Raw genomic sequence first — 288,358 nt, forward strand, 5'->3', positions numbered from 1 at the left:
TGTAAGAGGAGGCCAGCCGCTGTTTCTTTACAACCCTGGGGTAGGTGGGGAGAAAGTCGCTCCTTTTGCTGAGCAGGACAGAGTGTGCCCCAGCTGTGGCGCAGGTGCACCAAGCCCGGAGGTCTGCAAGGAGGCGGCGGGACGACTGCGCACCCCTTCGCGTCGGAGGCTGCACGCCTTTTGGTGCTACTCTGGGCCCGTTTCCTGCAGCGACGGGGAAGGTTGTGGCGACGCGGATCCCTGAAACTTACGGGTCAGCCACCAGGGGGAACACAAGGCCTTAGGGGCCAGGCGCTGCGCAGTTCCGCAGCATCTGCAAATTCCCTTCCTCTCCTCGGGCTGACCCCAGAGCTGGATGGAGCCGGTGCTCATTCCGAAAGCTGACAAGCATGCACTCGCAACCAGAAAACGTGATGCGCGTGGTGCCAGCGACTCCTTTGATGGACACTTCTTGGGTCACAGCGGGGCGGTGGTGGCGAGAAATTCCCTGCCGGGATAAAAGCGGCGGGCGGGGTGGCCGGGCTCTTTTTTGGAGGACGTTTGCTGCTCCAGGGTCCCTTCCTGGGACTCGAGCTCAAAGGAGGCAAGGTTCTGGGGGAACCACGAGGAAGTGATGCTTATTCTCTGGACCCCTGCTCTGGCCGGGGCTGTGTGCTTCCCGACACCCACCCGTGTCCCGCACCTCTGGTGACACTCGCTGCCACGGGAGGGTCTGGTAAACAAGTCGACCAAGGCGGGCAGAACGCCCAGGGCTTCTTCGCGCTCCTGGGAAGGGTTCTTTCCCTGCTACCGGATGGGAGAGCCTTTGAAGAGTCAGAGGGAGGCCTAGGGACTCCTCCCAGAAAAACGCACCCTCATTCCCCTTCGGGGCTCCCAGCCTCTCTCAGGCTCTGGCTGGAAAGGCCGCTGGTCTGGGCGGGTCCGCGCTCTCGGGGCCCTGCTGGAGTCCAAGCGCGGCAGGGGGGCCTGGCCGGCGCTCGCAGACCGGGAAGCGTCGGGCGGTGCCAACCACGCTGCGCCCACAAAGGGCTGCCGGGGGTCCACACGTGTGATCCTTCCTGTGGAGTGCGTCCCTCCCTGGCGGCAAGCCCCGGGGGCGGGCAGAACGGGCTGTGTCTCTAAACGACGACGAACTGAGAGTGGGCAGCGGCCTCAGAGAGCCTGCGGACTCATCGCCACGCGCCCAGACACTTCCATGGGCCCGCTTTCACTGTGCCCCTTGTTGGGTGATGCGCTCTGGGTCTCCCCAGCCCCCAACCATGGCCCAGGTGGGCTGTGTTAATAAACGCAATCTGGTTACAGTGTAGGTGGCTGCACACACCGCGGCACTCTTTCGCGGTGGGCTGATTTCACAGCTTCACCCGCAGAGGGCGACCTTGTGCCAATTTCTTGAGCACCCCAGGCTTCGCTCCTCTCCCTACCAAACTGGTGAGGTGCCTGCTTGCTTTCCTCTCGCGCTGAGGCTCTGGGCCTTCTCCAGGGATCGGTAGGTCTGTTGTTCCCATGCCCGCCAGTAAGATTGAAGGCGCAAGGACCTAGCACTTTTTGACCGGAGTACAATCAGTGGGCGCTGACTCTATCGAAGTCCGCCTGAGCCCTGTTGGATTTTAAGGAGCCTAAAAATCCTTCGATGTGAAGAAAGTAGATCAGGGAAATGCAGGTGCCTGAGGATGCATAGGAAGAACCTACTGTGAGCCAGGCTCTCCAGTGCACACTGAGGGGGACAGGGGCTTGGTTTGGAGCCCTAAGAGCTGGCTGTAATCCGTGCTGTCTCCATATGAATTTCCTCACATGGTTTCTGCCCATGGTAGTCTATCTTTTTCACAGCATTTACCACTATGCAGTCAAATGCTTGTATAACCATTTATTTTGTCCCCTACACACATATTTATAGAGTGCCCACTATGTGCCAATAAGCGAACCCATGCTGAGCGTGTCATCAGACAGGCAATAAGCAACAAATATAAAAACTGCCTGTTGGAAGGGGGCTGGGTGTGTAGATATTTTACAGACTTTGACCTTATGTGAAAAAATGGAGAGCTATTGGTGAGTTTTTGAGTGGCAGATGGACACTGGCTTTTCATGAGGCTCCCACCAGCTGCTGTGTGAACAAACTGGAGGGATAACTGAGCAGGGAAGAGAGGGAACTGAGCTGGAGGCAGAGAGACGTGGTCAGATTCTGCCTGTGTGTTTAGAAGTCAAGGAAGAAAGCTTTCTAACTGACTGGGGGTGGGCTATGAGAGACAAGAGATCAGCAAAGGATGACTCCATGTAGCTGGAAGAAGAGAGAAGAGAGAGAGAGCGAGAGAGAGAGAGAGAGAGAGAGAGCACGTGCGCGAGAGCACTCAATTTGCACATATTAGAAAAACAAGTACAGAGGTCGACTTGGCAGACATACTTCTGGAGATAAAGAAGTGGGGTTAGCAGGGCATGAAGAGGACTTGAAAGCCTGGTGCCCAGAGAGAATCTCCAAAGTGAGTGTGCATGAGGAGTCCAGCCCGGGCCCTGGGGCCTCCTCTTCTCCACCCTGACTCCAGTGGTCCTCATTTGCTCCCTACGCCTTCTCCAAGAACATCAATTGTGTGAATGAACCCAATTTCTCCAACTCTTACTTTCATGACATGTAAAATGAACATTAACATTATTCCTACCTTATACGGATGCTGTCAGGAAAAGTTCGATGTGTTAATGAAAGTGAAAATGCCTCACAAATGCAAGGGTGCTTCAAAACGTTCAGGGAATTGGAATTAAATAAGTTTATTGTGGTGCAAAAAATATATTGAAATCCCTGCAGTTTTTTTTTTTTCATAACATACATTTCCCATGAAGTCTTTGAAAAACCCCCAGAGTAGGCACTCAATATATATGCTAATTTTTATTTATTTACCTGACAGAGAGAACACTCCCATTTTCTGGTAACTCCTCAAATGCCCCCAATGGCCTGAACTGGGTGATGTTGCAACTGGGAACCAGGAACCCAATCCGAGTCTCCTTCATGGGTGTCAAGGGCTCAGTTGCTTGAGCCATCACCATTGCTCCCCAGGTCTGGATTAGCAGGAAGTTGAAGTTAGGAGTCAGAGCTGGGTACTAAAGCAAAACATTCCAGTATGGGATGAAGGCATCCTAACCAATAGCTTAACTGCTAGGCCGAACACCTGTCCCTCAGTAGATTTTTTTAAATGTGGCTTTCATGATCTCATTCTCTACTCTCTTCTGCATCAGGTTTATGGGAACTCTACACTTATGTTAATTACTTGGTCGGATCTTCACAGTTTCTGAAGTTTGCATGTAGGGCAAACGTTGTTTTTCTCATTTTATGGGTGAGGAAAGTAGGCTCAGTGAGATACAATAACTTCCTGAAGGTGTACACCTCGTAGCAGTACCAGTGGTAATCTACTTGAGCACATCTGTGTGGGGCTCCATGCTGAGTTTTCTTCCAACAATACTTGAAGGTGGGCATTATTAACTTCCTTGCAAGGGAGGAAACCAAAGCATAGATGGGTAGTTAACTTAGCTAAGATCCCAGAGTGAGGGAATAGCAGAGCCAGGGTCACGAAGCAGACTCCTCATCCTGACTGGAATGTTCTTTTCCGGACCTCATGCTTGCTGTTCTGTGTCCCCTACTAGACTCCTACCAGGACCAGATATCACCATTCCTTGTCTTAAAGTTGTTCTTCTCCTCACTCTTCTGTCTTACCAGGCCTGCTGCAAGATCCAATGCTCCTTGGGAAACTTTCTCAAGCAAGTTAGGTGAAAGCACTTTCACTTGTTCTTTCTGGAATATTCTTTTCCTTATTCTCTTTGTGGTGAGCTCCTTTGTGTTCTTCCAGATTCTTGCAGAAGTCTTATGGTTCTCCATAAATGTCACTTCTACTCTGAAGGCTTCCCTGCTTGGGCCAGAGTCAGGACTGAACGCATGTGATCCTTTGTACATCATCTCTATCGTAGTAAGCTGACAAACTTTTTATGGGATGACTGATACCCTGTAATATTGTGATGTCCACTAGGAAGGGTTATTTTTTTCATCTTTATGTCCAACATGGCATTTGCTTAATGATTACATGAGTGAATGATTCATTAATAATCCCCATTAAAGCATATTTGTGGATTCAAATACTGTTTTAGAGATGAGGTGATAGGCTAAGAGAAGTAACTTACCTGAAGTTCATCAATTGATTAAAACATTGGAGCCTGGGCTCCAGAGAGGTACAGAGATGAGTTTTTTTTTTTTAATATTTTATTTATTTATTTTACAGGTAGAGTTACAGGTAATGAGGGGAGAGACAGAGAGAGAGGTCTTCCTTCCATTGGTTCACTCCCCAAATGGCCGCAATGGCCAGAGCTGCGCTGATCCAAAGCCAGGAGCCAGGAGACTCCTCCCAGACTCCCACACGGGTGCAGGGGCCCAAGGACTTGGGCCATCCTCTACTGCTTTCCCAGGCCATAGCAGAGAGCCGGATGGGAAGAGGAGCAGCCGGGACTAGAACTGGCACCCATATGGGATGCTGGCACCACAGGCGGTAGATTAACCTACTGTGCCATGGCGCCTGCCCCCAGAGATGAGTCTTAATGAAATCTCTTGAGTCCTGGTGAAACCAAAGACTTTGTCCTTCTGTTGCTTGCTTGTTCCTCTGCCATCCAGAGTTCGGAATTCCCCCAAATAACCTTGCAGCTGGCAACAGAGGCAAGGAGAGACGAAGCACCCTCCAGGAACTACAGCCCTGGGTGGGGTGTGAGAGGAGAGGCAGAGCTCCCTGAGGGCCTGGACAAGAGGGCTCAAAGAAACATAGACATCTATCATTTTTTTAAAGAATTATTTATTTGTTTATTTGAAAGGCAGAGATAAAGAGAGAGAGAGAGAGAGAGAAGGAGAGAAATAGAGAGAGATCTAGCCACTGGTTCACCCCCCAGAGGAGAGAGAGATATAGAGAGATCTGCAACCCACTGTTCCATTCCACAAATGGCCTTAATGGCTGGGGCTGGACCAGACCAAAGCCAGGAGCCTGGAGCTTCATCCAGGCATCCCATATGGGTGGCAGAGGCCCAAGCATTTGGGCCATCTTCCACTGTTTTCCCAGGTGCATTAGCAGGGAGCTGGATTGGAAGAGGAGCAGCTGGGACCTGAACGAGCACCCATATGGGATGCTGGCTTAACCTACACCACGGTGCTAGCCCTGACGTCCATCATTTTTAATTTAGACGCTGTTGAGGTACTTTTACTGTATCACTGGTCATGAACTAACATGAAGAAAGGAAAAAGTGATTAAAGTATAAGGACAGCAAACAACAACATACCTTCTATTAAAGCTATGCAGATCACAGAATTAGAAGGTAGCAGCGGGTTCAGTCAGGTCAGGGCCATTGCCTCACATCTGTGGAGGTGGTTCCTGCCTGACGCTTGAGCACAAAGAACCGATCCAGGTTTAGGCACGTTCAAGGGACTCGGGGTGTTTATTCATGGACTGATCACACCCAGAGGGTCAGAAGTTCTGGTCGTTCAGGAGCTCTGTCCCCAACTCTGCCCTAATAAGCATTTCTATCTATGGCTCACCAAAAACACTGGGAAACATTGATTGAATTTGCCAAGGATCGGAATCTGAATATCTCTGAGTGTCCATGCAGAAGACCACGCATTGTCCAAGTTCAAGCAGCACAGACAAGTGAGGAAATGGAATAAGGTTACATTTTACCCAAGGGTACGGGATATTTGGATAAGGAAAGCATGAAAGGCACATGGCTTTAGCAGTAGTGTTATGTGGAAAAGAACAGGGCTGGGGCTTTTATTATAACAGCTCAACATCTAGACGTTCTCCCCTAGTGGAGTACCTGGAATTGAGCCTTCACTTCCTATCCAGACTCCTGCTAATAGGCCTGGGAGGTGGCAGATGATGTCTCAAATATCTGAATCCCTGGCATCATGTGGGAGACTCAGATGACATTCCTGGGTTCTCCCTGCCACTTGGCCTAGCCCTGGCTCTGTGACCATTCAGGGACTGAAACAGCAGATGGAAGATATTCTCTCTCTCTCTTTCTCTCCCTCTCACACTCTCTCTCCCCCCCTCTCTGTTGCTCTGACTTTAAAATAAATTTGTAAAATGAATATATACACCTTAAAAATTTTTCATTTTTTTTTGAAATCTAAATTTAACTATTGATCTTGAATTTCACCAGGCAACCCTGCAGACAAGCGATAGAGTTCTGAAACATCATCTCTTTTGTTCCAAAAATTTCCATTAGCTCCCTGTTACCCACTAGCCTGAGTGCACAAACTCAGATTCCCACAGGTAGGTAACATGAACGTGTGAATTTGGTGAGTGATAGGAAAAGTGGGGGCCTGGCGCAAAATTGAAAATTGAGGAGCAAATGTTTCTTCCTCTCAGATGCTCAAATTTAAAATTTTAGAGACATAATTAATTCCAATGAAAGCAACACACACACACACACATACACACATACACACACCTGTCAGAGAGCTGACCTCCAACCTGAAACCTAGGCTAAGCAAAACCGTGTGCACTGGTGCTGCACAGCCCCTACCTGGACTTTCTGCCCATAATGCTCTCTCTTCAGCCTGGCCCATGTCCCCCTCTCCTCTGTTCTGTCCTCTAGGCCTGCTCACCAGGGCCATCTTCCACCACACCAGTCTCATTGGCCACAGCAGTATCACAGGCCCACAGCAATCTTTCCCCTAGTCAAAGTGCCTCCCGTGTCCAGGGACACCTCTAGCGGTCACATCATTTTTCTCTTCAGCAGCCAACAGTGATTTTGAGAGGTGCCTGCCAGGTGCCAAGTCCTCTCTGCGTACCCTTGCTTTATATGAATTAGTGAATCTCCCAAAGAACGCGCCAGCGTCTCCTACACCTCCAGGTGCCCATGCTGAGCTTTGGTATAAAATACAGGCTCGGTGTTTACCTGCCCAGAGGTCCGAGATTGTACAAATCATGAACTCAGTTACTGCAGACTGGAAGCAAAACCACAGACCAGTGCTTCCCCCACCCCCACACCCTCTTACCACACCTCGGGGCCTCCCAAGTCTAGTGTCAAGCATTTTTCAAGCCTGAGCCTTTAGCCCCAGTTTCAGCTTTGACTGAAATCATCTGTTTGTTTTTACAGAGCTGATGAGAAGCTTCATTTGTAAGATGGTTCTTTCTTGCCCACAGTACTGCTGGGTAGTTCTACTCTATTAGAAAATTAGCCATTGGACCTTCCTAGGCCACTTTTTTGTATGTGTTGAACTGAGTCAGACTTGGAAGTGAATGACTTTTAATCTTGGCAAAGCCCTTCCTTTTGTTTCTAAGGAGCAGAAAAACTGAGAACGTGGGTGGCTTGGGGACCACTTACACCCATACCTGATCTGCCTTTGCTGGGGAAAGAGTCAGAAACTTGGCAAAGCACAGTGTAGATACCACTCTGGGGCAGGCAACCTTTAGTTTTGCTAACTCCAAAGATTTAAAAAATATCCTCCCTCTCTCCCGAGCGCTTGGCCTGCCCAGCTACGTTCTGGCTGAGGGGTGCCGAGCTGCGCGGGGGCTGTGGCTCTGGGACTGCTCTGCAGCCAGCTCTGACTTCCAAGAACTCCCTCTGCAAGACTTCCTCCAACTCCAGATTCCCCAGCTGCCTGCTGGAGCTGCCAGGCCAAAGAGCCCCCTTCTAGAAAGCAGCTTGCCTTTTACATTGTTATTACTCTCCGTAAACAATGTCTTCCTTGCAGTGGGAAAATGTGTCATGACAAATACTTGTCTCTATCTGACCATTAGACTTCTCCATGGTGGGCAGCCCCCGGTAAGGGTTGGGGTGGGAGGGTTGGGGATTGGGGGGTGGGTGTGGAGGGGGTGGGAGGGAGGCAGGGGAGAGGGAATAGGCTTTTTTTTAATTGAATGAACTAGAAGAGGTTCTTTGTTATTCATGAACTTCCAAGAGACTATCCTAGGCCTTTTGGACAGGATTACAGAACAATTTCCTAATCAGATATCATGACCAGAAAGAAGAGGAGACCAGGACACATGAGCAAACTGTAGTGAATTAGTGGTTTTCCTTAAATAGTTTTAGTATCTGGTAGGAAGGAATGGTACGTACACTTACGTGCCAAGTACTATGCTAGGAGCTGGGGATGCAGAAATGAAGAACACACAATCCCTGCTTGTGCTCACCCGATATAGGAGGTGGCCTTGTGCCCCTGTGCCCAGGAACAATCAGGGTCATCAGTGGTTAGGGGCACGAGCTCTAGAGTCAGGGGGCCTGGTTAGTGCACTGGCTCAGCCATTTCTGGGTTGTGTGACACTGGATAAGTTACTCAGCTGCTCTGTGCTTTATGTAATGTGTCCAAAAATGGAGTTAATTCTAAAAGCCATGTTAAGGGGCTCCTGTGAAGAATTCATGGGTTCACACAGGTTAAGTCTGAAGCGCAGTACTTGGCACTTGCCAGTGTTTACCGCTATCATTAAGAAGGTGTGGAGGAAGTGTGTGGGCGAAGGGAGGAAGGTGCAACTGACTGCTGGGATGAGGCAGGGGAGGCTTCAAAGGGAAGGTGACATTTGATTTGCATGCTGAAAGATGAGTAGGAGTTCAGCAGACAAGAGTGGTGCCAGGGCACTCAGTGGGGAACGTGGTCAGGGGCCGGGGAGTGGGCGACAGCTGTAAGCAATGTCAGAGAGGCCAGCATGGCTGTAGCCAAGCATTTGCATCCAGATGGAAAGGGGAGCAAAAACACAGTCTTGAAAGGTGAGTTCAGGTTCAATTGGGAAAGGCCTTGAACTCCCTGGACTAGGTCATCAGATTGTTCACAGAAACCACTTACACTGTGCCTGCTGTACTCCAAGTGCGCGATAAAGAGTAGCGTTGTTATTATTACTATTATTATCAAGCCCTTTTATAGGTTTCAACGCACTGAATTCTCTCAACATCCTTGGGAAGTAGGTCCTTTATCCCCATAAAGACGAGAAAAGACTACATTAAAAAAAAAAAAGTTATGCAACGTGTTCAATGTCTTTGAACCAGTAGGGGGCGGAGCTAGTAGGTGGCAGTGCTGGAATTTGAACCTGAGTCTGACTCCAGAGCCTAACTCTTACTCTGGAGTTTGTGCTTTCTCACAATGCTCAAAGCTACTGCCTTAAAAGAGTGCGTTCCGCTCTTTTCTTTCCTGTCTGCCTGAGGATCAGCTGCCATTGTGACACGGCACAGCAACTGTGCTAGGCAGGAAGTCAGGCTAACCAAATGGTCTTCGATGTGGTTCACCCTGGGAAGGCAACCGTACTTAAAATGGAAATCTGGAGAACACTAGCCAAAATGTACAGGACAACACCAGATGTCACCTTTACATTTGGATTCACAGCCTATACTGGGTTAGCGGTCATGAGACAACTGCCTTTGCTTGATTTATTTAAATTATGCAAAGACGGGCCCTGGGTGCTGTGACATAGCGGGTAAAGCCTCCACCTGCAGTGCCGGCATTCCAGATGGGCGATGGTTCAAGTCCCAGCTACTCCTCTTCTGATCCAGTTCTCTGCTGTGGCCTAGAAAAGCAGTAGAAGATGGCCCAAGTGCTTGGGCCCCTGCACCCACATGGGAAACTCATAAGAAACTCCTGGCTTCTGGCTTTGGATTGGCACAGCTCCAGCTGTTGCGGCCAATTGGAGAGTGAACCAGCAGATGGAAGACCTCTCTCTCTGCTTCTCCTTCTCTCTCTGTGTAACTCTGACTTTCAAATAAATAAATAAATAAATATGCAAAGAAAAATGAACCCACGCATGGACTTGCAAGCTGTGGCCTGCTCAGGAAGTAAACGAGCTCAAGAAAAAGGAAAAGAAGAAAATCAGAGGGACTGGGAGGGCCAGCGTTGGTGCTGGCCGGAACCAGGCAAATACTCTGCAGTGACTGTATCTGCAGGGATCATGGGGATTTCTCACGAGAGGAATAATAGGCTGAAGAAATCTGATGTAGAAAAAAGGGATTTTCACTCACCCACTTAAGTGAGATTGCGTGTGAATTATATTATTCTTTTTATCTTTTTATTCTTTTTTTTTTTTTTGGCAGGCAGAGTTAGACAGTGAGAGAGACAGAGAGAAAGGTCTTTCTTTCGTTGGTTCGCCCCCCAAATGGCCGCCACGGCTGGCGCGCTGCGCCGATCCAAAGCCAGGAGCTCTTGGTCTCCCATGTGGGTGCAGGGCCCAAGCACCTGGGCCATCCTCCACTGCCTTCCTGGGCCACAGCAAAGAGCCGGACTGCAAGAGGAGCAACCGGGACAGAATCCGGCACCCCAACCGGGACTAGAACCCGGGGTGCCGGCGCCACAGGCGGAGGATTAGCCTAGTGACCCGCGGCGCCGGCTATGCTGTTTATTCTTAAGGAAATAAAATAAAGGAACATGATAAAGCCTGATATGGACCACGAGTGAATAAATACACCTTTAAGCTGAGGCATATTCTAAACAACCTTGGGTAGGGGACTCCAGCACAGTATCCCTAAAGCTCAGGCCCTAGAAACACAGCCAGCCGTCTCACCTTCCCAGGTGTCCCTACCACAAAATCACCAGGGCAACCCTGGTTAGCATTGCTCTGGAGTCTGCTTGGCCAGGCTGAGTGATACCTGACACTCTGGGCGCTGTGCTTTGATCAAGGGCTTTGCTCTCTTAGCCGTCTGTCACCGACCAGGTTGTGTAGTGTGCCAGGCCTTGGAGAACAGCCCAAACATCTTCCAATTGGACCAGGGCCCTCTCTCCAGCCCATTCATGGCTAGCCAGGCATTTCACTTTTATTCTGCAGCTCTCCCTTCTTCTGAGAGACACTCACTGGTCAAGGATACTTAGTGGCTCCCCAGCACCTCCTGGGAAACAGCTGAGGAGGGAGGGGTGGGACCCCCTGGGGAAGCAGGCAGGAGGCACCAGGGAATTCTGCTTCTCCAAACACTTCCCGCAATTATTGTGCACTGGTATCTGCAATACCGGAGTTTAAGAAATCCTAGGGGTCCCACAGCATGTTACCCCAGGGCGACTGAATTTCCATTGCAGATTGGCTGGTCTGCAGAGAACCCTTCTGTGGGGAGCAGCTCGGACTAGACTAAGTTACTGGAATTAGGACTTATTCTGTGCATCTGCTCTCCCACAATATGGCGCTGGGAGAGGAGAAAACAGCTTCTACGCAGCTGCCTCCAGTTCAACCAATAAACTGTAGGACTTGCTCCTGATTGGTGGAGAGCAGCGTACTCGGCGTGTGGGCAGCCGAGTTGGGATTGGCGGAGGAGGACTATAAAGGAGGAGAGAGACGGCATGCACGAGGAACATCTATGGGGAACATCTATCTGAAGGAACACCTGTGCAGCCCCCGAGAGAGCCGGCCGGCGGTGTGCCGCTCCCCCGCGGAAGTGGGGAAAGTGGCAGGGGGAACCGCCCTTCCACGGAGGTGGAAGGGACGGCAGCCAACCCGGGAAGAACCAGCAGCAAACCCGGGGAGGGCCGAGCAGACAAAAGAACAGCGCAGGGTCCTGTGTCGTTCCTCCACGAAGACGGGGAGCGACACCCTTCTTGTCCCTCCCCCCATCACTCTTATTTCCTTTCTTCCAATTCTTGGACAGTGTCCCTTCAAGACTGCTGCATCCTGGTTAACTTCTGGTCTTCCTTTGACTCACAGGAAGCTCACATACCCTCTCCAAGCCAAAGGCTGGAGTCTCTGCTGTTGCTGCCCTTCCTCTAGAGCTGGGCTGTCAGGATGGGCAGCTGAAGCTCCCATTTGGCCTGCGTACTTTCTTTGAGATTGGAGCCGAATACCTATTCAGGGTGTTCCCTAACCTCCGCGAGGTGTGTATAAATTTTTCAAAATGTGCAACCTAAAGTATAGCACTATCTAAAGAAATCCTTCCTTCTTGCTCTTCAACCTCAACCTTTTTTTTTAACTTTTATTTAATGAATATAAATTTCCAAAGTACGATTTATGGATTACAATGGCTTCCCCCACATACCGTCCCTCCCACGCACTACCCTCCCCTTTCCCACTCCCTCTCCCCTTCCATTCACATCAAGATTCATTTTCGATTATCTTAATATACAGAAGATCAGCTTAGTATACCTTAAGTAAGGATTTCAACAGTTTGCTCTCACATAGAAACATAAAGTGAGAAATAATAGATGATTTTTTTTTAAATGATGATGAAATCAGATCAGACCTATTGTCATGTTTAATCCCAGTGAGAGTCAAGTTGGGAGCAACCTCAACCTTTATATAGCCAGAAGTAGCACTGAGGTAAGGACCATAAAACAGACTTGGGAGCTCATTGTTTCAAAAGTGCTGAATATATGAACCATCATTTCACTTTGGAATGTGGGAACACTTGACTGCCTCCTAAAACCTTTTGGGGCTATAGCCAGAACAGAATAGGAAGAGTTCTATTTATAGGATTCTGTTTACATAGAAGACGCTCAGTTGGTTAGAACGCCCTATTTCCTGACAACAAGGGGAGTGCTCCTTTTGGAGTAGTGAGGTGGGCTCAGCCCTGAGCGGTAAGAGCCATCGTGACAGCACCAGGAAGCTGTGAGGGCACAAAGACCACCTGGGCTCCTTCACTGTTCTACTTGGCGCCTGAAGTCAGACTAAGCATCTTCTGCAGCCCTTGAACCAGTCCCACAGTTTTGGCCTCTTACCTTCCCAGTCATTTCCTGTTCTCCACCTGGGGACCATTCTCAGGGGGCATCAGCTCAACCCCAGCCTAGAGGGATGGCTTCTGTAAGGGACTACTCCGTAAATCCTTTGGGACTACTCCCCTGAAGCAGCAGGGGCCTCAGTGCTGCCACACCCTGGCCAGGCTGGGCAGCTGCACATCTCCTTTGCTTGGAAATCCCACGGCTCTTGCCCCCTCAGTGAGCCCTCGTTCCAACCACAGAATATTTCGATCTTATCACACCAAGACTAGCATTGGAAAGATCCATGAAGGAGATGCTGTTTGTCCGAAGTGCTTGTGGTCATAGAGAGGGCACCTCATGAATGCTGGGAGAAATGTAAATTGCACACTTCTAGACGGCAATTCAGAAATGTGTATCCAGAGCGTGAAGAGTGTTTTTGCTTTTTGATGGGGAAATTCCATTTCAGCTTTTTCCATCCCAGAAGCAATTCTAACACACTTTGTAATGGGGAGTTCATTTTCACCATGGGGAATCCATCTTTCTTGTCACCTGCTCTGAATTCCATTTGATTTGCTGCTTTAATAACATCATGAAACTTTTTCAGTTTCCCAGTTATATATGGAACACAGAGAGAGAGTGTAGGCCGTCAAGGTGAATTTAAGGTCATGTAATTCTGTGACAGTGTTGTCTGAGAGAGGTTGTTCCCCAAAGGCATAGGTTCCCAAAGAAGATTGGTATGGTGCTGAGTACATAAGCTTGTGTGGGAAGCTTATAAAAAGGGAAATTGTGTGAGCCCCTTACCTCTCATTCTGATTCAGCAAGTCACGGTGGTTTCCAGGAATATCTATTTTTAACAAGTCTTCTTGTAGATTTTGATGCTTAGAAATTGGATCTGAAGTTCACGGTTTGGACTATAATCTACCATTGTCAATTTAGTTTTTTTTTTTTTTTTTTTTTTTTTTTTGACAGGCAGAGTGGACAGTGAGAGAGAGAGACAGAGAGAAAGGTCTTCCTTTGCCGTTGGTTCACCCTCCAATGGCCGCCGCGGCCAGCGCGCTGCGGCCGGCGCACCGCGCTGATCCGATGGCAGGAGCCAGGAGCCAGGTGCTTTTCCTGGTCTCCCATGGGGTGCAGGGCCCAAGCACTTGGGCCATCCTCCACTGCACTCCCTGGCCACAGCAGAGGGCTGGCCTGGAAGAGGGGCAACCGGGACAGAATCCGGCGCCCTGACCGGGACTAGAACCCGGTGTGCCGGCGCCGCTAGGCGGAGGATTAGCCTAGTGAGCCGCGGCGCCAGCCGTCAATTTAGTTTTTAAAGACTCCCCCAGATCTTATTTTCATGGAATATAGTGTGTCACAAGGGGACCACGCAGTCCAGAAATACCTGAAATACTAGACCTGCATTCTTACGGCAAAGTTATAGGGAGAAGTGCCATTACAAAAACATATGATGTAACTCATGTCACATTCTTCCAAGTGCACACTGCATACAGAGACAGCAGAATCTAGAAAGATTTCAGCATGCAAAAGTGTTCTGCTCACTAGCAAGCAGGGGCACTGGACCTTTCCTGCTAGGCGGTCATGTGAAAGGCTGCAGGCTTCTTCTCTTTCATCTTCGCAGCACTTCTGAGACTTTACCATGAAGGCTGTGGTCTTAGAAACAGCTGGGATGCTTTTCATATCTGCCTAATGCAACTGTTTTCTTTCTATTCTGCCTGCAGGCCAGTTTGGAAAATCAGAGCTGCAATTCATTCCACTGTTGGGAAGATACCTAGTTGGCATAAAACAAGTTTGCCCAATGGTTCTGAAATTATACTGCATAGGGGAATCACTAGGAAAAGTTTTCAAAACCAAATATCCCAGATGAACCTCAGACTGATTACATCAGAATCTCATGGTGGGCAGCTGGTTCTCTGGTGTCAGCAATTTTTTAAAAATATTTATTTATTTGTTTATTTGAAACAGAGAGAGAGACACAGACACAGAGAGAGAGATACAGAGAGAGAGAGAGGTCTTCCACCTGCTTGTTCATTCCTCACAATAGCCAGGGCTGGATCAGGCAGAAGCTAGGAGCCAGGAACTCCATAGTGGTTTCCCACATCAGTGGTAGAAGCCCAAGAACTTGGGCCGTGTTTCACTGTCTTCCCGGGTGTATTAGTAGGAAGCTGGATTGGAAGTCAGGATTCAAACCGGTGCCCTGATATGGGATGCTGGCATCGCAAGTGGTAGCTTACAACACTGCACCACAATGCCAGCCCTTTGGATTCCTTCTTCTTTTCTCATTTTTTCATTATTCTTCTGTGGTGTGTATCTGAGTTGAAGTTCATTAACATTCAGAGCTAGGAAACTCTTCTTATAATCTATTTTCCCTCAAAGTCTGACCAAATGTTCCCTTGTTACTCCAGATGTTTTTTTTTAAAGGTTTATTTATTTATTTGAAAGGCAGAGATAGAGAGGAGAGAGAGATAGAGGTACAGAGAGAGGAGAGAGAGAGAGAGAGAGGTGCAGAGAGGAGAGAGAGAGAGAGCACTTCCATCCAATGGTTCATTCCCCAAATGGCAGGGGCTGGGCCAGGTTGAAGCCAGCAGCCAAGAGTTTTAACTGGGTCTTCCACATGGGTGCAGGAGCCCAAGAACTTGGGCCATCTTCCACTGCTTTCCCAGGCGCATTAAGATTGGAAGTGGGACAGCAGGGCACCCATATAGGATGCCGGCACTGCACGCAGAGGCTTTACCACTATATCACAGCACTGCCCCCCCCACCCACAGATGCTTTTTAAAAATGGAGGCTCCTCCTTGGCCCACATCTACCAGATCAGAACCTGTTCACACCCCTGCCCCCAAGTTCCTTGGTGTTTTAGTTTGGGGTCTCTGAGAAATGATACGATATAATCTAGAGATAGAAGAGAAGGGGTTGATGAGGGGAATTGGCTCACTTGATTATGTAGGCTAAGAAGTCCCATGATAGGCCCCCTGCAAGCTGGAGAACCAAGGAAACCAGTAATATGACTCAGCTCAACACCCAAGGCCTCAGAACTAACAAAGCCAACGATGTCATTCTCAGTCCGAAGCTGAATCCCCAGTACCCGGAGGATCACTGGTGCAAGTCCCAGAGCACAAAGACTGAGAAAGCTGGAGTTCTGATGTCCAGGGGCGAGAGAAGGAGGGTGTTTCAGCGCTCAAAAAGAAAGCAAGAATTCACCCTTCCTCCATCGTTTTCTTTTATCCAGGCTCACAGCTGATTGAAAGGTGTCTGCCTGCATTAAGGGAGGATCTTACCCACTTAGTCCACTAAGTCAAATGTCAACTTCCTCCCAGAAATGCCCTCACAGACACACCTGGGGCAGCCTCTCATTCCAATACAGTGCTGAGCCACCTGGGTAGCCCTTTCAGCAGAAGGGAGACAGCTATGTACACAGACACTTTGAGTAATGAATATACTTTGTCAGCTATTTGGGTGACCTTTGATCCAGTCATGTTGACACCCAAAATCAACCATCACAGTGATTCTTCTATTCTAAAATTTGAGACTTCCTACCCTAAACCTGTTATGGGTATAGGTACAGTCATGCATGGGACAGGAATATTGAGGATAAACATGTAAGAACAACCTTAACAGGAACATGGTATATTTCCACTCAACAAAGATGGACTTTCTGAGGACTGAGATGAACAAAACGTTCATTATTATGTCAACTACATTGACTCTGGTTGAGAGATGTAAGTGAACATCCCTACAACTACTTAAGGGTATTCTTTAAAGACTGTGATATCAGGAAGAAATTTCCCAATTCACATTCTCTATAAATGAGAGTGCTGGCCTCCTCTAGCATTTACATGATTTCAGTTATCTCCAAGAATGTTATCTACAAGTTAGCCAGCTACAAGGATTTTGTGTAACACATAGCCAGAAAACCTCAGTGGTGCACAACAATACATACTGAGTTTTGCACATGAGTTGGTGGGCTGGCTGGCCGGGTGATTCTGTTGATCTCATTTAATACTTGGCTTGACAGGGCACCTTCGTGAGGTTGCAGTCAGTTGTAGGTAGGTTAGTTGACTCGACTGGCCTTAGATGGGCTTTCTCATTTGTCTGAGAACTTGGCCAGAGCATCTAGAACAAACTGTTTGCTCCAGGTGACTCATTCACCAGGGGCCTGGCCCAAGCATGGTGGGGTTTTGAGAGAGAGAAGGAGAGGGAGAGGGAGAGGGAGAGGGAGAGGGAGAGGGAGAGGGAGAGGAAGAAGGAGGAGGAGAAGAGAGAGAGAGAGAGAGAGAGAGAGAGAGAGAGAAACATACAAAGTCTCTGAAAGCCTAGATCTGAAACTTATATAATGCCAATTCTGCACCATATTGGCCAACCCAAGTCACAAGATAAGACCTGAATCGAGGAAATGGAGAAAATGGACTCTACCTCTTGTTGAGACAAACTGTAAAGTCATACTACAAAGAGTTTGGATGCATGTAGTACATTAATTAGGACTATTGATTCAAGTAATCAACTGCATTCACTACCTAAACTCTGTCTGTTAAAGTAATATAGTGTTAGAACATATACAGTTCTGAAGGCTATCGTGTTGGTCCTGAGCATACATCAGAAAGCAAGGCCTTGTGTGTCAAGAGTTTACTCTGCCAGGCATGGCCAGTGGCCAACATCAAGGAAAATGTGCAAAAGTTTTCAGGAAGTTAACAGTGGATATTTGCCTAGCAGTTACAACACTCATGTCCCACATTGGAGTTCAGGGTTCAATGCCCAGCTCCAGCTTCTGACTCCAGCTTCCTGCTAATGCAGACCTTGGGGACAGCAGGTGAAGGTTAGACTGAGCATTGTCTGTCCAGCCAGCCAGTCATCAGGTTCCTGTCACCCGTGTGAGAGGCTGGGATTGTGTTCTGGCTCCTGCCTTTGGTCCCCCAGCTATTTCAGGCATTTGTTTGGGTGACTTCTCTATCTCTGCCTTTCAAATAAATAGATGGATGGATGGATGGATGGATGGATAGATAGATAGATAGATAGATAGATACAGTTTTTTAAAGGTCAGATCCTGATCCTATGGTCGATATTTAAAAAGGGAGAGAGGGAGAGAGAAAGAGAGAGAGAGTATTCAGAAAATCATTTGAGATACTCAGAAACTTGTCCAAAGCCCACAGAAGGCAGTGCAATCACCTTGAAGATCCTGTTTCTGTGCTGTGCAGAAATTCTAGTCAGGCTCCGGTTGTCAAGGAGATGCTGTTGTGTTGAAGTGGGACACATCATTGTGCTAAAGACCCAGGAAAATGGCTCCACTATGAATCGGCCTCAACTTCGGTTTCACCTATTTTCCAAATGAATGAATACACATATTTTTGCTTATTACCGGTTAGGCCCTGCAGTCTGACCAACTTCATCTTCTAACCTGATGTTGCACATATGAGCCGTCCACACCACCCACTGGCTGTTTGTCCCTCCATCCCTTCCACCTACATCATAATGTTCCTCAGTCTGTTAATCCAAATCTTAGCTATCCTGTGTTTGCTTAAATATTACTTGTTTTAGAAACCTTCACTGACAGCAACCAACAAAAGTGCACTATATTCTTCTTTATGTGGTGTAAAAGAAAAAGAATAGCAATTAAAATCAGACAAATCCAAGAACAGTTCTACTATACACAAAGTTAGACTTTGGACAAAGTGCTAAATCTTGCCAAGTCTCTTTTTTTTTTTTAAGATTTATTTTATTTATTTGAAATACAGAATTACAGAGAGAGAGGGAGATACACAGAAAGAGATTTTCCAATTGCTGGTTCACCCTCCAGATGGCTGCAATAGCTGGGGCTGGGGCAGGCCAAAGCCAGGAGACAGTAGCATCTTCCGGGTCTCCCACGTGGGTGGCAGGGGCTCAAGAGCTTGGGCAATGCTCTGCTGCTTTCCCAGGCACATTAGCAGGGAGCTGGATCAGAAGCAGGGCAGCTGGGATTTGAACTAGTGCCCATACCGGCATTCTGGGCTGTGGTTTAACCAAGTATGCCATAACACCAGCCCAAGCCTCTTTTTCTTAACTTTCTAAAATGAGGATATCTATCTGCATGATTAGTATCATGAAATAGTGTGCAAGATTTAAATTTGTTTACATTTAGAAGTTTCTTAAAAATGATGGCTATTTTATAACCCTATTATTTTCTATTTTGTGTGATATCCAATCAATGCCTTTTTTTTTTTTTAATACATATCCCCCTTCTTAAAGACAATGGGATATATTACTGTCCTCTGCACTTGAGGAAATTAAGGCAACTTAATTTCCACAAAATTAAATAACTTGTTTAAGAACAGATAGTTGCAATAGTGGAGTCAAGATTTGAATTTATTCTAGGATCCACTTTCTAATCCACTTATCTGTACTGCCCTGTCTTATCCTGCACTCAGAAATAAAACAAGACCCAAGTTTATTTGAGATCAAGGGAGAAGGAGTGGAAGACAAGGGAGTGATACAGGAAAGCAGTGAAAACCAATTGACTTGGACCAGTACTCAATCCCATCAGGTCCTCTGAGTGGGATGAAAAACAGGAAGCACTGGTCACAACTGATTAGTGTTAACTCCTTGCATTTCTGGTTGCTTGTGCCTCGTGGGAAGGTAGTTCCCTCTGGGTTCCTATCACAAGCTCTCAGGGAAGTCCCAGTGCAGGAGGCCAAAAGTAAGCAGTCCAGGGTCACATGAGCTGTACCTGTGAAATCTGGCCAAAGCCTGCAGAAATTAGTTTGAGGAACATTATGATGTAGGTGGAAGGGATGGAGGGACAAACAGCCAGTGGGTTTTGTGGACGGCTCATATGTGCAACATCAGGTTAGAAGATGAAGTTGGTCAGACTGCAGGGCCTAACCGGTAATAAGCAAAAATATGTGTATTTATTCATTTGGAAAATAGGTGAAACCGAAGTTGAGGCCGATTCATAGTGGAGCCATTTTCCTGGGTCTTTAGCACAATGATGCGTCCCACTTCAACACAACAGCATCTCCTTGACAACCGGAGCCTGACTAGAATTTCTGCACAGCACAGAAACAGGATCTTCAAGGTGATTGCACTGCCTTCTGTGGGCTTTGGACAAGTTTCTGAGTATCTCAAATGATTTTCTGAATACTCTCTCTCTCTCTCTTTCTCTCTCCCTCTCTCCCTTTTTAAATATCGACCATAGGATCAGGATCTGACCTTTAAAAAACTGTATCTATCTATCTATCTATCTATCTATCTATCTATCTATCTATCCATCCATCCATCCATCCATCCATTTATCTGAAAGGCAGAGATAGAGAAGTTGCCCAAACAAATGCCTGAAATAGCTGGGGGACCAAAGGCAGGAGCCAGAACACAATCCCGGCCTCTCACACGGGTGACAGGAACCTGACGACTGGCTGGGCTGGACAGACAATGCTCAGTCTAACCTTCACCTGCTGTCCCCAAGGTCTGCATTAGCAGGAAGCTGGAGTCAGAAGCTGGAGCTGGGCATTGAACCCTGGAACTCCAATGTGGGACATGAGTGTTGTAACTGCTAGGCAAATATCCACTGTTAACTTCCTGAAAACTTTTGCACATTTTCCTTGATGTTGGCCACTGGCCATGCCTGGCAGAGTAAACTCTTGCTTTCCCACACTATTTCAGGCATTTTGGGGTACTCTCTGTGTTTTTTTTTTTTTTTTTTTTTTTTTTTTAAAGATCCTGATTCTATAATGGACATTAAGAGCGGGAAGGATGGCCGGCGCCGCGGCTCACTAGGCTAATCCTCCGCCTAGCGGCGCCGGCACACCGGGTTCTAGTCCCGGTCAGGGCGCCGGATTCTGTCCCGGTTGCCCCTCTTCCAGGCCAGCCCTCTGCTGTGGCCAGGGAGTGCAGTGGAGGATGGCCCAAGTGCTTGGGCTCTGCACCCCATGGGAGACCAGGAAAAGCACCTGGCTCCTGGCTCCTGCCATCGGATCAGCGCGGTGCGCCGGCCACAGCGCGCCGGCCGCGGCGGCCATTGGAGGGTGAACCAACGGCAAAGGAAGACCTTTCTCTCTGTCTCTCTCACTGTCCACTCTGCCTGTCAAAAAAAAAAAAAAAATTAAAAATTAAAAAAAAAAAAAAAAAGAGCGGGAAGGAGAGGCAGAGGGAGAAGAGAGAGAAAGTATTCAGGAAATGATTTAAGATATTCAGAAACTTGGTTCACGAAACACCAGTGCAGTAGGGATGAATCAAGGTGATTTAGGGTGCATCATACAAGAGGTGGTCATTACATGATTTTAGGCAAATAAAAGAAAAATTCAATGGGCTTTGAAAGATGAAGGATTTATTTATGTTAATTTAGGAGGTGGCCAATTCATGAAGAAGAATTAAAAATCCATGCCTCAAATTCTCTTTCTTAGGGTTTGATGATGGAAAGGTTTGGGTTCATCACTGTTCTGAAACATGTCACGTATGGGAGACTGATTTTCTTTTCAACTGATTAAAAAAAAAAAAAAAGAAAGAAAGCCAATGGCAGAAAGTGACATACATTGGAGATTCTGACTTGAATTCATAACTTTCACCATCTGGTAGAGTGGTCCTAAAAATAAAAATGCAACACAGTTTTAAGCTTTACTGAATCTACTTTAGGATTAGGCTCAATCTATTTATTAAAATTAAAAAACTTATAAGTTGGCCAAAGAGGAAATTTATCTAACCCCTTGTCTGAAGTGTGGATTACCCTTTTACTGTTTAGTGAAACATGGCGTGGTCACTGATATTACTAAGCAAGACATAAGCTGAATTAAGGTAAGAGAAGATAAAAGACTGGAGTTCAGATCTCCGCTGTGCCAGTTCTCTAAGACTCCATTTCCTCGTCTGTGAAATGAAGATATCAAATATTTTATGTTATTATGAAATTTTTAAAGATTTATTTATTTGAATGACAGTTACAGAGAGAGGTCTTTCATCCGCTGGTTCACTCCCCAAATGGCTGCAATGGCCAGAGCTGAGCAGATCAGAAGCTAGGAACCAGAAGCTGCTTCCGGGTTTCCCACACAGGTGCAGGGGCCTCCTCCACTGCTTTCCCAACTGGATCAGAAGTGGGGCATCTGAGACTCGAACTGGCATCCATATGGGATGCCAGTGCTGCAGGCTGGGGCTTTAACCCATGGTGCCATAGCGCCAGCCCCTATTTGTGAGTATTAAATTAAATCATTTATGTGAAAGGAAAACACACACACACTTAAACATGGAGTTTTATTTTACTTTAAAAATGGTTCAAAGTTTTTAAGAGATTGATAAAGAGCTGGTATCAGAACGGTGGATTTTGATGGCCGGCGCCGTGGCTCACTTGGTTAATCCTCCGCCTGCGGTGCTGAAATCCCATATGGGTGCAGGGTTCTAGTCCTAGTTGCTCCTCTTCCAGTCCAGCTCTCTACTGTGGCCTGGGAGGGCAGTGGAGGATGGCCCAAGTGTTTGGGCCCCTGTACCCATGTGGGAGACCAGGGGGAAGTGCCTGGCTCCTGGATTTGGATCGGTGCAGCGCCGGCCATAACAGCCATTTAGGGGGTGAACCAATGGAAGGAAGACCTTTCTCTCTGTCTCTCTCTCACTGTCTATCTGTCAAATAAATTTAAAAAAAGAAAAAAGAAAGGTGGATTTTGAATTGGGAGAGAAGCTGTGGAAAGTCTGTGCTGTTGGCTGAGTTTAGTCTGATTTGTCCTGTCCTTTATCTCCCCGCTCTGCCCCGTCAGTGGCTGAATACTGTTGAAAGAAACTCTAATCAGCCAGGAGCTCGGTTATTGTTGTTGTTGGGTCTTTTTCTTCTTTTTTTTTTTCCTCATCTCCCATTATAGCTGAACACAGGGTACAAAGGAAAGAGTTCTTAGGTTTGAATTTTTATGAAGTGAATTAAGAGAAATGTGAAGTTAGGACTTCTGCTGGAAAACCTTCCATAACAGACTTTACACAACACTTACTGTTTTCCCAAGGCCCATTTTACATTTCTACTTTGAAATCTTACTATCACTTCACATTACAAATGCATAATCTTCCCCTTTCTATTTTATTTCCATTAACAACACTATTCTCTCGGCTTTCTCTTTTATCCAAACTCAGTACCATATTGTGTATTTCAGATACATTAGTATATTCACCTAATTTTCAAACATTTCAATTAAGTATTACTTCCCCAGACAGTGGCTTAGAAATCAAGGCTCAGAGAGATTAGATTACTTCTAAGATCACAAAGCTAGTAGGAAGTGAAAAAGAGAGACATTTGAAAATAGTCCCTAACCATATGCTTAATTCCCGTTTCCCCATTCTAATTACTATTGGTCAACAAAAGGTGATAAAAATAATTTGTCTCTGCTCAAGCTGACTTACCTCAAACGGTAGAGTTAGAAACATACCAGGGGATTCCAATTCAATCCCATCAAGGTGGCATGTACCAATGCCATCTCACTAGTTCCAGTGACCAATTTCTGTTCACAATTGATCATAATGATAGGACTAAGAACCAAAGGGATCACATAAACAAGAATAGTGTCTGCAAATACTAGCTGATAGAATAAAAAAGGGAGAGAATGATCCAACATGTGAAGTGGGATACACAGCAGGCTCATAGAATGGCAGATGTCCTAAGCAGCACTCTGGCCTCAGAATCAGCCCTTAAGGCATGCAGATCTGGCTGAAAAGCCCATGAGAGTATTTCAGGCACGGAAAGCCAAGACACTCTGGGGGAAAAAAAAAAAAAAACCTAAATGAAAGATCTCTGCAAGTGAGATCCCAGTGGAAAGAACAGGTCATCAAAGAAGGAGGTACCTTTCTCTGAAGGGAGGAGAGAACTTCCACTTTGACCATGGCCTTGTCTAAAAATTATCAGAGTCAGTGAACTCAGGGGGCTTCCATAGCCTTGGCAGCTCATGACAAGAGCCTAGGGTGATTACTGATGCCATAAACAAGAGTGTCAATTTGTTAAGTCAACAACAGGAGTCACTGTGCACTTACTCCTCATGTAGGATCTTTGTCCTTAGTGTGCTGTACATTGAGATTATAATATTTTGATATGATATTTATTTTATATTTATTATTATAAGAATTTTAATAATTTAGATATTTTAGAATATTTAATATTTTATATTTATTATGTTCATTATTATAAAAATAAAATCTTTTTATTAAAAAAGGTAACAATTACTACATCTTACTCAATTTACACTACCACAATACATAGTTAGCGATTATAAGAAATATCAAAAGAAAGATGTGGGTTAGGAAAAAATTAGGGAAAATAGTGATTCTTACAATTCCGATATCTTCTGAAAGCATGCCTCAATAATCAAGCAGAAACTAACCTAGGCAAGAATGCTACACCAGTGTAAACAAATGAATCACACAAACAATTGATGAGGCTCGGTTTTGCCAATTTTATTGAACCAATAAAATTCCTACTAAGAACAATGAAATAAATTTCTGCAAGTATAAATGTGATACAGTTTAACAAAACCCATTGTTCTGTACCTATAAATAGATTTTCAAAATGTCATAAAAAGTGCAGTTATGAATTGTTGTTAACATGTTAATACACACAGTTCCTTTATTTCAAATGTGTTTGTCTTGACTCACTAACAGTTCCTTCTGCATCTGTTCAAATAATATTACCCAACCCTCCAAAAAAAAAAACAAGAGGCATTAAAGCACTAGAATATTACACATAAACTGATCCAGTCAGGTCAGCTTTAGTCAGAATTGTAAAATCAGCAACATAAGAAAAATAAAACCTAGTTATACATACAAAAAGCTTTCATGGGTTCTGTAAGCTCCTTAACTGCTGACTCATGTGGAGGGCATCAAGAATTGAAGAGGCTTATATGGTTAACTACTTCAGACTATAGCTACAGCAGGGTCTGGTTTGCCAGAACAAGTTTAAAGTGGCTGTTTATTAAGTTTCCTATTTTCAGAATTGAAACTATAAATATAAGACCATATTTTGACACTGAAACTTGTGTGAATCCTAAATTGCATCAATGATCTATTTGATAAAAGCTTATTCTAATTTAAAATCTTATAGAGTAAGAGACTGATATATATAGCAGTCTTAAAGATCACGTCATCTGCCTTACATTAGTCCAAAGTCACGTGCTTCGTAAAAACAGTTACAGTAACAAAGCACAGGACTACAAAGGCAAAACATCACAGCTTCTGATTACATTGAATAAAAAGTACCAAAGAACGCAAAAGATAATTCTGTATTAATACTGATGAATTAAAGAACTATAATAGACATTTCACAGCATGCTACATATATCGCTCACAACTTAAGGGTAAAATGATGTCTAAAAGTGAAATTCAAGAAGTTGGCAATCTGATTTCATGTGCAATTCAGCTACAAAGTCTTAATATATACATTCATCATGTAGCTGCCTGCAAAATCAGGATTAAAAAACAAACAAACAAGTTTTCAAGTTCAAATCCTATTTCATAAGTTAAAGGATACATCCAGTTCTTCCATGACCAGGAAAGTTATTTTCAGGTTCAAAGGAGCTAATGTGAGTAGCAAGGACATGTTCCAAGTTGACCTGACAGGGTTCTTCTCACCTTGATCAGACTGTGCATGCACATGTGCCTAGTCTATTAGCATTGAGAAGTTTGCCAAATTGGCTTGTGGTTTGCTTTCCATGTTTATGTTATTTCAGGTTGAATAGAGTTAAGTGTGGTGAGAAAGAGGAAGGGGAAAATCTTAATTTCTCTTTAGAAAAGATGTGAATGCAAAGGAAATATTTGCACTAGAGTTTAGAATCACTTTCCTTGGCAAACAGGGTGTCATTTAACTTTTAACTTTTAATTTAGAGAACCCGAGGAAATCAGAAAGGAAAAAAAAATTTCACTACATTACAAAGGAAATTTCTTGGCCACCCAACTGATATTTTTCTTTTACTTTTTAATCCTTCTTTATCAGACTTGGGAGAGCTACTCAAAATTTTGCAAAAACTGGTTAATATAAGAAAGAAGTATAATTAACTTTACTCTGTACCATAATGTCTGTACGTCACTGATCAGGATTCATGAACACTATTTTAACATTAAAGACCAGAGATTCTCTTTCCCTCTTAGATATTCTTTCTGTAGAAATTATACATTCATTTTTTAAAAGAGGTTAATTTGAGGGGTGCAAGAAAATAGACTGTTTTAGCAAAAATTTACATACCAAAAATTATACTTATCATATTTAGATATACTAATGTTTGATGTTGTCCTAAGAACTGTAACATGGGACATTTGTTCTAAAGGCTATTTTATGGTGTATACTGCATTATTTCATAGATTCCCACAGCATTCAAAAGAATCAGGTATTCATTCTCTTTTTCTCTCTACATTATTTTCTTTTTCAATTCTGTACTTCTACTGGGTACAGTCATAATTAGGTTAAAGCTATAATGAACACTTCATGACACACAATTTAATAAAAAGCCATCCCTTCAGTGTCCATTAAGTCTCCTTTCTTAACTAGGCCACCGATTTACTCCTGGGCCCTTAAAGGCATTTGTTGGACACTGCTGTCATGTTGGGTTGTTCAAGAACGAAATGGAAAACATCCGAATACTACCATATATCATAATAATCTGTACTTTTTTAAACAAGGTGGTTCAGATGCAAGTCAGATAACCGCCTACAGATACAGATGGCCCGTGTTAGAAACCTGACATTCTTTTACATCTTGACCACCACCATGTGCACACGGGTGGGAGAGGAGCGGCTGTGCCTTTGCCCTCTGCACCCTCCTGCTTCCTTAGTGATACTTTCTGGACACACCTGAAGTGCAGCTAGGGGAACAAAGACTACAAAGTCAATGCATTCCCTTCTTTTCATCCCATAGAACATTTCCCCTCATGTGAATAGGACAGCAATGAGGGTTAGAGGCTTGGTCTAACACAGGTAAGTCTGGTCAAACCCTTATATTCTCAATTTTGTGATATTTTATCTCTATTATAAATTAAATGGGCTTTTGTGATCTAGTCTGACCATCTGAATGTCCTATTAGAAATGTGTTTCAAGGCCCAAGCAATACCAACAAAACAAATGTCTGAAACACCACTTGGTTTGTATGCCAGATAGTTCCTGTTCCACTGCAAGGATACAGGTCAACCTGGATCACAAGAGAATTTTAACTCTACATTCAAATAACTTGGACTAACACCAGTATTCGTTAACCTAATATAGATTCAAGTTAAGATGGCAATTCAATCACTTTAAAATCCTGCAAACTGCTAAATTCTGCATGGTAGAAATAGTTCAATTTCTGTATCATGTATAAATATAAAGATTCCTACTTTGATAGAAGGCAAAAGTCTTTTATGATTTATTTAAAATATGGAAGTAGTATTACTGAACAACGGAGAGTGAATCCATGAAAAGGTTGGATACTCTGAATTTATAGGCTCTTTGGGGATGAGGTAGAGGAGAGCAAGACATTTTGGCAGCTGGGAAAGGGGAGAACAACATGGGCTGCACAAGATTACACTTGATGCTATGTCACATCTAGTAAGGTGTCTAGGGCAAAGGTTAGTCACAATGTGTACAGCTACATTGGTTAAGGGATGGAGAGGGAGATGGGACAGAACCATATTCTTAATGGATGGAGCAAAAGTAACTCAGAAAATGCTGGTGACTTTCAGCAGGTGGCTGGTGATATTTGATTTGGATTGTGAAAGGTGTTCAGACCCAGACGGGCTGAAGGAAGGGGAGGAGAGTGCATATGTAGAGGTTGAGGCACTTCGAGGAAGAGAAAGCAGGCCGGAAAGGGTGGGCTGGTTGCAGGTAGGAGCTCCCTTGCGGGAAATGTTTCCTTCATGTTAGAAGGTACCATGCTGAGGACAGCCAGACTCTGCTGGATGTCCCATGTGTTCTGTAAAAGCTTTTCCTTCCTCACAGGGCTCTGCCTTGACATAAACCTCTCTACCTCTATGATCCATTTTACCCCAGCTCCTTTTGTTCTAGGTCTCACCTGAGCAGACATTGCTAACTAAGCCGAATTCGCAGTGAAATAGATTCCACACGCAGGTGGGCATTTAAGTCTGTTGACTGAGATAAACATATTCATATTACAGTACTGCTCTGAGGAAAGACTTCCTAATTTGATGCTCAGTCTCCAGAGGGATGTAATAGGGAAACACAGTTTATGACCACGGCCACCAAGGATAGATTCTGGCTTAACACAAATTATGTAACTTAAACTTGATCTGAACAGAAGAGCCACAAGTCTTTCAGTTTGCTATTAAATGGTATTCACAAAATTTCATATACTATTTATATACTCTGTGCAAGACCAACTCTTTGTTTAAAAGGAAAAAAAAATGTCCTATGAGATAAAGAGAAGTGAATAAGGTCTTGCTTTCCAGAAAAACAATTCAGAATGTCTTAAAAAACAACATTAAAACAAACGGAAAAGCTTATTTTACTATCACAGCGCAAATCATTTTTATAACTTGCACTGAAATTTGTTGCTTTCCCTGATAAATTGTCCATATAGTTTAAAATAATCTTACCTTCATGTGTGCATGTACTTTTCACTAAATACAGTGAACTATTTTAAGTACAGATCTGTAATTATTCATTGAAAATTTTAATTTGCTGCAGCATAAAAATTCAAGATTTTAGATCAAAAGAACTTCATAAGCTAGAAAGGAAGAAGTTGCTTTGGAATAAAATTAATTCGCTTTCAGAGGCATTTAAGATCTTCATGAGACATAATAATACAACTAAAATAGGGGCTCTGGTTCAAATTTTATATGATTTTGATATAAAATTTAACATTGAGTCTTCTGTCTCCAAAAATAGCCCTGTGTTGCTCTGACACTATTAAAAACCATAGTTAAAGGCCAAGGCCATACCCTAGATTCCATGTTAGCCGTCTTTTTAAAAAGTACCCCAATGGGACAAATCTTCCTGAAGCTAAGACAATGAACTGAGTTCAAAAAGGTAAAGATAATAACCAGTCCAGTCTCAAAAGCCTCATCTCCCCTAGTTATCACGAGTTCACCCAAGGAAGTCTACTCTGAAGAGTCCAATGAGGCACCAGCCTGGCCACTCCCACTGTCAAGTGGGCTAAAGGACAGATTTACTTTCAGATGGAAGGGTATTTCCATATTTCTTAAGGTGATTTGAGAAATTAAGAATTATCACTGAAGCTGGAAAACTTGAAATTCTAAAGTAAACAGACATTATTCAAGCATATCCACTAGTGGATTGTTAGACTAATTTCAACATAATAAGCAAGGAATTAAAGAATTCACATTCACATGTGCTTTTTTTTCATGCACACTTGCACATTTAAGTTTGGCACAATGTGAGCCCAAGGTGTAAATTACCATATTGTATAATCATATCAGTATACCAATTGAGCCAGATAATTCTTTTTTTAAAAATATCACATTTTAATATAAAAAGCTATAATATAAATTACTACATAGTAAATTCAATACTCTGAAAAAATACCACCCTGGAAAACCGCATCAGAATTTCAAGTCTGCATCAGATAAGGACTTAACAGCAAACTTGTGAAACGGCATTCACACCCGGATGCTGGGCATGCTGCATCTCGGAGGTGCTCTGGCACCTTCAAAAATCAGTCCCTCTAGGCTGGTTCACTGAGGTTCACAGAGATTGTTTTGTGTTTGATACTAGTTCCAAGTCAACTTATTTTCCTGATGATTGATGAGACATTTAATGCTGAGCTAAAAAGAAAATTTGGTAGAAAACAGATCTATTAAAGGCACTAATATTTCCATAACCCAAACTCCAACTACTTACATTTCTGGGGAAAAGAAAAATCAAAAACTAAGTGGCCATTTTAGTTTCTTAAACCTTGTTTCTCCTTTTGGTCTCAAGCTCATGTGGTGTTCTATGAGAATTTCTCCTCCTTTTCAATATGTATAAAAATCACTTTTCCTCCTGTAATACAGTTCACCTGCACAAAAATATAAGGCTATTAACTGAAAGGATTCTAGTTTTAAAAATGCAAGAACAAAAGACATCCTCAACTTGAAAGTTCTAAAGTTAGGGAATTCCCACACATACCTATGTTGCCATCTGTGTTTTGTCATTTTCCTAAATATTTTCTTTGTATTTAATACATATCTATATAAGGTGATATTTAATAAAATCAACACATGGCATATGCAATAAACAAAACGGAAGAGATCTGGCATGAGTTCTTCAAATAATCTTTTGAAATAAACCACCCTGTCTTCAAAAACATTAGTAATTTTTCCCTCACATGGAAGATTTCAAACAAGATCCTGGAATCCAAAAAATGCAAAACCACCTTATGTCAATAAGTTTACAGTCATCTTTGTTTCCTTATATGGAACAAAATATAAAGGAAAGAAATCTAATGTATTGTACCAGAAAAAGGTGATAAATGTAAAGGGGAAATGATCTAACAAAACACTAGTCCAAGATTCTTTATGAGAGAAAAAAGAAAGTCCTATATAACAGGATAGTAAGTCTAAAATGAAATATTTGTGGGAACTATAACAGAAAATTTTAACTATATTATTTACTATGAAATAATTGATTTTTTCAAAAAATTAACATACATCTGTAAAATTCAAGTCACCCTTAATTAACCAAAAAGTGTAGAAGCAGTGCAGTTGTGTCCTACTGGATAGTTGTAAGCATCTCTTTAGGCACTTCACTGGTTCATTAACGTAATACAAATTAAAGCTATAAACACATAATGTTGTGCTTTCTGAAGACAGTCTAATCAAGCAACATAAACCAATGCAAAAATGTGACTTTTTGGCTGCCTGTTCCTCCCCTACAACTTGATATCATTTTTTTAACCAGTTGTCCAAAGAGATTTTTCTTGGGGAAGGAAATGCTTTGGCATTATGAAAATAACATTGTTCAACCCCAGTAAGATAAAACTGAAAAAAAGCCTTGTGCAATAAAGAAATTTGAACAAAATTTCTTTATGGCTCTCTGTTTAAAAGGACACTTCTGCAGTGACACGACAGGGGCAAAGTTTAGTTGATTATTTTTTTGAACATATTGCACTCTTTTTGTTGTTGTTCCATCACATTAATGCATAGAAACACAATTTTTAACTTTGAATAATAAAACTGCTTAACCTATTATATGAAGAAAAGTCATGGGAAATCATTTCTAAAAGCCTAACAGGAAAAAAAAATAGGCATATTAACCTTCCTTTGCTTACTGCAATATAGAAAGAACTTTGAGAAAAGAAAAATGTGCAAAGAAAATTTTTGGTCAGTTTTGTATGGGAACAGGTTTATATGCGCCAACTAGATGAAGTGTAAGCAGCACTATGAGCACTGATTATTTAAGATGACTGAGGATAACTGTCAGTGATAGAAAGGATTGTACATAATTCCATTTTTAATATTTACATCTGATATGGAAACTGAAACTTCGGTTTTAGGAAAGAAAGAAAATAGGTGAAATTTGGCATTTCAGTAGCATGCTATAGAATCATCATGATTAATTTCACATTAAATTATGGACAATGGCTGTATCACATTTCATGTTATCGCCAATAGCAGTAAAAAAAAAAAAACTGAACAAATGAAAAAAACCAAACCAAACAAAACAAACAACAGTGCCTGACAAATAATCTTCTGGGGACACAAACATGTGTCCAGTGAGCAGCTTGGTTCAACGGCGCATGCTTTCTTCCACCAGATTTAGGACACAACGTGAAAATTTTAGAATGGCCAGAGAAGACCATTCCTTGCTGAATTCCAATATGTGAAAAACAATTGCTTGAACAGATTGTAAGCGCTTTTCCTTATTTTTTTTTTAAAGGGAAAGGAAAAAAAAATACACAAACACAAACCCAAAAGCGCTGAAGTTAAGCATTAACAAACCAGGTTCGTGATTTATGATCAGTATCCAAAAATCCAACTATAAACAATGCAAAGTAGTGCTCCTCAGTATTATTTTTGCAATTGTTAGTAATGTTAAGCATCAAGAAAAATAAAACACATCATTGCACATTACAGCCGCAAAAAAAGAAAAAAACAAAACGACTAAACTTTTGACACTAGAGAACTGAATAATTTTTGATGCTATATCACAAACAGCTTCTGATGTACATCTTATGTGAAAGGTCTTTGCACGCATATGACATTTCCCTGGCTGATACTTCAGGTTAAATGCCGAGTTATGGCACGAAGAGCATAAAGAAGTTCAGCTTGCATCCGGGCTTCCATTAAGAGTAGATTTACATGGACCTAGAAATGCAAATGTTTATCAGTTTAGTAACCATTATAAAAACTTCAGATTTTAATTTTTTTTTAATTCAGACATTTACAAAGGTTTTTTATGTGTATATAGACAACATACAAATACACATGCCTGGGCATGTTTATGTACGTATGTGATGTAACATTCGCACTTGCATTTGCAAAAAATGACTCTGCAAGCAATAAAAATGACTCATAATGTCTAAAACATTCCCATAATTTTGTTACACTATATGTTATGTAAAGTCAATCAACCTTTTGGACTATAAAATAAAACTAATTTATGAATTACAATTATCCTACAAATTACACTTTCTTCAAGTTGTCAATTTTTACATAGCTAGAAATTAGCCCTATATTTTTTTCTTTTCCTTTCTTCCTTCTTTCCTCCATCCCTCCTTCCCTCTCTCTTTCTCTCTTTCTTTGAAAGGCAGAAAGAGAGAAAGAGGGAGACAGAGAGAGAGAGCTCCCATTATCCACTGGTTCACTCCACAAATGCCTAGAATAGCTGGGGCTGGTCCAGGCTGAAATCAGAAGCCAGGAAATCAATCCAGTCTCCTAAGTTCAGGGCAGGGACTCAATTACCTGAGCCATCATCAATTTAACCTAGGGTGTACGTATGCAAGAAGCTAGAAATGGTAGTGGAGCTGGGTCTTGAACCCAGGCACCCTGATAATAGGATGTGGGCATTATAAGTGGCATAACTTCCTAGTCTACTTGGAAAATTCTAAATGAAAACCTGGTGCTCAAAGCAGTTCTTACTTAGTGTCTGATACTCACTAGGTAGGTAGAGCTCAATCAGACTCGTTTAGTCAAAACTGTGAAAGGGTACTTCTTTTAGGGATACTTCTCAGCTGACAGGTTACAATGAATACACACAAGTTTTCAAAAATTTACTATAAAGAAATGTGTTAGGATACATTTAGATTATTTCCAAATCTTTCTACAGGCTGAATGTACTATTGGATATATTCTGATAAGTAAAGAAAACTTTCAGATACAATCTGGAAAAGTAGCTAAATCTAGTGCAAACATATAAATACAACATAAAGATCCATCAAGAAGAGATGCTGTAGACAAAAGGAGTGTGATTGGCTCTAGGCCTCAAAAAAAAGAATCTGTTAGGAAGTAGGGTCATAACATTCTCTGCCAAGGTCACACAGTTAATTAGTGAATTTTAGGACCCTGAAAGGATTTTCTTATTCTCAACTTTGGAAACTGTGCTATAAAGATGATTTCTTGGACTTCATGGTTAAAAGATCTAGAACTTAAGCTCTGTACTTATACTATTAGGTTGATAAAGATTCTTAACTTTTATTAGGTTTTTGACTTAAACAATGATTCCTAAATATTTCATCCAGAGAAATATTCTTACATAACAATATATTTGTCTCAAGAATCCAGTATTATATTGTCAAAGTACTACATTACTAAACTGGAACAGGAAACTATTGTTCTAAAGGATTAAATTTAGTGGGTAGCATTAAATAATCTCTGGATATGTCTCTGGATCAAGATACAACTGTGCCTATAATAATATCTCAGAAGGTATACTTTTTGTAATAGTTAAAATAGTAGACAATTTTCACATGTATTTTGAAGATATCAATATTCAGATGTAATCTTTTAAAGGCTAAAGCTAAAATTTACTTTCTATACTATGTTGGACAAAGCTTATAATCAAAATTTAGTTAACAGTCAATAACAATATAGTCAATAACTAATAACTGGTAGCTAATAAACTTGAAATTAAAAATCATTTTAAAAAGATAGCTAGCTACATGGTGCCACTTCCATTTCAGGGGTCCTAATTTAATAATGCTTTCATGCATCATTTTTCATAATCATTATTTATTACACTGGACATTGGCAGACATCTTAGTAATGAGACACTGACCTTTTCTGAGTGCTTGAATTGCCGCCAGTAACTATCATACATGCGCTTTGTGGTTCTCTCAGGATAGCAGGTCACTGTCTTAATGTAAACCTTCAGGCTTCGTTCAAGTAATTGGTTAACTTCTCCATAATCATAGTCATCATACCTATGAGAAATGTGACAACAGCTTTTCAATGACAAATATTGAAAGCTTTAATTTCTGAAGTTGTGCTAAGAAACATTGATTGTCTAGTAATTGAATATCAAAAATTCATTAATTCATCCATCTAATAGCTGAGTACCTATTATGTGTCACATACCCTTCAAGGCACTGTGGACACACTAGTGAACAAAATAGACAAAAATCCCTGGGCTTATCAAGCTTAAATTCTACTGGGGAAAAAATAAAGAGGTAGACATAAAGTGTGTCAGCTGGCGACAACTGCTATGCAGAGGGAACGGGACTGTGGTCTTGGAGATGAGGAGTCGTGATTTTAAACAAGGTGGGCAGGAAGGTTTCTCTAAGAGCAAACACCAGAAGGTGAAGAAGGCGCAAGTGTCAAGGCCCTAAGGCGGGAGCCAGGCGTTTCAGGGAAGAAGAGTAATTATGTGTCAAATGTGTCTGAATGGTGAAATAATAAAATAAACCTCAGCACTGCAAGTAAACATATGGTGACCACTGGTACCCTCATTATGAGCAGCTCTGCTGTCATGGTAGGGGCAATAGACTATATATATATATATATATATATATTTTTTTTTTGACAGGCAGAGTGGACAGTGAGAGAGAGACAGAGAGAAAGGTCTTCCTTTGCCGTTGGTTCACCCTCCAATGGCCACCACGGCCGGCGCACTGCGCCGATCCAAAGGCAGGAGCCAGGTACTTATCCTGGTCTCCCATGGGGTGCAGGGCCCAAGCACTTGGGCCATCCTCTACTGCACTCCCTGGCCACAGCAGAGAGCTGGCCTGGAAGAGGGGCAACTGGGACAGAATCCAGTGCCCCGACCGGGACTAGAACTCGGTGTGCCGGCGCTGCAAGGCGGAGGATTAGCCTATTAAGCCGCAGCACCGACGCAATAGACTATATTGTAAGAGGTTCAAGAGAGAATGGAAGAAGAGAAAATGGTAGTAGTGGATACACAAAACCTTTTCAAAGAGATTTGTTTGGCATGGGAGCAGAAAAATGAGGTAGTAGAGGGAAAAGGAGGATGAAGATAAAGTTTTCTCTAAATGTGGCAGAAATAACAGCATATTTCCATACCGACAGGCAAGACTCAATACAGAAAATAAAGCTGATTCGGGAGGAGAAAAGAGGAAGCACTGCTAGAACAGAGACCTTCAGAAGATGAGAGAAGATGGGTCGTGCAGAAGTCCACAGGAGCACAGATAGTCCATCCATAGTAACAGAAGATACAGCAGAGTAAAAGGCACAGTTGCAGCCAGGTGGACAAACATGGTATCGGGAGCTTGTGGAATTTCTCTCCCAGCTAATTTTTTTTTTTTTTTTTTTGACAGGCAGAGTTAGAGAGACAGAGAGAAAGGTCTTCCTTTTCCGTTGGTTCACCCTCCAAATGGCCGCTACGGCCGGCACACCGCGCTGATCCAAAGCCAGGAGCCAGGTGCTTCCTCCTGGTCTCCCATGCGGGTGCAGGGCCCAAGCACTTGGGCCATCCTCCACTGCACTCCCTGGCCACAGCAGAGAGCTGGACTGGAAGAGGAGCAACCAGGACAGAATCCGGTGCCCTGACCAGGACTAGAACCCGGTGTGCTGGCGCCGCAGGTGGAGGATTAGCCTAGTGAGCCACGGTGCTGGCCTCTCCCAGTTAATATTTAACCCAAATGTAATGCTTAGTTTTGAAAAAAAGTATCTCAATCATTTTATATAAAGGTTTTTATTTATAAAGTGTATGTGTGTGTTTTCAAATATGATAGCTCTCATAACTTATTTTCTACAGTGGTCAATGGGAGTTATTATAGTATATAATAATTATGCTACAATAGCAGTGTCTTTTACATAGAATGTCACTTTTTTAGTTGATTTGTTGGGAAATTTTGGGTTTCTTTTATGTTAAATAGAAAATCTTTTGCTTAACAAGCTGAATTCTAATTCCATTCTATAAAGACTTTCTGATACTATATTAGAAAGGAAATATTGTATAATCAAGCTGAATATATTCATAACTAGATATTTTCTCTTTCTGCAAATCTGTCTCCATAAAAGTTTTTAAAACCCTTGTCAAAAGGCACATTATACAAAAATAGCTCTTTTGATTAGACCATTCAATTTCATTCACTCATTTACTCACTTTCAATGTTAATTTTCTAAATTCAAAGCCATTAATTTATATTGATTGATATGCTCCCTTTCAGTTTTCTTAAATTACCTTATGTAAGTTTTATAAGGAAAGAACCTAATCTTGTTTATACCCTAATTATCGTCCTTCAAAGATACATTTTTAAAAACTAAGCAAACCATAATTTATTACAGTGATATTAAAGGGCCACAACACATGTTGTTTTTAGCTTAGTCTTCCAGGAGGGATTGTCAGTCTGGTCTGCTTCTCTCCCATGCCCAGAGATTACCGAGGCTGTTTTCCCTCCTTAGTAAATTCTTACTAGTGTATTGATGTGTGCCTCAAGATGACATACAACACAAAGAACATGCTTCTCTGTAAAAGGGAATTAATTTTTTAAAATCAGAAGTCTACATGTAATAACTTCTCCCCAGAAGCATATATTCCTAAACAGCATATGTAAGTAAGACCCATGTCAGAATTTTCACTTAGAAACATACGACACTGTCTCCACAGAGAACATACCTGATTCCAAACATACAGTGAACATAATTAAACAAAGCTCTGCGCAGCATGGTTGTGTCAACACCTTCATGGGTGGCCATAGTGTTATAGGTGAGATTGTAGACCATTCGAAACTTTTCATCAAGAAGATGTCCAATGTCAGAATAAAGTCTATTCACCAGAGAGAACCCATGATTTTCCCAAGTATAATCCTAAAAGAACAAAATGTATCCAATTATAAAATGGGCATTCTCCACTTAGACTTTTTTTCACTAATTGTAACTACTAAAGCAAGTAAGTAAAAATATATCTAATACAGATTCTTTAAGGTTCTATGAAGAACCCAGAAGTCAGTTTGGGGATTGGAATGCCAGGATGCTTCATCATAGGGTCCAGGGTTTGGCATGTTGGTGATAAACTCTGATCAGGTACCATGCACATTACACCCTTATTTGGAAGGACCCCAAAAGATCTTGGGAACTTCCTATGTGCCCAAACCTACTCAGTGACATAGACAGTTAGCAGATTATATGAAATAAGTACCAGGGGTCTGCTTAATTCAAACTTGAAGCCTCTTTAGGTGTCACTTTACGATTGTGGCTATGGAGGGCCCAGGTAGCTTGTAAGCTTATAACTACTTATATATATACTATAAAATGTCTTTTTTAGTACAAATGTGGCCATATAACTTTCTATTCTCTTCCAAAAAAGATATGAATATCATAAAACTACCATTAAAATACTATTCATTTCTTTAAAAGTCAGTTGATTTACATTTCAGCATTTACCAGTTTCTCTGAATTAAAGACATTTCATACCTGAGCTCGGAATGTTGGCAGATGCTCTTCTCCTCGTCTGGCAAAATCTTCATACCCAAAACCCGGGTCTTCAATATATCGAGAGACATCAGATGTTACAATCATGTCATCCTCAAAATCTAAGGACAGTAATTAACAGTCCATTGAGGATACTGTACACAGTTAAGACACTGAAACTGAACTTCATTTCCTTCTACCTTTTAGCTTTCCCATGAATTTCTGAACTGATAAATTTTGACCATATGATTTAAATTCATATAGAATATCTACTGTTAAAGTTTTAAGTATAATTTTATTACTAAGTACTGAAAATCTTAACATTTAAATGTAGTTATCCAGGAAAAAAATTGCCTAAATTGAAATATCTCAATAGTGGTAGCAAAGGATAAAAAAAATAATTTTACACATTTGGAAACAGAAGATTACATAGGTCTATGTTTATAACATTTAAATATGGTTTTACTCTGTGGGATGTGGCAAAAGAGATGAAAGTAAAAGACTACTTTGTGTTTGATTTTAACCCAGACTTTGTTATAGCTAGATGGTTTTTCATCTAGATGCATTCATAGTAAAAATTAGTTCAATAGCTCATTTTTAGCTTACAAAGAGGCACATAGGGAGAAGAATTAGACAGAAAGAAAGCTTCACAGGGAAGAAAACAGACTTTCAAATGCCACTATCACTCTCTCTTAATTTATCCAGGTGCTAAACAGGAGGATTCAGTTTGTGAATATTCACTGAGCTTTACACCTGAGGTAAGTACACACATGAAAACAGAAAGATACAGAATGCATGAAATGAACAGTGGGACAATGAGGCTGTGATTAGAGTATTACGTCAGTGGCATGAAGGGAAGTAAGAAGTAATACTAATCTCTGAAGACAGTTGACTTCAGCATGCTTTATTGTATTAAAAACTCACGATCAATTTTTTTTTGAGAGAGAGAGAGATTCACCCTCTGCTGGTTTACTACCCAAATGCCTACAACAGCTGGGGCTGGGGCAAGCCAAAGCAAGGAATTCAGGTTTCCACATGAGTGGCAGGGATTCAAGTATTCCCAAAGTGCCCATTAGCAGGAAGCTGAAACTGGAAGCAGAGCCACAGCTTGAACCCAGGCTCCTGTTATGGGATGTAGGCATCCCAAGTGAAGTATTTTACTCACTGTACCAAACACCCACCCTTTTGCTACTGAAGCATTTTAAGTGCCCAATGAATATTAGTTTGGGTTAAAGATAATTCTCTTTACATTCATCTTTTTAAGATTAGTCTCTATTCATAACTACTTTTTTCTGATTTCTACCATCAAAAGGGAATTAACAAGCTTTATTTACTGCCTTCCACTCTAGAAAATGAATGTATTTTTCAAAATGGAAGAAAAATTAGCTCCTTTCACATAAGAAACAAAATTCTCATAATGAATATTTTAAAATTAACAACAAATTTAATAAACATTAAATAAGGCTAAAAAAACAATATAGTGGTGTAATAAAAAGCTACAATTCCTAACTGAGCAAAAACAAATACAGTAATATTAATTCTTCTGAAAGACTAGTAATACCTCACCATCTTTAATCCTGGCTAGTTTATGAAAAGCCTAACCATATTTATTCTTTTTTCAGAAATGTTTACCTCTCTTTAGGTCACTGCTATGGACTAACTGGCATGCTTGATAATAGCAAGAAGTGCCAAGATTACCCAACTATAGATACCTCTTGTTAAAATTCTTACCTAATTTCCTTGTTATATATAAAAAGACTAGCACTTGCAAAGTTCTTGCCACATATCATGCATTATGCTATACTCATAATATCCATTTTTCCTTTGTTTCATTAACACCAAAGAAAATAAACACTTAAGAAATAAATAAATGGTAAGTTACTAATATCATTGGCAGTACTGTGTCAGAAATAAATACAATAGGGGTTACCATAAGATGATGTGGAAAACTTAATTGATCTGAAGCCTGTAAGTGCTCAATCCTATAACTACCCTGTTTTCTCCTTGTTTACACTAATGAGGTAAACAGAAATAATTTGAAAATGGCATTTTTCAATGTATTATCTCAACATGTATGAAGTAGGTTATGCTTTTTTGAATTAAGTCCATCATATGTGAATTAAATAGAAATGAAGCAAAAAATATAACACATAATACAGGAACCACTGAAACTGCTACAAAAAATAGGAGCTTTGTGGGTTGCAAAGTAAAATCAAACTGAGAACAGTGAGTGATATCTAAACTCTGACAGTCTCTCTCTAGGAGTGATTTTTTCCCTGACATTGTATAACCAGGTGGTTTCATTTGCCAAATATTGATACTGGAATTGACTATTAAACAGTTGGTTCCTTTGCCTTTGATACTAGTTTCTGTTTTGCTCAGATACCTTTTCAAATCATCATATAACTTTAAAACATTTAAAAATGAACAATAAATGAATAACTAAGTAAACATAATTTATCCTAGGAAAAATCTATTCATTAACCTGATTAAATTAAGAGTCAACCAAGACCTGCCTTCCAGACAATTCTATACACAGAAAGAAAAGTACAAAAGTCCTTCAATTCACTTATATTCATTTCATACATTTACTTTAAGAAGTTAAAATGGATACTATGATCAACAAATCTTTAATTTTAATTGTATTTAAATGAATACTTCAAAGTCTGGATTCAAAGGAAACAGCATTTGTAGAATATCTGTACTCTTCTGTGCTAAGAAACAGCTACTAACATAACACAGAAAATCTCTGTTGCAGTAATGGAATATATTTCTAACTTAAATAATAAACAAATAAAACCCTAAAACAATAAATGCTAGTTAACCCTGTTACCAATCTATAGAATACTACACCTATACCATTTATTTTCTTCAAAAAGCTTGAAAAACTATTTTTAGAGTTCTTACATAGTATCTGCAATACTTTATCATACTGGCCAAGTAAAGAAACTTTTTTGTAGAAAAAATCAATTTCCATTTCTATCTTACAAGATTGTCTATAGAAATGACTCAATTAGTCTTCCTACAGTTTTTTTTTTTCCTGTACTATCTTTGTACAGCCAGTAAATTTAGTACTGGATACAGTTAACAGTAAACACAAATATATAATGAAATGATTTATTTCCTTGACTGTCTTACACATGAAATAGCGCCTGCTATTAAAATTAGAATACAATTTTTGGGCAGAGTCCAGAACTTTCTAGTCAAAATTCACCTTCTAAGGCTACTAGTCCTTGCTTAAGGGTTCAAGAAGATAGATAGAAGGATCCAAAATATATTTTCAATATTTTGAGAAACCTAAAAGAAATAAAACATATCTTTCAAGTTAGGGATCTTAAAGAAAGTCTTAAAAATTACCAGCTGAAAGCCAACAGATACCACTAACTTTAATAAAAATGCCTATGTTTTTAAATATTGAATTACCTAGAAAGTTAACCATAGGCTCATTACTTTTGTTTGCTCCTAGTTGTTTTCCCTGGAATTTGATAACCCATTTTTAGGATTTTATTGCCCTGCTACATGGTGAAAGCTTCCAAAATTTTACCTTGAGCTTAGCAACCCTCCCCTGATCTCCCATCTGCTACACCCTTGCTTCTTTCCCCAAGTGTGGTTTGCAGGCCACTTGCAGATTGACAGACACCTGGTCTCTCAGGCTCTACACCAGCTTGAGTGACAGCATCTGCATCCTAACAAGAGCCCCCAAGTGACTCCCATGCACACTGAAGTTTGAGAAGCTCTGTGTTGGACATCAACAGACTACATGTTTTATATACATCTCCACTCAAAATGTCCACAATACGGTAGGTTCCATGTTTCATACAGTTAGAAAGGTCGTTCTGATAAGGCCTCCATTGACCTAGGCAGCTTCTTCACATTATCTGCCTCATGATTTCTGTCCTAACAACACAGAAGTGCTTGTTCTCACACAACCTGTTTCCTTACCACTGTGAACTGCTCAGGCCTGGGTGCTGTTTACTGTGTCCTTCTATGTGCCCCAGCCATCACCTGGCTTCTTCCCACTCAACTTGGGAATACTGAGCTTTGAGCCAAAGGCTACAGGACTTCTTCCTCTAGGCCCCTCTGTCTTCTGTGCTGTTCCCTCACCAAGACTGGGTGCATCTTTCTTTCACATTCTGCTGTAAATAATAATTTACACTAGCATGAGAGTGTCCTGAGCACAGGAATCATGTCTTATTTAGCGTAAAAACCTCAGTGCCTATCAAAGTCCCGAAACTATACAAGGTACTCAATAAATGTGTGTAGAGTGAACATTAAACCAGTAACTGAAGCACCCAGTCTCTTTATTTGGAACTTCCTGCCAGTTTGTCATTATGGTAGCCTTCAGTGAATTAAATGGGTTCCCCAGTTGGGTAGATAATAATCTTTCACACAAAAAGATCACCAAGGGAAATGATTAAGAAAGGTGCTTGTTGTTCCTGATAAAACTTCTGAGAATTATTAATCAGTGCTATATGTTTAACATTAACAAATTATAGCCTGAACCATTCTCAGAATTTAAGACTGACTAGCCTTGAGATAGCAATTACAAAGCCCTCTTTTAAACCAAAGGAACTCTGTTTTGAAAGGAAATGTTATGTAGACTCATGACTTTTGAAGGGCTTAAGCTTCGTATTGAATCTATGCTATTTTAATATACGTTACTATGTTGTGTTCAAGATCGTTATACTTGATAAGTTCCCTTCCTTTTTCAAAGTCTCTTTGAGGATTAGAAAAGCTGTTTTAAGACTAGAGCAAAGAATCTGAGCTTTTAATACAGAATGAATTCTTTCAAATTCAATCTAAGAAAATGACCTAAGTAATATGTTTTTGTAAAATTCCAAAGAAATGCAAATGTAAGTACAATGTAATTTTAGAACTAATCTCGAAAAGCAGCAGTTTGAGAATAATCCTCCCACACATATCTCATCTACAAAAAAGGCAAAGATTTCTTTTTCAAATTATGTCTATTGAAATAGGATTTCACTTATCATTTCAAAAATTATAAAAGTAGGATGAATTACATATGTCTAGATCTAACTTGATAAGCAATTAGTCTATTTAAATAAAATTGTATCCAGGATAGAGTATGGAGCTCAATGCTGAAAGTTTCTTTTTACTGGATCTGACATAGTTATGCAGTGCATAATGATATTTTGGGCAATGATGGATCACATATAAGATAGTGGTCCTATAAGAATAATGCAGCTGAAAGATTCCTATCATCTAATATAATGTCACATATTATATTATGCATTACTCATGTGTTGCCCTGTGCACTCAGAAACAGTACAGCACATGCAACTATAAAGATTATATAGTACATAATAATAAATGACTGATTTATGTATTTACCATATTTTTATCATTGTTTTAGAGTGTACCCCTATTTATGAAAGAAGTTTATGCCCCATTATGAAGGCAATAGCCTCATATACACATCATTCTCAAAAAGGACGCCGGGTAGGTATTCGGCCTACAGGTTAAGTCACCTGCATCTCATATTGGAGTGCCTGGGTTCTATTCTCAGCTCCAGCTTCCAGTTCCAGCTTTCTGCTAGTGCAGACTCTGGGAGGCAGTGGTGATGTCTGCAGTGGAAGATCTGGACGGGTTATGGCCTCCCAGCTTTGATTGGCCTATTCAGCCATTGCAGGAGTTTATGGGAATAAATCAGTGGACTGGAACTCTGTATCCATTTGTCTTGTCTCTCTTTTCCTCTCAAATAAATACATGTTTTTCTTTAACAAGGAGCTAGGTGAAGATTAAAAAAGCAGTGCATGGATTTCAAAAATGTTTGACCAAAATAAAGTTATATTTTAATTCCATTTTCCAATAACTGATGCACCTTTGGCTCTCACATTTACTGAGTCTCTTGATTGTGTCAACAGGTCACACTGAGTGACTGACCTGTACCATCTGTGTGTAACTGTACTCTATGATGCTTGAACAGTGAAAACTGCCTAAGGACACATTTCTCATAACACATCCGCATCATTAAGGGATACATAACTACACACTCCAAGATGAACCAGCCAAAGACGGAAAGCAGTGATGCCAGGACAGAGGAGCAGGAGGTAAAAGGAAGATGATTGTAGGACTGCTTTTACATATCCACATAAAAGATTGTTCAGGCAGGGTTCTAACAACAATTAAATAGTTAAAGATAGTGGGGGAAATGCACCTGAATGAGGAAATGAATGAAAATTATCTCCAGAGACCACAAAAAGGCTTTCTTTCTTCTCCTTCTCAAAACGGGTGGTCATTTCTTCCTGGGATGCCTCTTCGTCTTCCCTTTCTTCCTGAAGCCTTTTCATCCTTTCCATTAAGGCCTCTAGTTCACTTAGAGAATCCACAATCTGGAACCAGATAAGATAATGGTGCGTTATATTAATACACAAATTGTTCCAGTAAAAGTCTCCTTCTCCTGGTTGTCAGCTTATTAGGTACAGTGGCACTGGCACAGTTTTTAAGATTGGAGGAAGAGATGTTGGTCAAAGGATTACATATCTATATCTATCTATCATCTATCTATGTATATAATAATACAATTAAATAGGAAGAAGGCATATTGCAAAAATATGTTCAGAACTAGAAAATATATAAAGACAGAGACTAGGTAAGTGCTGGGAGCCAGGGATGGTAAGGAGAGGGGTGGGCGGAGGGAGAGAGCAAATGGCCATCAACAGTTATGGATTTTCTTTCTTAAGTGATGATAAGGTTTTAAGATTGTGGTGATGGTTGCATAATTCTGTGATCATACAAAGAACTACTGCATTGTATACTTTAACTAAACAAACTACAAGATACATGAATTATATCATAATAAGAGTTCTTTTTTAAGTTCCTATGTGGGCTTTTTACTAACTCCAAGGAGAATTATCCGATAGATTCAAACATTTTCTGAAGTATGATGTTTTTGTCTCAGTTATAAGTACAAAATGCTTATAAGGGTATATCCAGATTTTATATACACACATACATGTAAAATTTTTGTAGCATTTGACGTATATTAAGTTCATTATAGTTTATTGAAAAATAAACTACTGTTCCCATGAGATATATTTTTCCCTGGCTATTCCAGCACTTTATAAAAACAAATACACTGTCCCTGAGATCTACTAGGCAAAGGGTCTAACATGAAAAAAATACATCATTATTATGATTTATAATAATACCTATTTGCCTTAAAAGCCTCTTTAAGACAAATCAAAACTTCAGGTATCAGTTATATTTTTATAGTAACAAAATTATGTAAAAATATTTCAATTATATAATATCTTTTCAAATAATTTCTCCTAGGCATTTTTAGCATTAAGACATTTAAAGCAAAAATTGTAATTAAAAAAAAAGTGAAGAAAACTAACCCCAAAATTGCTGCCTGTAAGGGATGCATTTTCAATATTGTTGTCATTAGCAAGATCACAAACACAGAAATTGTTGACTGATATTAGCCTGAATCCATTGGAGATTTCTGGATCTCTTTCTGGATTGATGCCACTGCCAAAAACAAAGCTTGCCAAAGCATGATAATGTGCTAGTAGGACCACAGCATGTACCAGTTCAGGCAGAGACCAGTTATTTTCTCCAGTTTTGACAAGTTTCTGAAATGAGAAAGCAAATCAGGGTAAATATAAAAATCATAGAATGCTACAAATTATTTTAAAAGGATGGAGAATCTACCAAATTTCATATATACATTTATCATAATATGACATAAAAGTTTCACTGAAAAATGTTTCATGCATTGAAGATAAGGCTGTGGTTAATCAATGTTGCATTAAAACTATCAAACCTAACAATATAATTACACTGCAGTTTCTTCTGAATCTCTTATTATACAATGGATCTTCTGCTTTCAAAGCACTTTCAGATAGTACATTATTTTAATAAGACACTTCAGAAAAGCAAAGAATATTGAAGCTTTGGAGGTTTTTTGGAAACTTTGTCTCATAAATGCATATAAAAATCAGCTTTACGTTATCCTTTAGATTTTTTAAAAGATTTATTTATTTATCTGAAAGGAAGAGTTATAGAGAAAGAAGACACACACACACACACACACACACACACACACACAGAGAGAGAAAGATCTTCCACTCTTCTACTTCCTCATTCTTGTACTGTTAGATTGTCAAATTGCTTCTAATTTTGTTTTAGTTTTTGCTTATTTGCCACTATAAACAGAATTTTCAGGATATAGCTTTGTTTATAATTTTAGAAAATTTCCTGACAGGATTCTTATGACTTTTAGAACTGATTGAATTTTCAAAGCCTTTGCCAATTTTTGAAATATTATCATTAAAACTGAAAGGATAGCCAACACTCTTCATCTCCAATTTCTCATCTCATATTCATTTCTACTTTTAAAATTAATAATATTTGGTTTCTTTTTCCACACAAACTCATGAAGCTACATTCACTAAGGTTATATATCTTAAAAATGGCAGAACTGGATTACTTCCTTTTAGTCCAAATCCTTGAACTTATTTGGTCTCTGTAGAAATTATGCTGTGTGGGGCTGGCGCTGTGGTGTATGGGGTGAGGCTGCCGCCTGCAGTGTCGGCATCCCATATGGGCGCCAGTTCGAGTCCCAACTGCTTCACTTCCGATCCGGCTCTCTGCTGTGGCCTGGGAAAACAGTAGAAGACGGTCCAAGTCCTTGGGCCCCTGCACCCATGAGGAAGACCCAGAAGAAGCTCCGGGTTCCTAGCTTCGGATTGGCGCACTCTGGCCATTGTGGCCAATTGGGGAGTGGGCCAGCGGATGGAAAACCTCTCTCTCTCTCTCTACCTCTCCTTCTCTCTCTGTGTAACTCTTTCAAATAATTAAATAAATCTTTTTTAAAAAAAGAATTTATGTTGTATACTTCCTTCCTTCTTAAAATTAATGTCCCTTCACTTCACCAATTTTTGGGGGGTCTGAGGGTATACTTTAACTACTCTAAGATGGATCTTTTTTAATTTCCTCATAGCCAGCCCCCTTCAATTCTATTTGCCTCCAAAATGTTCGTTTGCCCTATTCTTTACCCACAATCTATTTGTACAGTATTTCCTAGATGAACAATTCATTCTTTCAATTTGACCTTTGCTTATCTGTAAATAATTAATTTTGCTTCTAACCCATATTTTATATTGAACTATAGATCTGTATTTCTTTTAATAATTGGACAATACCTGTGGATGTCATAATCTTTTCTCAGGCCCATAAGTGCTCATTTTGGGAATTAATCCTTCTAGTCACCAAGTCCTGATTAATCTCATGCAGAATAATTACTACATTCTTATCCCTCCTCTTAATCTCACCATGGCTTTCTCTTGTTAAAAATCATCTCTAGAGTGTGGTACTATGACTGGCCTCTCCGCTTCTAGTCTGTATCATCTGTAATATACCTTCTGCATTGCTAAATGTGCTTAAATCACTAGTCAGCACACAATTATTGAGTCATCTTTGAGATCTTTTGAACATATATACTTCCAACAATAACAACTGGAGACCCAATCCCTGATATTATGCAGCATAAGGGTACTTCAAAAAGCTCACGTACAATGGAATTGAAAGGTAAGTTTATCTTGGTGCAAGAAATTTTGAAATCCAGGCATGGTTTTTCATAATATGTACTTTCTATTTGCTTCTGAAGAACTCTCATATATTTATTCATAAATTAAAACATACTTAGGAGATATTTTATATAGAATAGTTATATACACGTACTTTAATACAAATATTATAAAATAGACAAATACAGAAATTTTTAAAAATGAGATAAGAATGTACACATATAAACACATGCACATATTTTAAATATTTTGAAGGACTGACTCATACACCCTCTAAGTGTCTTAACTGGGTAAACAATAACTTTCTGAGAAAAAAATACAAATTCTTTAATATGAAAATAATTGAAACAGTTCATGGAAAATCAAATTAAAAGATGTTAATTTGGTGCAACAGATTTTGAAATCCATATACACAAAGGGTCTACAAATAGTTCATGAAAAATACATATATGTTTCCTGGTTCCTGGCTTTGGCCTGGCCCAGCTCTAACTGTTTCAGGTATTTGGGATATGAACCAGCGATGGAGGATTCTCTTTCTCTCTCTCTTTTCCCCTCTTTGTCACTCTGCCTTTTAAATAAAAATAATTTTTAAATGTGCTAGAAGTAATAATATTAGTAATATAAACAGAATTATTCATTAGTTGAAAGTAATTGTGTAGAATGTTTTATGATCATTGATTAATGAGCATCCTGTCATAGATATCTGGAAAATAATTTGCCTTGTTATATACATTCTTTATAACACACTCTAGGCTTTGGGGGGATGGCCAACTTATTATCTTTGAATTATTTCTATTACTGTACATAAAGAAATATACCCGTAGATATCAGAGTTGCTATAACGAATAATGGAAAGTATTTGGACCACAATGATTAAGAAGTTCTATTGATACATTGTAAAAATAATTTGTAAATCTTACCAAAACTTGTAATAAAAAGTATAAAATGCAAAAAAATGAAAAAAGAAAAATGCATATTATGAAAAAACTATGCACGGATTTCAAAATTTTTGCACTCACATAAATTTATCTTTTAGTTATATTTTCCATGAACTTTTTGTTGCCCTTGTATAGCATTCATTGGGTCACACAATATGATCCTAATTCTTCCCACTTTCCATCTTTCATAAATGCACCTATACTTCAATAACTTGAAACTATTGGGGCTGGCGCTGTGGTATGGTGGGTAAAGCCACCACCTGCAGTGCTGGCATCACATATGGCTGCTGGTTAAGGCCCGGCTGCTCCACTTCCGATCCAGCTCTCTGCTATGGCCTGGGATAGCAGTAGAAGATGGCCCAAGTCCTTGGGCCCCTCCATCCAGGAAGAAGCTCCTGGTTCCTGGATTCGGATGGGCGCGACTCCAGCCATTGCAACCAACTGGGGAGTGAACCAGTTGATGGAATACTTCTCTCTCTCTCTCTCTCTCTACCTTTCCTTCTCTCTCTGTGCAACTCTTTCAAATAAATAAATCTTAAAAAAAGAGAAACTATTAGGTATTCTTCCAACATATCAAACATTGAATATATCATTCTTTCTCTGAAATGCTCTCTTCCACCTGAAAACTCCCTTACTCTTCAAGACCTTGCTCAAATGTTTTCTCTTTTGAGAAACCTTCCTGATCCATTCTCCTCATTCATACTCTCACATCCTATGGTGCTGTGATTACTGTCATTACTCCCTCCTCTCTTTCCCAAGACTTAAAGCACATCCAAGGGCAGGGTCTTTATCTTTAAAGACCTAAGAAATTAATTAGCACAAGGCAATTAATATGTGACATAAAATAATGATTAATTCCTTTATCTAACTAATATGCTATTAAATCAGAGCATAAGCCTTAGAATAACACTGTGCTTTACCTGCCGTTCAGGCATCCTATATGGGCGCCAGTTCGAGACCTGGCTGCTCCACTTCTGATCCGGCTCTCTGCTGTGGCCTAGGAGAGCAGTGGAGGATGGCCCAAGTCCTTGGGCCCCTCCACCCATGTGGGGGACCCAGAGAAATCTCCTGGCTCCTGGCTTTGGATTGGCACAGCTCCGGCCACTGCAGCCAATTGGAGAGTGTACCATCAGATGAAAGACCTCTCTTTCTCTCTGCCTCTCTTTTCTCTGTGCAACTCTGACTCTCAAATAAATAAATAAATAATTCTTAAAAAAAAAAAAAAAAAAAACACCCAGTTAATGGATTTAAAATATTAGTAGATTAAGGTAAAGACTTGATTTAATTATGGCAGTAGCAGTTCTAAAGATCACAGTCAGGGAGACTTGCCCTTTTAAGATAGTTCTCGTGAGAAGGTTGGTTACCGAAGCCAGTCCTACTTCCTCTTTCTCAGTCTGTTTCCTGGCTTGCCATGTGATCTTCCCTCCATCATTCTCACCAGATGCCTGAAGCAATGGGACTGCTTGATCTTAGACTGTGAACCTTTAAACTGTAAGCTAGAATAAACTGCATTCTTCTGTAAAAACTACCCTCAGGTCTTTTAAAGTAATGAAAATCTGACAAATATAAAATTAAAATTCTGTTGTTTTTATTTTTTCAAGTTCCTAATATGAAAGTGTTCAAAATTAAGTCTTGAGGTAGGCATTTGGTACAGTAGTTAAGACACTACTGAGATGCCTGTATGAGAGTGCCTCTGCTCAAGACCTACCTCTGTTCCTGATTCTAGCTTCCTGCTAGTGCATACCTTGAGAGGAACCAATGGTTCAAGTAGTTGCGTCCCTGCTACTCACATGAGAGACCCAAACTGAGTTCCTGGCTCCTGGGTTTGGCCTGGCCCAGCTCCAGCTGTTGCAGATATTTGGGGAATGAACCAATGAATGGGAGATCTCTGTCTGCCTATCTGTTGATCTCTGTCTGTGTGTCTTTCTCTGTCTCTCTGCTTTTCATATAAATTTTAAAAAGTAAATAAAAGATGCTTGAAAATTAATTCTTAAGAAAATATTGAAATAAGAAATTAATGCAGAATTATTTTGTTTCAAAGAAACACTCAGTACCTGAATATGCTCTTTTGTAATCAGCCAGGGTCGGTGTGCTAGCAGCTTATTTATTTCATTAAGATTTCTCAGTCTTTGTGGTACATATTCCAAACCATTCAACCATTCAGCAATACCTCCAGTCTTTAAAAATTCATCCACATGCATGTTTATTAAGTAAGAACACTGATGTCTGGCTGCAGCCTAAAGTACAAAGAAAAGAATTCATTAATAAAACAAACATGGCAGAGTTTCATTCCACTATTTCTAAACAAATAATTTAGATGACGTCAATCATTTTTATAGCCAGCATTTTTCTTACAGAATCCTCCTCTAAAACACCTATTACTGCTGCAGTAAATTCTTGAATCAATACCCAAAGCTGATTTGTACTTGTTTATGCAAGTAATGGTCACATGAAGCCAACAACTTCCTCATCAAGAAGTCGATATGGATTAGCCTAGAATCCACTTTCTTCCTATGTGAAGGAGAAACATGCCCATTTCTTTCTGGTCAATAGATCTACTGTATTCGATTTAAACATAATAAAATCTTGTAACTTATATTCCAACAATTCAGGCTTTATGCTAATTTGGCTACTTCTCTTTTGATAACTGTCAGTCAGGCCTGTGCACATCATCCTGCTCAGATGATGCGAAGCACTGACACATTCTTCTTTTTTGCACAGTCAGAATCAGCCTCCATCCTGACAATTTAGTAATCCATGCTTGTTAATAAAAGAGTATTATTTTATTCTGTCTTCTAAATCTTGTTTCTCTCTTAGTTTGCAGGCATTCTAAGTCTGCTTTCAGGCCTACTGTCATCAAAATCTTAAGTTACAATTATAGTCTTAGTCAATTCATTATCCAATAAAACATACAATGCTGCTTTTTGTTGTTAAAAAGAATAAAATCAATCTTGGTAAACACTGCTCTACTAACTCCTGGCCAGTTCTGCCAGCTCTCTCAGCCTAGTTGTTCAGTTGTTCCCCTAACCTCTCCACGCATGAATATACAGCACTTGCATCATGTTCTCATTCTTTTCTCTGTTACAGTCTTATAGCACTGTTTCTACCTTTCTCATTCCTTATGCCTGTCATCCCAGTTTATAATTCTCCTCGGCACTCACTGTGTGAATAACATTAGCTAGTTAACTAGTTTGTAACACCAGGTGCACTTAAAAGTGTTAAAGTTCATTTAATATTTCTTCACTTATCCAGATTCTCAATTATTGCTGATTCTTTCTTCTTACTTGGCCAAATTAGTGGTAATTCTCCTGTATACAATGACTAACGAAAAGGTCACAAACATATGTGTTTTTATTAGTAATAAAAGCAGGACATCAACAGCAAAAATAAAACTTGCAAGATTTTTCTGGACTCTACAAACCTAACAGGTTAAACACGAAAATAATTTTACTGAAAATTAAATGAGGAACATCCAGTGTATAAAGTGGCTTAAAGAACTCCAAATATACACAAAAAGCCACACACTTCTATTCTTACGTTCATAAAATTATACTTATTTCTACACACATACAAACACACCCTGGCACACAAGAATAAGTCAGAAAAGATAAGTGGGGGAGAGGTTATGTAAAAGTAGGAACAGAAGCACCCACCATTATTGCGATGTAGTGCCTGTATGGTAGAGGAAGGGGGCCATCCATGCGCAACATGTAGAACTGGCTCCGCAGGAAAGACTCCAGGTACTGAGTATGCAAACTCATGACCTGCGTGATGTTGTCCAGACGGCCAGATGTGGAGTATTCTTCCACAAGAAAGTTAGTACGTTCGTCCACTGTGTTTGCTTGGACAACCTTGTAGCCAAGAAGTACAAAACAAAATAACTATTGAGACATAACACATCTGTGGTTTACAAAAATTTTACCATTACTGAAGCAAATTAATACTCATTTGATATTAACAGACACTGAAATTATGCAGTTGCTCATGCTAGCAACAGAAAAAAGAAAGCACCACCCATTTTTGGCTTTCATATCACAATTTATTAAACAACAAATGTTAAATTATCAAACATTAAATACACAGCCCTGAAATTGAAGAAAAGAAGCTTCCATCTGTTTTATCAGGCACATTAAGCATAAATTTCAGGGCCCACTTGCTGGCCATTGTCACACCAATTTGTGGTGAGGCAAAAGCAACAGCATTTGATGACATACGTTTACAGCTTTATCTCATCAGCTTGTGAAGATAATTAATCACATTATTTTTAGACAAATATTTTAAGTCCCATCCTTTGCTTGTTTTTGTTACGCAACATAATAAAGCTTTTTGAAGTCCTTCTAGGGACACAGGAAAATATAATTTGTGGGAAAGTGTTAATGGAAAATTAATAAAGACACTAAAAGACTGTCATTCCTATTTAAGCCTATTATAATAATTACTAAAACCAAGGTAAGTTATTAGAGTGGACACTCTCTATCCTAGGGGATCAAAAGAACTTTCTCAAAAACAGATTTTTTACATACAAGTATAGCTTCACACACAACAACAGCTTGAGCATCATACAAAGAATTGGCTCTGAAGCTGTTTAAGAATTTATTAACACGTTACAGAAGGACCCAATTCTATGGGAATTGATGCAGGACACACGATGCACAATTCTGGTATTGGTTCTTACATATCTGAATTTTAGAATTACAGTTCTAGACTTAAGAAGAACATGACTCTTATTTTAGAGATAGGGAAACAGATTCAAGAGCAAATTCAAGCCTATGCACCTAGTTAATACCACAGCCTGATCTGCAATCCGCAACTAAAGTCTAAAAATAATGGCCTTTCCAAAGATCTACATGGCCTTTAGGAAACACTTTTAACTTGTCAGAGCTAGCTTCCTAGTCTTTTCTGAAAAATAAATACAAAGTATACAAAGGCACTATTGACTGAGGGAAATTTAACCCAGAAGGAAATATAATGTTTGACAAGTAAAAATTGGGAGGCAATGTTAATTACAATGGTGTAAAAAGAAGGCAATTTCACTTCAGCTTATTATGGAGCCAAGTATACTTTCACTTGCCAATTTCCCCCATTTTACCAACTACAGGAACCAAAATGATAGTTAAACTATAATAGTATTCAGATGAATCACATATAATTATGGATAGAATATTGGTTGTTTGGTTTTTATTTTCTCCAGAGGAAGATTTTTGTGTTGAACTTGATGCCCAAGAGATTCAACTGACGGAACAGATTTTGAAAATCAGGTTATCTTCAAATATCTACTATGAAAATTTCTCTGCTTCAGCAAGTGCCTTCACATGTATCAGGCAATCACTCTACTCTAGGCAATTCCCAAACTATACAAGGAAAACTGGCATAATAAGTTCAGGAGCTTCTCTAGGGCATGGTCACTACCTACATCAGCTGTTGCCACAGAGCTCCTAAAAGATTACTGCAACTTTGGGTTTTCATTGAATGGGAAAGTCACTAAAAAAGTGATAGGAATATGAAATAAGTGCTGATGCTGGCCATGATCTAGAGTTATTGTAATTATACTAGTCTCTTCTCTTAAGTCAATGCCTGGCATGTAACAGGCACTCTGTAAATATTCATTGACAAATTTAAGAATAATGTGGAAATAATCCTTAAATAATAATTTAAGATAAACGACACCTTTGTAGTAAAAAGTAAATCAGTATGTACGATAACTGCATTTGGTGTTGAGTTGATAATTCCTTGACGCAGAGGAAAACTCCTAATTAATGGTTCTTAGACTTTTCTTAACCAAAGGTTTCTGAGAGGCAGCCAGAGATCTAAGAATGTCCTCCACTTTGCTGTCATCTTTCATACAGATGTGTACCCACAAAACAAGCAAAAACCTTGTTCTTGATTATAATATATTTTGTAGTATTTGATAATCTCTCTCTCTTGCATATATCACCTAAACTCCCCACCCTTGTCAAAAGTACAGAATTGTATTAGAGAGTCTGAGACATCCTATCCAACCAAAGACTTAGAGCCAAATGAAAACAGCAACTACTACTTATGGAACATCACTTTATTTTATAGGCTTATTTGGAAAACTCATTTCATTTCAAAATATCTCTTTTAAGCATTAATATATCCTACTATCACCATGAATTGGTTGCCTTTCTAAAATTTAGAACATTTGGGTTAATATTAAATTTTATTACTCATAGCTGCTTTATTCAAAAAAGTTATTTCTGAAGTCAAATATTGTTAAATTTGTTGTTTCTAACTTTGCATTACTATGTAAGTTGAAAAGGAGACAAGAGGATGGCACTGTGGCTCAGCTTGCTAATGCAGCACTGGCATCCTATATGGGTGCCAGTTCGAGTCCTGGCTGCCTCACTTCCTATCCAGCTCCCTGCTAATGTACCTGGTAAAGCAATAGAAGATAACACAAGTACATGGGCCCCTGCACCCATATGGGAGACCCAGAATAAACTCCTGGCTTCAGATGGGTTCAGCTCTGGCTGTTGCAGCCATTTGGGGAGTGAACCAGAGGATGGAGGATCTTTTCATCTCTATAAAGAGAGTGTAAGCCAGTGTAACTCTGTCTTTCAAAAAAAAAAAAAGTTTAACAAAAGAAAAGGAGACAGAGATTTCTAAATGAAACTGAAAAGAAAATATATCCATGGTTTTCTGACATATGAATAAGAAATTCAAGAACAGGCCGGCGCCGCGGCTCAATAGGCTAATCCTCCACCTTGTGGCGCCGGCACCCCAGGTTCTAGTCCGGGTCGGGGTGCTGGATTCTGTCCCGGTTCCTCCTCTTCCAGGCCAGTTCTCTGCTGTGGCCAGGGAGTGCAGAGGAGGATGGCCCAAGTCCTTGGGCCCTGCACCCCATGGGAGACCAGGAGAAGCGCCTGGCTCCTGCCTTCGGATCAGCGCTACGCGCCAGCCGCAGTGCTCTGGCCGCAGCGGCCACTGGAGGGTGAACCAACGGTAAAAGGAAGACCTTTCTCTCTGTCTCTCTCTCTCACTGTCCACTCTGTCAAAAATAAAAAAAAAAAATTTAAAAAAAAGAAATTCAAGAACAAAACATTTTTATGGGAGACGGGACAAGATGGTGACTGAGTCAGACACTCTGGTGACTACCACCACATAGAATCTCCCATTTGAACAGTTATTCATGCACCAAGTCACCTTCACAAGAGCTATGAAGTTAGAGGGGAGACAACAGTGCATGGTTTTAGTGTAAAAATTAGAAAAGTTGCACAGAATAAAGGAGGAAAGAGAGTTAACTGCATCACAACTCCCCCAGTTCCAAGGAGATGTCTCCTGCTTGGGGAAAGAAATGGAATTTAGTACTTAAACTTGAATCCCTGTGCCAGGCCTGCTGTGATAACATTCAGAGTCAGTAAGGGGCCCATGGCCCCTGCCCCCAGGCCTGTACCTGCAGACTAAGTATTTAGATCATCCTACGCAGGCAGCCACCCCAATCCCTCCCTCAGCCTCTGACAAAAAGTATACCAAGACCCCAGCTGCTGCAAAACAGGACCTTGCTTTGGAACTCTGAACCAGGCTTGCCACTGTCAGATTCAGTAACTGATAAAGCCCAGAGGCCTCTACTCAGTGTTCACAGATGCAACTTAGAGACCTGCTCCAGCATCAGCCTGAGACTTGCACTCCGGTGGATGCTAACCTTTGGCATGTATAACTGCCACCTCAAATGGGTCTGGCTTACACTCCTGAGACTTCATAGAGCCCAATGACTATGAGATCTAGGTGTGACAGTCTGTCAGTCTGGAGGATAACAGGGCTTGCCATGTTATCAAGAATTGTGTCTTGGAACTTAGTGTCAGGCTGGTAAAGCCCAGCACTGGAAAGATCCCAGTTGTCCTTGTCCCTAAGCCAAGTCCAGTTGGTGGGGGTAATCTCTAGAGTTGCCCCAGTATAAGGCAGGGACCTCCATCCTGGTGTAATGGACTTCGTTTGTTGTGTATCATTGCAAGCTTCATGTGGGCCTTCCATGTACCCCCAAGGGATACACAGGGGCTGGTGACCATGAGACAGGTGTCACCCACCTTGTGCCAGCCTCTATTACCTTTCTTTCAACCTTGGGCATACAGCAAGAAACCACAGGACTGCACTGGGACTTAGCGCCAGCCTGGTGAAGCACAATATTAAGTAGATCCTAATGGTCCCTGGCAGGGCAATGCCTACAGATGGAGTCTCTGGTCTTGCTCCAGTACCAAGTGGAGTTCTGTGGCCCAGTGGATTAATTCTATATCTCAGCCAGCATCACCAGTGACTAGTGGGAGTGGCCATCAGCTATGAGTCTATTTCAGCAGCAGATTATTTCAGGGTGGACTTCAGTCCTAACCTCAGGCTGTGCCAGTCTCTTGAGCATGGGGATAGGGGAGTGGGGTGGGCTCTGGATATAACTGTGGCATTGGGAGCCACAGGGATAGGCATCTGGACCCATACCAATCCCAGGAAGAGGCATGTAAGGATGGACTCACCCTCTCTTGACACTTTCCCAGTTCATTCTGAACAACACACCAACTGTGAATAAGGGACAAATCTGAGCTTGGGGAATATTTAAGGACTGAAACAGTGAATGCACACCAACAGTAGCCATGTAGTAAGCCTCAACTTAGGGCACCATCATGTGGTGGAACAGCTGAAGGGTCCACAGGCATGCATAAAATAAACTGCTTCAAAATCATGGGAGAACAGCCACAAAGAAAGTCAGGCAACTGTAATAAATCCTTCAACGTGCAGAAAATGTTGTACACCAACAAGCATCAAGAATTTCCAATGAATCATAACTTTACCTAACAAAGTAGGGTATTAGAAACCAGCCTTCTAGGAATTCAAATTTTCAAATGTTTAGATAAAGATTTCAAGACAGTTATTTTATAGAAACTCAGTGAACTTAAAAAGCATATAAATGGTTTAATACTCTGACAAAAAGACTTGATAGAGAGATGGAAGTAATTAAAATAAATCTGTCAGATGAAAAATACATGAAAAATTAAAAACATGGTAAATGCATCAATAGCAGAACAGATTAAACAGAAGAAAGAATCAGTGAGATTGAAGACAAGCTTTTGAAAATACAGTTGGAAGAGGAAAATAAAAGAATAAAAAAGAATAAAGAAAATTAACAGGAAATTAGGGACAGCATGAAAAGAGCCAATATCTAAGTTATTGGGTTCCAGAGAAACTTGAAAATCTTTGACCAAAGATAAGGTACCCAGCAAAGCTATCCTTCAGAAACAAGAGAGATAAAGACATTCTCAACAACAACTGCAAGAGTTTATCACCACCAGACTTGTTAAGAAATACTAGGGGTCATGTTGTGGTGCATGGGACTAAGTCACTGCTTACAATGCCAGTATCCCATATCCAAGCACCAGTTCTAGTCCAGGCTGCTACACTCCAAATCCAGCTCTCCACTAATTTATCTAGCAAAGCAGCAGGAGATGGCTCAAATCCCTGGGCCCTTGCTTCTCACTTGGGAGACCCTGGCCTGGCCCAGCTCTTGTCATTGAGGTCTGTTATTCTGCCTTTCAAATAAAATAAATATAAAAAAAACAGCTAACAAAATTTTTACATATGATAAAGGAAGTTCTTCAAATTGAAAGAAAGAGGGTGCTGACGTTGTGGCAGAGTAGGTTAAGCATCTCCCTGCAGTGCTAGACTAGCATCCCATATGGACACTGGTTTGACTCCTGGCTGCTCCACTTCTGATCCAGCTCTCTGCTGACGGCCTAGGAAAGCAGTGAAAGATGGCTTAAGTGCTTGGAAGATGGCCTAAGTGCTTGGAAGATGGCCTACATGCTGGCTCCTGGCTTCAGATCGGCACAGCTCTGGCCATTGCAGCCATTTGGGGAGTGATCCAGTGGATGGAAGACCTTTTTCTCTGTCTCTCCCTCTCTGTCTGCAACTCTACCTCAAGTAAATAAATAAATCTTTTTAAAAAGGAAGGAAGGGAGGGAGGAAAGGAGAGAGGGAGGGGGACTGGCTTTGTGGCTTATTGGTTAAAAAAATAAAAAGTAGCAGATTACAATGCTAGCATCCCATATGGGTGCTAGTTTGAGTTCCCACTGCTCCACTTCTGACCCAGCTCCCTGCTAATGATCTGGGAAAAGTAGCACAGGATGACCCAAGTATTTGCTAACCATATGGGAGACCTGGAGGAAGCTCCTGGCTCCTGGCTTCAGCATGTTTCAGCTTACCTAAAATTCTAAGCAAGGTATCAAAATATATTACTACAATCAGCATAGCCCTGACTGCTAATGGACAACTTAATACATTATCCCTCATAGTATTTTTTTTGTCTGTTCTACTTAATATGACTGGTTTAATTCTGTAATTAATACACAGTTATTCTTAAGTGTTGAAAATTAACTGAAATGTGATCCCTGTTAAACATAAGAGTGGGAATAAGAGAGGGAAGAGATGTATAATTTGGGACATGCTCAAGCTGACTTGCCCCAAATGGTAGACTTAGAAACATACCAGGGGATTCCAATTCAATCCCATCAAGGTGGCATGTGCCAATGCCATCTCACTAGTCCAAGTGATCAATTTCAGTTCACAATTGATCATAATGAAAGGACTAAGAGTCAAAGGGAGCACATAAACAAGTCTAGTATCTGCTAATACTAACCGATAGAATAAATAAAGGGGAGAGTGATCCAACATGGGAAGTGAGATACTCAGCAGACTCATAGAATGGCGGATGTCCTAAATAGCACTCTGGCCTCAGAATCAGCCCTAAAGGCACTCGGATCTGGCTGAAAAGCCCATGAGAGTATTTCAGGCATGGAAAGCCAAGACACTCTGGCAAAAAGATCTCTGTGAGTGAGATCCCAGTGGAAAGAACAGGTCTTCAAAGAGGGAGGTGCCTTTCTCTGAAGGGAGGAGAGAACCTCCACTTTGACTATGACCGTGTCTAAACAAGATAAGAGTCGGAGAACTCAAGGGGCTTCCATAGCCTTGGAAACTCATGACTGGTGCATAGGGAGATTACTGATGCCATAAACAGGAGTGTCAATTTGTAAAGTCAACAACAGGAGTCACTGTGCACTTACTCCTCATGTAGGATCTCTGTCCTTAATGTGCTGTACACTGAGGCTTAATGCTATAACGAGTACTCAAACAGTATATTTCACTTTGTGTTTCTATGGGGGTGCAAACGATTGAAATCTTTACTTAATGTACACTAAACTGATCTTCTGTAAAAAAAAAAAAAAAAAAAAAAGAAATTATCAATTCCCAACTTGACTCTCACTGGGATTAAACATGACAATAGGTCTGATCTGATTTCATCATCATTTAAAAAATCATCTATTATTTTTCACTTTATGTTTCTGTGTGGGAGCAAACTGTTGAAATCCTTACTTAAGGTATACTAAGCTGATCTTCTGTATATTAAGATAATCGAAAATGAATCTTGATGTGAATGGAAGGGGAGAGGGAGTGGGAAAGGGGAGGGTTGTGGGTGGGAGGGACGGTATGGGGGGGAAGCCATTGTAACCCATGAGTTGTACTTTGGAAATTTATATTCATTAAATAAAAGATAAAAAAAATATATATATATATATTACTACAGAAAATCATATAACCACAAAAGATTATAAAAGAGAGGAATTACAATAAAACTATAAAAGACAAGTATCACATAACCACATAGATTGTAAAAGAAACAAATTATAATAAAACTAGAAAACAAGAATCAAAATGGCAGTAGGAAGACTTTACCTATCAATAATTACCTTAAATGTTAATGAACAAAATTCTCTTTTTTTAAATTACCCAACAAAATGATGTTTACAAGAAGTTCATTCCATCTCTAAGGATACACATAACTGTAAGTGAAAGGATGGCCGGCACCGCTGCTCACTAGACTAATCCTCCCAAAGTGGCGCCAGTACTCCGGGTTCTAGTCCCGGTTAGGGCACTGGTTCTGTCCAGGTTGCTCCTTTTCCAATCTGGCTCTCTGCTGTGGCCCGGGAAGGCAGTGGAGGATGGCCCAACTGCTTGGGCCCTGCACCTGCATGGGAGACCAGGAGGAAGCACCTGGCACCTGGCTGCTGGCTTCGGATCGGCGCAGCGTGCCGGCTGTAGAGGCCAATTGGGGTGAACCAACAGAAGAAAGACCTTTCTCTCTCTCTCTCTCTCTCTCTCTCTCTCACTGTCTAACTCTGCCTGTCAAAAAAAAAAAAAAAAAAAAAAGCGAAAGGATAGAATGATACAATCCTTGTAAGTGGAACCTAAAAGAAAGCAGGAGTAACTACACTTCTATCAGATAAAACAGATTATGGGGCTGGAGCTGTGGTGTAGTAGGTTAAACCTCTACCTGGGGTACTGGCATTCCATATGAGCACTGGTCCAAGTCCCAGCTGCCTCTATTTCCAATCCAGCTCTCTGCTAATGGCTTGGGAAGGCGGTGGAGGATGGCCCGGGTACTTGGGCCCCTGCACCTATGTGGGAGATCCAGAGGAAGGTCTTCCTCTCTGTCTTTAACTCTACCTCTCAAATAAATAAAATCTAAAAAAAATTATAAATAAAAGGCAGTAAAAAGAGAAAAGGAAGGTCATTATATCATGACAAAGGATTCACTCTAACCAAACAAAACACCAATTATAACTATATGTAATCACTGAAATGCATAAAGCAAATATTAATAGACTGAAAGGAAGAGATAGACTCCAATACAATAACAGTAGGGGACTTTAACACCTCATTTTCAGATATGGATAGATAATCCTGACAGAAAATCAACAGAGAAATAGCAAAGATAAATTGTGCCCTAGATTAATCAGACCTAACACATATCTACAGAACATTTTATCTACCAACTGCAGGATGCACATTTTTCCAACAGCATATGAGACATTCTCCAGGATAGATCATATGGCAAGTCACAAAACAAGTCCCAACAATTTTAAAAAGCAATGATCATAATAACTATTTTTGAACCATAATATAATAAATCTAGAAATCAATAACAATATAAATACATGAAAATTAAACAATTTACTCCTGAACAACTAAGAGATTAATGAAGAAATTCAGGCTGAAATTTAAAAATTTCTTGAACTGAATGAAAAGGGAAATACAATATATTACAACATAATAGGATACAGGGGCCAGGAGTATTGAGAGACCTGGGACTGAAGAGGAGACAAGAGACAGGTTCCAGGGTGCTGATATATATGGGCCTAAGGTAAAATAACTAGTGAGAACTTTCCAGGGGCAGGGAGGCTGATGACATCCAAGAACTGTGGTAGCTAAAATCCATGTGCTGTAATACTCATTCTACATTATGTCTGTAGGAGGAGTCTTTAAAAAGTTTTGGAAAAATGTATATTATGAAAGAAACTGGCCGGCGCCATGGCTCACTAGGCTAATCCTCCGCCTTGTGGTGCCGGCACCCCGGGTTCTAGTCCCGGTCGGGGCACCGGATTCTGTCCCGGTTGCCCCTCTTCCAGGCCAGCTCTCTGCTGTGGCCAGGGAGTGCAGTGGAGGATGGCCCAAGTGCTTGGGCCCTGCACCCCATGGGAGATCAGGAGAAGCACCTGGCTCCTGCCTTCGGATCAGTGCGGTGCGCCAGCCACAGCACGCTGTCCGCGGCGGCCATTGGAGGGTGAACCAACGGCAAAGGAAGACCTTTCTCTCTGTCTCTCTCACTGTCCACTCTGCCTGTCAAAAAAAATAAAAAGAAAGAAAGAAAGAAACTATGCATGGATTTCAATTTTTTTGCACCAAAATAAGCTTATCTTTTTTTAAAGATTTTATTTATTTATTTGAAGGTCAGAGTTATAGAGAGAGGGAGAGAGAGAAAGAAAGATCTTAAATCCAGTGGTTCATTTCCCAGATGGCCACAATGGCTAGAGTTGGACCAGGCTGAAGCCAGGAGCCAGAAACTTCTCCCAGGTCTCCCATGTGGGTAGCAGGGACCCAACCTATCTTCTGCTGCTTTTTCCAGGCCATCCAAAGAGATCTTGATTAGAAGTGGAGCAGCCAGGAAATGAACTGGCGCCCAAATGGGAAGTGGGGTTGTAGGTGGTGGCTTTACCTGCTATGCCACAGTGTCAGCCCCAACTTACCTTTTAATTCTCAAAAAAAAAAAAAAAAATAACAATACTAAGAGGAAAGTTTACAATAGTCAGTGCCAATATCAAAAAAGCTAATCTGAAATAAAAACCTTATTGTTGTATCTCAAGGAACTAGTAAAACAAGAAATCAAACCAAAAGTGGAAGGAAAGAAATAATAAACGCAGTACACAAATAAATGACAAAGACTTAAAGAAATATAAAAAAACAAAGAGCTATTTATTTGGGAAGATAAAGAAAATTAACAAATTCTTAGCTAGACTAAGAAAAAAAGAAGCATCAAATACATAAAATCAGAGATGAAAAGAGAGACCTTACAACTGACACCACAGAATTACAAAGGATTATTAGAGATTACCATGAACAATTAAGTCACAACAAATTTGACAGTTTATAAAAATCAGACAAATTCCTGTACACATATACCTTACAAAGATTGAGTCATGATAAAAGAACCCCTAAACAGAACAATAATGAGTAGTGACATTGAATCAGTAATGAAATGTCTCCCATCAAAGAAAAGCAGAGGACCAAACAGCTTCACTGATGAACTCTGCTAATATTTAAAGAAAAACTAACACCAAAGCTTTTTATGCTACTTCAAAAAATCTAGAAGAGGACAAAATTCTTCCAAATGAATTTTATGACATCAGCATTACCTACACACCAAAACCAGGCAAAGATACAACAGAAAAAGAAAGCTATTGTTCAATATCCCTGATGAATATAGATATAAAAGTCCTCAACAAAATACTAGCAAGCTAAATCCAGTAATATATTTAAAAGATTATTTATCATGATCAAGTAGGGTTCTTTCCAGGAATGCAAGGATGGTTCAACATATGCAAATAAATAAAGATGATACATCATATCAACAGAATAAAGGACAAAAATCATATGGTCATCTCAATAAATGAAAAAAAAATGCATTTAATAAAATTCAACATCCCTTTATGATTAAAAACTCTGAAGAAATTGGTTATAGAAGGATTGTTCCATGATATAACAAATGCCATATATAACAAGCTAACAACTAACATACTCAAAGGGGAACAGCTAAAGACTTTCTCTCTGACATCTGGAACAAGTAAGGATGCCCACTCTCACCATTTTAATTCAACCTAGTAGTGGAAGTTCTAGCCAGAGCAATTAGGAAAGAGAAAGAAATAAAGGGCATCCACATTAGAAAAGAGGAAGTCAAATTGTTTGTAGATGTCATGACCTCAGACACAGAAAACCCTGAAAAGGTTTTAATAAATTAATAAATTTAACAATTAATAAATTCATACATTCCAGGATACAAAGTCAATACATAAAAACAAGCAGAACCATTATACGCCAACAGTGAATTATCAGACAAAGAAATCAAGAAAGCAATCCCAATTCCAGTGGCTACAAAGAAACAAAAAGTCAGGTATAAATTTAACCAGTGAGGTGAAAAATCTCTATAATGTAAAAACTTAGAGAGAATAGAAACAAACGGGAAGACATCCCATGTTCATGGATTAAAAGAATCAATATCATTAAAATGTGTATACTACCCAAAGTGATTTATAGATTTAATGCAGTCCCTGTCAAAATACCAATTTTTTTCACAGAACTAGAAAAAACATTACTAAAATTTGTATACAACAACAATAAATCCTAAATAGCCAAAACAACAGTGCAAAAGGAACAAAGCAGAAGATATTCCACTATTTGATTTTCAAATATATGTTACAAACCTACAGTAATTAAAATGGCATAGTATTGGCACAAAAACAGATCCATAGACAAATGGAACACAATAGAGATTCCAGAATTAAACCAATGCATCTACAGTCAACTGATCTTTGACAAAGGTTCTGAGAATGTGCATTGGAAAAAGGACAGTCTTTTCAATAAATGCTGCTGGGAAAATCTGGATATCCACATGCAAAAGAATGAAACCTCACCCCACCCCCCATTCTCACAATGTTCAAAAGTCAACTCAAAATGGATTAAAGACCTAAGTGTAAGACATGAAACTCTGAAACTGCTAGAAGAAAACAAGAGAAATGTTTCAGGACATTGGAATGGCGAGGATTTTTTTTTTATCAGATTAATATCCAGTATATATTAGGAACTTAACAACAATAAAAACAACAATTTAATAAATGTACAAACAGGGTTGGCCTTGTGGCATAGCAGGTAAAGCTGCCACTTACAACGATGCCAGCATCCCATATGGGTGCCATTCAAGTCTTGGCTGCTCCACTTCTGATCCAGCTCTCTCCTAGTGGTCTGGGAAAATCAGTGGAAGATGGCCCAAGAGTTTAGGTCCCTGCCACCCACATGGGAGACACAGATACAACTCCTGGCTCCTGGCTTCGGCCTGGCCCAGCACTGGTGGTTGCAGACATCTGGGAAGTGAACCAGCAGATGAAAGATCTTTCTTTCTCTGTCTTTCCCTTTAACACAGACTTTCAAAGTAAATAAATAAATCTTTAAAAAAAAAAAAGGAAAAGAAAAAAGAAATGTAGAAAGGACCTGAACAGACATTTCTCAGGAGGAAAATACATATGGTCAATAAACGTACAAAACAATGTTTAGTATCACTGGCCATCAGGGAACTGCAAATCAAAATGACAATGTGATATCACCTCTTTCTTGTTAGGATGGCCTATCCAAAAGACAAAAGATAATAAGTGCCGACTAGGATGTGGAAAAAAGGGAACCCTTGAATATTGTTAATGGGAATGTCAATTAGTACAGCCAGTGTGGAAAATAGTATGGAGGTTCCTCACAACTAAAAACGGAACTACTGCATGATCTAGCAATCACAATACAAGGTATATATCCAAAGGACATGAAATCATTCTGCTAAACAGACATTTGCACTCCATTTTTATTGTAGTGCTATTCACAGTGGTCAAGACAGAAACAATCAAAGGATCTATCCACTGATGAATGGACAAAGAAAGCAGTACTATGGAATAGAATACCACTCAGCCATAAAAAATGTTGAGAATGTTGAGATTTTGTTATTTGCAACAAAATAGATGGGCTAGAGGTCATTTTGTTAAGCAAAATTAGCTAGGCACAGAAAGACAACCATACATGATCTTACTCAATGTAGAGTGTTAAAAAAAGAGATTTCATAATTTAAAAGCACAATGGTGATTAACAGAGGCTGAGGAGGAATGGGGGAGAGGAGTATAGGAAAAAGTTGATCAATGGCTACTAAGGTACAGTTAGATAGGAGTAAGAAATTATGGGGCTCTATTTCACAGTAGGGTGACTATATATGATGTTAATGCACTATATATTTCTCTACTTTAAAAAGTAGAAGAGAGGATTATGAGTGTTTTCACCACAAAGAAAGGTTAAATATTGGAGGACATAGATATATTTACCTTGGTTGGATAGTACACATGTATCAAAACATTACATGGAATCCCAAAATGCATGCAATTTGTATGTATCTGTTACAAAAATTTAGAAAAAAACTTTTAAAATACAAAAAATAAAAGTTGACAATTTTTAGAGAGGAAAAATTTTATTTCATATTCTTTGATATAATTAAATAATTTTTTCAACACACTTTGTGTACTTTAAGACAAGTAAACTTACTTCCTTCTCTGGAATAAAGGCACTTGGTCCTCTTGTCAAGGGTTGAGATACTCTGATTCTTTTATCCTGTTTTAAAAGAAAATTTTTATATATTAATAATGACTTTCTAATAAAAGTTAAAGTGGCACACATTTATTGCTAAGGTACTAAAATAAACAGAATAAATGAATAGTATTGTATGAAAACAAAGTTTTGGGTCTCAGATCAAAGAAAACCCATAGGGTTGATGAGATGATGGGAATCACACAGTTCTGGGTGCATGGTAGGCTCCTCAACTAGTATTCCCTTAGTCAGATTCTACATCACCATAGATTTTTAGCTGTATGTTATATGACTGAAAACCACTAACCACTCTAATCATACTGTATCAATGCTGTAGCAGTAGAAAACAAAAGGAAAGGTTAAATTCAAAGAGGATTACATGCAAATCCTCCAAAAAATTATTGGGCTTTTATCTTTTAAACAATAAAATAGCAATAAGTATATTAATATACACTAAAAAGCAAAACTTAGGAAAGTAGAGGTTAATTTAAGAAATGGGGAATACAAAACTCTTTATTCTACATGCTTCTCTATTAGTATTAACAACTGGAAAATTGATAAACGGTTCGTGTATATTTCTATTAAGGTTTTTTTTGGTTAATGATTTTAGAATTGAAAAATATTTTTGGTGAACTCACTTAAGTATGATTACAAATCAGCCACAAAAATTCCAGTTAAGGGGTAACTTCCTTGTCCTAGGTTATAGGACAAGAATAGTCAAAGGGCAACTCTCATGTTTCAAACTCCCTCTTGGCCAGGAGACAAGTTATAGGAAATGGTCACTTAATTTTCTATGAAAAGGTAATACTTTAAAGATCAGAAATAGAAGCTTCCCAACTCATAAGATAAAAACATTGACTATTCCATGGTTTATTAAAGGTTATAAAGTGTGAGTTGTGGCACAGTGAGTTAAATCATCACTTTCAATGCCCACATTACAAATGGAGTACTGGTTGAAGTCATGGCTACTCCATTTCCAATCCAGCTTCCTGTTAATGTACCTGTGAAGGCAGGGGAAGATGGCCCAAGTACTTGGGTCCCTGCCAACAATGTGGGAGACCTGGATAGAGTTCCTGGTTCCTGGATTCAGCTTGGTCCAGCACCAGCTGTTGCTGACATTTTGGGAGTGAATCAGCAGATGAAAGTGTGTGTGTGTGTGTGTGTGTGTGTGTTACTCTTTTAAATAAATAAATTTTTTAAAAAAGAGTATAAAGATTGAGTGAGAAAACTGAAGAATATAGGAAGAATATAGGATCATGTGGTTAATGGAAAAGAATATATTGACCTTTAGATGCCATCAAGCTCACCATAGAAAAAAAGTTAAGGAAAGAACTCTAAAAGAGGTCTTCAATATGTTCATAGGAAATGTTCATTATGAAAAAAACTGTACATGGATTTCAAAATTTTTGCACCAAAATAAACTTGATTCCATTTCCTAGAAACTTCTGAAGTATCATTTTAGGTGGTTCCTTATCTGAGAAAAGCACAAAACTATTCCACATGTCTATCTCCTGGCCACAGCTGACTAGACCAGGATTCCAACTACCCCAAACAGAAGCTGATCTGCAGCCCAACAGTGCTTTAATGTAAATGTTTCACCCAAACAAGGTGAAACAATATCACCTGCATGATACTCAACATGTTTGCGATCTCACCATAAGCATAAAAACCACAAATGTAACCGTAATGCCCTAACAACTATGTATTTTCAGTTTAATCAGATGACTCCCTCCCCTCTTGCCCTTTCCTCACCGTCTTACTTCCCCCTTAGTAAGTAACCTGAGTCTGTTTTTTCTTCCATACAAGAGCCTACCCAGCACAAAACAGTGATTTAACTCATCTAAATTCCTTACTTCATTAGGAAGCAATGACAAAACAAAATGGTAAAAGGTGGCACTCAGATCTTTAACAATGATTTTTTTTAGACCCTAATCAAGTTCTATGATACCAACTTTGAGGGTGCAGGGTGATGAAAATAGAAACGGTCCCAGTCCTCATGAATTTAGCACACAATCTTCATCAGGGTTCTTTTGAAATAAATATATTATATAATGCTTACTTTATGTTAATATGCTTATTAATGCCAAAGTTTTAGAAAGAACTAGACAGAGGGTTATAGTGATAAAACAATGACAAATAGGCCTCAAACTACTACTCAAGTACTCCAGAGAGCTGCTTAATAAAAAGAATTCAAAATTTCTAATATTAGCATTTCTTGTCTGTATCAGCCACAACCTAGATTTCAACAAAGATAATTTTTTAAAATGTATTTCTTCCTTTTGTTATTTCTTTATTTTGCTTTTACAGCCTCTGTGAAATAATTTTAAATATTCTCTATAACTTGGGGCCAGTGCCATGCCTCACTTGGCTATACCTCCGCCTGCAGTGCCAGCATCCCATATGGGCGCTGGTTCTAGTCCTGTTTGCTCCTCTTCCAGTCCAGCTCTCTGCTGTGGTCCAGGAAGGCAGTGGAGGATGGCCCAAGTACTTGGGCCCCTGCACCTGCATGGGAGACCAGGGGGAAGCGCCCGGCTCCTGGCTTCGGATCTGTGCAGCGCCGGCCGTAGCGGCCATTTGGGGAGTGAACCAACGGAAGGAAGACCTTTCTCTCTCTTTCTCGCTAACTCTTTCTGTTAAATAAAAAAAAAAATTCTCTATAACTTAATGTTATATAATATTAATGTAATATAACTATTACATGAAAAGCAATTTCCTGCCTAACTCAACCATCTCGAAGGTGCAAAAGCAGTTGGATAAATTGATTATGAAGAAAAATATGTCAATAGGTAGATAAATGGACATTTTAGAGTAATAAAAATACATAAAATTCATGCAAAAGCTAGAATCATGGTGCAGCAGATTAAGTTGCCACTTGGAATGCTCACATCCAATATCAGAGTGCCTGATTCAAACTGAGTCCTGGCTACTCCTCACTTCTGATCAGGCTTTCTACTAATTGGCCTGGGAAGGCAGTAGATGATGGTTCAAGTACTTGGGTTCCTACCATCCATGTGGGTGACCCTGATGGACTTCCTGTGTCCTGGTTTCAGCCTGGCCTAGCCTTAACTGTGTGGGTATCTGGGGAGAGAACCAGTGAATTGAAGAGCTCTCTTTGTGTCTGTCTTTCCAACAAAATGAAAATAATATTTTTTTTAAGATTTATTTTATTTATTTGAAAGACAGAGTTACACAGAGAGGTAGAGACAGAGAGAGAAGTCCTCTATCCGCTGGTTCACTCCCCAGACAGCCGCAACAGCTGGAACTGTGCCAATCTGAAGCTAGGAGCCCGGAGCTTCCTCCGAGTTTCCCCCATGGGTGCAGGGGTCCAAGTACTTGGGCCATCCTCCACCGCTTTCCCAGGCCACAGCAGAGAGCTGGATTGGAAGAGGAGCAGCCCAGACTAGAACCAGTGCCCATATGGGATGCCGGCGCTTCAGGCCAGGGCATCAACCCGCTGCGCCACAGTGCTGGCCCCAAAAATAATGTTTTGAAATCACAAATTATGACATTTGACAACTGAATTTACATTTTTAAAAGATTTATTTTATTTATTTGAAAGAGTTACAGAGAGAGAGCTCTTCCATCCGCTGGTTCATTCCACAGATGGCCATAGAGGCAGTGAGGGACAGAAGAGAGAGAGACAGAGAAAAAGTGAGCTGGGTATAGAACTCAGGTACTCTAATATGGGACACAGGTGTCTAACTGCTAGGCTGAACGGCCATCACTGAATTTACCTTTAAATGTTTGAAACTGTTATTTTGCCAACAAATATATTTTCTGGGGCAGGAAAAGCTTGTATCTGAAATTGATGCTAATTATAAATGGAACTTCAAACTATTACACTTAAACAAATGTAACGTCTCTTAGTTTTTACCAAGTGATGAGAAATAACTGAAATTTCAATTGTGTCAACATTTATTTCATTTATTCAGCAAATATAAAGCATTTACAATATGCGAGGCACAGCAAGGACACAAAGTTTAGACTGGCAGATATATATTCAACTATTTGTGACAGGCACCTACACAAAGTGACTTGGGAGCCACCACATTAGCAATGATTATATTTACTTAGTCATTCCCCTTCTGTTGAACATCTAAGTTACAAACAGTTTTCATTGTTATAAATAATGCTACAATGAATATTATCCTCGAGATTTGGGGCATATTTTGTAGAATTTTAAATACTTTCTTTAGTAATATCCCTAGGAGTGGATTTCCTAGGATTTGTATTATATAGTTAACTGCTTGTTGTATGCTGCCAATAAACTGACAGAAACATTTTACCAATTTCATTTTCATCAGCTGAGAAAATTTTCACTTAACCCACTAATTTCAAAAGTGAAAAACAGCATCAAAAATGTGCATGAAATTTTTTCTTGTATGCTTATTTTCAATAAAAAGTCCTTTAGCAGAGATGTGGATCAAATATATTTTTAATGATACAATTTGGGGAGTGATATAGCCCCTAGGCTTCAGAAAGAAAAACTATGCTAATAGTTCAGGAGAGAGATGAACTGTTCTAACCTAAGAGATCTGTTTGTACACAGAATGGATGGGGAAACCAATGTAGTTTTGATGCTTTACATACCAGTGTTTTTCGTTATTATATTTTTAAAATGGCATCACATTTGAAATGATCAACCTAGTTCCTGCTTCTTCTGTATTAAGAAGCATCTTTTCTGGTGAGGACTCCAGTACTCAGTTGGCTGCTATGCTTACGACATAATGTTTATACCATGTTTTTTATTCCTGGGCAGACAATATGACTGGTTTGTTGAAACCGATGACATCATATATTCCAAAGAGGAAGGGCAAATAGAGTGGAATACAGGAAAATGGGTATAAAAACTTTCTAATCCTAGATGGGAAAATGGCAAGTTTTAAATTAAATACATTGTAATGGACTGGTAATTTTACAGGCCATCTAATTTTTAAATGTTAGTCACTAAATTGATCATAATGATAGGACTAAGAACCAAAGGGATCACATAAACAAGAATAGTGTCTGCAAATACTAGCTGATAGAATAAAAAAGGGAGAGAACGATCCAACATGGGAAGTGAGATACACAGCAGACCCATAGAATGGCAAATGTCCTAAACAGCACTCTGGCCTCAGAATCAGCCCTTAAGGCATGCGGATCTGGCTGAAAAGCCCATGAGAGTATTTCAGGCATGGAAAGCCAAGACACTCTGGGGGAAAAAAAAAAAAACCTAAATGAAAGATCTCCACGAGTGAGATCCCAGTGGAAAGAACGGGTCCTCAAAGAAGGAGGTACCTTTCTCTGAAGGGAGGAGAGAACTTCCACTTTGACCATGGCCTTGTCTAAATATGATCAGAGTCAGTGAACTCAGGGGACTTCCATAGCCCTGGCAGCTCATGACAAGAACCTAGAGTGATTACTGATGCCATAAACAAGAGTGTCAATTTGTTAAGTCAACAACAGGAGTCACTGTGCACTTACTCCTCATGTAGGATCTTTGTCCTTAGTGTGCTGTACATTGAGATTTAATGCTATAACTAGTACTCAAACAGTATTTTTCACTTTATGTTTCTGTGTGGGAGCAAACTGTTGAAATCTTTACTTAATGTATGCTAAACTGATCTTCTGTATATAAAGAGAATCGAAAATGAATCTTGATGTGAATGGAAGGGGAGAGGGAGTGGGAAAGGGTAGGGTTGCGAGTGGGAGGAACGTTATGGGGGGGAAGCCATTGTAATCCATAAGCTGTACTTTGGAAATTTATATTCATTAAATAAAAGTTTAAAAAAAATATTAGTCACTAATACATTCTCTTCACACCCAAAAGGCTTCTATAAAAAATGATGACCTCTCCTATAGAAAAAAATGTTTTGACATTTATGATATTATAATAACTACTGAGATCCAAGGTCATTTAATGAGAAAATATCTGGAAGCAAAAATAACAAAAACATCCACGGCAAGAACCTTCAATTCACACCAACATTTCTCCTCTTACTTGAATCTAGAGTGTTTCAAGAAACCACTGAGTATCAGGAACCCAGCCAGGCACTGCAGGGTGCATGAGAAATTTCCTGGCACTTAACAACACTCAGTATTCCCTTTCATTGTGGAGAACCCTGCCTCATTATAATAGCCCAAGTCTTCAGGAGTGAACTCCTTTTAACTGAGCTATTAAAATGAAGGCAATCAAGACCTTCCTGCAATAGCTCCAACTCTGGGTAGAACTGTTTAAGTGACGCTGCAAACATCTTGTTACTAATAGTTGGAAATCAAAAGAGTTCAATTTTTAACTTGAAATCTCAAAATGTTTCCACTCAAAAGCATTATATTTATCAACTGCTTAACAGAAATTGCTTTACTCTGCACTTCCCCCTGAGGGATGTACCTTGTTCATCTTTCAGTACTTCAACCTTTATATGATGTTCAGTGTGAGGTAAGCTTCTGGTCCATTTTTGAAAATTTTATGAGGTGATCACTTGAAAAACAGTATTTTTCTATTTCATTTAAAAATGAGTTTCAAAATGAGATGAAATTGAGTTAAATACCCTTTTTGAAACAAAGAAACTTGATGTGCCATTTGATAGGAACCATTAGATAAATCTTACTTGTTCTACTAACTGGGTGCCTAAAGCTCACCTAGTGAGTACTCCAAAAACTGTAGCATGAATACTTTTAGTAGTAGTATTCATTGTAGTAGAAGTAATTAGCTCTAACATAATTAAAATGTATAAACAATTATGAATGTAAATCCACAGAGCAAAGGTAACTAATGAGTTAAATTTGCACTGCAGTATAGCTAAGTTTCTAAGTGAGCTTTTCCCTGGCTAACAACAAAGTTCCTTAAATGTTATTCATTATAACACATAGTGAACCTGCTAAAAGTGCAATAAAGTTTTTATTTTTACGCAGATGGTATCCAATGTAAGATGAACTCTGGCTCAACTTCTACTGGACATAACTCCATTGTAAGTCAAAGGGAATCTGTATATTGACTATGGAGTAGCAAGCTTCTAAAACAGATTACTGTTAGGTAGCACTAGAACTCTATATAACCACAGAGTGATACAAACCTACAAGAGTGGAAATATTTAGAATAAATACTTGGCTAGAATAGTGTTTACACCATTAGCACTGTACCACTATTTAATCTTTAAACTGGAAGAAAATCTAAAATTGCATTCATGTTCAGTGTCATCCAGAGGCAGGTAGCAAGAGCACATCTCTTTTTCCACTTCCCATACAATGCCACAGAGTAACATAAACCAATAAAGCGAGATTCACCTAAGTAACTGGTAGTTTTAATATGGTCTTTTTTTGTGCCCTATGACGTTTAGATATATTTCATTTTTTAAGATTTATTTATTTATTTATTTATTTATTTGAAAGGCAGAGTTACAGAGAGGCAGAGGCAGAGACAGAGACAGAGAGATCTTCCATCTGCTGGTTTTCTCCCCAGATGGCCGCAATGGCTGGAGCTGCAGTGATCTGAAGCCAGAAGCCTGGAGCATCTTCCAGGTCTCCCACGTGAGTCCAAGGACTTGGGCCATCCTCCACTGCTTTCCCAGGCCATAGCAGAGAGCTGGATCAGAAGTGGAGCAGCTGGAACTCAAACCAGTGCCCATATGGGATGCCGGCATGGCAGGCAGAGGCTTTCTCCATTGTGCCACAGTGCCAGCCCCTAGATACATTTTAAGCCAACATTTCCTAAGGATTCATCTTCTTTTTCTGTTCTCTATTGAAATCCTACCCATTCTTTCTTAAAGACCCTATCTCAAATACCATCTCCTTTGGTCTCCCATTCCACTTCTTCCAGTTCCCAATCTCTTACACGAATTTAATATCATATGTTCTCCCTGACCGGTGACAACTAACCGAGCACCAAAAAGGAAACTTGTTAAAGTGAAATGGACACTATGAGAAACGGTGACTTGATCAGCCCTTGCCCTGTTGATGAACAACTTAATACTTTATCCCTTTTAGTATTTTTTTTTGGTTGTTCTACTTAATAATATTGGTTGAATTCTATAATTAATACACAGTTATTCTTAGGTGTTAAAACTTAACTGAAAACTGATCCCTGTTAAATATAACAGTGGGAATAAGAGAGGGAAGAGATGTACAATTTGGGACATGCTCAATCGGACTTGCCCCAAATGGTAGAGTTAAAAACATGAATTTAAATCTAGTCTTAAGATGCACAACTATATTGTTTCTCTTTCTCTCTCTTAGAGCTATTAACATATATCATTATCTTAACACTCCTTTAAGACTATAAGCTCCTTAAAGGGTAGGATCAATTTCTAGCACAATACCTGTAGGATCACAGTATAGCAAGGTGAAAGTAATAGATGTTCATGTATCTGTTAAGCTGAATGAATGACACAGGAGACTGGCTACAGCTCTTTTGTCACTTTTATCTTCCTTGCTCAGAACAGGAGCATTCTCTAGACTTAAGGAAGTTAATGTTCTCTGTATCCTTATTAGAAACACCGAAAAGTTAAACTAATAAACACAGTCCTGGACATCAATCCACTACTGTCACGTACCCTCTGGATTCCCATTTATTTTCTTATGTTGTAAAACAAATAGTACTTGTAATTTTTCATAATTTTGTACTTCCTTAGAAATCAGTAACAATATTCCATGCTGTGACACTAATATTGGGCAACAAAGACTCCTATACAAGCTTTTATGTAGTGAGCACTTTCTTTAGAGATGTAAAGTTACAAAATATACTTACTGAGTATGCTATTATGATTTTGGGATAAAGCCCAAGAACTATAAATCTTCATACCTGAGATAATGCAAATCCATAATAATCACGAAATCAATGCTTTCCTATTAACATACAGACAATATACTTTTTTTTAATTTTTTTTTTTTTTTTTTGAAAGGCAGAGTGGATAGTGAGAGAGAGACAGAGAGAAAGGTCTTCCTTTTGCCGTTGGTTCACCCTCCAATGGCCGCCACAGCTGGCACGCTGCGGCCAGCGCACTGCGCTGATCCAATGGCAGGAGCCAGGTGCTTCTCCTGGTCTCTCATGGGGTGCAGGGCCCAAGCACTTGGGCCATCCTCCACTGCCTTCCCGGGCCACAGCAGAGAGCTGGCCTGGAAGAGGGGCAACCGGGAAAGAATCCAGCACCCCAACTGGGACTAGAACCTGGGGTGCCGGCGCCGCTAGGTGGAGGATTAGCCTATTGAGCTGCGGCGCCGGATAGACAATATACTTTCTATCACTAATTATGAGCTCTGGTCCCAGAAAAGTATTTAGAAGTGCTTTATTTCTATACTTTTTACAGTTTCTGCACTATGTAGCAAAACCTGACCTTGAATTGTAGGAAGATCTGCCTGTTAAAATTATATCCTGGGGCCCAGCATTGTGGCATCATGGCATAGCAGGGAAAGCTGCCGCCTGCAATGCCAACATCCCATGTAGGCATCAGTTCAAATACTGGCTGGTCCACTTCCCATCCAGCTCCCTGCTAATGGCCTGGCAAAAGCAGCAGATGGTCCAAGTGGTTAGACTCCTGCCTCCGATGTGGGAGATCTGTATCAAACTCTGGCTCCTAGATTCAGTGTAACTCAGCCCTGCCTGTTGCAGCCACTTGGGGAGTGAAGCAGCAGACGGTAGATCTATTTCTCTCTCTGTCTCTTCCACTCTCTGTCACTCTGCCTTTCAAATAAACAAATCTTTAAAAAATCATTGACCCCAAAGCTCTGGTTTATGTGGTTTATGTTAATTAATTATGGTATTAGAAAGTAAATCAAAGAAATGTCATAAGGGTCAGGACCATGGTGCACCGTTTAAGATGCAGCTTGAGACACCAGCATCCCATATGGGTATGCAGATCTGAGTCCTAACCAGTCCACTCCTGATCCAGCTTCTTGATAATATGACTGGGAAGCAGTGGATAATGGCCCAAGTACTTGAGTTCTTGTCACTCATGTATGAGAGGTGGATGGAGTTCCAGTCTTCTGGCTTCAGCCTGATCCAGCCCAGGCTGTTGCAGCCATTTGAGAAATGAACCAAAGGATGGAAGATACCAATTTCCCTGTCTCTCTCTCTCTATCACTATTGCTTTCAAATAAAAAAAATTTTTTTGACAGACACAGTGGACAGTGAGAGAGAGAGAGATAGAGAGAAAGGTCTTCCTTTGCTGTTGGCTCACCCTCCAATGGCTGCCACAGCTGGCGCGCTGCGGCCGGCGCACTGCGCTGATCTGATGGCAGGAGCCAGGTGCTTATCCTGGTCTCCCATGGGGTGCAGGGCCCAAGTACTTGGGCCATCCTCCACTGCACTTCCTGGCCACAGCAGAGAGCTGGCCTGGAAGAGGGGCAACCAGGAAAGAATCCGGCGCCCCAACCGGGACTAGAAGCCGGTGTGCCGGCGCCACAAGGCGGAGGATTAGCCTAGTGAGCTGCGGCGCTGGCCCCAAATAAATATTTTTGAAAGAAATTTTAAAATATTACTAATTCATTTAAGAATAAAAATAATATGCCCATTACACATCAACATATATGTTTTGAAAGATCTAAAACAACAAAAAAAAGTGGTAAGAGTCTGCCTTATGCTTTTGTAAATATCTGGCTTAATTAAAGAGGACTGGATTCTCGTATCTACTTCTGCATTCCATCTGCTGCAGTGATTAAAGTACTTGAAGAAAACTTGGCCTCACAAAGCTATGTAGGTGAGTTTTAGTAATCTCAAATAATTTTATGCATTCTTTGATACTACTCTAAAACTTGATGAGTCATAGCTTCTGAAAGTCTGTTGTAATGTGACATCTGAAAGTATGTTATTAAATTGCTTTACCTTGTATTTTGAATGGGTTATTTTACCCATGTGTCTCAGGGTCAATGAAGCATGTAATGCCCCCAATCAGAGAAAGAATCCTGATACTGAATAATAAAGAAGGAAGCTCCAAATGCATAGAAAGAGTTTATTTGAGCAACTAGGAGGAAAGATTCTATACATTTATAAATCTAATAGGGAAATTAGGCAGGAGCTTGCTATACAACATTCCTTCAAATATGCTTTAGGAGCTAGCCCCTCAGACATCATGCTTGCCTCCCTGGCTCTGTCAGGAAGACTAGTGATGGCACTTAGGCTTTTATGACCAGAACAGTAACAGCTGGATTAGCATGGGATAAATGTTCCTCTGGAATAAAAGCAGAAGTCAAGATGGACAACTATGGCTTGTTGTCACACATCGTGCATAATTTTGTAACATTAATCACTGGTTATTTAGAAAATACTGATCCACTGAGTTTTGAAGGTTTTCCTGCAAAGGACACATTGACACATTTAATATGATAAATAAAATGTTTTAATATCACCACTGATCTATACCAGAAAAGTCTTTAAGTATTGGGAAGAGGTAAAACTCATGGAGGAAGACATCAGTTTTGCAAAATTATTTTCTTCTAAAACCTTTTCGTTGGCAAGAAATTCTATCAGTAGCTTTTCTTGACATGATAGGCTCAATATGTTCTTTTTTGTGAAAATGTTTGCCAAATACCCAAGTCTGAATGATCATAGTCATTAGTCATTCTTACTTATAAAAATAATGTTTAATAAAAAATGCAAAAGTGACTGGTTCATAAGTCAACCCCATGACTGCTTTTCTTTGAGGCAACCATAGTACTTTGGTATGCAGAAGAACTTTATGTATATTTCTCACTTTGAAACACAGACTATTAAAAAGATTAGCATTTGGTGGTCAAAACCTAATTAAATGTGCAATTTTTATTGTTTTCATGAAGAATATTCTTGGGTGAAACTGGCATATTTTACTATGAGCACAAGACGGTGAAGAAAACAATGACTACCATCACATGTGATGTCACTCCTTTAGATCATCATAAGGTTTCAGAAGTCCACAGAACACACTTTGAGAACTACTTATTGAAATAAATGTTTCCAGCACACTCCTCTCATCTTTTCGATATGTATCCATATAAATTCTTTAGTGACTCACAAAAAATTGTTACATTTAACACTCATGTTAAGACAAAATATTAAAGAAACCATTAAGAACAACAAATATTTTTTGCTTTTCTCTTTACTCCAAAGTAATAGAACTTATATGGAAGAGTCCATTTTTTATGTGTAAAGTAAACTTCCAATTAATTAATTAGGTAAACAAGATGGCCAAAATAAAACAGAACAAAAAATTTGTAAAAAGAATAAAACAGGAGGGGTAAGCCCTAACATAAAATAAAACATCTAATTTCTATAACTACAAGTTGTGTTGGCACATGAAAAGATTCACAAAGCAATAGAACCTTCCTAATTATGACTCAACATTCCAGAAATGACAAAAAAGGTGATTAAATATGTACCCTTACATAAAAAAATCCACAAAAACTTTTAAATATCAAAAGAACACCATAGGCAAAACTGATGATAAGTATCTGCAACTTAACACAATGGCTAATATGAAGAGATCCTAAAAAATCAAAAGGGAAAAAACCAGCAACCCAATCTAAAAATGGACAAAGGCAATTATCAGAAGAAATGCCTTGTAAAAGAAAAAAAGACACATACTGTATTTTATACATTTGGCAAACATTCTAGTTAGGCAGTATACTTATTGACAAGATAGAGAATTGCATTCTCAAAAAATGTAGGAATGCAAAATCAAACCTCATGGATAAGAACATGGAAATATCTAGCAAATGTACATAGTGCTTGTTCTTTGACTCAGCAATTCCACTTCTATTTCAGCAATAAAAATGTCCACTAAAAAGGATGCAGAAAATATCTATACATAAAAACATATCCTAAATTTGAATGTAATTAAACTTTTAGCTTCACTTCAAATTAACAGGGAATACCAGGCTGAGAGGAACAATTAAATAACAACATGATGGAGAAAACAAAAATTACGAAACAGTCTATATAACAGACCCAATTCTTTCAACTAGTTGAAGGCATGAAGGGATAAAAGGGCTACTCTAAGAGAGACATGAAAGACATAACTACAAATGTAATGGCGGACCAACCTCTGGGAAAAAAAAAAAAAAAATGCTGAAAACACATTAAACAATGGGGGAACTGAAAAGAAGAGGGGTATAAGAAAATATCTAGCAATTACTGCTAATTGTTAGGTGTGGTACTGGCATTTGTAGTTAATAAAGAACATTTAGAAAGACATAAGAAACTATACAGGAGTAAAAAATATGAGTTTTGAAATTAAATTACGCTAGCAACAATAGAAACAACACAGCATTGATGAAGAGTGGCAAAATCATGCCAATACTGATTTTGGTGATGGGTTTATGGAAATTCATTACATTTTTCTTTTTTTTGTGTAGCATGGAACTTTTCGAGACTTTTTTTTAAAGGTGATTAGTAAGTTAATGTGTAATAGGCATTTAAGTAAATGGCAACTATTACAATAAAGGTCATTAATCACAGAAGTTAAATGTGATAAGAATAGTTAAAATTTATTAACATTGAAATTAAAACTTTTAGATTGAATATTCATTCAAAAGATTTTTAAAGCTGTTATAGACTGAATATCTGTATCTTCCTTTCTCAAATACAGATACACCAAATTTATATCCTGAAATCTTAACAATCAATATGATGATATTAGGAGGTAGTAACTTTGGGACGTGATTAAATCATAAGAGTAGAGCCCTCATGAACGGTTTTAATGCCCTTATATTAGGGACACCCCACAGATCTCTCTGCCCCTCTTCTGCTGGGCTGAAGAAACAGCAAGAAACTGTCTATGGACCACAAAGCAGATCTTACTCAATGCCAAATGTGCCAGTGCCTTGATTTAGACCTTCTCAGCCAACAGAACTGTGAGAACAAATTATTGTTTAAGTCACATAATCTTTGGTTTTTGTAATAGTAGTCTGGATGGACTAAGAAAAAAACTCATTACCTGGAATGCTTGGGCTAAACAAAGAGATTACAAAGATAGATAAAGTGGGGTCAGCGCTGTGGTGTAGCAGTTAAAGCTTCCGCTTGCATTGCTGGCATCTCATAAGGGCGCCGGTTTGAGTCCTGGCTGCTCACTTCCAATCCAGCTCTCCGCTATGGCCTGGGAAAGCAGCAGAGGAAGGCCCAAGTTCTTGGGCCCCTGCACCCATGTGGAAGACCTGGAGGAAGCTCCTGGCTCCTGGCTTTATATTGGCAAAGCTCCGGCCATTGCAGCCATCTGGGGAGTGAACCAACAGATGGAAGACCTCTCCTCTCTCTCTCTCTGCCTCTCCTTCTCTCTCTGTGTAACTCTGCCTTTCAAATAAATAAATAAATCTTTAAAAAAAAAAAAGATAGATATTGAAACACCAGAAATCAACCCAAACATCTACAGCCAACTTATATTTGATCAAGGATCTAAAACCAATTCCTGGAGCAAGGACAGTCTATTCAATAAATGGTGCTGGGAAAACTGGATTTCCACGTGTAGAAGCATGACGCAAGACCCCTACCTTACACCTTACGCAAAAATCCACTCAACATGGATTAAAGACCTAAATCTACGACCTAAAAACACCATCAAGTTATTAGAGAACATTGGAGAAACCCTTCAAGATATTGGCACAGGCAAAGAATTTCTGGAAAAGACCCAGGAGGCACAGGCAGTCAAAGCCAAAATCAACTATTGGGATTGCATCAAATTGAGAAGTTTCTGTACTGCAAAAGAAACAGTCAGGAGAGTGAAGAGACAACCGACAGAATGGGAAAAAATATTTGCAAACTATGCAACAGATAAAGGGTTAATAACCAGAATCTACAAAGAGATCAAGAAATGTGGGGAGCAATCCGGACTGGACTAAGTTACTGGAATTGAGACTTATTCTGTGCATCTGCTCTCCCACAATATGGCGCTGGGAGAGAAGAAAACAGCTTCTACCCAGCTGCCTCCAGTTCAGTCAATAAACTATAGGACTTGCTCCTGATTGGTGGAGAGCGGCGTGCTCGGCGTGTGGGCAGCCGAGTTAGGATTGGCAGAGGAGGACTATAAAGGAGGAGAGAGACGGCATGCACCAGGAACATCTAAGGGGAACGTCTAAGGGGAACACCTGTGCAGCCCCCGAGAGAGCCGGCCGGCAGTGTGCTGCTCCCCTGCGGAAGTGGGGAAAGCAGCCAGGGGGAACCGCCCTTCCACGGAGGTGGAAGGGACAGTAGCCAACCCGGGAAGAACCAGCAGCAAACCCGGGGAGGGCCGAGCAGACGAAAGAACAGCGCAGGGTCCTGTGTCGTTCCTCCACGAAGAGGGGGAGCGACATAATGGTGCCGTGACTCGGATATGAAGCCTAGGCAGGGTTTAGTGTCGTTCCTCCACGAAGAGGGGGAGCGACATAATGGTGCCGTGACTCGGATATGAAGCCTAGGCAGGGTTTAGTGTCGTTCCTCCACGAAGAGGGGGAGCGACATAATGGTGCCGTGACTCGGATATGAAGCCTAGGCAGGGTTTAGTGTCGTTCCTCCACGAAGAGGGGGAGCGACATAATGGTGCCGTGACTCGGATATGAAGCCTAGGCAGGGTTTAGTGTCATTCCTCCACGAAGAGGGGGAGCGACATAATGGTGCCGTGACTCGGATAGGAAACCTAGGACGGATAGGAAACCTAGGAGGGAAGAAGTGGAAAATACCAGAGAGAGACTAGCAAACAGCCTAGGGAAAAGCCGGACGAAAAAGGTGCCGGAAGAAGCTATTGAAAGCCTAGGCATAGACTCAGATACGGACTACGGACTACGGGGGGAAGCTGGGAGAAATCTCTAAGGTCGAAAGCGAAAGTGAAAGCTAGAACAAACAGACTCGGATACGGACTGTGGGGAGAGGCCAGGAGAAATGAGGGAGGAATATTGTTGGAGGAAAGCTTGGGGAAACATACCGGGTAGAGAAAAATGTTAGGGAAATTGAAGCCGCGGGGGGCAGGCCGAGGCGGAAACGAAAGCCACTTTGGGATTCTCAAGTTAGCCCGGGAATAGGGGGCGAAAAGTTAAAACCAGAAGCGGAAACGTAAGCCTGGTTGGGATCCGTCTGACTAGCCCGGGGAGCAAAGGATGGGAAGCCAAACCGTGGGGCGGAGACGTAAGCTGGGTTGAATTCGCCAGGCTAGCCCGGGGAACTTGGATTGAATGCTAGTGGTGGAGACACAAGCTACGCTGTGTGACTCGCGGAAGCCGCCGCGTGCAGAGAGAGCACGGGGCATGAATAGATAGGGAACGCGGGGCTGGCGCGAGGCCGTGGTTCAGACGCGAAAGGGCTAGTGAGAGACCGCGGAGTGTGCGCGCGAAGCGAAGCCGCGCAGAGCCGGGAGCCCGCCGGCGGGGCGAGGCGCCGGGAAGCCACGCGGAGCCGTGAAGCTGCCGCGGGGCGGGAGCCGGGAAGCCGCGGGGATAAGAGAAACAGAAGTTTAGAAGTAAAATGAGAGAAATAAGAATGTTGGCAGACAGAAGTAAAATGGGAGAAATAGGAATGCCCGGAGATAGAGAAATAGAGAAATAGAAAGGCCTCCCTACAATACTGCAATTAGAAGGCTTGGATTCGGTCTGCCCGATTAGTGAGGCGATGAGCACCTGCGGCGGCTAGCAGCTTATGCGCCGCAGGTCACCGAAGACAGGCACGTTATCAACACCAATAAGTCACCCCTCAACATGGCAATGAGAAAGCTTGGATTCGGTCTGCCTGATTAGGGAGGCGGTGAGCACCTGCAGGCGGCTAGCAGCTTATGCGCCGCAGGTCACCGAAGATAGGCACGAATTAACATCAGTAAGACCTCCCCACAATACCGCAATTAGAAGGCTTGGATTCGGTTTGCCTGATTGTTAGGGCTTGTAAGTCCCTGCAGGCAGAGCAGAGCATGCGCTGCAGGGCACCGAACACAGGCACGCATCAGCGCCTAAAAACCTCCTCACAACATGGCGAAGAGAGGACCTGGATTCGGTTTGCCTGATTGATAGGACTTGTAAGAACCTGTGGCAACTCTAGCAAGTAGAGCAGAGTGTGTGCCGCGGGACACCGAAGACAGGCGCGTATCAACGCCAAAAATAAAAAGAAAGGGGGATCTGTGGGGAGCAATCCGGACTGGACTAAGTTACTGGAATTGAGACTTATTCTGTGCATCTGCTCTCCCACAATATGGCACTGGGAGAGAAGAAAACAGCTTCTACCCAGCTGCCTCCAGTTCAGTCAATAAACTGTAGGACTTGCTCCTGATTGGTGGAGAGCGGCGTGCTCGGCGTGTGGGCAGCCGAGTTAGGATTGGCAGAGGAGGACTATAAAGGAGGAGAGAGACGGCATGCACCAGGAACATCTAAGGGGAACGTCTAAGGGGAACACCTGTGCAGCCCCCGAGAGAGCCGGCCGGCGGTGTGCTGCTCCCCTGCGGAAGTGGGGAAAGCGGCCAGGGGGAACCGCCCTTCCACGGAGGTGGAAGGGATAGTAGCCAACCCGGGAAGAACCAGCAGCAAACCCGGGGAGGGCCGAGCAGACGAAAGAACAGCGCAGGGTCCTGTGTCGTTCCTCCACGAAGAGGGGGAGCGACATAATGGTGCCGTGACTCGGATATGAAGCCTAGGCAGGGTTTAGTGTCGTTCCTCCACGAAGAGGGGGAGCGACATAATGGTGCCGTGACTCGGATATGAAGCCTAGGCAGGGTTTAGTGTCATTCCTCCACGAAGAGGGGGAGCGACAAAGAAACTCCACAAAAACAAAACCAACAACCCACTTAAGAGATGGGCCAAGGACCTCAACAGACATTTTTCAAAAGAGGAAATCCAAATGGCCAACAGGCACATGAAAAAATGTTCAAGATCACTAGAAATCAGGGAAATGTAAATCAAAACCACAATGAGGTTTCACCTCACCCCGGTTAGAATGGCTCACATACAGAAATCTACCAACAACAGATGCTGGCGAGGATGTGGGGAAAAAGGGACACTAACCCACTGTTGGTGGGAATGCAAACTGGTCAAGCCACTATGGAAGTCAGTCTGGAGATTCCTCAGAAACCTGAAGATAACCCTACCATTCGACCCAGCCATCCCACTCCTTGGAATTTATCCAAAGGAATTTAAATTGGCAAACAAAAAAGCGGTCTGCACCCTAACGTTTATCGCAGCACAATTCACAATAGCCAAGACCTGGAACCAACCTAAATGCCCATCAACGGTAGACTGGAGAAAGAAATTATGGGATATGTACTCTTTAGAATACTATACCGCAGTAAGAAACAACGAAATCCAGTCATTTGCAACAAAATGGAGGAATCTGGAACACATCATGCTGAGTGAAATAAGCCAGTCCCAAAGGGACAAATACCATATGTTCGCCCTGATCGGTGACAAATGACTGAACACCAAAAAGGAAACCTGTTGAAGTGAAATCGACACTATGAGAAACAGTGACTTGATCAGCATAGCCCTGACTGTTAATGAACAACTTAATACATTATCCCTCTTAGTAGTTTTTTTGTCTGTTCTACTTAATACTACTGGTTTAATTCTGTAATTAATACACAGTTATTCTTAAGTGTTGAAATTTAACTGAAATGTGATCCCTGTTAAACATAAGAGTGGGGATAAGAGAGGCAAGAGATGTATAATTTGGGACATGCTCAAGCTGACTTGCCCCAAATGGTAGACTTAGAAACATACCAGGGGACTCCAATTTAATCCCATCAAGGTGGCATGTACCAATGCCATCTCACTAGTCCAAGTGATCAATTTCAGTTCACAATTGATCATAATGAAAGGACTAAGAGTCAAAGGGAGCACATAAACAAGTCTAGTACCTGCTAATACTAACCAATAAATAAATAAAGGGGAGAGTGATCCAACATGGGAAGTGAGATACTCAGCAGACTCATAGAATGGCGGATGTCCTAAATAGCACTCTGGCCTCAGAATCAGCCCTAAAGGCATTCCGATCTGGCTGAAAAGCCCATGAGAGTATTTCAGGCATGGTAAGCCAAGACACTCTGGGGGAAAAAAAAAAACCTAAATGAAAGATCTCTGTGAGTGAGATCCCAGTGGAAACAACAGGTCTTCAAAGAAGGAGGTACCTTTCTCTGAAGGGAGGAGAGAACCTCCACTTTGACTATGACCTTGTCTAAACAAGATAAGAGTCGGAGAACTCAGGGGGCTTCCATAGCCTTGGAAACTCATGACTGGTGCATAGGGAGATTACTGATGCCATAAACAGGAGTGTCAATTTGTAAAGTCAACAACAGGAGTCACTGTGCACTTACTCCTCATGTAGGATCTCTGTCCTTAATGTGCTGTACATTGAGGCTTAATGCTATAACGCGTACTCAAACAGTATATTTCACTTTGTGTTTCTATAAGTGTGCAAACTGTTGAAATCTTTACTTAATGCATACTAAACTGATCTTCTGTTAAAAAAAAAAAAAAAAGAAGAAATTAGCAATTCCCAACTTGACTCTTGCTGGGATTAAACATGACAATAGGTCTGATCTGATTTCATCATCATTTAAAAAATCATCTATTATTTTTCACTTTATGTTTCAGTGTGGGAGCAAACTGTTGAAATCTTTACTTAATGTATGCTAAACTGATCTTCTGTATATAAAGAGAATCGAAAATGAATCTTGATGTGAATGGAAGGGGAGAGGGAGTGGGAGAGGGGAGGGTTGCAGGTGGGAGGGAAGTTATGGGGGGGAAGCCACTGTAATCCATAAGCCGTACTTTGGAAATTTATATTCATTAAATAAAAGTTAAAAAAAAAGATAGATAAAGCACAAATGCTGACCTCAGGGAAATACTAGATAAATAAATACAGTTGCACAGTAACAATATACGTTAGGCACTATAATCAGGATGACCAAAATAGTAATGCCTAACTCTACCTGCAAGAATATAAATTAAAAAGGTCTTCTGATGACATAAATCTTTAGAAAGTAAAAATGTGTTGGGCTATGTAGGAAAAGATAAAATCTATGTGGTCACAACACACCAAGCAAAAAGAAAGTACAAAGGCATGACACATTTGGGAAACTATATGCTGTTCTACAAGATCCCTGAAGCTTTCTAAGAGAATAGGCAACAATCTTATCATGAATGCTATACTAAAGACCTTTGATATTATCTAAACAATGACACAATATATTGATTATATTTATCACTTAAGAAAATATTTTTAACACCTGTTAGAAGAATGGAAATGAGGTAGGGGAAACTAAAGGAAATAAGACCTATTAAGAGGCCACCATAATTACCTAGGAAAGATAAAATTTGACTTATGTAAGCAGTATGGATTAAGAAAAGGAATTCTGTTGAAAGCTACTTAGGAGACAGAAGGAGTAGAATTGAATGATTAATTAGATATATGATGGTAAAGTAGTGAGAGAAGTTTGTGATGCCTCACAGAATTCTAAATTAGATGACTAGAGGGGTGAAAAATGGTGACTTCAACTGCTATGAAAGAAATCAACACGACAAGGCAACTTGGGTATAGGTTGATTTCAGTAATCCAGTGATATGTTTGTAGAAGGCAGGCATGTAGAAAGATATGGGTTTCAAGTAGATGAAAGCTCTGGAAAGAGGTAAATGTTTCAACATTTTAATTTGCATTTCAAGATCCAAGCTTTCTATTATGCCTAACATTCTAAATGACAACCCAACACTTAAGAACAAGTTCAAAATATGTTATCTTACTACCAGTTCACAAAGTTTCTTTCAGTGACTCTAATATGATTTCCATTTTCACCATCCCTACCTCAGTTTAGCTTATCAGTTTATCCCCAGTGATGGGTGGGGAGGATAGCAACCTTTGGTCTTGAACCTCTATATAGAATGTCACATTCCTTCTTCATATTTATTACATTGTTACTAACTCATTACATAAGGCCAGCCCCAATTCCTATATTTTCTAAATTAAGTCCTTCAAACTGAGAGTGAGTTTTCCCTATGTCTGGGTTCTTATTTATACAACACCTAGTATCGTTTTGTGTAACATAAGATAAATATCTATAAGGGTGATTATAAAAGAGGTGTTCTATCTTATTTAATGATTAATTCAAATCAGGAGCTCAACAAATAGTCTGGTTGATAACACATTATTTCTATGTATTACTGAGCCTATTGCACATTTTATATTAATATCTATTTTTGACAATAACCACTATTAAGAATTTTCTTGGCATCCTGGACTTATGCCTATCCTGAAATATATACATTTGCACAAACACACCAACTATAACTTAATATAATTATTTCACCAAAGAGTTTGAATTCTTGTCTTGGCAACAAAATTCTGAGTGCTGTCTTTGATAGAAAAAAAAAAAACTGCAATTATGCTACAATTATTATCTGTGGAAGTAATTATTTTCTAATAAGCACAAGGACTTTTCATTAATTTTTCATTCTCACAGTATTCTTCCCATTTGCCAGATTAGCTGCTATATAGGTGTTATTCAGAAACTATTATGCTCTTTATCATTTTACTTTTTTTTATTTTTTTTAACTTTTATTTAATGAATATAAATTTCCAAAGTACAGCTTATGGATTACAATGTCTTCCCCCCCATAACTTCCCTCCGACCCGCAATCCTCCCCTTTCCTGCTCCCTCTCCCATTCCATTCATATCAAGATTCATTTTTAATTCTCTTTATATACAGAAGATCAGTTTAGCATATATTAAGTAAAGATTTCAACAGTTTGCACCCCCATAGAAACACAAAGTGAAATATACTGTTTGAGTACTAGTTATAGCATTAAATCACAATGTACAGCACATTAAGGACAGAGATCCTACATGAGGAGTAAGTGCACAGTGACTCCTGTTGTTGACTTAACAAATTGACACTCTTGTTTTGGCATCAGTAATCACCCTAGGCTCTTGTCAGGAGTTGCCAAGGCTATGGAAGCCTTTTGAGTTCACCAACTCTGATCATATTTAGACAAGGCCATGGTCAAAGTGGAAGTTCTCTCCTCCCTTCAGAGAAAGGTACCTCCTTCTTTGATGACCTGTTCCTTCCACTGGGATCTCACTCACAGAGATCTTTCATTTAGGTTTTTTTTTTCCCCCAGAATGTCTTGGCTTTCCATGCCTGAAATACTCTCATGGGCTTTTCAGCCGGATCCGCATACCTTAAGGGCTAATTCTAAGGCCAGAGTGCTGTTTAGGACATCTGCCATTCTGCTGCTGTGTATCTCGCTTCCCATGTTGGATAGTTCTCTCCCTTTATTATTCTATCGGTTAGTATTTGCAGACACTAGTCTTGTTTATGTGATCCCTTTGACTTTTAGTCCTATCATAATAAATGCAATTTTCATAGGTACAACTTTGGGAATATAGTGGCTTTTTCCCCCCATACTCACTGTCCCTCCCCCACTCCCATCCCACCTCCTATTCCCTCTTCCATCCCATCCTTCTTTATGATTCATTTTTAATTAACTTTATATACAGAAGACCAACTCTGTACTATGTAAGGATTTCAGCTATCATTTTATTTTTTATTAATTTATTTAACTAAGAACCACAGCCTCCGTTATCCTTAGCTTACTTAAGGTTTCAATATTAGTATCCTAAACCCAGATTTTTAGTTAACTCAAAACTACTAAGATCATTCATTAGATCTAAGCATTAATAACTTTTAAGCATTAGCAGGGCATCTTTTAAGGTCCATGATATTGCATTAGGCATTCTGAGTCAGAAACATTCTCAAGTTAAAGAACTCAAACAACCAATTAGTATGTATTAACTTAATTCTTCATTGTTAAAATGTTTATATAATAACTCTTTTAAGAACAAAGCATAAAAACTGTCTAAATGGACTTACAAACTAGTTGGTGATTTTAAACAGATGCCTAAACAATAATAAACAGAATGCTATGTAACCAAATGCTAGAGGTATGGTGATACAATGAAAAGGGTACTAGAAACTCGAGTTCGTCGTCCCCTTTCTTGAGCACTGAAGGACCTTCATCAGTATTGGGAGCATGGTTTTCTTATTTGAAGACCAAGATTTGCCAGCCCTAATGGCCTTTTAACGTAAACAGTGTGGAACTCTTTTACTTGGTGAAGGGTTAACTTTGCAATCATTAAGTAAACTTAAAGTAGACCTTTGAAAAAATTAAGAATGAGAATGGGAGAGGGAGGAAGAAGAAGGGTGGGAGTGTGGGCAGGAGAGAAGGTAGGGTGGGAATTATCACTATATTCCTAAATCTGTATATATGCAATAAATGAAGCTTGTTTAACTTAAATAAAATTTTAAAAAACTCATAAACAGTCTCTGATTATACACAATGCTGTGAGAAATTCTAAATGCTGGGACAAGGTTTTCAGAAATGAGATAGGTAAAATTCTTTAAAATTACTTTGATTATTTTTCTAGTTTAAAAATACACTTATTTTAAAAATATTTTCATTATTTTAAAAATAATCATTTTACTAATCTGGCTGATAAACTGTTAGGTTCTGATAAAATATTATACAACCAGTATTATTTTTAAAGCCCTTATATTGCAGACTTATTTTATATATTTACATAATTTCCAACAGAATGATTTTCACTTTAAATATATCTAAACTCCTTAAACATATCACATTTAAAAAAATCTTTTTAAATGTATAATTTTAAAGTAATCAATCTATTGAATTTATGTACTTAATGATCATCTTCCTTCTTGGAGTTGTCTTTTAAATAATTGTAAGATAAATAATCTTTTTTTAAAAATATCTATTGATTTATTCGAAAGACAGAGTTACAGAGAGGCAGAGGCAGAGGTAGAGAGAAGTGTTCCTTCCATTGGTTCATTCTCCAGAGCTGTGCCGCTCTGAAGCCAGGAGCCAGGAGCTTCTTCCAGGTCTTCTACATAGGTGCAGAGGCCAAGGACTTGGGCCATCTTCTTCTACTCTCCCAGGCCATAGCAGAAAGCTGGGTCAAAGTGGAGTGGCCTTATGGGATGCCGGCACTGCAGGTGGCAGCTTTACCTGCTATGCCACAGCACCAGCCCCAAGATAATTAATCTTTATATTTATAAATAATTTTTCAAAGTCCTCACAACAGATTATGTGAATTCATTGTTCTCAGTATTTCTGTTAAAAGTGTACTGAAGGGGACAGCGTTGTGGCACAGTGGGTTAAGCACCTGCTAGCAATGCTGGCATCTCATATCAGAATGCTGGTCCAAGTCCCAGCGCTCTACTTCCAATCCAGCTCCCTGCTAATGCACCAGGAAAGCAGCAGATGACACAAGTGCTAGAGCCCCTGCCATCCATTTTGAAGACCAAGATGAAGTTCCAGTTTCCTGGCTCCAGCCTGAGCCAGCCCTGGCTTTTGCAGCCAACTTGGGAGTGAATCTGTAGTTGCAAGATCTCTTTCTTTCTCTGTGTCTCCCTCTCTCTGTCATTCTGCCATTCAAACAAATAAAATGTCATTAGAGATTACTGGGCCTATATATATAAATGAACTTCAATGTTCCAGAATTTTTTTAGGGAGTTGACATAATAGGCCTTCAAATACAGCTATTCCTTCCCTAGAATGCAATCTTCCCCAATTTTTTTTTTTTTTTAATCTTCTGAAAGAACTGTATGATCATCAGTGTGCCACGTGTGTTTATAACTATCAGAGCATATGGGTTGGCTGGTAGGTCTTGATGCCTCACTCAAATGGCTGCTTGCTGGAGTGCTTTGCATATACACTGCTACTCTTCCTCCAAGGATGGTAGTTTGGTTCTGAAAAGAAGCATCAAAATGGGCAAAGGCTGAAGCTGCAGATTCTCCTCATGAATTTTTATTGTTAGTCTTTCAAAAGCTAATTTTACTTTCTAAAGCTTAGAGTTTCAATTTTTCTAGTTGCAATCAACCATTATTTCTCTAAGGTGAGTATATTACAGTGGGAACAACTTTGAGTTTTTCTAGCAGTTTCATGAATGGTAGCAAGATCTAACAATTCAGTTCCACATGGCAAAGTACATTTCCAAATCAATGAAATTAGTCCAATAGTAGTCTAATAGTTTTTAGCAGTTTTTAAAGATTAATCAAGTGTTGCTTTTACTTTGAGACCAAGAGCAGAAAAGAACTTACCAAAGAAAGTTACATTGTTTTCATCCATAATATGAATTATTGTTAATAACTATGTGGATAGACATATATGATAGTTTAATCAGGATATTTAGTTGGCGAATGTTTTAAAATAGTTTTAATATACTGACAGACTTCTGCATTTCAGACAGCTCATCTAAATAAAAAATTTTATGGTGAGTTCTATCCTCCCAAAATGTTTTTCTAAGTATATATATGTATATGTATATATATGTATAAGTATATGTAGATATATATCCACACACCACACATAAGCTTAAATAATAACCTAATAGAGATCACAATTTTATGTAATTTTATAATACTCATTTTCTCTATAATGTCCCCCCCCAAAAAATTTTAATAACGCCACAAAAATCAAAAGTGCTCTTAATGATGAATTTAGGTGACAAGTTCATGCCGGATCCCTAGAGTACCTCACAGGGCACAGATTTCTTTGATGATCTATTTTTTAAAAAAAGAAAACTACAGAACTTCTATATCTACTTTATCATATCTATAATTAGTACACTACTAAATTTATCACCCTAGTATAAAAATTACCTAAAATCAAGGCTAACTTTAAAAAATGAGGCTAATTTTTTCTATTATAGTCATTCTGCTATAACACAACATATGTATTCCTATAAAAATCATTGTGCTGTGGAAAATCATGCAATAAACTCTAAGGGCTTACGGTAAAAATGAAGGGTACAACATTAAGAGAATTACATCATTTATACAGTTATTAAAAAGAAGAAGCCTAATGAAAATGGTACCGTAATTTGACACAGGCTAAACTGTTATAAAACACAAAAATATTACAATATACAGGGCATTTTACCTTGAAAAAAATCTAAGGTTCCTTATAGAAGTGGGTGTTGGAAGGGCTACAGTTTGTGAGTTCTGAAGCTAACGGAGGAGGAAGGTCGGAAATCAGAGTTGTAGCACAAGTGTGGATGGAGGAACTCACAATATACTGGTGAATGAAGGTAGAGGGCAGAGGCCTTAGTCGCACGCATGGGTTTTCCTACAAAGCTCAGATCAGCTGGGTGAAGTTTTCTGGTTTCACCTGATGTATCTCATGCACAAATTTGCCATAACAAACACAAAATTTGCTGTTCTGCTCAAATAATTCCCTAATGCATCAACTCTGCATAAGTTTTATAGTTTGACAAACAGAGGTTAAATTGTTTTTATTTTAAAAATGTTAATTTGACAAAGTTCACAGGCAAGGTGAAGGGAATGAGAAAAAAAAAACAGAAAATGTGCTTTTAATTATGACATATAGCTCAATATAAATAATATTTTTCTTACATCAAAATTTGGCCAGGGGCCAGTGCTGCAGTGGGTTAAGCTGCCGCCTACACTGCCAGGAGTTCCTGCTGCTCCACTTCCGATCCAGCTACCTGCTAATACACCTGGAAAAGCAGCAGAAAGTGGCCCAAGACCCTGGGCCCCTGCCACCCACATGTGAAACCTAGAAGGAGTTCCTGCTTCCTGGATTCTGCCTGCCCCAACCCTAGCTGTTGGATGGAGCTAGCAGATAGAAGATCTCTCTGTCTTGTCTCTCCCTACCTCTAACTCTGACTTTCAAATAAATACATAACTAAAAAAAAAGTGGCCATACCAAAAAAGCAAAAGCAAAAAAAAAAAAAAGTTAAAGTAGCTTATAATTAGATTTGCATTACCTAAAAACTAAATACACAATAAAAGATATCTAATTTTATCTAAAGAAATTACATGCTCTCACATCATTAGAGTAAAATATATAGATATCATCAATTACTAGATAATCATTAATTACTTCTAGGATATAGAGAAGTATGCTTTTAATATGAGAATGACAAATCAAGTTTATCAACTCCAAAACTGTAATCAAGTAAACCAGCAAAATTTCCATTAGCCAAAAGATACTGTATATAGTTAAGAAACATGGCTGTTACTGAAAAAAACATTTGTTCTTTAAAAACGAAGATCAGAGTGATCTTCCATACTAAAATAAAATCTAAATTATCTTCAAATCTATTCTGCCATTAAAGGCTCTTAGAAGGGGAAAAGTGAATTTCACCACTCATAATAAAACTATGTCTAGGCAAGTGCTCTGGCATAGCGGGTAAAGCCACCAACTACAGTGCCGGCATCCCATATGGGCGCTGGTTCAAGTCCTGGCTGCTCCACTTCAGATCCAGCTCTCTGCTATGGCCTAGGAAAGCAGTGAATGATGGCCCAAGTTCTTGGGCCCCTTCACCTTGTATGGGAGACCCAGAAGAAACTCCTGGCTCCTGGCTTTGGATCTGCATAGCTCTGGCCATTGTGGCCAATTGGGGAATGAACCAGCAGATGGAAGACCTCTCTCTCTCTGCCTCTCTTTCTCTCTCTGTGTAACTCTTTCAAATAAATAAGTAAATCTAAAAAAAAAAAAAAAAAAAAAAAAAACCTACGTCTAGCAGCTCTCTGTCAAAAAACGCAAATATATTTACCTATGTTAGAGTTTGTAGTCTTATCAATGAAATGAAATAAAATCATCAGGGCATTTTGATGAAAACTCCCTGGCAAATGACAATTAAAAAAATCTAAGTCCATTTCTCTCTCTGAGATAGAAATGAGGATAAAACCTTGAATCTCTATATGCTTCCTTTTTGTTTCTGTATAGCTAGTTTCTTTCTGAGTTGAGGGAAAGCAAACACAGAAGAAAACACCTGAGAGAGTGGCTGTCATAGTTTTGTTTTTAATTTGCTTATTTTCATTTTATTTGAAAAGAGAGAGTTCTTCCATCCAGAGGTTCACTCTTAACATGCCTAAAACAGCCAAGGATGGGCCAAGGCAAAGCTTGGAGCTAGGAACTCAATCCAGGTCTCCCACATGGTTGCAGGGACCCTAGTACCTGGACCATCACCACTGCCTCCTAGGGTGTGAATTAGCAGGAAGCGCATCTGAAGTAGAACCAGAACTCAAACTGGGCACTTCAATTTTACATGGAGGCACTCACATGGCATCTTCACTACTGTGCCAAATGCTCACTCCATCTGTTACAGTTTTAAATAAGCTAGCTTGTGTATCTGATATCCTCGTTTATAAAATGGGGATGATAATACTACATACCACACTGAATAACACGGTAGAGACCCTAAAAGTAAGGCTCAACATTATGTGCTGCTTTGAGCTTTGCTAGAATCAGAAAGACCTCACAATGTCTAACTACAAGCTCTCTTCCTGACTCTGCTCATGTGGATAAGGTGCCTGACCAAATAACCTTCTCTGTCAAATGGACCAGGTGAGTTCCTGCTTATTCCTAAGTAGCAGGCTTTCACTGCCAGCACACACAATTATTCAAACAAACTGATGGTAGCTTTCTGTAGAAATCAAGTATCACCACACCTTCATGCTTCTACAAAGCCTGACTTCCACTGTCCCTTTGCTCACTCTGTTCCTGAGTGCGGTTTCCACATGGCCAGGTCTGGTATGCAGCATCTTCTTCCCTTGTACTCTATGTGTCGCTAATAAACTGCTATTAATCTGTCCAATGTTTGGTGTTGAATGTTCAGCCACTCCCATTACCCAAGGTTGGGAATTCTTTCCTCACCAAAGGACTGAATAGGAGCTTATCAAAACTGGCATTAAGACTGGTACATAAGGGGCCAGGGCTGGTGCTGTGGCACAGTGAATTAAGCCATGGCCTGCAGTGCCAGCATCCCATCTAGGTGCCAGTTCAAGTCCTGGCTGCTCCACTTCTAATCCAGCTCCTGCTTATGTGCCTGGAAAAGCAGTGGAAGACAGCCCAAGTTCTTAGGCCCCTGTATCCACGTGGGAGACCTGGAAGAAGTTCTGGGCTCCAGGGTTCCGCCTGGCCCAGCCCCAGTGGTTGCGACCATTTGAGGGGTAAACCAGTAGACTGAAGCTCTCTCAGTCTCTCCTTCTCTTGCTCTGTAACTCTGCCTTTCAAATAGATAAATAAAACTTTTTTCTTTTTTAAAAAAAGAATGTTTAATGAGAAAATACCTGTGAGGCTTTTAAAATTGTGTGATATTGGGGCTGGCACTGTGGTGCAGTGGGGTAAAGCCCTGGCCTGCAGCACTAGCATCTCACATAGGCGCTGGTTCATGTCCTAGCTGCTCTACTTTTTTTTTTTTTTTTTTTTTTTTTGACAGGCAGAGTGGACAGTGAGAGAGAGAGACAGAGAGAAAGGTCTTCCTTTTGCCGTTGGTTCACCCTCCAATGGCCGCTGCAGCCGGCGCACCGCGCTGATCCGATGGCAGGAGCCAGGAGCCAGGTGCTTTTCCTGGTCTCCCATGGGGTGCAGGGCCCAAGCACCTGGGCCATCCTCCACTGCACTCCCTGGCCACAGCAGAGGGCTGGCCTGGAAGAGGGGCAACCGGGACAGAATCCGGCGCCCCAACCGGGACTAGAACCCGGTGTGCCGGCGCCGCTAGGCGGAGGATTAGCCTAGTGAGCCGCGGCGCCGGCCCTAGCTGCTCTACTTCTGATCCAGCTCCCTGCTAATGCAGCTGGGAAGGCAGTGGAGGATGGCCCAAGTCGTTGGGCCCCTGCACCCATGCAGGAGACCCAGAAGAAGCTCCTGACTCCTGGCTTCGGATCTGCTCAGCTCCAGCCATTGCAGGCATTTGGGGAATGAACCAGCAGATGAAAGACCTCTCTCTCTCTCTCTGAAACTCTTTCAAATAAATAATAAAATTAATCTTTAGACCTCTCTCTCTCTCTCTCTCTCTCTCTGAAACTCTTTCAAATAAATAAATCTTTAAAAAAATTGTGATTTCATCTACTACATTTTTGCTAAGATTAAAACTGTATAATAATTGAGTTCATAAAGTACAATGTAACTAGTCAAAATATTTAAACACTAATAGGTTTTTAAAAAGACTTACAGAATAGACTGGTTTTAGAAAACTTAATTAGGTCCCAAAAGACCCTTAATTCAATATCTTGTTTAGCAGATAGCTAAACCATTAAAAGTGGAAAATAAATACCATTTATGAAACACTTTTATAAAATAATTACAATCTATAATGCTATTTATAACATTACATATTTAATTTTTAATAATTAAAATTTAGATTTTAAAAAATCACCCAAACTATATTCCTTTGCCCTTGAAAATAAGAACAAGTATTTAATATTTAAACACCTTTATTTTCCACGTAGTAAAGTATTTGGGTGATTAAAGTTGTATCTATGTCTTCATAATTGTTGAAGAAAAATAATAGCCTATGAAAAATTGGTTATAAAAAGCCAAAATAGTATATGGCTTCCATTGTAACCTCTTTACAGTTTTTTTAGAAACTCATTTCTAGGGGCCAGCATTGTGGTGCAGTGGGTTACCCTGCTGCCTGCGATGCTGACATCCCAAATGAGCACAGCCATTTGCTCCACTTTCCCACCAGTTCCCAGCTACACGTCTGGAGACTTGGATAAAGCTCCTGGCTCCTGGCTTCACAACGGTCCCGTCCTGGTCATGGCAGCCACTTGAGGAGTGAACCAGGGGATGAAAGATACCTCTCCCTACTCCTTGCCCTCCCATAATTCTGCCTTTCAAATAAATAAATAAATCTTTAACAAAACCTCCTTTGTCTCCAACCACATAGTAAGTACTCTAATACCCAGATCATAACCTATATATCTTTTTCATCTTAAAAAAATCCTAGAATTTACATATTAACTGAATAACTGTAAACTTAAGTGGCTTTATTAAAAAAAAAAATACATGTTCTGCCCTGGCCTGCAGTGCTGGCATCCCTTATGGATACTGGTTTGAGTCCTGGCTGCTCCACTTCCAATCCAGCTCCCTGCTAATGTACTGGGGAAAGCAACAGAATATAGCCCAAGGACTTGGGTCCCTGCACTCACATGGGAGACCTGGAAGAAGCTCCTGACTTTGACTTGGTCCAGCCAGTTGTCGTGGCCATTTGGAGAGTGAACCAGCAGATGGAAGATCTTCCTCTCTCCTTGTCTCTCTCTGTAACTCTGCCTTTCAAATAAATAAATATTTTATTCCTTTTTTATCTAAGTCTTTTACACTCAATAATCCATTATAAACATCTGTGTGCTTCTATACACACATCTATATCCTAAGAATTGTCCAGTATTTTACTGTATTTATGTTACATAATTTGTTCAACCAATTTTCTCATTAACAAGTAACCTCTGAGTAGTGCACATTTACTGATGATACTTTACAGATGAGAGCTGATTCAAAAGGGAAAACACCCTATACTGAGATAGCAAGGAAAGAAGGAAACAACTAAAGAAGGACAAATGAATATCACAGATGATAATGTGGTCTTATTCTTTAGTTTCTAATACAAGCACCCTCAACAACGCTTACTGGCCCAGTAGCTAGATTAAAAGACTCTTTTTCCTAAGTGGATGTAGATTCAAGAGGGAACAGTGGGAGGAGGTTGCCACTGGAATTCTTATATAGAACTAAGCAATCTGGAGACTCCATATTGCAGGAATCAATAAAGGGCAAAGCACATAAAGCTTTTTTTTTTTTTTTTTTTTTTTTTTTTTTTTTTTTGACAGGCAGAGTTAGACAGTGAGAGAGACAGAGAGAAAGGTCTTCCTTCCGTTGGTTCACCCCACAAATGGCCGCTACGGCCGGCCAAAGCCAGGAGCCAGGTGCTTCCTCCTGTTCTCCCATGCGGGTGCAGGGCCCAAGCACTTGGGCCACAGCAGAGAGCTGGACTGGAAGAGAAGCAACTGGGACAGAACCGGTGCCCCGACTGGGACTAGAACCTGGGGTGCCAGCATTGCAGGCGGAGGATTAGCCTAGTGAGCTGAGGCGCTGGCCCTAATAAAGCTACTTTTAAACCTGTCATTGCTTCCAGTGTTCCAGAGACAATTCTATTTAAACACAGAATTATATGCTTATATGTGAGCTTCTCAAGTTTTCTATCAATCTGAAGATAATAATTATCACTCATTAATCAGGATGAGTTATATAGTATTTTGAAATACTCAGAGAAAAAGTGCTATGTACAAAGAGATATATTCTGCTAGCTTAATCAGTCATGCAACAACTGACAGGAAGTATTCTCATACCTTACTCTTGCCATACTTCTATTTTAGACCATGAAAATGCTTTTTTAAATTTCCTTTTTTATGAGACTCAAAGTCAAAAGCTGACTGTCCATTGCCATGGAAACAGTTCTATTTAAGGTACTATATTAGTCCTTTCCTCACAGAAGGATAGAAAATGGTCAATAGAAAAGCATCACTCTCCATGGTTAGGAATTAAATAACCACAGATGCTTCTGAGGCAACCAATACATAAAGGAATTCGGAAAGGGGTGGGGCACGATTTAATACAGTCCATTGTTTTTGTAGAGTAAGATCAGTACAGGTTAAATACATTGTTTTAGGTTTGAGGGGTTTATTTTAGGTTTGTTTAATTTGCAAGCTTCCTTATGCGACTTATTGACACTGCAAAAATATATAACTGAAGACTAAGCTAATACAGGTGAAAAAGAACATCCATAATTTATATACATGTTTAAACATCATAGAAAAAAACTAAAAAATGCAACAGTTCTAAATCAGTCTCTAGGATAAATGTTGCCATCCCTCTTTTGATGTCTTTTTCTCCATGAAAGGTTAAAATATCAATTTTTCTTGAAATTGAAATAATCTAAGTAATGGAAAGACCCACCAGAGTCTACCAATGTTAGCACTATAAAACGCTTATCCTTATGTAGGCAAGCAATTCCAAGAGATATTTTCAGTCATTTTAGTCAGTTTCCCCAAACCCAACTCTTTATTTTCCCTAAGCTAGCAACAATAAAGTAAGACATTTTTCTTAAAGTAAGAGCACATTGTATCTGCAGGTCTCAAATATATATTTTTAAAATTGATGAAAGTCGTCTTCCTGGTTCTAGAGCTGACATTGTCACTATCATCTATAAAGAACAGGGTTTGAATATTGATAAATTTGAAAAATATTTCCTCTCTTTACCAATGTTTTCAAGTATTTTAAAAATGAAATGGATGGAAGCAATTTCCATTTGTAAAAGCATTTGGCTAATAACCTTAAATCACTGTGTCTCAATTCTAGAGTGCATCAGAATCACCTGGAAAACTTGTTAAAATACTGATGGCTGTGTCCACCTCCTGAACTCCTGATTCAGCAACCTTGGGTTGCAGCCCAAGAATCTCATAAACACCCAGGTGATGCTGATATTGCTGGTTCCAGAACCACACTTCAGAATCATTGTCCCAGACACTAAACACACTTATTAGCCTACAGAATTATTATTCAATACTTCAAACTTCCCCAAAATGAATGATTGTAAATTAAAAAAAAAAAAAAGGCTTCAATCTGGAGTGACTTGGGTGTAGTCAATAATAGTGACTTGGAAAGGATATTAATTCGATCAAGACCAAAGTAATTCATAAAAATTGCTATCTAGTGGTTGGATAGCTGCTCTGAGTTATAATGACATTCAGAAAAATAAACTCCTGATGAGTTGTAAGTAGCTTCTGCTCCTGTGAATCCAAATGGCCTTGAAAAACAAATACCTACTATAAAATAGAGAAGAGGAACTTCATATTTGAATGTAAATTTTTCTTAGAAACAACTATAAACCAAGAATGCATCATGTATGTACCAAGTTTCTGTGAATTCAATCCAGCTTTTCCACTGACTTATAGCTTCCTTTTAAAATCTTTTACCTTGAACTGATTAATCTATAATAATCAGCACTGCACATTTTTAGTTTTCAAGTGCTCTATTGCTTTTGTCAAATAGTTATCCATAAACACTAAAATGCATTAAAATGACTATTAAGGTAGAACAGAAGGAAGTGTCTAAATAATAACAATACACTCCTCTCCTTTATGATTGTGAAACACACATTTGTCACTGAAAAAGTGATGGACAAGTTAGGAGTTCTAGAGGAAAAGTCATTTCATTTTTATGACATCACTACTTTTTATGACTGGTAACACAGTGGTTTATGAGATTTCTAAATGTACACTGCCACAATTGTTTCAAATTTAATAGCACTCTAAAAGAAAAGATAGAACACCCAGTACCCAGAACACACACTGATCCTCATTACTTTCCAGTATTTTATTTTTAAAAATTCAGTTGTTTCTATAAATATCTAAAATTAAATGAAGTGAACATGGAGGTACTCATTAATTATCAACTCTTTCCATTTTTCATTGTGACACTGCAATAGTTTTAGACATAATTAGTAAAGGAAAAAAGATAAAAACACATAGATGGGGTGTACTTACTTTTAACACCAATTAAAAGTAAAATATTTTCCATTAATGACTGCTTACACAAGATGGGAATTTATTTCTTAAAACCAAATACATTAGTGATTCTTTCACAACATAAAAGAAAACAAGATCTTCCATATCAACATATAGGTTATGTGCATTTAATGTACCTATACATAATCATAACAATATGCAATACATCATCACAAGGAGAGTTGGTCAAAAGACTCCCTATGAGAACTAATTTGAAACATACATTACTAAGATGCAACAGCTGTCAATCCTTACTGTAATGGAAATTCTCACTGTGTGGAGCTTGAATCCTCCACATAGTACTGGCTAGGTAACTGATCTGGGTTAGCATTAGAGTTCAGTCACAAAGCACACCATATACTGATGCCTTTATGAATATACAACCCAGATAAATGGTGTCATATTGATATCCACATTCAGTGTGCATTTAAAAATCATCCCCATAAAAGTATCATGAATAACTTGATTTTCCATGTTTAAATTACTGACAGTGAACATGTCCTCTCACTAGAAGAAGGGTTTTGTTTCTGCTGAATTATCTTCCTCACACAACACTAATATTTACCCTTCCATCAGATACTACTCTCATCAGCTCTGGAGTATGTGTATGGTTCATTTATTATTTGACAGATTTCTTGACCCCCATTATGTTAACGACAGTTGAAGAATGTAGGTATGGAATTGAAATTTTAACAGAATAAGACAATTAGTTCAATACTATAATTATTTACCATAAAAACTATTATGTTTGTTATGTATGATTTGTAAGCCTAAAATAATGATTAATCCATTACAGAAAGCTTACAAAACTCTGCCTGTCAAGTAGGGAGCAAAATCTTGAAGACGTTTGTGAGACCCAGAGCATGCTTGCAAATCATAATATTGCTTAGGTTAAAATCCCTGATGTTCTTATTTGATTTTTTGTTTATGCCTAACAGGTAGGAGTACTTAATGTTTGTTGAATAAATAAATAAATGGAAGATATTCATATAGTATTGAGTCACTTAAAATATTAATAATCTAACATTTCTTGCCAAAAAATGTGAATGCCAGTAAAAGGCAATAGTATTGGACATCAAACCCTGCCAATACTAAAATAAGAATCCATAGAGTTTTACCAAAAACAAAGATGGTTTTCACATTTCTATTTACCTGAACATATATTTTCTCTCATTTGTAAGGACACCAGATACTAAATGGGTCCCTTTTATAGTCAAATATTTACAGTTCATGTTAATTGTGGGTGTTCAAGAATGTACTTTACCTAAAAAATATTAGAACCTTACTTTCAACAGCCACAAAATATAAAAATTAACTACATCAGATAATTAACTATATAGGTCATATTCCATTAAAGCAATAAAACTACAACACAAATAGGTGTTATACATGACAACTGATAATTCACTAATTTGAAGTTATATACAAACAAGTTTTAATAAAATAAAAGTTTTCACTTTTTTTTTTTTTTTTTTTTTTTGCCAGAACCATTACTCTTTTTTATGTTCAGTAAGTAACTTAGGAAAGACAGTCTCCAATAAAGCAGTTACTTAGATTCTTGGGATATATTTTTCCTCTGGAAATAATGTTATACCTCATGGGTGGGTTTCAAGACTAATCAGCAAATGCCTATTGTATTTCCCTGTAATATTAATAGTACTCCAGAACTTAACCACATTTTACTGTACTTTGACGGCAAACTCACAGAGTTCTAATTTACAGGTAGCAGACCCACATCTTCCCATAAATCTCTAAGACACAAAGCCTTGTAACATTGGAAACTTGTGCAGATATAGTATTATAGGGGATATAGGCAGAGAAAGGCCAGGGGAAGGATACCAGTCCTAAGGTTTCATTGCTTCATTGAACTATATTTTTGCCTTAACACACAAAGTCAAAATAATGTCAAAAGTTGTTCATAAATAGTAGAAATGAGCAGTCACGTGAATTCTTCTCATAAAAAAATTGTTATAAAAAAGTTAACAAAAAGTGAGAACACTTCTTAGAGGCTATATTCAAGAGACAGAATACTTTAAGTCAAAATGTTTCTAGACATTGTCTTTTGTCAAAGACACTACAGCAGCATTGAATGATTCAGTGTCATTTAACTGAGTCTGGTTGGCAGGACAAAGAGGGAAAAGTGTGTGGATGAAGTTAGGAAAAAGATATCCTGAGATTAGGAAAGACTGGTCACATAGCTGGGGATTTACAAAGAAAAAAGAATATACCAGACAGGTTAAAACTGTTCAAAAACAAACTTGTTTCTCAATTGATTTAATCTTATGATGCATTTTGCATTTCTAGTGAAAAATTAAAACACACCTGAATTTAAAATCATTTCTATTGATCTCCTGAATCACCAAATGCTATTAAACTTCATCAATTTTACATCTCACAAGAGTCTTCCTTTGCATAAACAAAAATATGTGTGGGCGGAGCTGTGATGTAGCAGGGTAAAGCCGCTGCCTGCAGTGCCAGCATCCCATATGGGCGCTGGTTCGAGTCCCAGCTGCTCCACTTCTCATCCAGCTCTACGCTGTGGCCTGGGAAAGCAGTAGAAGATGGTCCAAGTCTTTGGGCCCCTGCACCCACATGGGAGACCTGGAAGAGGCTCCTGGCTCCTGGCTTTGGATTAACACAGTTATGGCCATTGCAGCCAATTGGGGAGTGAACAGCAGATGAAGACCTCTCTCCCTCTCTGCCTCTCCTTCTCTCTCTGTGTAACTCTGACTTTCAAATAAATAAATAAATAAATCTTAAAAAATGAAAAATATGTGCAATATAAGGCAAAGCAGTGTTTATACCTCAGCCACACTTTGGAATTCAAACTGGTTTCAAATTTTCAGTCTACCAATTATTGGTACTATAACCTTTTAGCAAGTTACTCAAGTCCTCTGAGCCCTATTTTCTTCATTCAAAAATTTAATAATTTTGTAGTTTCACTATGGTGCTTACATGTTGTTAACATGTAGTATTTTGTCTCACATAATAATTTCAACATATTCTCAAGGATACAAAAGATAAATGCTTTCATAGCTTATCAGAGTATTGAATAGAAAATACAAAGCATTTCAACCTATCACTGCATTTGGTAGGATTAAAATATCCCATAATATCCATATCCATAATATTGATGGTGTCCCTTTGGAGTTTGTCAATACCCTGGGCAATATCCAGATGAGTTCCTTCTGGGTGTATCTAAAAAGTAGAGGCTACTTAGTGGGTAGAGATTAATTCTATGTCTATGTTGATTTTGTTTTATAGTCACCAAGGGAATGTCTGCTGGCCAGGGGTGTCTCAGCTGGCTTGGGAGACATCCAAAATAAAGGGCATATGGGGAAGTAGAGGAGATAGGCATGGCCAGAACTCTAAAGTCAAAATGAAATCTTAGGAGATAGCCTTGCAGAGAATCTTGGAAGTTTGAAGGTATGCCCTTAAATGCATTACAATAGTAAGAAGCAGATTCCAAGAGGTGGGGCATGTGTCCATATTAAAGCAATAGTCATGGCTGGCGCCACAGCTCACTTGGCTAATCCTCCGCCTGCAGCGCTGGCACCCCAGGTTCTAGTCCCAGTTGGGGCGCCGGTTTGTCCCGGTTGCTCCTCTTCCAGTCCAGCTCTCTGCTGTGGCCTGGGAAAGCAGTGGAGGATGGCCCAAGTGCTTGGGCCCTGCACCTGCATGGGAGACCAGGAGGAAGCACCTGGCTCCTGGCATTGGATCATCGCAGCGCGCCAGCCATGGCAGCCAATTTGGCGGTGAACCAATGGAAGGAAGACCTTTCTCTCTGTCTCTCTCTCTCACTGTTTAACTCTGCCTGTCAAAAGAAAAAAAAAAGCAATAGTCACATCACATTTTGGAGAAGGAACAGCAGCTAAGACTGATTCTCTTTTGGTAGATATTTATGTTGCTTATCAGAGCTGCCCTCAAAAACTGGTATACTATCTAACTGAAACATTCTCATGGCAACAAAGATGATAAAATGTTTTAAAATGAAACCAAAACATACAAAAACACCCAAGTGCCAGTGCACTTTTTTCTCTTTCAAATAATCTTTGCTACTGTACTTCTGAAAGAGTTCCTTATAAAGCCAATCAAAAAAGGCTTGTGTAAAACAGATGTGCCAGAAAAATTTCAGGAAATGAAAAAAGTTCCCATTGTATTAGCTATATTACATTACATCCAATATAAGATACACCCAATATTTATAAGCAAATGTCTTCAAATCAAAATTCCATTTTGCTAAAAATAAAGTCTCCATGAACCAGATCCAAAATAAGAGGCAACTCAGTAAGAGAAAGACATATCAGGATACTTCAAAAATTCCTGAAATTGAATTAAAATCAGACTTGCCCCAAATGGTGGAGTTAGAAACGTGCCAGGGGATTCCAATACAATCCCATCAAGGTGGCATGTACCAATGCCATCTCACTAGTCCAAGTGATCAACTTCAGTTCACAATTGAATTCACTGATAGGTCTAAGAGTCAAAGGGATCACACAAACAAGACTAGTGTCTGCAAATACTAACTGATAGAATCAAAAAGGGAGAACGATCCAACATGGGAAGCAGGATACACAGCAGACTCATAGAATGGCAGATGTCCTAAACAGCACTCTGGCCTCAGAATCAGCCCTTAAGGCATTCGGATCTGGCTGAAGAGCCCATGAGAGTATTTCAGGCATGGAAAGCCAAGACACTCTGGGAAAAAAGAAAAAAAAAGACCTAAATGAAAGATCTCTGCGAGTGAGATCCCAGTGGAAAGAACGGGGCCATCAAAGAAGGAGGTACCTTTCTCTGAAGGGAGGAGAGAACTTCCACTTTGACTATGACCCTGTTGGGATAAGATTGAAGTCAGCGAACCCAAAAGGCTTCCATAGCCTTGGCAACTCATGACTAGAGCCTAGGGAGATTAATGACGCCATAAACAAGTGTGTCAAATTGTTAAGTCAACAACAGGAGTCACTGTGTACTTACTTCTCATGTGGGGTCTGTCCTTAATGTGTTGTCCAATGTGAAGTAATGCTATGACTAGTACTGAAACAGTATTTTTACACTTTGTGTTTCTGTGTGGGTGCAAACTGATGAAATCTTTACTTAATATATACTGAATTGATCTTCTGTATATAAAGATAAATGAAAATGAATCTTGATGTGAATGGAATGGGAGAGGGAGCGGGAGATGGGAGGGGTGTGAGTGGGAGGGAAACTATGTAATGTAACCCATAAATTGTACTTTGGAAATTTATATTTACTAAATAAAAAAATTTAAAAAAAAAGAATTTTTTGTGTAACAAAATTTTGAAATCCATAGAGGATCTTCAAAAAGCTTATAGAAATGTGTAATAAAAAATTCTTTGCATTGATTTCATTTTTTGCACCTAAGCAATCTTTTAATAGCATTTTCTAAAAAATTTTTAAATACTTTTCATATGTAACTTGCTAATAATAATTCAGTATGTTAAGTGCAATATATTCAATATAATTGGATAGCACAGAGGTTCAAAACATAGAGGGAGAAGGAAAAGAGTTGAAAGACTAGGAAAGGCTTTATGGAAAGGCTTTGAGGAACACCTTTGAAATACAAGTAGGAATTTGATATATTAATTGTATATTTAGACTCTGACAGATTAGACTGTATTGCAAATACTTATAGGTTGAAAGTAATTAAAATATATGCATAAAGGGATACATAATCAAACATTTTGGCTTGGTAATGTCTGTGGTTTGAATACGGGTTTATGTGTTGGAGACTTGGTTCCCAGGGAGATAGCATTGTGACATGATATGGACCTTTAAGAGGTGGGAGCTACTGGGAAACCTTTGGGTCACTGAGGGCTCTGCCCATGGAAAAGATTGAGGTGGTTCCCGTAAGAACAGTTATAAAAGCCTCAGCTTGGTCCCACCCAGTCTCCGGCTTCCTGCACTGCACTTGCTCCACACATGCTCCCACATCGTGATGGACCTGAGAGGGCCCTCGTGAGAACTGTGCTGATGCCATTTCCATGCTATTATGCCCTCAAAACTGTAGGCTTAAGAAACATCTCTTTTCTTTACAAGTAGCCTGCCTCAGGTATTTTGCTGTAGTAATGAAAAACTAATATACATAGGGAATTCCACTTCCTCTCCCATCCCCATTGTCAGCACAGTGATAACTAGGGAATAGGTCAGATATTGGTTGTCATCTTTAGGTCTCACCAGAGCTAAGAGTGAATTAATTTTATATTTGTGCCTTCAAGACCACACTGAATTGCACAAAGTTTTTGGCTGCCAAAGCTTTTGTGGTCAGTGTGTTATACTATCTTCACCCTGCAAAATGGAAATTCACCTGTACCTTTGAGGATTGCAGTATTTAGGAATTCCCTAAATACTATCACAGCTACCCTATCTCCTATCTATAGTCATAGTTTTGCTTTCCTCTGTTCTAGCAATGCTTATTATCAGCATTCTACATGGATGCTTGTCTTTCTTTTGATTCTTGTCTCTTCTGCTGCTGCTTCTCCCACACTTCTCAGCTTTCAAAAAAGGCAATCTTGCTACTCACCATCTTTCTTTCAATCAAGAATCATAATCAAGTAAACAATAATGGATACAATGTTTGAATCTGATCACTCTTGAGCTATAGCATAGTACCAAGGAGAGTATTTCTTTAAAGCAAAAGGGTTTTCCCCTTCCCTTGTTTCTACAAGGTAAAGGTTGCCCTCAAAACTTGGAGAAGGTTCATCTCACTGTGGCAATAGACAAGCTTCTAGGATGTCACTGCAAGAGTGCTAGGCAGTGTCTGCAAGTGACCCAACACAGGACAAAGGTGACTGGGTTGACATCTGCACTTCCTGTCCATCGCATTAGCTTAGTTTCCCCACAGAATTATATTTACATGCACCATACACTGATGCCAGCTACTACGGCTTAGGAATTCTTAAATGTTTTCATCTTGGAATTCATTCAGACTCAAAAAACATTGAGAGCCCCAAAGAGCTTTTTCTTGTGTGTCAATATGTACTATATTATTAAAAATTAAAAGTGAGAAAATTCTAAACGTTTAATTCATTTGAAATCTACACATAAATATAAATCACATTTTTGATGAGAATAACTTTATTTTCCAAAGCAAAAGAAGGGAGAAGAGCGACACTGACATTTTTGCAAAGCTCTTTAATGTCTACATAATACAAAATAGCTAGAAATTTACTACATTTGATCTGCTGTGATACGTTTTGACTGAAATATGTGAGGAAAATCCAGATTAAGACAGACTTGTGATTGGAAAATGAGATAATTGTGAATATCATTCTTTGATACAACAACCAAACTCCAAAAAATATAGTTTCTTTTGTGTATGTGTGTAGGTGTGTGTTTTGAGATTTATGTATTTATTTGAAAGTGAGAGTTACACAAAAGGACAAGGAGAGGCAGAGAGAGAGAGGTCTTCCATCTGCTGGTTCACTCTCCAGTTGGCCGCAATGGCTGGAGCTGAGCCAATCCAAAGCCAGGAGCTAAGAGTTTCTTCCGGGCCTCCAATGCATGTGCGGAGGCTCAAGGACTTGGGCCATCTTCTACTGCCATAGCAGTAGAGCTGGATCAGAAGTGGAGCAGTTGGGACTCGAACTGGCACCCATATGAGATGCCGGCCCTGGAGGCAGCTTTACGCGCTATGCCACAATGTCAGTTTCAAATACTGTTTCAAATACAGTTTCTTAAAGGCTATTTCCAACATGGAATCTGAAACCACATCATTGAACTTAACTTGCTATATTTTATGAAAATCTATTAGTCTACCTTAAATTTTGAATGGATCTTTTAGCCATATATGATTTTAATAAATACATCTCAAAAATTAGTAAAGTGATACTGAAAACTCAAGGAAAATTCATAATATTCATTGTCAATAATAGTAACAATGACCTAATTAAAAAATTATCTTCATTGTATTCTAATTGTCTGGTTCTCAGCCGAAAAGGAAAGAAAGGCCCTGAGGGCTAACATCTTTATGCATTGGACATTTGGAAAATATTGGTCAACAGATAATGCAGATCTTCTAAATGATGATATACTTTGCTATACAATATAAAAAAAAATCACATCCATCCCTCTGATCTCAATGGAAGAGCTTTTAAGAATTTTTGTTTATTTGTTTCTAAGTCAGAGTGTCACAGAGAGAAGACAAGACAGAGAGAGATCTTCCATCCTCTGGTTCATTTCCCTGATGGCCACAATAGCTAGGGTTGAGCCAGACTGAAGCCAGGAGCTAGGAATACCATCCTGACATCCTGGTCTCCTACATGGTTTGCCAGGACCTTAAGCACTTGAGCCATCTTCTACTGCTTTCTCAAACATATCACTAAGGAGCTGGATCAGAAGCAAAGCAGCCAAGATTTTACCTGCTGTGCCACTATACCAGTCCTGGGAGAGCCTTTAAGAATTGGGAAGCTTCTGCATTTTCCAAAGGTCAAATTTTTCCTTGAAAGATTGAATTTTATCACTGGCAACAGATATGTCAGTTATTTTCCTTGAATTTTCATGGTCACATTATTTATTTTAAAGAAAATAATTATCAAATACACAAGTCTGACTACCCAAAGTTTACCTAAAAGGTGTTTCAAGTAAAATGGGATTACATGAAAGGGGTTAACTCCACTCACAAGTAAAGATACTACATAAACGCTCCCCTTGAGACAACCATCTGCTGCGCAGAAGTGCTTTATACATTCCCCTTTTTGTCATACAGGTTAAAAAAAATGGGTACTGGAGGGTCAAGGGTTAACAAAATTTAGAGTTTTATTGTTTCTTCAAGACAGTCTTAAATAAAATTGGCATATCTCTGCCCCTTGCCCCAGTACTGAGAGTTCAGTGGTGAGGCATATAGTCATACTTTCTGGTGCAACGCCTCAATTTATGCTAGGAGCCCAGCGCAGTTTCAGCCCCCACCCCCCAGTGCTTTTGCTTGCCATGAAAAAGGAAAAGTGGACTGGCATTTTGGCATAGTAGGTCCAGCTTCCACCTGCAATGCCGGCACCCCATATTGGTACCAGTTAGAGCCCTGGCTGCTCTGCTTCCAATGCAGCTCCCTGATAATGTGCCTAGGAATGCAGTAAAAGATGGTCCAAGTCCTTGGATCCCTGCCCCCATGGGGAAGATCCGGATGAAGTTCCTGACTTCTGGTTTCTGCCTGGCCCACTTGTGGCTGTTGAGGCCATTTGGGAGTGAACTAGTAGATGGAAGATCTCTCTCTCTCTATCTGACCCACTCTCTGTAACTCTGCCTTTCAAATAAATAAATTCTTCAAAAAAAAAAAAAAAAAGAAAAGAAAAAGCCAAATAAACTCTTGGTATAATTATGAACATAGTTTTGATATCTTGCAACCTCTGAAAGGATCTTGGACATTCACAAGGGGCTAAGGAACATACTCTGAGAACTACTGCCTTTTTTTTTTTTTTTTTTTTTTTAAGATTTATTTATCTTCTACTGCTTTCCCAGTCAGTACTCTCTCTAGCAGAGAGCTGGATTGGAAGTGGAGCAGCCGGGTCTCAAATTGGCGCCCATATGGGATGCTGGTGCCGCTGGCCGGGGCATTAACCTGCTGTGCCACAGCACCAGCCCCAACCACTGCTTTATCTTATTAAGGAATTGATCAATCATTAGATAATAGAAGTAGCCATGTTATTCCTCTCCTCCTCAGTCAATCTGTCCAGTCAATATGTAATAATGTCTCAAAAAGTAGCTAATTTTCATACTTCCAATCAACAGTACCTAGAGAAATTTAGGTACACAAGAGCATTCCACGGATGTTAAGCTAGATAGACATTCCCTGGCAGCAGCCTCAATACTGTGGGGGAACAATTAGAGTACAGTTTATTATAGAGGCAGTATTAAGAATTAAATGAACCTTTTACTAGCCGTATGACAGAAACCATGTCACTTAAATCTTCTGTTTGTGATAATAACTGAGCTAATATAAAAGTACTCTAAAAATTATGGAGGGGGCCAGTGCTATGGCATAGAAGACTAAGCTTCCGCCTGTGGCGCCGGCATCCCATATAGGCACTAGTTCAAGTCCTGGCTGCTCCTCTTCCAATCCAGCTCTCTGCTTATGGCCTGGGAAAGCAGTGGAAAGTGGCCCAGGTACTTGGGCCCTTGTACTGGCGTGGGAGACCTGGAAAAAGCTCCTGGCTCCTGACTTCGGATTGGCTCAGCTCTGGCCATGGAGGCCATTTGGGGAGTGAATTGGTAGATGGAAGACCTTTCTCTCTGTCTCTCCCTCTGTAACTCTACCTGTCAAATAAATAAATAAATCTTTTTAAAAAAAAAAAAAAATGGATGTTAATACAAACTTAAGTTACTAAAACCCAATCCCTTAGTGGAGAAAATGAAAGAGATGAAAAGATAGGGAGAAAAGATTAAAAGACTTTTACTCCCATAACTATTTTCCTGAACTAAAAGTTAAAAATCCTTTGTTTTAGCCTAGATTTACTCCCACTTTATTAAGTGCAATCATCTTTAACTTTTAACCTTTTTAAGCCAAATACCATATTTATCTTATCTGCTGAAATGTTACAGGGGCAAGTTTCTTTCATTATTTGAAGATCCAGAAGCAATGCACTGTATTAGCACAAGTGAGAAGGTCATGGAAAGGGGAAAGAATACAAAAAGAATATGGAAATAAAAATATGCAAAAATATCATTCTAACATAAAAGCGTATACTCTTTAGCTTTCATTTCTCTATTTTACAGTCAATCATTAAACAGGACAGAAAATTGAATATTAAGCAAAATATTCAGTATGTATTGAAATATATTCCCTTAACAAAGAACTAAGGTACTCTAGAAAATAGGAAAATATACAGGCTTGACTTTTTCTCTCATTTATGGCCAGACTTCATGGCTTACAAAATACTTTAACGCAGGTTATTTCTCGTGCTATGCAGCAACGAGTAAGGCAGGTGAAAACGATTTACATTTCACAGAGAAAACTATGCTTAAAGGAAGTCAAGTAATTTGCCCCAGATTAAAAGACTTACCAAAGACCTAACTGTAAGCATATCTTGTAGTTTCCAGTATCACTGTGTGAGTACCACCAGCCTCTCTACTTATTCAGTGGTGGGGAGTCAGGGAAAGCAGCAGAATTCCCTTTACAAATTAAATCGTACACTGAATCTAAAATATGAGATATATAAATATACAAGGAACATTTTTAGTACATATTTTAACTATCAAGTAACTATTACTGATAACAATGAGTTTGTTGTAGGGCAGTGAGTTAAGCCACCACTTGGGACAGGCACATCTCTATGCTTCTGATCCAGCTTCCCGCTCATATGCCTGAGAGGCAGCAAATGACAGCTTAGCTACATGCTTGGGTTCTTGCCACCCATGTGGGCAAGGTCAGGCCATTTGGCCTAGGGCAGACTTTGGCCTGGGGTAGTTCTGGCTGTTGAGGCATTTGGGGAATCAGCCAGTGGATGGAAGATCGATCTCTTTCTCTCTCATTCTCTGTTATTCTGCCTTTCAAATAAATAAGTCTGCGTTCTTGCAAGTAAAAGTGTAACATAAGCAGATATGTACAGAAAAGAATTTTTAAAAGCCCAGTGCTTTCATAATCAAGGATACGCTCATCAATGACATATAAACAAAAAACTACAAGTATACAAAGATAGCAGAATAACTTGTAATTCAAGACCTGTAAAGAATAATTTTGTAGGCCGGCGCCGCAGCTCACTAGGCTAATCCTCCACGTGTGGTGCCGGCACCCCGCGTTCTAGTTCCGGTAGGGGCGCCGGATTCTGTCCCGGTTGCTCGTCTTCCAGTCCAGCTCTCTGCTGTGGCCCGGGGAAGGCAGTGGAGGATGGCCCAGGTGCTTGGGCCCTGCACCGTTTTGGAGACCAGGAGGAAGCGCCTGGTTCCTGGCTTCAGATTGGTGCTGAGTCCCAGCCGCGGCGGCCACTTGGGGGGTGAACCAATGGAAGGAAGACCTTTCTGTCTCTCACTGTCTAACTCTGCCTGGCAAAAAATAAAAATTAAAAAAAAAAAAGAAACTTAAAAAAAAGAATATTTTTTAGCAAAAGATAACTGTGGTAACCTCTAAGATCCAATGTGTTAAGATTATGTATAACATGTTTTTAGATTAATTGTATTTTTAAAAAGATTTATTTATTTATTTAAAAGTCAGAATTACAGAGACAGAGAAAGAGAGAGAGAGAATTCTTCCATCAACTGGTTCACCCCGCAAAGGGCTGCAGTGCTGAGTTTGGGCCAGACAAAGCCAGAAGGCTGGAACTCCATCTGGGTCTCCCACATGGGTTGCAGGACCTAAGCACCTTTCCCAAGTGCATTAGCGGGGAGCTAGATTGGAAACAGGGCAGCTGGAACTCCAACTGGCACTCACATAGGATGTCAGGGTGGTTTAACCCGCTGTGCCACAACGCCAGGTCCCTAAATCTCAATTTTAAAAATAATTTAAAACATACTTAAAAACTTAATCCAACTCAAGCATTTTCAAATCTTGAAGCATATTAGGGTTCCACAGAAAGCAGTTGAAATCCTTTGCTTAAAGGTTTATTGTCCATAAATTCACTTTGAGCTCTGTTTAGGTCATATACAAGAAAAATAAAATAAATATTGCCTTTGACAATCAAAAATATGTAACAAAGAAACCTGATAAAGGTAGCAAATAGCTTCTAATCCACAAAGTAAATATATGGGTTGAACCATATAAAATTGCTATTATCTGACAATTTTGACTATTAAAAATGAGGCTCATGTAGTTTAATGTTTTCCACTTTAAGTTATTGTTACTTACAAACCCTTTAAAAAGTCCTCAAAATGTGTGACTATATAAGAAAAGAAAAAAATGCAACAAATATACAAAGATGTATCATAGAATTACCTAAACATAGTATGACTTTTAAATGTTAGCTCCACAATTGCTCAATACACAAAGTACATGTAATACACCACTTATATTTACAAGAAGATGAATGGCTGACAATTACCTACCTCCCTTAAGTCTGCCATGTCACTTTTGAAATTAAAGGATCATGTTCATCTAGTTGTCACTAGGATTTCAAGTAAAATATATTACACTTCAAAAATCATGAATTTTACAAAGCAAATAGAAACATTTTATTTTTTTAATAAGAACTTTAACTACCTAATTTACAACAGAGCAAGTTAGACTAAGGAGCTATGAATTTCAGGATAGTTTGGTGTATCCATTTGTTACTGTATAGTGTTTGCCTCTCTATTCTTTTCACTGGCCTACAGTTACCAAATTAGGTACATTTGATATTTTAAGCAGTCTCTTCCTTTTGGAAGACACTGGATTAAAACTGTGAAGCACTCAGAATAAATGCGATTTTCATACAATATACAATTTCACATTCAGAACCTGGCCTAAACCAAATTATTCCATGTGAAGGTGAATTTGGTTCCTTTTAAAGTTTCTCCAACATCCAACATCTTGCAGTAAGTTTAGGCACAGAAAGAAAAAGGCTTTCTGCCACATGCAAAGGTGACCCTTCACGATCACTAGCAAGGGTTATAGCAGTAAACAGTAATTCACACTGAATGCAGTGCACTTCACTCTTCCATTATGAACTACACTGGACTAAAATTCAAAATGCTATGTATGACTAACTTGCTTATTAAATGGGCTCTTGATTAAATAGAAAATATAGGATAAATTCAAAGAACAACACTTGGAGGTAGATGACTTTCACTTAGTGTTATATTATTTCTATCAAAAAGAAAAACATGTCTGTATTAGAAATAAAATCTTAGATGCTATTTCTAGAATGATGAGGAATTCAAAATGCTAGACACTAATTTCTTTAAAGAGCATTTGAGAATGGTACTCTTAAAAAGCTTCAAATGTTGCCAAGTCATGTCATAACTGGCTCAAACAATCCTATTTTCATCTAAAGTTATTTCATGCTACTGCATGAATCAATATTAAATACCTTGGAGTTACTTAAAACTGGAATACTGGCAGAGATGTGCAAAGTAATTATAAAATATGAAAATGTGAATACTCATTTTCCAAATCTTTGAATACTGGCTAGAAATGTTTCAAGAGAAACATTATCTTTCTTCTTGGGTAAACGGAAATAGTTTCTTAAAAGCTAAGAGAAAGATAAAAAGATGTTTCAAATGCTAACAAAGTATCATGAATCCACAGCCATAGCACTCTCAAAAGAAAAATGAAACAGTCTGACCTAATATCATCTCCAAACACTTTATTAGCCTAACAAATTTCCAGAATCATTTAAAAATTTATCAGTCAGTATAATATTCTTTATTCTTATTCAATTAAAAAACATAACTTGCTGCCCTTTTAGCCAGGCTTGAGTTCAATCAAACATATCTCAAACACCACATTTTTTTCATATCAAAGACATAACATACCCCTGTTAGGAAATAATAATTTTTTAAAAAGATAAATTCAGATGACATCTGGCCCTGCAGTGAAAGAGTTAACATTCAACTAAGCTGATCTGCACTTCTGATCCATTACATTTCTCACAAGCTGCCTGCCCTACAATGAGCGGAGCAAGTATCAACTGTAATTTGATCCCGGAGTTTATGGAAAAAAATAACTGCACATATTCAACATGCACATTTAATAAAAATCTGTTTCAAGAGAAACATATCCAATAAACACAATTTAAGGCATTTTTAGCTGTTTGATTAACTTCAAATCTGCAATCCCTCCGCTTTCCTCATGCTCACAAATAAAATAGGGGAAAAAAATGCAGCAGCTCTACTGCAGGGAAAAGAGGCTTGAAAAACAACTTTGATTGGCACTTGGCCTGACCCACAGAGGAAGAAAAACAGTTTTTGGACAAAGAGCGCAAATATTTAAGCTTGCTTACTTACGAGCTTTCTTTCTTTTCCTTTTTAACATGTAAAGAACAATCCTGAAGTGAACTGTGTTTAGGGAAATCGACTAAAACTGGTACCGCATTCATCTCAGTCTCTCAGTCCCCATGCATTTGCACAGCTCAGCAATTTTAATTCATTTGAACTGGACAAACAGAAGCACCTCACCTGATGTTTCCACTCAATGAAATGCAAAAATAAGAGCTCGGAGAAGAATAATCTGACAGCATTATAGGGGCGGCTGTTAAAATCTGATTAAAAACTCTTCTCGATCTAAAGAGACATTTTTTCACACACCCCCGCCCCCACGCACCCCCCCCCCCATCCCCGAGAGAGCAAGCCAAGTAAGCTAAACAATACTAAACTTTCTATCCCTCAATCTGGGAAGCAATAAGCTGGCGGTGCGTCCGGATGGAGCCTGGGGAGGGGGTGCTAGGCAGGGATAACCACATCCACCCCTCCTCCTCCCCCAGCCGAGGAACCGGTAAGGTCGAAAAGCATCTCCCACGGGGCATTAAGTTCAAGATGCTTTACTGGTTCTTTTCATGAGTGAACTACAGACACAGGAGGACCATCGGAAGAACACGGAAAGGGGGCTGCTGGGCAAGGCAAAGCAACCGAACAAACAACACCCCGAGAGTTAGCCACAGCCACGACGGAGCCGGGTTCCTCCAGCCCAGCCCAGGCTGCTCTGATTTCACCCGGACCTCCATCGACAGCCAAACGGCCCAGGGAGGAGGATCGACGAGTGCCTCCCTCCCAGTGTCCGGAGAAGCAAGGTAGGGAGGCGGGCTGGAAAACAGACCGAAGGTAGGCGCGCGCGTGCGCGCGGACACACACACACACACACACAAACACACACACACACACACACACACAGAAAGAAGAATGAAAAAAGATACAGAGAAAAGAAATAAGAAAAAAAAAAAACAGCCCTCGAGACTGGCGTCTGTCCCAACAGAGATGAAAAACAGCAGCGGCCCGAAACCCACGCCCCCTTTTTCGTCTCCGGGTAAGGGGCAGTGCCAGGGGAGACCCCGGAGCCTCGGCCCCCGCGCGCCCCCGGGGCCCCGCGGCGCGAGCTCCGGCCGGCAGGAAGAGCCCCTCCGGGGCAGGACCCCAGGCCCGGGCCGTACCTTCCGCAGCACTTTCCGGCAGTTGGTACAGAGCAGGTAGTTGGCGGCGGCCGACGGGCTGCCGCCGCTCCGGTTCATCGTGGCCGCCGGCGTCGAAGGCTAGGGCGAGGGTGGGCGGCGGGTCGGGTGCACTGTCACTGCCGTCAGCCGCGCCGCTGCGGGGCCGGACCGGCTCGCCGCCGTCGCCGGCCGTGCCTCGCCGCCTCAGCCTCCTCCCGGCGGGATGTCGGGATGGAAGGCGACGGCCAGCGAGAGAGCGGCGCTGCCCGAGGCGACCACTGCGGCGGCTGCCCGAGCGACGGCTGACACGGCGGCGGCTGCTCCTCACCGGCCCGTTGTTCCACCCGCCCCCATCCTCCAGACCCCCGCCCCCGCCAGGCTAGGACGAGCAGCCGCCACCGCTGCCGCTGCTGCCGCCGCCGCCGCCGCCGCAGCTCCTCAGTGCGGCCCCGCCCCCGCCGCCCCACCACCTTCACCACCTCCACGCTTCGGGACCGCCCCCTCCCGCCAATCGGACAGCTCCGGCCACGCCCCCGGGTCGCTAGCACACAGCCAATGAGCTTTTAGATCCCGGTTGGGCGCCGCGCCGACCAATCGTAAAGGCCGAGGACGCCTTGAATCTCCGGGCAAGTTAAGTTTATCTCCGAGGCTCGGAACCGAAGGGAGATGGCGGGTTAGTTGGGTAGCGGGGTGGGAGGGAATACAGTGTGCGCTATTCCACCAATAAGAGGAAGGGGGTGTGTCGTATGCAAACGAACCTGGAAGACTAGCGCCGCCCCCGCGGTAAGCCACTCCTCCTCGTCTGGGTCCCTGGCGCTGTGGAAAGCAGAGTGAGATAAATTGCTGGGAGCTAGAGCTCGCTAGAGGGACCAAGACTGAGCTAAACATTTCGTGATCTCTTGAGGAGGGAAGGGGGAGCTAAAACGTTATTTTCCACCGGGGTAGGGACTAGGCTTCCTGTCAGCCAAAATCCAAGCTTGGCTGTAAAGAAGGCAATGGGGTAGCGCTTTGCCTTTAGGATCTCGAAGAACTTTATGCATCACTGAGATTGCGAGCTCTGTGAGAAAGCCCAGAGATGGGAGTGGGGTAAGGGATGTGGGTAAAGAAATCTGAGGTATATTTCAGCAATCAGTCGAGCGTTTGTGTTGGAGCATTTCCCTCTCGCCCCCCTCCCAGCCGTGGAAGTTCCTCGGCTTGTCCGTCACGAAAGGGCTAGCGAGAGCGAGGTCAGTCTCGTCACCCCCATAGGCCGGCTCTGAGGCAGCCCGTCCGATTCGTGCGGAGAGAGCTCAGAGCCCTGCCCGGGAAGGCAGCCTCAGAGAGCAAACTGCCATTTAAAACTATTGCTCTGGACCTGCCTCTCCCAGAGCTCAAAAAAATGGTGAGTCAGGGGCTCGGCGTCCGCGCCGCGGGGCCAGCGGGCAGTCACTGCGGAAAGCTCTGCGGACCGGGTGTGCCGGGCCGACCCGCGCGGGCGGTCTCCGCAGCGGTGGGCGGCGCGCGTGTGGGTCGGTCGCGGGTGGGCGACGAGGGCCGCGGGAACCTGCTCCCCAGCGAGAACAAAGGCTGGCGCAGAGCAAGAAGCTGATTGGTGCCGCGTCCTCGCCGGTGTCCTCGCGGCCCTCGGACACCTTGCATCGCCGCGCTCCCTGGAGCCGCAGCTCCGCAGCCGGCCTTGGCGGTGCCCGCACAGCGCTGTGCTATGACATCACCTGTTTTCGCTCCGTAGAACCTGATCGGTATTCCTGGCTTCTCCTTGTGGAAAAGGTCTCTAGCGTGCCAGGATGGTGAAGCCCTTGCACTTCGCAAAATGAATCTGTGGAGATGATTTTAAAAGAAGGGTTCCACCGGTTTTGCGTTTCTTTTCTTTTGCATCTAAAATTTCTACCCCGGTTCCTTAGGGATTCAGTGTTGTGATGCAAAATCAAGAAGGTACACTTGGAGGAGCTAGCAAGTTTAGCATATCAAAGCTATTAGAGCAAATTGTGCTGCTAAAGCTGCCAGTCTAAATGTCCAACAGCTGTCTCTTCTCTGGCCTTTCAGCGGCCAACACGTATAAACCAAGTCTACGCAAGGAACAAAAGATGTACAGATCTGCGTGTGTCACGTTTAAATGACCTGGAGAACCCCAAAAGGACCCAAGTTATCTGGCTGGAAAAATGTGTTGATCCATTTAGCTAGTGACAGACATACACGCAGCGTCTTCAAAAAGTTCGTGGAAATGCATATTCTGAAAAAATTATTCATGAACTTCAACAATTTTTTGCACTAAAATAAGCTTACCACTTAATTCCATTTTCCACAAATATTTAGGAAGTCCTCTCATAATCTAGAATAGCAGTAGTATGGAGGAAATGTTCTTAACATTTAGGTAGAAAGGGAAAAAAGGTAAAAAGCAAGAAAATTCATCAAAAGGAGAAATGACCACATGCCCTTCAGTGCAGAGAACCAAGAAACTGCAGGGGAAAGGGCAGCAAGGCAGGTTTTTCTAAGAACTGAAACATATGTGTCCTCATTTCGTGGTGGATTTCTTAGGCTATATTCTTGGCAGGTTCTGTCTTTTAAAGCAGATTTTATGTGAGTATGTTTTAAAAGGAAAGGAGATGCTGACGGATAAAGTAGATTTTTGAGCAGATACTGGATTTTCTCAAGCAGTACATGAACTTCCAATTTTTGAGTAACAGTCTTTGCTTTTTTTTTTTCCTTTAAAAGCTATCATCTTTTCACAATGAGTCCCATTACATTCAATAACTAAACCTGACAGAAAAGACTAGCCAAGAGAGTCTAGCCCTGCCCTGTGACATCCTTTACCAAAGACTGCTGAAGGAAACTTCTAGAGGATGAAGGTCTTCAGTGATACGTGGTCAGATACATAATGGCTCTCTCTATCAATCCACCACCAAACGTTTTACTATTCATTGTCTACATGATGCTGTTTATTTGGCAGTGAATCACATACTACATTGTGACAATTCTTACATTAAACCATTCTTTATGGATTTATGTTTCATCCCTGAACTGCTCAATGCCAGGAACTCATTCTCAATAGCAACAAACACACTTTCCTCACACCTCTCACTCCCAACACACTCCTCTGTCTCCTAGTGATGCCTGGCCAGCTTCCAGGCACCTCTTTGCCCACCATCATTACTAGCCAGCCTGGATAGCGTGGAGTGTGACTTAAAGAGCAGGTGACTTGTCAATCCAGGATCACACTGATAATCCAGAGGGAAAGAAACAAAAGCCAACTCTTCTGATTCTTACATAAAACAAGGAGAAATTTCACCCCTTTTGTTGTTGTGTGTGTCTAAACCAAGGGATAACTTCAGAAAATTGGGATGTGGGTGAAAAATCACAACCAACATGGAGAACTACTTTTTAATATTATGTTACAGAATGAGCATATGTCATAAAACATTTTATGCCATTTTTTAAACTCTCATGTCATAATAATTTTTGCTTGTTTTGAAATATTCTTTTTAAATGTGCATTTTTTAAACACAGAGTACATAAAATCATAGACTTAAACATTCCATAATTTATTTAAGCATTACTCTGTTGCTGAATCTCTAGGTTGTTTCTGGTTTTTCATTGTTGTAAATAATGTAGTGATGAGCTTCCTCATAGGTAAGTTTCTGGCAGCATCTTTGAGCCTGGAGCTCCATCTGGATCTCCTACACGCTGTGGTGGGGGCCCAGGTAGTTGGGAGATTTTCTGCTGCTTCCCCCAGCACGTGCACTGGAAGCTGGATCAGAAGTAGAGTAGCCTGGGTTCTGGATGCCAGCACTGCAGGTGGCAGCTTAGCACACTGATCCACAATGCTGGCCCCTGCAAAAATATTTGGTAGGAAAGTTTGAGTAGGAAGACAGGTGAGAGCAATGATTTGAAAGCATTCAGTCTCATCTGCCATTTTCCTGTGGAAGGCCTATCAGCAGTCCACTTAGCTCTGCTCCCCAGGCCCTCCCCCTCCTCTACCTTAGTGATTGATCTTCTTCTGTTGAAAGATTTCCTGATACAAACATTTGTCCAAGTGCCCATGGTGCCCTTTTATACTTCTTCTCACCATCAAGCTTACTACTAAATGATTTAAATTTTTTTCATCAAATTTTGAAACCCTTAAGGACAGGGATGGAATTACACTTATTTTTTATCCTCGGCTCCTGGCTCAGCCCACTCGAAGTATTTAAAAAAGAGAAAGTAATGAGTTTTCACTCATACTTTCCTAAATATTTCATGCATTCTTCTAGGGTATCTCTTTTGAATGTCTATTAACAGCTACAGGATCTTATAAAAGGACTTCAATAAATATTTTTGATTGAATTGTTCATAAACACTAATGCTTCAGAGCAGTAAGATTGGGTTCATGTCCTTATCTGCCATCTGTTCCTTTTCTGACATTGCATATACTAATTATTACAGTTTGGGACTTGCTTGTTTTTTTTTCTCTCTCTCTCTCTTTCTCTCTTTCTCTCTCTTTCTTATGAACAATCTTGCCATAAACCAGGGGTGTGGAGAAGGTTGAGAAAGCAAAACAGTTTTATGCTCAGCACTTTTGAAAGAAGGAACCCTGTCAATGACATGCTGTAACTTTTGGACTTGATATGATTTACTTCTCTAGATACTCTCGTTCAATTGACATACGAGCTGGGCCCCTCTATAGTTCCTAAATAAAAATCCAATTGAAAAAAATCAATTACTAAAGATATTTTAAAAATTCCATTGCTTGAGACAATAGATCATTTTCTAGCATTTTGCCTTTTTAGACTTTTTTTTTCTTTTTCTCGGGACACCCGATGTATTCGGATTGCTGGGAGAGAGCTACATTATTTACAAATTTGCAAATGCTGTAATTTGCTTCTTGCACAAAGGAATTTGCACTTCACACAATTGTAAATTGATTGCTCTCTTGGAGCTGTTAATTAGATTCCTGCTATTTTTGCCTGTGGCCCAAGACCAGTACTACTCCAAAGGAGAAATAAGAGAATCTGATCCAAAAAAGCTACTGATTTTGTTTTCATTCCTGATTACCACCCCCTGCTCTCTCATCACTTACCCCCATCAAGAAAATTATCCTTACCAACAATCATTTTTCAAAAACCAGCATTCCACCAAGATTCAAATCCCTGTCAATCTTCTCTTCTGACCCCCTACCTTGGAGTTTTCTGCAGTTCACCCCATCCTAAAGCAGAATATAGATGAAAGGCCTGCAGGTGTGGAGCTAGTTGGTTGGTTTGGCCTGCAAAATGTTAGCCTATGCAGTGATTTAAAAGATAACAGTATTATTTTCAAATATTTATAATCTAGGAGACTTCTTAACAGCGAAAATCTAGATTTTCAGTGTCTTTTGAAAATTTATCAAATGTGGTCACAGTGGGCTTATAGTCATCCGCTGAGCTCAGTGCTTGGACATATACCAGGTAGTTTGCTAAGGACTCTGACACTCCTAGCTGTTACCTTTTGTAAAAAAATATTTTATCTATCTATCCATCTGTCCATCTATCTATTTATCTTTTTGAAAAGGAGAGAGAGAGAAATCTCTTTTACTGGTTCAATCCCCGAATGCTGACAGAGTCTGGGGCTGGACCAGGGTAGAAGCCAGGTGCTAGAACGCACTTACTGTTAGGGTGAACATCTGCCCTCTCCTGTGTGTTCCAGTTTTGCCATTTTGCTTACATTATATTCTTGACCTTTGTAGGGATTAGTTTGCTACTTCTGGAAGTACAGACTCTCCAGTCTCTAAGTTACTGATTGATCTAATTGTCTCTTTATCTTTGAATATGAATTAAAAATGAATTTGTTGTCTCTTAACTATAGCAAAACCTGAGGGCAGGGACCAATTACAAAGAATATGTATGATATATGATGATATCAACTAATATGCATGTACATAGTGGGAGATATATATATACACATATATTTTTATATATGTGTGTGTGCATGTGTGCCTTATGCAGCTAACTGTGCTCCTGATCCTAACTCTGCCCATATACACATTTTAACTGTGGTTTTAGGATAAAGGGGCCTTAAGGGATAGGACAATAACAGAAAAGCAAGGAAGCCATGCCAGATGTACTGAGAGCATTTTCTTTGATGGGCAATATCACATGGAGGCTAAAAGCCCTGCCTCCAGAGTCAAACATGAATTTGAATACCGACTTTGCCCCTTACTAGCTACAAAGAGTCTTCAGAAGTTCATGGGAAATGCATGTTAATGAAGGGGGAAAAAATCTGCTGTATGGATTTCAAATATCTTTGTGCAAAATAAATTCATCTTTTTGTTCCATTTTTTCACAAACTTTTTGAAGCACTCTCGTATATGACCTTGGGCAAGTTACTAAATATCTTCAAATTTCAATTTCCTCATCTGTAAGATTAGATAACAACTCCACCTATCGCAAAGGATAATTACAATGATGGAATGAGATAATGCATTACAGTGCTCAGCAAAGCGACAGGAACAGTGGAAGCTCTTAATAAGTGTTAGCTGTAAGCACTGCAGAAGCCTGTTCTGTTTGCCACATTCTGTGTGACCTTGATCTAGGTACTTAACTTTTCTGTGTTTCAATTTCTGCCATCTGAAAAAATGAGGATATTAGGATTAGCTTAGTCATAGAGTTGTACTGATTAACTGAGTTCTATGTCAATAACTTCCAAACAATGTAAAGCTTATAAGAAATGCTACATAAACCCTATTATTAAATACCATGGTCTGGAGATTTTCTTACTGACCTCCTTTTTTTTTTTTTTTCAGTGAAAATCTTTGATTTTTGAGATAGTTTTTTACAAAAGTAAGATATTGTAGGAGTAGTAGAAATAACAATGGATAGGAAGTCAAGAACCCCAGGGGTTTAGTTCAGTACTGCTGTGAGCTACATGACATTGGGCCCCAGATTCTTCATCTGTTAAATGTGGAGGGGTAGATAAATTGGATCAGGGCTAGATCCAGGTTCTGTGTGGACTAAATCTTGTTTAATAAGGGGATGCTCTTTGAGCAAAGAATATAAAATGTGTGCATATTTAGTTATGAAACAAAACTTATTTAAAATCAGCAACACAGTCACAGTGTGTTTTTAAAAGCTGAAAAATACCATAAAAATCACAAAATCCAGATAGGTGAAAAAAATTTTTTATTAACTGCCTGATACAATCTTTTGTTATTTTTTCTGTACATCTCTGAGGCTGTGTGTTCTGATTTCTTCTTCATATGACTGTGAGTTTTGCAATATTATCTGCTATAGAGAGAATGAAGAGATAATATGATCTTTTCCTTCCCATACATTCTCAATGCTGAAAGCCCCTGTTCACTACCTCTGACCCTCTGCCTTTGTGGATACTTGGTAAATTTGCCTGGTCAGCAGTGGGAGTATTATTGGAATGTGTCTGCTTTTGAGATATATATACTGAAATGACTGTGATCCTCATAAATAGAGCACACTAAACCCGAGCTAAAGCTATCCCCAATTTCAACTTCAGTTTAGCCAGATCAAGAAAGATAACCACAGCTTCTCCAATGCCTCTAGCATGAGTGAGAGTGAAGGGGCAAGGTATGGCCTTTACCACTGGTGGCTGAAAGAGCTTACTTTTGGAATTTAATTAAAGCTATGACCATGGAAGTATATTGCCTGGACATCTCCCCAGGGACCAGTGTTAGCGATGGGCCCTGAAGTTGAAACTTCATTAATTCGTGATTAATCCATGTCTGAACAGAAAATTGGGAAGATTCATTTGGATTCTTTAATTCTGAGAATTTGTTCAGTCCTAATAGTCCTGTGAGAATCTGGTGTAAACAGAGTGGAGCATAAGTAGGAGAATGTCTTCAATTCGTCAGTGAGAAAGTGAAAGCAACTCTACTCCCAGAAACCCCTAGAGTTGTGCTGTTATTTTTCCTGTGAACCTGTTCACCTCCTTGATATTCCAATTCATCATCTCAAATTCTCAACATCTTTCTTTCAGAGATGAGGAAACTGAGAATTATTTTCTACACGTTAAAGAAAGATCACTGTGAAATACACTGACTGTTAGGGTATTAAAGAGGAGAATGGATGAGCAAAAAAGAAAAATCCATGAGAGTAAGGCAGTTTGGGAGTAGAATCTAATTAATGGGAGCACAGTGGGGTCATGATTTGTTGACTTGGTCTTAAATTCACTAGCATTCTAATGTGAGGGATTTGCAGAGAATCAACACACAGGACCAAGGCAGGATGGAAGGGGACCTTAGAAGGTAACAGTCTCCACTTCAGTTTTCAGGTCCTCTGAAATCCAGACTTTGAGCATCTTCAGAGTCAGTTTTATTCATCTGAGTATTTGCAGTACTTGGAATCTAAGAAGGTCCTCAAAAAATGCTGTCTGGATGAAGATTGTATGTTTTGCAGTTTGTTAACTAGAAATCAAGTGAACATAATTATTTTTATCAAAAAAAATCCCAAATTGTCTTAAAATTATAAACACATTTTCATGCAAAGGTAAAATTGGTCTTGTTAGTAAGAAGATAATCTTTGTAACAAATAATGATGAGAACAAAGACAGCAACTTCAAAGATAAAATTTTGGCTGGTGGGGAGGCATTCCTACATGACCTGCAAGCTTGGAATCAAAATAGTAACTTGTGAGATTCTGGAAGGCTGAAAGTTTGGAAGAGTATGCTTAGAAATTTATACTGTTCAGATATTCCTTTATTCAACCATTTATTTGCTGAATTCTTGCTAAATAATAAGTACTGGTGATAAAAATAACAAAAGACAAGCTTATAATCTAACAATGAAGTTGAACCATTATCTCTGCCTTGATACAGAAGAGAAATGGAAAACGGAGAATAGTATAGGAAAAGAAAAGGGATTATTAGCAGAGAGCTCAGAAAGATCTTTTGGACATTTATATCTATAACTGGAAGCCTCTCAGTGGTAGTGTTGGAGAGATTAGAAATAGAATTCTTCCTGCCTTTCAATGCAATTTACACTGTTGATCAGAGGTAGGATTAACCCCTATAAATATTGGAGAACAATACAGAATAGTATAGGATGAAATTGTCACCCAGTTCCATATTCAGTACTTAATTCATGTTTGCATTCGTAAGTTCACTTACTCAGCACGTGTTCATGGAGTGCTTACCATGTGCCAGGTGCTTGGTTGGTCAGGAAGATAGAGTGATGAACATGAGCATCAGAATTAATAACCTAGGAGAGAAGATGGATGTACAACACATAATGCTAATATGTAATGAGTGGTTGAGTAGAGAAGGCACAGGAAGGTTATCTAACCTTGTCTAGGCCTCCGGAGGAAGAAAACATAAACTCAAGTAGTGGTCTGTCCCCTAGTTTTTGATGTGACTCCCAGATGCTTCATTCAGGAGGTTCTTTGCATTTGCAACTCTCATCTTAATGTTTTTATTCTCACTCACTCTCTCTTTTTCTAAACTTTATGTATTTTATTTTTATTTGAAAAGGACAGAGAGAGAGGGAGGGAGAGAGAGAGGGATCTTACATATGCTGCTTCATTCCCCAAATGCCTGCAACAGCCAGGGGTAGGCCAGGCCAAAGATAGGAGCCAAAGTCCATCATTTTATGTAGTTCTTCCTCCAATCACAAAAACTCCTATGGATCCTGGCTTTTTACAATGCAACAAAGTTTCGTGCTGGCTACAATCTTTCTTTTCTTTCTTTTTTTTTTTTTTTTTTTTTTTTCTGAGAAGCTTTATCCCTATTAAAAACTCACCAGAATCTCTGGCATTCTATTGCACAGCAAAATTACTATAGAGAATGCTAAAGTCCTGCATTATTTTTTTTGAAAAACCATAAAAGAGATCATTTTGAATGTCCTCGCCATAAAGAAATGACAAATGTTTGAGAAGATGGATGTGTTTACCTAGATTTGAACTTTACACATAGTATACATGTATAGAAACATCATATGGTACTCCATGTTAGGTTTTGGGATTTTAGGGTTCAAAGAAGGAGAGGAGGCAGCTAATTAATGTAAAGACTTTATTTTAGCCGCAACAGAATAGGGAGAGTAAAGAAAGTGTGAGGGTTGAGACAGCTCAGACAGAGGCCTGGGGGTTTGAAATTAGGTTTCATTCCCTTTGAGCAGCAGGCAGAGTCCCTTTTTAGGCTGCTTGTTGGGGGAGGTGCAGAAGGCTGTGTGGACCCTGATAAGGTGGGTGGCCCATGTGCAGAAAAGCTCTTTCAATGCATTGTCTTAACAGTGTCTCCAGGTGCAGGGCTTTCCAGAGCAATAAACATTCTACCAGCCTTTACATTCTCTACATGCTGCACCCAGTTTCATCAGGCCTGGGAGTTCAGGCCCAGTGTTCTCATACCCCATAAATAAGTCGAATTTTTATATTTCAATTAAAAGCAAAAAAAAAATTTAGGAAAAAATGGTCATAATTTTTTACCCTTTTTCTGGATTAGAGAATACCATGTAACTTTATTGTCTCATGTTGGGTGATTTGTGCTTAGCCTGCTATTCTGTTGAGTTCCATTTGTGTATGTGCAAGTTATATGTGTTTACCATTTCTAATACGCTCATCCTCATATTATCTTTTTCAAGACAGTTAATTACTTGAAGGTAATCCTTATATCTCTAATCTCTATTCTCTAATCCTATGACATCCATAGTGGTGATAATCATCATAGATACACTAACAGAAGCAACCACTACCATTTGATGAGTACTTACTATATGCTAATCATTATGCAATAGCCTACATAACATTATCTTGCCTGGTAGTTTTAAAATCCCTATGAACTGATTACTATGAACTCTTTTACATATGATTTATAGGAATTAAAAATTTAGTCACAGTCTCATAAGAAGGAGATGTGATATGAACCCAGATTTTCTTGGTGGCACCAGCATTTATAATGTTATGTAATTCTGCCTTGGCATTATTCAGTTAGATATTATTGTAAATATTTTCTTAACTAATCCTCTGTGTAAGGTTATTAAACTGTGAAGCCTTCAGACTTAGATTTCCCATACATTCACAAACTATAGTTTGGATACTCTGTTAATTGGATATCCAAGAGTAGGAAAAGAAGTGTCCATTATTCCCTATTCTAATATTTTATTGGCCACTGGCATGTTACTCTAAAATAAGGCAATTGAGTTATCTTGGCATAAAAAAAGCCCTTTTGTTAGAAAATCAAGTTGGGACCAGTGCTGTGGCATAATAGGCTAAGCCTCCACCTGCGATGCTGGCAACCCATATGGGTGCCGGTTTGTGTCCCAGCTGCTCCTCTTCTGATCCAGATATTTGGTATGGCCTGGAAAAGCAATAGAAAATGGCCCAAGTGCTTGGGCTCCTGCACTCACATGGGAAAGCCGAGGAAGCTCCTGGCTCCTGGCTTCGGATTGGCCCAGCTCCAGCCGTTGCAGCCATTTGGGGACAGAATCAGTGGATGGAAGACCTTTCACTCTGTCTCTCTCTCTCTCTCTGTAACTACACCTCTCAAATAAATAAATAAATCTTTAAAAAAGTCAAATTAAAATTCCAAATGTTTGGGTACATTCATTGGAGTGGGATAGCTGGATCAAATAGTAGGTCTGCCATCCCATTCCTTGGAATTTACTCAAACCAAAAGAAATCAGCATACGAAAGAGTTATTTGTATCCCCATGTTCATTGCAGCACAGTTCACAATAGCTAAGACATGGAATCAACCCAGATGTCCATTAATTGTTGACTGGATAAAGAAATTATAGTATATATACACTATGGAGTAACACTCAGCTATTAAAAAAAAATGAAATCCTGTCTTTTGCAACAATGTGGACGCAACTAGAAACCATTATACTTAGTGAAGTAAGCCAGTCCCAAAAGGACAGATATCATATGTTTTCCTGATCTGAGATAACTAGTAGAGTATCTGAAATGTAATGTATTGGAGTGAAGTAGACATTTTGAGATTTGATGATTGTTTACAGTCCTTGTCTCTTTCATTGAGGAACACTTTTTTTTTTTCTCTTCGTACTATTTGTTGAACTCTTTTACTTAGTGTAGGGCTAACTATACAATCATTAAGTAAACTGAAAATAGAACTTTATAGGAATTAAGAGTGGGAATGTGAGAGGGAGGAGGAGGAAGGGTTCGAATGTGGGCGGGAGGGAGGGTGTGGGGAAGGAGTGTCACTATGTTCCTAAATCTGTATGTATGAAATACATGAAACTTGTATAACTTAAATTTAAAAATCCATTTTTCAGATGTAAGACTAAAGATTCCTAGGCATTAGGGTAGTCATGGAAATAAAATGATGGGCATGATGGAGATGCAGTTGATTAAATTTGCAGCAGGTGTTATGATACAGCACTTTGATGTAGCTTCCTGCTAATGCAAACCCTGGGAAGCAGCAGATGATGGCTCCAGTGCTTGACTTCTTGACACCAATGTGGGGGACCCGGATGGAGTTCCTGTCTCCTGGCTTGGCTTGGTTGTTGCGAGCATTTGAGGAGTGATCAAGTGAAAGGAAGATCTCTATCTCTCCTTCCTGCCTTCTCTGTCTTTCAAATAGTTAAAAATAAACATTTTAGGAAAAAAAAGTTGATAAAGTTGAGGGAAAGGATAGAGGAATCAAGTACTATTGCCATTTTTACATGCTGTACCAGGGAGGTCTGGGCCTATTGAAATTAGCTGAGATTAGCTTCTTGAAAATGAATAAACTAGTCTCCACATAATCTGCCATATTTTGAGATGCTCATATCAATCTTGTCCCATCCATATCATCTTCTAAGGCAATCTTCCTGCTGGTGGCCATATTCTAAATAGCCATATTCTATACCATGTGGTTGTCCTTTGTCTCAGGTGGCTGGGATAGACACTTAACTTGAAGACAGCCATTCTTTAACCTGGCCAGTCAGCTATATGCACTAGCTTAAATTGACAGTCTCGCCCAATCAGATTCCTTTCGAAAATTGGCATTGGAAAACTAGAATACGCATGCAGTTGGCAGCAATGTCAGATTCTCAGAGGTTGTCATGAACCATATGCAAACTGAAACTATGAAGGAATAGAAGAGACAGAGAGTAGAGGGTGAGGAAGCTGGTTGGGGAAGAAGGGTAGTCAATATGCAGAAAGAAAGCAAAGCAATCAGGACTGACATTTACAGCTGCCTTAAATCCTGGTGCATTTCCACTTCCAGTCCCTGTGTGTCTTTGTCATAATTCCCTTCAACCAGTCTAATCTCCACTGCTAATTTTGTAAAATAACTTAAGTGTCTCTGTTTCTTTCAACCAAAAGAGGAAATCATCCCTCATTTCCATGTCAAGCACTGGTTAAGTATGAATATTACCCTAAGTTCTCATTAGTAAATGGATGTGAAAGTCCAGACATTCCAAAACAAAGAACTAGAACTCACTGGGTGAGAAAACCCCGTTTTAGTTTTTGCACATAAAAATTTTTACAGCGTATGTTTCATTAAGAAAGCATGCTCAGCAAAAAACCTCAGACTTCTTAGAAACTTTTTTTGTTGTTCCTAGTTGCAGTAATTTATTACCCAGACCACTTGTCTTCTGCAGGTTTAATGTTAAAGTGGTTCTAATATGTCTATGCTGTCAACTCCCTATAAAGAAAACGTTGAGAAACAGAGGCTTTTCTCCCTTTCTACCCATTATCCTTTGTTCAGACTTAATGCCTGCAGGTCCAGTTTAATGATTTTCCAGAGTTTATGAACCAATAGATTAAAAAAAAGGAAAAACAAACAAAAATCAAAGTTAAGCTTCCCAAAAAGTTTCTAAGAACTAAACAGTCAAGAAAAAGAAAAAGTGATTGAGGATATCTTTGTGTCAAGTTAAAGATCACTGTGGTGGTCTCCATGGTTAATAAAGGGGTCCAGGTAAATCCTAGGAGGATATCATTTTATTTGGGAAATACTGTCTAAACACATGTATAAATGCTTAAATAGACTCAACTTGCCAGATGTGGAATGTGCCTGAACAACTAACTGATCTATTTTTGTACAGCCAAGCAGTAGCTTTAGAGGAGTTCATTTCAGCTGCTCACAATAGATGTGGAATTTGTTTGGTTTCCATTCCTGTGCTTCATATTCCTCATCTCTGCAGGAGCCAGGACCCCTTCCTGTCCTTTCTCAATCTCTCTCCCTCTCTCTCTCTCTCTTTCTCTCTGTTTATACTGGGCTTATTCTAGAATCAGCAACCCTTGAACCTAGTTTTCTATCTCATAGCCAAATAATTCTTAGGATTTGCTATGCCCTTAGAAAATAAAGGAGGTACTTCACTTAGCTTGTGGGGGTCACCTTTGCAGGTATGGTGAAGAAGAGGCAACAGTCTCCCTGAGCAATACTAGAAGGGTTGTTGTTCTGTTGAAATTGCTGTTGATGAAATAGCCCTATTGTTTTTTTATATGTACAAGACCTGTCACTTTGCATTTTCTATTTCCCAGTGAAGACATGAACATCTAGAAATTCACATGTCTTCAGGGAACTAAAATGGAAACATTCTCATATTCTACAAGTGTAATTTTAACTGTGACCTAAAATGTATTGCCTACAACTCCTATAAAGGTGAAGTTGAAATTTTCTCATTAGTTTTCTACCTCAATATTGTATAATCTGGTCACTCTTCAGAACTTCTTCAAATTTCATTTTTTAGCACTTACTTTATGGTTTCTTATGAGGATTAAATAAAAAGATACACATAAAGAGCTCAGAACAGTGTCCTTCCTATTATGAGCACTTGATGAATGTTGACTCTTTTTATTATTTTAAAAAGCTTTCATGCAACAGCAATTTATTTTTCAACAGACATTGAAAATTAGTTGGATTTTAATGTCTTGGGTTCCCTGATACTATTTGCCAAGTCAGTTTGTTTTGATTTCAAAGAGTCTCAACTGCCTGATAACATGCATGGTTTATTATTAAACATCTTTATTGCATTTGTGTTTGCAAAGTACATTTTTGTCGTCTGTTAGTCTACCCAGTCACATCCTAAGATAGAGAATTCAGTGTCAGAGATACTGTTTGATAATGAAGAAGTTTAGGACATGGATAAATTAAGTGACAAGAATGTGCCTCTCGTTCTAATATTTCTCCAAATGAAGAAATATGATCTTCTGTAGAAATTGGGCTTACCTGTGTACACAGGTGAGTGTATTGTGTACACAGACAGATGTATGTGTTCTGCTCTCAACAAATTCTCTTTTTCCTAAACTAAAGACAGGTCATTCTTTAAGCTTTTACTTGAAAATTGCTAATGAAAAGGATATATTGTTCCCATGTAAGGGCTGGAACTCTGAGTAGAGCACTTTAGAATACTTCAAGAGCTTTGTCTACTAGTACCAGCCACAGCTAAGGAGGCCTAGTTTTACCCTGCATGAGGCAACATCATTTTGTGATATGAACAAATTCACAAAACCAAATATTCTCTATGTTTTCTATTTGACCTAAGCAAGAACTTGACCATGTTATAAATAGGTCTGGATTTTATAAGGGCAGGGCTAGTCTGAGAAGGTCCTTCCTTTGGGTGGTGTAGGGGAGAATAAAGCTCCACAGGGTCTCTGTCTTCTCTGCCTTTATGCTTGCCTGCTGTTTATAGAAGCCTATTTGTGAGTCTGCCCCATCATCAGACTTATTTGTTTCCTGATTATTTACCAAACGAAGGACCCAGGCTACAGGATATTTATACTATTGTCTATCAAAGCCTTCACTGGGAGAAGAGATAAGCAATTCCTCTGCCAAAGAATATTGAGGCCTGTGAATTATGAACGCACATGAAAAAAGTCACTCATTGCATTACCAGGTTATCAGTAAATGATTTTGTTCGAGCTAATGATGCAATTCATCTAGGTTGGTTTCACCTTCCTTTGATGTCTTGAATGTAATTCCTACTTTTCATCTATTGTTCTTAGCAAATTGTAGAGTGGCATCCCAGGTAACAAGGAGCTGCAGCCAAGCCTCCTGGAAAATTTGTCCTCTTTTGCATAAATGAAGAAGTGTGTTCAGCCAAACAAGGTATGGGCTTTAGATGGGGAGGGTAACAAAGAGGGATGAGATTTTTCTGGATAGGAAAAATACAACTGGGAAGGCAGAGGTCTTAAGGTGTTGGTCTCATGGTCTCTGCAGGCCTGGTGCTGCCCAAAGCAGTATCACAGTAAATTGACAGTTTTTCTCTCCAGATAAGGAAACATCTTGGGGTGAATAGAGGCTACAGCGCCATACTACCAGCTCCTGAGCCAGCTCAGCATTTGTTCTCTTTGCTCTACGTCTTCAGAGCTTCAACTCACTCCTATTCTGGAGTGAGTTCAGGTGCGCAGAGCTTACAGATTCCAGTGATAGGCTGACTTTGTGTTGCCACTGCTTCTGGGTTTCCATAAGCAGTTTGCAACAACACATGATTTCAAAGCCTTCTAATGTTTCTTACCTTTTGTCCTATTACTTGTCTGATCTGCTCCCAGTTTTTCATATTCAAGTCTCCTATGTCTTTTAGTAATCTGCTTCTTTCCACACCATTTGCCCTACTTCCTACAACCTTCTAACAACAAACTACTGGACCCCAGTGTCTTTGCTCTGTTGTTCACCTTCTCAAAAGTCCCTCAACTTATCTGGATAGGAGAGTAGAAAGCTGATTGATTGGTTGGTTGATTCATTCATTCATTCATTGCAGTGAATGTCTAGTGCTGACTTGACTGAACATGGCTTGCTTGCTACGTGTAGTTCATGCTCCTTCCAGGGGGAAGTTATGAGTGAGATTTTGCCCAGACACAGTTGGGCCCTTCTGTGGTTAGTACTGCTCATGCTGACTCAGCTATTGCTTAAGCAAATAAAGGCAACTGTCTTCACAGAGTGGCCATGAAGACTTTGGTGGCATCCATGTGACTGAAAACTTGCAGGTTACCTCTGTTCCTGTCCATGAACAGAATGTCAACCCCAGCCATACTCTCCAGAAAGAAAAGCCCATTTTATTGTTAGACTGTAAGCTCCATGAGGGCACACATGTGTCTGGCTTTGTTCATTTAGGTATTCCAAGAACCACAGACTGGTATCTTTTCTATTGTGGGTGTTCAAGAAGTCTTTATTAATGTGAATTCCTGCCTGATGAAGTTTTTCCTATAGCATTGCATAAGGCGTTTTTCCATTAAATAGCATAGAATCAAATGAGTATGGCAGAGTAGATTTTAATAAAATAATTATGATACACAGAAAAAAAGATGATTGTATCCATCATGGTACATGGTTTGCATGAATATGAGTTTCTGAGGGCAGTAAACACATCCCAGAGAATAGGATTAGGAACCAAATAAAATACAGTAAAATTAATGAATACCTCAAACATGAAGGGTAGTCAATAAAGAGAAAAATATGTATATATATATAAATAAAATTCTTATTTTTTTCATCTATTTGAAAGGTAGATTCTCACAGAGAGAGAGAGAGAGGAAGAGGGAGAGAGACACAGAGAGAGTTCTTCCGTCTACTAGCTCATTCCCCAAATGCCAATACAGCCATGGCTGGGCCAGACAGAATCCAGGAGACCAGAACTCAATCTGAGGTCTCCCATGTGGGTGGCAGGACTCAGTCATTGAGCTATCTACTGCCTCCAACAATGCATTAGCAGGATGCTGGGTTAAATGTAGAGTAACTGGGACTTGAAATGGTGCTCTGATATGGTACACAGGCATTCCAAGCAATGACTTAGCCCACTGCACAACAATGCCCAACTCTATTTTCCCTAATTATAGAAATGTGAAATTGATAGAGTCCACTGTGTAGCTGAAATACCAAGTATTTTCTCAGAACATAGTACTATTTCTAAAAAAATGTTAAAAACAAGGATTTAGACTATAAAGTCCCTTCCAAATTTAAAAGTTATGAATTATGATTCTGAATGATCAAAAGTTATAAAACATAAATAAAACTGAGAACTTTATTCCCTCTTTGGGGAGTACATCTTGAACAAAGAATCTTAACTTCAAGTCTTTGGTTGTACTTTCTTATATCTTTATATTTTCTGAGTCTGTGTGCAAAAGTTTTGTATGTGTGCATTCCTACTCTGAGGAATAAGAATTTATAGTTTTCATCAAATTTCCAAGGTAGATTGAGACCACAGAAACATTATTCATTAGGATATAATATTTTAATTATCTCTTTTTCTGAAATGATCTATTTATTTGTTTATTTGAAAGGCTAACAAAAAGAGAGAGAGAGAGAGATCTGCCATCTTCCATTTGCTTCCCCAAATGGCCCCAATTGACAGATCTGGGCCAAAGCAAAGCAGGAACCAGGAACATCATCCTTGTCTTCCGTAAGGGTGGCAGGCGCCACACTCAGGCCATCTTCTTCTGCCTTCCCAGGCACATTGGCAGGAAACTGGATGGAATACAAAGCAGACAAGACTCAAATCAACACCACAGTACGGGGTTGGCTTCACAAGAGGTGGCTTAGCCCACTGTACCACAATGCTGGCCCCCAGACTATCTCTTTATAACAAGTAGTGAAACACTTCTAAGTGTCTGGCATAAGGCTAAATATTTCTATACTTTAATTCATTGAACCCTAACTTCATGAGACCACTGCTTTTCTGAAGAGTAAATTAGCTTTCTCGAAGTCATACAGCTGATAAATGGTAAAACCGGAATACCAACCCAGGCTGAACTAAAATATCCTGCTTTCATTCATTACAGAGAACTAATTTCCTTTTTGGGGTAGACAGATAATTTGCCAAGAACCAGAGCCTTTTCTTTCTTAGCCATCATTTTCCCTTTAAACCATGCTTTCTTTAGGAATTGCTTCCAAATTTCCCTAAATCCTCACCACACTCAAGCAGCTTTCCACCCTGGAGCCAGCCTCTAAAACATAGAAATAACCCTCTCCAGACAGCTCAGCTCAGTTTTTTTCCATTGTACAAATAGGCTATAGTAAGCGTAATTTTGTCTTATGCGTCCATGCTAGGCTCAGGTCTGGCCACATGGCACAAATGGACAACCCATGCATTTGGAGAGCCTCCAAGAAATCCATCCCAAGCACTGAATGGCCCTGGCTCTGTTTCAAGATTTTACTAACCTTCCACAAATTGTGATTCCAGACACGTTTATACCTTGGCCCCCAGGATAATGGAAGCCACAAAAGAGGTAAAAATTAAAATGTCAGTCCAGCTGGGTCCACGATGTGGGCCAGCAATTACAATGGAAGTGACTGCCTCTTAGGTCACTTGGTGGGGTGCACATGGATGCTTCCTGCAAACGGGGTCACAGAGTAACCCAGAGCAGTTTCCTGGCTATTCCTTAACTCTGTAAACAGTACACACCGCTTATCAACAGTAACCAAGATTTCAGTAAGCAAAAGTAGAGATCGGAAATACAGTTAAAAACTCATCAGAATTCACCAGTGTTGTGATTCAGCTACCTGTGCCATTATTCAGGAATCACGGACCTTGAGGTAGATACGTGGTGGCTGGAGACTCAGCATTATTCTCTGCCCAAGCCAAGAGTAAAGATTACCCAGACCTCTCCCCATTTCCTCCAGATGCTGAAGAATGAGCGTTTTGCTGGGCCACGGCAGATGGAAAAGTGAATGCCCATGGTAAAAGTGGCACCTGCGAGGTCATTCACTCTGCAGGATTCTATCAAAGGTTCAAAGCATTGACCCAAGAAAAGTAAGTGAAACTGAGGACCAAAGTCAGAACTGTGGGTGAAACAGAGATTGAGTGATGTGGGAATCCAGACATCACCAGTTTCCTTACCTTCTTTATTTTCTTTTTTTGACAGCAGAGTTAGTGAGAGAGAGAGAGAGAGAGAGAGAGAGGGAGAGTTATAGACAGTGAGAGAGAGACATAGAGAAAGGTCTTCCTTCCGTTGGTTCACTCCCCTAATGGCCGCCATGGCTGGTTCTGCGCCGATCCAAAGCCAGGAGCCGGGTGCTTCCTCCCAGTCTCCCATTGGGTGCAGGGACCCAAGCACTTGGGCCATCCTCCACTGCCCTCATGGGCCACAACAGAGAGCTGGACTGGAAGAGGAACAACAGGGACTAGTACCCAGTGCCCCAACTGGGACTAGAACCTGGGGTGCCGGCGCCGCAGGTGGAGGATTAGCCAAGTGAGCCATGGCGCTGGCCACCTTCTCTATTTTCATTCTTTAGAGCCCTAGCCACTGAGAGAAGCCCCTCATTTGGCCTGAAGTAATCTGCTGGGTTTTCTGATTTCAGCATCTGAGATGTAACGTTTGCTGGGTTTGACACCAAGCACTCTAAGTAAGTGGATGCCTTTTCTTCTGGGATGCCAGGGGGAAACTGAGGTTACTTCAGCAAAAGTTGCCCTTCTGCCAGTCTGTGTCCTATTCTTGAGAGGCAGCTGGTCAAGTTTACAAGGAAAACTGATATACAGCCACAAAGGTGTTTGATTCAAATGTTTGGCTTTATCTTTGTATATCTTGATATAACACTATGGATACAGGTTATTTTCTTTCAGTGCTTGTCATCTGTCTTGTAATTGTTTTTTTATTACTTGGCTTCCCTCTCCATAAGATCATAGACTGCATGGGGACAGTCTGCCTCATCACTATATCCGCCATAGAATCGGGTTTTTGAAAGACATGAATAAAGAAAGTCAAGGCAGAAACGTCTTCTCGTTTATGTCCTAGGAATAGTGAATTCCTATCAGCTGAGTAAAATGTGGGTTCAATTGCTCGGGAGTTTTAACTGCCAGTGGTTGTTACTGAGTTTGTATGATGTGTAAATGTAATGTTGGATATAGCTGTAAGTTTTGGAATGGGAGCAAGTTTTCAGGCTGCTTTGTCTGCCAGCTTTCATTCTTCCCTTGGGTAACTCAGCCAATTCTGGTGTGGGAAATTGCCCTGTCCTTTACTCTCAGCTCATCCATGTCCTATTATAGGGGTCTCTCTCCCTAGGTGCAGTGGGCCTGGCATTGGTATATGATTCTCTGTTCCTCTGCCTGTCCTGGCTCGTGGAGTTTTTGGTTCAGCTTGGTCCCAGCTGCTCTTGTCTGAGGAATGCTGCAGCTGGAGGGAGGTGGTCCTTTCTTTGCTTTGGGGAGAAATGAGCTGACCCGTGGGGCCTCTACATTGAAGCCATACAGGGAAAAGTAGGGGAGAGAGAAAGAGAGAGGCTGGGGGTGGGGTGGCAGGGGAATCCTGAGATGACACCATTAGAGACAACAAATCACCCACAACTTCAACTTCTTTTTTTCTGCCATTTGAAACAAAACTAGAGCAGAGACTATGTTGCATTACTTAGTTTGGTGATTCTAAGAGAAATAAATCAGTTAGATGGCTCCTAGAGAAAGTAAAGCTTAGTAGGTTTTGGTCTTGTTTGGAAATTCATTATTTTATTGGACTGAAATCTGCTGTCTTAGATACACTGTTCTAGCTTCTGGAGCTACAGATAACTCAAATATATACACTGTCACTTCAATCTGACAGCTCCACATGAAGAGAGCAATTATGACTCATTTATTCATCCTTTCATTCAATACGTGTGGCACACCTACCTTGTGCAGGCACATATTTTCTCCAGGCTATATATTTAGACCATTCTCAGAACTGTTTCTCCTATCACTGGGATTCTGGACCAATACCACTGCTCCTTCCTTAGAAGGACTCCACTGTGTCAAATAATCTCCTTTAAAACCTGGTGTCTGGAGCCCAGTGGGGGCCTTTCACAGGTGGGTGGAGCTGAGAGAGTCAGGGACCTGAGCAAGGGTAAGAAGCCTGGGGACTTTAAGGCACTGCTAAGGCTTTGACACTGCAGGAGTGCAGGGTGCGAGTGGAATACGGATGAAGTAGCACCAGAAAAGTCATTAGAGATAAGCTCATGACACATGCGAATGCCATTCTAAGGAGTCTGATTCCTTCCTACAAGGCGATAGAGAGTCTCTACGTTTCTAAAGAAAGGGGACAACATGATCAGTTTACATTTCAGATAGATACTTTGAAGGTATATGGCCCAAGAGACCAGTGAAACAGAGGCAGGATAACTGGCTGGTGGGAGGTGCAGGAGGAACCCATTCAGGCTACAGCCGTGAAGGTGGAAAGAACAAGGCGGTTTAAAGGCAATGAGGGCAAGTGGTTTGCTGTGCTGCAGGCTGTGGCTACTCAAAGTGGGTCTGAGGGCCAGCAGTAGCAGTCCTGGAAGCTTGTGAGAAATGGAGGAGCTCACCCCAGACCTGCTGAGTCACAGTCTTCAGGTTGACAAGACCTTTCGTATGAGTCAGAGGTGTATTAAAACCGGAGAAACACAGATCGATCTATGTACATGGCATATGGGGTGAAGACACAAAATAGCTAGGGTTCCTACCCTAGTAGAGTTCACGTTCCAGCAGGAAGGCATGCTTGAGACAAAAATTTCATGGATAACACTGAATACTGACTGTGGTTAGTACTAGTAGGGGGACACAGGAGAGCTAGGAAAGCACACAATGGAGGCACCTGACCTGGGCTATGGCTGTGGTGGAGAGTGAGGCACTGGGGTGTGGGATTCCCCTTGAGTATGTTGAGGCAAGCAGCAGCAGTGAACAGGCTAGGTGACACAGGTGGAAAATTGCATGAGTGTGTGTGTGCTGACAAGGAGTCTTCCAAGCAAAAGCACCAGCACTTGTTCAGACTGGAAGGGGCACCAGGGCCCTGGAGCAATTGAAAGAGAGCTAGAGCAGTTGTGGGGGTATGGAAGTTAGAAGGCGAAGTAGGCTGTGAGTTCAGGTGGGGGATCAGGCCAGCCTTCTCAATCATGCAGATGATCTTGATTTTTATTTTCAGAAGGATATGGGAGGTGGAAACTTAGAGCGGCATCAGGAAGACTGAACACAAGAGGAGACCTGACACAGCCTTCTGGGATAGTTCTGACCACAGCCAGTTTGTTAGTGCAAACTTTTGCTTTAGGTGTTTTCAGTTTTGACTCTATTTAAGAAAGATATGTTGAGCACATACTCTGAAGAGCCTTGTGCTAGATAAGAGAGGGATATGAAAGTATTTGAGAGGTGGTCCCTAACCTTAAGAATGTTACAGGTTAGTAATGACATTTTACTTCATTAAAGATGCACTTGCTAAGATTCAACATCCCTTTATGATAAATATTCTCCATAAATTAGGAATAGTGGGAACATACCTCAAAATTATAAAGACTATACAGGACAAACCAACAGTCAATATCATAGTAAATGGGAAAAGCTGAAAGCATTTAAAATAAGACAAGGATGTTCACTTTCACCACCCCTGTTCAATATAGTACTGGGGGTATTAGCAAGCGCCATTAGGGAAGGGCATCAAAATTGGAAAGGAGGAAGTCAAAATATAGGTGTTTGCAGATGATACAATGTTGTAAATGAAAAAACCTAAACACTCCACCAAAAAGCTGTTAGAACTGATAAACCAGTTCAGTAAAGTTTCTGGACACAAAATAAACATACAGGGGGCATGTTGTGGCCTAGCAAGTTAAGCTGCTGCCTGCAATGCCAGCATCCCACATGAGTTCAAGTCCTGGCAGCTCTTCTTCTGATTCAGCTCCCTTCTAATGCACCTGGGAAAGCAGTGGAGGATTGCCCAAGTACCTGGACCCCTGCACCCATGTGGGAGACCCGGATGAAACTCCTGTCTCCTACTTAGATCGGGTTTGGCTCTGCTGTCGCAGCCACTTCGGGAATGAACCAGCTCGTGGAAGATCTGTCACCATCTCTGTTTCTCCTGCTCCCTCTGTAACTGCCTTTTAAATACATAAGTCTTTAAAAACAAAACAAAACAAAAAAACAAAAAACAGGGGCCAGCACTGTGGTGTAGTGGGTAAAGCTGCCGCCTGCAGTGTTGGCATCCCATATGGGCACTGGTTTGAGACCCAGCTGCTCCACTTATGATACAGCTCTCTGCTATGGCCTGGGAAGGCAATGGAAGATGGCCAAGTCCTTGGGCCCCTGCCCCCTCATGGGAAGACCCAGAGGAGGCTCCTGGCTCCTGGCTTTGGATCAACACAGCTCCAGCCACTGCAGCCATTTGGAGAGTGAACCAGTGGGTGGAAGACCTCTCTCTCTCTCTCTCTCTCTCTCTGCCTCCTCTTCTCTCTCTGTGTAACTCAGACTTCCAAATAAATCTTTATTAAACAAACAGAAAAAATAGTAGCTTTTTAAATATACTGCTGATGAACTCATCAAAAGAGAAATCAAGAAACAAGTCCCATTCACAACAGCAACAAAAAAAATCAAATATTTAGGAAAAAATTTAACCAAACAAGTGAAAGGTCTCTACAATGAAAATTATAGAACATTAATAAAGAAATAATCAAGGACACATAAAAATTGGAAAGATATTACTTGCTCATGGATTGGAAGAATTAATATCATTAAAATGTCTATCTTACCTGAAACAATCTACAGATCTAATGCAATCCCTTTCAAAATACCAATGATATTGCTTACAGAATTAGAAAAAATTTCTAAAATCATATGGAATCACAAAAGAACCAGAATAGCAAAGTGATCCTGAGCTAAAAACAAAAAAATCGAACTGGAGGCATCACAATACCTGACTTCAAAGCATACTATAAAGTTATAGTAATTAAAACAATATGGTGTTGGCATAAAACCAACACATAGATCAATGGAATAGAATAGAGAACCATGAAATTAATCCATGTACATGCAGCCAACTAATTGTACATTTGAGAAAGGGTAATCTCTTCAATAAGTGTTGCTGGCAAAACTGGATGTATATATGTGGAAGAATGAAATCATATTCATACCTCTTACTATGTACGCCAATAAGTTCAAGATGATCAAAGACATAAATTCGAGACCTGAGACTATGAATTTGTTGTAAGAACATGCAGGGGAAAGACTTCAAGACATTGATACAGGTGATGACTTCTTGGATAAGACCCCCAAAGTACAGGCAACAAAAGCAAAATTAGCCATATGGGATTATGTCAAACCCAGAAGCTTCTGCACAGCAAAGGAACAATCAATAGAGTGAAGAGACATCCAACACAGTGGGAAAAAATATTTGCAAGCTGCCTATCTGACAAAGGATTAATATCCAAATATATTAGCAACTTAAACTCAGCAAAGCAAGCAGTCTCATTAAGAAATGGGCAAAGGACCTCAATAGAGAGTTCTCAAAAAGAAGAAATATAAATGCCCAACAAATAAATGAAAAAAATGCTGATCATCACTAGCCATCAGGGAAATGCAAATCAAAACCACAGTGAGGTATCTCCTCACCTTTGTCAGAATGGCTATTATCCAAGAGACAGAGAGTAACAAATATTAGAGAGGGTTGGTGGGAATGTAAATTAGAGCAACCACTGTGGAAAATAGTATGGAGATTAGAAATAGACTTACCATATGATCCAACAGTCCCTCTATGGATTGACATGAATGCATTGTATCAAAGAGAAACCTGTACCACCTATATCCGCCCCCACATTTATAGCAGCACTGTTCACAATACCCAAAATATGGAATCAACCAAGGTGTCCATCATCACATGAATAGGTAAAGAAAACACAGAATATAAACACAATGGAATATTACTCATCTATAAAAAAGGAATGAAATTCTACTATTTATTTGCATCAAAATGAATGCAACTGGAGGACATGTTGAGTGAAATAAGCCAGACACAGAAAGACAAAAAACTCATGTTCTCCCTTATATGTGCAAGCTAAAATTGAAAAGAAAAAAAATCACAAAACAAAAACAAAGAAATGCCTATATGTATTAACATTGCTGCAACTATAGTTTTGACAAACTTTGTTTTATATCTTTGTTAAACCAATGGTTAAGAATGATATACTACTAAAAAAGAAAGAATGATATATGACTATAGTTTTAGTGATCTGTAATTATTTTAAAATTTACTGTATATGAGTGAAATAGTAATTTTTTTCATTTGATTATTGCTTTGTAGCTCTTGCCTATATTCCCACTGAACTCAGGTCTTTGTACTTGTTGAACTATTTAGTGAAGGATTAAGCCTTTAACTATAATGTAAAATAAAAATACGATATCTCAAAATCTGAGAAAGAAAAAGAAAAAAAGAGGAAGGAAGGAAGGGAGTAAAGAAGGGGGGAAGTATTATATTCTTAGAATTATATCTATGAACCATATTGAATCTGTCCTCTTTGTATTAATATAATATTAACATTAGAATTGATGATAAATGTGTTGTAGTAATTATCATGCATTTGCTGTGACCCTAAGAATCTAATGTATTAATAAATTTCTTAAAAACAAAAAAAAGAGAATGTTACAGGTTAGTTATGACATTTTAATTCATTAAAGACACTTATATGTAATCAAACAGGGAAGAATTTCCCGCTAATTAACCTGTGTCTTCTCACATGGACTACTTCAAAACAAAATTTTCCCATCCCCTACTCCTCTACATAGCATTTGATTTTTTTAAAATACAAATTTTTACATTTTTCTTGGTTTTAGTCCATCCTCCTGGCCCACTATATCTTTTTGCATCTCACTTAAGTAATCAAATTACTAGTTCTCCATTTCAACTTTTTGCTGTGTGTGGAGCCAATGAACATCCGTTTTAGTGTATGTTAATTTAGATCTTACTTTAAAAAAACTGATGACAGGTCCCAGAGGCCCCTTAATCCCCTATCATGGCAGCAATAGAGACTCCTTTGCAGGTGATTGTTTGTCAGGACACAGAAGGGTATCATATGCTACTTTTTCCTATCCTGTAGCCAGAGATAAATGGCCTATTTTCAGCTACTCACTGTGAACACCTGTGTCACACTACCTAAAATATTACATTTAATTTTGCAATAAGGACTGAGAGTTTACTGTATTCCCAACTAATCCCATGCCATTTTTAAAGACATGCATTTTGGGCACAAGGGTCAGCAAGAGCACATGTGTGCTGTGTCTGCTGAGTCGAGGAGAGAGCTTGTTACAGGAACTGCCCAGATGACTACAGAGTGTTGATGAGACAGAGATCTTATTTTTCAATACCACAAATTGTTTTCTACCTTCAAGTAACACAAGAAGGCAAAAATCAGTAAGTGTGTCTGTATTTCCGCAGGAAGTAAAAATGTGAAGATCGGAGTGCTGCTAAATGGAGCTAGTTTCTAGGGAGCATTTTGCTGAAATTCAGGATAAAACATGAGAAGCAGGAAACCTGTGTATTAGGGGGACACAACTGTGGCCTTGCAATGTCCCCCAAAAGGAAAAATAAAACTGTTGGGGACACAACAGAAGATGCAGAGTGCATGAAATCAACTGTGTACATTATGAAATGTAAGTCACTGTGCTGTGTTCTGGGGCTGCCATCACGGACTTCACGATGGGAAATGAATCTTGCACCTCCATACCGGAGTGACTGTGCCCCACCCCCTCCCCCATCCTTTGCCTCCAATATTTGGTCTCCTAAGCCATTGTTGACAGATTCTCTGTCTCATTTTCAAATAAGGATGGGTGGGGAGTTCTTTTTTTCACCTGAACAAGCCAGATGTGGCAGTCTCCTCTGCTTATGTAAAAATAACTTAGGGAAGCTAAGCTATTTCAAATGGGGATTTTAAGCTGGAGGGAAGAAGGAGCTCTGAATGAGATGAGAGAAAGCTGGGCCAGGGAAGATGAAAGCCATGCAGAAGGCGAAGGTTAACCATCTGAGCCAGGAATAAACAAGGGCAGGCCTGAGTCTCCACAGAGGTGCCGAGGAGCCTGCTGTCCACTGCGGAAGTGTCTCTGACATCCAAGTTACTGAGCTGGTTGCTAAGCCTGCTATTTCTGCTCTCTCAAAGTCCTTCCATCAAAATAAGTCTGCCGCTGGATAATCTTACCATTACAGAAGCCTTATGTAATATACGCAACTGTGAATCTGAGTTATTAGGCTTTTATTTTTTTTCCTCAACCATGCGCTGAAGTAAAAGCTTGTGAAAGCATGAGATTTCTAAAATAAATATGTATCAGACAGTGTCTTTAAAGAAAGCCAGAAGAACAGCGCTGTCATGAGAGCTACCAAGAAGTTTAGAAGGGAGGGCTCTGTAGGACAGGAACTGCTGGATCCTGGTGCTGGTTTAGCCTCTGACTTTGCACCAGCCCTTGCCAATCAGTCTCTCAGAGCTGAAAGATGCTATGGTCAGAGTGGAAAGAGTTCAGAACGAGGGGCAGGAAGCCCGGACCTGGCTCCCATCCTTGTCATTTAGGAGCTATGTTGCTGGCGGAGAATTTACTACTTAGGAGCTTGTTGTCTTATCTATAAAGTGGGGAAAGTGCAGTGCCTAATTCATAGGGCTGTTGTGAGGGACATGGATGATAATGTAAATACAAAATGTTTTGCTAACTCTAAAAAGCCGTGGGCAAACGGGCTTCTGACATCACTTCTCTAGTTTATCTGGGCCTCACAGAATGCTGGGAAAATAAATGAGAGCTAGGAAGTCATTTATTACAGATAGTCCTAAGCACTGGTTCACAATTCATTGTAGCTCATGAGGGCATACTTTCATTTCAATTCTGTTGGTAAAGACAAACAGAAACTAAGCAGAAAGTCAGCCGCATCTGGGAGAAGTGTAAAACACCTTCCATCTACAAAGAACAACAGTAAGGTTCTTTCCTTATTCTCTTGTATTCTAGAGGGTGTTGGGGGTTGGGCGCCTAAAAGGAGAAAGTGCCCAAAAAAAAAAAAAAAAAGGCAGTTGCTCTGTGGGCGGGGGGTGTGGACACTACAATTTGAGAGTCTTAAGATGGCTGAAGTGATCAGACAAAAAAGGAGGCCTTCTAATTCCATCTGAGCTATAACCTGATCTCGCCGTTGAGTACAATATCCCCTTCAGAAGAATCTGAAGTCGGTGTCGAGGGCTGTGCTGCAGAAGTTTTCCACCCAGCAACAGGGTGATGTCAGCGGCCTGGGAACAACCAATCAGCGGGCAGCATGAATCAGAGCGTGCTGGGATTTTGCTCAACTGTCTCCTAGCAAAGCAAGCTCAGCTCTGAAGTGCAGGGACTATTTGCACTTCCTCTGCACTTGAAGCTGACACTGAAGGGCTCAGTAACTGAAAGTGTACCCGTGGATATGCAATCGGTTAAGACTGTTTGCTTCCAAACAGCCAGTTCTGTGGGGGAATAAGAGCCCCGTGTATGCTGTTCTGCAAGTAAAAAGTTCATTGTTAATAAGTGTTGTAAAGACTTGATTCCTATGTAGTGCCTATGAACCCTGTTTTGTCTCGTGCATTATGTGCTGGTGGGTAGCTAATGAGCTAATGGCACACGAGCTCTGTGTCAGGTTTTGTGCGTACAGAGTTTGAACTTGCCTGTGATGTTTCAAGTCTTCTCTCTAATGGCAAGTGGACTGCAAATTAACAGCTGTTTCATTTCTGGGTCAAAACCCCTAACTTGCTAATTCCATTAAAATGTATTTTATGTACGTTTTAAAAATAAGTCTAAATAGGAAGGTTCTGATGTGATTTGTAGCTATCAGCTTATGGATCGGGGGAGGCTTTGTGGTATTTCAGGAAATGTGACGTGATCTCCAAACATTTCTGGAGATCTTCTGGTCTTGGGAGACAGTGACAGCAGGCACTAGAAAGAAATACAATCAATGGGTTAAACCCACTTACCCAGCATCATGATCCATCACACCTCTCAGAAAGTTTCCTCACCCATACCATGTGAAGAGAATCTCTGGTAGCCAAGACCAGCAGGCAGTGTCTCCTGTGAGTGGTGATAACACAGGTTTCCAAAAGAAAGACCTGTCTAACAAAGAGGAAGTGATTTTCCATCTTGTCTTCTTTCAGAGTCTTTGGTAGGTCTCAGGAAGCACTGTGGACTGTGAATTATTTGCCTACACCTGCCACAGCCTCTTCTCTCTTCCCACAATTTGCCTCTTGGCTGAATACCTCATTTTTCTCGTTATTGAATTGAAAAAAAAAAAAGGTCTATAAAAGCAAGGTAATTTGCGCTAATTATTGACACGCCATTCTGAAATATTGGCAAGACTGAATTTGGGAATATATGCAGATGTAAGGTCGATAACTTGATGGAGGAGGGCAACAGAGTTTAGGTTCACCTGGGCTTGAGTCCCAGCTCTGTCACTTAGCAGCTCTGCACTGGGGGCCAAACCCTCATTCCACAGGTGCAAACTGGAGCAATGCTTAGCGCCAAAGGTGGCTGTAAAGATAAACAATCTCTCACAGAGCACAAGCAAAACACAAAGTAGCTACTCAATAATTCATAGATCCTCCACCTACCCTCTTTACACTAGAAATAAAACAACTCATTGGCAAATAGAAATCCCAGAGGAACCCACTTGCACAAATACTGTAGGATTTGGCATTAGCATGTAAAAGGATTGCTTTCAAGCCTTGAAAACCTGTTGTCCTTTATAGACTCTTAGGTAGCTCTTGGAAGCCTTGTTTACATTCTAGCATCAATTTGTGTAGCAAAACCCCAATGCTAGGGTAAACTTAAATTTCAGTTTAGGCCCTATTTGTCCACCCAAACTCCAAATAAAAGTGGTTTCAGTATGATCTAAATTTCACTTTTCACTTGAGATTGATGCAATGGGCCTTCTAGTGATTCTGTAATACCCTGGCACTCTTAGCAAGAAAGATGGAAAATGTGAAGTATCTGACCCACTGCCATTAACACCCCTTCTTCATCTAAACATCTCCCTTGGGGCCATGTTTCTGGGACTCAGAGGAGTTCAGAAAGGCTTTCAATAGAACAGGACAGACTAGGAGTCTGTGCCGGGGTGAAAACCACAGGGAAGGTTAGAAGTTACAGCAGCTGTGGTACCCGGAGAAGTCAGAAGGAAGTTGAGTGGGGGATGCACTTCCTGGGTGAGGCCAAATCAGCTATTTTGGACTCTGGTTCCTCATTACTCAGTAGTCAAGAAGACCACAGAAAAGGCAAAACTGTATTATTTCCACTGGCCCTTTCTCCTGAAAGATGCATGTGCTGACTAAGGTCATAATGTTGTAGATTGTCCACTCAAGGCTTAGCTTGCTGCCTGCCAAGAATCCTCCTCTCTCTATACAGAAAGATGAACTGATAGCTTGCTCCAGGATTTGTGAAAGGTCACATTGGGATAGCAGAATAGAGGTGCTGAGCTGGGAAAACAGCAGAACAGAAAGTGAGATCTCTTGACAGTCTCTCTGTTGTTCCAGTCACTTCAAGTCCATGTGGAAAAGGGAGAAGAAAGTAAAAATTGCAACCACAGCTTTACTGGGAGTCAAGAGCTGCCAATTTTTAAATAAATGCACCACTGTGTAAAAGCTCTAACTGATCTTTATGTATATTTAAGCGAGAGGGCCATTTGGGATCAGAACAACTTGATATGGTATCATGGATTAAAAGATATCCTTATTTGGAAAGGTCACATTATTTGGGAATAGATTCATTACAGATAGAGTTAGTTAAGGTGAGGTCATACTGGAGTAGGGTGGGCTCCTTCTCAACATGGTTGATGTCCTCATAAGAAGGGGAAGGCAGTGTGAAGGCAGACTCCTAGCAGCATCAATTCAGATACTTCTCATTTTATAGATTTCTTGTAAAGAGTACCTGGGCATCACAGAATGACTAGAAGGCCATTTCGTTAATCTCAAGGCTCTCAGAACTCCATGTGAACACAAAGGATTGGATTGACGCATATGCCAACCAAGGAATGCCAAAGATTGGTGGCAAACTACCAGAAGCTAGGAAGAGGGAAGGAAGACTTCCTCTAGGTTCCAGTGGTGACCTGGCTGGTACCTTGATTTTGGACTTTTATCTTCCAGAAGTGTGACCCAATAAATGTCTGTTTTTCAAAGCCACCCAGTTTGTGGTACTTTGTTACAGCGGCCCTAGTAGACTAAGACATATGGCAACTGCCAATATCACTGGTGTCTCTCCAGACTGGTAAAAGCTGCCAGCTGTGTGGACCTCAAGATAAAAGTAGAGTCATTTACTCAAAGGAGTCTAAAATCTTTCACAAGCACACAGTTGCCTCTCAGTATTTTATAGCTTTTCTTTTTTAAAAAATACATTTTATTTACTTGAAATCTAAAGTTACAGGGAGAGGTAGAGACAGAGAGAGAGAGAGGTCTTCCATCCGCTGATTCACTCCCCAGATGGCCAAAATGGCCAGAGCTGAGCCGATCCAAGGCCAGGAGCCAGGAGCTTCTTCCAGGTCTCCCACATGGTGCAGGGGCCCAAGGACTTGGGCCATCCCCTGCTGCTTTCCCAGGCACATTAGCAGGGAGCTGGATCAGAAGTGGAGCAGCTGGGACTCAAACTGGCACCCATATTGGATGCTGGTGCTGCAAGCCGGGGGCTTTAACCCACTGCGCCACAGTGCCGGCCCCTCTATAGCTTTTCTTCCCAGGCTCTAGCTCTTAAATCCTTCACCATCTCTTTATATGTACTTGCCACTGTCTTAGTTCAGTTATTTCTTTTCTGGAAAACTGCAAAACTGTTCCAACCTATACAACTGTGTAACAAGTGCCTACAGAATTCTTGTGAATGCAGCTCTTAGATTGCCTTTCCCTTCATGCACTTTCTACAGCCTGATGTTGCCTACAGTATTCTAGGGGAACTCTTTAGCTTGGCACTGGGATCTTCATATCTGGACCAAACGGCTGCCTTCAGTCTTGTCTCCTGCCATCTCAACTCTGAGTCCCACTCATCCCCATGTTTCATGTATTCCAGCCACACTAAAGTATCGTTTCCTAAACAAGTCATGAGCTTAGATTTTCTAAAATCCTGCGCCCAACCCCCTCCCTCGAGACTTCCTACCTACCTTTTTGTTCCCCATAAGATGATAAGTAATTTGAGGGCAGGTATTCTTTCTCACTGTTTTTATTTTTCTCTGTCACCGAGCACTTTCCTTAGCATATAGTATAAGCATGATAAGTATGCATTGAAGAAAGGACTCTTATGCCTCAAAACCCACTTCAGGATTGTTTTTTCCTGAATCAGGTGTCGCCTCCCAGATTCTACTGGACTCACACTATTTCCTTATATTAGTTCTTCCATCTGTGAATTTCCCCAGATCCATGCATGGAGATTTACATGAAAGTACTAGATAAATGTTTGTGGAATAGATGGAAGAATAAACATTGGACAAAGTATAACTATCACAAATGTGTGTATTATATCTTTGGTGTGAAAATCTTCAACTCATCTGCAAAAAAGGGAAGAATTTAATTTTGCTTGATTGACCTTTTTCTTTTAATCAGATCGTTAATCACTCTGCTGGCCAGAGTGCCTGCAGAGTTGTGGTTTCCTGTAGAGTCCTGTTCTTATTTAAGGTCAGTCACAGCTGGCTCCTCAACCGCAGGTGGGATAGGACTGGGAAGCCACACAGGACAGGGCGTCCCCTTCAGTTTTAAGAGGGGAGAGAATGAAACAGTACAAGGTAAGGGTAAGGACACAGAGCCCAGGGGCCAGCAGTTGAGAAGTCACTAGATATGGGCTCCTCACTCTGTGGCTCTCCCGCTTTGATATGCCTCTGCTTTCGCTTTCTCTACAGCTCAGTTTGGCCAAACAAGGCCCTGGGTGGATGGGGAGGAAGTGACACCTTGTGGGAACCGATGCAGACACTTATTATTAAATGGGTGCTAGTGTAAAGCATTAGCTGCCAGGCTCAGTCTTATACACAAGTCAGGAGACTCATGTTTTGAATTAAAATGATAATGGTCATGTATTTGTTATAAGTTCTCTCTCTCTAAGTGAATTCAACTAACTCTGCAATATGGGAATTGAGATTGCAAATTGTTAGGTGATGTGTGCAAAATCACACAGCTGGTGAGTAGCAAAGGCAAGAATTTAACTCATATCTGTTTGACCATGTTTAAACCACTAAACGTGGTGCTTTCCCTACCCATTACATTCTATTAGATTGATAAATTGATTAGTTAACTAAACAATATTTATTTAACTCATACAATATGCCAGATATGGTTGATGATCTAAGGATAATATGGCAAATGAGACAGATGGTCTCTGCCCTCATGGAGTTTATGTTTTATAAAGAAAAGATGGACATAAAAATATAAGCAAATAAATTGCTAATGATAAGTGCTATGATGAGAATAAAATATGGAAAGAAAATATGGATAGCTTTTGAGAAGGTCCACAATAATCTCTGCCTTATGATATTCATGCCCTTTTATAATCACTTGAATGAGAACTGGATCTAGCGACTCATATTCTTTAACCAGAATATGACAAAGATGATTGAATACCATCTTTGAGAACAGGTTACAAAGTTACTCAGTAAAGTATTTTGAAACACTTCATACATATATATTTCAGGGAGATAACTCATATTACATTAAATAACATTGCTATATTATTTTTAAAAGATTTATTTATTTGAAAGGCAGAGCTACAGAGAGGCAGAGGTAAAGAGAGAGAGAGAAAGTCTTCCATGAAGTCTTCCATTTGCTGGTTTACTCCCTAAATGGCAGTAACTGCTGGAGCTAGGCTGATCTGAAGCCAGGAGGCAGGAGCCAGGAGTCTCTTCCAGGTCTCCCATGCCGGTGCAGGGGTCCAGGGCCTTGGGCCATCTTCCACTGCTTTCCCAGACCATAGCACAGAACTGGAGTGGAAATAGAGCATCCAGGACTTGAACCGGAGCCCATATGTGATGTTGGCACTGCAGGCGGAAGCTTAGCCCACTATGCTACGGCGCTGGCCTCCTGCTATATTAATTTACATTAAGAAATAGTTTGCCTTACAGGGGCTTTAACCTGTAGAAAGAACTTCTTTGACTACTGACACATGTGTTTAACTTCCTGAAGCCAGGATATCCACAGATTTTATATCTTCTGCTCAATTTTGCTTAATGTCCCTGCCCAGGCCATTCTAAACTCTTCTGGCAGACATTGACTCCATTTCGTTGTTCTCTAATAACCCAGATTTCTGAGATCCGAAGTATTTAAAAGTCTGACCTTGACATTCATGGGTACTAAAAGACGACATTAAGGCTTCCAGGGAATATTTTTGATATACATTTTCTCAAGTTGTAAAGAAATATAAAAGGAGAAATTCCTTCAATTAGGCCAGGCCTTGAACAAGAGTTTAAAAATTAAACATTTATGAATAATAAATATCAAAAAGGTCTAACCTCACTAGAAATAAAAAAATGCAACGAAAATGATGAGATGATTTTTCACCTTTGAAACTGGAAAATGTGATTCTTCATGTGTATCTGATTCGGTGACATGCACTCTTAGCCATCTCACGTGGGGTGAACCACTGGAACAGCCGCTCAAGTGCAGCAGTAGTCCCACGTACAGAGATATTGAACCACATTCATCCTTTATGTCCCTGTGACAGCACAGCCCCTCTACTATAGGCAGCACATCATAGAATTCATAAGTATTTACGAAATGAATTGACTAAGGCCAATATGTTCCTAACAAAGTTTCAGAAGGTAATACCAGTTATAAAAATGCATACTGATGTTTACTGAAGCATTTATTTTAATATGGAAAAGGAAAACAACACAAATTCTTAAGACAGAGCTTTGGTTAAATAAGAGAGTGTTCATTTTTCTGCCCTTAAAATGGGACTTTCAAAAGATTTTTAATAAGAAAACAGGGACAAAGATCAAGATACTAAATGGGGTACACATGGTCCCCAGTGTGTATGTTAAGAGAATAAATGCATAGCTATGTACAAAGAAAATAATTTAAAAGGAAATACTCCAGAATGTAAATAGTAGTTTTCTCATAGTGATCTTTGCTGTCTTTATAAAATGTTGTATTTTTAAAATTTCCTATTGTGATCTTGATTTATAATTATTGTTAGAAAAATAGCATACTGTTATATAATATAGTAGCACTATAAACATTTTAAAAATAATTTTTCAAATGTAAGACCACATAATTTAGATCATGAAAACTATTAATATATATAAAACAAAAAGTTTACAGTAAGAAAAAACACTTTTGATTTTCCCTAAATACTAGAATCATGCTATTAAATCAATTCGTGTAAGCACAGAAGGAGACCATGTTCAATGGTGGTGAGGGGAGAATTCTTGAGAATTCAGCTTTGTTAATTTATACCTGGGCTCTGATCTTAGCTGGGTCACCTCTGACCAATTATTTAAACTTTTGGTGTCACAGATTCTTAATATGCAAAATGGGACTATTAACAGCATCCATCTCATAGAATGATTGCATGTAATAAATAGCAGATGTGAAATATTTATAGCCACACTTGACACATGGTGAGTACTACCTTTGTTTGCTCTAGCTGTACTATTATTTCCAACAAAGTATAGCTCCATTTAGTCACAGACTTGAAATTCAAACCCTCTCCGTTCTCTCCTTGAACCGAGAGGAGAGGCTTGACAGTAAGACTTCTGAATTATTTGGATGTCTGTGTGTGCATGATTTATAAAAGAGCTGGTAAAGATGATGAAAGGATTTAGATGAACCAACCCTTAGCTGACATAAAGCAAGCACTTTGAAATGGATTTTATTATGGGCACTTGGGTTCTCTTACCTTAAAATTGTTCAAAATAATATAAAGCTCTCAGTTCACAGATGGGTTCTCTCAACCTAAGTAGAGGACAGAGAAAGCACAGCAGTTTTGTGCCCATGAGATAAAAGCAAGGTTCTTCACGACTCAGTTCTTCTCTCTTCTGAAGTCTCTGAGTCATTTTTCTAAAACCTCCCACCCCCCCACCCCAAGGACTGTTCCTACTTCTGTCTAGTATTATGATAATTGTGTGTGTGACAATATAGATTTTTTTAAAAAGATTCATTTATTTGAAAGTCAGAATTACACAGAGAGAGGAAGAGACAGAGAGAGAGAGAGAGAGAGAGAGAAATCAATCTTCCATTCACTGGTTCACCAAGTGGTCTCAAACTGCCAGGGCTGGGCCAGGCCCAAGCCAGGAGCCAGGAGCTTCTTCTGGATCCCACATGGGTGCAGGGGCTCAAGCACTTGGGCCACCTTCCACTGTTTTCCAAGGCACATTAGCAGGCAGTTGGATTGCAAGTGGAGTAGTCAGGTCTCAAACTGTCACCCACAAGGATGCCAGTGTTGCAGGCAGTGGCTTTACCTGGTACACCACAGCATTAGCCCCTGTCAATATAGATCTTACATTTCATATTTCATTCTTTCTTATTTCACTCAACTTCATCTAGCATAAGGGAACCTGAGTAGCAGTACTTCAAGATTCCTGAATGAATTGGATAATAAATGATGTAGATATTTAGAACTTAAAGGTGACATCTCAAAGCTGAAATCCTCAGGGTATGGTGAAACTGTAATTTGCAAATAGATCTTGGATTTAAATTCCTTAATAAGCTGTGTGTTATTAGGAAACTTTCTAACATTTTTGAGAATAACTGTCTTTATCTGTAACAGTGAGGATAGTAACACCTATCTAATAGAACTGATAAGCAAGTAGAAAGATGATTAACTTATAAATGGTTGTCATTCAACAGGGTTACTGGAAAACTTTGCTCAAGGCCACATAGCTTAGTTGCTGCTAAAGCTGCTGCCCAACACTTTCTTTGTTTTTCTTTGATCACCTTTGAAATTTTGCCTGAATACTGTGGCTGTGTTAAGAGGATCTCTTCCAGGAGAGGAAGTTAACATTTGTTGATAGTCTGCTGTATGTACAAGAGGCTTTACCCATATACTGGTGGTGGCAAATGGAAATGACTGCAGAACAAATGAACAGATGAACTGACATTACCTTCTCCTACCTCAAGTGCTCTCTTTAAAATTTTATTTATTTGGGGCCGGCGCCGTGGCTCACTTGGTTAATCCTCCACCTGCGGCACAGGCATCCCATATGGGCACCCGGTTCTAGTCCCGGTTGCCCCTCTTCCAGTGCAGCTTTCTGCTGTGGCCCGGGAGGGTGGGGGAGGATGGCCCAAGTGCTTGGGTCCCTGCGCCCACATGGGAGGCGGGGTGGGGTGGGGTGGGCGCCTGGCTCCTGGCTTCGGATCGGCGCAGCGCTGGCAGTAGCAGCCATTTGGGGAGTGAACCAACGAAGGAAGACCTTTCTCTCTGTCTCTCTCGCTGTAACTCTACCTGTCAAATAAAAAAAAAAAGACTTATAAAAAATTATTTATTTATTTATTTATTTATTTGAAAGACAGAAACTGAGAGATCTCCCGCCTGCTGGTTCACTCCCATAACTTCAGGCAATAGCCAAGGGCTGGGCCAGGCCAAAATCAGGAGCCGAGAACTCTATCTGGGTGTTATGCCTCAAGTGCTCTTGAGTGTCTTCTTGGGTTCTTGCTCACTTTACTTCCCTTCATTCACACGTCAATAGCCAAGCTGTCAGGACACAGCAGATCAGATCATTGGAATGAAAACCTCTGGGAAATTAGAGGAATAATCCCCTATTTAGGAGAGTTGGAATTTCTGGTTCTTTGAAAGTTGCTCTGTTATGACATTCTCACTGCTTAAGTGCTAAATGGAGTTATTCATAGCCTTCCTGTGAGTCCTGCAGCAGACATTTCAAGCAGCACAATAACCTGGCCCATGTGAGATACTGTGCCACAGCCAAATTCCTGACAAGTAAAGTAACTCAAGACTTGCCGCTGGCCACTCGATAACTGTTTACAAGCAAAGAAAACCCTTGTCCCCAGAAAGCAAGAACTTTTAAATCAGGATACTAAGAATGCATCCTATACTTAATCTAACTTTTCAGATGTATGTGTTGCAGTAAAATGCAGTTTAACCAAGTAGATTGTCTTTTTTGGAGTAGAGAAACACCTGTGAGGACCTCCCATGGACTAACATGATTTTGAGTCTTCACAGCAATCAAGTCAAATAACATTATCCTCACTCTCCACGAGAAGCAGAATCAAAGCAATTCACTTACTTGGCTCATACCACATACTGATCCCGGATAGTGGAGGCAGAAATCGGGGATCAACTCTTTTCTTCCCTTTTCGTTTCTTTCTTTCCCTCTTTTAAAAATAAGTCATTTACTCACTGATTTTAATGAACAAACATTCACTGAATGAGGAATGTGTTTCAGACAGTGTGGAGATACCAAGTTCAAAAACAGTTTTTCCCTTGGGAGCTCTCTTTGGAGTTTCTTATTTAAAAGACTTTGCAACTCTACCACTAAGGTTTTATTTGGGTTTGGCTGTCCCAGAAATGATCTTGGATAAAATCACATAAAATCTCATTAGGGTCATCTTAAATTGAAGTTGTAATTGGCAAATTAGCAGGCAGTTTTCACATTCATCATTGCTTCAGTGTGTGGAATATGAAACTTTGTGAGAAGTTGGACTTATTAGGTATGTAGGGGATAACAATCCTGCCAAGAGGTTGGGCTGTCCCTGCATGTGATATGGTGAACCTCAGTTAAACAATGCTCTCTTAACATATGTTCTCTGGACAAAGAAACTGTTGGCAACATGTATTTTATAAATGCAGAAATTAAACTTATCAACATTTATGGAGAGCATGTCTTCAGTTAGTAATGTATATCAAAAGGAATGTGCAAAGTTTTGGCAACGAAGATGGGTTTCAGGGAAACTATGCCAAGGGAGCGGACCAGCAAGTGCACAGTGTATATATCCAGGGGTTATTCTGTTGGCATGGAGACTCTTGTCTCAAAGTCCACAGTGGTAAAACACAGTAGTGGATAGGCTGTATGTCTTTGGAGTCAGGGTCCAAACCCCAACCCTTTCATTTACTTATTTTCATGTGCTTCAGTAGGTTATTCAGCCTTCATGAGCCATTGTTTTCTCAAACATAATACTAATTCCTACTTGTTAGCATTGTTGTGAAAGTCAAACAAAAATGATTTCTATTAAAGTATGAGCATAGCTCCCAGCAAATAATACACAGTAAATGGGAGGAATTTTAATTAAATATTAATTAAAGGGCAAAATCAGTGTAGAAATAACAAAGAAGTTAAATACTTTCAATACTTTCTTGTCTGTGGTAGAATCAGGGTTTTTTTTTTAACATCCTGAATCTATGATTTATAAGCAATACTAGGATTTATTCACACAGAAAGTGAGCTTGTCAAGGACAGGGATTTTGTTGAATCATCCATGTATCCCTTGCACCTAGAACAGTGCCTGGTCTGTAGTGGGTAGTTAATAAGTGTTTGTTGAATGAATGAATGTACTGGATCAGTCACTGAACCTTAAGTATCTGCTGTAGGGTTCTGTAAGTGTTGTGGGAGACAAAAGTGAATTACACAGGTTTCTCTTTCTAGTAATATTGTACTGAGATAGGAAAAAGAAATTTATAGATAGAAAATGATACTCCAAGTAATAATTTGAATAAGGTAAGAACTCTAAGCTGAGGCTTAGAGGAAGAGGAAGAGGGATATGTAAAGGCAAGAGAAAAGCTGCAAAGTGGAGTTATATGCGAGTTGAGCTTAAATAGCTAGGGAAAATATTGACAACTAGAGATAATGGGGAGGGGACTGGAGAGGGAGGAAGGCCAGTAGGTAATGGGAACAGAATTTTTGGAAGTGGACATAATAAGCAAAGGTCTAGAAGTAGGCATGTTTCAGAACAAGAAAAAGGGGCTGCAGCTGTGGCACAGTAGATAAAGCTACTGCCTGTGATGCTGGCATTCCATGTGGCACAGGCTCCTTTCCTGGATGCTCCACTTATGATCCAGCTCCCTGCTAACTGCTTGGCAAAAGCAGCAGAAGATGGCCCAAGTGTTTAGGCCTTTGCCACCCCTGTGGGAAACCCAGATGAAGCTCCTGGCTCCTGGCTTTGGCCTGGCCCAGCCCTGGCCATTGAAGCCAACTGGGGAGTAAACCAGAGGATGAATGACCTCTCTCTCAGTCTCTCCCTCTCTATGTCTGTAACTCTTTAAAATAAATAAATAAGTCTTTTTTTGAAATAATAAGTACGATTTTGCTAACAAATGGAAGACTTGAAAAGACATTAAGGAGAAGGATCGTATTTCTGGAACACTTTCTACAGAGCCCACAACTCCATCCAAGGTTCATTAAATCTGCTGTGAGTTATTGCAATGGAGGGTTATTGAAATGAGTGTCCGGAAGGCCCAGTGAGAAGACTGTTTAGCCACAAGAAAGCAGAGAACTCGGGTGTGGGGATAGCTACAGACAAATGAGGAAACATGGAATTGATTATCATGCTGTTTCTAAACTCACCCACGAGCAGTGTCTGGGAGAACTTCACCAAATTCTAGGAAATTAGGACTTTGGAATCCTGAGTTTATTAACTTGGGACTAGTCTGTCTCTGCATTTTGATTCTAAATTTAAAAACATTTAGTATTTCCATCACATGAATCCATTTGTTGGGAAGAGCATTCTGTTTTGAAGAACATCTGCATTGCACAAACTGTGTTTAGCAGGTGGCATTCAGCCCTATCCAACCCACCTAACCTTGGTGGCTCAAGCTGACGGAGCCAAATATTGTCTAAATTCTGCACCACTAAAGAATATCCATTGAGCTGCAGTGGACAGACTTTGGATTTTCTTCAAGTTTCTAAAATTTCTATATGACAAGATCAATCCCTGGTTAATTCATTCCTGCCCAGGTTAGTAAGAGACAATATTAATGGTCAACTTTTGTTGAGCACATACTATGTGCCAGACATTATACATTATCTTATTTTTTTTTTTTTTTTGACAGGCAGAGTGGACAGTGAGAGAGAGAGAGACACAGAGAGAAAGGTCTTCCTTTTGCCGTTGGTTCACCCTCCAATGGCCGCTGCGACCAGTGCACTACGGCCGGTGCACCGAGCTGATCCGATGGCAGAAGCCAGGTACTTCTCCTGGTCTCCCATGGGGTGCAGGGCCCAAGCACTTGGGCCATCCTCCACTGCACTCCCTGACCACAGCAGAGAGCTGGCCTGGAAGAGGGGCAACTGGGACAGAATCCGGCGCCCTGACCGGGACTAGAAGCCGGTGTGCCGGTGCCACAAGGCGGAGGATTAGCCTAGTGAGCCGCGGTGCCAGCCTACATTATCTTATTTGATTTAATCTTCACAATAACCCAATGAGGCAGCTTCTGCTATAGCAGGAACTATTACATATTTGAGAAAATGAGGTTCCATGAGGTTAGATTGCTTAAGCAGTACAACAGAGCTTGGACTCAAAACCCTATTTATTTGGTGAGTTAGTTATTTCACTGCATCCATAGGAAAGAAACTTTAAGAAGATTCTATCTGATAGCTACAAAGAACTGAGAGAAAGCACAAAACTTCCTAGAATTGGAGCTGATTTAATGGGGTTGGAGGGGGAGTCTCAGAAAGCATAAGAGGCAGAAGCTGAAGGTTAGCAAATGGAGTGGAGATAATTACACAGCTAACAGTTCCTGTTTTCTCCCCTAAAGTAACACCAGCCTTCCTATCCAGGTGCAAGTGGCTGCTGTGGGGTGGCTTCATGGTCTACCTGGCAGAGGGCAGGTATTTTAAATAAAATCCGCACAAAAGTGCATCAGCTCTATGGCCATGGCTTTGAGGGCAAGGCTGCCCTAAGATGCAGCCGTGCTTAATTCCTGGGCGCCCACCTTGGGCAGGCTTCTGTTGTCGTTCTGGTTAATCATTAAGCCTGGGGATTTGCTCCTACCAGACACCAGCCAAGTTCCAGACGCATGACATAAGGAGCTCACATTTCCCTTGCCACACCCGGCCTGGTGCATTTCATGCAGTCAGCCTCTTCCACTAGACCAGATCTGCAGCTGAGGGAAGGAAAAGGAGGTGACCCTGGAGCTTCTGAGCCTCCCAGGCAACAGGAAGTACAGAAGGACACTGAGAAGGAAAATGGAGTTAGCAGTTTCAAGATTTCCAGTTTGGAATTAAATCACTAGAATGAAGACAAAATCCTCCACTCTAAAAAGCGAACAATATTTCTGTACTGTTTTATGTTTTAATATTAAAATTTAGGCTTTCTTCTAGAACGGTTTTGAGCACTTGGTAGTATCTGTTTTGTAAACCCCAGGATCTTTATAAATTTCTCCAGAAGATTCCTATTTCCATTTGAGCTGAAAGCTGGATTGGGTAGAAGCAGAAGGGGCCCAAGACAATTAAAATAAATTGTGAGGGTAAAAGGGAAGTGGCTCAAATGTAGACCCTGCTCAGCAATACTTACATTTGGAGCAAGAGCAAACAAAGCCAAATGGAAACCAGAGCTTAGACTAATCTGCCAGCTGAGAGAGGCCTCAGTAAGATAAACAATGGGCTAAGTGTTTGGACGCTGAGGTACATCCAGGAATGACAATCTGTTCATCATTCCCCGTCTGAAATGGCTTCCCATATTTTCACCATGCCTGCAAGGCCTAGTACAATCTGGGCCCTTTCCTCCCCATCACTGGGCTGCAGCCACGTTGGCCTTGCCTCAGTTCCTCAAACATGCCAGCACTATGCTCCATGTTGTCCCCAGCCTGAAGCTCACACATGCTGTCCTCTCTTCCTGCATGCTTATTGTCTCCCCCCTTTCTCATCTCACCAGCACACACACACACACACATACACACACAGAGTCATCTCTCTTCCTCTCCAACAGAAAACACGAGCAACTTGAGCGCAGGGACCACGTCATTCTGGGTCACACTGTATCCCTACACCTACAATAGTGCCTGGCACATAGTCAGTGCTCAATAAATATTTGTTAAATGAGCACATGGAGCCAGATTGTCTGAAACAGTCAAAGTTTCATCACACACTATTGATCTGTTGGATAAACAGTATAAACACAAAGGCTGGTTACACAGCACACTTCTACACTATATCACAAACTACATTCCAATCAATAAGCACCTTGCACCTGTAGGGTGCCAAGTGTTATGCTTAGTGCTCTCAACTTGACAGTTGCACAATTCTCTTAGCTCAAGGTCTCCAAAGAAAACCATAATGGTTAATTTCAGATAGCTAACGTGTAGGAAGGGAAGAACTGTCTAATGACAAGTTATTTGTTTTACACCTGTGGTGGTGTGTACTTCTTTGTGTGTATACTGGATCTTGATTGAGATGTATTTTGTACAGTGGGGTATGACCAAAAGTTATTAAAAGCACCACCACACTCAAGGATATTCTTATCAGATTTCTGCAGAAATCTGTTGTGACATTCTTTTATCTTCCCTATGTATCTAATCTCTTGCTTTCTAGTCATTCTTTCCCGTCAATCTCTAATGCCTTCAATTTCTTTCAGCTTAAAACGATCCTCTTTTGACCTAGATTTTCTTCATCTCACTCCCATTCTTAGTTAAGAAGCACTGTCCAAGATCTATCTCTTCCTCCTTACTCCCCTGACCACCACACCATTGAACTACTTTCTAAGAGGTTGCAAATGCTCTTCATACTGCTCAATACAATGTGTATTATTTTAGGCTCTTCTTAAGTTGTATTTATTCTTTACTTGACGTTGTTGGTCATCTGCTTGAAACTTTCACCATTCTTGATTCCTTCCGTGGGTCGTATTCTACCATTCTGATCAGTTACCTACTGCCCTTTCATGATTTCTTTGTCTTAGCCTGGGTGTTCTGCAGCGTCCCAGTGGCATTTTCTGATCTATTTCTCTGATTTCTTCCCCTCTTAATTAGCTGAAGAGTCTGAAATCTATGTATATTCCCAGCCCTTAACTCTTACTTGACCTTTGACTTTTTTTATATTAAGATATTGCTAGGATTATTTTGTTTTCCCACAACACACTCCAAGCTGAGCTCATCAGTGCTCCCAAATATGCAGCTCCTGGATGTCTTTGATCAAACTGTTCCCTGCATCTGAAATGACCTTTTTTGTCTTTATTTACTTGAGTAACTGTCATGTGTCTTTTAAAAATGGTTTTATTTATTTATATTTACTTTAAATGCAGAATGAGAGAGAGAGAGAGAAAGATCCAAACATTTGAGACATTATCTGCTGCCTCTCGGGGTGTGTGCATTATCAGGAAGCTGGTATTGGAAGAGAGAGGTAGAACTCCGTCCCAGGCCCTTTGATATGGGATGCAGGCATCCCAAGAGGTCCAGGAGCTGATTCACAATGTCCACCCAGCATGTCTTCAAAATCCAGCTAGTTATCAGCTCTTTGAGGTGTGCTGAAATCCAGTGTGAGCTGTGGCTCTCTCAAGATTTGCCATGTTGTTTCAGTGTGGTTTGTGTGACTTTCTTCACTAGGCTCTAAGCACATTAAGGGAAGAGAGGTTTAAATAATTTTTATACTCCTACTGCCTAACATAAATAGCTGGCATATTGTAAGTTGCTCAGTGAGTTAGTGGAAAATCTGAAACTTACAGATACATTCATAGTTCACAAACAGGCCCTCAGATTATTTTGAACTCAACCATCTACTCCAGGCAGATTGAGAGTCCAGTGTGCCCTGTGGGGTAGTTTCCCAGACTTACTGTATAATTGTTCTACTTTTTAATTGCTTCGTGCTGTGTAGACCTGGATATAAATGCAAAGAGGAAATTTGATATCAAAAATTAGGACTTAATTAGCTGTTAACTAAAACTAATGTCTTAGAGAACAGACATTACGTATCTTATCTAAGTTACTGAATTTCCCAAAGGGTAAAAAAATCAAGATATGATAGAATTTATTCAGAACCTAATTACAGAAACTCTTTAAAATTGTATCACACCCATTACTGGATTTAATCATGCTCCTAAATTGTTGCCCAGATTATTTTATTTTATTTTTCATGGCAGGCCTGTAATAGAATTATAACATATCTACTTCACCTGATGATTAAAATGCTATTGTGTTCTAGCTGTGGCATTAAACTGAAAGGTCACTTAGAGATTCTTTTCACTCATCTCTCCTACTTCCTTCAGTACCTGTTTATCTTTGGTGCTCAGCTGTCACACTCTAATATCACTGCTAAATATCTAAAGAACTGAGAAACGTGTTGGAGTGAGTTGGGAGCTAGGCTCAGATACATTTTTCTATCACCATCTTCAAGGTAGTGTTCGTTTGGGGGTGGGGAGAATGTCGCTAAGATTACCACCATCAACTGCTTAACGAATACTTGAATTAATGAGAGCACGCTCTGCTGATTTCATTAGTTCTAATAATGTTTACAGTGAATAGTGATTTCATTTTTCTCCCACATGAGTTGATACATAGGATCAGCAGCCCAGTGATTATTGAAAATGCCATTGTGTCATGATTCAAATTTATAGTGAGTTGGACTTCTCATGTTTCCTACATAGCCTCATCAGTATTATATGTGGACTCAAAAATAAAAGAGAAATCTCTGTAGTTCACTCTTAAGAATAATAATTCTGCATATTAGATCAGTATTGTGTAGGTTACCAAGCATTTTATACATATTACTTCATTTAATTCTCAAAACAAATTTCATAATTACTCCTGATTTACAAATGACTAAGACTCAGAGACATTAGAGTGACTTGTCCAAGGTGGCGGAGCAATAAATAGAGCCATACTCTTTGAAAGCAAGACTTTCAAAAACAAAGAACTTTTCAAATTCCCTTTTAAATTTAGTCCAATCAAATATTAGTTTTAGAGTAAGGTATTTTGAATATCTAAATCTACCAACAGCTATTATGCCTGAATAGTTATTTTCTGGTTATCATAAAATATTTACTGAAGTAACTTTCTTCTAGTGCTTCTGTTACAATTTGACTTTTTCTGCAGTTAGTAATGTCATAGAAATGTCCTCCATTGTACCTTTTGGGGAGATTGAAAAGAATTTGGTTGGTTAGCTTCATCCCAACTACTTCAATGATTACAAAATAAAATTCCAACCATATGTCTCTATGCTTCTTTGTAGAGTTAAAGCTGTTTAGAGCTAGAAGATGCAAGAGATTATACAGCTCCAGGTTTGGAAAGTCATAATTTTCACTTCTCCTTGATCTATTATATTTTTATAGCACTGTATTAACAAAGATTATGAAATTGAGTTTAGCAGGAACAAGAGTTATAATTGATTAGCAATGTCAGTCGCGGCTAACTGTTGGGATCACTGTCATGATTTTTCTTTAGCCATTTATCTCCATTCTGTCAGAAAGCACTGCCAATTAAGTCTCTGAACTGCATCTCAAATCTGGTTACTTTTCAGCATTTCTATAGTTAGTTGATACATTTGTTAGGGTACATTACATTCTGGTTCTCCCACAGGAACAAATAACCCCCACATCTCTGTGGTTTAAACAGCCAGTGTTTACTTCTCACTCAGGCTGCATATCCATTGCATATCAACAGGGAACTCTCCACTTCTTTCTCACTCCAGACCTCCCAGGAAAAAGGCTCCATAATCTGGAATGCCACCAGCCACAGTTGCAGGAGGAAGACAGCACAGGAAGGTCTCACCCAGCAATCAGATGCTCTGGTCTGGAAGAGATACACACTATTTCTGCCCCCAACCCATTGATTGGAACTAGTCCCATGCCACAACCTTAATGCAAACGGGACAGAGATGTATAATTTTTCGATGTTCCTAGAAAGTAAGCAAAACAGACATAGGAGAATGTTAGAATTTCAAGTCACTACCATCTCTTACCTGGATTCCTAAAAAGCATCCTAGCTGTTGCCTGGCAGAAGTACATTCTCTGTAGGGCAACTAGAAAGTTTATTGAAAATATACAACAGAATATCTCTCTCTAGTCAGTCAATTGATATAGAAGTCTCCTTTGGGAAAGGAACTTCTACTATGTCCACAGCACCTTCAATGTTGCCATGGATTTCTGTAATAAATGCTGTCTTAAACCTTTTGTGTGTGTGTGTGTGTGTGAGAAATGGGTCAGAGCATCTTCACACAGAACCAGAAGGAGATATGTAAGAGGGAGTTCTTATGCAGAGCAGGCTCCTGCATTGTTCTTTTGTGTAGAGCTCAAGGGAAGTTGCTGTGAGAGAGATGAAGCTGTGCCAGCTATTGTATGGCATCCTCCATAAGGGTGAGGATTGTGTCCATGCCTGCATTACCTAGAGTGTGTTCTCTGTTGCTAGCCATACTGGTTCAACTTGGTGTGAGACTACAAAGGAAGCAGGGAGTGGCTTGTTTTCCCTCCATACAAAGTAAGTGTCTGAGAAAGACTAGGACAGACTGCTTTCTCATTTCTTATCTGATCTTCTGCCTCTGGTATCTCTGAACCATCTGAATCTTCTGATTTTCCAATCCTCCAAAATATTTGCCAATATCTTGCTTAAGTCAAAATCTTTCCTCTGTCATTGTTACATCTTACATTATTCTTACTACAATGAGAATCCGTGGGCACAGCTACCTATACCGAGAGAAATGTAAACAGCATAGAGAGGGAACGAGCTATGTCCTAAAATCTGGTCTCTGCTTGATGGTTTCTGTTCTTCAGTGCTATTATTATCCATTCTCTGACCCCAGACTCTGGACTCTGTCTGCTGTGACCTACAGTGCTTCCTCCACCCTTCCTGCACTGGCTGATTTGTTTAGACTTGACTTCTGTCTTATCTAGATTTATGTCTTCTGTCCAACCTTTTTAGTCTTGAATAGTTCTGCAGAGTCACCACTCAGATTTTTCTCTAGTGTACTTTCAATTCACAGTGCCCATCATATTTTTCCTTGGCCTCAACATGCTTTTAATAGAACCAATATATTTCACACAAGCCAGTATTAACTTGACAAATGTTTCTTGGGAGAAAGTTATGTTTTCTTATATCACCATATCCTATAAAGAAATGCTCTGAGAAACCAAATTCATATAATTTGGGGAAAATATTATGGAGGTCCTGAGATATTTCTCCAAAGGACTTAAACGAATTTAATGAAATGTGAATTCACATAAATATATGTGATTGTCTAGATATTATCTAGTACTATTCTCTTAATATACAATATTGAGGAAATCAAAGCCAAGGGAGAATGAGTAAACTAATGTCCAAGATCACAAAGTTAGCTTACACTGTGCTGAATTCAGACCTGCAAGCACAGGGCTCTGCCCTCCCAGTCTGCAACATGATCATTGGGTTTCACATTTTCATCAGCAGTTGAGATGTTGACTTTCCAGTGTTTATTATTATAGTGAATGTAGAGGTTTGAGAATCTTAATTTTGGTAAATACATCTTTAGAGTGTAGAGTTGTTCAAAATAAAAAAAAGCATACCCATTTGTGGGTTGTAGTTATAAATTTTGCTTTTAATATATAAGAGGGAACACATAACAATTTTCTTTTTTTATACCAAAGAGTTATATGAAAGCTCCTTTTTGAATTTTCTTCCTTTATACAAAGTCTAATGTTCCCAAGCAAAAATCAAATATAGATAGGATCTGAAAATCTAGAGCATTGCTTTGACAGGATCAAAAATATCAGTGATAGAATACAGTGATTCATAATTAACTTGTATCTCTTCCTGTTAATTTCATTGAAAGAACTGAAGAATCAATAAACCACAATTTCCAATTCCAGTGGCATTTTGTTATTTTATCATCCTGTGCCCCATTTTGGCCTGAAATCCACCCACCTACTACTTACCTCTTGCTTGCTCAAAACCTCTTGCTTGCTCAAACCAGGAGAAAATTTTAAAAAGGTGTTTAGAAGTTCAAAATCTCCTTTGTGACAATATAATACATCTCAAAAGAGACAGATGGGCTATGGAAGCAAAGTAGTAGAAGTATCTCAAGTAGGAATTGGATGTATAAGTTACCCATTTCAGTAAGATTTAAATATGTCATAGATTTTAGTTCTACATATTATTCATCCCAAATTCCAATTTAATCTGTTGTATGAGAATGCAGATACTGTCTTAAAAAGATGATCACTCCTCACAAATTCATGTTTTCACCGCATTGTTGACCAGGGGAATCAGGCACAGCTAATGAGAGATAAGGGTCAAAACATGTTCCTAACATCATTCTCAGTACTAGTGAAAGCTGTGGGTACAAGATAGCAATTTAAAAGTCTGAGGCACGAGTAAAGAATCAAAAATGCTGGGGTCTGATGAAGAGATGTGATGTGGCATGAGGAATATCACTTAACATTTTGATATCTTCATCAATCAACAGAATAGGTCAGCAGATAGCTGCTTCCCCATTGTGCTGAGAATTTACTTAAAGGTCTGATGGCAGTGAAAAGTATTGAAAGATTCTGGAATGTGTGAACTGTTAAGTCAAGGCTTTCTCATCAGACTGTGAAGGGAGAGCCAGCTGGGCTTGATTTTAGGGATTAGGAGGTTGTGACCAGTCACATATTCTGGTTAACTGAGGGCCAGCCATGAAACCAAGTTCAGTTTTCTTTTTGTTATTAAAAATGTTCCTGTGGGATCCGTCATTGTGCCACATTGGGTTATGCTGCTACTTGAATTGCCACATCCCATATCAGAACCCATGGGCAGCATAGAATATGGCTCAAGTCCTTGAGTCCCTGCCACCTGCTTGGGAGATCCAGATGGAGCACTTGGTTCCTGGCTTCAGCCTACTGAATCCTATATATAGAAGATTCACTCATTTTCATTTTCTCTCTCTCTCTCTGCTTTTCAAATAATAAAAACAAATAAATAAACATTTTTTAAAGTGCTCCTGAATGTATGAATGAACTCTTTCACTAATGTACAATAATATGAGGTAGAAATTCTTGAGTTGGTGGGTAGATCAGTGTTCAGATCCCACCTTGACCAACTGCTTTTTTATTAAGTATATGATTTAGTCTATATGAGTTTGGGTATATCGGGGTGATAATTGTCTTGCAAACTGAATTGTGAAGTTAAGATTAAACTTCCAGAGGGATAAAATGTCTCAAAACTACTGCATGGCACATACTAGATAAATAATCCCAAATGTTTGAGGTTGGATTCTTGAGATGCAGAGCCTGAGAAAGGGTGAGTTTTATGCCACAGTTTTCTGAGAGAGTACTATCAGGTCAAACTTGTCAGGTACTGAGTGGGAAAAGCCTAGAATGAGACAGAACCAGACAAAGATGTGCATTCACCCATGACCCCTTGGGGAACTCTGGATGGTGAGTGACATTGCAAGTCCTGCCCACTCCAGGGGCAAGAAGTCTCCGTTTGAGCTAACGTTCTCTTCTAGAGATGATGTACAACCTCCCAGGCCATTCCAAGGGGGACATTTCCCATCTACTGGGGGAAATTCTCCTAAGTAGGTGGCAACTTCCAGCTCTTAGCAACAAATGTTTATAGCAACTGGGGCAAGAGGCACTGGCCTGGTAGAGGACCTGGGCAGAGCTTGGAAAGTGTACTTCATACTAAGCATAACTGGATGCTCATTGAGGGCAGAGGTTATACCTTATGTGTTTTTATATTTCCTGTTCACTCATCATTCAACCATTGATTCCTCTATTTATTGTTTGTACTTTCCACACCAAGCACTCTTCTAGACACATGCTATGCATCAGTGAATAAAAGGAAATGAGAAGCCATTCTCTCACATTCCAGTAGAAGAAAGATAAGCAAACGGATGTAATAAATAATTATACAATGTGTTTTTGATGATAAGTATTTTGGTGAGTGGATAATAAGACTGTCTCTGTTACCAAAAATGTGCAGTATCTCAATACTTGCTCCTAAAAACAGGTCTTCTGTGGAATATTGCAGATGGACAAGGAGATTTCAAAACATTCATGGAAAATGTGTATTGCCTTTTAACTACATTTTACACTTGTTTGAGGTTTTCTTGTATATAGTATAGAACTATCTAGGCATTGAATTATTATTATTATTTTTTTTTGGTAGTGGGAGAAACCTTAGAGATTAAGGTCAAGATTTGATTTCATTGGCAGTGATCTCTGGGTATACTTCATTTGTATTTTGGCTACTATTTGACATGACCTAATTTTTCTATTTTTCCCTCCAAAATTGGATTGACATTTTTCAGTTAATTGTGCTTTCTGGTAATTTGAATTTATCCAGTAATTTTATAAAATTATAAATTTATAAATATTTATAAATTTATAAAATTTATTTGAGTGTCTATTAAATGCTAAATATTAATAAAGTCTGGAAACAAACAAAAGTCTGGCTCAGAGAACTTTTAACATACAAGCAGTCACCAACTTAGGATGGTTCAATTTGCAATTTGTCAACTTTACAATGGTGTGAAAGGGATGTGCATTCAGTAGAAATTATTTTTTACACTTTGATCTTTTCTTGGGCTAGCAATGTGCTCTGCAATGGTCTGTCATGGTGCTGGGCAGTGGCAGTGAGCTGCAGCTCTCAGCCAGCCACCGGATCACAAGGGTAAATAAATGACCCTGTATCTATTAATAACCGTGTTGCTAAGCAAGGATGTTTGGTAGGTTAGGTGTATTAGGTTCATTTTTGACTTGTGGTGTTTTCAACCCACGATGGGTTTATATTGGAATGTGACCTTATGATAAGTTGAGAAGCATCTGTATTACAAGAGATAAGGTAGCTCTACTGAGAGCTCTACAGAAGGAAGAAAACACCAGAGCTGGGATACCTACATGAAAAGCCTGATGGAGGAAAGGAGATTGGTTGTAGCCTGGAGGGTTCAAAGAAGCCCCTGGGGGGAGTTTCTCCCTGGATCTCAAAGGCTGGCTGGCAGGTGGACACTTGAACATGTAGGCGATGGGCTTTTAGAGCAGAGAGAACTTATAACCAAGAAATAGAAGCAGCAAAGGCCTAAATAAGTAGTTTTGGTTGAGTCTGAATCCTAAAGTGAAATGGTAGATTAAAAAGGTCAATTTATGACTCCATCGAGAAGAGTTGAAGGTGTTCTAGTCAAGGACCTTTTGGTAGAAAGAAACATAAACCTACAAAAATTAGCAACTGTAAAAGAATTTAGTAAAAACAAGACAGGAAAATGATGCAGAACTCAAAAAGGAAAGTACAATTAGACCTCACTGAAACCCAAGTGAAGTAGAAAGATTTCAAGGGCTCTCTTTCCATTTTCCAGGGACTGTAAGCTCTCTTGTCTGTACTCCTTTTTATTTGTTTCTCCCTTCACTTTTCCTCCCAAGTGTCCTATATTCAGTTGCTCTTCTCATGGCCCGGCCAGTATAGCCATTCTTGAGTCTCAGTTATAAGCAAAGGCCATCATCTGCAGGTCTTGTGGTGCAAATTTTGCAGAAGAGGCTCTCACTGGTTCCCTCGGGACTTGGTGTCCACCTGAGTCAAGTCCCCTGGGGCTGTGAGGGAGGCTTCCCCAACTTTCTGCCTTCTCAGCATACTCTGTGCTGGGTGTCCTTGGAAGGGGATCCTGTCTGGCCAGCCCATTTGTGGACTTGTAATGTGGATAACTTGGCTGAGTAGCTCTGCTCTTCAGCAAGGGGTGGGAGCCTCAGAAACGTTTTGACTAGGAAGTTCTAGTTCCTTTATACCCACCCCCCATTTTTTTTTTTTTTTTTTTTTTTGCTACAGTTGTTTGTTTCCCATTTTCATGAACTGCTGGTGACACTGTTGCCTTCGGAAATTATATTAGCTGTGCAAATTTCAGTATCTGGAAACGATGAGTAGTCAGCACTGGGATCTCCCAGAGGCTCAATTACATTGTGTGGCAATGTATGCAACGGCCCCTCACCAGACTCACTGCATTCTGTTCCAAATATGTGTCCAAGAGTTTCTATCCTTTGGAGACTGTGGATACCCTGAAAGCAGGGAATCTTATCTTTGTACCCAACGTAGTACCCAGCATATAACAACCTCAGTAAGTTTTTGTTTCAGCTTCCCTGAAGTATTTATCTCTAACTCACTTTTCCCCTATGTTGAATAGATACATCTGTATGTACATTAGAAATGAAGTACTGGCACTCACACTCTGAAAAACTGGAAAATAATCAAACAACTATTCTCTTCTTGGGCTTTTCCTAAGAAAATCAGAAGACCAAATGGACCAGGCTCTGAGAAGGTTTTAGACTATAATCAGAAGCTTTGGGTTACAATTATAAATCCCCACTGATCTGGAGTGAATTACTTATTTAACAATATTACATTCTGTTTTCTTTTGTTAAAAAAAGTTTATTTTCACCAACCTGAAAGGCAGAGAGAGAGAGAGAGAGAGAGAGAGAGAGAGAAAGAAAGAGAGAATTATCTTCAATCTACTGGTTCACTTCTCAAATCCCAATTGCCCTTAGCATCCATTATGCTTTGCTATGCCAGGCCAAAGCTAGGAGCCTGGGACTCCATCTTGGTCTCTCACAGGGGTGGCAGGGACTCAAGCACTTGAGCCATCATCTAGTATTTCCAAGGATGCATTAGCAGGAAGGTAAATTGGAAGTGAGGTAGCCAGGACTCAAACTGGCACTCCCATAGGGGATTCAGGTTTAACCCACCATGCAACAACACCTGTACCTACCTTCTGTTTTGGTGTCTGTAAATGGTGAATAATAATATTATTTTCAGCCATGCAATTTTGTGTGGGATATGTACGTAAAGCTCCAAGCACAGCATCTAATACATTAAAAATTTTAATAATTGTAGCTATTATTATTTATCAGCCTTAGGACTTGGTACAGTGAAATCACACTGACATGATTACACAGATAATGCTGAGAAAAAGATGGGAGCATTTTACTTATAGGCATTAGGAAATCATATCAAGCATAATTTTGTAACATAGTCATGAGTCAAGCAAGTTACGCCTCAATTTCTATAAAATGGGAATAGTATTAACAACTGGGCCTGTAGAATTTAGGGAGAATATTCTCTCTCTCTCATGTATACACACACACACACAACTTTCCACTGCCACCGACTCTGTCAAATATCTTGCCTTTGCTTTAGTTGATTCATATTCCATATGCACGAATATGATTCCACAATAACTTTACATGGAAGGGCAGAAAGGAGTGGAGAGAGAGAGCTGCAAGCAAGTTGTTTGTGTGTGCATGTAAAGGAGAAACATTTACCACTAGCTAGTTCAAGATTCAAACTAATTGTTCCGGAGACCCTGGGTAAAGGCACAGGAAAATCAAAGCAGTGAAATCCCATTCCATCCCAAGCCAAGTGTTTACTGCCCTAGCAAAACAAAGCTGCTGAAAGAGCATCAGCAGAACAAAAGCAGACTTGGAAAGTAACTTTGTGAGATATTGGAGGGAATTGCAAAGAACCTGTCCTTTCTAATCCCAGAGTTGCTGAAACAACAGAAAAGCTGGTGGAAATTAACCATTTGTGTCACAGGCAGAATACCATATGCTGTTGCCTTCCCTGGAGAAAGAGAGGGCACTTGCTTCCCACTCCCCAGAGGGGCTGCTGCTCTCAGCCTATGCTCACTTGGGCTCTCTAATGAAATGCAATTCAACAAGCCAGGGCCCAGCATGCTTTACCTTTGGACCATGGATGCCAGTGTTTCTCTGGAGAGAGAGCCAGTTGTGCTTGTCTTGGTGACTGTGATGCAACCACTGAAGGGAAAAAAGGCTTATACCCACTATGATTTTGCAATGGCTCCAACAAAGGGCTTAAAGGATTTCAGATGCATTTGGAAATTAAACTCTGCTGGCCCTCCTGAGCCAGCAGCTCTTCTGAATACCAGGGGGACTGACAATGACAAAACCCAGACCCAACTGCTGATGCAGGCTTGGTGGTATTTGGGTTGTCTAGTCATGACAAGGCATAAACAAATCTCTTTGCCACTGTTTGCATGTGGAAAAATGGCATCTCATCCAGCTACTTTCTACCCAGCTCCATTGGCAGCTTGCCCCAGTAGCCCCCACTCTCTCTTTGGGAAACTGACCTTGAACGCAGAACATAGAATTCTTAAAGGCTATGAATGCTTTCATACCCTCTCTGGTTACAGAGATATTTCTGGGCAAAAGTGGGCCGACAGTAAGGGATTCACAACATTTGGACAAGGAAGTCACCTCCTGAAGATCTCAGAGGTGGTATCTAGTATAGAAAGAAATGAAAAATGAGAGCTTGCTGCAAAAATAGGAATGAAGCAAAAAGCAAAAACATGATTCTTAACATAGCAATTTTTTCTGGTATGAACTCTGTAGATTACCAAAAGGAATCACATCTCTGTAACCTGGACAAGAGAAAATAAATGGGTGGAGGGCTGAAATGAAGCAGAGTTGAAATTTTCTACCATTTGTAGACTTTCTACCATTTGGAGACTTATGCGTGGAGAATGCTGGCCTCTGTGTTCATTTGTCTTACTCCAACTTCTAGTGTATGAGTTATAAAGAAATGTGTTGTTTGCAGGATCAAAATGCTTTAGATTTTACAATAATGTATCTAATTACACAGAGGAGGTACATTTAGTTCCTGACTTACTCTGATTCTACTTAGGAGTTTTGACTTTGCAATGGTGTGAAATTGATGCATATTTGATAGAAATGCATTCACATTTTTAATTTTTATATTTTCCTGGATTGGTGATATGGAATACCAAACTCTGCTGACAATGGGCAGTGGCTGCAGCCACAACTCCAACAGTCATATGCTCACATGGTTACCATGTAGAAGAATAACACTGGTAGCCATATAGAGATGAGAAGAGAGGTATATGGATGTGTGCATGTGTGTGCATATGTGTGTGTGTTGGAGAGGGACATAGTCACAACAGCCCCAGCCCCTGGCAGTTCCATCACTCATAATGGAAGCTCCATTCCTCTTTTCCTTGACCCCAGTATCATGTGAGTTATCAGCTTCTGTGACTATCTGCCTTAGCCTGGGTTCCACAAAAACAAAGCCCAAGACAAGTCCTGTGAATAGTGGTTGATTTGAGAGTGGCCTCAGGGAGCAGGAGGGATTGTGGGATGAACAGGGAAGGTGCAAGAGCTGAATTAAGGTTATGTTATGAGTGGGCCACTGCCACAAATCCTTGATCCTGAAGGCTCTTTTGGAGCCTCATGAAATGCATCAGACCATGCAGGGGATTCCTATGCACTATCATTCAAGTGTGGCACTATGGGCACTAGCACCTTGATACTTGTGCATTGCACACATGAGACTACAGAGTAGTTCTTCTGGGGGAGTTCCATACAGCAACATCAGAGAAGACTGCTCAAGAAGCAGGAGTACTTGACTTCTTGCTCAGGAATATACTCTCAGTCTACATCTGTCCAGAGCCACTTGAAGTCTGTGCAGAAATGGGGACCTCTGCAGTGATGGGAGTGAAGAATGGGGCAGAGAGGATTTGAAGTAGTGCCCAATGGGTAACTTTCAGCCATGGTCACTACATCTGTTACTTGAGTAATTACAGAAGCCGCCAACTGAGCTCCCTGTCTCTGAGTCTCCCTTCAAATGCACTATTCAAATACTGCCAGGAGCATCTTGCTGAAACTCAGACCTGATTATTTCACTCCTTTCCTTAAAGCCTTCTCCTCCTCAGCCCTTTCTTCTGTGCACATCTCTTACCTTTGTACACTCCTTGACCCCCTCTGATGTTCTGGGATGACTCAAGAGGCAGTTTTCAAAAATCTCTCTGGCCTCATTTCTCATCTCCTCCAAATGAGTGTCTTTCACACCAGCTCCAACTTGGTACCGCAGGATCCTGAGGAATAATTCAAAAGATCAGTGCACCATGAAATATGCAGCCTCAATAAGTAATATTAAACATATGCCATAGGTTCACAAAAGTTAACTCCCACTTGTCCTTGTATATGCAGAGACAATGGAATTTCTTGGTTTTGTTTAGATGTAATCTAGATTCTTTTATGAGCACTCCCCATCTCTGATCTGCTGGTAGCAGACATATATTCTAGCTCACGTTGTAGGTGCTCTTCCTTTTTTGGTCATGTTGGGAGACAGCGGAGGGTCTGGAAGATCTGCTAAAGAAAAGAGAAGGTAGTTGGCCAGCCACTGGCATGTTCTGAAGCTCGGGTGTTATTCTTTCCGTGAACCTACAAGGTGTCCTCTGATCAGCAGACCTGCTCCTGAGCATTCTATGTCAAACAGCTGCAGGACCAAGTTTTAGCAAACTCTGAGGCAGGGGACCGCATTATATCTACCTGAGGATGTTATTAAGCAACCCCAGACAGCAAACTCTAATGACTGGAGAGTTGATTGCTGGCTAACTTGTTCCCATGCACCATATAAAGGTGCCACCCAGTCTAGTCTCTCATGGCAGCGCCCTCATTCTCTGCCGAGATCTCCTTTATCTTCTCCTCTACTTGAAGTTTTAAATCCTTCACACCTGGCTGCCCGCCCCACCCTCTCCTGAGAAGATCTCTTCGTGTGGAGTGAAGTGGAGAATGGTGAATTGCACATGATGTTACCTAACAGTCAACACACCTCTTCCTTGTGAAATATTTACTTTTTTTCTTCTGGAGATAATATGGCCTATCCTCACCTGTGCAACACATTCCTCAGTTAAAATAGCACCAAGTCTGTTAACTACAAAGTAATAACTCTGTCATTATAGTGCTAAGGGAAGAATGCAAATTCTGCAAGAGTAGTTTCTTTATCCAGAGCCCCTGGACAGCCCCGGACACATAGCAGGATAAGATCTTTCTCTGGCTTCTTTTTGTTACAAGAGACCCTCACTTTGGTGTAAAGTATTTCAGTCTTCACTTTCCTTAATTCCTTGGGTGGTGAGGATTTAGAAGAGATGGGAATGGTGTCTCAATTCTGTTAATGGATTATAATTTTTAAGAGTATCCTTATGAAAAATATTAGAAAAGATATATTCCAATGCTTTTTTAAAAAAAAAAAAAAAAAAAAAAAGCAGGGGCACAGAAGGAGCTGTTATCCCAGAGGCAGTTTTCCAGTTTTATGTCCTACAGGCAGGTGCCATTCACATGCTGTGCTTTTAGTTGCTTTCAGTAGCCATACCACCTTAAAGGATACACTCACAATTCTATTTCTTATCATCAGGTGGAGAGCACTGTTGACTCTTTGTTATGCAAGGCCAATAATTCCAAATTATATCAGTGTCCCTCCTACTACTCTCTTTGTCTCCTATTTTTCTTTCTTATTTAGTAATTTCTTTAGCTTTTAAAATCTTCATTGCAGGAACTTATCTTGACTTCATTTCTTGGGTTTTTAATTTGGTCATCTGCTGTGTTTCTTTTATTATTGAGCTGTTTTATTGAATGTTCTTTCTTGGAATTTTTAATTTACAAGAACTATTTCTTGTTTTTGGCTGGTTGTGCCTTTTTAATATAACATCCGTTGTGTAACAGACACAAATCCTCAATTTTGGGGGATTCTAATTAAAAAATTCAAGGCGCTTATCCTCTGGATTATCTGTTTCCTCTGTGATCAACTGATTCATATTTTGGTCATTTTCTTCATGTGCAGGTGGTTTTCTTCCAATATCTCTTGATAATTCCCACTTTATATGTGTGCTTGAGGGGTCAGTCGTTGGATATGCCTTTACTGCACCTGTAAGTATCCTTGGTTTAAGGGCCGCCCATGGGCTCTTTGGAAGTAGGTTGTTCTCCAGAAGGCAGCTTGGGGATCACTACACTTGCAAAGCAAGATGGCCTCACTTTGGTGATAGAGAACTTAGGAAGACAGTATTACACCGACTGACACAGTTACCTTTCCTTCGCAAGTTCTCAACTTGACCCCTGCCCGTGCCCAAACCAAAACACCATTGCAAGTCTGTGGGGTTCAAGAACTAGCAAAAGCTCGTCTTCTTTTTTGATAGTCTTACAAGGAGGATTTTCTAAGAAGATTGTATATTATTCTCAGACAACCGTCCTCCATCTTAGTTTCTTTTCTTTCTTTTTAAAAGCAGAGATCTTCCCATTTGCTAGTTCTCTCCCTGGTTGGCCAAAACAGTGGGGCTAATCCAGGTCAGAACCAGGTGCTCCAACTGGGTCTCTCACATGGGTGGCAGGGGCCCGAGTACTTGGGCCATTTTCTGCTGCCTTCCCAAGCTGGATCATAAGTGGAGCAGCTGAGACTCAAATCATCACTTTGCTCACTGCACCACACTGTTGGCCCTCTCTTAGTTTCAGTGGAACACTTCAGTGGAAGACAGATGTGAGCATTAAATCTTGACATCATGAAGAGAGGGAGGAAGGGATCATTATGTTAGAACTGTATCTACAAACCACATTGAATATGTTAAAAACTAATTCAAAATCAAGATACAAAATTTTAAAAACAGGCTTGACATCATGTATTTTTGACCATGTATATGGATATTTCAGTGATCAACATTTGTTCAAGAACTTTGGTAAATATGTAGTAGATATGGCTGCGATGTGCTTTCTCATATAGCCCCTATATGGGATGCCAGCTTTGCAGGTGGTGGCTTAACCTGCTCTGCAACAACACCAACCCTCCAGTGTTTTTTTTTTTTTTTTTTAAGTTGCTCAGGTAAAGGTTCTCATTTATATGTTTATAGGCCTTTCAAGGGCTACCTAAGAATGTAAACTCCATTCCAAAATATCAAAAAGGAGAAATGAGAAAATACAAATAACATTCACTAGGCACATGAGAAATCTCCAATGTCTAAAAGTTCCCTTAGGGCAGGACTTGTGTTCAGTATTGCCTTTATATCATCCATTCATTTATTCATTCACCCATTTACTCTGTTGATAAAACTTACTGAGTGCCTACAGTATGCCAGGGCTTGGGAAAATGCTCAGCATGATAGAAAGGTCCCTGTATTTATGCAGTTTACACTCTCTTAGGCATTTCATCATGTCATTCTATGACTCATATGGAAGTCAACCCAAAGGCATGTCAATGGACAATTTGACAGTGATATTGGTTGTGTATTTCTATTGTATTCACCCCAGTGGTTGGCTTTGTAAACAGTTTCATAGTAAGGTATATCTTGTTTGTAAGGAATTTAGAACTTGAAATGATTAGAGACTTGTACAAATGGCATAAAGAGTCAGCAAACTAGATGATGGCACCAGGACATTAGTGGTTTAGAGAAAGTCTTCAGGGTCAGTTTCTTTGGAGGTGCTCTCGATGAGGCTATTGGAGGTCTGTGGATGATCCTCTGACACAATTTTCCTGTTCTCCCTTTACCCCTGGTGCCCAGCTAGAAGAAGGACTTTAAATCTGTTTGCTGTAGTTGAAAACCTATGCAAGTGTATGTGGATTCAGATCCACAGCCAAGTTTCACAGGAAGAGATCACTTGAGACCTGAAGCATAAGGAAGAAAGAGCTTGCAATGGGGCGGAACAGGATTCCAAGCAGACCTGCAGGTGGCCAGGGGCATAGATTTCAAGGACTTGATTCTGCCAGTGTGGCAGGCATACAGAGAAGGCAGTGGATGTGTGTGAGGAGGGCAATGGGGGTGAAGAGGGTTGGGAGGGGTGCCATGAGATTAGGCTGGAAAACTAGAAGCTGCATGATAGATTTTAGAATTTTGTTACCCCTGATGATGTTATGTAAGAGAAGAGCTGCCTGAAGGTGCTCTGCCTGCATAATGTCCACTCATGGTGTGACTCTGTGATGTACTATAAACACATTTTACTTTGAGGTTTGCTAATACTGTATGCACATGTACACGTACCCACCAAAGACACACACAGTTCTATAAAAGAGTATTTCATATAACGGCTTGTGTGTTGATTATAGACAATTTAGAATGGGTGGTTACTTTTATTTCAGCCAATCAGTGTTGACAAGTGGGTAAATCAACCAGGTCTCACAACAAAATGAACCTGTTGAAGGAGATGGCAGATGGTTAAGAATGAAGACAAAGCTCAGGAAAAGATTGTTATGGAAAATAAGAACTAGCACTCCATATAAAAAGCACCCTTGTTGTGTGACTCAGCTCCAGTGTATAGTGAGTTCTATTCTTGTAGCCATCACAGGAGGACTCTAGAAAGGATCTCATACTCCTCTACTGCAAAAGGGAGACGAGCTATCCAATTTCTTCTTGCAAAACAACAGGGCTTGCCTGAGAGAGTTTATTAGCAGGCTGGTTACAGCTGCATACTTAAATATGCAGACAGCTTTCAATTACTGGAATGGAGTGCAATGAGGATATAAAAAAGTCTAACAACAGATAATCCAGAAGTCATTGAATCTTGGCTTTCGAATGAATTGTGTTGTTTTCTTGTAGCAGATTTGTGCTCCTAATTACGCCTTGCTTAAGCTAATATTAAAACGAGTTTGCATTCACAAAGAGAGCACATACCAGCTGGGCAAGGAAAGGAGAAGGCCCCAAAGCTTGTTGAATGATGAGGTTGGTAGGAGTAGCTGTAAGAAAGTAGCCTAGCACTAAGTATGCATTAACAATAATTAAGACTTGCCCTCCCAATCCGCCATATGTATGCTGCAGGCACATACATAAGCACACTCATGTGAAAATGTATTATTGCTAAATCAAGGAAGCAAATAAAAACAGGCACAATTTTTATACGGCATACAAAATAATTCTTTGTTTAGGATCATCCTGTATTTTAAAAACCAAATTAACCTTTGTGGTGAAATGAGGTGGGGGAAGGCAAGGACCAAATTCAAAAACTGCCTGACCCCCATGGAATTTAAAATTTAATTATCACTTAACCTATGAAAGCACTGCCAGTATTATAACAGTAAGGGCCTTCAGAACTGTAATTAAATCTCTACTTGTGGGTTATGTGGGTAAATCTTGTAAGAGGGGCAAATCAATTATGTGAACATTTAAGTGAGCTATAAAATCCAGGGCTTCTTCTGGAGACAAGAGTTCCTAAGTGGCACTGGAGAATTCTAGGATTATGAAAACAGTATAGTTTTACAATCTTACGTTAGAAATAACTAAGATTGATTACTATGCATGGGAAGGGAGGACCCAGAGAATTTATACCAGAGTCATAGATTACTGGAGCTCAAAGAAGATGACAAAAGGAATAGCTAAGATTTACTGAGTATTTGCAACAAGCTATAGTGTTTTACTTGAGATAACTCCCTGAGCATGTAGTCCAACACTCCCTCTTGGGGGTGTGGAAACAGGTCTGCAGGGGTTCAAAGACACAGCCAAGCTGCAAGACTGCGAATGGGCAGAGGCAGAAGTAGAACCCAACGCTTCTGACTCTAAATCTACAGAACTTTCCTTCTGCACCAGTTACCCTTTCTGTCAGCTGGAAGATCCTATTATTTGATCACACCTAGAAGCTGCTACTTTTTTTTCTCTTTTTAAATCAAAGAAATGTGCTGCTTACAGTGAAAAATGCAGGGACTTTTGACTCCCATTTGATCACTTCCTACTTGTAAGAGTTCTGGCTTCTGAGGACTGCTGTGTCTCTCCATAGCATGACTTGTCAGCAACTTCATGGACTAAAGTCTGGCCTCCTTGCTTGGTCTGCAAGTGAGGTTGGCCCTGGTGGCTATAGGCTGTGCTAACCATCACTTTGTGCTAGTGCCCACCTCTTGCCCTCTGCTCTAGCATTGTATGGGAGAACCATACCTCCTCCTACAATAGTGTTGGCAAATGCTCACCTGCCCCTCTCTTAAGGGACTCCTCAGGCCTCAGCATCCACCTCACTTCCTTGGGGAAGCCATTTTGGATTCTGAGACAGGGCCACCTCTCTCTGTTACATGTTCTCACTTGCCTTTTGTGGCACTTATCCCTGCCATAATTAATTGGTGTTATGGGTAGTTGTTTAATTGACACCACTCTACAAGAATAGAAGTTCTGCAAGGATGAGCATGAAATCTTTAATGTGCACTTCAGTATTGTAATGAGGTCCATAGGAGGCACTTGATAAATATTATGTATTTAAGTGAATGAACCCTCTGGAGCCTCAGTTTTTCCTTCTGTAAAGTGGAAATAACATTGAGGATTGTGAGTGTTAACTTGCTAATTTATTTAAGTCATCCAGCTTTACGTGAGTAGCACAGAACGCCATAAATATGAATTCCATTTTAGGCAGCCCCTCCCCCTTCCTCTAGGACAGTGTCCCTGTGGCACCATATTTGTGGAAAAAACCTAAAAAAAGATGGAATTCTGTTCTGGATGGTTTTGGTGCAAAGTAACACCCAGGCACTCTGAGTCCTGGAGCAATGGCTGCCCACTGATGGCATAGGTGGCAACTCTCCATGAACCACTGCTTTGATGAAGCAGGGCACCTCACTCCCCAGCTGGCCAGGATAACAGAGCAGTTACTGTGGGCATCATTCTCTTGGGGTCAGAACCTTAAGCTAATCCCCCTGCTGAATTATGGAACAGATAAAACGACAGCAGCTGCTCTTAGCTGGTGCGCTGCCGGAGCTTGAGCCAGTGTGGATTTCAGGTGTCCCTCCTCCACCCCCAACTCCAAACCCACACAGAGCGACAAGGAGGCTCAGATGTGTGGGTTTTGGGGCCCATGTGGGAGCCCGTGGCCATGCTTCCCTGTGGAAGGAAACCGCCAGCTCCCCCCCTTCCCCTGCAGCTGGAATCCAGACTCCCTGCAGACAATGGATTCTGTTTCCTTCTCAGCAGGCTCTCCTGTGGATTTTAACTCTCCTTGGAGCCCTTGACCCTCTGCAACTTTGAAAACTCTGCGGGGAGTGTGGGAGAGGAAACCCATTCAGAGCAGAGCGCAAGCCCTATTTTTTTCCTAGCCTAAGAGGGGAGGTGGAGCATCTGCAGGGATGTGGGCAGCAGAGAAGATAGTAACAAACCCTTTAGGAACAAGCCGTGGATGTGTCCCCTTTCAGTTTATATGAAAGGGAAAGGAAAATTTTAATGCAATTTAAGGTAATAGAGCTGGTGTTTAAGACCATGAGTATGGAATTAGACTTGGAGCCAAGACTTGCTCCTTGCTCTCTGTGTGGCTTGGCTAATTATCTCGTCTTTCTAAAACGGTTTTCTTCTCTGTTAAGGGGTGCAGTTTTAGTCCCTATCTTACAGATCAGGGATCGCCAACTTTTTCTGAAAAGAAACAGAGAGTAAATATTTTAGGCTTTGTGGCACATACAATCTTTATTGCATATTCCTTTTCATTTTTTTTTAACAAACCTTAAAGTGTACAAACTATTCTTTGTTTGAGGGCCGTACAAAACCAGGCTACAGTCAAATCTGGTAGCCCCTGTTTAGGATTAGAAGATTAACTGAGATAACATATAGAAAATTCTTTACATTGGACCTACGGCATAGTATATTTTCAGTCAACAGTAGATAGGATGATTGTGCAGAAGGCTAATAAAAGACAACAAAGAAAACTTCAGACTTATTCATGCCGGAAGGTCTGCCACACACATGAATAGCAGAGCAAACATTTACATAGGAAAATGTGACTCCTACAAATTAGAACCATCCATAAGATTGTCCTTATTTGATTTGAAGCATTTGAAAGTAACGTATGGTCAAGAGGATTGGGGCAAACGGACATCTCTGAGGGCCAGCTGTGTGCCAGGACTTTTGCATGCCCTTCTTATGTGCTATTTCACAACATTCCTGTTGGGTGGGTTTCACTGTCCTTACTCTCGAAGAGGAGCAGAGGCTCGGAGAAGACCACTGTCCCTGGAAGCCAGGTCTGTCTGCTCAGGGCCTCCACGTTGTACCTGCTGCATGCTATAACCTGTGACTTGTGACTCCAACGCCCATTCTCTTTCTAATGCACTTGCATTTGCATCAATTTTGCCTTTGACTCTGGAATAGAAGGCTACCTACTGAATGGAATTTAATGAGTAGTTCAAAGGCCATTCCTAGTTGTGTGTCTCTTGTGTGCCAACCCCTGGGCTACACACTAGAATCAGAAGCCAAAAAGCATATGAAGAGCTCAGTGTCTAGCACGACACATACCACCTCCATAACTAGTGATAACACATTATGAAAGTATTCTGTTAGTATTGCTTGGCAGAAGATTCCCTGAGTCAATCTTTTTTTAGGAAGCCATGTCAACAGTGCCTGGATTTGTATTAAAAAATCCAACTCTGATCCTATCACAATTTGCTCACTCCAGTATAAAATCTTCATCAGTCCCTATTGCCCATGGACTAAAGTTCAAACGTCTTGGATCACATTCTAGCCTTTATACCAAAGTTTGCTAGTGGGTGTGCTATACACGCTTGTAACCAGTCTTGTCCATTTTTTCTTCTGTTCACCCCAGGTATGACCATTAGTCTACATGTAGCTCGATCTGAAGCAGTTGGGTATCACTGTCTTTTACAACCTGTCCCAGTGTCCCTCAGTTATACCAGAGTCCCTCGCGTCTGTCTGCTGTTCCTTTTACCTTCGCTGCATGTTTCAACTTCTGCATCTTACTCGTATGTGCGAATCTTACCCTACTGCTTGGACCACTTCTGCATAGTATGCAAATTCCTTCAAAGAATAGCCCAGAAGTTATCCCTTTCATGAAGAATTCCCTGAGTTCATTGCCTTTGAATTTTAAATGCATTTTGTCTTTTCTTATGGTGCCTGCCACTTGTTCCCTGTCTTCTAGTGAAAGACTGCGGATTGAGGCAGGCACACAGTGGGGTTCCAGTGGCCAGCCTACCTGCTCTCCCTGCTCCATTTGTGGAATCTTAAGAAAATTAAATCAGTAGTTCTCAAGTGTGGCTGCACATTAGATTTGCCTGAAGAGGTTTTCTGTGTTGTTTCTCAATTTGGTTTTGTTCTTTAACGTAATGATGACCAAGCCATAACCCAGATCAGTTGAAGTGGAATCTCTAGAGGGTGGGCGCCAGTTGAAAGGTCCCCAGGTGACTCCCATACACAGCCAAGGTTGAGAGTCACTGCTTTAAACAATCTGAGCCTTGTTTCCAGGGCTGTGGTGAAAATTAAAAGCAATGTTTACAAAAGCTTGGCTCAGTGCCTGGCGCATTGTGAGTGTGCAATAACTGTAAATTATTGTCTCACATTCTCCCTGGCTTTGCACTTCATTGCCAACAATGTCTTGCACACAGTAGGTAGGTACTGGTTGAATCAAACACTGCTACCTGGGTGGGTGGGGTGGGGGCAATGTGGTGAGGGCTAAGGGAAAACCCCAGCAGACAGCTGCAGGGAACTGGCCTCGGTGGGAAACTGAAGGCTGTGCCTGGGGATAGCAGAGGGACAAGTGGTCTATCTGGGTGCAGATAGTGTGGTGGGGGGAGGTAGGGTTGCCCATTGTCTTCACAGGATTTAAAAACAATAATAAAGCCACAAAGTTGGCCTTTTAATTACCACTATGCACTGGAAATTGTTAACAATTCCAATGATAGAATGCTGCTTTCAGGAGCATACTTCTCTTGTACCCCCCGCCCCCACACACACCTTGGTACACCACTGGCCTAGAGCCCAGCAAGAAAGGGCTGAAGAGCTCTTAGAGTCAGCACTATTAATGAGCTAAATGTCTTGAGAAAGAAACAAGGGAACTGTAAATTATATTTATAAATTAAGTCATATAAAGCTGAACTAAGTAATTAAACTGTGCACCCGTAATTAAATTCTTGTATAATATTTGGGCCCTGAGATTTCTTCCTGCTGTAATAAACTAGCTTTGACCTCAAAATGGTTGGCTGTCTATTTGGGGGGCTGACGACTCATGCAGAGGTCCTGGGACAAGGTTGTGCCAAGGTCATTTTCTAAATAAAAGGATGATTGAGTGCTAGCCAGGGATGTGGTCAAAGGGCTGGGCAAGTGGGGAGTGGGGAGAGAGTCCCAGACCCCCGTAAGCGTGCAAATAGCTGCGTAGCACCCAAGGGTGGTGAAGGAAGGCCAAGAAGTGGCGCTGTGAAGCTGAGCAGAAAGAGAGGGCCTCAGACAACTCTCCTACTTTTATTCCTACGCTGCCCTTCTGCTCACAGAAGTCAACACGCATGTTTTGAATGCATCCCGCCTTTGACGTCTCTTGCCTCCCTCTTGCTATTATCTACATGTCCCGCCCATCTCTTTTCCTCACCTGGCCATTTAGTCCCTCCAGATTTCAGTCCTCATTTAGGCAGGTGGCGAGGCTGCCTCCAGCTCCCACAGCTGCACTGCAGCGCAATCCTCTGCTGAGTCTCTCTCCCTGTAAGATCCCGGAGAGAACAAAGCCCCTATTCTTAGCTCCTAAAAGTTGCCTGGCAACTTTTTTGTGCCTAAGACATGTCTACTAAGTGAATAAATAAGTGAGGGGTGGCCCTGTGAAGAAGGCAAAGAGGTATTGTCCTTCTTTTTCGGATAGAAGAGCTAGATGGTGAGATCTGGAGGCCAGAGGCTGTGTCTTACTCAGTTGAATGGTGCTCCGCAGATGGGAACTGCTTCATGAATACTTGGCTAGGTGAATAGGAAACAATCAAAAGGAGATAGCCTTTGAGAAATTTCCCTCATCCCAGCTCTCCACCCCCAAATAAACAGTGAGAATATTTCTAGGACAAGTGGCAGTGTGAGCTAATGCTTACAGAATACTGTTTTTTTGTTGTTGTTGTTGTTGTTGAAGATTTATTTATCTATTTTCAAAGTCAGAGTTACAGAGACAGAGATGGAGAGATCAATCTTCCAGCTCCTGGTTCACTCCCCCAGATAGCTGCAACAACCAGTGCTGGGCAGGCCGATGCCAGGAGCTTCTTTTGGGTCTCCTATGTGGGTGCCAAGGGCCCAGAGCATTGGGCCATCTTCCGCTGCTTTCCCTAGCTGTTAGCAGGGAGCGGGGTTGGAAGTGGAGCAGCTGGAACTTGAACCGGCAGCCAAATGGAATGCTGGTGTCACAGGTGGAGGCTTTAGCTGCTGTGCCACAATGCCGGCCCTACAACACTGTTTTTATTAGCAAAAATATGGGGAGGGCAAGAAATGCACCCCAGATCTAAGGTGGAAGTGAGATTTGTGGGAATGGGGAGAGGTGGAGGGAGGAGGCAGGTGAGAGGGGTGTGGAAGCCTGGGAGGTCCAGGTGTGGGAGTTCAGAAGCCGGTGAAGACTGGGATGAAAAGAGATCTAGAGCAGCCCAAAGGGGCAGTGTGGGCTGACTGATAAGCTTACAAATGATAAGGAGATGCTTCAAGGCTGACAGAAAGATGGGGAGAAAACTGGGAGGTGTTGATGGAAATCCTGGGGTGAGGCCCAGTCGGCGGCATTGCTTACAAGCTGACCAGGTGGCTCACAGACACACTGAGGTCTCCTACAGTCAGTGGTTGAGGAACTGGCACTCCAGACACACAGGGAACCGACAGGAGAAAGGCTTGCCTTTGCCATTTGTTAACAAGACCTTAGGGAAGCTGCTTCACATCTTCAAATCTCACTTTCCTTCCATGTAAAATGGGAATCGAACTGTACCCACTTCTTAATGGGATTGTGAGTTAATATGGATAAGCAATGCCTTGCATACAGGTATATGCTCTATACTTATCAGTTATAATAGCTATCAGTAATGCTCAAGTTGACATTTTTCTGGCTGTTCCTATATTTTTCTGTTTGTTCCCTCTCACCCCAAGGCAGAAGGACACAAAAAAAGGCCTCTGAGGACCCCGTAGGTGGCGATGCAGGAAGTTAGAGGGGAGAGAATTAGTTCCTCGACATTTTTCCCCATGAGGGATTTCCTATGTTCATTCTATTTGTTCTCCAGCAAAGAGCAGAGCAGCCAGCTGTGACACGCCTCCTTTGAGCCTCAGTTTACCATCAGTGACTTTGAAAGGATTGGTTCTCTGATCTCTAATAGCCCTCCAGACTGTAACATCCCATGATGCCACTAAGTCTGAATCAGTCAAGGGCTGAGTGGCAGGCAGCGTGGCAAGAGCGGGGCGCTGGAGAATGAGGTGAGGGCCAGTTCAGCTGATCGGGGACTCCTGGTTTTGTGTGAGGTCAGAGAGCTGCCAGGGTGTGGCCTTCTATCTATCTCAGAGTCCCCAGGATGCCTGTTTATCCTGTATGAGGAGAAGGGCAGAGGGACGACTGTCCCAGAGGGCGTCTGCTCTGGTCACTCAGCGGCCGTGACAGAGACATGGGGGGACCCGGTAAGGGAAGGAGGTACTTCAGGAGGACATCCAGGGGGCCAACTGTCACAGGACTGCCAGGGGGAAATGAGTTAGGTGCTAGACCAGATGTCCTGTGGTGTCAAACCACCTCGCTATCAACCCTTACAGGCCTCATGAAATTGCAAGAGAACCCCTGCACTCTCTTGTTGAGCCTTCATATTCATTTAGGGCATCTGTAATTTGAGAAACTATTCCTTTCAATCCAGAAAGGCTCTGCTATGCCTCTCTCCCCCTCTCCGCGCCCCCACCCCCACCCGCAGATTTTTTTTTTTCTGTAAATACTGCAGCTCAGCTCTGAATCACAGATCAAAGCATTTCTTCTTCATTCATCTTTTGAGGCCAAATTGCAATTTATAATGTCTGCGGTTTTCGCTAATCTGTTTCCATGTCATCTCACTTTAAATCAACAGAAAGCAGCTCACAATAACATACTGAAGCTGCCCCACAGAAGCAGAGGGTGTAATCTGAGCCTGGCATTATTGAGTCTCAGGACCCACAGGTAGAACTATCTGGGGCCTTTATTTTACCAGGCATTAATCTTGGTAAACAACTTGTTTTGATGAAAGCTGAAAGCCAGATAAAACAATGAAAATTCACGGTTATCAGGAAACAAAAACGCGATCTCTTTTTCCTCCCACTCCTTCCTGCACTTCCAGTGACACTGAAGAGGGCTGTTTCCCTCTGAGGACGTGCCCACAGACTGTTCCAGAACCTTTAAGAACTGGACATTTAAGCGAGTCAGAATCTAGGGCCTATGAGGGGTCCTGGAGAGACACAGATTCTTTTGGTTTGTTTTCCTTCTGTGAAGAAAACATTGCTGAAGGCAGTTTCCTGCCTTCTGATTTTGCCCTCACTGTTCCTCTCCTGGGGACAGGACTGATATTGAGTTTATCCTCAGGTTTTTGGGTGCAACATGGTTGCTTAGCAGTTCTAGGGTCTAAAAAAGGTGTGATAGATCAAGATTATGCAGCCAACTAATGGAAAACACTTCCATGGATGGACTGAGGTTAAACACACCATTGAATAAAAACTGTGGGGCTGGTGCTGTGGCGTAGCAGGTAAAGCCACCGCCTATAGCACTGGCATCCCATATGGGCGCCAGTTTGAGTCCTGGCTACTCTACTTCCAAGCCAGCTGTCTGCTGTGGCCTGGGAAAGCAGTGGAAGATGGCCCAAATCCTTGGGCCCCTGCACCCACATGGGAGACCTGGAAAAAGCTCCTGGCTCCTGGCTTCAAATCAGTATAGCTCTGGCAGTTGCAGCCATCTAGGGAGTGAACCAGCAGATGGAAGACCTCTCTCTCTCTCTCTCTCTCTCTCTCTCGCTGCCTCTCCTCTCCCTCTCTCTAGCTCTGCCTTTCAAATAAATAAATAAATTTTTTTTTTAAAGATAGGGTGAACCATCTTTGTACTGTTATAGACTGCATTTCTCCAGGAGGCTTTCGGGAGCTTAGTTGTCACTTAGACCAAGCATTGAAGGTAGATGATTTAGCATTTTCAAGTCCTGGGATTGCCTCAGGGTTTAATTTCATGCCCAGCTCCCCCCAGGCCACTAGAATCTGCCCTCCTTCCCCAGCACAGATCTCCTTGATTGGTCTCCTCCTGGGAAATACTTTAACCAGAGGAAGGTGGGTGAGGTGGTGAGGGAATGGGGGAATGGGGACAGGGTTGGCAGGGAGCCTGCTTAAATTTCCTGGCTCTGTCTCTCCTGGGAGGGAGATGCTCCGTCACAACACCTTGTGCTATATTCCTTTTGTGAGGTAAATTCAGATTAAAATGTCCTATATAAGGTAAGGGATATTACCTAATTTTATAGATGGAGACACAGAATCTCAGAGAGATTAAAGTAACTGGTTGCCCCTGATATACGGCTAGCAATTGGCAAAGGGGAATCTCCAATGCTCATCTTCTCTAGTCTGCTCATGGAGACCAACAAGGCTAAGGTTAAACTCATCACTGACGAGGCAGAGAGCTGGGTACTTGCAGGTAATGAATGTCATCCAAATCTCACCGTGGTGGATTGAAGGAGATGGTGTTATTCCCATTTCACAGATAGGTAAACTGAACTTTGGAGTGTTGATACCTCCTTCCCAATGTCACACAGCTAACAGGTGCCAGAGCTGGGATTTGAAAATAAGTCTCTGATCCTAAGTCCAGGGCTCTTTCTGTGTCACTTTGCTAGCTATCAGAAAATCAATCTAGAAAATAAGGGAAAAAAGTCTTATGGTCATCTTGAATTATCTAGATTAGTGGTAAACAACAAGAAACAGATGAAAAGTCAAGTCTGCTTTTTTACAGAGATTGTGATGAATGGTCTCTTTAATTATGTGCAGTGTAATTGTGTTCCTTCCTACTGAAAACAAAGGCTACTTTATGGATGTGATATGTAAATGTAGTTGGGGGATGATGGTTCTGCAATGAACTGGACGTGGGTTGTCAGGGTCCAGACAATAAGTGGACCAGGACAGGGCAGGGTAAGGGCAAGGTGGGGAGGGGTGCAGTGGACCCAGAATATGATATGGTAAAAAAAATAATAAAAGCTTTGGGGATAGGCGTTTGGTGCAGAGCTGAGTTGCCACTTGGCGCACCCACTTTCTGTATCAAAGTGCCTGATCCTCTGCTTCTATCCTCACTTCCTGCTAATGCACATCCTGAGAGGCAACAGATGATGGCCCAAGTACTTAAGTCCTTCCACTCACTTGGGAGACTGGGATGGGGTTCCAGACTCCTGGCTTCAGCCTGGCCTAGTCCTGGCTACTGTAAGCATTTGAGGAGTGAAGGAGCAAATGAAAAATCTCTGTATCTCTCTTTCAAATAAAATTAAAATAAATACATTAATTTTATAAAAGGTTTAGAGAGAAGAAGGCTTATCAACAAAAGCAAGGGTTGAAGACATATTGCATGTAAAAAGTAGAGCAGTTGATAGTCTCTAGAAGGTAAGCCCCAAAGCAAAGTTTTGAGAATCTAAAAACAAAAAACAAAACAAACAAAAAAACCAAGAATTCCCTGTAGATAATTTTATGTGCACACACCACCATTTTTTTTTTTCCAACCTGAAATCTGGGATATGCACCCTTGGCCTAGAAGGAAAACAAAGAGGACTCGGAGTCATTTCATAAACTCAGCCTTCAGTAAGACATCAGGATCTGGAGCTTGTTTGCAGGTAGATGGAATGAAATCCAGGAAAGCAAGGACCTGCTATGGGGTCTGTAGTTTGGACCTGGAAGGGAAATTTGCTCTTGGAACTCAGTCAGAAGGAACTTGAATCCCCAAAGCCATGCTAAGCCAAAGCATGTTATACCTAAGAAGTAGTTGTCCAGCCTGGACTGAGTGATCCCATGCCAGGTAGGAACCAATGATTAACCTGAGACAATATTTATAATTTACTTATCAGTAAACAGCCTGTACTCTGAAATCATCCATGGTATAGTCAAGTAGGTTTCTGTTCATGGATTCCTGAGAGCATTCTGTCCATCAAGTTGCAGTAGAATGAGGAACAAGGAGGGGAGGGCACCAAGCCATCACACCAACACAACGCCTCCAAAGAGAGGAGCAGATTGTTCCTGCAGTCAGGAGGGGAGCGAAGGCCAGTGGCACAACAGGTGATTTTTGTCCTCATAGTCCAAAGGTGCCTTGGTGAGAGTGGTCCCATTCAGTGTCATACAGGGGAAATGACTGGGGTATCAGGTTTTAACTTCAACTGTACTTCACAGCAAATTAGAAGTAATGGCTTCATATTGGGTACAAGCGGTTCTTTTAGAATCACTCTGGTTTTTGAAATTTGGGGTGTTTCTTAGAATGGCATCTTTCTCATCTGACATAGCAAAGGCAGAGATTCAGGGAAGTGTGTGTGTCAATGATGGAGTAGGATTAACCTGAAATAGGAGAGGAGCCAGCTGGATCATTCTATGTTCTCTCTCTCTCTCTCTCTCTCTTTTTTTTTTTTTTTTTTGGACAGGCAGAGTGGACAGTGAGAGAGAGAAAGAGAGAGAGAGAGAGAGAAAGGTCTTCCTTTTACCGTTGATTCACCCTCCAATGGCCGCTGTGGCCAGCGCACCACGCTGATCCGAAGCCAGGAGCCAAGTGCTTCTCATGGTCTCCCATGTGGGTGCAGGGCCCAAGCACCTGGGCCATCCTCCACTGCACTCTGGGCCACAGCAAAGAGCTGGCCTGGAAGAGGGGCAACCGGGACAGAATCCGGTGCCCCGACCGGGACTAGAACCCGGGGTGCCGGCGCTGCAGGCGGAGGATTAGCCTATTGAGCCGTGACGCCGGCCCTATGTTCTCTTTTGAAAATAAAAAAGGGAACCCAATAAATTATTCATTCAACCCCATGCTATGTTCTGGAGCTATAACTGAGTTGATTGAGGCAAAGAAACAATGAATACAGTTATCCAATCAGAACCTTTTCTGCAGAATCTGGGATGAGACTGCACAATGAAGTTTTGTTCAATGACATTTAATACTCACTAAATACTGATCAAACTCTCCACTTTTGTGGAGTACTATGCTTAGTGCATGGGGGGAGAGATGGGTAGTTCCTTCTTTGTATGGGAAGAAACTTGTGAGCTTCTAGCAGAAACCACCCCCCAACTCAAATAAAAGGGAATTAATTAGGATGTGGACTAAAACAAGTTGCAATTAATTCAGACACATGGTGATCAGACACTGCCTTATCTGATTATGATATTTAATTTTTATAAAAAACTAATCAAAATAAGACGGCTAGAAAGACACACACACAGAGAGAGAGAGAGAGAGAGAGAGAGAGATGCAGAGAAGGAGCTTCTGTCCACTGGTTCCCTCTCTCCAATGTCTGAAACAGCAGGGAATAGACCAGCCAGAAACCAGGACCCCAGAACTCAGTCTTGGTCTCCCTTGTGGGTGATGGGTATCCCAGCACTTGAGCCATCACTTGCTGCCTCACAGGGTGTGACTCTGTGGGAAGCTGGAATCAGAAGCTGGATCAGGACCGAGACCCAGGTGCTCTGCAGGCATCGCAAGAGGCATCTTCACCACTGCAACAAGCACCTGCTCCCCGCTTGTGGTTTCATGTGAGTGAATTCTAGATCTTTCTTTTCTGCAAGAAGAGAGATACTGAAATATAGTGAATGGGCCTGTAGTTTTGGAAAGCCAGAGAGGACTGATGGGGTTGTCAAAGCTGAACAAAATTAGAGGAGCAGGCCCTCTGCTCCCATTCTTACATCTTCTGCGGAGTCCTCACGGCATTCAGGAAGGTCCTGAAGCGTGACTGGAATTCACACCTAGACACTGTTGATGTCTGGGTCTGGTTGATTGTGCGTGTGTGGCGGGGTGCTCTGCTGCTCATTGTAGGACGTGCAGAAACATCCTTGGCCTTTCCCTAGCAGATGCCAGTAGGATGCTCAGCCCCAAATGCAACAAGCAAAAATGTCTCCAGACACTGCCAACCACCCTTTGAGAGCAAGATTGCTCAGCTGAGAACAACCAGCATAGCCGGAGATGAGGGGAAAGTGTACTTCATGCAAAAGGATGCCTTTAAACAAAGGTGCAATAGGGTCAGCATGACTCTGCCTGGGCATATTGGGGAATGGTGGCCACAGGGTGAAGGAAGGAGTGAGAAACGGGGCGAGAAGAGAGAAGAAAAGGAGTGTGGGGCTTTGTTGAACAGCTTGCTGAAAAGTTGTTCTTGATTTTGTAAGTAACTGGGAAAGCTTGAAGTTTGGGAAGAGGAGAGTGATAGGAGGAACAGAGGACAAAGATTGGCATGAGAGAGTTGGAGGGGAAGGCAGAAGATCAGAGGCTGCACCTGTCCTGGTGAGAGGCCAAGAGATCTGAACTCAGCGAGGATGGAGAGGCTGGGAGTACGAGATCTTACTCAAGGAGACTCGGAGTTTGGCAACAACCAGAATGCAGTGGCTGAGGACAAGATAGGAATCAGATGGGTGTTTACAAGGAAGGTGGTGATACCCTTGGCTTAGATAAGGAGATCTGAAGTGAAGGAGGAGCAATATGGTATATATACAGGATGGGATATTACTCAGCCACAAAAAAGAATGAAATCCTGACATTAGCAGCAAAATAAATAGAACTAGAGATCATTATGCCAAGTGAAATAAGCCAAACTCATAAAGAAAAATATCACATGCTTTCTCTGATTTGTGGTAGTTAATAGTTAATATATAGAGGAAAAAACTGTGTGGCTGTCAGATCATTTGGTACATAGTTAGAAATATGGCTCCATTGAATCATATCATATGAATGGTAATACACTTTATTTCACATATTAAAAAGAAATGGAGCTGGGTGATAGTGAGGACTTGGGGTGCTAGTAACACTTTGTTCTTAATTTGGGTATTGATTATGGGTGTGATCAAATGACAAAAAAGCTCACTGATCTGTGCACTTATGTGCATTTCTTGTATGTATACTGTATTTTAATGCAATGTTTTTAAAAAGTGGGTCCTTAAACTCTGCTTCTGTGTGTGGCTCCATGAAGGCACAGAGAAGTCACTCAATAAATCCTTTTTATGGAACTTGAATGGCCAGTATGGACCAGTTGGAACAAGTCACCTGTTCAGCAGACAAAGGATGGTATAATAACTGTAATAAAAGTACTGTTTATTTAGCACCTACTTGGTACTGAGCCACACTATCTGCTTCAATATCCAAACAATCCTAGGAGGTAGATACTGCTTTATCTCTACCTTAGAAATGATTGCGCTTATAATATGTTTATTAGGTGTCTATCTACTATGTGTCAGGCACTGTTTTACACAACCACGATATATTAGTGAATAAAGCCAAGGGGAAAAAAAAAACCCTGTCATTGGAACTTAGGTTTCAGTGGGGAAATAAAAATGAAGAAACGAGGACTTAGGAGATGCAGTGACCTACGTGTTCAGAGAGCTAGTGCGTGCTGGGGATGCTGCTGACAACCTGCCTGCTGTGGCAGGCTGTGGTGGGGCCATGAGAATTCTCAAGGAGACACAAGTGGCAAACTTCTCTGCAAAGGCAGACACAAAAGGGGAAAGACTGCCCAGTGCTGGCATGTAAGAATTCTAAAATCCAGAGCCTGGATACAAGGACAGGTGGTCTGGCTTCCTAACTAACAGAACGACCGAATTACCTGGAGTTTCTGGGTGTTTTCCATGGCCAGAGAGACATGCCAGCGATGTTAGCTCCATGCGGCTCTCATTACCCAGCTGTCTCATTTCTGGTTAATTGCCAAGACCCCAAATTTCAGCCAAGAGTCCATTAAACTTATGGTGGTCAGTGAAGAGCTATGTCCATCCATATTTAACCTTACCTAGTTTATATATTTTACACTACTTTTTAGCGAACTTGAGAGGGAACCAAAACAATACCAAATGTAAATGCCTCACTCTTGCCTTTCCTTGACTCCAGCCCAGACTCTGCTCTCTGGTCTAACCTATCTAAGCTTTCCAGTACTAACACATGGGCCTCCTTGACTCCAGCCCAGACTCTGCTCTCTGGTCTAACCTATCTAAGCTTTCCAGTACTAACACATGGGCCAACGACAGTACCTGTATGACTATCACTGATACCCACATCCCTCTCCGAAATCACCTGAGGAGGGCAGAGCTGCTATTTTATGCATTTATATGGAAGCTTTGTTTTTCTTTCTGTTTTTTTTTTTTTTTTTTTTTTTTTTTCCTCTAGAGGAACAGAGATAGGTGAGCTTTTTATCTCATTCTCCTCTTGGCAGGAGGAATAACAACTTTGCACCATGCAAGCTTCAAGTACCCGTGGTTTGAGGGTTTCATCTATGCCATAAAATATTACAATCAGCTTACCACAAAGTCATGGAAGTTCACACTGGTCAGTGGTATCCACTGCTCAAAACTGGGGAGGACAAGCTAAGCTGATGGACCCAGAAGGCACAAGACACAGCCTTGGGGCCCTGCACATTTAAATTAACGAGAAAGCTTTTGGCCAGTAGATATAAAACCACAAATGAAACAATGATACAAATGTTTGCAAACAGAAGAAAGAGTCTGGAATGGGCTAAAATTATAGTGTGGCCAGGGTTTAACGGCATCTTCAAAGGCCTAGGCTGCTTCCTTTTCTCCAATCTATTACCTTGACAGTGGCTTCATCCTCAGAATGGTGACAAAATGGCTATGGAAGTACCAGCTAGCATGCGCATGCCAGTAATGGCCAGAGGAAGAAGAGAGGCTTTCTTCTTTTTCAGAAACAAGAAAATTTTCCCAGAAGCTTCTTCGCAGATTTCACTGTAACATTGACTTGGTCAGCATTAGGTCATTTGCCCATTGCTAAACAAAGGCCTGCCAAGGAGAATGGGACTACCATGATTGGCTTATAGATGAATTAGAGTCACCTGCTGAAGCTGGGGTTGGCATCAGCTTCCCCCGAGGCATTAGCTGTGTGAAGGATGGTGGATACCAGAACAAAACCTCATTTCTATTTGGAAGGAGGAAGAGGGGTGGCAGGCAATGGATCTTGGCTAGGCAATTAAGAATGTATACTCAAGAGCCTGCCACCTGACTCACCCAGGTTCTGTGCTATGTGTGCTGCCCGAGAGGGGAAGCAAATCACCCTTGTTCCTTCGCTTGCTCAGCCCTACCCTGGGGCCCCACATCTGATGGGTTTGGATTGTGCCAGCTGGAGGCTTTTTTTTTTTTTAACACTAGTTATAATCTTACTTTGTTCTTAGGAAAGGCCTTTCTTCCAACCAGCTCCAGGCACTTTTACAAACTTGGTGACCTCTGCCCAGAGGATTATTATCATCCATTTATGGAGGTGGTGTGAGGGTCATGTGGCAGCCCCAAAGCCCAATCTGGAGGGAGAGCACCTCCTCCTCCAGGTTCTCCAATAGGAGTGACAGGCTGGAAGGGCCGAGGCTCCATCCATAAGGAAGGCTCTTGGTGCAGAGGTGTGGTCTGTTAACAAAGGCTTCCTTTGTGCTGACTGGAATTTCTGGAAAAAGTTAGCTCTCCAGCAGTCTTGGAGAGGTGCTCGGTGATTACACAGAGGCAAGAGCGGATTACAAAGAGTGAAATCAGTATTTGTCTATCGTGGCTCATTCTACTTTATTCTCTTGTCTTCGGGCAAACACATATTGAGGCCATTTGATTCACATTCAGTGCCTTCTCCACGCGGGTCACTATGCTGGGCTGTGTAGGCACACAGCCATGAATGAGATGAAGTTCCTAACCTCAAAGAGCTCACAGATTGCAGGGGAGAAAACTCAAAGAGCAGGCGATTACAGGACGGTGGGATAAGTGTTTTGTTTCCTTTCTGTTGGGTGCAGGGCTTCCAGGAAGAACTGCAGTTTAAGCTGAGATTTAAGGGACAAGGAGGAGTAAAATGCTGTCTGTTTCCAAGAAAGAGTGTGTCTTAACTGAGGCCTCTCAATGTTTTAGGAGCATTCATTCTGCAGGATGCTAATTTAAATCATTTTTTTGGAGAAGATAGTGTAGAAAATGGTAGAGTAAGCAATCTGTTGGACTTTTAATAAATGGACTAGTGGTAAAAGCGATGTGGAGTGTGTATTTCCCAATCATATTTGACCACAAAATCCTTTCCCTCTGCCTCTCCCAGTTGTGAATTTAACGCTGAGAACTTACAGCACTGCAATTGAGTTGAGTCGGAGGGCAGGGCTGACAGCGGGTCACAGGAAGCCTCAGAGTTCTGCTCTAAGAATTACTGGGGCTCACTTGATATAACAGCTGTGTTTATTCTGTGAGCCTATTTACATTCTCCCCAAATAATTAAAGTCAGCCAATTGCAGCAAAAATGGGTTCACAGTGGATGCATGGCCCCATTTTCTGGCTGGTGGTTTGCAAGTATGGTAAGGGCTTAGGGGAAGATTTCCTGCACTAGGAAAGAGAACCCAGAAGAGATATCTGTTCTTCTTTTCTCTGGATTCGATGGCTGGAACTGTAGAGCCATTTTGCCAATGGCCTGAGGGTAAAGTCAACACCTTGATGACAAGGCAGAGACTGAAGCAGCCTGAGTTTTGAAGGTAATGCTGAGCTTCTGGTAACCACACCTGGATCTATCCCATTTTGTGACTTAACTTTGTTTTCTTGCTACATGATAACATATTTCCTTATTTTTAAACTAATTTCAGCTAGGCCTTTATATGATTTGCAGTTAGAAGTGTCCTGGCTGAGGACATTTCTCATTGGTCAAGGCTCAAGATTTGGACTCTCCGAGTAGAGGTAGGGTTGTCCGGGGCTCCGGTATCTTGAGGCAGCAGGTGGTACATTAGTGATACTCAGATACACAAAAGCAAGACCAAGACTCATCTACTTTGGGCCAGTGGGGATGGTTGTGGGTTGACATTCTAGATGGCTAGTTAATGGGTATGCTTGAAGGGCTGGAGATGGACCTCCTGAAAACCCCTCTGGTCAGTTGGGATTCAGGAGTCAGCACACAGGAGTAGAAGGATATCACTCTGCCAGCTGCTCCAAAAAGGGTTTGAACTGTTATACTTGTGTGGCATGCACTGGCCCCTGCACAACCTCCTTCTACAGCCATTGGGCTGCTATGGGCAGAACCACAGTCCCTTCTTCCAGTTTCCTTCCTTTTACCTTTTAGCATTTAGTGCCTTCTTTCCCATTAAAAAAAATGGCTCAACTTTATTTTCAGACATATTCAATGAACTGTCAGTGTTTTCCCATGTAAAGATAGGTTGACATGGTTTATTGGCAATTGTGTCCAGTGATTTTTTAGAAAACCATCTGAACCCTATTCAAAAGTGCAGTTCAGCAGTACCCTTTTAAATAAGTATATTGCTAGTGCTGTGAAACACATCTCCAGAGCTTGTTCACATGTGTGATGGCTCATTTGATGTGTCCGCTTGCTTGGGCCAGGAGGGGGTCTGCACTACCCAGGTTAAACGTTATTTCTGTGAGTGAGAGGGTGCTTCCAGATGAGGTTAACATTTGAATCTGTCAATTTAATAAAGTGGTTTGCCCTTGCCAGTGTGAGCCAGCACCATCTAATCCATGGATGGCTGAAATAGAACAAAAATGGAGCAGGGAGGACCCCTCTGCTTACTGCCTGCTTGTTTGAGCTGCTCTATTAGTTTCCTCCAGCCCTTGAACTGCAATTTACACTTCGACTTCCTCGTTTCAAACCTTCTGATTCAGACTAACCTGAAACCACCGGCTTTCAGGGTCTCCAGCTCGTTCTCGGCCTCCATAATCACTCGGGCCAATTCCACATTACAATTCCATTTCCACCATCTGACTTCCCCAGGTCCAGTGCTATGCATGCCATTGGTTCTGTTTTTCTGGAGAACTCTAATACATCTTGCAAAATTGAAACCCCACCCATTACACACCCCCAACCCCATCCACACCCCCTGATCCTAGTAATTGCCGTTCTACTTACTGTTTCTACGAATTTGACTACTTCTAGGACCTTATGCAAATGGAATTATACACTACTTGTCTTTTTGTGACTGACTGTCCTCAAATGTGAGTGAATGTCCTCAAATAATGTCCTCAAATTTTATCTTTATTTCACTTAGCATAGCATCCTCAGTGTAGCATGGCACAAGATGTCCTTCCTTTTAAGACTAATGTTCCCTTGTGTGTATCCTTCCTTCAGTGGACATCTGAGTTCCTTCCACCACTTAGCTGTGGTGCCTTAGCATCATATTTACACTACTTATGTGACTGATGTTTGGGCTTCTAATTCTGTGGCATATATTTCATTTTAAGCAAATTTCTCTATTGCAGCTCACAAGAGGCAATGCCTGAGAGTACCTCATCCTCCTAAGGATGACCCTGCTAATTAGTTTTTTGATGAAAAACTTTATTTTGTGAAAAAAGAAAACACAATATAGGTACTATGTATAGCTAAATAGAAATGTAAAAAGTAAAAGGTGCATATCTTCCCTTCAGGGTAACCACTCCTTCTCAACACTGTAGCTATGACCCCTTCTGAAATGTAAGTGCATTTAAAAATTCATTTTCTCGGGCCATTGTTGTGGCCTAGCAGGTAAAGTTGCTGCCTGCTATGCTAGCATTCCATGTGGGCTCCAGTTTGTGTTCTGGTTGCTCCACTTCTGATCTAGCTCCCTGCTAATGGCCTGGGAAAGCAGCGGATGATGGCCCAAGTACCTGAGTCCCAGTCACCCATGTGGGAGACCTGGAAGAAGCTCCTAGTTCTGGGCTTCCGCCTGGCCCAGTGATCGCTGTCGCAGCCATCTAATGTCACTTTAAAAATATATTTATTTATTTATTTGAATGGTGGAGTTACAGAAAGGGAGAGATAGAGAAAGAGGTCTTCCATTGGCTGGTTCACTCCCCAAATGACCCCAGTGGCTGGAGCTGGGCCAATCCAAAGCCAGGAGCTGGGAGCATCTTCTGGGTCTCCCACATGGGTACAGAGGCCCAAGCACTTGGACCATCTTCCACTGCTTTCCCAGGCCAAGAGAAGGGAGCTGGATTGGAGGAGGAGCAGCCGGGACATGAATTGGCACCCACATGGGATGCTGGCACCACTGGTGGAGGCTTAACCTACTATGCCACAGTGCCTGCCCCAGGGTGTCACTTTTAAATAAGTATATGCATAGTGTCACACCCTCTCTCTCTCTCTGCAACTTTGACTTTCAAAATAAATAAATAAACCTTTCAAAATAATTTATCTTCTTACCCATAAAATGTGACACAAGCTCAGGATAAAAAAAAAAAACTTGAAAAACAATTAAAGCTAGTATTTAATTAGATCCTATTTTCTGCTTGGCACTCCACCAGTCACTTTCAAATTATTCTTCATATTCATCACAACTCTTTGAAGCTGGCATTTGTAATGTGAGATATCTTCAAAATGTTCATGGAAAATGCATATTATCAGAAAACAACATAGGATTTCAAAAATTTTTGCACCTAATTAAACTTACCTTTTTAAAAAATTATTCCTACTTTATTTTTCTAAATTTTAAATTTTAATTAGTTTTTTTAACAGACTCAATGTGATTCGTAGATACAATTCTAAGAACATATGATATTACCTATCTTTTTTTAAACTTAAATTTTATTAGTTTGTTTCAGAGGCAGGGAAACAGAAAGAGAATAGGAGACAGAGAAAGAGAGAGAGCTTCCACCCCCTGTCTCCTCATATGTGCACAACAGTTGGGGCTGGGTCAGGCCAAAGCTGGGAGCTGGGAACACAACCCAGGTCTCCCATGTGGGAGAGAGGAATCAAATTACTTGAGCTATCATCTGGTGCCTCCTAAGGTCTGCATTAGCAGGAAGCTGGAATCAGGAGCTAAAGCTGGGAATTTGCCCCAGGAACTCCACAATAGGACGCCAGCATCTTATCTACTAGTGTAAAAACTGGTACCTGAACTTTTAATTCCATTTTCGACAGATTCTACTTGGTGCTCTCATACTTCAGGAAAGTTATAGATTGGTGAGAGGACATCTCTTCCCCAGTGCCACTATGGTATACACCTCTACCATGCACACTGACTGACTTACAGAGGATAGGAAAGTGGCCTCCCCTGCACCCCCCCCCACCCCCACCCCCACCCCGAGCCAACACTGCAGAGCAGATCAGGCACAGCCCATCTTGGTGGGCTTTTCCTGCGCCCCTCAGTGTCACTCCCTGTGCAGGTAAGGTGTTCTGTCAAATGATTAAACCCCGCCTCATCGTTGCCCTTTTGTACTTGGGCTTACAACATCAGGAAAACCTAGACTAACCTTTGTATTTCTAGTAAAAACAATCATTTATAAACACTGAGCTTTCTTGGTTTTTGAGCCAAACAGCACAACCATGCCCATGGAACAAGTGTCCTCTTCTAGAACTCTGAAACACTGATTTCTCTGCTATCCACTCCCAGGAGTTGAGTCAATTCCCTTTTACCTTCTTGGCAACTGTAATACAGATTTGGGGCTGACAGCAAATCCATTTCCCTGAAGTTTGTTTACTTATTTTTATTTCTATTTTTTTTTTTCTTAAAAAGCCCAGTTCACAAATGAAGACACTAAGCCTCAGAGAGGTTAAGAATTTTGTTCAAGGTTCAACATCCAGTAAGAAAGAGTCACGGACAGAGTCGGGATAGCTGTCAGCAGAAAGTGGACAGAACCCAGAGGGGCTTGGGACTGGGCAAAGTTCGCATCTGCGTCTCACTTTTCACATCTGAAACAAGGCCTGTTGTAAAGACTAGCAATACTATGTGGAAAGCACCAAGTGCAATGTCTTGCTCTTGGTGGGTGGTCCATAACTGCTAGTGATCTTAACTGTGCCACCTAACTCCAATACCCTTCCCACAGAAACATAGAAAGAAGGGGAAAAAGAAAGTGAAAGAAAGAAAAGTGTAAATCATCCATAGTTGCATCCTCTTGGTATCAGAAGTATTAGCATTTGGTGCTTTTCCCCGTTCCTACATTTTTTTTTCTTCTTTCCGTGAAGCATTTCCTTGAGAGTTGTAATCACACTGTATACATGATTCGTTTTCTATTTACTTCTCACTTTTCATTTCCTGCTAGGACGAACCTTAATGTCTACATTCCTACCATTGGGAGTTGTGGGAACCAGCGGCCCTGAAGATTAGAAGCCTATGTAGCAACAGCCGTTTGGGAAGCCTGGGGCCTCCCCTCGGTGGTAAGCACGAGCTTGCTAAATGCTTCTTCATTCATTAGTGACGCTGAACTGCTTTTTCCGAGCTGGAGCTCCTCTTGGAATATTGGTGCCTTGACCTTTACCATGGCTGTGCTTTTACAGTCTCAGAGCGGATACCTCCTCCTCTAAGACAGCTTCCCATTTTCCCTCCATCTGTACTGCCACCCCTCTGATAATCCAGACCTACCAGTCACCAGCCTATGCAGTCTGATGCTAGGCAAAGCTCTTTCCACAGTGCACTTGCCACCCCTCCACTCACAGGGATCTGCACTGTACTATGCTTCCTTTCCCAAACTGCTAAGTTTCACCATTATATGAACTGAGGCCATTAGCGAATGCACACTAAATTTAGCAGGGCTCTTACTTTTGGGCAATACCTTGGCCTATTTATTGTTCAGTCATAATTCCAAAACTTCTCCATTATTTTCAGTCTCTAACTTTGCCCCAGGCAGGTCAACAAGAGAATTTCTCCTTCATGGGGAAATTGAAGGTACACTTCAAATGAGGATATCTCTTCAACTTTGCTTTCCTTTGTCTAAATTTTCCTTGTATCTTTAGCCTCCCTTTTCTCTTTTTGGCCTCGAACAAGAGTTCTGTCTTATTTCTGAAGGTTCTTTCACCTCTTTCTTTATCCTTTAAGACTATTCCTTTAATTGCTTGTCTTTTGAGTTTCTGTTAAATGAATATATCCTCTTTTTCCGAACATGTACAAGTGTGTCCCATTCTAAAAATAAAGTACACAAGTAATAATAATAACCCTAGTAAGCCATTTCTTTAGCTCTACTTCCTTCTCATTGCATTTTTTCCCTTCTATTATCAAAATGCACAATTGCTTGGTCCACCCCACTCCTTCCTTTTATCCTGAATTTTGTCTTTACACATCAGTGTGATTGCTTTCTTAAAAGTCACTAAGAACCTCATTCTTGCTAAATCTTATACCTCTTTTCTTTCTTCACCATGCTCCTCACTGGGCACTGGGCCCCTTCCTGGAGAGACAAACTCAATCCCTGTACCCCCAAAACTCATAGTCTCTGCAGCAGGTGGCCTTATGCACCAGTTCCTTCTCTCTCTTCCCGATGTCCTGACCCTGTATTCTCCTTATTCTTGTATCACAACCTTCAACATATCCTTTTCTTTATCTTTTACTGGCACACCTTACTGATGCCTCATCCTGTCTTGTTGATGGAAGCATTCCACAAGGTTCAGCACTGGCCCTTTTCTCTCTACATACACCCTCTTTCAGCATTCACCTTCAGTTGTCACTCCCTTTCCATTAACCGTACTCTCATTCTGCCAATTTGCTTTCTCATTTGGGTTGAAATAATTATAACGCACTAGGTAGTCCAAATAAGGTATTTCACAGACACCTCCTACTCAAAATGTACAAAACTGAGGTCATCTTTTCCTCACCTCTTAGGCATTTCCTCCCAGCACACATGGGCCTCCTTTGTGAACTTCCTTCACCGGAGAATGAGTGTGGAACTACATGATCCTGCACCCTTGGCCATGGCTGGTTGGAATCAGTCTCCCAAGGACATGGAATTATGGCAGACACTAGTCTGCTTTTGCTGACCTTGGGAGTGACGTGAAATCCCAAGTGAACCTGCCATTGTGAACAACCTTTTTCAGGGGTGAGAAGATTCACGAATGGAGCAAAGAGAGGCAGGGATGGGAGACTGTGAAGATGTTGGAGAAGTCAGCATTGCCAAGGATCAACATGGACTCTGATTTCTTGCCAACTCCTGATTCTGGCCTCTTGTGAACCTCAGCTGTACTTTCTGCCCTTAAGTTTTGGGAGATCATCCTCTATTCTTAAAACAAATTTTCCCTTTCCACTTTAGCCAGCTTTAGTGGGCTTCAAATAAAGGATTCTGGATGCAAAAACCCCCAAACTCAGGTCTTTTTCATTGCATTCAGATTTCCTGAAATTGAAAGAACACTTTTCTTCTCATCCAGGTCAGACTCTCATATTATCCTTGGCACTTCTCTTACCATAACATGATTTTCCATCAGATCTCCTTACCTAACATGTCCCACAGTTCTGGTCTTCCAAATTGCTCTTGAAAAAAATAGTTTTGAATTTGCGCCTTAGGGCCTCCTTACCAGTCTTCCTGCTTCTGTGTAATTTTCTCCTTCCATCCATCAGAGATCTTCAGAAGTTGTTCTTTCCATGCTGGATTAATACTGCACACTGCACCTGAAATGTCAGACCATCTGTGGCAAGGTATCTGGGCACCTACCTGTCCATTCTTGGTTTTTCCATCATGGAGGTCAACCTATATTGATCAGGTCACCAGGGCTCCTCTGTGCTTTGGCTTCTGGTTGTGTTTAGCCAGTTGGGAGCTCTGGCAGGAGACCAGATGGAGGGAGAAGGTGAAGTCAGAGTATTTAACCCTGGTTCCCTCCCTTTAAGGTCACTTTTAGGGTGGCTGTATCCCTTGGCCAAAGGTCATTGCTTATCTTGAGGTGGCCTCTAAATGACTCTATGTCCTTCCTGATTTTTGCAACCTCTCCCTTCCCTCATCCTTTCAGGCCTTGATTTATTGAGTGCTCTGTCTCTGCTCGTCATAGGTGCCTGTACTCTCTCTAGTTCCTATATTCCCTGCCCACACATTGTAAATAGTCCTTTCACAATAAATGCTCCTTGAATTTTCCTAAATTGAGTGTATCATTCTTTCCTGCTGTGGCCTTGACTGATACAGAGCGAACAGATAACAATAGCTTTTGGGAATTAAATGTTTTAATCTGCATTTTCTGTTAGAACAGTGCTAAGCATATAGTTAAGGCCTTAGAAATAGTTAAGTGTTACTAGTATTATCTGTTATCACTTCTGATTTCGTCTTCTAGTCTGCAGCTCAGCTGAATGGCATACTCCTTCTTAATACTCGCTGTGCTTTCTCACCTCTGTGACCACACCAGGACTCCAACCTCTTTTCTTTTTCTGCTCATCTCCCACGCTCCAGTTAATCATCTTTACCTAAGAACTTCTTCCTCAACCAGGTAACATCATGTATCCCTCTTCCTCCACCTCTCCCTGGGTGCTTCCCACATTCTGTTTCTTTTGAGATTTATTTGGGCTTATAGGAATCATTTCTTCCACTGTACTGGCAGCTCCTTTAAGGCACACATTCAATCCTATTTATTTTCCTCTTTTTAAATACTTCACCTTTAATTAATCAAAGAAAATTTTGGTGCTAAATCCCTACCATCCATTCTCCCCACAGCAGCCAGAATGATCTTTCAGAAATATAACAGAAATGATCCTGCTGCCCCATTTAATCCTCCAGTGACTTCCTTCCGTACTTGAAATAAAATCCCTCTGCCACGGGCTGTTGACAAAGTCCACTGATCTGCCCCCAGCAGCCTCACTGACACACCTAGAGTCCTGGAACCTACTGAGCTTGTTTCTGCTGTTGGGCCTTGTCCAGCTGTCTCATCTGCCTGGAATGCATGCCCTGCCAGATGGGCCCTTTCCTCAGACCCCAGCTTTGATACCACCTCTGCAGAGAGGTCTTTGTGACTTCTCCATCTATTCTAGAGGACCACTTAAGTCACTCCCCATTTCATCTCCCATTTATGTTTTATACATAGTACTTCTGATTTTTTTTTCTTTATGAGATATACTCTATATACCATAAAATTCATCTGTTGAAACTACCCAATTCAGTGAATTTCAGGATATTTAGAAAGTTGGGCAGCCATCAAAGCCATGGAATTTAGAATGCTTTTATTATCTGAAAAGAAACCTTATAGGCATGAGCAATAGGCTGGTGCTCCATCCCCCACCCCACTGCTTTACTTTCCAGCCTCTGGAAACCACTAATCTACTTCTCACCTCCAGAGACTGCCCTGTTCTGGGCTTTCTGCATGCATACATTTATACAGTATGTGGACCAGCGGGCACTTAGTGTTACAGTTTTGAGGTTGTCCATGCTGTAACTTGAATCTGCACTTCATTCCTTTCTATTGGCACATATTGCCCCATTGTATGGATATACCACATCTATGTGTGGACTACCACATCTATGTGTGGACACACCACATCTATGTACCTTTTCACTAGTTGATTATCATTGGATTGCTTCTTCTTCTTCTTTTTTTAATCACTTGTTTATCTGTTCCCCACCATGAAAGAAGAGAATGAGCCTTGTCTCTGTCTGTCCCACTCATTGCCATAAATCCCTTAGCACTCTCCTGGTGCGGTGCTTATCCACGGAAGGGTTGGGACATGCCACCGCGAGTGGAGCAGGGCCCAGAACGGGGTCCAGCGCACACTGAGTGCTCCCACATTGTCTGAATGAGAGCTGTTACATCGCAGAAGGTAGTGGGCAGCAGCGTCTCTGCTGTCTACCCCCAGGCTTTCCCCTCTCCTGCTCGCCTCCCCGACCCACTCTCCCCAGAGGCTCATCAGGCTTGAGCTGCCACTACCCGAGCATCTTTCTGCAAAGAAAAAGTAGGTCTTGGCCACTGTGCAAGGAGAAACCAGAGGCAATTAAGAGCGCCCCAGACCCCAGGCTCCCAGGGGCTTTAGATCCCATCACTTTCCTTTGACTCTGAGCTTCTGGGGGATCTTCCCAGGTAAAAGAGTCAATAAACTCCTTTGTTGCCTTGGCCAGCTAGGCTTGGCTTCCTGTCCCTTGCCACAGAGAGAGTTCTGATGAATACAAACAGGATCCTCCTCACCCAACCGGTCTGGTCACAAGAACAAATGATGTGCAAGGGTTTCTCAGATGAGAAAGCATTTCCACACCCCCTTATTCCACTCTACTCTCTTAACAGGAGAATTTCACAAACCGAATTTTAAACTTGAGGAAATCCAAGATCAGAAATGCCAAGTGACATGCCTAAGGTCACACAGCTTAAAATTGCACCGCCAGGTCTCAAAATCAGCCTTTAGCTGCCAGTTCTGTGTTCCTCACCTACTGGGATAAGCCCCCCACCCAGCTTTGGGAGGAAAAGGTGACATGTACTTCTGGGTGCTCTGGCTGTGCATCAGGGGCCCAGCACAGTCCTTGAGGGGGTTGCTGAATAAATGATTTCAGGAGTTTACAAGGCTCTAGGGCTGGCACTGTGGCACAGTGGGAGAAGTCACTGCTTGTGACATTATCGTCCCATATTAGAGTGCTGGCTTCTAGTCCTGGCTGCTCAGCTCGTGATCAAGCTTCCTGCTAATGAGCCTGGGAAGGCAGCAGAGGATTGCTCAAGTGTTTGGGCCCTGCCACCTATGTGGGAGACCAAAAATGGGGTTTCTGGCTCTGGGCTTTGGTGTGGCCCAGATCTGGAATTTGCAGTTATAAGAAGAATGAACCAGCAGATGGAAGCTCTGTCACTCTCCCTTTCAAATAAATAAATTTAAAAAATAATAGTTGGGGGCTGGCACTGTGGCATAATGGGTTAAACCAACATCTGCAATGCCAGCATCCCATGTGGGTTCCGGTTCGAGTCTAGGCTGCTCCAATTCTGATCCAGCTCCTTGTTAATGTGCTGGGGGAAAGCAAAGGAAGATGGCCCAAGTGCTTGGGCCCCTGTATCCACATGGGAGACTGAGATAAAGCTCCTGGCTCCTGGCTCCTGACTTCAGCCTGGCCCAGCTCTGGCTGTTGTGACCGTTTGGGGAGTGCACCAGCAGTTGGAAGATCTCCTTCTCTCTCTCTCTCTCTCTCTCTCTCTCTCTCTCAGTAAATCTGCCTTTCAAATAAATAAACTAAATCTTCAACAAAATTTTTGATGACTTGAAATGGCTAAAGCTGGAAGATCCCTACAGGTACCTTATGCCAAGGTCTCTGATTATCAGAGAATCTGAGGCTGAGTGGATTGAAACATCCTGAACAAGTTACAAAGTGAAAATCAAACACTCAGCTCTCAGCAGGGAAGAGAACTCCAAAGTTCCATGTCCGACTCCTTCCTCTTCTCCCAGCTCTCTGCTTAAGCATCTTTATTGTAGGTTGGTCCCAATTGAAGAAAGCAGAACTCTGTGAAGGCCCTTTGCTGGGATCTGACTGATACCCGAGTCACAATTCCTAGTGATGTGTGTCAACACCAGAACACAGGAGAGACTCAGAAGACAGATTTGTACATTAAAACTTCTGTTTTTTAAAAAAAGATTTATTTATTTATTTGAGAGGCAGAGTAACAGATAGAGAAGGGGAGAGAGACAGACAGAGAGAGAGCTCGAGCGCAAGCCCTTTCATCTGCTGGTTTACTTCCCAAATGCTTGCAACAGCCAAGGATGAGCCAAGCTGAAGCCAGAAGCCAGGAATTCCACCCAGAGCCCCACGTGGGTGGCAGGAACCCATGTACTTGTGCCATCATCTGCTGCTTCCCAGGTGCGTTAGCAGGAAACTGGATAGGAAGCAGAACAGCTGAGACTGAACACAGCACTCTGATACAGGATGTGGCATCATGAGTGGCAGTTTAACCCGGTGCACCTGTCCTGACCTTAGAATTTCTGTCCTCACTTCTTGTCCCCTTTCTACTCAGTCATCCTACCATAAGCCCTGGGTCTGCCCTTTCTATGTTATTCCTCTCTAATATAACCACTGTATCACCGTCATGAAAACTGGCCATGTTTTCCTCTCTACTCCTCTTTTTCTTTGATAAACTCTTATTCATCCTTCAAAGCCCAACTCAAATATTATCTCTTCTGACACTGTCCTGCATGGACTCTCCCTCGTCTGAGCTTCTGTAGCACTTTACCAATAGATCGCGGCAATTTTCAAGCTGTATTATGTCTTTTGTTGTTTTCGCACCAGACCACAGTTCCTTGGAAACCTGGCTTTGTCCTGAGAAGTTCTGTCTCCCAGCCCCTGACCCCGGTGTCTGCACAATAAGAAGTATCCAGCAAATGCTGAAGCTTTGTGAATGATGCTGTCCTCTCTTGGGATGATGGACTGAAACAAGAAGAATAGCTGAGCACATTCAAGAAAAATTTCTTGACAATTTCTTTTGGAAGTTGCTGTCACGTGATGACTGATGATGTGAATGAAATCAGCAGTAGCACTGTCAGGCAAGAAAGAGGGCCTTTGAGCAGAAGTGCCCAGGGAGCCTCTGTGGCTACGAGGTCGCCCTCATGGATGATACTGAGGAAAACACTTTCACATGTCTGTTTGGGCTGTTCCCTTGCAGCTTGGATGATGAGAGCCGTTATTTCTGATTTTCATTTTATGGCAAGTAATGTGGAAGAGAGATGTTCCTAAGGTGATTGTATTCACTTGCTGGGACTACTGGGCAAAATATCACAAAATGCATAGCTTAAGAAACAGAAATTGGGGCTGACGTGGTGCAGTGGGTTAAGCTTCTGTTTGCGATGCTGGCATTCCATATAGGAATGCAGTTTCTTTTTCTTTTTTATTTTAAAGACTTATTTATTTTATTTGAAAGTCAGAGTTACACAGAGAGAGGAGAGGCAGAGAGAGAGAGGAGTCTTCCATCCCCTGGTTCACTCCCCAATTGGCCACAACGGCCGGAGCTAAGCTGATCTGAAGTCAGGAGCCAGGAGCTTCTTCCAGGTCTCCCTCGTGGGTGCAGGGGCCCAAGGACTTGGGCCATCTTCTACTGCTTCCCCAGGCCATAGCAGAGAGCTGGATTGGAAGTGGAGCAGCTGGGTCTTGAACCAGCTCATATGGGATGCCAGCACTGCAGGTGGTGGCTCTACCCACTATGCCACGGCACCGGCCCCATGGAATGCAGTTTTGAATCCTGCCTGTTCTGCTTCTGATCCAGCATCCACTGCGCCTGGGAATGCAGTGAATGATGTCCCCAAGTGCTTGAGAAACTGCCATCCATGTAGGAGACCTGGATGGAGCTCTGGGCTCCTAGCTTTGGCTTGGCCCTGCCCCAGCCATTTCGACCAGTGGAGAGTGAACCAGGGAATAGAAGACCTCTCTTTCTCTGTGTCTCTGTGTCTCTTCTTCTCTCTCTCTCTGCTACTGTGCCTTTCAAATAAATAAGTAAATGAATCTTTAAAAAAAGAAAACCAACAGAAACATATCATTTCACAGTTTTGGGTCCTAGAAGTCTCAGGTCAAGGCTGGTCCTTGCTGAGGGCAGTGGGAAGATCTATGCTATGCCTCTCCCCAGCTTCTGGTGGGGCTGGTAATCTTTGGCATTCCTTGGTTTGTCTAGAAACACTAGCACCCTGGTATTTGCCTTCGCTATGTTCCCATGGTGTCCACCTTGTGTGTGTGGGTCTGTCTCCAATTTTCTACCTTTTTTAGGGACATGAGGCATATCAAGTTCAAGGTCTACTTCATGACCTGATTTTAACTCCATTACCTTTGTAAAGAACCTATCTCCAAATAAAGTCATATTCTTAAGTACTGTGGGTTAGAATGCCAACATATGAATTGAGGGGGATAATATTAAGCCTAACTGTGACCTCTGTGAATTGCTAGCTGAACTGAGTTCAGAGCTCAGAGTCCAAAAGCCAGCTTCATAGGAACAACAGAAGCGGATTTTATTTTTAATTGATTGATTGATATGAAAGGCAGAGAGAAAAAGACAGATCTTCCATCCATTGGTTCACCCCCTCAAATGCTCACAACAGCTGGGAACGGGCAAGGCTAAAGCCAGGAGCCAGGAACTCCATCCAGGTGTCTCAGGTGTGTGGAGGAACTCAAGTACCTGAGTCATTACCTACTGATTCCAAGGCAGATTAGCAGGAAGCTGGATTAGAAGTGGAGCAGTCAGGACTTGAACTGGTACTCTGATTGGAATTCAGGTGTTCCAAGCCTTGACTTAACCTGCTGCTCCACAATGCCCTGCCTGGAACAATCTTCAATGACGTCCATCTCTCTGCCTTGAGTTCACCTCCCAGTGCCAGTGAGACTTTTTTGTGCTACGAGAGACTCAGTGGGAGAGTTGGTAACAAAGCTCTAGAAGACACAGCTGAATAATCATATCACCTGCCCTGCTCCAGGCCCTTCTAGGGCAAATGAACCCGAAATCGGGGCAAGAGAGACAGGGAGGGATGAATAAAATGAGAGAGACAGGGCCACAGAAAGTAAACCTATTTTGAAGTAGAGGCAAATTTAAATTATCCACAAGGGAAATGAAGCTTAAGTTTTCAGGGTTTCCCTCATCAACTCCTCAAGGCTCTGCACTTAATTTTGTATACTTTTTTAAAAGAGGCACCCTTCCTCATAAAATATAAAATCCAATCTTTTCAAAACTTGGTCTGCCCTACTCCTAAGGAAAATGCTGCGACTGTCCTTGTAGCTCAAATGGGATAAAAATGTCTCTTCTCCTTCATTCTGGAAAACAGGACTCACTTGGGTTTGTGTTCAGAGCATCCTGCCTAAGTACCAGGCCTCAGCTACCAAACCTCACACACACGTCAGCAGTTTTGTCTCTTGTCCCACATACTAGGAATGCACCTCCCTGCTCCTTGTCATGAATGGCAGCTTCGGAGTCTTAGCAGAAGTTGTGGATCTCTGGGCAGATACTCCTGACACAGCATGCAATCAGAGTCCAGGACAGATGCCCACCAGAGTGAGGTGGAAGAGCTGCTGCCTTGTCACTGGTGTCTGAGGGATGAGCTGATGCAGGCTGTGCAGCAAGTGGGGTGACCCTCACTGACTGGGCACTTCCGCTGCCTGCAGCATTCTCTCATGCACCTCTGATGCCGGAACTGCAGGGATGGGTTGGAACCATCCTTTAGGGAAATACTGGCACATTGAACAATCTGTGTCTCCTTAGACCTTGCCTTGCTTTTCCCTGGCATCTGGGTTTTCCCTTCCTTAATGTGAATGCAGACCTGAATATCTGCAGAACTGCTCCTGGGCAGGGCTAGCTCTTCATCTGCAGGTAATGAACTTGGCAGGGATGGTGGTATTTAATAGCTAAAGTTGATTGATCCAAATGTCAACTATTTCATTTCTCAAAAATGTTTTATGTGTGTTGGATTTTTCCCCTAAGTACATAGCGTCTATTTGAATTTCTCTCTCTCTTACATGAGATTTATTTATGCCATTCGTGCAGAATAACTGATGTCTTCCATAATCTATCTCAGAACTCGCATCCTGGAATCCCAAGAGGCCTGAGACAATGAAGCCAAAAGGATCAGTACATTCACTTACCTGCCGCCTAGGGATGGGTCAGACCTTTACTTGGAAAGGCAACATTATCCTGTTCTTACGAGAACAGAGTGACAGGGCTTTACAAAAGGCTAGTCATTACTTCAAATTTCTAAACAATCAAATCAGGACAGTCAGTGATTCCCTGGTGGCTGGACATCACAATGGCTAGGAAAACCCTACTTTATACCAACTCTTCGTGAAGTTCAGTCAATCCTGTGGACGCAGCCTGAGAAATTATTAGTCCTGCTGTGCTGATGAAACCTTTGATGTATAAAGACCAAGTGGCTTACTCAACATTATAGTGACTCAGGCTTTTAAGTCATGGAACCCAAGTGAAATCTTAGTTGAGTATTTCTGATCTCAGGCTAAAAAATGGAGGTGTGTGATAAAAACTAGTCAGAAAGGATGTGGGTATGCACAAATGTGATGAGAGTATGGCCAAGACTCCCAGAGACTAGAGCTGTAAGGTCACTCAGAATCCACAGCATTCCAAGGACCCCTTTGTTTCAACTCTTGCTCTCACCGGGGCAGGAGTGCAGACTCGGCATTTCTCTGCCATTCACGTGCTTCACCACTCTTCAGTTTGCCCACTTCTCTTGTACCATCTCATTGAAACTCATCTTTTTCTTTTTGGTCTCCCACCAAATTCCCTCATTGGTTAGCACCTTCTAATCAGATCCCTTATAAATCACAGACCAGTATCTGGACTAGTTACACTGGGGTCCCTGTGCACTCATTTGCAGCTTGAACAGACCACAGGGAGTCATGTGGGACAAGAGATGACCACCTTGCTCCAGCCACAGCTACAGTCTGCTCTTTTTAGCCAGAGAGCAACTTCCTTGGGTGAGGGCAGTGGGGAGATAAACACTCTGACTGATCATCTACTCTACAAGACACATCGACCTAGCCAACATTATTTCCCCCAGGCAAGGGATCAAGTATGCCTAACATGTAGCAAGGTGTCTGATTTAATTCATCTCTAGATTCTTTAAGAGATGGGAAAGGTAGTTGGTGGTGGTGGCAATTAGTGAAACCAATTGCTACAAGGGATCTCATGCTCCTAAGGAAAGAATAAAGAAGAAAGTAAGAGAAGAAAATGGTTATCAATTAGAGGGCTGATATTTGCAGTATTTCAGCAGTAACATTATACGGTTAATGACTAGATGTAGGTCCCCGGGACATACAATTATTCACTGTGAGGCCTCGAGCAAGACAGTTCATGGCTCGGAGCCTGGTTTGCTTCTATAAAACAGGAGATGATAATAGCATCTGCCACCTACCTGCTTCTCCTGGGGTGTCTGAGGACAAGTTAACATTTGCACTGTGCTTTGAAACTCTGGGATGAAAGGTGTGAACAAACTATAAAGAGATACTGTGCTTGGTTATTTGCATTTGGTTGTGAGCCACTTGGATTGCTTTTTGGAGGCCAGTACTGGCAGATGTGGTGAGAGAATGAAGGGCAGGGACAGGAGAGGAGACAGAGATGCCAGGAGTAAGGGCCTGTAGCTGTCACCTGGGGAGAAACTCAACAGTCAAGAGAGGCTACGGCAGCCAGGAGATTTACTGTCCAATAGACCAAAGGGCATGGCGAACTGTGACTTTTGTTCTTTCGGATTTGCAAGAAAAGTTTTCAAAGCAGCAGGATTGGACCTAGTGCAGCTCCCCCTGGAGTCTGGGTAGTCAGGGGACTAGCCCCAGCTCTGCCTTGCTCCTCCTGGTTTCTCCTCCTCTTCTCCACTCCCACTGAAGTGACTGTCTTTAGGCAGAGGCTGGAGAAGATGCTTATGTGAGGATCCATCCTGGCATGTAAAAGTCTCATAAAACCTCAGCCCTTAACCAGTTGCCAGTGCTTCCTACCCAGCTCATAGGTTAGCCTCCCTTCCTCTTGATTTTCTTGGTTGGGGTGGTTCCAGCTGGTCATTGTAACTCATTCCATCTACAGTAATCAGTGGTGTATATGGTGGGTTGGCAGGTGGCTGCCCAGTGCCTAGTTTGCCCTGGGCAGGCAGAAGCTGGATATTCCCAAGTCCACACTAAACCCTACTGCCTTCATTTTACCACTACCTGTCTCTGAATTAAGATCCTATGACCTTTGTTGATTCACCTCGTCATACCCACTAATAAAACTTTGATTACTTAGACTGCCTGGTGAATTAGGTGATTATAAGACACTTTTAGACTTTAACAGAGGCAGATTTTAATGTAGGCACCCCTCATCCCCACCCCCAATCCTCGTTTGCTTCAGAAGGGTGTTTGACTATGAGTCTCCTCACCTGTTAAAGTCACAGTGCCTATACTACCTATTCACAAGAGTATTTTAAGAATCTGATGGTTTAAAGTAGGTGAGAGCACTTAGTAAATGGTGAGCCATTATGCAAATGTTAGTGATTATGTTGAAGATGGTCATTAGATCCTGGACCTACCTGTGTGGAGTACATTGTACAGAGGCGATAAACTGAACAGGATTTAAATTAGCTAATTAGATTGGAGTTTTAAAATGCTTTTACCTAAGCCATTCAGAAACAGCAGGGCCCAAATGCAGACATCTGACCCTCTGCGCACATGGAGAGGCATGTGCAAAGGGCAATTCTGTTCTTGGGCTCTGCTGGCATCGATGCCAGCAGGTGCAAGGGCCTGCCTTCTGTGTTGATTCCCAGCTCTGGAGATCTGTCAGAGGAGATCTGGTATTCCAGGGCATGTGGTTAGGACAGGATTCTAAGGGTAGTGGGAAACCACTGGAGGGTTTAAAACAGAAGGGTAATTTGTTCTGATTTACCTTGTATAACATTTCCCAGGCTACTGTATAAAAAAATGAAATGCAGACATTTGTAAACGCTGTCGTTCTTTTCAGCTGACAAACATTTGAGCCCCATCTGTGTTTGAGAAATCCTCTGCCCTGCCCAAAGCAATCTTGGCAGGACACTATCCCCCTACTCCAGAAACTGCTCAGGCCAAAGACTCCTTAAACCCCTCTGATAGCTAAAAAATGGGCCCTGATTCTTGACCTGGGACTCCAGATCTTGCTCTGCTGCGACAAAGACCTAAGACAAGACAGATTTACTGCACTGCGGGCAGAGCTGGCAGCACGAGGGCCCAGTGGAATCCAGAGTCTACTGCCAGCCGGAGGCCAGTGCCAGTGAAATATCTAGGTCCAGCAAGGTAGTGATGACATCCTGGCCAACCTTACTTTCTTCGGTGCTTTTACTGAGATTGGCTCCTTCCTAGGTTCCTACCCACCTATATCTGAGGCTACTTCTATCACCTTCTCATCAATTCTGTGATTTCAAATAGATTTCCACTAATCCACTTTCTGCTTAACTGCACTACTATTGTTATCTATTTGCTTACAATCAAGAGCAAAGCAATTACATAGGGAGCTTTCACAGAAATGATGGTGGCTTGGATTGAGTATGGCAGTGCAGGTAGGAAGAAGTGACTGGAATGGATTTAGGGTAGTGTTGGAGGATGAGTTGTCAGAATTTACTGATGGCTCACATGTAGCAAATTCATCCTATAACATGTGGCAAGAGGCAAAGACGACTCAAAGAAACTTGATATTTGGCTTGAAGATATTGACACATTTTTGTGTAAGCATAGAAACAGTCTGGAAAGAAAGGCACTAAATCTTTATCCGGGTTTGTGTCTGGGAGTACAGCTGAAGCTATGGTAAGGGCAGGGGCTTTTGTTCATATTTTATACAAAATGTAATTTATGTCATAGTTACTTCATATTTTATATGCAAAAAAGTAATAGTGGGCAGATGTTTGTCACAGAAGTTAGGAAACTGCTTGGAAGACCTGTATCCCATGTTGAAGTGCCTGGTGTGAGTCCTAGATCCTCTGTGTCTAATCTAGCTTCCCATCTGTGAGCACCCTAGGACCCAGCACAAGTGCTTGGGTCCCTGCCACCCACATGGGAGACCCAGATCTAGTTCCAGACTCTTGTCTTTGGCCTGGATCAACCTCAGCAATTGTAGGCATTTGGGGAATGAACCAAAAGGTAGAAGATCTGTCTCTCTCCCTTTCTAATAAAATGAAAAAAAAATTTTAAAAGTGGAATCATTATGGATTTTTAAAATGTTCTGATATTGAAAATAAAATTATAAAAATATTTTTAAGAACTTTTGTGGAAAATTTAGGGGAGATATTTAAGACAGAATTAGATTAATGGAGCATGTCTGAGTGTGTTGAAAAGTTGAGAGGAGAAATGAAGAGTTTTTTGGCTAAATAGAAGAAATGCTATTTCAAAGGGAAGAGAAGATTTAGAGTGGAACTTACCAGTCATTGACTTTGAAGCGGAAGGTTTCACAACCAAGTGCTGGAGTACCGTCTCCGTAACTAACATTAATTACATCTTTTGGAAGAAGAGCTATGCTGCATCCCAAACTCTCTGGATTCCAGCAGCTAGCGGGAGTTTGCCCACATCAGAGATGAGATGTTCCAGAAAAAGCATGTGAAAAGACTGTGTAACCTTGCTCCCTCCCCAGGAATCTGGACGTGGGAAGGGGAGGATGTGCAGACGGAACAGGGCCGAGTTGAGGAAGCCAACGGTGGAGAGCTACTTGCCAAAAGATGTGGATAAAGAACAGGTGAGGCTTGTTAATACTCAAAGCAAAGTTTAAATAACAAATCTGTCTGTTGGCCGATTTGTTCATTTCAAATCTTGAGGAGGAGAGCCCAAAGCAGAGTCAAATCCAAATGTGTTCCATGGCCAAAAAGCCAAGATAGGCACAAGTTGTATGCAGGGACCCAGGGGAGGCCTGGAGGGAGGGAGTTCTGGGTGGAAGTATCTTGGATACTGAAGAGTTCTTGAGAGAGCAGACATCCTGTCTAGGTCCCAGGGAATCTCCTGAGACCCAGAGGCATGCATCTGAGGGGAAGAGGATATAAATCTGGTAGACCTTATTCTAGACCTTATCCTTCTACCCGTCCATCCATTTAGCAGCACCAACTATAACCAAATTCTTACATTGACATCATTAGTTTAAATTAACTTCAGGAGAATAGTTGCAAAGAAAAGCATTTTTATGAATTTTAAATATGCAGGATTATGAGAGTGAGACTAAAAAGTGTTGCCAACCAGATCAGCATTTAAGAAACATTAAAAATAGTTTGTAAGTAGCATATAAATGTTTAGATGTAAATGCATGCTACCATGGTTTTTTTTTTAAGATTTTATTTATTTATTTGAGAGGTGGAGTTACAGACAGAGGGAGAGACAGAGAGAGGTCTTCCATCCACTGATTCACTCCCCAAATGGTTGCAATGGCCAGAGCTGAGCTGATTTGAAACCAGGAGCCAGGAGCTTCTTCCAGGTCTCCCACATGGGTGCAGGGGCCCAAGCACTTGGGCCATCTTCCACTGTTTTCCCAGACCATGCTGCTAAGGTTTTTAAAATATTTTTTGGGGGGCAAACTTGTCAAGTCACTGCTTGGGATGCCCACATCCCATAAAGGAGTGCCAATTTGAGTCCTGCTTCCTCTATTTCCCATCCAGCTTCCTTCTAGTCCATCCTGGGAGGCACCAGATGATGGCTGGCTCAAAGTAGCTGGGTCCCTGCCACCCACATCAGAGATCCAAACTGACTTCTCAGTTCTTGGATTCCAGCTGGCCCGGCCCAGGATGTTGTGGGGATTTGGGGAAGTGAACCAGCAAATGGAAAATTTCTCTCTCTCCCTCTCCCCTTCTCCCTCTCCCTCCCTCTCTCTTTTTCTCCTTCCATGTCTTTCAAATAAATAAAAAATAAACAATTTTTAAAGTAATAAAAATATGTATTTCTCTACATAAGCTAGACAAACTTGGGCTGGGATTTTGATTGTTGCCCTCATTTACTTAGTCGACCTTTTCTTGTCAGACAACATGAAGCTAACCACTCCAGACAATGCCAGACTTAGCATATATTTTAACATAATAGATTTCCTGTCATGAGAATTGTTTCTATTAACTGCAGCTCAATAAAAAAAAGGTCTAGGAGCTGGGAGAAATACACACACACACACACACACAAACATATATATTTATACTGGTGTACATAAAACCTCATGTTAAGTTGCCTGATGTTTTGAATTATTTCAATTTGTCTCCAACCAGAGTGGAGTTAAGTCAGAGTTAATGAGATGGACGAGTCCCTGGAATAAAATTGTGAATTTAAAAACATCACAATATGGTTGCTAGGCTTCACTTTGGGAGCCTCATTTAAGCTATGGAGGGCAGTGTGGGGGGGGTGGGTGGGGGGGGGAATCATGTTTAGAAAAACATCCTCAAAGTTTCAGACGTTCCTGAAATAAAGATACCAGGCGGGAGCATTAATACAGCTGTGTGTTAATCCCTGTGGCTGGAGTTCACCCCGATGATTAATTACCATCCTGTTTGCCTGGTGTTAATAAGCCTTCCAAGGAGCCAGGCCCCGCCCCTCCCCCATCTCTGAAGGTATTCTTCATCTTCAACCCTGTGATTTTCAACCAGAAAAAAAAATAATAGTGGCAGCCCTGGAGGCCTGCCAGAGCGAGCGTTTCTCGTTCTCAGCGCAGTGTTCTCACTGTGTTTGCTTTGCATCTTTTCTCTGACCTCTTTATCTCCCCGACTCCCCCACCCCCCAACATGTGCCATTTCTCCTTAGGCTGTGAAAACGCACGCACAAGTTCACCTCAGCCCCCTCTGTAGCCTCCTGGAGAGCTTAGCAGAAAACAAGTCCCTGCTTGTGGGGAGCTTAGGAAGGCCAACCGGGAAAGCAAGGCTACGGTGGCTGCTCGCCATGGGCTTTCTGTTTCCTACTCTGCCAGATGGTTTCCAACCCCCTTTCAGTTCCAGAACAGCCTAAAGCCCAGGGCAGGCAAGCTGCCCGCCCAGAGTGACATCTGTGTTTCTAGGAAGGCAGTCTTCTGCCCCTCCAACACTTCCTACCCTTCCTGCCTCCACCAGGGGAATCTTGCCTGGAGCAGAGCTGAGAATCCTCCCTACATGCAGACCCCTGGGAGAGGGGACAATGTTTTGCTCCTACATCCTTGGCACTTGAGGAGTCAGTGTCTGAACCTGGGAGGGCACCAACTCACTGGGAGTCTGAAGGGACCATGCTCTTTGCACAGTTGCCAGGAATTCCAGCCATGACAGCTGAAATGAATTGAGGTGCCCTGGAGAGGGCACATGCAGGGAAGACCTGAGACTGGTCTTCTCACCCTCCTGGGGCAGCTCCTGTCCGCCTGACCATTGCAGCTTAGCTGCCATTTGTACCAGAGCTCTTCCTATCACACGAAGGCAGGGACTGTACTGGGTATATCTGTACACTCAATGCCCAGCATGGTGTGTCACAAGCACAGTAGGCCCTTAAGGGCTACCTGCAGAGTGAATGAATGAATGGAAAATTGACTGAGGTCTACCACATGGAGAACAACTTCTAAGTTCCCAGCGTGTTTATCAAGCCTGGCCACCCTGGAACAGTGACATTGGCTGTCACTCTCATCCACACTTGCAGGGACTCCCAAATCTGCCTTTGTATAGTAGGCACTGGGGCCCTTTGCAGCCCTCTGGGGGCTGTGCCAGGGCAGCTGCTTTCCCACCCTACTCCCTCCCCCAGTTGAAATCTCTCTCTCTCTCTTTCTTTTTTCCAAACCTTTCCCCCTGGCTCAGAGCCAGGAAGGCCTCTAAGTCACACTCAGAATTTCCATGACAGTAAATAGACCAAATGAAGCCCTTTCCAGCCTTCTGAAAGAGGTCTCTTCCAACCCCACAGTGTCTGGCAGCATTTTTCTTCCCCCCATTTTGATACAGGCCTGTGGAAGGTCAATGACTCCTTTAAAAAAAAAAAAAAAAAGGAAAACATGGACAAGTGCCCAGTTCCTAACCTGCTGACGGTGCAGTTCTGTGCAGCCAGCCGGCCCCCAGTTCTTTGCCGAAGCCTTCACAGTGAGTTTTCACAAAGGTCTGCAATCTATTATGCTACAGTTGACTGCTGCATTCAAATGTAAAAACAGATCCTTGGATCAACACCCTATAAAAAGCCAAGAAAAAATGTGGTAGTGTTCTTTCCTGGCTTTATCCAAAACCTTTCTGTAGGAGCAAACCTTTGCAACCCAGGGCCCTGTACCTGCGTGGTTTTCCTTGTAGCCTGGTCCATTCGCAATCCCTGCGAGTCATGGAGGCAGCAGCTATTAGCACCCTCACTGTGCAGAGGAAGAGCAAACTCTGCTGAAGGGACTTGATCCCCAAATGATTTTCTCAGCAGCAGAGCTGAGGAAAGACACCTCCAGGGCTTTCATTTCATCCTGCTACCTCCTTGCCTCCAGCCTGCACTAAGCCGTTCTGGAAGATGGTGCTCAAAATACGCTTCCCAGCTAAAACGCAAGTGCTTTCTTAAAATAAAACAACATGCAGGCAGCCCAGAGATCCTGGCCGAGCCCAGACAGAAATGAATTTTCATGCCTTCTTGGACATTGATTGCCACTGGTGCATGAAATCCACATAGGAAAAAATGTTAGTGAAGAAAGATCAACAGGGGATATTTGAAGCTTTGCGGGAAAAGGTACCCATCCCTGTCGGCTCAGCTCATCACCCTTCTCCTGTCTTCTCCCCCACCCCCAAGAATGCCTTAGGCCGAGTGTCAGGAGTAGTGGGACAAGCAGTTTCAGTCAGTCGCGCTGGACTGTAACTGCGGCTGGTGCCACACTGGCATTAGCCACAGGAGCTCATCCCCGCCTCCAGGAGGACTGCCAAATTGCTGTTCATATTCTGTCTGCTTCACTTGTTCACCGATTGGCAATTACCTTGCTGAGATCATTGTTTTTCTCGTCTGTATTTTTAGCTCATTATGAAACTTGCAGCAGGATGACTACCTCAGATCTAGTCTTTGTTTTTTAGAGTTTAGCAAGTAGCTTTAGCTGTGTGGCAAGATTCGCTTTTATGCCTGCTTCAGATGAACAAATGTTAAGACCTTGTTTTTTTGTATTTGTGAGTTCATGTGTCGCCAGGCACACATTTATCTGGATGAACATTAATGTGGCATATGGGTGTGTGCACACATACACATTTCCTTCAAGTTTCATACTTTAGAAACAGCTTTATTTAAGTATAATTGATAAACAAAGAATGGCACCTATTTAATGTGTACAATGTGGTGAATGTGGAAATATGCAAACACCTGTGATACCATCACCAAAATAAAGGTAATAAATATATCCAACATCTCCTAACGTTTGTGTCCCTTTTTTTTTTTTTTTGGTGGTTAAAAACACTTAACAGAATGAGATCTACCCTCTCAGCAAATTTTCGAGTTCACAGAACTGTATTAATTATATGTACTACATTGTGCAGTAGAAAAATATTATATGTACATATATCATCTGTATACATTTGTTTGTGGATGTTTGGTTTATGTCCATATTATGGCTATTGTAAAAAAACCTCTGGTTTAATTTTTAAAGATTTATTTTATTTATTTGAAAAGCAGAGTGAAAGAGAGAGGAAAAAGAGAGAGAAAGAGAAAGAGATCTTCTGTCTGCTGGCTCACTCCCCAAATAGCTGCAACAGCGAGGTTTCCGCCCTGCCAAGGCCAGGAACCAGGAGCTCTGTCCTGATCTCCCACATGGGAGGCAGGGGCCCAAGCTTAGGCCATCTTCTGCTGCCTTTCCAGGCATAATAACAAGGAACTAGATCAGAAGCAGAGCATCTGGTAGCTAAACCAACTCTCCAAAAAGGGATGCTGTTGTCCCTGCTGCACCACACTCCTACCTCCCTCATTTAATTTTGATCTAAACTGAATTAACAATACATTTTAAATACTATTTTTGGTCTAAAGTTTGGATTAATTCACTGGCTTGTCTTTATTCTGGGGTTTGGTGACCATGTCTATACTGTGTCCCATTCCCTGGGCTGAGCACAGTACCTGACACATGATAGACACTCAATGAGTGTTGAATGAATACAGAGAGAAACGGGCTAATCGTTTGATGATTCATTTTCAGGTTAGGAAGAAGTCGAAGGCGGGAAGAAGTGCCACAGAGATACTCCTTTCTGCTTCATCTTCTGGCATGGGCTTTAGAGAGTTGGAGGGCAAGGAGCCACTGCTATATGCTGGAATGAGCCTCCTCCAGGTCTGCCTGTAACTGTGTCTTTATCATGAGGATTACAGTTCAGCTACCAACTTCTCAGATACTCTTTCCTGCCCATCCTGTCTCAAGAGGCCTTCTTGGGGACGGATGCCACTTGCAGTGCTGGCATGCCATGTGGGTGCTGGTTTGAGTTCTGGCTGTTCCACTTCCCATCTAGCTCCCTGCAAATGCTCCTGGGAAAGCAGCAGAGGATGACCCAATTCCTTGGGCCCCTGCACACATGTGGGAGACCTGGAAGAAGCTCTTGGTTCCTGGCTTCAGCCTGGCCTGGCCCAGTCCCGATCGATGTGGCCATTTTGGGGAGTGAATCGGTGGATGAAAGATATTTTTCTCTCTCTCCCCCCCACTTCTCTATATCTCTGCCTTTCACATAAATAAATAAATCTTTTCTAAAAAGCTCTCCTACCACTTACTCCTGTCATTCTCACATTATCCTACTTAATTGTCTTTACAGTGCTTTTCCCATCTGAAATGATTTTATCTATTTGCTTGTTTATTATTGTCCATACTTTTTAAAAAACTATTTGAGGAGCAGGACTTCATATGTCTTTTTATTGTGGTATCTCCCAGGGCTTGGAACAATGTCCAGCCTAGAATAATCATTCAATAAGGATTTATTAAATGGCTATGTGAATAAATCTTCCTTCGCCTGCTCACAGAAGCCTGGAGGGAGCAATCTATAGGAAGCAGGTCAAAAACTAAAAACTCAGCTTCTCCCACATCCCTCCTTTCTCTTCATCTGCTTCCCTGGCTGGAGCCTGTCATGCCTTGTGCTATGTATCCTTGAATGTCCAGTTTTCCTGTCTAAGCAGTTGGTGCTGAGCCCATTGCCTATGCTTTCTGGCGTCCACAGCTCATTCCTGATGGTGTGGGCTGGGAATTGTTGCCTTTGACATGCTGACACCACTGCTCCCATTGGCACTATTGCTGAGCGGGTCTTTCCCTGCCCTGTCCTGCTTGCTGCCTTTAAGCTGTCAGCCCTTTCCCACACCGAGCAGCTGGCATGCATGGAAATGGAGCCCTGGCACACCCACATGGGAGCAGCCTCTGGGTTGGATAGTTTTACCACTCACCCTCATCTGCCTCAGATGCTGCTCCTCAGCTCATTCCTCATCTTCCCCCCATCTGTCTCCTTGTCCTGTTTTCCCAAAGGCCTCAGTTTTGACCTTTGGTTTCTTCTCCAAACCACAGCTGCTAGTTGCGTCCATCCAGTACTGGCTGATTTATCCTTGCAGTGGGTAATGGCGTTGGGTCATCCTCTCTCTCACACCTACTTCAATAGGCTGTCTTTGATGTTCTTGGTCATTATAGTGCTTGTCCTTTTGTCACCACTCCACATTGGCTCTGCTATGCCCAATGGTATCATCATCCCTTTGGGTACCTTTGGGTATTTTATTTCTCATGAAATGATCATAATAGATGCCATGTATTGAGAACTGTCTATGTGTGGAGCATGGTGAAAAACATTTTGTATATTCTTCCTCAATTATATTAAACATTCTTTGAGGTATGTGTCAGTAAACAGAGTTTTAGGAATGAAGACACTGAATCTCAGAGACACTGGGTACTTTTCCAAGGTTATCAAACAGCAAATGGCAGAGTTAGGATTTAAACTTAAGCTTGTCTGACTCCATGGCTAGTGTAATGCCTGCATTACACTGTCTTTTTATACTATCCCTTTACTTCTATACCTTCTCAGAAAGTTCTATATTTGCTCCAAAGAGTGGCAGTGTTGAATTCAGATTTCTACTCTGATTCTCTGGCTATATAATCTTGGGTGAATTATTTCCCTCCTGGTCCAAGATGTGGCATGGGAAATTTAAGGGTGAATTTGACCTTTATTCCTATCTGAACTTCAGCTCTTCCTAGACATTGTTTTTCCTCTAAGATTAATGACAATAATAACTGGGGCTGGTGCTGTGGTGTGGTGTGGTGGGCTGGGCCTCTGCCTGCAGTGCCAGCATCTCATGTGGGTGCCAGTTCATGTCCCAGCTGCTCCTCTTCTGATCCAGCTCTCTGCTTGTGGCCTGGGAGAGCAGTGGAAGATGGCCCAAGTGCTTGGGCCCCTGTACCCACATGGCAGACCCAGAAGAAGCCCTTGGCTCCGGCCTTTGGATTAGCTTAGCTCTGACCATTGCAATCATTTGGGAAGTAAATCAGCTGATGGAAGACCTCTATGTCTGCCTCTCTCTGTAACTCTACCTCTCAAATGGATAAATAAAATCTCTAATAATAATAATAGTAACTGCCATGACCTTTATAAGCTGCTATTGTTGGTTCTGTAATATTGCTTCTCCTACTCCTCCTCTAATATACTGAGCCCTTGTTTTGTGTCATTCACTGTGCTTGACAACTGCTCATATGCTATTTCTATTAGCTTCTACAACAGTTGTAATGTAGACATTGATAAGGCAGCCATAGAGAAGTTAAACAAATTGTTGAAGATAATAAGCTACAGAGCAGCCCATTTAGGATTTGAATGCACATATGCCTATCTCCAAAGCCTACTCTTTTTTCCCTGACATGTTTTTAATATTTTGAATGGGCTGATAGAATTTTTTTTCACCCCACTTTTCTCTTTAATTGACTTTCCATGAGCATATTATCAGTATAGTAGCAAAGGCAGTCTGCAATGCACTTTAGAAGTGGTGTAGCTTTGGGAGGTAAGGCTTTATAAGACTTGTTTTATGATGTCACAGTGAACGAGGTCAGACACTAAAAACTAATCAGAGATGAAGATTATATTTTTCCTTTCTCTATGGTATGACTTTCTGTATAATTCCTCAGGCTAGGCTCACTCTTCATGATGATGACAGTGCAGTCACCCTCATTTCTGATTGCTTCACATGCATTTTACATGGCAGTATGGCAAGGGGGGATGCTATCCCAGGTGAACCATTCCAACTTCTCAAAAATTCTATTGGAGCATCTCAGAGTACAAGAAAACAATGACTATAGCTGGCACCTCCAAAGCTTTGAGAGTTATCTAAAATGATATCTTTGTGGGCAAGGGAGCCATCTGTGACACCACATGTGCATCTTCTCCATCGTACCTCTTAGCAAGAATCTGGGTGTGCTACCATGTGCAGCAGAAGGCTGAGCTGAGGTGCTCACAAATGCTTCTAGAATTTCTTGCTTTATCTGAAAGAGGGCTGAGTCTTCTTAAACATTTTAATGAAGAAATTAATTGTGTGTTAATCTGTGTCCTGTTGCCCATGGCACACTTATTATCAGTGTTGCATTATTTTCCACTTATGAATAGAGAGCTTAATGCTTTTCATTGAAAATGGTCTTTATATTTGGGGAAACAATATTCTTGATATTATAAGGGCAGGAGGAGGTTGTTGGACTGGAAAAGGGCATCCTTCTCATTTATGTCTGGTGGCATCTTCAAATTAGAATACACTTTCTCCTCTCTCTTGCAGAGTCCATTTCTCCACTGAGAATCACTATACCCACAGTAAACTAATACTGTATGGAGGAGTTAGATGCATTGGAATGGAAAGATAATTGAAATACATTTTTCTTTTTTCTTTTTTTTTTGACAGGCAGAGTGGACAGTGAGAGAGAGAGACAGAGAGAAAGGTCTTCCTTTACCGTTGGTTCACCCCCCAATGGCTGCTGCGGCCGGCGCACCACGCTGATCTGAAGCCAGGAGCCAGGTGCTTTTCCTGGTCTCCCATGTGGGTATAGGGCCCAAGCACTTGGGCCATCCTCCACTGCACTCCCGGGCCACAGCAGAGAACTGGACAGGAAGAGGAGCAACTGGGACAGAATCCGGCGCCCCGACCGGGACTAGAACCCGGTGTGCCGGCGCCGCAGGCGGAGGATTAGCCTAGTGAGCTGTGGCTCTGGCCAAAATACATTTTTCTAACTTTATATTCCTGGCAAAGAACTGAAACATAGTTATTATTAAATGAACTTTTGTTAGATAAATATTTAACATGGAGCTGAAGAAATGTCCTCTTTTTGCAAAGTTTACAGCAGCTCATTGTATTTTCCAGTAGGGTCCAATGGACTGAGTCTTGGTACTGTGGTTTGCAGGTGAACCTAAAAGCCAACAGATTTAATTTAAGGTAGACTTTATGAGACTCTGAGCAGACCTTCTCAGGGGTTAGGGTGACAATGCACAGCATAATGTTAGTGAGGACACTCAGTATGGTGCCTGGAAGACTAGAGACTTTGGGAGTTTCCAGGCTGAATGGCTTAGCAGGCACTGTCAAGATGCTCTCCTTTGTGGTGGGGTAAGCTTCTCTTGGGGGCTTTGTGGAGAGTAGCCTGAAGAAGAAGAAGTGAAGAGAACTGTGGATACCGAGGCAGACAGGTAGGCTGCCTATTGGAGATTCTCAGAAATAAGGGGCCAATGGAGTGGGTGCCACTGTCATGCACATGGAAATTCACAAAATAGAGGAGGGTTGGTGCAGTAGTGCCATTGAAAAGGCTATGTTGAGATGTAGAAATCTGTGCACAGGTCCAGGAATACATACCATCTTTCTGTTGTGTAGATTGTGAACATAGGTTGGTCAGGGCTGGATGGCAGGGAAGGTGGGAGGCTCCACTGGGGATAAGAGAAGGCAACAGGTTTCACGAGGATTAATGGAAATCTCGGCAGGTAAGACCGAAGTCAAGGACTTCATTTGCATGGAGTATCACAGCAAAACAGTGAAAGGAAAATGGTACAAGCTTTAGACTTGGCCAGGGCAGGGTTTCCGTCCTGGTCTCACAGTGGCTTTGAGCAATTTATCTTCTCTGGGTCTGTTTCCTTGTTGGTCAAATGGGGCTTAATATAATGAAATCCATCTCAAAAGGTTTCTATGGGGATTAAAAGTGACAACACACATAAAAAAACTGACACATATTGTGAAACAATTACTTTTTGTTTACTTGGTCCTGTTCTCTTCTTTGGGGCTTATTCTGAGATTTTCTTTGAAAGAATAAAAATAAAGAATTAAAAAAAATTAAATGAAGAAATTGAATCTTGGAAATATGCAAACCATTGTATTTGAGTGAGTGGCAAAGTGATGGGAAGAAACATAATTCTTGGCCTTTAAAGCTTTTTTTTTTTTTTTTTTTTTTTTTTTTTGGTAACACACATTCTTTTGCTCAGAGAGCAATGAAGAACCTAGGGGGAGGCTGTCTTATTCCATCTCCACCCACATGCAGAAATCTGGTCTTCCCTTTAAACAAAGGAAATTAAACATGCAGGATGATGAAGTTGGAAGAGGCAAGGTAGTTTCACGGATAAAGGAAACTGAGCCCTAGGCACATGGAAGGATCTGTCCAGAATCACCTCAAAGGAAGTAAGTGTCAGAGGCAGGACTTGAACCCAGGTTTTGTGATCCTCTGTGTACCCCAAGTCTCATATTTATCTAAAGGCTCAATTTGCCTTGAGGCTCATATTTGACATGAATATTGCTTGTGTTACTATAAATAGATAGCAATGGGCATTTCTGTTGCCCTTGGTCTTTTGTTGTTTTAACACAAAATTCCAAATAAGAAAATAATAGTCAATCTGGTTCAATATGGAATTTGAATTTCTATAATCTTTGTGAGTCCAATCCTGGAATTAAATGTATTAATCTTTCTTCTGTGGCCCTGGTGAATGGGGCTGTAGCAGCTACATGACTGTGCCTAGCCAGCAAGGCTTTAGATTAAGAAGTGGGAGGAGGGTTAGTCTGCCCTTCCATATCCAATCTGCACCGTTCTCCATCCGCCTTAGAAGTCTGCCCTGCATGGACTTCATCAACATGCTAACTTTCCTCTCTGCTTCCAGTTTGGTTTGGTCACTGGTGTGTTTTGTCAGTGATCACAAGAAGAAAGAAGGACAAAGTTGGAGTATAAGATTGCCTGACTCTAGGCTGGCGCCGCAGCTCAATAGGCTAATCTTCCGCCTGCAGCGCTGGCACACCGGGTTCTAGTCTCATTCTGGGCGCCGGATTCTGTCCCAGTTGCCCCTCTTCCAGGCCAGCTCTCTGCTATGGCCCAGGGAGTGCAGTGGAGGATGGCCCAAGTTCTTGGTCCCTGCACCCACACGGGAGACCAGAAGAAGCACCTGGCTCCCAGCTTCGGATCAGCGCAATGTGCTGGCCACAGTGCGCTGGCTGCGGCGGCCACTGGAGGGTGAACCAACAATAAAGGAAGACCTTTCTCTCTGTCTCTCTCTCTCTCACTGTCCACTCTGCCTGTCCAAAAAAAAAAAAAAAAAAAAAAATTGCCTGACTCTTGCCATTTGAGTCCAAGGATATTCCATGTGATATGTGCTTAGAGCCAATTTCTTTTTCCACTTAAGTTAGTTTGAATTTATCTTGTTACTTTTAAACAAATCTTATTAATTAAAACATCCCTAGAAGAGTGAAGTAAGACACAGGCTGGTAAGTATATCTGTGTCTGCTATGAATGTACAAATAAATAAGTCACATCTGGCAGTATAAAAAAAGATACCTGTTCATTGTAAAGCCTTTTAGCTCTTGAAGTAGGTTATAGAAAATATAATGGGAAGTCTCCCATATAGGATTCTGAGAACAAGACAGACCTAGCTCAATGGCGATATAAAAATAGTCACACCTGAAGCAGGGGTGAACATGAAAGAAGGAGGGCTGGTTGAAACCTAAGATCTACATTCTGGATTATCACACAGTGTTTGAAAAACAACTGACATCCCGAAGTCACATATCCATGGATCTGGAAGTTTGTTCTAGTTTCCCAAAATTTAAAATGGGATTGAAAATATGGGTCTTGTGGTTATGAAATACCACAACATACTGAGAGCAATTGTCACAAGACACATAACTAGACATTCAATATATGTGAGCATTCATCCTTTACTTTTACAGCTTGAGTCAGAATAAAACAGTTGCTTCTTAAAAAATAAAAATTTCACTTGTGTGGATCCTAAATCCATATGCTTCTTTTTTCTTTTTCTTCTAGTTTCTATTTTTCTAGTTAGTTTTTATTTCTAGTATTTAAAAGTTCAATACATTCCCATAATACAACACACCAAAGATACAAGCAAGCCAAGATTCTAGAAATGTGTTTCACCTCAGAATGATACTTTAGGTGTAAGTGCAGCTTATCATTTAATAACATGGATTTTGACTCTTGTGACAAATGCCTGTGAAGATTCAGCATCTTTCCAGGACTGGATTTCTTGTATTTTGTATAGAGAGAAAGGGTAGTGGGGCCAGAACTACACTTTCCTATGTGTATAAGAGCCTTCAACGTAAAGAATCCCTCCTCCTGTTCCCTGGAAACACAAGAAGTGGCTTGATCATATTAAGTGTTGATCTGAAGAGTCCCAGAGGGATGAGGGTTCCCAGTGGCACTGTAACTGAAACAAAATTTAGTGGGGTGAGAGGCAACTCTGGTATTAAATGAAAGAAAGGAACCCAGGAAGAAGATACTTTAAGAATCTGTAGCTGAGAAGAGACTACACCAAGCCCCAAGCAGTTTAATAGTAGAACTGAGATGAATTGCAGCATTTACAAGTTGGATCTATGGTTGCTAGAATTTAGAGCTGAGAAAGTGGGACTCAGAGAGGTAATGTGATTTGCCTAATAATGTAAGGACCTAAGCTTGAAACCCGGTCTTCCCTAGCCCAGTTCATACGACTGTCCTCTGCATCTAAGTATGTGTGGGAGTTTGGAGACGTTGGAAAGAAAAGTGCAATATCCCAGTGGAATGAGGCAGAGCCATCTCCCTCCTTCTTCTGATCAGTCCAGGCTGTTTTCCTGGCGTGGGTTTTAAGATAATGAATGTTTCAGTGTCTCCAATACTTTTGGTAACATTTTTCAACAAAACATGCCATACAAGAACTTCCAACAATCCTGTTGCTGATCAGAATGTCTCAGAACTGCAATGACTCAAAACACCAGCATGGCCAAGACCAGGACGTGGCCGTCTCTAAGTGAGTACAAGCAGGGCCCTGTGCTTCACTAACTTGTCTCTCTATAAATGCAGGCAAATCTGCAAGGTCTACAGTTTATCCTGAGGCAGTACCAGCTTCCCCACATCCTCAGTTCTTGAATCTTGCTTTTCCTGGGTTACCTACTTAGCTCCTCTGTCTCTTACCCAAGTCTCTCTTCTCTCCATAGGATCAGAAAAAGGAGAACATATTTGCATATAGTCTAGTTAGAAAGGTATGCTGGCGCCGTGGCTCACTTGCTTAATCCTCTGCCGTTGGTGCTGGCATCCCACATAGGCAACGGGTTCTAGTCCCGGTTGCTCCTCTTCCAGTCCAGCTCTCTGCTGTGGCCTGGGAGGGCAGTGGAGGATGGCCCAAGTGCTTGGGCCCTGCACCCCATGGGATACTGGGAAGAAGCACCTGGCTCCTGGTTTCAGGCCATCATGATGATCATATATTAAAGGGCTACAATTTGGACAAGATATGGCTTCTGCACAATGTCTTGGGTGGAAAGAGAAATGTCACATAAGAAGGCAAAGTGTTATGGCCTGTGTGGGGCCAGGGGTGCTCATCAGTTTGAGAAAATTCCAAATGATATTGTACAGAATTTAGCACTGAGATGGCCACTGAAAGATGGATAGGATATTATAGGCTCGATGGCCAAAGATGTGGAGAAAGGATTTCCAGATAGAAGGAGAAGTGTCAGTGGACTCTGGGCCATGGTCAAAGACAGTGAATGCATTAGCTGGACAAAATATTGGATAACAATAAGGAAGGGAATGGGAGGGAAGCAAAGCTTGTTAGGATCATACTGAATGAGTTGGATCTTGCAGGTATTTGATTAGAACAACTTTTGAGAAAGAAGATTCAAATATCTTCAATGACTCTGAGGACAAAAACAGTAAGACTTGGCACGTTCATTGAAGTGAATGGCAGCCTGGCTGGCTGTAAAGATTGATCTGAGCTGCACCTGTGGGGTGGCCACTTGTTCACGCTCAGGACATGCTGGAGCTCGATTCTTGTTCACAGTCCCTCTGGGAAGGCTGAGGATACTTGGCTCTTCTGGAATGTCCACGTTTACCTTGCTCTGCAATGGAGTATTTTGTGAATTTTAAAAAATTCCTTGTTCTTGCTTTCCTTAGCAACCTCGGTGTACATGATACAAGATGTATTCTCAAGGGCACAAGTCTTGCTGCTGTTAAAAACACAGCACTATGCTCCTCAAAGCTGCATCCTGTACAGTATGAACTTTGAGAGTATTTACAAGGCCTTTTCTTGACAAAAACCATAATTGAATTTGGAGTTTGCTTTTTTTGAACTTGTCCAAAGAAGTGGAAGGCTGCAAGAACAAAGTTACCTGCATGACAGAATGTACTCTAAGTTATTTTGATCAGTGTGGTTTAATTGTATCTATTTATCCTGCTACTATGAAGGTATTACCTATAATCATATTTTGGGCAAAAAGCAAAACCATAATTTGAGAGCTGTCTAATGTTTTCTTCTCTAAAATGAAGTAGAACAATAATGCTGTCTTTGAAAAGGATTTAATTTAGACTTTAGGAAAGTTGAGAATGTTAATGACCAGAAAAAGGCCAGGAAAAATAATCAAGTCAATCCCAGATGTAAAATATGCAAGCACAGGGAAGAATTGTTTATGCTTTTGCAGATGACCCAGAAGAGCCCAGGGCAGCATGGAGCTTTGTGTTCGGTTATGTTATGAAATGTAAGTCCTCGGTGGTTTTTAAAGTTGTGTCATGTGCCAGACCTTTTCTAAATTTCTCAGTCACATAGTAGGTGCTTGATAGATATTTTGTTGAGGGTAAGAACTGATTCTTGATGCACTAGATAATTTTAAAGGGGTCAGAATCTCTAGGTTTGTTTGTAGGGAAAATGAGTGGATATGGGAATCAGGGAAGTTATACAAGGGTGTTACAAGGGACTGGGTAAAATGTCAGCACTTGGGAAGCCTAAGCAGCTGTTGGGGAATGCAGCCATCCTGTGTTCCCAGGGGAAGAAGGCAGGCTGCTCCCTTACTTAGCACCTGTTTTAGGAATCACTGTCTGAGGATCAGCAGCTACTTTTAGTGCATGAAAACTTCCACGCTTGTGGTAGTTTGGGGAAACCTAAATTGGAAGCATCAGGGTTCATTTCAGTAAACATCTGCTTTTTTTTCCAAAGGGCAACTGTCTACAGGTTTCTATACCTTTTGCTGTATTTTCTCTCCTCTGAGCAGTAACTGATTGTATCCCAGGACGCTCTGTGCCCCATGTAAAGTTTTATTTATATTTATAAATATATTCTTTATAGTATATATTTATATACATTATATTTAATCTAATATTATCTTCATTTTGCGGATCATCAATAAGAGAGGTTACATGATTTGGCCAAGGTCACAAAGTTAAGGTGTAGCATAGCTGAATTCCCAACCCAGGGCTCGTGGCTTACATGCATTATTTTTGTTCCTTGCATGGTGCAGGTAGAGGCTTTGTCCTACCCTCGCTGCTAAGGCAGCAGGGCTGTTCCTGCTTCTGCACTTTGGCATCCCATCAACTGGAGATCAAATTCCAGCTCCACTGCTAGCCACGTGACCTGATCTAACTTGCCTAATTTTTCCCAACTTCCACTTCCTCCTCTGCTGATGAGAATCATGACTCCTCTCCACAGGGTTGCTGCCTCCCTTAAATAAAGATGAATGCTGCCTGTGTTGTTTTGAAAAAAAGATGGCCAAGTTAATATATTATTTGCAAGCTTGCATGAGGTAGCCTCTCCTCAACTGTGGCAGTGATGTGCTTGTTCTTAGCTCCATGTTTGAGAGGGAGAAATAAAGATCTGCATTAAAATCTCCACTTGCATGGGGCCAGTATTGTGGTGTAGCGGGTAGAGCTACTGCCTACAGCACCAGCATTCCATAAGGGTGCTAATTTGAGTCCTGGCTGCTCCACTTCTGATCCAGCTCCCTGCTAATGTGCCTGGGAAAACAGCAGAAGATGGTCCAAGTCCTTGTGCCCCAGCACCCATGTGGGAGACCTAGAAAGAGCTCCTGGTACAGCCTAGCTTAGCCCTGGGTGCAGTGGCCATTTGTGGAGTGAACCAAGTGAGTAGAAGGTTTCTCTTTCTCTCTCTCTCTCTCTCTCTCTCTCTCTCTCTAACTCTGTCTTTCAAATAAAAAAAAATAAATCTTTAAAAAAAATTCTAGCACTGGGACCAAGTCTTCCTGAGCCCCCGATTCCTTGTCTAGGAAAAGGCCAGCTTAACAAACACCCTTTCCAGGACTGCTTTGATAAGTCACTGAGATTACGCATATATAAGCTCTCTGTGAATGTTAAATTATCATACAGATGTTTTCATTCCCAACATCATTCTCATTATTTCCCAATCCCGACTCTCAAATTAACACTTTTCCAGTTCCAGACAAGGTCTCTAGTTTCTCTTTTACTAGTTGCAGAAGATTATGGAAGAAAGAAAAGTGAGCGATATGCATATACTTATTCACTCCTCCCTACTTCCTTGCAATAATGCACGTGGGATCTTTTTTCATGTGGGACCACTCGCACAGTCCTCTCCTGAAGCAGGGCAAGTCTGTTACTGTTTCCCTGTTGCCTGAAGTGCTAGAGGAACATGCCTGCTTTTAAGGGCTCATTTTGAGGGATGTGGAAAGAAAGCAAGGGAGAGATGAAGCAAGGAGTGGGTTTGATTTCATGCTATCCCTGGCCATTAGTGAGGAACTTGGCATTCAAGAGGTGTTTTGTAAATCCTTGTTGAATGAATGATTGTAGGGAATTGGTGGTAGGGAGAACAGCCAGACTTGGAGAAAAGCAAGAATTGTGGCCAAAGAATTTAACTGTTTTCCCTGCTTTCAGACAGGTGAATGCCAGACTTCTCTGGAAGCTGTAACAGATGAGGCCAGGCTCACAGGCCCACAAACAAAACTCACTGTTGTTTTCATTTCTTTGTCTTGCAGACAAACAGGACAAACACATCAGCTATTTGAAAAAGCAACCCTAGAAACAACTGAAAACCCCCCACAGATGCAGGAGTGCACGCAGTGCTTTTTTTCCCAGATTCTCTAAAGTGCTAATAGACTGTTTACATTGAAACCTGGCAATACTTAAGCAAGGAAAGGTGAGGCAGACAACTTATGCTGGATACCTTCTCATCCCCCTGAGGCCTGACACTGGCAATTTCACACGAGAGAACCCTTTCCAGTGAAAGGTCCTGAGCAATCCTCTTCAGGTTTCTTCCTCCCTGTGGAGGCCCAGGGTGCTTTCAGCCAAACTCTGGCTCCACACCAGGCACTTAACCAGTCAAGCTGTTCATAATCAATATATTTCACTTTATATATTTAGGCACTTATATCCTGCTAACTTCCAAAAGGATTTAAAGGCCCTTTAACACTTCAAAATAAAATAAGGAAATAAGGGATAAAAATAGAACCTTATAAAATGAGTAAAGGAATAGACGTTCCGTGGCACCTGAGATGACCTAATTCTTGCCGTTAGTCACTAAACTAAACCCTGACTTTATTTGTGGTTAAATCAAAAGGTGCACATGTTGATGACACAGCTCTCACTGTCAGGTCAAAGCAGAAAAAAAAAAGTAACATACAAAATTTTTTCCAGGATTAAACTACTCTAGCTTTAGTTTTAAAAGACACCAATCAAAGACTGTTATTCTGTCAACAACCTCAAGAGAAGGCTGTGTGTATCACACTGACTGAAAGCAACACCTCAGGCCTGAAGTCAGAGTCACTGCCCTTTCACTCAGCATGGGCCTCTGTGTCTGCCTGGAACCATACTCCCAGCAGTCCCTTTACCTTCATCCGGTTAACCTTAGTTATCCTTCCAGTTCCTGTTCTACCAGAGAAGCCTTTGTTTCCCTTCAGAAATGGATAGACCCTTGTTGTAGGGTTTCAGAGCACCTTGGATCTTTCTTAGGATGATCTATGATGATGGAGGTTTACCCACCCATTGGTATCACTCGTGTCTGTCTTCTACAGTAGAAATAAGGCACCAGATTCTGTCCTGGTTGCCCCTCTTCCAGGCCAGCTCTCTGCTGTGGCCAGGGAGTGCAGTGGAGGATGGCCCAAGTGCTTGAGCCCTGCACCCGCATGGGAGACCAGGATAAGCACCTGGGGGGTGAACCAATGGAAAAGGAAGACCTTTCTCTCTGTCTCTCTCACTGTCCACTCTGCCTGTCAAAAAAAAAAAAAAAAAAAAGGAAAGAAAAGGAAAAGAAAAAGAAGATGGCCCAAATCCTTGGGCCCCTGCATCCACGTGGGAGACCTGGAAGAAGCTCCTGGCTCCTGGCTTTGGGTTGGCACAGCTCCGACTGTTGCGGCCATCTGGGGAGTGAACCAGTGGATGGAAGACCTCTCTCTCTCTCTCTTTGCCTCTCCTCTCTCTGTGTAACTCTGACTTTCAAATAAATAAATAAATCTTAAAAAAAAAAAAGTTTAGTTTGGAGTCATATAGCTTATGGCTCACCAGCTACAGAGAATTGATTTGGACACTCAGAGAATCAGTTTCCTTTACAAGATGGCGATTCTGTACTTCGTAGGATTGTTGAATGGAACAGAAATAATATAAGTATTATTGGTTAGCACAGAGGCAGTGCCCAGCGGGTTGCTTGCTTCTCTTAACACAATCCCTTTTCTCGAAAAGCCATACCCCAACAGAGGAAGGACATATACACAAATAATTACAACAAAACTTGGTCATGATTTTGATATCATGCAAAACTGATGTTGACATCATGGAGCAGAAGCCCAGAAAAAAGTTATGAGTTAACTCTGCCTGAGCAACCAGGGAAGGCCTCCCGGTGGAGTCTACTTCAGAGGATGATCTGGAAAGATGAGTTAGCTTTGGATGGATGGAGAAAAGGCAAACTCTTTCAAGCACAGACACACGCAGTAGCCTGTGCTGCCTTTTTAGGGGTGTGGGGGGAGGTCTGTGAGTACAGAGAGAGCATTTCTGAGATGGGGGCACGTGGCGGGGGATGGGCTGGAGAGGTACATCAGTCAGCCACACCCTGTCCCCAGAGACAGGAGTTCCTGATGAAGTGGATCCTTGTTTCCTTCCAAAAGTTCTATCTTAGTGACAGAGTCCTTGATTTTCTCTGGCCAAAGATGTTTTCTTTTGTTTCACTAAGAAATCTCAACTTTATCTGTTCTCTGACTATGCGGTTTGGTGTCTTGTTAGAAACAGACACTAGCGCAATGTTCCGGAGAAGTCCCTGTCAGCTGCTGAGACGGTCTAGTGTAATGCTGTCACGTCTGTCTGTCTTCCTGCCTTTCTGGACTTGCATTGTCCAGCCCCCGTGACTTCTGTGGAGGGCACAGGCACCTCTCAATGGGTCCCTGTGTGCTGAGTGGAAGGGCAGGTGTGAGCCGTGATTGATGGCTGGTTCACATGGCAACAGGGAAAACCTGCTGGCTGAGCGTTTTCTTTCCTTTTCTTTCTCAGGCCCAATCCATTCTTTCTGCCCAGACTTCCTTGTTAGGGAATTTCCTTGGAATTTTTTATTAAATTTTTCAGCTGTCAAATGTGAGCACATTTGAGATAAATATTAATTTGATTCAGATCCTGAGGGGGAGAAACGATGACTGAGTCTTGAATAGTATTTCCCTTTTTATTTTTATATTAAGTTAAGCATTGGACTATGGGATAGGTCACTAGTTGTGAGGCAAGGGTATGTATCACAATATCTAGGGGCACTTTAAAAAAATGCCTAGTGGACCTCACCTCCCACCACCAACTAGAGATGGCTATTCAGTGAGTGAGTGGGGAGAGAGGTCTGGGAAACCTTCCTTAAGAACAGAAAGCCACTTTGGAGGCAACTTCAATATGCAACCCTAGAGATGATAACCTGTTGGAGGAGGGAAGGAGATGCTGTGAAAGAGCCCAGCTTCTGGCCCACCCCTGCCACCATGCCCATCTGTACTGTCATGCAACACATCCACACTGAGCGCCAACTGTGGAACCCCACACTCTACACAGGGCAGACTCAGCCACTGCTCTCAGAAAGCTTACACTCTAGTTGAGGAGACAGCAAATAAGGCAAGCAAAATAGATGTGCTATTGCTACTTGCCACAGAGGAAAAAAAACTGGACAATATTTGTATTTCTTCTCCCACCATTCTTGATTTATCCACTGTTGTTTTCATTTCTGCCTTTGCAAAGTGCCTGTATGTATGAGCCTGACCCTCTCCAATTTGTCAGATCTAGAGGAGGCATTTTAGTCCTTGTCTTGCTTGGCCTCTTTGTGGTAATCAGTAATAGACATTACTTAGTACTTAGGTAAATACTGAGATAAGTAGTATGCTAACTCCTTTGTGTACGTTTATTTATGTTATTTTCATAACAACTCTAAGATAGGTAGGCTTACTATTCTCATTTTAGAAACAGAGAAACTATGGAATAACTTGCCCAAGACCATACAGCTACTATGTGGAAGAGTCGAGATCTTCACCAGCTCTCCACCTTTTCATGCTGGGTTTCCCTGCTGCCACTGCAGTGCTTCTTTTACTTCCTCTTTGATCATTCAGTTTCCAGATGCTCCCCATGTTCAACTTCCTCTGCCAGCCCCTTGTGCATTTGTGCTTACTCTCTCAGTCCACACTTCCATTCTCCTGTTACTCTCTGTTGTATATGTTCCTGGTTATCCCCCAAATTCACACCACAGGGCCAGAGCTCTCTTCTGATTTTCTAAGGCTCTAATCAGTGTTTGCACATGGAATCTTTCCTCTTGTTCACAAGTGAGTGCCTACAATGTGGCAGGCACTACATGGTTAATGTAGAGATTATGTTGACCAGGGCAGATGGGAACCCTGCCTCATAGAGACTGCTATTTAGCTGGGAAGGCAGATCAAGTACAAAACAGCCCCAGATGAGCTGATACAGTATCAGACTTACTCAGCTTCCTATTTTCTGCTTCAGTTAATACTACATCTTCAAAATTGCCATCAGCTCCCTCTTCTTCTTCCTCAACTCCCATAACCAAGTCTATCTCTTACATAGCTCTTAAGTGGGTTTCTTACTATCACCACAGCCTTAGGTTCATTTCTCACCTGGAAAACCTATCTTCAATTGTACATTCCTTCAATGTATTTTCTACACTAATTTTTACAAACGCTTGATTGTGCCTCTCCCCTCCTTCCATCCTCTGCTGGCAATGCTGCACCTCGTAGGGTAATGGGTCTTCTTTTCATGGGGCCCATTCCATGTGGCTAACCCTGACCTAACTCCTTTCCTATGCACTCTACATCCTGGTCACACTAATTATTTCCAGAATGGGCAAGCTAAGGACAAGCAGAAATTCCATACATGTATAGGTCCTCAGAAGGAAATAGTCTTATTCTTGGTCTGGGATCTGAATTATCACTTTCCCTCCTCATAAAGAGAATCTCTCTAAAGATGAAGGCAGTGCATACAAGGAAATGGAGCCAAGACAGAACCTCAGGAAATTGTTTGAACTCTTTATGGACTTTACTCATTAAAAGTCAATGTATTTTCTTTCTTTTTTAAAAAAAGGTTTATTTATTTATTTCAAAGACAATGTTTCAGAACACACACACACACACAGAGAGAGAGAGAGAGAGAGAGAGAGAGATCTTCTATCCATTTGCGAACTTCCCAAATGGCCAGGGTGGACCAGGAACCAGGGAGTCCAGCTGGATCTATCACATGGGTGAAGGGGCCCATTCACTTGAGCTATCATCCAGTGCCTTTCCTAGGCACATTAGCAGGAAGCCAGATCAGAAGAGGAGCAGCACTCCAATATGGGAGGTCAACTTAACTTGCTGAACCAAAAGGCCACTCCATTCAACAATATATTTTCCATGTTAGAATCTGTAGCTGCCACTTATTGTCCATGTTACTTTGGACAAGTTATTTAACCTTTCTATATAACAGTTTTCTCATCTCTAAAATGAATACAATAATACCTACCTCATAGGGTTATAATTAATTTTAAATGCACTAATGCACAGATAACTCAGAACACTGAGAAACAGGTGCTCAGCGTGAATTATTATTGTTGTTGTTATTACTACTATTGCTTAACTTAGTCTGGTCTTGGGTTTGGTGACCTTGAAAGTGGCTCCAGGAATACCAAATCCAAACTCTACAGCCTACTTACAGGGCTGATTTTCAGCCTACTGTCCAATTGCTCCCTCACACTCTTGTGTTCTTGTTATGCTGTATTAAATTTCAAAAGCTCCCCAGACATTCCTGCTGCTTCAGGCCTTATTTCTACATGAACAATGTACTTTCTGCTCAGAATGCTCTTCCCCATTTACCCGCCAAGGTCAGGTAAGAGGATTCTAAGGAGCAAGAAGCAGAGACTAAGTCAGGAGGCTGGGGATTCTGGGTCTGATTTTGTCATTGATTGGCTGTTGCCTCGGGGCAAGTCTCAGCAACCTGAGTCCTGCATTTTAAAAATGATCCTCTCTTCTTCAATTCCCAAATGCGCTTCTCTGTGAAAAGACTTCTACAGATTCATTAACAGTCAAGGATTCCTTACTCAGCTCAAGTATGAGATGAAACAAACACAAGAAGGCCAGTCAAATCCCCTCACCTCCCATTGCCAGAGTGGAGGAGACAGACTTAAATTGGAGTAGGGATAGTTTACTCCCTAGAGATACACAACCCTCTGGCCAGGTAGTCAGTGAGGCTAAGAAACTTGACTCTGAGAAGGAAGTGCTTTCTTTAATATATATATATATTTTAAAAATGCTATGTATTTGAAAGGCAGATATAGACAGACAGAGCTCCCCTCTGGTAGATCGCTTCCCAAATGCTACCAACAGTCAGGGCTGGGCCACACTGAAGCCAGGAGCCCAGAACTCAATGTATGTCTTCCAAGTGAGTGGCAGGAACCCAGGTATTTGAGCCATCCCCTGTTGCCTCTGAGGGTGTACATTAGCAGGAAACTAGAAGCAGAATTAGAACTCAGACTTGAACCCAGGCACTCTGATGTGGGATGTAGGTGACCCAAGCAACATCGTCACTGCCGTACCAGCTGCTCTCTGCTTTCATAGATCTTGAGAGGGAGGAAGCCAGATTTCTTCTTGATCAGGCTTTCTGACTCCTGTCACCCCACCCTGCCTTCCTAAAAGCTGAAGAGATCTATACCCCAACAGCAACCAAATTAACACAACTCAATCTTTAAAGGAAAATATAGTTCTGCACTGTCTCTAATGCCCCAGCTAGGCTTCTGGAATATTTTGGAACACTAATAAAATCAAGATGTTTCTTTTGTATTTCAGTGGGAAGATACTGCTTCTTGAGCTGCATCCCTGAGGCTTTGTTTGGCTGTTGGAGATGCACAAATGTAAATAATTTAAAGCATCACCCCCATGCTGTTTTCCACATTTAAACTTTATTCTATGTAAGTTTACCTCAGGGCTGGGAAGGTTTGGCTACAGCCTAGGATAGATGGCTGTCTTATTGTCAGAGCCCAGCCTGGCCAAGTTCCCTAGATACTGAAAAGCTCCTGGGTGGTAAAGTTTGGCTGAAAGACATCAATGCAAACATAGTTGCTTTTTCATCTGTATGAACTATGATTCGAATGAAGACTATTGAGGGATCTAAACGTGAAAATGTCATATACCAGCAACAGACACATCCTCAAAGAGTGTACACATGGCCTGAATTAGACCACCTATGTAGGCGGTGTGTGAGACTTAGAAATTATAAGAAAAGAATTGGATAATGAAAGGCAAAACCTGGCCCACCAGCATGGAGCCCAGCACCCCTAGAAGAGTTTCTGGGAGGAAGAAGTGCAAGCACAGCCATGTACTTTATAATGAAGCTTTGGTCAATGGCAGGCCACATGTATAAGGCGATGACATAAGACTAAATTGCTTACTGACATCCCCGCCATCTTAGTTTGTGTAAACATATACTATGATGTTCCCACCAAGACAACCTCGCTTCACCAAACCTTTCTCAGAATGCATCCTGGTCTTTAAGCGATGCAGGACTATACTTGTCTATCACATGTGAGAAGTGATCCCCTCACTTCTGTCCCTTCTTTCCCCTCCACTTTGCCCCAATCAGCTTAATAAGACCCAACTCACAAGCCCATCAGCCCATGAGATCACTTTTTCTTTGAAAACAATAAATTCTTTATTACTCATTTTTAAACAACAACTACATGAACCTCCTACCCACTAAATTAACTAAAAATATACAATGGGAATTAATGATTTCTGCCTCCATCACTTTCTTTCCCCCTACATTATACTTTCCATGTTTCTTGGTTTATGCTAATAACATACACATATATGAGGGGGGATATTTGTTATCATTTTTATAAAAATGGAGCCATATTATACTATCGCTCTGCAGCTTTCTTTTCTTTTTAAAAAAACTTTTATGAATTTTCATTTTGTTTAAAAGGCAGAGAAATACAGAGACAGAGAGAAGAGAGATCTTTATCAGTTGGTTCATACCTCAAATGGTCACAACAGCTAGGGCTAGGCAAGGCTGAATCCAGGAGTCTGGAAATCAATTCAAGTCTCCCATGCGGGTGGGCAAGGACTCAGGTACTTGAGCCATCATTTGCTGCATTCCAAGGTACACATTAGCAGAGAGCTAATGGCTCCTGGTTTCAACCTGGCCTAGCTCTGTTGTTGAGTATTGGTGAGTGAATCAATGGGTAAAAGCTCTCCCTCCCTCCACAGCCCCTGCCTCTCTGTCTCTGTCTCTGTCTCTCTCTCTCTCTCTCTCTTGCTCTGCCTTTCAAATGAGTAAAAATAAATAGACACTTCTAAAATGTCAAACACAGTAGTATTTTCCTTTATAGATTTTGGATGTCTTATCTTTCTTTTAAAGATTTATTTATTTATTTGAAAGGAAAAATGATAGAGAGTGAGGCAGAAAGAGAGAGAGATATCAATCAATCTTCCATTCACTGGTTTATTTCTCAACTGTTTCCAAGAACTGGAGGTAGGCAGATTGGAACCAGGAGCTCTCTTGTATGTGGCAGGGACCCAAGTACTTGGGCCATATCGGTTGCCTCCCAGGAACACTAACAGAAAGCTGGACTGGAAGCACAGAATAGGTGGGGCTCAAACCAGGCACTCCAATATGAGATGTGGGCCTTCCAAGTGGTGACTTAACCCTCTTAGCCACAGTGACTGGCCCTGTATCTTCTATCTTAATAGAGAATCTTTCATATTTTAACATTACATATATATTCTCATAAGTTTTCTCCCAATATATAACTTTTCCACTAACTCCTTAATCATTTGGCATCATTTTCTGCGTATGGTAAGAGTTAAGACTCTCTGATTTTCCTGAATATATGGCCAACTATGCCAGCAGCATCAATTAAATAAGCACTCTTTTTCCCATTGAGTTAACATGTCCACTTTGTCATATATTATGTTCCCACATGTACTTGGATTTATTTTCTGAATCCTTGATTGTATTTCACTAGTCTGAGCCAAAGGCATAATATTTTTATTGTAACAGCTTTATGAAATATCTAATATCTGGTAAGGCAAGTCTACCCCATAATCCTCTTTTCTTTTCTTTTCCTTCTTTTTTTGGCTAGTCTTATACATTTGTTCTCCTATTAGAAATTTAAACTTACTTTTTGCAATAGCCAAAAATCAGGACCCTGCTTGAATTTGCATTAATTTTAGAAGGATTGCTATATTCAATACAAATACATTTTTCTATTAAGAACATGGTTTATGTTTTCATTTTTTCAGAATTTGTTCCGCATCCTTTAGTAAGACTTCATGATTTTCCTCATTATTGACCCTGTATCTCTCTTGTTAAATTGATTTGTGGATGGTTTAGATTTTATGGATAGTGCAAGTAGGTTGTTTGTCAAGTTGCCTTCCCAACTTAACTCTCTTCCCCCAAAGCTGTGCTTGCATAGTCCACTCAGCTTCTAGGCCTTGTCCTTCTTCCCGGGCCTCTGTAAACTTCTGGCTACAGAGGCGTAGAAGCCAGAGCAGCTGCCTCCTTCCTCTTCACTCAAGCTCAACTTCATTTTTTCCTAAAGTAACATAGTTTCTCTATAGTACTTTTCCTGTCCACATCTGTGTTTTTGACTCTTGAGGGCATTAAGACCTCTAAGAGTCTCCCTACAGCAGAAAAGTCATTTCTGCTTCTTTATACAAAAACTAAAAGTTATATCTGGTTGGGTTTCCCACATCAGAAAGAAAACTATCCCAGAGATGTTTAGTTTCACTTATTACAACAATGGAAACTGAATCTTTAAAAGTGCACTCTTCCCCTATTTCTGCCATTGCCGTCAAGGTTTCAGAATTCATAGATCCAAATTTTCTCAAGAGCTCAAATCCAGGGATCTGTATAATTTCACTCTTTTTAGCAGTCTCTGCCAGGAGGAAGTTTCTCCCCAGCTTATGTCAAAAACTATAGCAACTAGGTGGTAGAGGCTAGATTCATTCACCTTCCCTATCTGTTCAGGGGCCACAAAACCTTTCCTACTACACATGATGATCATGCAATTTATTGGAGATCTTATATACAGTATCTGATTTAGTCTGTATTCATTTTTCATCACTATAACTAAAATACTTGGGAAAGAAAGCTTATTTCAATCCATGGTTTTGAAGATTCATCTAAGTTCCAGATTAGGCAGCCCACTGACATGGCATCTGATGGTGGAAGAGGTGCAGATGAATGATCACGTGATGAATCAGGAGATAAACAGGAGCTCTCTCATGCATGTGGTCTCTTCCTTAGAAAGCCTTCATGACTCTATGGGGTTCCATGGGGCTTCACCTCAGCAATCCAACCCAACACAATCACCTCCCAAAGGCTCTGCTTCATACAACACAACTAGACCAAGCCTCCATCCTGTCAGCACCATCAATCCATGGCTTAGATACAAAACATCTGCATGAGTTGGAGAGGCAAATCCTGTACAAGCCATAGCACAGTCCTCAGAACAATTCTATAAAATAGGATTTATTTCTCCCCATTTTACTGAAGAAAAAACAGAATGCAAGGGAGGAGGGATAGAGGGAGATTGGACAATGGCCAAATAGAAGGAGTAAGTTCTAGTGCTCATCAATACAGTGGTGTTACTGTAGTTCACAACAATGTACTATATAAGAAAGTAGAAGAGGGGCTGGCGCTGTGGTGTAGCAGATAAAGCTGCCACCTGCAGTGCTGGCATCCCATATGGGCGCTGGTTCGAGACCCAGCTGATCTACTTCTGATCCAGCTCTCTGTTATGGCCTGGAAAAGCAGTATAAGATGGTCCAAGTCCTTGGGCCCCTGCATCCACGTGGGAAACCTGGAAGAAGCTCCTGGCTCTTGGTTTCGGATCGGCACAGCTCCAACCATTGTGGCCAATATGGGAGTGAACCAGCAGATGCAGATCTCTCTCTCTCTGCCTCTCCTTCTCTCTCTGTGTAACTCTGACTTTGAAGTAAATAAATCAATCTTTAAAAAAAAAGTAGAAGAAAGAAATTGAACATGATAAAGGCTAAGCAAGTTGTACAGCTAATAGTAAGTGACAGTGAGGGAATCCAAATGCATGCCTTACTCCATAGTTTCAACCCTTCAGTCTTCATATATCTTTGTGGGCTGATGTGTGGAATTCTGGTACAGGAAGTTAATCTGAGTGCCCAGTCCACCCACTTCCCCATGGAGTCCTGAACCAGAGGACCTGAACCATTCCTGTGGTGAAACATGTTTGCCTTCCAGTTCCCATTTTTATCCGATGACTCAACTGACTGCTGAATCTGTTACATTGTATTTTAAAAATCAGATCCTTTATTATGCTTTCTAATTGTCTCTATTTTACAGTTTAAAAATACAGGAAAACATACCTAAAGAGGAAGGTAGAGGTACAGATTATAATATCTACACACTAGGAGTGACGATTTGGAGTCGGTCAGTAGCATCGGCTGCCAGGTTAAATTGGGGCCCATCATTTCACTGGTTTTAGTTTGTAGTTTGACTTGCAATTACTTTGTAAGTTTGTCTATTGAATTTCTCTGCTTTGTATTTAATTTATAAATTTATTTTTATTTCTAGCTTTATAACAGCTGTAAGCTTAAGGATCTTAAAGCTGGCATTCATTTTATTATTATTTAAGTAATACTATGATAAAGACAATTTGTGAGGCCAGCACTGTGGTGTAGCAGGTAGAACCTCCACCTGCAATGCGAGTATCCTATATAGGCACCGGTTTGTATCTCAGCTGCTCGACTTCTGATCCAGCTGCCTGTTAATGGCCTGGGGAAAACAGCAGAAGTTGGCCCAAATGCCTGGGGCCCTGCTACCCATGTGGGAGACATGGAAGAAGCTTCTAGCTCCCGGTATCAATCTGGCCCACCCCCGGCTCTTGTGGCCATCTGGGGAATGAACTGGCAGACGCAATATCTCACTGTCTCTCCCTCTCTCTCTCTGTAACTATGACTTTCAAATAAATAAATCTTAAAAAAAAAAAAAACAATTTGTATCAACATTGGGACCTCCATGAAAATATTTTTCCTTGTAAGTATCTTACTGAGAGAAATACTGATACACAGCTTCCCATTGGGTCCCCTCTGCAAAGTGTATTCTCATCCCAGATGATAGACTAAGAAACACAGGCATGAGCAGGTGTACGGACAGCCCATTTGAGGAGATCTAGGAAGTGACAAGGTCAGAGGCAATCAGGATCTGGGTCAAGTTCTTGGGCTTTTTCCCAGAAACTTCTCCCTTTTAGCAATGGGACTTCACAGTTTTAGTAGAAAGGGTTACTTATTATATGTTACTTGTCTCATTTTAAGATGATGATGTTTAAACTTAAGTGGTTAAATAAATAATTTCAGAAACCTATTCATCAAGCCTGGTAAGACAGGTAGCCTCTGAATTACATTTAATGTAACGGCTAAAGAATTTATGAAATCATTTGAGTCATGTTGTTCCCCAGGTGTTTTGTAGAAGACATGCAGGAAATATCAGGGTGGGGAAAGCAGATAAGAGGCGAGGATCAAGGAAGGGTTAGGATTACAGCCCAGGTATTCTCCACAGGGAACAGGAAGAGAATGGGGTGGGGGGGAGAACTAGATCAAGTTCATAATACTGCAAGGATGAGAGTCTAACAAGAGACAACTTAAACATCAGCCTTCTTTGTTCGGGCTGTAATTATATTAACTCAGTGGGGGTATCACTCATGCTGATTAGAGATTTAGATAAAAAGTTAGAAATGAGTTGTGTTAATAAAGTTGGAAAAATAAATGGACTGTTCACTAGATTTCATTTGTTGGATAAATTGAATCTTCAAAAACATTGATTTGTTCCACCGGCAATTACTGTGCCAGGCAGTGGGTGCGCAAACATGAGTAACACACAGTCCCTGTGATCAAGGACAGGGGTGTTATGGGGGTGGAGGCTGATGACAGACATATGCTGGCATTTATAATTCAATGTGAAAATGCAACAATGTGATAATGTTTAGAGGCTTAGAGGACTGAGACCATTGAAAGAAAGATGTTCCTGTCCTGGCCTTAGGGTTTGGGAGTCAAAGAAGACTTTCTTGAGGGATTGGAATATGAGCTGAATCTCACAGCATGAGTGAGAGGGGTGGAGGGAATTCTGGCTGGAGGGAACTGTGCCAACAAAGCCCAGAGGTGAGAAACAGCACAGTGGTTGGCAGAAAATTATAAGCAGTTTGGTGATGTTTGTGCATCAACTGTGAGGCAAGGAGACTTTAAAAGGGAGTCACTTACACAGGGTTACCACAGAATTATCATCCAAACTGGATACTTTGGGGAGTGAAAGGAGGACACTTTACACCAGAACCACAGATGCAAATAGATGAACCTGGACATACGGCCACTCTATTTATAGGCCTTGACTCACAACTTAAGATTTCTTCATCCAGTGATGGGGAATCATTGACAGCCTTTCAGAAAATAAGTGGCATGATAAGATTTGAAAGTTAAATATATTGTCTTTTTGTAGAAGGAGAAGTTACAAGGAAAACTCTATCCTCTATTAGGGTGGGGAAACTTTTTTCTTCCAAGGGCCATCTGGATATTTCTAACATCATTTGTGGGCCACACAAAATTATCAACTTAAAAATTAGCCTGCTATAGGTTTACCTAATTTTGAATTCCATCTGCAGTCGGCTTGTCAAGTCCACACCAAATGATTTTGAGGGCCTTATATAGCCCTTGGGCTAAGTATTCCCCACCACTTGTTTGACAGCTGCCATGTTTTGACACATTCATAGCAGCTAGACCTCCAATGTGAGCAAAACCAGAATTGATTTTTTTCAGGTTTATAGATTGGTGGGAAAGACTGTCAATAATCAAACAACACACAGTTAATTACAAAACTGCAAATGTGACAATGCTATGAAAGGAGGTAACTGGTGCTATAAGAATATGTCACTAGGGATGGAAAGATCCGAAATGAGCGTGACAATCTAACAGACTGAAGAGAGGAAGGAAGGATATTCTTGAAAGGAACAAAAAAAAATTGTGGCGCTCCTATGGTGAAAGATGTAGGAGGCCACACAACCTAGAAATAAATGGAATAGGAATGTATAACATTGGTATGCATGAAAAACACCATTACATAATAATAGAGAAAAGAGTATGGGCTAATGTGATCCTTCCCCAGACAAATGGTATAATACGTAGTAAGCCTCGCTCTGAGCTCCTCTCACCTGATGTATTTTTCAGTGGTCAAATTGACAAAACAACTTCCATGCCTCCTATGTGGCACTGGGGAGACAAGAGGGTTAGCAACATCCATTCTCTTCTAGCTTTATCTTGTGTTATTTTACTCTGCTTGTTTGCTGAACCAGTAGTGAACTGACCTTAAACCAATGCCAACAAAAAACTCAAATACTGATTTATCACTTTATTTCAGCCTTTAAACCCAGACCTGCCTCTATTGACCAGCCTGGCACAGTAGAAAGCACAATTTTTGGAGGGACTGGAAGGCCAATGTGGTTTCAACTTGGAAAGCAATGGAGTGTGAGAGGGAGCGTGAAACAAGAGCAATCCAGAGAGACGCAGATACCCGCCAAATAGGCTTTGTATGCTGTGTTGTGGAATTGTTCTTGTTAATTGTGTTAAGAACAATGGGAAACCCACAATGACCTTTTAGATCTCTGTCAAAAAGATTTCTCTAGAAAGGAAAGAGAAGGGATGGATAAGAGTGGAAGCTAAGAAACTGGTAAAGAAGTTCTGATAGTGGTCTAAACCAGAGAGGATGGTAGCTCTGTTTAGGGTTTTTGGATACAGATAAATACCCAATTATTCAAATGTACTTTCTAGTGCACATTGCAGCTCAGTTTGTTCATATGACCAGTTCTAGCCACTGGCATAGGAGCAGAATTAAAGTATGTCACTTGTGGACAGAAGCAACAGTGAGTTGCTGAGTTGCTTTCTCTCTCTCTCTCTCCTCTTTGGTGACCTTGGAAAACCTGAGTACCACATGACAGAGCTTCAAGTTGAAGGAGGGATGCTTGATATGAATTGAGTTGTGATGTAAGTAACAAACCTTGATTATGTGAAGACCCCGAAATTTGGAGACATATTTGTTACCAAAGCATAGACTAGCCTTTTTTGATTATATAGGTGGTAGTTGATGAAGATAGGGAGAAGTGGGTGTATTTGATTGAGAAATATTTTTGAAGCAAATTAGTAAGCCTTGGAGATTAATTAAAGATAGAGCTAAGGATGACTCCTGGGTGCATGTTTAAGGGGATGGTGGTACGAGTCACTGAAATGGAGGACAATTGGGTTTCTAAAGATAGATCAGATGAATTGACAACTTATTTGGAAGGAATATGGAACAATGGGAAAGATTATGAGACCCAAAAATTACAAAAATGATAGGTTCTCAACAGAGACTTTTGACTAGTAACTGATTGTTGCTAATTAGTTGTGATCTTAGTGATTTATTTCATTTGACTGAGTCCTAGTTAATTAAAAGAATACAAAGAGATAGGAATCTGTGCCTACTTTAGGTATTTTATTTGAAGTTTCATTGAAGTAATATTTGGCCACAGAGGTAGGACTATTTCTGGAGACTAGTCAACTTCTAGGATATGACTAATAATGTACAACCTATTGTCAAGAATTCTTAGAAGTACTTAGCAAGGGCAATTTTATTGACCAGCAAACCTACTGTAATATCAGTTTTCATTCCTTTTAAAAATATTTATTTATTTGAAAGAGTTACAGAGAGAGAGTGGGAGGGAGGGAGAGGGAGAGGGAAATGGAGAGAAGGAGGGAGGGAGGGAGGGAGGGAGAGAGAGAGAGAGAGAGAGAGAGAGAGAGAGAAAGTCTTCCATCTGCTGGTTCAATGGCCAGATTGGTTGCAATGGCCAGAGCTGGGCCAAGCCAAAGCTAGGAGTCAGGGTTTTTCCAGGTCTCCCACTTGGATGCAGAGACCCAAGCACATGGGCCATCCTCCACTGCTTTCCCAGGCTCATTAGCAGGGAACTGCATCAGAAGTGCAGCAGCTGGGACTTGAACTGGTGCCAATATGGGATGCCAGAATTTCAGGCAGTGGCTTAACCCACTATGCCACAATGCCAGCCCTAGTTTTCATTTTTAACCCAAAATTTCTCCCACGTTGAGCACCACATTAGTCATCAATGCTGGACAAAAAAATTTACCTCCCAAATTTAGCAGCTTAAAACAACAAAAATTGTGGTCTCTAAGTTTCTGTGGGATAGGAACCCAGTTGTGGCTTAGCTGGGTGTTTGAGGCTCAAGATCTCTCATGAGTTTTTCATCACGCTGTTGTCTAGGCTACATTCTCAACTGGGGAAGCATCTGCTTCCAAGATCGTTGATCTGGTTGTTGGCAGGCCTCAGATATGCTCCAAGTTCACTTACATGGTCCTCTCCATAGAGCTGTTTTACAACATGGCAGCTGGTTCTCTCAGAGTGAGCAATATGATAAAAGTGAGAGACAGAGTAGTAACTCCCAAGGCAGGAGGCACGATATTTGTACAAACTAGTCTTGGAAGTCACTGTTCTACCATAATTTCACTACTCTTGCTGTAGTCGTTTTATTAGAACAGAATTAGTACATTCATGGGGGAGGCGATCATACAAGGGCCCAAATATCAGAAGGTAGGACTATCTGGGGACTCTCTTAGGGATTGCCTACCACTCTAGTGTCTTGGTTTAAAAAGGAAGAAGAGTTTATGGACTTATTTGGCCAGAAAGAAGTGCTGTTATTTTCCTTTCTTAAATGAAAATAAACTACAATCCACTAAAACCATGTTCTTTGCTGCTTCTGCAGTGAATTATGTAAATTATTAACCATAGACATTTGGTCCAACTTATCCTGGGCTAAGTTCTCTAGAGACTGGATAGCTACAATATCCCCATAAAAACATGGAGGCCCACAGGCCACAATTTACCATTTGTCCTAGAATTTTTTCCTTCATGAGCTAGATCAGTGGTACCCAGGGTCTTTCCCAGAAATTTGGCACCTGGAGGTTCTGTAGGATCCCAGACATTTGTTCTTGGCTTGGAGAATGAGGTGGTCAGATGACTTCCATCCTAATCAGCAAATTCTTGTGCTTACACAGGAACAAAGCAGTCTTTCTCTCCCTCTTCTCTCCTCTCCTCCCTTCATCCCTCCCTCCCTTCTGGCCTGCTTGCCTGCCAGCCTTCTTTTCTTCCTCCCATCCATCCATCCATCCATCCACCCACTTTTCTTTCTTTTTTTGCAATGTAATACAGCAATGTTGATAAGCTTTTGGGTTCCAGAAAGTGAAAGACTGAAGAAGAGCAACAGTTCTGCCTGTTAGCTGTGTAAGCCTAGCTTGAGCTTTCTGCAGCACTGTTTCCTTATTTACACAATTGGGAAACCACCAGTTCTTACCATGTAGAGTCATCTGCAGGGTAAGACAATGGGTGAAGAGTGCTTAGAGTTCCTGACACACAAAAGATGCTCAAAATGTGTATTATTGTTTTATTATTATTATTGATATGCTTAGTATCCCAAAGGTGCTGCACTGTGTGAGATGTCATCTATCACTGCAGGCAAAGCTATGAAAGAGTAGGAGAAAAACCATGTAGTTTTTTGCTTATTACATCCTGTTTGTTGTCATAACCCACACATCACCAATTTTTCTTCTTCCCCAACCTCCTGCTTTTTCTTCTGCCACTGCTATTTTTTTTGTTTATTATCTGTTTATGCCTTTGGTTGTATGTCATAGAATCAGGATTTGAATAATTCCTTGTGTCAGATATATGAAAGGATACAAGTGTGTGTGTGTGTGTGTGTAAGCACGCGTGTGCACATGCATGCAATTATGGATAAATTACTTTCCTCTTCCATCTATGCCTGATAAAATTCTCTCTCTTTTTTAAGACCCTTTTAAAATCTTACCATTTCTAAAAATGTTTTCCTAAGCCTCCAACACATGTGAAGACTAATTTCTCCCTTTATGTCAACAAACTATTTGTATTTCCCTTGAGGCATCTGACACGCTCTATTCAAGTTCTGGAGCTAGTGGAAAGCAGTTACTGTTTTCAGTACAGCTAAAGGCCCCTACACTCTTATTTCTCAAATCACACTTGAAGTCCTATTTAGAAAAAGAAGCTCTTGTTGCAAAATCTGCTCTCCGAATAAGCTGGTAATTTCACAGCTACCTTGATGTGTCAAATGGAAAATCCCCTAAATGTCACTACTCCAATCAGGAATGTGATTCACTGTGTACTGTGTGGTAGGGCTCAAACTGGGGCCAAGGTACACTTCCTGTTTGAAGTCCAGCCTTCTGAAATTCTTACACACATCCATTTCTAAAATTAGGGAGGGCACCTAGCTTGGCAGTTCATGAAGAAAGGGATGAATGCTTCCCAAGGAAGAATTTCTGGGACACCAAGCAATAGACTCAGAGAAAGCAGGACAAGTAGAATAGTCCAAAGAGGGAGCTCAGCTCCCTCCAGCCTGCAAGGACCTTATGTGAAAAATGTGATTTATGGGCCAGTGCTGCGGTATAGTGGGTAAAGGCACTGCCTGCAGTGCTGGTATCCCATATAGGTGCCGATTCATGTCCACCACCTCCACTTCCGATCCAGCTCTCTGCTATGGCCTGGAAAAGTAGTGGAAGATGGCCCAAATCCTTGGGCCCCTGTACCCACATGGGAGAGCTAGAAGCTCCTGGCTCCTGGCTTCAGATCAGCACAGCTCTGGCTGTTGCTGCCAATTGGGGAGTGAACCAGCAGATGGAAGACCTCTCTCTCTCTCTCTCTGCCTCTCCTTCTCTCTGTGTAACTCTGACTTTCAAGTGAATAAATAAATCTTTAAAAGAATTTTATTTAGAAAAACGTGAAACAATAGTAAAAAAAAATAAATGATTCTGACATATTCAATAAAGAGCTTAACTCTTACAAGAAAGATTTTAAAAACATAACTAATAAGCATTTATCATGTATGTTTTTTAATGTATAAAATTCAATATTCTTTTTTTTTTTTTTTTTTTGACAGGCAGAGTGGACAGTGAGAGAGAGAGACAGAGAGAAAGGTCTTCCTTTGCCATTGGTTCACCCTCCAATGGCCGCCGCAGCCGGTGCACTGAGGCCGGCGCACCACGCCTATCCGAAGGCAGGAGCCAGGTGCTTATCCTGGTCTCCCATGGGGTGCAGGGCCCAAGTACTTGGGCCATCCTCCACTGCACTCCCTGGCCACAGCAGAGAGCTGGCCTGGAAGAGGGGCAACCGGGACAGAATCCGGTGCCCCGACCGGGACTAGAACCTGGTGTGCCGGTGCCATAAAGCGGAGGATTAGCCTAGTGAGCCACGGCGTCGGCCCTAAAATTCAATATTCTTTCCAAATCAGGTTTCTACAAAACTCTAATGTCTAGCTGCTATGGTGTGTTTTAACCACATACCTCCTTGGAGATGGCATTGTTCCCTCAGCTGTTAGGCGTGCTGCCTGCTGCCTGCTTGTCCCTTAGTGGAATGCACACGCGTCCTCCTTGTGGGCAGCCTGCTTTCAGTGGCCAGTTGATATGGGGGCACAGGACTGCCTGCTGCACTCAGTTCACAGAAACCCTCTGCTTTGGGGCACCCTATAGTTAGAGCTGAAGCTTGCTTTTGTTGCAACTGAACTGCAGTTCAGCTTCTCCCTCTACCCATTCCAGGCGCACTCCCTCCAAGGTGACCCCCAAGCTCTGACTTGCAAATCTCTGCCTTATACTCTGTGTCCAGGAAAATCCAACCCAAGTCCCTCTGTTTTATCTGATAGTTAATGGATAAAGAAATTCACAACATGTCCCGAACTGACAACTTTCAATCATTATTTCTTTACATTCTCAAGGCAACATTATGAGGTAGCATCTTTACACACATTTTAAAGTTGAGAAAGTTGAGATTCAAAGTTTAATAAATTGCCCATGATGATATAGCCAATAAGCAGTAGAATCAGATCTCAAAACTAAGTGAGAGGGGGCTGGTGTTGTGGTACAGCAGGTTAAAGCCTGGGCCTGCAGTGCCGGCATCCCATTTGGGTGCCAGATGGAGTCCTGGCTGCTTCATTTCTGATCCAGCTCTCTGCTATGGCCTGGGATGGCAGTGGAAGATGGCCCAAGTTCTTGGGCCCTTGCACCCATGTGGGGGACCCAGAGAAAGCTCCTGGCTCCTGGCTGCAGATCAGCTCAGCTCTGGTCATTGCAGCCATTTGAGGAGTGAACCAGTGGATGGAAGGCCTCTCTCTCTCTCTGACTCTACCTCTCTCTGTAACTCTGTCTTTCAAATAAATAAAATAAATCTGAAAAACAAAACAAAACAAAAACTAAGTGAGGATTGAATGCAATCACATCAAGGTCCTTACGTGATCCCTGGCACAGAATAAGTGTTTGGTAGATGGTAACAACAATTATTATTATTATCAGTGAAGGCTAACCAGAGATTTTAGCAAGCTGGACTGTTTGCCAAGAGTTAGAACATTTAAACACCAGTCCACATAACGTAAAAATCTGAAGCCCAGAGGTTATCCAAAAATATTATGAGAAATGAGTAAGCAATGGCCAAGTGGCATGATTACACAGTGAGTGACAAGATAGCTAGCTGTTCATCTTGTCACAGAGGCGTGTGGGTTGCTTATGCATAAACAGGTTGCTGCTGGAAATGTAGTATCTCGAGAAGCAGCTAGACTTTAAAATACACCTGATTCAGCTGGGTGGCATTCTTCCCAGCCCCTCCCCCGAGTTTTGCATTGAGCATGTGCTTCAATCAAGGTTTATTAACTGCTTGTTTCTGGTGGCTGGCAAAATTTAATTGCCCAGTTCAGAGGCAAATAATGAATATTTCTATTAATTGTAATGAATTTTGTTGTAAACATCAATGTTATGCTCAGTGCTTCATTTATTTCATGCACAATTGAGGCCTATGCCCTATTTAAAAGCTTTCTTACTGAATTTTAACAAAATAAGAAACCTGTATTTCAATAGATGCTGCCAGTATGAGAAGAACATATTTCATATTAGATCTAGCGAGGAGACTATGGGTTCTCCATGGCTGGGAGTCAACCCTTTCATAGCTTTGACAGATATGGTCACAGACATGAAATGATTGCCAGTCCCCAAGTGGTAGGTCCAGAACCAGGGTGCCTGACAGGTTTTTCCGCATGGCTAGATTAGACCAGTTTAATTTCCTTTGATTCTGTTTATGTTTTCTGGTTGGAACTAGTATAGGCAAATAAAGCAGCTTATTGCATTTCTACCTTAATGCCAACCACATTCCACTGCTATGAGGGACAGAACTAAGACAATATGATGATTCCCAGTGTTCCAGGAACTTAGTAGGTAATTTGTTTAAATTAAAACAGTATATGGGGGCCGTCGCCATGGCTCACTTGGCTAATCCTCCACCTGCGGCACCAGCATCCCATATGGGCACCGGATTCTAGTCCCAGTTGCTCCTCTTCCAGTCCAGCTCTCTGCTGTGGCTCAGTTGATTGGGTACCTGTACCCGCGTGGGAGAACAGGAGGAAGCACCTGGCTCCTGGCTTCAGATCAGAATAGCGCCAGCTGTAGTGGCCATTTGGGGGGTGAACCAATGTAGGAAGACCTTTCTCTCTGTCTCTCTCTCTCACTCTCTAACTCTACCTATCAAATAAGTTAAAAAAAAGTATAGATATTGGGTTATTATGCATAACCTTTGTGGTACTGATTACAAAAGTCTGGAGTAGTAGAGAAAAACTGAGGGAGAATATTTTGGGGTGGAGGCGTCTGGAGGAAGATTTGGCTGATAGATCCCTCTACCAGTCAAAGGATTCAGTCATTCATTCAGCAAAGTTTTCCATGGCATCTTCTCTCTTTTTAAAAAATATTTATTTATTATTTGAAAGGCAGAGTTACAGAGAAGTAGAGGCGGAGAGGGAGAGGGAGAGGAGAGAGAGGGAGTGAGAGGGAGCGAGAAAGAAAGAAAGAAAGAAAGAAAGAAAGAAAGAAAGAAAGAAAGAAAGAAAGAAAGAAAGAAAGAAAGAAAGAGAAAGAAAGAAAGGAAGGAAGGAAGGAAGGAAGGAAGGAAGGAAGGAAGGAAGGAAGGAAGGAAGGAAGGAAGAAAGAAAGAAAGAAAGAAAGAAAGAAAGAAAGAAAGAAAGAGAATCTTCCATCTTCTGGTTCACTCCCCAATTGGCTGTAATGGCCAGAGCCACGCCAATTCGAACCCAGGAGCTTCTTCCAGGTCTCCCAAGTGGGTGCATGGGCCATCATTCACTGTCTTCCCAGGACATCAGCAGAGTGTTAGATTGGAAGAGGAGCATCCAGAACTCGAACCGGCACCCATATGGGATGCCAGTGTCGCAGGCAGAGACTTAACCTGGTATGCCACAGGGCTGACCCCTTGAGATGAGTTTATTCTATTCTCATATCTTGAAATTCATGACCAGAGAGCAAATTTAAATGTACCACCCTTTCATTCATTAATTCAACACTATGAGAAGCCAGCAGGCACTGTGTCAGACATGGGGGATATATAAAATAATCAATATCATACCATATCTGCCTATAAGGTTCTCATAGGAGTGCTCTCACATTATCTATAATTATAATAATATATGGTAAGGGTCTAATGGATTGTGTAACTGTGTGGAGTCCAGAAGAACAGTGACCAAGGCTAGGCAATAGATAGGGCTTCACAGAAGAGCTGATATTTGAGATGAACCTGAAAGGAGGAGGAAGAGTTTGCCAGGAAGAGAAATATCAAGAGAAGAGTCCAGGTCTAGGTGTGAAGACAAAAGGAATGGTATTCATAGGTAAAATCACTTCCTTCCATCCCAATCAGTTTGAACTTGGTTTTTCTTTAGTTTTATGATATCTGAGTTATTTCCTCTATCCTTGCTGGTTCTCAGATCCAGACTTTCTAGGGTGCCACTGCAGGAGTTTGTACCTGTAAAATGAGATGTTGGATGAGATGATCTCCACAGCTCCTTCCAGCTGGAATATTCCCTGGTCCTATGGTTCCATGAGTTATTGCCTGCCCCCACTCCTCCAGAGAAAGGATTCCATGGCTCCAACTCATTGCCCCCCTCTTTTAAATTTTCCTCTTTTTTATAATCTCATTCACATGTCCTTCTCACATTAGAACAGGTCAATCTATTTATTACCTATTGTTTTCTTCTCACCTTGCATATCCCTAGGAGATTATTGACCCAGTGCCAATTTATATGTTTAGAGCACTAATGTTTAGATGAATTTTTCCAAATATCAAAAGGACACCAGAGTAAACATGCCTCTGCCAGGGATTTTTGGCAGAGTCAAATTATCAACTAATTGGATATTTATTTAGCTTATCCCATAAGCCAGCAGTGTAGTAGACAGAGAAGTGAGTACAGGGAAGGCTAAGTAATACAACTTCCATTCAGGTCTTAGAGGCTAGTGGGGGGGAAAGTAGATACACACTAAATATCAAACAAGAAGGAGCAATCATAACTCATTTAACCCAATAAAATAAGTTGAACAGGAATAGAAAAATTTAAAGAAATGTACGTGGCCGGCGCCGTGGCTCACTTGGCTAATCCTCCTCCTGTGGCGCCGGCACCCTGGGTTCTAGTGCCGGTTGGGGCACTGGATTCTGTCCTGGCTGCTCCTCTTCCAGTCCAGCTCTCTGCTGTGGCCCAAGAGGGCAGTGTAGGATGGCCCAAGTCCTTGGGTCCCTTCACCCATATGGGAGACCAGGAGGAAGCACCTGGCTCCTGGCTTAGGTTCGGTGCAGCGCTGACTGTAACAGCCATTTGTGGGGTGAACCAACAGAAGGAAGACCTTTCTCTCTGTCTATCTCTCTCACTGTCTAACTCTGCCTGTCCAAAAAAAAAAAAAAAAAAAAAAGAAAGAAAGAATAAGAAAAAACAGACTAACAAAAAAAGAAATGTACGTAAATTATTTGAAGTGTGTGGTAGCAGCATTTCTTTCTTTTTTTTTTTTTCTTAGATAGAGTTAGACAGTGAGAGACAGAGAGAAAGGTCTTCCTTCCATTGGTTCATCCCTCAAATGGCCGCCATGGCCGAGCTGCACCAATCAGAAGCCAGGAGTCAGGTGCTTCCTGCTGGTCTCCCATGTGGGTACAGGGGCCCAAGGACCTGGGCCATCCTCCACTGCCTTCCTGGGCCACAGCAGAGAGCTGGACTGGAAGAGGAGCAACCAGGACTAGAACTCGGCACCCATATGGTTTGCCGGCGCTGCAGGCAGAGGATTAACCAAGTGAGCCACGGCACCAGCTCCAGCTTTTCTTTTTTTTTTTTTTTTTTTTTTTTTTTTTTTTTTTTTATGGATTCTTTGATATAAAGAGTTGGATGGTTCTCTCAAACTTTTTTTATTCAATGTACTGAAAAGATCTTGAGTAGAAACCATTCGACCTTTTACAGAAAGTTTTTGGGAAGATCTCAAGTACAGGATCACATGATAAAAGTGACAATACCTTATTACATGCCTATTACTTGAAGATTTAACCAAGCGGTATCACAGGATATCTCATTTGGTCCATACCTTAGTCAAGGACATCAGCACCTCAGGCTACAGGCTGCTGTATTGTCTTGATGAGTATCTCTTGAACTGTTTCACTTTCCATTTCCTTGCCCTATCTGAAGTTGGATGTTCTTTCTCTCTGGATTTTTGCAAAAAAGCAGCTTCTCTGCCTACCTCTGCTCCACCATCCCCTCTGCTTCAGAGAGAGCTTTCTAGAGTGCCCATCTGACTCCAGTACTCCACTGCTCAGAAATATTTTTGGTCTCCCAATGTCTACAGAAGGCAGGTTTAAAGTCTCTAGCCTGGGAACAAAGACTATTGCTGGGCTTTTAACTGTATTTTTTTTTTTTTTGGCTGAACTCTTTCATTTTCCATTTGTTTAAAACATGTGATTTACACTATTTGCTCAGCATGATCTTTTCTTACGTATCCCTATGTCTTCGTTAATGCAGTTGTCCTTACTGGATGGTTCCTTGCCTCCATTCCCACCTGCCAAAAGTCTAACCCTCCTAATTCTTAGCATCCAGGGATACCACATGGAACCCAAGAGCAGCCGGGTAGCAGGGCCCTAGAGAGAAACGAACCAGAAAATGGGAAGCCATGAGTCTTCCTTCTGTCCATGTGAGCCTTCCAAATCAGGTTGTCTGCCCAGGCTTTCAACAAAAATTTTCTAATGTCTTCGTAAGTGTGTGAGAAATTTGCCTGAACTGATGGGGTTCTGTTCTTCACCTAGAGAGGGGCCTCACACCTAGTAAGCCAAGAACATTATTAAAAACATTCATTGCAATCAACTAAAAGCTTTAGATAACAAAAAATGCTCAAGATATAGTTTGTAATGAAACATTGAGTTATTCCTTGGAGCCAGGACATTCTTTTGAAGACCCACGAACCCAGCCTATGATAAATAGTTCACCAGATTTCTAACTCCAAGAAGAGAGTCAGAGAATTCTGCTTGGGGCTGTGATATGGTGCAATATAAATAGCAGTTGGAATTAGGTAAGATTACATTGGAATTTGTTTTTAATTCATGCTCCATTGAACATCTTTTTGTTGATTCTAATATGTATATAGTTTTACATTAAATATTTATGCCATTTTTTCCAATACTTTGAATTTATAACTTTTATTGAGAGGCTGCAAAGATGATTAGCTAAGACAATAGGCCCTGGGTTGGAATCCCATCTTTGTTATTTATTAACTGTGTGATCTTGGATAAGTAACTTTATATATCCTCAATTTCATAATTTCTTAAGTTTTAAAATTTATTTTTATTTGAAAGGCAGAGAAAGAGAGAGAGAGAGAGAGAGAAGAGAAGAGAAGAGAAGAGAAGAGAAGAGAAGAGAAGAGAAGATCTTTAAATTTCTCATTCACTCCCTAAATGTTTGCAACAGCTAGACTGAAGTTGGCAGTCAGGAACTCCCCCCAGGTCTCCCACATCAAATACTTGAGCCATCATCTGCTGCCTCCCAGGGTGGACATTTGCGGAAAGCTGGAATAAAAGTGGAGGCAACTTTTGAACCTAGGCATTCTAATATGGATTGCACGTGTTCCAAGTAATGGCTTAAACCGGAGCACTATAGCACCTACCCTCAATTTCCTCATTCATAAAATAGGGACTATATTAATTCTGAATTCATATAATTGTTGTGAGAATTAAATTAGTTATTTAAAATACTTAGAATAGTGTGCAGAACGGTATAAGCACTCTACAAATGCTGTTTTATTTATATAGTAATCTTCTAAGATGTGATTATTAACATTGCCATCTTACAAATGATAATATGGAGGCTCATACTTTTTTTTTTAAGATTTATTTATTTGAAAGTCTGAGTTACACAGAGAGAGAGAGAGGCAGAGGTCTTCCATCCACTGGTTCACTCCCCAGATGGCTGCAATGGCAGGAGCTGCACCAATCTGAAGCCAAGAGCCATGAGCTTCTTCTGGGTCTCCCATGCGGGTGCTTCTACTGCTTTCCCAAGCCATGGCAGAGAGCTGGATCGGAAGTGGAGCAGCCGGGTCTCAAACTGGTGCCCGTATGGGATGCCGGCGCTTCAGGCCAGGACATTAACCTGCTGTGCCACAGTGCCGGCCCCTTAAGGCTCATACTGTTAAAGTGACTTTTTGAGATTCACATAAGCAGGAATTGGAGGCGCTGGGATTTCAGTTCACATCTTCAAATCAGGTTCTAGGATGTTTATCATCACTTTTGACAGAAAACTTGCTGTTACCTGCATCATGATAAGGCGAATCCTGGGATGCACTTCCTCTGACCACCCCAGGCTCCCCCTCCTTCCCAGTGTAAGTGAGGGATTGCAGGACCTCGCAATAATCAGCTCAAACCTATCCTTTCAGGGAGTGACAAATCTCCGATGGTTGGTTGTTGACAAACAATACAGCTCTTCTTTTGTGAAACTCAGCTGGTTCTGCACACGTTAGGCAGCTTTTATAAAGAAAAGACTACCATTCTTCCTTGAAGCAGCAAACAAATAAATCAAACCCAAAAAACAAAAAACCAATATACCCAAAAAAACTCCACCCAGTGTCATTCAGTGCAGAGGTATAAGGCTTGGAAAAATGAAGATTTTTCTTTACCGTCTATGGAAAAAGAAATTTGTCTTGTTGGATGAATCACAAAATGATTGTCAGTAGAGGAGCATTCATTTATTCATCCGTTCCTTCAATCACTATGTACTAATCGCCTATGTATGTTAGATACCACGTGTAGACACACTATCTTTCAAGAGCAGATTGACTGCAACCTTAAGGAATCGCTGATCCCAGCACACAGTCATCCTATCCAGTTAGTGGTGCTGGCCTTGTGATAGAGAAGAATGACAGATGGCCCATCCATCCCCGTTTCTTTTTTCACACTCTCTGCCCACCTTTATCCCTTTGGCCACAAGAGGATGACATGGACCACACACGTACTCCTTGCTTTCTCTGTCATGTAAGTCAGTCTCTTTCCTCCAAAGGATCACGGTCAATCAATACTGCCATTATGGGAATCCCTTCCCTGCTGGTCCAGGGATATATGAAGTCCAAAAGTATCCAGTGGCAGTTGAAGCTTATAGTTCAAAGGGACTTTTATTGTTTTTCTGGGAAAGAGTGTACCCCTTCCAATTATGCAGAACCCAAAGTTGTAAGTATAGGAAGGGTAAAACCCCAAGTGAATTACTAAGAGTAGTAATAAAGGTCACTCTTGTTTTCATCTCTGGGCTCTCAGACTCAGGTTTCGTTCTCCTGGGGACACAGCATTATACAGAAATTTATGACTTAGTACATTCCAAAGGATAGTCTCCCACTCCTTGTACCTAGAAGGAGACACCAAGGCAGGGCTAGATATTAAAAATGTGTGTTGCAAGACATATCTGTGAAGGAACATGGGGATCTATCTTGAGGAGTCTAGGAGAGCCATCAGACTGTGACGCAGATCTGATACGTGTGAAGAAGGAAGGATAGGAAGGAAGCAGTTAGACTGTAGTACAGTTCTAAAAAATGTTGTCAAGGTCTAGGAAAGCCCTTTATCTTTCAGGGATGGTCACTTTTCATATCTCCATTACTCTCATGGGTGGAAGGCTAAGCTATGAGAAGCAGGGCCACGGTGTGTGCATAGTGGTGGTGTAATTGGTAGGGGTTCAGGGGTATCTGTCAATTATACTCCCACAGGAGAGGTTAGAAGTGCATGGAGCATTTTTTCATGGTCACCACAACTCTGTAGTAAGCACTGGGGGTAGAGGAGTGAGCAAGGGAGACACGGTCTCTGGCTCAGGGAGCATATAGTCTTGTGGGAACAGTTAAACCATCATGAGTTCCATGAAGCACAGAGGCAGGGATTCTAGCCAGTGGAGGGCAGCAGGAGGGAGAGACTTCTGAGGGACCATGTAGGGTGTTGGTAAAGAGACAAGACTCTGCCTGGATCTGAATCCAAACCTCTCTACTTTCTGGATCTGTGTACTTGGGCAAGCTTAGAACCTCTGTTTTCCTCAGTTTCCTAATTCACGTAGTGGGGAGAACACTCTATGTACCTCATAGTGGGTTTGTGGTGATAAAATTCCACAATACCCCTCCAGGACACTTAGCAAAGCAGATGATAGACCTTTCCCAAGCACGTAGCTTGTTACAGAGTTGAAGGCCAGCTCTGAGGCTGGAGACATGGACTGACCAATTCATGAAGTACCTGATCTGTTGAGCTAAGTTCTGCTCATTTTCCAGGAGTCAGAGGACAGCAATGCATGCCCATGGGAAACCCGTCCTCCAGTGCCATTTTAATATTGCAGGGATGATGCTTCCAACCTGTTCCCAGCTGGGGCTGCAGATATAACAGCTGTTCTGATCCTCATGCTGGGACCCCTGTTCTTCCTAGGAATTCTCGATAGCCTCCATTCCCCAACAGAGTTTCTCTCCACAACCTCAGAGATTTCACAGACATATTCCACCTAACTCTGGAACTGGGAAGCTGCAGAAGGTGTCCACCTACTTTCCCCCTTAACCAGACTGGTCCTGCCTCTCTGCTGTACCATGTCCCTTCCATAGAGGGGATGTCCAGGCAAACAGCACACAGTCCTCTGTTAAAAGCTGAGAGCCATGTCAAAGCTGCCCTAGCCTAACCCCAGCCAGTCTCCCACTGACCCGCTCAGCCGCTCCTCAGGAAGTGAGGCTCAGGTGACCCTCACCTGTACTTGTGGCCTGCATGCCTGTGGCCCTCCCAGTCTTCTTTCTTCCTCTCCTCTGTTTGAAACTTGCCTTGCCCTTACTGCCTGACGACTCCTATGAATGCTTTGGATTTCAAGTCCAGATTTGCCTGTCTTCCCCAAAAACCTGAAGTCTAGAATTTTGCCACATTTTTATTATGATTATAAATTTATTAATGATTTTGGAATAATTGTCTTTCTGTTGGCTTCTAATAGTAGAGGGCCCAGGGATCCATTAAGCTGGTTTGTGGCCCCCAGTGGGCTTAAATTCCACTGATAAAATATCTACATGCTGACTTTTTCAGTCAAGGACTATTTTATAACAAGAGGCAGATGAACAAAATATCATTTCACTTAGACTCTGACCTGAAATGATCAACTGACATTTTCCTTCATCTTCTCATTCTGCAAAGTTCAAGTATTCATAACTACCACGCCCTCTTCCGCCACCTATAGCCCTAAGAGGAGTGGGGAGGTATTACAGAAAATGAGGAGATGGGCCTGTCCTTCCTGGGACTGGGTGAGAAAATAGGGCAAAGGGAACTCCTATTCATCAGGCTTTCCGATGAACCAAACTCTGTTCCAGGTAGTCTGTGTTTATTCTCTCGCTTAATCCTCACAACTCCCCTTTGAGGTGTGTATTCTGACCTTTGTTTTATGTAACAGCAAACAGAGATCCAGGAAGAATAAATAAATACCTTGCCCCTGATCTCACATTTAGAAAGAGGCAGGTTTAGTATTGAGCTGCAAATCCCCTACACATGTTTTTTTTCCTTGTCCACTCAATTGATGTTACCGCTTCTGTGCCATTACCTTGGTGCTACTATTGGGTCCTCCAGTTCTGAAATCTATTATTCTTATTCTCCTTGGGGTAGCAGCTCCCAGTATTTCTTCTTCCACTGCATTCCCCTTGTATCCAACCTATCCTCGATGACATTGTAACTTCTTCATGGAGCATGGAGAACGAAGCCTTCCTGAATCCTGGCCTTGGATTCTGCCACCCTCTCCTATCAAAAGTCACCCCTAGTCACCAATTATGAGAGTTCTTACCTTGTTTGGAAGCCCCTCTGAATTTATACATCTGCACTGAGCAAAAGCCATAGGGAAATTTAGTTGTCTTGTCTTCCTCAGGGACACAGTAAGTTTTTGAAGGTGGGGACTTGAATTTCTATATAACTCCTTTTTTCCAATGTGTAGCAACCATGAAACCAGTTATACTGTAGGTGCTTGATCAAAATGAGTTAGTTACTTAAAACCAAAAAGAAATACCTTTGAAGACATTGTGGCTATAACATCTCACTAGCTATTGTTAGAAGCCAGGGTCAATGGAATATTATAGTTCTGTGTCTTGAAGCCACAAGTATCTTCCTGAAGTGCTGCAAAAACTATTCAGGTGGTCTTTCTCCCTCCAGGGTCTTCCCACCAAGCTAGTCCAACACTACTGAGTATCTTTCACATGTGAGCTTTGATGCAGTCACTCTTGCTTCTGCCGCCTGCCTTCTGAAAGGCTCTTTAGGGAAGGGCAAGATCAGGTGTTTGGGAAGTCACATTCCAGGTCCTTTTAATCAGGACAACTATCCTAACACATTCCAAAAAGTTAGCGTAGTGCCCGAAGCATGTGGGCCAACCCCCAACATTTCTGGGCGAGGCGTGCCTATTTTACAGGAGACTCACAAGTGACAGCAGAGTGCTGCTGAGTGTTGATTTTGTATATGCTGTTTCTCTTTTAACTCTATCAGTCTGCGCAGATCTGTGGCTTCCCACAAGCATTTCCCACGATGAGACCATGCATGAAGATCTAGGGCAGAGAGGATGTAGGCCAGCTTCTGTGGGTTGCATTTAAATATTTATTCATTTTGTTTTTGACTTACTTGCTTCTGCTTTCAGCCTTAATCCTAGTCCTGGACTAATTTACTCCATGAGGTGACTATTTGTCATTATAATAACATATCAGGCACTCTGAGAGACTGAGAAAGGGCCCATGACTGTAAGAGTAACTGCCATTTGGACTACAAAACACTTTCATGTACATTGTTACATCCAACCTTGTGTCAATTCCTTACTGCATCGAGTTTACAGATTTGTTATCTGAGGTAAGGTGTGAGAAAAGAGAGCCTGTTATTTGGATGCTCATTGAATGCCAGCCATTGCAAAATGCTTTTATACATCATCTCACTTTACACCTCTAATTTTCACCCAAAGAAGTAAAGATTAGTACCTATATGTGTGTCTGCAGCCATGGAGGGAGAGTTCCCAACCCTTAAGTGTTTATGTGCCATGTGAAACACTGTACAGAATGTTTTATGTACTCTGTCCCACCCAGTCTTCATTAGCTTTCATACTGCGTCATGTTACTGATAAGAGTCACAGAGAAGTCTAATAATTCATTTGAAGTTACACAGTTATTAAGCGACAGAGTTGGGGTTTCTACTAAGGTTTGCAGACATCTAAGCTACTAATAACTTATGCCAAGGTCACCCATCTGGTAGTAGAGGACTCAGAGTTTGACCCCCATGGCATTGGATTCTACACTTATGCTTATTCTTCTCCACTGCACTGCTGCTTCCAAGTCAGACTGCAAACTGTGACATTAATTCCCATACACTGTGCTGATGACTGCTGAGAGAGCTAATGCAATTTTCACAAGCTCAAGGAGAAATGAGAAAAATAAAACAGTATGGTGAGCTTTCCATAAAATTAAATTTATTCCACTTAAAAGATTCACCTTCATTCTGAGATCATGACCTTTTAATGTTCTATGAGTTAAAAATGTATCTTCTACAAAAATTACAATAATATAAGGAGCTTTTTTGGTCCTATTCAAAAACCACATTCATTTTTCAACAATAAAATGTTAAGATACAATGTCATAGGCTCAATTTTCCCTGATTCTCTTTCTTATATTAAATTTAAAATTTTTAAATTTATTTTCACTTTACTTTAAGAGCAGAGAGAGATAGACAGCCAGAAAGAAAGAGATCTTCCCACAAATGCCCTCAACAGTCAGAGCTGGACGAGGCTGAAGCCAGAATCCAAGATATCCATCTGGGTGTCCCACGTGGGTGGCATAGACTTGAGTGTTTGAAACAGTACCTGCTACATTCCAGGATGTGCACTAGCAGGAAGCTGGATCAGAAGCAGGGTAACCGAGACTCAAACCATGCACTCCATGACATGGGATGCAGGTGTCCCAAGTGACATCCAATGCTCAACACCATATTCCTCTTTTCTAAAGATAACTAAATATCTTGGGAATAGCTCAACATAGAACACCACTAAAGGATTCTGAAAGGTATAAATAAAGTGTACCTTCTAGGGATCTCAGAACTTGATGAAAGGCACTACGGCGAGTTGTCTGGGTTTTCTGTTTATCTTTATCACATAACTCAGACTGGATACCAGAGAAACCTGAACTTGAAAGAGTCAATAGGCTTAGACCAAAAAAATATGAATCAAAATAAAACAAATCAATAACAACTTACTCTTTTGGGACAAAGGACTGGGAAAGGAAAACTACAGTAGGTAGTCAGCAAACAGATCCATACCCAGTAGCAGTGGCAGTGCTAGGGGATGGGGAGAGGTAGCTTGTGATCCACACCAAGTTCATCTGCCTGCACTACCGTGAATCATGTCTCTCAGTCATCAGTTAGCAACAGAGAGTCATCCAGAACTGGTGGCACCTGGTCCACCAGCAAGCGACTGGAGAAGATTGAGATAAAATCCTTCCACCCTGGCAGCACTAGCAGTGCACCAACACTACGTGACTGCAAAGCAGGCCAGGGAAAATACCTCACCTCATGGATCTGGTATCCCCTATCCTTTACCTGAGGCTATCAAGTGTCCCAAGGGAGCACCGTCTGGTCCCCCAGGTGACACCAACAGGGATGCAGTGGAAGCTGTGTCACAGCCAGAAGAACAAACAGTCCAGGATAGTACTACAAGGGCTCAGCTGACTAAATGGTTATTGGTATTATTGCCTGCAGTAGATCCCAGCTTGCACACTAAACCTAAATAGACTGGCTGCCAACTAGAATTGAAAGTTTAACAGGATCAGTAGGGGCAGACATTTGGTGTAGCAACAAAAACGCTGCTTGGGACATTCACATCCCAGATCAAGTGTCTGGTCTTAGAATTATTTCCACTTTCAATTCCAGCTTCTTGTTAATGTGCACCCTGGGAGGTGGCAAATAATGATACAAGTACTTGAGTCTTTGCCATCTATATGGGAGAACTGGATTGAGTTCCTGGCTTCTGGCTTCATTCTGGTCCAGTTCTCCTGTTGTAGCTATTTGGGGGAATGAATCAATGGATGAAAGATGGATCTCTCTCTCTCCTTTTCAAATAAGATGAAAGTAAATAAAAACTTTAAAAAGACAAATAGGACAAAGAATCTCCAACTACTGTATTTATAATGTCCAAAATGCAACTGACACTCATTGGTAATATGAGAACTAGGTATATCACAATAGGAATCAGAGAAGATAATCAGCTAATGTCAATACCAAGATGAATCAGATGTTGCAACTATCTGCCAAAGATTTAAAGCAGCCACCACACAAGTATTTTAACAAGTAATTACAAATTCTCTTGCAAAAATGAAAAAAGTAGAAAGTCTATGAATAAATTAAGTAGAAATTATAGAACTATTACAAAATTGCAATAGCCAAAATAAAAAATGCACTAAAAGGAATCAACAGAAGAATAAAAATGACAGGTTCAGTTAATTTGAGGACAGATAAGTAGAATTCACTCTGTCTGAAAAACAGAAAAAAAAGGATTCCAAAAAATTTTAGCAGAGGCTAAGCGTCCTGTGAGACAACAAAATGTCTCACATTCAGATCATCAGAGTCCCAGAATGAAAGAGAAATAATATGGAACCAAAAAAGTATTCAAAGAAATAATGACTGAAAACTTCCCAAATTTGGCAAAAGGCATAAATCTGCAAATTAAGGAAGCTAAGCAAACCCCAAATAAGTCCAAAGAAATGCATGCCAGAACACATTATAAAACATTTGAAAACCAAGGACTAAGAAAATACAATTTTTTAAGCAGCTAAGAGAATGTTGCATGTCTATACAGAAATATCAGTCTGAATTTTGATTTCTTAAGCAGAAAAAGAAACACATTTTTCAATTACTGGAAAAAAAACACCCCTGCTAACTGCAAACTCTGTATCTAGTGAAATTTCACCCATAAAAGAGAAATAAACACATTCTCAAAGGAAAACTAAGAGAAGTTGTCACTAGCAGCTCTACAACTTAAAGAATGACTAAAATAATTTCTTATAACAGGAGAGAAATAACAACAGTAGAAGAATTGGGAGTTCAGAAAGTTAAAAAGGACAATAGAAAGGGTCAAAATTGGGATAAATGCAATAGACTATCCTCATAAATTTTAAAAATCATACTTGATGGTTGAAGCAAGTAATAATTATATTTGTTGTGGTACTTAATTTATATTCAGGAAGCAATTGAGAAGATCATATTTAAAATGTAGAGAGAGTAAAAAGATTTAAATGGAAATAAACTTTGAATATTTTAATGGAAGTGGTAAAATATAGATACTAAGAAGTCATGGTAAGTTGCTTTTGTACATAGCAATGTCAGTGGTAATTGCTAGGAAATGATCAAAGCAATATACTCAACATTAACATAAAGAAAATGCTGTGGAATTCTAATAAATGTCCATATAAGACAAAGGGAGGCAAGAAAAAGGGAAGAGATTAAGAGGGAAACTGTGGAAAAGCAAGCAAACAAATAATAAAACAGCATACTTAAGCCCTAGTTTATCAAAAATTTAATAATTACTGTAAGTGTAAATGGTCTGAATACCAACTATAGACAGATTTTGGCATAAGAAATAAAAGGTCACTCAAGAATGTGCTTTCTATAAGAAATACACTTCAAATACAATGGAACATGTAGCATATAGAAATCACATTTGTATATACTGACAATGAACATAGAGAGAATAAAAATAGAAATAAAACTGTTTTTTCTAAGAAAATGACATATTTTATATAAAATGTAATAAAACATTTATAGTACTTGTATGCTAAAAATTATAAAATTCTGATAAATTAAGAAAATGGACAGACAGGATGTTCATGGGTTGCAGGGCTCATTGTATTAAAGATGTCCATTCTCCCTAGACAGGGTAGAGGTGCAATTCCTTAAAAAAATAAAAATTAAAAAAAAAAACACAATGTTGTTTTAAATAGGGACAAGCATTATAAAATTTATATGGAAAGGTACACACCCCAGAATTCAGTGGGACTGTAATCTCACTGATTTATATGTAGCTTCCTTAATCAATAGTACAGCGTTGGTGGAAAGATGCTACAGCAATTGGGCATGAGTAGGAGAGAAAATGAACCTTAAACTAAACTTAACAGCTTCTGCAAAAATTTACTGAAAATGAATCACAAATTTTAAGTAAAATGTACAATAGTTTCAGGGAGTGTTATCATTAGGGAAAATTTCTCTATTTTTATAATTGCATGCAAATCTACAATTATCTCATAATAAAAATTTAAATTAAAAATAAAATGCTGACAATTATAATATTCTTCCAGATGATCTTAACCATTTATTAATTCACAAAAACTAGAAGTGCTAGAACACTTGATCTAACACATATAAAAAGCAGTGAGGAGGTCTTGGGGAAAGAGACCTGCTTTGAATCAGGGAAGATCTGTTTGCTGCCTCAGTTCCTTGGTTCCTGTCAATTTGGGAATGATCTGGAAAGAGTGGACCCCAGAAAAAGAGTGTGGATGAGTCAGGACAAGCCAATCCCCACTGCTCTAAGAACATATAAATGAAAGATCCTACTTTATGATCTTGCCATGTGTCATGCACATCACATGTATCATTTCACTTTAGCCTCACAAGAAACTTATGAGGTAGATATGCGTTACAGGCAGATCTGTCTGTCTCCAGAGTCTACCTTCTCAACTGCTCTATCCCATCTCTCTGGGCTATTGTGTCTATAATGAGTGCTGCCAGTCATTTCTTTGAAACTTTGAAATGAAAATGAAAGAACAATCCACCCAAAGAAGACAATGTCCAACTGTCTGTACCCACCTCGCAGATGGAACAGCCTTTTGTTCATGTTACAATCCTGGGACCACTAACTCCAGCCTCCAGAGAAGCAAAGTCCTAATGCATCTTAATATTTAAACATCATCCCATCTACTTTAATAGGAAAAGTAAACATCTATAGTTACTGCCTTCTATCCCTGGCATCATGGATGTTGGTTTGTTTTTTTTTTTAACTTTTATTTAATGAATATAAATTTCCAAAGTACAGCTTATGGATTACAATGGCTTCCCCCCCATAACTTCCCTCCCACCCGCAACCCTACCCTTTCCCACTCCCTCTCCCCTTCCATTCACATCAAGAGTCATTTTCGATTCTCTTTATATACAGAAGATCAGTTTAGCATACATTAAGTAAAGATTTCAACAGTTTGCTCCCACACAGAAACATAAAGTGAAAAATACTGTTTTAGTACTAGTTATAGCATTAATTCTCAATATACAGCACACTAAGGACAGAGATCCTACATGAGGAGTAAGTGCACAGTGACTCCTGTTGTTCACTTAACAAATTGACACTCTTGTTTATGGCATCAGTAATCACCCTAGGCTCTTGTCATGAGCTGCCAGGGCTATGGAAGCCCCCTGAGTTTGCCGACTCTGATCATATTTAGACAAGGCCATGGTCAAAGTGGAAGTTCTCTCCTCCCTTCAGAGAAAGGTACCTCCTTTTTGATGACCTGTTCTTTCCACTGGGATCTCACTCTCGGAGATCTTTCATTTAGGTTGTTTGTTTGTTTGTTTGTTTGTTTTCCCCCAGAGTGTCTTGGCTTTCCATGCCTGAAATACTCTCATGGGCTTTTCAGCCGGATCCGCATGCCTTAAGGGCTGATTCTGAGGCCAGAGTGCTGTTTAGGACATCTGCCATTCTATGGATCTGCTGTGTATCTCATTTCCCATGTTGGATCATTCTCTCCCTTTTTTATTCTATCAGCTAGTATTTGCAGACACTAGTCTTGTTTATGTGCTCCCTTTGGCTCTTAGTCCTATCATTATGATCAATTGTGAACAGAAATTGATCACTGGGACTAGTGAGATGGCATTGGTACATGCCACCTTGATGGGATTGAATTGGAATCCCCTGGTATGTTTCTAACTCTAACGTTTGAGGCAAGTCAGCTTGAGCATGTCCCGAATTGCACATCTCTTCCCTCTCTTATTAACAATTTCATCAGGTATAATTTGCATGTCATAAAATCTAGCCATTGTAAGTCTGTAATTCAGTGATACTAGTTGATTTATAGAGCTGTGTGATTGTAACCAATCTTAGAACATTTCCACCATCTCCCAAAGCTTCTGTTGTGCCCGTTCAGAGTTATTCCCCTTTTCGAACCCATCTCTAAAGCAACCACTGGTCTCCATTCTTTCTAGTTTGCCTTTCTAGTTTGTCTTTTGGTTAATTTTGGCCTTTTATAGAGTTTCGTATAAGTGTATTCACTCAGTATCTAGTGGTTTTTTTTTTTTTTTCAGTTTTCTTTAACATCACATTTTTCAGGTTCATCCATGTTGTAACATGTATTTGTAATCTATCCTTTTAAAAAGTGTGACAGAGCACTGCATTGTATAAATGCTATGGTTTTCTATTTATTCACTCACCAGTTGATGGATTTTGCTTATGATTATAAGTACTGCTTCTGTGAGCACTCAGTGCATGCTTTAATGTGGACATGGGCTTTAATTTTTCTTGCATATATTCATAGGAGTGGAATTCGTAGCTTTTATTCTAAGTATATGTTTAACTTCTTAAGAAACTCAAATTTTCAAAGAGTCTGTACTTTTATTTTTTCAAAATACTTGTGGACTTTAAATATTTTAATAGAGAAACAAATTTCTCTTTTCTACCGCTTGTGAAACTCAGCTAACCATTACTTTAAATAAAATGCACATGGTTTGAAAAGTCAAAAGTGATTCTTTTAAAGAACTCTTCTATTCATGTTAACCATTGTTAATTTATTGTTTAAATTTCCAAAAAAATGTATTCATATACCATTATATATTTTATTTTTTTAAAGATTTATTTTATTTACTTGAAAGACAGAGTTACAGAGAGAGGTAAAGACAGAGAGAGGTCTTCAATCTGCTGGTTCACTCCCCAGATGGCCACAACAGCTGAAGCCAGGAGTCAGGAACTTCTTCCCGGTCTCCTGTGCAGGTGCAGGGTCCCAAGGACTTGGTCCATTTTCTACTGCTTTCCCAGCAGAGAGCTGGATTGGAAGCGGAGCAGCCGGGACTAGAACCGGTGCCCATATGGGATGTTGGCGCTTCAGGCCAGGGCTTTAACCAGCTGCGCCACAGCACCGGCCTCACCATTATATATTTTAGAAGTGGGTCAAGTGGCCCAAAGGGACCCTGCATAAACAATGCTTTGGTTTTTTTAATTAATAATATTTTTTGGAGGTCTTCCCATGTAAGTCCATATTGCCTTATCTTCTTTCATCTTTAACAGTTATATTGAGATGGAATTGGCATGTGATAAACTACCCACATTTTCAGTGTACTTGGTAAGTTTCGACATATGTATATATCGGTGAAGCCATCAGTGTAATCAAGTTAATGAACATACCTTTCACGCCCCAAATATTTCTTCATGCCCCTTTGTAATCTTTCCCTCTTATATTTTCGAGTTTTAACTGCTAATTCTCACATCTGTTTAGTTCTAGATCTGCTGCAATGGATTGATTTTTCTTCTTCTTGTGAGATGTATTTTCCTGCATCTTTGCATGCCTGATAATCTTTGATTAAACCTCAGGTATTGTAAAATTTCCCTTACGGGGTACTGCATATTTTGTATTTTTATAGGCACTTTTTGGTTTGTTTTGGTACATAGGTACATTCCTATGATCCATTTGTATATTTCTGTAAAGACTGTTATGTGGCACCAGAGCTAGATTCCAATCTAGGATAAAATACTCCCTGCAGTGGGCTAATTAATACAAGCCTCTTCTGAACACCCTACTTAATGAGTTGTAAGATTTTTCACTTTTGTTGATGGGAACAGGCACTATTTCTAGCCCTTTGTGAATGCCGTGCATTTTCCCTTATCCTTTTGTATGGTTTTTTTTTCCCAGCTTCAGGTAGGCTCTGCCCTCACATGTGTTGATCCATATTCCACTAAATACTTGGGGGAAATTAATGCTGATTTTAAGTTATTTTTTTCTGCAAACTCTCTCCTCTTCGGCACTCTGTGTTGTGAACTCTAGACACCTTGGCTCTCTCTAGACTCTCAGTTTCATCTCTCAAACTCAAGTTTCTAATATTTTGGAGATACTATAATTTATCAAAGCAGTTCTCTATAGTTAGTTATATGTTTGGGTTGCTTCTATTATTGTTCTCTTATAAACTGCAACCAAGACTATCTCAAAAAACTGACAGACTTGCAAATATGGCAATCATTAGCAAGAAAGTTACTAGCTGAATGGGTATGTGCCTATCTAATTGTGATTTACACTGCTGAATTACTTTCCATAAAATTGCATCAACTTATACTTCATGGTAAGTGTATGAAAATGACTTTTGGCCTGCATCCTTGCCAGCAACAGGTATTATTAACCTTGGTACTTTTGTCAATCTGATAAGTTTTAAAAAATGGTATCTCATTGTTGTTTTAATTTGCATTTTTTAGTTATGAGTGAGGCTTAACAGCTCTTCACATGTTTGTTGGCTGGTTTCCCTATTTCCACCTAAATAATGTTGTGGACAAATGATGCTGAGGCACAGGACTCCCTTTTAACAATCTACAGTGTACTCTCTGATGGTTCATCTCCCTCAAACACATGCATAAAATAGCCTTAGATTTTTTAATTTGTTGGGATCCCTAGAACTTAAATTTGTGTCCTTACTCAGAACCTGTGACACTGCCCTTCTAAAGTAATCTGTGGATCACAGTCATGAAATAAGTCCTTGGAATTACCAACTTTGTGTGGACGTAAGGAAGCAAATCTTTTCTGTGCTTGTCCTAGAAGATAGGTCCCTTGCATGTCTAAAAATCAGTAATGAAGCAGGCCTCCAACCTTCGGAGTCAATACAGGTCATAGCAATGATGAGCACAGTGAGTACCAAGTCCTGTAATGTCAAATCATTAGAAGTTTGGTGGTTTTTCTGGCCCAGAAGTTGAAGAGATTAGAAGGAAAGAACTGTGAATTTCATCAGTCATGAATCCATGGCAGTATAACTTTAGTCTGTATGAAATTTCTAGAGTCAGCATCTACTTAGCCTTGTAAGCTAGAGCTACTCTCACCAGGATAGAAGGGGGTTCTGAGGTCCAGAAACCAGGGAAGGAAGGTTGCATGACTCTTGACATCCTTTCCAACTTCAACATTAGATAACTTGCTATGTCACTAGCTACCACAGCAACCACAGTTCCCTCATCACCTTCCAGACCTGTAACAAATTCTTCAGAGTCAAGAACTGCTAATTTATACTTCAGTAGCTCAAGGCTATCCTTTCTCCTCAAGGCATCTCCCAGACAAAACCTGTTTTCTCTAGACAAGTCTTCAGTCTGGCTCCGTTGTCCAATCCTGTCTAAGATACATCTTTCCAGGGACCTCTGACTAACCATATTATGTTCATAGTATATGTTATAGTCATGCTTGGCAGCCTTCTTTTCACAAAGAAGAAAGTAAAGATTCTTTTCAGGGAAAAACACTACAAGTTCAACATTCTGTTCAGCGTTTTTTCCCCTATGGGTCCTCATGCCATTACTTAAATATCACTATAAATGCATTGACTGAAGAAGAACAATAACAGCTGCTCTGTGTCAGGAACTGCCTTAGTTACTTTGTGTGCCTTATCTTTTACTTTCCCATCATTCTTGTGTAGAATGGTTTTAAAATCTTATCTGCTTATTTTTACTTCACTTGAAAGGCACAGAGGTGGGCAAAAGGGAGAAGGAGAGAGGAAGAGGGAGAAGGAGAGGGGACATGGGGGGAGAGGAAGGGAAGGAGGGAGGGAGGGAGGGAAGGAAGGAGGGAAGGGAAGGAGGGAGGGAGAGAAAGAGAGAGAAATCTTCCATCTGCTGGTTCAATGTCTACAATAGTTCGGGCTAGATCAGGCCAAAGTTAGGAACCTGGAACCTAGTCCAGGTCTCCTACATGGGTGGCAGGAACCCAAATACTTGAGCCATCACCTGCTGCTTCCCAGGATACATTAGGAGGAAACTGGATCTGAAATGGAGCTGGGACTCAAACCAGGCACTCTGATATGGGATGTAGGCTTCCCAAGAAACATCTTAGCTGCTGAACCAAATGTTTGCCTCTATACAGTAGTTATTAATACCAATTTTGGGGGGACCAGTGCTGTGGTGTAGTGGGTGAAGGTGCTAACATCCCATATGGGTGCCAATTCAAGTCTTGGCTGCTCCACTTCTCATCCAGCTCCCTGCTTATGTGCCTGGGAAAGAAGCAGAAGGGTCCATGTGGTTGGGCCCCTGCATCCATGTGGGAGACCTGGATAAAGCTCCTGGCTTCAGACTGGCCCAGCTCTGGCCATTGTGGCCATTTGGTGAGTGAACTAGCAGATGGAAGATCACTCTCTCTCTTTCTCTGTAACTCTGCCTTTCAAATGAAAATAAATCTTTTGAAAATATCAATTTTAAAGATGGGGGCAGATCAGGATAATTTAAACTAAGACAAAGTCATGCAGCTAGAAGAAATCAGAGCTAGGTCTAGCTCAGAAAATTGCTCTGTCCATTATACTGCAGTATCTACTCTGTGCATAGCACTATGGGGGCTCAAAAAACATAATAGCTCTGTGATTCCATGGTGGTTTAATTTTGCTAGGGAAATGAGACAAGCTCTGGTGGGAAGTTAAAGCACAGTGCAAGATTACATTGTTGGAGAGAGAGATTGGGTATGGAATGATTGGTGACTGCTAGGTTTACAAGAGAGTGAAGAATGGCTAAAGAAGGCTTCATAGGAGACATGAGACTCAAGATGTTCTGTAAGGATGTCTTTTGGAGAATTTGTTGGATATGTTGAGACCCCCTCTTCCAGGCCAGCTCTCTGCTGTGGCCAGGGAGTGCAGTGGAGGATGGCCCAAAGTGCTTGGGCCCTGCACCCCATGGGAGACCAGGATAAGTACCTGGCTCCTGCCATCGGATCAGCATGGTGCACTGGCCGCAGCGCAGCGGCCATTGGAGGGTAAACCAACAGCAAAGGAAGACCTTTCTCTCTGTCTCTCTCTCTCACTGTCCACTCTGCCTGTCAAAAAAAAATTTATTTGGAGAGAATTGCTAAGTGGAGAAGTGATTGAAAAGAGTGCTTTTGTGATGCCTAGAGACTCTGTCTACACATAAACACTCACAAACCCACATTCATGTACACAGCCGAGTCACTGCACATACTGATGCTTCTCCTCACTACTTTCAAAGAGCTGGCCCATTCGGCAAATGCTGATGCCCTTTAGGGCCAATTCACTGCAACTCATTCATTTTAAGATGTTAATAGGCCAGGCTCTGGATGATGCCGTTAGACATCTTCAGAGAGAAACAAACTGCTCAGAATACAATCTGTGTGATGGGGCTAAAGAGTAGGACTGGAACTGCCTATGTCAATATCTGTGACAAATACATTCTAGTCCATTCCCCGACCTACCTCTCTGCCAGGGTAGTTTCTACACCGGGTCAAGGCTGGGAGTACAGGTTTTTCTGAATACCACTGTCAGACAACACCCCTCACAGAGTTGTGAGAACCCAGAGATCACTGGTTATAGAACATTAAACTTGGGAGGCCTGTTCTAAAGTAATTAAGCTAGAAGTTTTCAAATTCCTCTTTGGAGCACTATCAGAGTCCCTGGGCAATACTGGTTGGAGGATTATATGAGGATGGCAAACCCAGAGCAACATCAACTCTCTATCTCTACTTCTGCAAAAGTAGTTCAATTTTTATTTACTTAATTTATTTGTATTCATCACAACACACAATCATGCAACATAAAAAACTAAATTTGCAAAGGGCTAGTTTGGTTCTAGTCTCTGATGTGGTAGGTGAAAACTAAGGCCAAATGACAACCTAACCTGGTTACTTGGTGGCTAAGAAATGTCTGTGTCTTCAGGTTCTTTGTAATTTCTCATGAAGCTAGAACACATGACCTCTGCTTTTGGTATTACATCTTTGGTACTGACAATCACACTAAGAGATCACTGATCTAGAAGTTAAATATGAAGAGGAATTTCTGCTTTATTTTCTTTTTCCTCCTCCTCCACTACTTCCTCCTCTCCCTTTTTCTCCTGACTTGGATGAAGGTTCTTTCTAAGCTTTTCTACCTTATTAAAGAGATTAAGCTTTTCTGCCTTCTTAAAGAGATATCATCACTCAGTTCATCCTAAAACTAGTTCCCGCCCCCCATCCATCCCACTTCTACCCTCTTGCCATTACACGTACTCAATATATGGGGCAGCATTAAGAGGTATTGGAAAGTTAGACATTGATTGTATGATAAGCTTGATGATGGCAAGATGATAAGCTTGATTCCTGCAGAGGAGCTGGAATTTCCCAACATTTCAACAGTTTGGTAAGCTCTTTCCCTTCCTCCTCCCAACTTCTGCCTTTTCCAGGTATCCCCTTCCTCTACTATTTGAATTAATAATTAAGCCCCTGCAGCAGAAAGGCAAAGTGCCTGAAAATTGTAGATTCTGCAATACAACCCAGATGGCAAGTTCAAAGCCCTCCTACTTGTTGAGGCCTGAGCCAGGTTCTCAATAGTTGATGAAGTCAGCAGAGTTTATGGCAAATGCAGCAAGTGAAACAATAGCCTCCAGGTGAGAATACAGGTCTTGGCAGGCATGTGACAGAGCAGGTTCATTATATGCCCAGGGATGTGTTGAAAACCCTATTACTTGCATGGCTTGAAGAAAGTTGGCAGCTTCCTCATTCATTAGTGACGGAGGGAATACTTTGTATTATATTTTGCTGAATTTAACTATTGATGGTATTATAGCATGTGACTGCTGGATAGCCATCGTAACAGCATGGTTATCACTAACCACTGGGGGTTCAATTGCATTCAGAGCTCTTCAACTAAATAAGAATTTCCAGAGCATCTACTATGTTTGCAACAGTCTTTTGAAAATATTTAATGAAATAAATCAGGAATTCAGTATCCTGGTATTTCCCTTTAGTTAAGGAAACAAGATTAACACACCAGAAGTAACTAGAACAATTTATACACTGTTTTGGATGTATTTGGCTTTATGATTTCAGTTTTTTACCTGGTCACAAAACTGTCCTTATTTTCAACTCAATTTAACAAGCCTTTATTATTTACCCATTCTATGTTAAGTACTGTTCAGTATAGTAATATTTTATAAGCATAAACTTAGAATTAGGAAGATTTGGTTTTGAATTCTGACCCTGCTATTTACAAATTCCATGATTTTAAGAAAGACCCAGACCTTTATTTCTGATCTTGCTTATCTGAGAAAAGAGAACAGTAAAATTCATATTCAGAAATTGTTAAATTTAGTGCTTAGTAGGCACCCATGAATGATGATCTTGTTATCCTAGGCATTATGAAGACTACAAAAATGAGCAAGACATAATCTCTACCTTTTTTTAAAGATTTATTTTATTTTTTTGAAAGACAGAGTTACAGAGAGAGAGGTAGAGCCAGAGAGAGGCCAGGGCCTTAATCCGCTGTGCCACAGCACTGGCCTCCATCATCCCCACCTTTAAAGAATATATCATATTCACTAGATCCTACTAACAGCTGTAAACAAGAATGCCAGATCTGAGTGAAGGTGACATGGGACATTTTGCCACTTAAACCTAAACTTGAATTTGCTTTTCCAATTATTTGAAGTAAGGTTGGTACACTGTTGTTGTTTTTTCTCTAAGTGGCAAAACTTTATCAACAACAAAGGGGAGAATTCTACAACTTTCAACGGATTTGTCTTTACCACCTCTGGGCCCAGCATATATGGGGACAGCAAAGGAATTTGGATCAGGCCAAATGGAAATAAAACTTAGCTGACCTTTGGCCATTACCTACATTTTAAACTAAGACATTTCTTACTGAAAGTGACAAGAACCAGTTCAAAGCAGCTTAATCAAATATTATCTACACTTGGAGATAGAGCCTATCCTTGAACCAATTCCTCTAGCCACAGAGATGGCGGATCTCTAAATGGCCAGAAGCCAGTCAAGTGTTTTTCCTTTTGTTGTTGCTGAAAGGGCAAAAACAATGATATTCTTACTGAGCCAATTCTGCCTGGTGGACTATATACTCTAAAAGAGCTGAGGCTCATGGAGAAGAACTTGGCTTTTGCAGGCTACATAAAACCTCACTTTGCTCCAAGTTTAACTGAGGCCATTTGCTCTAAGGATATTTTGTTATATGAAGACACTACTCTGGAGAAGGTTCCATACTTAATTAGTGCATCCAGATACCTTACACAAAGATTTTGGAGAGGTCTACATTCATTAACAGCTCACTCAAGCTATAATTCCCTTTATTCAAAAGTCAAATGTATCAGTATTAACACTGGATAGGTGGCTGGCGCCACGGATCAATAGGCTACTCCTCCGCCTGCGGTGCCAGCACCCTGGGTTCTAGTCTCAATCGGGGTGCCAGATTCTGTCCCAGTTGCTCCTCTTCCAGTTCAGCTCTCTGCTGTGGCCTGGGAGTGCAGTGGAGAATGGCCCAAGTGCTTGGGCCCTGCACCCGCATGGGAGACCAGGAGGAAGCACCTGGCTCCTGGCTTCGGATTGGCGGAGCATGCCGGCCATAGCGGCCATTGAGGGGGTGAACCAATGGAAAAGGAAGACCTTTCTCTCTGTCTCTCTCTTCCACTGTCTAACTCTGCCTGTCAAAAGCAAAACAAAACAAAACAAAAAAACCACTGGATAGGAGAGAAACGTAAAAAGTCAAACTCCTCATGTTCCTGCACAAGCCGCTGAATCATCAGCAAGTAAACTCCTGGCGTACTTTTACAAGTCTGGGCTAGGTCTTAGCTGCCCTTTTTCTCACTACTCCAAATCTTTGTCCATGGACATTCAGCACTTTCATGCTACCATGGGTGGCCCCGTAGGTATCTGAAGTGGGCAGTTATCTCCATAGCATTACTTCAAAAGTTAAAAAGAAAATCATCTTTCTTCACTAAATTGTCCAATGTACCCACCACACTGTCTGTAAGGCATATCTTGATTGTCTTCTTTAGATATTTTCTTTAGGATGAAGCCCATTTAGAACTCTACAATGAGTCAAGAAAATGTAACTGTTGGCTTTAACACCAACTAACTGCAACAAAATGTTGGACAACTCTCTTCATTTTCCCAACTATAACACCTGGGGCTTGGATGAGCGTATATAATATAGTTTATGGATTACTTAATGAAGTACCTCCTGGCACACAGTAGATACATGATGAGGGTCAGTTAATCTTTGCTCCTCCTGCCTTCTTCCTGCTTTATGTTCCATGATTAATCATATGTGTGACTTGCAAGTCTATTTGCTCATCAAGGAAAAGAGAGCAGAGGGTACAGGATGATGGAATTTTGATTTAGAGGACAGAGGTAAAGCATGGAGGTTCCTTGAATAAATGTTCAATGATAACCTCTTTATTTAAAATCTCTCTTCTAAGCCTGGTAAATGCACCAAAGGCCAGATTACAGCAATTAGAAGTCAACATTTTGGAAGTTATTTATGAGCTAAACTCAGCCTGAGCCTAGGATCCCCTTTTATAATCTACCTATGGATAACTAAGGTTTTCAATGTTGAACTTCTCTGAATGACGAGAAAAAAAAAAAGAGAAGAGAAAGTGAGAGGAATGAGAGGGAGACAGAGAGGTAAAGAGAGAAGGAGAAAAAGAACAGAGGGAGGACAAGGAGGAAGAGAGGAAGAAGAAGGATTTGGAATTCCTTGGGGAATCAAAAGATGTGGAGGTGAGGCAAATGAACTAGAAGAAAAAGAGAGAGGAGGGAAAAAAAAAAAACAAGAGAAAGAGGAGGGGAGACGGGAGGGGGAGAGAGAGAGAGAGAGAGAGAGACAGGGATTATGGGGAACACCATGGGTAAATGGCCAGTGAAAATTCCTCCGAGTTGGAAGGCTGAAGAACAACTTTAAAGGGAAGATGACTAATGTTCTGCTTAGATTTGTTTTTGTTGGTTCTTTAGTTCGAAATTTGTTTATGCTGGTTCTTTAGTTGGGATATTAGAATCATAATTATTATGTTCAAAAGCATTTTGATTTTTAAAGGAGTTATTTTTTTTGTTTTCTAAATAAAGGAATGGTATGAGGCTTATATCTGTTTATTCTAATCATTTTTAAAGCTTTATTTATTTACTTGAAAGGCAGTTAGAGAGAGAGAGAGAGAGAAAATCTTCTATCCACTGGTTCACTCTCCAATGACTGCAATGGCTGGGGCTGGGTCAAGCTGAAACCAGGAGCCAGAAACTGCATCCAGGTCTTCCATGTGGGTGCAGGGGCCCAAGCATTTGGGCCATTCTCCACTGCTTTCCAGGCGAATCAGCAGGGAACTGGATTAGAAGCGGAGCAGCAAAGACTTGAACTGGGATCCATATGGGATGCCGACATCACAGGTGGCAGCAAAACCCAATGTGTCACAACATCAGCCCCAATAGATTATTCTAATCTTAAATAAAGAATGCACATTGCAAGTCACATACTCTCTCCAAAAATCAACCAAAACTTTTTTGTAATAGAAGGGTTTGAATTTCCATAACACATAGATTAGTAATTGCAACTGATTTCCCCTAGGTCTTATGTGCATAGATGCCATCAACTAATGTTTGGGTTATACAGGCAAGGCAACCTGCATGGAAGCATATCAGCTATACCTAGTAGGTGATGTATTTTAAGTGCTGCTTCAGGGCACATTTTGTTCAAAGAATAGCAGCAGTTTAGTGCAGATACCAGCCTGGCCTATATCCTAACTTCTTTATGTTGAATACAATTATCAGCTTTCCCTTTATCTGTCCACTAAGAAACTTCAGATTCTAGAATACTGTTATTCCAATTGTCTCCTTGATGGTGTTCATGGTGTGCAAAGATGGAGACTGGGATCTGACTTAGCCATTTCCTCCTAACCTATCCAGCAATGCATTTGGTAAATTGGGTAGGTTAATTAATGCACCTTGGAGGGGCTGAGTCATCATGGCCTTTGTTGTCTGTGAATGAAGAGGTAGGTGGCTGCTGAACCATCTGGTTTGAATTATAATGCCTGGGCTACTCACCTTCCCTGAATTTCCATATTCCCACACTCACTGACATCTATCTGGGTCAAACAGTACTTTCCACCATGACTGACTGCATCCTGAGCTACCATGGTTTACCGTACACAATTAACATAAAGCAGATAGAGTAAGGAAGGTAAAAACCAAGGTGGAAATCTGAATCTGTAAGAAACCATTCTCCTGAGGAAAGTAGAAATGAGGGGGAATACAGATAAGTGGACAAGTAAATTGTTCTCTGACTCACCTGTCTTATAAAAGAGCTCCTATGTTCTACAATGTTACTGTCAAGCAATGTGGCAACTACTCCCTTATCTTTCTCCATCCCTGGTCTCCTGTTTTTCTTGTAGTTGACCCTGTCATGTTGCCCATATTCCTCCCTCTAGAAATTCTAAATGCTACCTGCTTTCAAAGACTACAAACTTTCTAGACTAGACTGTAAGCTCCAGAGGGCAGAACATCATGTCATCTTTAGAATATTCATATTATTGAATATTCTAGCACCTGGCATGGGATCTCCAAAGACAGTATGGAAAGAAGGAGGGGGAGGAGGAGAGGAGAGGAGAGGGGAGGGGAGGGGAGGGAAGGGAAGGGAAGGGAAGGGAAGGGAAGGGAAGGGAAGGGAAAGGAAGGGAAAGGAAGGGAAAGGAAGGGAAAGGAAGGGAAAGGAAGGGAAAGGAAGGGAAAGGAAGGGAAAGGAAGGGAAAGGAAGGGAAGGGAAGGGAACTAGCTCACTCTACCTCTGCCTCTTTAAACTATTGCATTTCTAGTCATTCCTTCATTCCCAAGGGTAGAATTGGGGTCTGCTCATTGTTTCACCTATGTGTGTGTGTGTCAACACCGTGACTGCAGAGAATTTTACATCAGTATTCAATCCCTCTCCAGGACATAATATGTTCTTAGGAAATGCTTGTTGATGAAAGGATGATTTGCTTAGAGAACTCACTGCGGGCTGTGAGCAGGCCCAGTGTTTTCAGCACTTGATATTGCTGCTCTTTGTTAGTGATAATCAGCACAATTGTTCCTCTCAGTAATCTCAAATAACAAAGCTGAGTGCTTAGAGCTGTGGAAAGAGAAACACAGCCAATTCCACACCCCATACTCCTCTGTGGAAACTACTCATAGCAAGGTTTTCTACCTGAATGACACTACCTCCTAAAGCTTCAGGCCCCATATTATCACTTTTCATGGTTACTATTTTTTTTTTCAAATAGACTCAAGCATAAGAAAGGGATTTCATTAGTTTTAGTGGCAGTCCTTGCTCTATCAGTAGAAGTCCTTAAGTTGCAGCTGCTGGTTAAAGATCATCTGGCTTTTCTCAGAACCCTACTGACCTGGAGATGATTTAACCTCTTTAAGCCTGGTTCCTTATCTCTGAAACAGGCTGTGGAGGCCCAGGAGATATGATCTACACCCTGACCCTTCTGATACCATCGATCCTTCTGCACTTTGAGACCACCAGACATATTACAGCTCCTGGAGACCCTACCTTCTACCTGCTCATGAAATTAATGTTCCACACTCTGCTCTTTCTCTTTTGGGGGAATCATTGCTCTCATGCTTCTCATATTTGCTTCTAGTTCTTTGATTTGGGGTCTCCCCAAACTCCATTTTTTGGGTGTATGAGGCCCAGAATCTTCTTGCTTCTAGGATTTGCAAATCCTCTAGGATTTGGAGGGGGCATTTATCCCACCTCTCCCCAGCTTCAGAGAGACACCTTCTTTATCAGTCCCACAGTGTGGGACACTTCTTCTGGGCTAACTGGCCCTAACTACCCTAGGGAGGAGGACACAGGAAAATATTATTAAAACATAAATTTTATCTAGCAGTGTTGAACAAGAAGTTTAGCAGAGATGATTCGGTCTTAACCTGGCTCCTGCCCTGGCCTTCTTGCCAAATGCACCCCACAAATGGGGTTCAGTTCTCTGTTAATCTACATCCACTCCTGATTCTGTTCGCGTCTGCTTATTCTGGTTCTCCATGTTACTTGCTATTCTCTCACTTTTTAGTCTCATCTCAATCTTCAAATTTGGTCCCTGAATGTTTGTGGCTGTGACTTGGCTCCTCTCAACAAGGCTTCTGGACTCCCTCACAGTCTTTTGAGCTATGTCTCCACCACATGCTTCCCTGGACCCTGGCACCCTGTTTTCCATCAACTGTCCCTATAGGCACATCCTATAGGTCTTCTGTCAGCTCCTGAGGCCAGAGGATCCAGTTAGAATGGTGGTCTTTCCAATCAAAGATTCTAGGGTTTTCTGAATCCCATGTTCAAATGCAAATAGGAAACATATAATTCTTCTCAAGATAAAGATAATTCTATAAATTTAGGAGCTCAGGGTACAGAACACAATGTAAGAAAAACTGAAAAGAGAAAAGAGGAGGATTCAGACTATCTGAGTGATAAGACAGGAGGAAAGAACACACTTACTGCTCCCTGAGAGTACTATCATATTTCCTATTTACCCAGAAAACTCACCAAATGTGTTTTTTGGATGAAATCTCTTGGTTGTAACATTATAGAAACAGTGAGTTTGCCAACTCCAAACTGGTGAGGACAGCAGGCACTCGAGCTTACGCTCAAAGAAACACAGTGAGGTGAAATCCTCTGAATTTTCTATTCCCTTCTGCTCCTTTCCCTCCTGTACTACCTGTGGTCACGCGTGGGGACTGTGGAAGACTTAATCAATGCATTGTCTAAAATTCTCAAGGAAACTGTCATTTGTCAGTATCATTTAATAGTATACTATAGAATTGATACTTTTTTCTTCAGATGCCAGAGAGAACCAGCCTATGTGCTCCTTAACTATCCCTTTATTTACAATCAGCATAGTCAGCAGGGTGCTAGAGTCAGCCAAGTAAATGAAGTTGATTCTTTTTGTTTGTTATCAAAGGTCCATTCCTTACACTGATGCTAAGTAGATCTTTGTGCAGCAGGGAACTGTAGGGATTATCTGTGTAGACAATGGAACACTGTGTTAGTGGATGGATGAGTGTGCATGTGTGTGGACATGATAAATGAAGGAAGCAGGCATGGAAACTGCTGCTGTGATACGTAGTTTTTCATCAAGACAAAGGTAGTATTGGAGTAATAACATACTCCATTGCCAATAATCCCTAAATAGACTCTATTTCATCAGGAGGCAGAGGTTAGTTAAAAGAATGCCATCTGATGGGGTAGAGGAACAGCCAGGGGAAGACTGATTGGCTGTCTGACTACCATGGCTTAGCAAAATAGTGACTTTATAATGGACCAAGGTTCTAGGTCTCAGCCTTGAACAGAAAAACAACTCATTCAGCATCTCCTACTCCATGGTAGAGGGGCCAAGCAATTTCATACAATTCTATTTAAATCACACAGCAAGCCTGCAAAGTGGGTATTGTAACTCTACCTTACTTGAGATTCAGAACGTCAGGTATTTGCTTCAAGATTCATAGATGATGCCTGGTAGAGGTAGGATTCAGAAATATCTTTGAAGTACTCTAAAGTTGGTACGTTTAATTACTATGCAATATCACTTCTCCTTGCAGAACCCAAAATTGGAGCAATTGATATACTCAGGGATGACTGTTAGTGAAGACAAGAATTACAGATCTCACAAGAGACTGCTGAGTAAGACACGGGATTCATTTGTATAACTCTCCAGTGGCCAGAATGCCAGGGGCACATAGCAGTAGTGAGGTACTCCACGAACTGAGTCAAGAACCAGAATATTTTGTGGTGAATGGGAACAAAAAGACAGTGAGGCGGGCAGTTTTGAGAGCATTCCTGTGAATAGGAAGCCTGGGCTTCTGCAGAACAGATTTAGAGACCCTCTCCAGGCATACCTGGACTCAGAGTTCCCTTTACGTCTCACTGCTGTCCATTCAATTTTCTGATGACATGTTCTACTTTTTATGTGCTCGTGTTAAAAAAAAACCTATTTGAGAAGCAAAAGGACAGAGGAAGACAGATGGGAGACTTCCTATCTTCCTGTTCAGTTGCTAAAAGCCCACAGCCACCAAACTGAAAGCCAAGAACTAAATTCACATGTCCCACATGGATGGCAAGAACCCAAGCCCTTGGGCCATCACCACTGTGGAGTCAGGAGCCAGAGATGGGAATTATATCCAAGGACTCCAATGTGGGATGTGGATTCCTATCTGGCATGTTAACCACTAGGCTAAACACCTGCCTCTGTCCTTATTTTTTGACTTAGAGCTAATACTAACTTTATACTTGGCCAGAGAAGACACATTTTCTCCTTTGTCATGAGTTAATGTAACCAATTTAATGATCAAAGAACTACTACTTTATCTTCTTTCTCCAAGTTTCTATAGAGAAGATGTGTTCACTATGACTTGGGAGACATTAGCAGGCATAATTGGTTGACTACCCACAATCCCTTGTCCACCTTTCTCCTTTCTGAGCTTTCATTGGAAAGGACATTTTTGCTGCTATGGTTTATATAGAATGCAGAGTGTCAGCTGGATAGTTGCTTTTTGCTTTGGTTGTAGGTAATTTCAGCAGTGTAACCTTGGAGTGATTTCTTTGGCTGTATTCAGCTGTGTCTATGAGTGTCACAGTTGTCTAGTCTGCAACAGTATATGGAGGCACATGTGTTACTTTGGGCTTGCAAAGCTGTGTGTCTTCAGGCCCCAGAGAGTTAGGTGTCAATCACACTGGAGTTTCTCATGGCAGTAGCCATGTTTGTAGTGCTGTGGGGCACAGCACAAAGGAAGCTGTCCTCTTATTCCACCAGGTAAGCCTGAGTGATATGGGGGCTTGGGGACACCAACAACTGTTGTCCTGGCAACTGTGTGATATCAATCATACCTTTCCCAGTTCCTAGTCAGTAGGCATTGGTGGTACTGAGTCCCAATCACGTGGAAGTAAAAGGGACCTTGCCCAGGTCTCGTGTATTGAATACAAGTTATGCTGAAGATTCTGCCTTGACAGGTGTGGGCCTGGAGCAGTGGAATACAGGTAAGGTGTTTCCCCGGTTTTGAAGGCTGGGTTCAAGTGACTCTGAGGGATATAGTACTAACAGTGAAAGTCCCTGGGTGCAGGGAGGGAAGGGTAACTTGCCCTTGTCCCATGGTAAAAGCACAGGTTATACTGGGGATTGTGCATTGGCAGCCGTAGGAATGAGACAGTGGAATGGAGAAAGAGCCTTTCCCAAGTCCCACAGGGCAAGTGCTGGTGTTCTTGGGACTTACGGAGCCAATAGTCACAGTCCCACAGCTGCAAGATGCAATGGTGACTGTATCCAGGTCTCACATTTTACAGGTAGGTTATGCTGGGGATTGCGCACTGGCAGGCACAGATTTGGAGCAATGGAATGTAGATAGGGTTCTGTCCAGATCCCGTAGGATCAATCCAGGTGACTGTAGAATATAGCTCCAATAGTCTGTCTCAGAGCTGCAGAACTCAGAGGTAACTTACCCACAACTGATAGTTTTTCAAAGGTTATGCTGAGGGCTGTGCACTACAGATGTAAGCTTATATCAGTAGAATACAGCTAAGGCCTGACCCAGATCCCACAAGCAAGCATGCTGTCCATAGATATAACAGAGCAAACAGTAACAGACTCAGAGTTGCAGGATACCTTGGGGTCCTTACCCAGGTCCCTCAGGGTAGTTCCAACAGTGACAGTCCCAGAGCTACAGAACTCAGAAGGTACCTTATCCAGTGATCACAGGTTATACTCAGGATTATGCATCAGCGGGTACAGGCCTGGAGTAGAGAAATGCAGATAGGACCTTCCTCAGGGCCCACGGGGGAGTGCTGGTGACTCTGGGACTTACACAACCAATAGTCATATCTGAGAGTTGCCATATGCTGTGGGTTCCTTATGCAGATCTCACAGAGTGAGTGCAGATTATTCTGGAGATTGTGGACTGACAGCAGGCATCCTGAAGCAGAGAAATGCAGACAGGGCCTTCCGTGTTCCACCAAACAGCTTGAGTTATTCCAGAGATTGTAGCATCAACATCTATAGTCCCAGAGCTGCAGGACAAAGAAGGGACTGACCCCAGTTCCCACAGGGCATGGAAGGGTAATGATGGGGCTCGTGCCCTGCCCGACCAACAGCCTTTCTTAATAGGTACAGAAGGGGGCTTCCTTAGGTCAGATTTTTTGGGTTTGTGTATAAGCAACTGCTGGCCCTGAACCCCCAGAAGCAAAGGGGTATGTCCCTGCATCATGCAGAGCAAGTAAACTCGACTCTGGAACTTTTGCTTAGCAAACCCACAGCTGGTAAGATGCAGATGTGCCATGGCTCTGGCTTGGGAGCCTTTGGTGTTATGGGGCTGCTTATTGTACCCTAAGGGAGAATGCAGTTTAGCAGTCATTGTATTGCAGCACCTTGTGTCTAGTGCTTTGGGTGGGAGGCAATGTGGTTTCCTTTTCAAAAGCAAAGCAGTTGCTTGGACCTCCCTCACTTTTTAGATGGGATGTAAGTCCAGTGAGGACTGTGGAATCCTCCTATAGTTAGCACTGCCATCTGCAGTAATGGTGTGGGTTGTGGAATTTTCAGCTTACCTTTTCCTGGCCTAATGGAGTCCTCCCACCCCCACTGGGGAGCCAGGGTAGGAGTTTCTCTGTGCTTTTTTCTTGTCTCAATGCTGGCTTTCTAAGCCTCTGAGCTGTGTAGAGTTCCCCCCACTTCCTTACTGAAGTTCTCCCTTAGTCAAAGTCCTGCAGCCATGGTCCCTCCTTTGCTGCTCTGGTTCTCCGTGACAGAGATGAGTGTAGGCCCTCTCTATTCAGCCATCTTGGATATTTCCACCCCAAATTATATTTATTTTTTTTTATGTCACAAAATCACAATGGGATTTGCTTTTTCATGGGAAGAGAGAGATTGATAAACTAGGAAACTACGTATTATATTAGAGGAAGATAAGTTTTATGAAAAATTAAAATGTAGAGTGATATTTATGTTTGGGCACACCCAAAAGAAGACCCTGAGACAGGGGCTTTGATAGTATCAGCTTACTAGGACATGATCCCAGAAAGCTTAAGTGAGGGAGAAGGAAATAGAGAAGAGAGAAATGCCAACTAACTGCTGGTTTATGAGCAGTTTTCTGTATTGAGCAGGGAACTCAACCCTGCTGGAGAACCACTGAGCGTCTCAGTATTGCTCTCCTGAGGACCAGGAAACCTGAGTTATTTATCTACCAACTTCCTCCCTCATTAGTTGAGAGACACCCCTGAGGGCATTAAATCCTCCACTCTTCAGGGCTATTCCCAGCAGGCTCAACAAGCTTCAGTGGTGGAGAAAACTCTCAAGAAAACAGACAGAAAAGTGAGGTGCCCAGTGAGGGCTGTCCACCACAACCCAGGTGAGACCTGAAGATGACTTAGGGGTTATGGGCAGGATGTCCACAGCATCTGTTCCTGTAGGGTAAAGGGGTTTCGGTGTGCAGAGAGGTGGGGGGATTTTTATAGTTTATTAAACAGAGCAGTCAAGGTGATATTTATACAAAGACTTGAAGCCTGTAAAAATCTGAAGCAGAGCATTACAAGAAGAGCAAAGAGCAGGGCCAAGACCTACACTGGGGGTGTGCCTGGAGCACTGAAGGAAGAGCAAAGAGGCCAGAGTGACGAGAGACCAGTGATCATGGAGACAAGTGATACCTGAGGTCAGAAGGGCTACTGGGCACTGTGATTCTGAAAGTGGTTTGGGTGTGTCCTCCAAGAGTTCATGTGTTGAAATTTGATCACCATTGTGAGATATTAGGAGGGAGGAAATTAGTCCAAATATGGTGTTTAAAGATAGGACCTTTGTGAGGTGATAGAGATCAGATGAAGTCATCATGGTGGACTGAGTACTGATGGCTTCCTAAGAAGAGACAGACCAGGGGAGACAAAGAGACACACACCCCTGTATCTTGTAATGTGTTACCCTGTGCCACTCAGGGCTCTGCCACCAAGAAGGCTATTCCGGATGTGGACCCTAGAACTTCCAAAACTTTGAGCTAAGTAAACCTTTTTTCTTACTAAAATTATGCAGTAATGCAAAATGGAATAATACAGGGGGACCCAGAGCATGGCAGGCAATGCAGCCTGTCAGAAAGATACTAGCTTTTACTCTAAATGAAACAGGAAGGCATTGGAAGATCCTGAGCCCTGTGTTGCAATTCTCTGGAAAAGTCTGTTGATGGTCTTTCTGGAGATGACTTGTATTGTAATAGGTTCTGGAGCTCCACTCAAGAAAACAGAAATGAAAGGCTAGGGAGCTCTCTCAGGTAGAACAGCCTAGGTCCAGGGGCCAAAAGCAGAGACAGCCTTTGCTGCTGCTTCTTCTTTTTTAAGATTTATTTTTATTTATTTGAAAGACGGAGTTGCAGAAAGAGGTAGAGAGAGAGAGAGAGAGAGAGAATCTTATATCCACTGGTTCATTCCCCAGATGGCCACAACAGCAGGAGCTGTGCCGATCCGAAGCCAGGAGTCAGGAACTTCCTCTGGGTCTCCCACGTGGGTGCAGGGGCCCAAGGACTTGAGCCATCTTTTAC

The 288,358-nt window shown here is 41.3% G+C and overlaps 1 protein-coding gene and 2 long non-coding RNA genes across 8 annotated transcripts; 1 reads left to right on the forward strand and 2 right to left on the reverse strand.

Moving 5' to 3' along the window:
* Nucleotides 1-23,968: 23,968 nt before the first annotated feature.
* SESN3 (sestrin 3) lies at nucleotides 23,969-115,958 on the reverse strand. Of its 3 annotated transcripts, XM_008262422.4 has the most exons (11): nucleotides 115,819-115,958; nucleotides 112,802-112,860; nucleotides 65,492-65,557; nucleotides 51,463-51,660; nucleotides 49,864-50,046; nucleotides 44,679-44,915; nucleotides 43,496-43,670; nucleotides 37,321-37,439; nucleotides 36,524-36,714; nucleotides 33,725-33,869; nucleotides 23,969-31,815 (listed from the first exon to the last, which is right to left on the reverse strand). In XM_008262422.4, exons 2-11 carry the CDS (start codon nucleotides 112,817-112,819, stop codon nucleotides 31,729-31,731), a joined length of 1,419 nt encoding a protein of 472 aa, XP_008260644.1. In that variant the 5' UTR covers nucleotides 112,820-112,860; nucleotides 115,819-115,958; the 3' UTR covers nucleotides 23,969-31,728. The 3 variants fall into 3 exon arrangements, with proteins under 3 accessions (XP_008260644.1, XP_002708667.1, XP_051705963.1); XM_002708621.5 differs by lacking the exon at nucleotides 112,802-112,860 and having other exon boundaries at nucleotides 115,819-115,956; XM_051850003.2 differs by lacking the exons at nucleotides 112,802-112,860; nucleotides 115,819-115,958 and adding an exon at nucleotides 110,827-111,802.
* Nucleotides 115,959-116,583: 625 nt separating this feature from the next.
* LOC103349689 (uncharacterized) lies at nucleotides 116,584-225,019 on the forward strand. Of its 3 annotated transcripts, none has more exons than XR_011390185.1 (4): nucleotides 116,584-117,199; nucleotides 199,751-199,865; nucleotides 206,636-214,547; nucleotides 223,610-225,019. It is a non-coding gene; the product is annotated as an uncharacterized lncRNA (long non-coding RNA). The 3 variants fall into 3 exon arrangements; XR_011390184.1 differs by lacking the exon at nucleotides 223,610-225,019 and adding an exon at nucleotides 219,915-223,551; XR_007920927.2 differs by lacking the exon at nucleotides 223,610-225,019 and having other exon boundaries at nucleotides 116,609-117,199; nucleotides 206,636-218,289.
* On the reverse strand, nucleotides 133,881-183,374 carry LOC103349685 (uncharacterized). 2 transcript variants are annotated; one of them, XR_517841.4, is made up of 4 exons: nucleotides 183,234-183,355; nucleotides 172,885-173,020; nucleotides 152,209-152,264; nucleotides 133,881-134,132 (listed from the first exon to the last, which is right to left on the reverse strand). It is a non-coding gene; the product is annotated as an uncharacterized lncRNA (long non-coding RNA). The 2 variants fall into 2 exon arrangements; XR_001793859.3 differs by lacking the exon at nucleotides 152,209-152,264 and having other exon boundaries at nucleotides 183,234-183,374.
* Nucleotides 225,020-288,358: the final 63,339 nt, after the last annotated feature.

Source organism: Oryctolagus cuniculus, chromosome 1 (genome assembly GCF_964237555.1).
Source record: "Oryctolagus cuniculus chromosome 1, mOryCun1.1, whole genome shotgun sequence".
Lineage (NCBI taxonomy): Eukaryota > Metazoa > Chordata > Mammalia > Lagomorpha > Leporidae > Oryctolagus > Oryctolagus cuniculus.

What these genes read in the sequence shown, in the direction of transcription:
- SESN3 (XM_002708621.5), bottom strand. Translation starts at nt 115,896, where the DNA reads ATGAACCGGAGCGGCGGCAGCCCGTCGGCCGCCGCCAACTACCTGCTC. An exon ending in TTACAAAAGAGCATATTCAG is followed by an intron (nt 44,916 to 49,863) that starts GTACTGAGTGTT and finishes TTCTCATTTCAG; the next exon opens with AAACTTGTCAAAACTGGAGA. An exon ending in AATTCAAGCACTCAGAAAAG is followed by an intron (nt 31,816 to 33,724) that starts GTCAGTGTCTCA and finishes TTGCATTTCTAG; the next exon opens with GTCCATGTAAATCTACTCTT.